General features: G+C 40.3%; 3 protein-coding genes across 9 annotated transcripts; 1 reads left to right on the forward strand and 2 right to left on the reverse strand.

Moving 5' to 3' along the window:
* Positions 1–1,405: 1,405 nt before the first annotated feature.
* On the reverse strand, positions 1,406–153,037 carry SH3PXD2B (SH3 and PX domains 2B). Of its 3 annotated transcripts, XM_070739407.1 has the most exons (14): positions 152,670–153,037; positions 111,191–111,271; positions 71,193–71,268; positions 56,171–56,247; positions 50,164–50,255; positions 33,694–33,719; positions 31,565–31,600; positions 18,861–18,995; positions 18,137–18,241; positions 13,687–13,801; positions 9,998–10,224; positions 8,334–8,383; positions 7,492–7,617; positions 1,406–5,701 (listed from the first exon to the last, which is right to left on the reverse strand). In XM_070739407.1, the coding sequence occupies exons 1-14, from the start codon at positions 152,739–152,741 to the stop codon at positions 4,169–4,171; spliced, it is 2,751 nt and encodes a 916-aa protein (XP_070595508.1). In that variant the 5' UTR covers positions 152,742–153,037; the 3' UTR covers positions 1,406–4,168. The 3 variants fall into 3 exon arrangements, with proteins under 3 accessions (XP_070595508.1, XP_070595510.1, XP_070595511.1); XM_070739409.1 differs by lacking the exon at positions 31,565–31,600; XM_070739410.1 differs by lacking the exons at positions 31,565–31,600; positions 33,694–33,719; positions 50,164–50,255; ... (2 more) ...; positions 111,191–111,271; positions 152,670–153,037 and adding an exon at positions 30,784–30,871.
* A 15,143-nt stretch (positions 153,038–168,180) lies between these two features.
* STK10 (serine/threonine kinase 10) lies at positions 168,181–257,928 on the reverse strand. The gene is made up of 19 exons (XM_070739411.1): positions 257,192–257,928; positions 222,756–222,920; positions 206,297–206,345; positions 200,901–201,050; positions 198,481–198,553; positions 196,843–197,037; positions 193,854–193,935; positions 191,213–191,347; positions 185,554–186,135; positions 184,096–184,226; positions 182,879–183,002; positions 180,466–180,645; positions 179,795–179,887; positions 179,439–179,568; positions 177,599–177,723; positions 176,413–176,601; positions 173,331–173,456; positions 171,320–171,433; positions 168,181–171,016 (listed from the first exon to the last, which is right to left on the reverse strand). The coding sequence occupies exons 1-19, from the start codon at positions 257,345–257,347 to the stop codon at positions 170,876–170,878; spliced, it is 2,940 nt and encodes a 979-aa protein (XP_070595512.1). The 5' UTR covers positions 257,348–257,928; the 3' UTR covers positions 168,181–170,875.
* On the forward strand, positions 257,701–276,018 carry EFCAB9 (EF-hand calcium binding domain 9). Of its 5 annotated transcripts, none has more exons than XM_070739412.1 (5): positions 258,132–258,222; positions 259,575–259,751; positions 268,549–268,697; positions 274,281–274,457; positions 275,658–276,018. In XM_070739412.1, the coding sequence occupies exons 2-5, from the start codon at positions 259,604–259,606 to the stop codon at positions 275,808–275,810; spliced, it is 627 nt and encodes a 208-aa protein (XP_070595513.1). In that variant the 5' UTR covers positions 258,132–258,222; positions 259,575–259,603; the 3' UTR covers positions 275,811–276,018. The 5 variants fall into 5 exon arrangements, with proteins under 5 accessions (XP_070595516.1, XP_070595517.1, XP_070595513.1 ...); XM_070739414.1 differs by lacking the exon at positions 258,132–258,222 and adding an exon at positions 258,318–258,350; XM_070739415.1 differs by lacking the exon at positions 259,575–259,751 and having other exon boundaries at positions 257,701–258,279.
* Positions 276,019–279,732: the final 3,714 nt, after the last annotated feature.

Here is a 279,732-nt window from a genome sequence, read left to right on the forward strand (position 1 = left end):
ACAACATTCAATCTATATTATTAATACAGACTTTTATAATGTAGTCCATCAAATTGTCCCACGTAGAAAGGCAGGAAAAGAAACAATGGAATTGCAATAAATAACTGGAGGTATCCATTGTGGTCCTTGTGGTTCACCTTCATGCTTGTGAACACTCTTGCTCAGAACTTTTTAGTGCAGTATTTCTCAAGCTCAGAAACTTATGTGCTTATGGAATTCTAGGAATTGAAGTCTACAGAGTTTAAAGTTGCTGAAGTTGACAAAGTGTCCTAGAGTTGAAAAAAGGTGTTTGGCAAGAGCCTGCACCCCAAACAACGAAGCCTAGTTCCTGCCGAATCTTTCAGTTTATTTTTTGCACATGCACCTTAAAGCCTCTTGTCGTTATGCTTTCTCAGAATTATCTTGTTCTTCTTTCTCATCTTTTCAAAATTTAGGAGCTTTCACTACAATTATCTGGTGAAATGAATGTTCCAGTGTTATTCAATTTCAGCATTATTAAGACTCCATTTTGTGTTGTGAGATTTATTTTGCCTACCCGTCCTTCCAGGGTCATAAACTGGAAATGGTTGCATGCTTTACAATAGACAGTTGTCTTTTCACTTGCAGCTCACTCTGTAGTGGTGATTTAAAAAAAAAAGAACAGATGCTTCATCTTTCTCCAAACCACCTACCGTATCTTCAAAATTGTTTGTCAGCTCTTCCTATTGAAAGTGTAACTAAATTCACTACCGCCTGTAGAAGCATTTGTAAATATATAAAACCTGTCTTTCTCATCTCATTTAATCTGAAGTGTTCACATTGTTCTTTTAGTTAACGCTCTTCTGTGTTAATTTTAAGAAGGGCCCAACTACAATTGTCTTGATGGAGGCTCGAATGTTGTGGCTTCTTCACAGCAGCCATTTCATACTGTCATTTGTTTTGAACAAACCACTTGCAGCATCACTTCATCCCTAAAAATATAATCTTAGACCCTCTAGAATCTCTGCAAATCATGTTCCTGACAAACAGCATGGCGACCCAATTATCGAATTACAGGTGAAACTCGAAAAATTAGAATATCGTGCAAAAGTTCATTTATTTCAGTAAGGCAACTTAAAAGGTGAAATATAATATAGGAGAAATACTCATTACATGCAAAGCAAGATTGTGCAAGCCGTGATTTGTCATAATTGTGATGATTATGGGGTACAACTCATGAAAAACCCCAATCCACCATCTCAGAAAATTAGAATATTACATGTGATCAATAAAAAAAGGATTGTACATAGAACAATATTGGACCTCTGAAAAGTATAAGCATGCAGTACTTGATTTGGGCCCTTTTGCAGCAATTTCTGCACATACATACACACACACACACAGACCAAGAAATAAACCAGGAAGAATAATAAAAAAAGGCATTGTATCAACTTCTGCTTGAAGCCAGTCAAGCCTATTCTTTATTTTTTATCTTTAAAAAAAACACGCACAAAACACAATAACCTAGCCTTTAATGCTGGAAGTATACATGAATTTTACATAGGCTATGTCTACCATTGTCAAAAATTCCGCCCCCATAAATCCCACCCAATTAACGTACAGATTGATACAGATTGATATATAACATTAAACATTAAGACAGACTTTTAAAGACATGGATGAGCCTAAGGCCATTGAAGAACATCCCAGTTAGAAGGCTTAGGAAACTGGAATACTAGAACATCCTTTTGTCCAACAGATATGTGGTCAGTGAACTTGGAAAGTAAACAGAGCAGGTTTCATGTTATGGCATCTGGTTATCCTTTTCAGAATGATATACCTTTTTGTATAAGGCAACAAAAGCATTGAGGCAAATATTAGCTCAACACGTCTCATATCCTAGCAAGTCAGGTCTTCATAATTGCTTCTATCCCATGTAATATAAAAAATGAGGCACAGATGTGTAATGTAATGGCTTCCTTTCAATCAGAGTGCTTTATTAATCCAGACCATCCTGATCCTTCAGTCTGTTTTCAGATTTTAAAAAATTTCAAGAAAGAAATATGGAAGCAACAAGAAACACTAGAAACGGTTTTTAGTCCTTTCTACTCAAGGAATGTCTTCGTTTTTAGGAATAGGGCAAAGGAAAAGCAATAGGATTAAGGATGGGTAAATAATACTGTACATGAAACATGTATTTTAATACCAATTATTTAATTGGTTCTGAAATGTTATGTCCCTAGACCACACATAATGAATAGTGCCAAGAAAGAAACTAAGGTATAGTTGGGTATTGAACAAAATTTGCAGAATAGCAAATGGTTCAACCACTGCTTAACAGTAGTAAGAGACAAATGGTAAAATTATAGCAAAGTCAATTATGACAAATAAAAAGTAAGATTTCTACTGTTATGTAGCACAATCTCTCTCAGAATGACTTCTCTTGATCTCATGTCTAATCAATTGACAGATGAATCATACTCCTATTATTATTACCCTGCGTGCCTAAGTAATACCGTAGTCAGACTTACCTGCCTCTGAGAAAAATTACAGCCACTTAAACTCCAAGAACTGATTTTTACCGGCAAATTTTAGAGTTGGATTTAAGCTGATTTAATTTCAGGAAATTAGTGAGATTCAGCTCAGGGAAGCTTACTAGGCAAATTCCTGTAACACAAATGCTGTATTACCTTTTAAAAACTAGTATTTTACTTCTTTCCTGTAAAACAGGATTCTTTCCAACACATTGTGCCCTCAAATCACACTAATTGAACATGTGAGAATTACTGGAAATGATGTTGTTAAAATCACCACATCATTAATTGTTTAAAAACTGTCAAGGCTATAAATGAGAAGCTATCACTTTTTGGCATGTTCTCATTTCACCTATCTCTACTTTCTTTTTTGAAAGAAAGAAGAAAGGCAAGCACATATTTATTTTAATCATGCGTGTCCATTTAATTATACAGAAATGAGTAGGAAAAAAGGTGGCCCCTGCATATTTTAGAAGAATGAGTTCCATACAGTTAATCTTCACATTTATGAATGTTCTGCCTATTGGCTGTAGCTCCAAAATTGAAATACATCTTACTAAATGGTTCTTGACTCTAATCAAGGTCTAGTGAATCTGTTACTAGTTGAACTAGGATTTAAACAGGCCTTTGCCTAAGGTAGTTCAAACAAATCACATAGCTCTTAAGAGTGTCCCGTTCTTTTAGCCTGGCTGCATGTTTCAAAAGACATTGGCAATTTAGTTTACATTCTAAAGAGACACAAAAGTAGGAAACGAAACTTTCTGAAAAATCTCTCACAGTAAAATATATGAGGAAGAAATAACAGGCTGAGGTAAATTCTTCGTAAATTTTCTTTAGTCCAACTTTAACGTTAAAGACTTTCTTAGAAAGGCTGAGTCTGAGCCTGGAGGGTTCCTGTTCTGTTAGCTTCTAGATTTAGAAAAGACATCCCAAAATCTAGAAGGGTCAGAAGACTTATTTGCAAATGTAGATAAAAGTTTGGTAGAGTAAGTCTCAAAGATGTAGCACCAACCATATGGACATGGATAACCTGTATGCCATGCCCTCGACATTTACTGAAATGAGATTTAAGATACTGAACAATCCAAGTGAAACAGAGATCTGCATTGCAGAGAATACAACGAACTTCATTAGCAAATCTTCAAACAAGGTGCTTACATTAAAACACTAGCTGTCATATAAAGGGGAGCTATGGCAGATGCATTGTTCATATCAGAGGAAAATACAGAGACAGAAGGCTAAAATAGTGAACAACAACAACTGGGATAGCTCTTTGCCCCTAAGTACCTATTATGGAATCGTATTACTTATATATTCGTCTTGCCATGAAGCTTCTTAGCCCCGATTATATTTATTGATGCTAAATGGCACAGGATGCTGAAAAAGAAAAATGGCTCTTCTTCTTGCTCTCCTTTTTTCTGTGAAAAGTGTTCATGAAATGAATTATTTACAGAAGGAAGACGAGCCTAGGTATACTACTACCTAATGGCATGTTTCCTCTTGCAATTCATTTTGGAGACATACCCAAATTGGAATGTTTGGTATCCCAGATACTTTGCTTTTTAGTTGTTTCTAATAGAGTTGGCCCTTATGAAGAACTATAAATAAGCTAATTAAATATTGCAGTACTAAAATGGGGTCTGTCGAGCTGCTGCAATGCAAAAGAAACAACAGGACTATGGCTTTTTTCGGAGATAATTGGAAGGAATCCAGCCTTCCCAACACGGCCCTGTTGTGAGGACCTTACAAAACCACCAGCCGCTGCTATTCCTCTCACGGACTTCAAAAACAGTCCCTTCTTTAAAACTGCCAGTTTCGTCATCTCCTTCAAAATCTGCCACAGCCACATACAGGGCTTCTTTGGAGACATCCAGGTTGGTAATTGGAGTGGATAATCTTTCCTTCTCCACAGGCTTGGGCAATGACTTTTGGCCTGAGCTGCTTTTTGTTTTGGTTTCCTCTTGGCCAGGACATGGAAGGAAGGCTTTGGCTTTTGGTGGAACCAATATTGGCCTACTAGACACTGGTGGGACAACAGGCACTTCCTTCTGTGGGGCTTTATGTTCTGCAGGGGGAGCAAATGAAACTGAGGGTGCTGGCCCACTTGATTTCTTAGGAGGTGGAGGCCTTCTGGGAGGTACTACCGGACGTTGAGGGGGTTCCCTAGCTACTGGAAAGCTGCCCTTGGGTTCATTTTCACCTGGCTTTGATGAACCCACAGGAACTTTGGGGAAAGGAGCTTCCTTAAAGATTTGGCTGTCAGGTCTAGAGGGAGGTCTAATCTCCATGTTGGGCCTTTCCTGAGATTTGACAAAAGATTCTACTGGAAGTCCACTGTTACTGAAGGCACTCTCATTAACCACGGGATCCTGCTCCGGCAGCTTCTCTTGAGCCTTTGCAGGCTTGAGTTTGCTCCTCAGGTTGCAGAGATCTAATTTGTTCTCTGGCTGAGGAGGATCTGTCCTAGGAGCAGGTGCCGGCTTCGGTTTGATCTGAGGTTTTGATTTCAGAAAAAGGTTTGGGGTAGCTGCTTCGGGCTTATCCTCTGGGGGCTCCATCTTTGGTTTCATTGGCTTGACTGTGGGCCGGAGGTTGGGCTTCTTTATTTCTTTTGGAGAAACCTTATGTCCACACTCAAGACCCATTTCGTTTTTCAACTGGAACAATTTGCCCTTCTCGGTTTTGAGCTCTGGCTTCTTGTTGTCCCTTGGAGGCACAATCTGCTTTGGCGGAACTGCAGGCAAAATCATGCCAGGAGGCTTTGGAGGAGGCCGCTGCTCCAACCGTTGCCTTTCCATCAATTCCTCTTCTGACTTGATTATGGATTCTTTCCTTGGAGGAAGACTGGGTTTCTCCTCCGTATCCCGATCACCTATTTCTTCATACCCAACGCATATAGAAGCATCACTGTTCTCTGGCAAAGCATCCTGGGACATCTCCTTCCCTTTCCATTTGATTCCATATTCAATACCATTAGGTGGCGCTTCGGGCAGGGGCCGAGATGGCCCAGCAGGGTCTCCATTATAGCTGTTCTCTGCTGTGCTGTCACCAAGGCGTAGCTGTGCCATCTCATTTGGTAAGGGTGCCAGGAAATTAGGCCTGCACGCATTGCTGGTTTTCTTGTATTTGTCAATAAAAGTAGCTGGTGCCCAGCCTTCCTTCTCCTCGATTTGAATATACCACCAACCACTTAGGTTCTTCTCAATTACCTGGAGAAGGAAATAAAGCCACCATTCTTTAGAACTTTAAAACAACTACATTACCTAAAATGTGTGAGATTACGTTTAGCATGAAGATTCTGACTGGTCTTTTTTTCACTCTCATATTTCACAGAACAGACAAGCAGCCATCTAGTTTTAATCCACAGATTCATCGCCGAAAAACTACTATCAAGATAGTTTACAGTGATGAGTCTGTGGGCTGAAAATGAATATAGAGTATGATCAAATCAGTCGATCCTAAAGGAAATTGACTGTTGTTTGAAAGGACAATCAAATACTTTGGCCATCAAACAAGAAGAGAAGACTCACTGGAAAAGACCCTGACGTTGGGACAGATTGCTGGCAAAAGGAGAAAGGGATGGCAGAGGCTGGGATGGTTACACGATGTCATTGAAGCAATGGGCAAGAGTTTGGATGGACTCCAGGAGTCTGTGGAGGACAGGGGGCCTGGCTTGCTATGGTCCATGCGGCTGCAATGAGTCTTAGCGAACTACAACCAAAAATTCATATCAACAACAGAGATTGTTTTCTATTTAATTGATTCTAACTCTTCGACACTGACCTAAGACAATAAAAGATTAGATTCTCAATTTGGTGCCATTTTGTTCTCTACAGCACAAATAATTATAAATAAATTAATAATAATAATAATAATAATAATAATAATAATATAATATTTAACAAAGATATGATTGTTAGCATTTGTCACCCAAAAGCATTACTAAGTAGCTGATAAAATTTGCATCATTTTTTTGTTCAGGTTTAATTTCTGCTTGATAGAATGATAGCCACTGAATCCATCTGATGGACAATGTAAGGCATGACCAAAGTTCTTATGATGCAATCCCAAGAGAGAATCAAAACTATCAGAATCAGATTATTTATGTTATTGATCATGAATGAGTGGTTTGATTACCTATCTAAGCATGGGCAGGGCATTCAAGCAAGTGATCCCAGATGACTTCTAATAAATGGTTCAAGAATTTCTGATATACTGTAACAAGAAAATTAATAGTCACTAGATGTCAGCATTGAGCCATCTATAAATGTGCATAGCCTTGATACCAGAGAATAGGAAATACATCTCTGAATTTTAAAACTAGGAATATATTGATTGTCCTATAATTTAGTAGTGCACAGATGGCAAATCAAGATAAGGCCTCCACTTCCTCAAGTTAAAAATATGCTTAATCGGAGCACAGAAAATTTGCCTTTCTTTGTAATGCATCGTTCAAAGGAGGATGACCTCCTTTCTTGTGTTTATGAAGTCACATAAGGGCACGGATCTAACTAGAATCTTAGTAGTACATTCTGTTGGATCAAACTTTTCTAGTTTGTTTTGTTCAAACATCTTCTATTCTGCTCAAATTTAAGTGGAGAGAAGCAGTGGAATATATTTCTGACTCAAGTAGTTGAGATGGGAACAGTTATAATGAAGGAAAAAAATCATTACAAAACTATGATTAAAACACAACACGTAGCTTATTAGAACTGGGTTAGCTGACAATGAGTCTGCGGAGAGGGGCGGCATAGAAATAAAATAAAATAAAATAAAATAGATAAAATACAATACAATAAATACAATACAATAAAATAAAATAAAATAAAATAAATAAAATAAAATAATAAAATAAAATAAATAAAATAAAAATAAAAAATAAAATAAAAAATAAAAAAATACTATACCATTGTAAAAGGTATAGAGAGCATGTTTTAAAGGGAGCTCTGTAGAAGAAGCCAAGGATTATGGAGAGGGGCCTGACAAGACTTTGTCTCACCTCTACTTTCAGTCCTGCCTGGAAGCTGATGCCATCCGGGATGATGGTCTGGAAATCAGCAATAGTGTAATACTCTTCTTCCACCTGTGGGGGCACTGGAGGCTTTGGTAGATTGACACACCGGGGCTATTACAAGAATATTAAAAATATGCATCAGTCATCTTCTATCCACAAAAAAGCAATTCTTTACACATTAGGCATTCCAGTCTCCATCTGCAGGATCTGCAGGCTCTCATAGCAAGCGAAAACCAGGAGATTGACAAACCCATAAAAACATTTTTCAGCAGAGTCTCTGCAAAACAAGAGATGAAACGTTCCTTCGGTCAATTCCAACTATAAAATCAAAGTTGTATGTTTATAGAAAATTGATAGTGCTTGGAAGCAAAGCTAAGTAGAAATAAAAGGGGGGGGGGTCTGGGGCTTTAAATAGTTAAAACCTGCATTAATTGTATATAACAAAGTTATTCAATGTTGGAAAAATCCCCATGTTATCAGTTTGATTACAGGTACAAATTCCAGAAACAGAGTTCTTGCTATGACAACTATCCAAGTCACATAAATAAAAATAATGATTGCATCCCACCCAATTAAATGCCTTGGGGACAAAGCTCATACTACATTGAACTTTATTTACTCTCCATATTTTTAAAGGGAAAAACAAGTTAGACATGCCAATTTCCTCTTTTAACTGACATACTATAAAACTGCTTTGGACATGGGGATTGATGCAGGCATAAAAGAGGCAGCAAGACTTGTATCTCTCTTTTATCTTCCCAATCTCTTTCATCCCATCTGATTAGTTGGTATCAGACTACTTGAATGCATCGGGAAGCAACACTTACTATTGTGAGATCTCGGCGAGGAGGGGGTCTTTGCCTCATCTTTGGTGACTCTGTCAAAACAAATATTTAAATGTGCTGCAAAGTTATCAGCATGGGTTTCAGAAAACATTCGTGAACCACACCCAAGCTACTTACAATCGCAACTGAGGTCAAAATTGCTGTGGTTAAGCAAGACATTTTACGACCTTCCTTGCCACAGTTGTTAAGTGAATCACTGCAGTTATTAAGTTAGTACGTCAGCTGTTAAGTGACTCTGGATATCTCATTGACTTTGCTAATCAGGAGGCCACAAAAAGTATCACATGAGCCCAGAACAGTGCACCTGTCATAAATGTGAATCGGTTGCTAAATGCCTGAATTTTGATCACATCCATGAGGATGTTTCAATAGTTGTTAAGAACGCCCTGCCTGCCAATCAAAAGCAAAACACAATACAGTGATCCCCCGCTCGTTGCGAGGGTTCCGTTCCAGGACCCCCCGCAACGAGCGGGTTTTCGCAAAGTAGCGCTGCGGAAGTAAACACACCATCTGCGCATGTGCAGATGGTGTTTTTACTTCCGCAGCGCTAGCGAGGAGCCGAAGATTGGGGGTGGCGCGGTTGTTTTAAAACATCGCCGCCGGCATGGGGGGCTTGCCAGCACCCCCCGGACCCCCAACCCGGGTTTGGGGGGCTGCTAGGAAGCCCCCCATGCCGGCGGCGACGTTTTAAAACAGCCGCGCCACCCCCAATCTTTGGCTCCTCGCTAGCGGGCAGGCAGGCGGCTTGCTCTCGCCGCTTTCCACCTGAGTCCTGAAGCGAATTCGCTTCAGGACTCAGGTGGAAAGCGGCGAGAATGAACGGCGTGGGCGGGCGAAGGGCGGGCGGCAGCGAGGAGTTTGCGTTGGCGGTGGGGAAACTCCTTGCTGATGCCCGCCACTCGCCCTCCCGCCAGCAAGAGGGGGAAGACCCAGGGAAGCCGCCCAGCAGCTGTTCTGCCGGGCGCCATCTACGCATGCGTGCCCATAGAAAAAAAGGGCATGCATGCGCAGATGGTGTTTTGACTTCCGGGTTCAAAAATCGCAAATTACCCTGTTCGCAATGGTCGGGGACGCAATAACCGGGGGATCACTGTACAGTGTTCCCTCGATTTTCGTGGGTTCGAACTTTGCGAATAGCCTATACCACATTTTTTCAAAAAATATTAATTAAAAAATACTTCACGTGTTTTTTTTCTATACCACGATTTTTCCCACCCGATGACATCATACGTCATCGCCAAACTAATAATTTTTGCAAATAAATAACGAAAAAAATAATTATTGTTAATAAATAATTATGTTTATAAATGTCAGGATCACTAAGTGTCTTATTCAATGGTGAGTACCAGTAAAAATGGTGAGTAAATGGTTGTTAAGGGAATGGGAAATGGTAATCTAGGGGTTTAAAGTGTTAAGGGAAGGCTTGTGATACTGTCCATAGCCAAAAATGGTGTATTTACTTCCGCATCTCTACTTCGCGGAAATTCGACGGTCTTGGAACGCATCCCCCGTGGAAATCGAGGGAACACTGTATTCGGTTCAAAGAAAAATGGATAACCCAAATTTAGAGCCGTGAAGATTTCTTGCTTTTTACCTGATTGACCAATTTACTTCAAAAAACACTTTCTTCATTGTTCCCAACTTACTTCGCTGAAGATCCACATTGGGCAATGGACGGCCATCATATCTTCCGTCTCTTTGATTACTCAGCCCATCCTTGTCTCGACCTGGGGAGTTCTGCTGTCGAGAAAGTCCATCCATATCCAATGCGTGGGAATGGGCTGAAGCTGCAGAGCCCAGTTTTGACGTAAGTAGGTCTCCGCTCCCTCTTTTCAGGTAAGATGCTGGAGCCCAGCCCTCCTGACCCTGATATCTAAAGAAATAGAAATAATCTGATCTCTTGTCTAATTAAATTAGCTTTATTGATTAGCCTATAGGCCAGTGATGGCGAACCTATGGCACGGGTGCCACAGGTGGCATGCGGACTCATATCTGCTGGCACGTGAGCTGTTGCCCTAGCAACGTGCATGTGTGTGCCGGCCAGGTGATTTTTGGCTTGTACAGAGACTCTAGAAGGGCGTTTTTGGCTTCCAGAGAACCTCCACAGGGATGGGGGAGGGCATTTTTACCCTCCCCTGGCTCCAGGGAAGATTTGGAACCTGAGGAGGGTGAAACACGAGCTACTGGGCCCACCAGAAGTTGGGAAACAGGCGGGGGAAACTGTTTTCACCCTCCCCAGGCCCTGAATTATAGGTGTGGGCATTCACACATGTGCGATAGAATGCACATACACTCGTTTGGCACCTGAGGGAAAAAGGTTCACCATTACTGCTATAGGCCATATCAAAGTTTAAGGTTCAAACATATATTACCAAAAAAAAAAATCCTATACAAACAATTTAAAATAAGAGTACAGTAAAATACAACAGTTATAGGATAAAATACAATAAATTAATACAAAATACATAAAATAGAATAAAATGACATAAAATTATATTTCTGTGTCATCCCTGTAATCTATCCCAATCAGGCCCACATGCCGATCTCAGTCGGACCATTTTAGTCAGAAATTGTGCTGTATTAAATGTTGTTTTCAAATTAGGCCACACATGAGGTATGTTGTTTTAATGTGAGCCTCCCACTGGGCCATACTTTTAATGTATGGATCAAGGTACTTATCTCTCGCCCCCTTATACAGACAGAAATGGAATAATATGAGTCAGGTCTTCTACCGCTTCAGCTTTGCAAATTCATGTACGTTCATTATATGGAATATAATGGAATCTCCCAAATCTAACCATCTTGTCTAATTGTTTTACTATAGTCAACAAATTTCCAACACAGTCTCATCCATAGTAATGCCCGATAGCAAAACCAGAGTTCCAAATTCAGTTTTAAGATGATGATCTGAATATTAAGCCCTACATGGCATTGGGCCAGAATACATCCGGAACCCCCTTCTACCGCACGAATCCCAGCGGCCGATAAGGTCCCACAGAGTTGGCCTTCTCTGGGTCCCGTCGACCAAACAATGTTGTTTGGCGGGCCCCAGGGAAAGAGCCTTCTCTGTGGCGGCCCCGGCCCTCAGGAATCAGCTCCCCTCAGAGATTAGAATGGCCCCCACCCTCCTTGTCTTTCGCAAACTTCTTAAGACCCACCTTTCTCGCCAGGCATGCGGGAGTTAAGTTATTCTTTCCCCCTAGGCCATTACAAGTTATGCATGGTATGTTTGTGTGTATGTTTGGTTTTTTATAATAAGGGTTTTTAGTTGTTTTATCAAATTGGATTGTTATATGTTGTTTTACCATTGTTGTTAGCCGCCCCGAGTCTGTGGAGAGGGGCGGCATACAAATCCAATCAATCAATCAATCAATCAATAAAAAACTTTTTAAAAATTATTATTTTGCTTGGAAATATCTGGCACATGCTTTCCCAAAATACTGGGTAATTTGAAAGTTCTTAAAAATAAGTAAACATTTCTATTTGTAAACCTACTTAATTTTTACCCACTGTTTTGCATAAAGGAGCCCAAGACTGTTGTGGAGACAAAAGCACAAAATAATTTGTAATGTGCAATGTTGGGATAATCTTCAGAAGTGAACAGATGAGCATAGCAAACTTTCCTAGAACTTGGGAATCTGTTCTCTTTTGCATTCCTTTGCAAGATGGTCCGACATCAAGCAGAGTCATTAATGTGATTAGAACAGGTATCATCATTCTGATTAATTGGTGCTAATTATTAACCATCACAAGGCTTTTGTAATAACAAGACTTAGGTGAAGATTCACCCAGTAACACATTCTGTAAGCCTATGTTGAAGATTTCCATCACAAATACTGATTGTTTTTTTTTTCTTTTTAGGGGGAGGATGTAATCAAATGTAATCACAAAATACAACCTTAACATGTGAGAGGAACTTTCCTGGTGATTATTCTTCTTATTTTTTTAAAAGCAAAATATAGTATTTTTGAGCTTAGAGGATATGGTTCTAAAATCTATGTTAAGCTGAGCAGGATATAGATTGTGTGCCTACTATTCTTCTTCTAAAATCAGAATTATTATTTATTTTTCCAAAGCAGAATGAATGTTACGAGTTCCTGTCTCTATACAAGGACTCCTCAACTTATAAACACAACTAAGCCCAAAATTTCTGTTGATAAGTGAAATATTTTAAAGTGAATTTTATCTCATTTTACAATTTTTCTTGCCACAGTTAAGTGAACCACTGCGGTTTTAAGTGAAATCTGGATTCCTGGTTGACTTTGCTTGTCAGAAGGTTGTAAAACTGCAATAATCTTAAATATGAATCAGTTGCCAAGCACCCAAAATTTGACCACATGATTGTGGGGATGTTGCAACAACTGTTATAAGTGTGAAAAAAGATCATGAGTCACTTTTTTCAGTGCTATTGTAACTTTGAACAGTCTTATTGTAAGTAGAAGACTACATGTACTAGAAAGTTTTTGTCAGCATATGGTACATAACCTACTTTGGGGTTGCCATATAGTAAACTAACAATGCTGGTCTATGAAAGTAAAGACTGTATCTTTAAGAACTTTGACTAGTTGGCCATCAGAGGGCGCCAGCACCATTCCCTGTGGGGGGAGTTACTTTGAGATATCTTTGCTTGTGAGTCGTATTATTCTTTGCTGTGCGTGGTTTGTAATCTATCATTAATATTGTATATTTGTAAATAATAATATTGTTAATACTGAGTCTTTAATTGGCTAGCCCACATTATCTACACCACTGCAACCACTCTGCTAATTGTATGTTGAAGGTTTCACACAGAGCTGCATCAAGACATACTAACAGTTGTTCTCCTATTCCAGTGATAGCAAACCTATGGCACGGTTGCCACAGGTGGCACACAGAGCCATATCTGCTGGCACACGAGCTGTTGCCCTAGCTCAGCTCCAATGTGCATGTGTGTGACAGCCAGCTGATTTTTGGCTCACACAGAAGCTCTGGAGGGCATCTTCAGCTTCTAGAGAGCCTCTGGCAGGATGGCAGAGGGCGTTTTTAGCCTCCAAGGAAGCCTTTGAGCCTGGGGAGGGCGAAACATGAGCCTAACAGGCCCACCATTTCCTGCCTCCAGAGGGCCTCTGGGATTGGAGAAACTGTTTTCACCCTCCCCAGCCATTGAATTATGGGTGTGGGCACTCAGGCATGTGCAATAGCACATGCACAAGCTCTTTCGGCGCTCGAGGGAAAAAAGGTTCATCATCACTGCCCTATCCCATCACTGAAGAAAATTGCAAAAACAATGGAATAACTTGTGATCCAATGTGTCTATTTCCCATTAATGCCTTTTGAATCATGACTGGAAATATACCTGATTTTCCACCATCCCTCCAGATTTTTCTGGATCACCTCCACCGCAGCTCCTTTGTCCAGGTTTATTTCATCTTGATCGCGAGCAGCATAAGGGTAGATCACCATATACACCTCTATTCGAAGAGAAATGTAGCAGTAAAAGAGAGGTGGGAGGGAAGGTAAATAATAATTGGGAAGACATCATTTTAAAAAACAGAACTAATCTAAAAATCCATACATTTTAGATAATTTAGCACAGAAAACTGGCCCTCACAATAGAGTGGAATCAACTGATTGTTGATATTCCACAATAGAGTTGAATATACTGACTATAGTTGATTCTGTCCTTTTGACAGAAAGGCTCACCAAGAGCTCAGCATCACCTTTGAAAGACAGATTTTCATAATTTATTGTAAAAGTCTAATGCAGCTCTACAATGCCTCTCAAAGAACCTCTATGTTCTTTTTTCTAAGTAAAGCAGGAACACAAAACTGGTTATTTACCAAACCTGGTAATCCAGAAAATAATGTGGTATGTTTTTGTTTAACAAATGACCAAACCAGTTCTACATGATCTGTTTTTTTGTTTAATTTATTCCAAGCGTTAGCTGCAAACTACTAGATGCTTCAATACAGATGTCATTTTAGCAATCTTGTTCAAACCCAATGACAGTTCATTCAAATGAACTATTCATGTGAACAATGGAATAAGAAACATGTCTCTTGTAGGCTGAAATACTATGCAGTTATGTCATCTGTTTCCCTAATGTATCATAGAAATAGATTTGTCATAGCTGCAGTAATTGCTGGGCCACTTAAGGTTGCTTTCTTGGGAAATTATTTCTTCTTCCAAAGAACTCACAATTAAACTTTTCAAATAATGCAAAAACTTCCTTTATCTCAATCAGCTATTAACGCCCAATTCTTAGGTTATTTTGTAGGAAGTGAACCTGAAATTGCATTTTATGCAAATACTAAGGATTGTTTTTTAGAGAATTTCAGACAAACCTCAGAGATTGTAAATCTCTAAAAGGGAAAATGAAGGATAACTCATGTCAGTGGAGAAGGTCAACTTGACCTTTAGAAAGTGGAGGAAAGATTATCCTATACTGAACACCTGTATTTAATAACCTTCCAAATGATGTCAGCTAACATTTCTAAAAGATCCTACTATCTGTGCTCAATGCTCCTCAACATCTCACATTGCTTTCCCTACATATGCTCAGTTCATCAACTGGAATATTTTCTACTTGTCCACTTAACAGATCAGAGTATTTTAGCATAGAACTTCAACTGCTGTTTTAGAGGTAAGCATTTTGGATTTGCAAGATTTACATGTCCAGCAGAAACAAATTGCTCCCACCCAGATGCTTTGGCTTCACTTCCTGTCCACCTCAGTTGGCTAACACCAACAGACTGTAAAAGAGGTGATTTAAAATGTCAGGATGGCATACAATTCCTTACTGTCTACCTCATCACAGGAAGACTATTTAGGAAGAAAATGAAAAAGATGTTGCCCTAATAGGCATATATTGTTCTGATTGGGATACAGTTCAGTCATTGCAATCTTTATAACCCTGCTCCTTTCTTTTCAATAAATCTTGATAAAGAAGATTTAAGAAATGTAATCATTTTTTTCATTTTTTTCTGGGCAGTGGCCAAAGTGTGTGATAGGTAACTACGGCAATTGTTTTAGTTGCAGGTTAAAAAGAATTTAGAAGCTCTTTGATAAAGTATTAGCAAAAATGATCATTTGAACACAAATAAATCTTACTGCAGTGACAATTATCTGATGCTTTGAAGTGCCCCACATATAGAACTACTGCCACATCCGTTAGTTCTATACTGATCTTTCCCCCTTTCTAATCTATTGTAAAATATGTCCAATGGACTGTGGGGGGAAAAAGCCAATTTAAGGTCAAAATAAATGTGCCTGAAAATGATGCTGATAATTTTTTAAGGCTGCAACAAGCATGTGAGAAAATGCCTTTTCCCACTGACCCTATTATGTCTGTTGCAGTCCCAGTAATTAAATGGCTGATGGAGTTGGAATTTAACATGGAAGAATATAAAAATGCATTTAACTTTGGTTAGGGTCAAATAAAATACAATTTATCCAAGAGTCATCATCAGTGTCATAATCAGTGTCATAGTCACAATCAGGGAGTCAAGTAGTTTCAAGGGAACAGGAAGGAAGACACGCATACTCAAGTGTAAGCAGATTTAACGGTTACAATAAGCAGAATGTTGAGAAAATCTACACCCTGGATATCAATAAGAAACAAATGGCATGCAACAATGGGCCACAGTGGACAGCACATGCAAACATAGAGAAAGGTAGTCCAAAGCACAGAAGAAAGCACAAAGAGATCGCCACAACATCCACCTTGACCCCATCCACTGGTGTACAAGTCCCCAAGAGTCCGACGGCGACCCACATGTCTGGGAAGAGACCAGTATCTCCATGACACTGAGATGAGCATGTTGGGGAAGCAGGAAAGGCACAAAACAGGATATAAGGAGGGGAAGGTTTACCTTTTTAAAAAGAAGATGTAATGCTATAATAAGGTTAACAGTGACATGATCTACATACCACACTAAGCAATGATTTACCTAATACATCTCAGTTAGATTGTTCAACACACAAGATGGTTTAGAGCAATGGTTATCAACCTGGGGGATGGGACCCCTTTGGGGGTGGAACGACTATTTCACAGGGGTCGCCTAAGACCATTGAAAAAGACAAATTTCCAAAGGTGTTAGGAACTAAAAGCTTCTATTCTGGCCCCCCTAGAACATATTTTTACAATCCAACCAATCAGGCGTTTACAGTGGGGGTGTCCATCTGACATTCCTGCAAATCATCTTAAAGCTCTGTTGGGAGAATTGGTGCTAGACATGGTTGGGGGGGGCACCACAACATGAGGAACTGTATTAAGGGGTCACAGCATTAGAAAGGTTGAGAACCACTGGTTAAAATATATACATACATCTTGTTTACTTCCAGGTATATGGCAGACATTTGAGCAATTCGATTTAAGAATGTACACTAAAATGTATCTTGAGGGGTTTTTTAAAATTAAAAATAATTAAAGTAAAACTTTAATTTTACTCACCCACAATGCAACTGACCTTGTAGTCAGCAAATCAAACTCCCACTATAATATCTAACATTTGCATTACTTCAATAAGTTCTATTATTAGGACTTTAGTCCCTTATTCCTTAACAGAATAAACTCCTGTTTTGTGCGGAATTTCCGCAACAAAAGATACCTTCCTCCATATCAGTGCGTTAAAAAAAGTTTGGTCACTCAATTCATAATTCATGTTCATGTGCATTCTTCATGAAAATATGGGTTACTTTAGAAATTGCCTTCAAAAGCATTTAAAGTTTGCTTTTCTATGCAAAGTGTCTATGGAGATTATCAGTCATCCAGTTCATGGTTGTCTCCAAGGTGCTTTTTTCAAGAGGCAGCTAAAAGACTTTCTAGTTTTTCTTTGAAGATGTTTCACTTCTCATCCACAAAGCTTCTTCAGTTCTGACTCAATGGGAGGAAGGGAAGAATTTATATTGAAGTGCAGACAGCGGATCATTTGCATTCTTTTTAGAGAGGCGTTGAGACCACTTGGAGGTTTTTCTGTGTTCTCAGAGTCACCTGAGTATAACTATTGCTCAGGTTCTGTGTCCTGGGATAAGCATAAACTGTTCATTTGGTTTTTTTTAATGATTTGTTTTTTGGAATTCATGTGAGCATTAATAGAGCTAGTCCTTGACTTACAACAGTTTGTTTAGTGACTTGTTCAAAGATACATCACTGAAAAAGCGATTTTGTGACCATTTTTCGCTTACAACCGTTACAGCAGTCCAAAGATCATGTGATCAACATCAGATGCTTGGCAACTGACTCACATTTATGATGGTTGCAGTATTCTAGGGTCATGTGATCACCTTTTGTGTCCTTCTGACAAAGCAGAGTCAATTGGGAAGCCGGATTTGCTTAACAACCAATTGTTAAATTGTTACTAATGTAACAAGTGCAGTGATACACTTAACAACTGTGGCAAGAAAGGTCGTAACATTGGGCAAAACCTACTTGACAAATGTCTCACTTAGTAACAGAAAATTTGGGCTCAATTGTGGTTGTAAGTCAAGATCTACCTGTATAGAGGCTGGGTTTTCTATGCCAAAGTCTGGCATGACTTTTGAAGTACTAGAGTGCGAAAGCTTATGACGAAAGAGCTCCTAAAAAACCAGCATTCTCTGTCAAAAGTATCAAACTAAATGATGTCAATCTTCATGAGAACTTGCTATGGGGGACTCCCTTGGAAGTACGCTCTTGGCACTTAAGTATTTAGTGTATTTCCTCTCTGAACATTGTCCTGAATATTTTATGTGGGCTCAAAGCCCACCAAAACGTATAGTATGAAACAATTTGGGGCTAATCTGAAAGTATCTTGATCTACTCCCACCTTCTTCAGTTTGCATTGAAAATTCATCCTGGGCACCATCCTGGACTTCTAGGCATGTTGCGGGAACCCATCCTTGTTCATCCAATGTACTTACAAACCACCAGCCTAAAACATAAAGAAAAGAAGAATTAAGTGGAGAGTCACAATGCATTCTAGAGAGGATTATGCAACACACACTATGATGGAATGCTCTATCCCAATCCTATACCAATCATAGATCACACCAGTCTGTGGTCTGAGTTCCAATTAAGAAAATGAAAGGCATGCTGAGGTCCCTGGGAATTAGGCAATCAATACTGTACTACCCTTCCGCATACGAATTTTCTCCTTGCAAACAAAATCCTGTTAATGTAGTGAAAATAAAGGTAGGCACTCAAAGATATGTTGACATGCTGGGTGCTTCATTACACTTTCCCCCACTTTTAATTGCTCTCTATTAGAACTATTGTTATGCACTTGTAGAAATAGAAACCTGGGTTTTAGATAGCGTGTCAATTTAGACAAGGGATTTGTGAAATGGAGCTAGGATAAAATCTTACTAAATTGCTTTCGAACATGAAATCTATTGCACACGTCATCCCTTTGCCTAAATCTAACCTCGTCTAACCTCATTAGAACACATTCAGGCAAAGTACTATATTAGGAAGTTATAAGAAACAAGAGATCCTTTCTTTACAAATTGTTTTTTCTGGACTCCTCTATATCCCAAATGAGTAACCCTTACCAGATTCATTCTTCTCAATTATGTCCACAACTTGGCCAGCACACAAACTAATTTCAGAGCTCTCTTGCTTCTGGTAATCAGCCACCACCACATATTGTTCCAGCACCATGGGATCAGCAGATGACAAATCTCCAGCTATATTTTAGGAAACAAGACAGAATACTTGGTCATTGATGTAATACAGTAATACCTCATCTTACGAACTTAATTGGTTCCAGGACGAGGTTCGTAAGGTGAAAAGTTCGTAAGATGAAACAATGTTTTCCATAGGAATCAATGGAAAAGCCAATAATGCGTGCAAGCCGATTAGGAAAATCCAAAACATTAAGGCTTTAAAAAAAAAAACTGCCGGCAGACGAAGCTGAGGCGAACAGAGTGGGGGGGGGAGGGAAACCCATGGAGATCCAGAGGGGAGAATTGGGCAGGAAAGAGTGCAGAAAAACGGAGGAAACCCATGGAGATCCAGAGGGGAGAATGGGGCAGGAAAGAGTGCAGAAAAACGGAGGAAACCCATGGAGATCCAGAGGGGAGAATGGGGCAGGAAAGAGTGGAGAAAAATGGAGGAAACCCATGGAGATCCAGAGGGGAGAATGGGGCAGGAAAGAGTGCAGAAAAACGGAGGAAACCCATGGAGATCCAGGGCGGAGAATGGGGCAGGAAAGAGTGCAGAAAAACGGAGGAAACCCATGGAGATCCAGAGGGGAGAATGGGGCAGGAAAGAGTGGAGAAAAACGGAGGAAACCCATGGAGATCCAGAGGGGAGAATGGGGCAGGAAAGAGTGCAGAAAAACGGAGGAAACCCATGGAGATCCAGAGGGGAGAATGGGGCAGGAAAGAGTGCAGAAAAACGGAGGAAACCCATGGAGATCCAGAGGGGAGAATGGGGCAGGAAAGAGTGGAGAAAAACGGAGGAAACCCATGGAGATCCAGAGGGGAGAATGGGGCAGGAAAGAGTACAGAAAAACGGAGGAAACCCATGGAGATCCAGAGGGGAGAATGGGGCAGGACAGGGTGGGAAAAAACTGGGAGGAACTCAAGTCTGGAGGTGGGGCATCCCAGCGGCCGGCGGCAGGTTCGTAAGGTGAAAAAAGTTCGTAAGAAGAGGCAAAAATATTCCGAACCCTGGGTTCGTATCTTGAAAAGTTCGTATGACGAGGGGTTCGTATCATGAGGTACCACTGTATATTGAAAAATTAGTATTGATTGTTTGATTGATTGATTGATTGATTGATTGATTGATTTGATTTGATTTGTATGCCACCCCTCTCCGTGGACTCGGAGTGGCTCACAACATATCAATAATAAAACAGTGTACAATAATACAACTGGATCCAATTAATATAAATAGTTAATTTAAAACATTATAAAAAAAGCTAAACATCAAAAGTCATTCATTCAAGTACAAACCATAAGCATACTAAACATTCAGTGGCTGGAGGCTGGGATCTAATGACCCCACATCTGGCAGCATAAATATGTTTTCAAATTCTTATGAAAGGCAAGGAGGGTTGGGGCAGTACAAATCTCCTGGGGGAGCTGATTCCAATGGGCCGGGCCCCCCCACAGAGAAGGCTCTTCCCCTGGGCCCCATCAAGCAACATTGTCTAGTTGACAGGACCTGGAGAAGGCCAACTCTATGGGACCTCACCAGAAACTGGGATTCGTGTGTGTGTGTGTGTGTGTGTGTGAAAACTTGTGTTCTCAGAATCCAGTATGGATTATATAAAGTAGATGAGACAAGACAACAATTTAAGACAACTTAATAATTATCGTTCAGTCTCCAACCTTCCCTTTATGAAGAAGGTTGTTGAAAAGGTGGTGGCACTCCAGCTCCAGCGGTCCTTGGAAGAAGTCGATTATCTAGGCCCTCAACAGTCAGGGTTCAGGCCCGGCTATAGATGGAAACTGCTTTGGTCGCACTGATTGATGATCTCTGGCGGACCGGGGACAGGGGCTTGTCCTCTGTCCTGGTGCTTCTTGACTTCTCAGCGGCTTTCGATAGCATCGACCATGGTATCCTTCTGTGCCAGCTGGAGGGGTTGGGAGTGGGAGGCACTGTTCTGCAGTGGTTCTCCTCCTACCTCTCTGGTCGGTCACAGTCGGTGTTAGTGGGGGGTCAGAGGTCGACCTCGAGGTCTCTCCCTTGTGGGGTACTTCAGGGGTCAGTCCTTTCCTCCTTGCTATTCATATCTACATGAAACCACTGGGCGAGATCATCCAAGGGCATGGGGTGAGGTATCATAAGTACGGTGATGATACCCAGTTGTACATCTCCATCCCATGTCCAGTCAGAGAAGCAGTGGAAGTGATGTGCCGGTGCCTGGAGACTGTTAGGGTCTGGATGGGTGTCAACAGGCTCAAACTCAACCCTGACAAGGCGGAGTGGCTGTGGGTTTTGCCTCCCAAGGACAATTCCATCTGTCCGTCCATTACCCGGGGGGGAACTATTGACTCCCTCAGAGAGGGTCTGCAACTTGGGCGTCCTCCTCATGCCCTCATTACCTTGAGGCTCGACTACTGTAATGCTATCTACATGGGGCTACTTTGAAAAGTGTTTGGAAACTCCAGAACGCGGCTGCAACAGCAATCATGGGCTTCCCTCGATCTGCCCATGTTACATCAATACTTCACAGCCTGCACCGGCTGCCAATCAGTTTCCAGTCACAATTCAAAGTGTTGGTTATGACCTATAAAGCCTTATATGGCATTGGACCAGAATACCTTCGAGACCACCTTCTGCTGCACGAATCCCAGCTACCGATTAGGTCCCACAGAGTTGGCCATCTCTGGGTTCCGTCGACAAAACAATGTCGCTTGGTGGGACCCAGGGGAAGAGCCTTTTCTGTGGCAGCCCTGGCCCTCTGGAATCAGCTTCCGGAGATTAGGACTGCCCCCACCCTCCTTGCCTTCCGCAAACTCCTGAAAGCCCACCTATGTCATGGGGAAATTAACTCTCCCGGCTGTCCCGCTTTATGTATGGTATGTTGAGTTGTGTGATTGTTTTTAATAAGGGTTTCTTAATGGGTTCTGGTTTTTAATATTGGATTTGTAGATTGTACTGTTTGTTAGAAGCCGCTTCTAGTCCTTGGAGAGAGGCGTCATACAAATCAAATCAAATCAAATCAAATCAATTAATTAATTAATTGAAATTCGTGAGTAAACCTTTCTAGCTTTCAGTTGCAGAATTAATTCCTGGGTTGGCCAGGATGGTGAAATGAACAAAAGCAATAGCATTAACTGGTGTGTGTGTGTGTGCGTGCATGTGTTCAGTTGGATTATAGTAGACATCTCTTTTGGTGGAAGTCACAAGATTGCTCAATGTTGCTTAACTTCAGTTATAATTACAATATGGAGAGAAGTTGTGTGCTAAAAGTTCCCCCCAGTCATTTCTGTCTCTAGGAACAGTACTCACCTCTGTTTCTAAGCCAAATATCCAGTACTGCCCGAAGACATTCTCTGTGGTCATGTGGCCAGCATGACTAAATGCTGAAGGCGCACGGAGTGCTGTGACCTTCCCAACAAAGTGGTCCCTATTTTCCGAGTTGCATTTTTATGTGCTTTCGAACTGCTAGATTGGCAGCAGCTGGGACAAGTAACAGGAACTTACCCCGTTACTCAGTGCTAGGGATTCGAACCACTGAGCTGCCAATCTTCTGATCAACAAGTTCAGCATCTTAGCCACTGAGCCACAGCGCCCCAAGGTTTGATGATACATACCACTTATTGTGGGTATTTAGTACAGCATACATCTTTTCCTCCCTGGCCTTGATGAATACACTCAAGTTTCAGTAATTTAATGGTTAGAAGTGTGTTCATCAGTCAGTACATTATTAATTAACTAAGACAATGAATAAAACCAGAATAAAAGCAAAAACTAGAGAACCAGATTGAGACATTAACTCTGACTCATATCATACTGTAAATGGATAAATAAGGAGGAAAAAAGGAAGATTATTATTTTTACTTAAAAGCAGAAATCAAAGCTCTGAAAACTTTCCATCGACTCAAAGGTTTGCTGAATTAGTTGGCATACAAATTAAGCCGGGAAGAAATCAATTAAAACTTCTAAAGTCATTAAGCGTATTAGCTAAAATGAAGAACTTATCAAAGTGAGTTTAAAAATAGAAGACTTTTCAATGTATGTAGTAACAGGATATTTCTAACGTACTTAAACTTATTTGGAGACCTCATTTTCAACAGAAAAATCTGTATTAATTGGAAGGGAGTGTAACTCTTGCCTCACATTGGTTTTGTGTATGCTAAATGCAACTATTTGATTTCATTTCCTGTGGTCACTCCATCTGGCCCAGCAACAGCAGCAGATCTGTACTTCCGGAGGATGTGGTTTAAAGCCACAACCACCACAACCCTTTAAAAAAATGAAGCTATTTTTTCCCAATTAAGCACATAGCTTAGAACTTAGAGTAACAGAGTTGGAAAAGATCTTGGAGGTCTTCTGGTCCATTCCAAACAAATATCTTCTTTAAAAACCTCCAGTGGTGGAGCACCCACAACTTCTGGAAGCAATACGTTCCACTGATTAAGTGTTCTCAGTCAGGAAATTTCTCTTTAATTCTAGATTTGATCTCTCTAATCTTCTATCTGTTACTTCTTACTCTGCCCTCAGAAGCTTTGGAGAGTAGGTTGATTCCCTCTTCTCTGTGATAGCCCCTGAAATATTGGAAGACCTCTGCCATGTCACTCTAATTCTTCTCTTTGTTAGACTAGACATACCTAACTAAAGAAAACTAAGAAAAGGTCTTCATTTACATACTAAATTATCCCTTAAATGCTATCTGTGGGGAGACCCACAGGATAATGTAAACATTAAAAAAATCCAGCATCTGGAAATTCAAAACCACTAAGGGGCAGCAGCTTTTCCTTTTTTCAACCTTAGATGAGAAAAGCGAGCTGAGCTACATCAGTAAGAGGATTTTATTTGTTTGTTTGTTTGTTTGTTTGTTTAATACACAATGAGGGTTTTAGTGGATATATATCTATATACGCATAGTAAAATACATGATGAAGGTTATAGAGGAGGTACTCATAGTAAAATATATCTAAAAAATAATAGAAAAGAAGGTATAGTAATAGAACATATCAATGAAAGAATAGAAGAAGAGATATAGGAATAGAAGAAAGGTATAGGAGATATAGGAGAGTAATAGGACAGGGGACGGAAGGCACTCTAGTGCACTTGTAGTCGCCCCTTACTGACCTCTTAGGAATCTGGATAGGTCAACCGTAGATAATTTAAGGGTAAAGTGTTGGGGGTTTGGGGATGACACTATGGAGTCCGGTAATGAGTTCCAACTTGGTTACTGAAGTCATATTTTTTACAGTCAAGTTTATTGTATCAAGGATATTGTACAAGTATTTTTCTTGTCAAATAGGGCCTTTCTGCTCAGTTTTTCTCCAGCAAGAAATTCATGTGAAATAAAGCAGAGACCTGTGTGAACGTGGATTCCTTGGCAGCCCAATCCTATGCACAAAGTTAAGTCCCATTTTCACCTAGATTTTATTCCCTGATGTGGGTATTATGTGTGACAATACGTCTGAAGGTAATGCTTGTCCTGACCACAAGGGCATACTCTGAATATTTGGTTTCTTTTAGAATTATATTTACTACCTATTTAATATTAAATATACCTGATTTTAGCAGTAAGTAGCCCTTGCTTTAAGGGGAAGGGAATGCCCTTTAATCAGAACATTCTTGAAGAATAGGTTTACTTATTTATTAAATTTATATGGTGCCTATCTCACTATGGCAGTGACTTTGGGTGGCTTGCAAAATGATAAAAGGTTTTTTTAAAAAGAAACTATGAAATGGTTAAAGTGAAAAGATTAAATGAGAAAACCCAAGAGAACCCATAAGGGTGAGGATTCTTCTCTCTACCCTATCTGCCAGCCCCGGCAGACATTGTCCCATGGGGGCCCAGTCCAGCCAGTAGATCCATATTATAAAACTCTTCTGGAAGGCCAGGAATGTGGAGACCGACCTCAACTCCAGTGGGAGAATGTTCCAAAGGGTGGAGACTACAGCAGAAGGCTCTTCTCCTAGAGCCTGCCAACTAAACGTCTTTGGCAGATGGGATCTGAAGCAAGCCTTTTCTGTTGAAGCAAGTGGGATGGGCCCACCCCAGTTTATTGGTTAGAAATAATTTCTATGTATGCCTCTTAAAATTTTGGCACTGTTTGCATATTCTGTTTGGTCACTCTGGTGACTACATCATCCGTGGCTCTTCTGTACCGATATAACATTGATGAACACAGGTTTTAACTTACATCGATAAAATCTGTGTGCAATTATGAAGGTGGAATACATTATTCCTGAGGTAACAGCTTGAGACTAAGGGGGAACTTCTGGGGTTAACTTCTTCCACTAAAGAAGTATGAATGCTGCTTCCTCAGCGAGAGCATCACCACATACGGTTTCTAGAGGATTATATTATACTGATACCCATGCATTGCTATGAAACTATGTGGGGCTTGATAAATTGACACAGCTTGAAAATTAATGAGTAGTTAAAAAAGTGACTATATTATTTCATTAGAGTAACTAGTAACGTAAGTTTCTGTTACAGATGAAGACATTATTATAAGTGTAAAAACAATGAAACAGATGGGTTTAAACCCTTTAATCCCAGCAGCAACCGTGGCTGCTTTGTCTATGTAGCCAGGCTAATAAATTGTATAGCTTAGACTTTCAATTTGTCCCTCAGATGAATTGCTCAAGACCACCTTGTAAACAACATTCCTGGTTTTGCTGTCTGGCTTGAGGATGACCAGGCTGTCTGGTGAACTGACTCTGGAGCACGCCACATAGCATTGGCCATGGGAGAAACAGGCAGCTTCCCTTGTGTTTTCCTAACCGCATCAGTAAATCTTTTCCTGCATTTTTTGCCTCTTTTCCCTTTAACTGGTGTTACAGTAGAAGGAACATATTTGTCTGAACTGAAAGTTAAGGGGTGTTTGGAAACTCAAACAGTATTTGCTGTGTGAGCAAGGAAGAGACAGGAAAGAGTGTGTGTGGCTTAGCTCAACTGTTCTGTAGTAAAGCTGCTTGCTGTTGTGAAAGCAAAACTGAAGCTCCTCTGCTTGTGTTTTGCATTTGGATCAGATTTCTTTTCAGGTGGGGAGGGGAAGTAGAACTCCTTAGCATCAGAGCTTGTTAATAATAATATAAGAAATACTCATGCTCTGAGGGTCATTTTCAAGTTTGTAGGCTTTGCGGTTCTGGAGATTTTATGAGTAATGTGTGTGTGGTTTTCACTTTTATCTATATGTACAGTATATATAGATAAATGAAATGAAGACATATAGGAATGAGCCATGGCTAAAGTGCAGTATTGTAGACTTCCATCTTTCCAAGGCCAGTAAAATGAGGACCCAGAGTGTTGGAGATAATGTGCAAAACAATGCTTCTACATGGTAAACTACCTAGAGAGTCATGTAAAGTGTTACGGAGCAATATATAAACTTAAAAGCTATTGCCATTGCTTTGCTATAGAAAATTATGTAAGTTTAAGGTCTTTGTAAATTTCAGTGTCCATGATTGTCAGGGTCAAAAAAATCTGATCTGAAATTACTATTCCAAGGAAAGAAACAGTGTTTGGCAAATAAGAAAAACGAATGAAGGCAACAAAAACAAGCCAGATTCTCCAACTGGTGCAATAAATTGGCTTTGAATCAAATATATAGCAAAGCACATCAGTGAAGAACATTGAAGCACTATGAACAACATTTATCAGAGACATCACAATGAAACTAGCAGCAAGAAAAGACAAGAATGCCCTAATTGTACAGTAAAGGAAGACTGGAGGCTGTTGGGGCCTGGATGGGTGTCAACAAACTCAAACTCAATCCAGACAAGACGGAGTGGCTGTGGGTCTTGCCTCCCAAGGACAATTCTATCTGTCCATCCATTACCCTGGGGGGGTCCGCAACTTGGGCGTCCTCCTCAATCCACAGCTCACATTAGAGAAACATCTTTCAGCTGTGGCGAGGGGGGCGTTTGCCCAGGTTCGCCTGGTGCGCCAGTTGCGGCCCTATTTGGACCGGGAGTCATTGCTCACAGTCACTCATGCCCTCATCACCTTGAGGCTCGACTACTGTAACGCTCTCTACATGGGGCTACCTTTGAAAAGTGTTCGGAAACTTCTGATCGTGCAGAATGCAGCTGCGAGAGCAATTATGGGCTTTTCTAAGTATGCCCATATTACTCCAACACTCCGCAGTCTGCATTGGTTGCCGATCAGTTTCCGGTCACAATTCAAAGTGTTGGTTATGACCTATAAAGCCCTTCATGGCACCGGACCAGAATATCTCCGGGACCGCCTTCTGCCGCACGAATCCCAGCGACCGGTTCGGTCCCACAGAGTGGGCCTTCTCCGGGTCCCGTCGACTAAACAATGTCGTCTGGCGGGACCCAGGGGAAGAGCCTTCTCTGTGGCGGCTCCGACCCTCTGGAACCAACTCCCCCCTGAGATTAGGATTGCCCCCACCCTCCTTGCCTTTCGCAAACTCCTTAAAACCCACCTCTGCCGTCAGGCATGGGGGAACTGAAACATCTCCCCCTTGCCCATGTTGTTTTGGTGTTAGATTGATTGTGTGCTTTTTTTAAAATATTCTGGTGTTGTTTTTTTATGAATTTTTTAGCTTAACATTGTAATTGGATTGGTGGGTATTGGATTTGTTATTATGTATTGTTTTTACAGTACTTTGTTGTGAGCCGCCCCGAGTTTGCGGAGAGGGGCGGCATATAAATCCAATAAATCTAATCTAAAATCTAATCTATCAATGTATTCTAGAATACAGCTTACCTGTATGGAACTCGCATTGCATATCAGACATAAAGACAATTGAGAGAATCCAGATATATACCTGACTTTGTGGTTTCTTCCCCAAGCTCCAAAATCTTTAACTTTAGATTGTCTACAGTTGATCTCTGCTTTTTTCTAAGAGGTTTGTAAGGGGCATGCATAAGCTCACCATAGTGCCCACTATCCCTGTCCTACTGTCCTATTTTCTTCCTTTATCACTACTTTCTACTTTTGTTATGCTTATACAAACTACAATCCTAAACTTGTTCGGCTAAACAAACAAACAAACTTATAGCTGCACCACTCTAACTTGAACGTGACTGCATGATCAGTCCTGGGAAGATCTATGGTTAAATACACCCTCCAGGGAACGGAGGGTAAATGAAGGTTTTTAAAATAAGAGATCATTTCCCTTATTGGTTTCTCAGTCTATTCTCAGGTGTATTCCAGATATAACTGGGAGTCCTATTGCTTGGAAATTGTTTAAGGCAGCTGGATATCACCAAGTCTACGGAGAGGGGCGGCATACAAATCAAATCAATCAATCAATCAATCAATCAATCAATCAAATAAATAAATAAATAAATAAATAAATAAATAATAAGTAAGTAAGTAAGTAAGTAAGTAAATAAATAAATAAATAAAAATATGAGATTCTACTATTATGGGTCTATGATATTCAAGGCGAGCAGGGCAGAGGCATAGCTGCTTCTAATTACAGTGTCCTGTCTCTGAAAGATAAATGGAGGGAACCGCCACAAATAGACAAGTCTAATATCCAGAACAATGATGACTGGAGGGTCCGTCTCCTGCCTGTTGCTAACTGCCCCTCTGGTTTGACCAATGAAGGGTTACCAAAATTTTTACTACCACACTCTGGGCGTGGCTTATGCAGGACGCCCTGCATTTTCTTTCAACATCTTTCAGTGCAAATTTGGTGCTCTGGGGTGGAGCTCCATTTTTGCTACCCCACTACGTTTCCCCCTTTCCGGGCAGTAGTCCACCCCTGAGTTTGACTAAAGAATGAGGTCAGCAGAAGGCAAACAACTGCAGGAAAGGAGAAGAAAGTCATTTTCCTGTCCCCAACTCCCTATATAATTACTCACAGTATCCTGGGGCTATTTGTAGCTTTAACATGCAGCTCTGGCACCTCCAAACTGCCTATTACAGTCATCATCACAACGCAGTAAACAGCAAGGAGCGGAAAAAGCTAGAGTTTATTTTCAGAGCTTTTTCTTCTTTCCAGGACAATCATTCCTAAGCGCTAAACAGTAAGTACATTTGCAGGAAAAAATTGCCATTTTCTGGGATAAGTGTTGAGATCCTTAAATTGGCTCCTCGGAAGCATCAAAGTGAGTCAGGATTGGCTACAGTGGTTACTAAATTAAATTATAAAGAACTATATGGAAAGCAGCATTATTCTATAAATATCTGGGTTAGATAAAAGCGATTTCCCCCAAAATGTGTGAAACTGAGCTCCAAAGCCCAAAACTAATGTAGAAGTATTAGTCATGACGAAGATATATAAATGTGACATTAAACCCTACCACAACCATTGGTTGCGAGAATGAAGGCTCAACATTGTATGACAAGTTAAAATAAAGAACAACATTAGAAAACCAATGTGACACAGTAATTGATAACTTATTTCAAGGAGTAATAAGTATACAGAAGAGAGAGTGCCATAGAAAAAGATCAACAACTAGTTTTCAATTTATATTCTTTAATTACATTATTATTACATGGTTTAATAACATGCACAAAATTAAATGATCTAATTTAGACAGTGCAATGGTTGAGATCTTTTCAGGCTTTTGAGTCAAACTGTGATTTCCCCAACACTGTCAAATAAAACATGTTTTGAAAACGAAATGAATGTTTAGGAAAACTGTGACTTGCTCCATAGAACCTTATGGAGGAATTCTCTTAATTATGCAGTTCACTGACTTCACTGCATTGAAGCATATTATTTAAAGAAATGGCCGTTCTTCTACATACCCAAACATTTGCCATCATTGTTTGGCATGGGTTTTGAACAACAGATCTGTAGAAAAATACATTCTTTTTATTTTATTTATTTTTATGTGTTAATAAAATTTATATGGCTGCCACTCATAGTGACTCTAGGTGGTTTACAGATGTAAATTTATATGTTTATATAGCAATAGCAATAGCATATACTGATTCATAGTGTTTTTACAGCCCCTCTAAGCACTTTACAGAATCAGCATATTGCTCCCAACAATCTGGGTCCTCATTTTACCCACCTCAGAAGAATGGAAGGCTGAGTCAACCTTGATTTGAACTGTGGTAAGATTTGAACTGCTGAACTACAACTAGCAGTTAGCTGAAGTAGCCTGTAGTGCTGCACTTTAACCATTGTGCCCCCCATCATTTATGAACATTATTGGGAAAAAGAACTGACACCATCATTAAGTGTTGGAGAAGACTTCAATGACACATTTCCAAAGGCAAAATTTTAAATGACCTATTTCTAGAAATAAGATTTTAAATACTTTTTAATTATTGATGGACAAAACTAAATAATTAGCCAAACGGAAACTGACAGATATAAAGCTCAGAAACTGAGACCTAAGATTCCTTTCAAAGACAACCATTTTTATACTATTTGGGAGTAATTTTTGATTCCACTAAAATACTTTGAAGAGGATTTTCACTTCATTAAGTTTTTAGTATTTGCAGCAGCTATATACCTAATTGGTTATAGCCTATTAGGCTATACATTTTTAACATGTGGTAATAATTGATTTAAATTAATTTTTGATGTCTCCTGAAAATAGATAACCCTTGTCCAATCTAATTTGCATTTCCAACTAACAAGTTAATAGAAATGCTTTAGTGAATATTGTAAATCTTGCTCTGAAGGAAGGTAAAATGCCTTCAAAGAACCAATTATTAAACAACTGATAAAAGAGCCTGGATTAAAAAAAACCTCTTCAAAAATGGGCCAAATATAATCCAGTTTGACCTATAGTTTAAAAATATCAAAATAATTCAAAGAATAAACTATAGTTTAAAATATTAAAATAATTCAGAGTGCTAATTTCTCATCTTCTGGAAATTCTGAAAGAATGTATTACCTTATCTTGCTCTACTTCAAATCAATTCACAAGTAGTTGACCAGTCAGCCCAGTGGCCAATCTTTCTTTAGGGATTATAAGAAGGAATGTGACTCTATTGGTTATTCTTGACTTCTCAATATCTTTGATGTCATTGACCAGCATAACCAGTGGCTCATAAGTGCTTGTGAGCCCAGCGAGACTTTGCTTCTGCACCTGTTTTTTTTTCTTGTTTAGAATTATCCAGGTTTAATACTGATGTTAATTTATTGTAAGCCATCAAGAGACCTCAAAAGACAATGACACATTTTAATAATAATAAAAATAGATTATGATTAATCAGAGATAGGCTTATTCAGGTTAAACACATGTAATTCAATCCTGTGATTAGGCATTAGACATTTTCATCACCCGTATGTATAAAAATGAATGCATAGAAAATAACTGTGGTGATTTATCCAAATCCAAATTAACCATACTACTTTTCACCAGATACTCCAAGTTGTTTTCATTCAACCCATTGGGAAATTTCTCCCCAGATTATCACCAGAATACTGAAACCGCCACCAGCAAAGCAGAAGAGTTGCTGTCCAGTTAGCCAAAAATCAAGCAGATGGGATTTTTTAAACTGTTGTATGGTGTGGGGTTTTTAAATATTATTTTTGGTCCCATGCTTAACCCAGAAGGAAGCAGTGGTCCTACAAAGCCATGACTGATCTGAATACCCAAGAAAAGCAGCAAGTGTTGCTCAGCAGTAAGGAATGAAAGTTAAGTCTCAAGTAGTATGTTTTACTGTTACTACCTCTCAGAGGAACAGAAGCCGTTTTCTGGATAAATCCTGATGAAAGAACAAAATTATGGAGAATGGCCATGAGGAAGGTGCAAGAATATAAATTCAGAGAAAGGAGGTTAATTGTTTGTCAATTTGGATTTTCAAGTTTACAGTGAACTGATTATCAGAGTTATGAATCCTTGTAAAGCTAAAACAAACACCGTTCATCTAGGAGCAAGAGATATGAACTTGGGGAAATCTTGCAGAAGAAATGAATAAAAAGATCTAGGGGATAAAGAGAAAAAATTATTTTAACTATTGGAGGTCCCTATAATGGATAGATAATTGATTCTATTTCTTCTCATATAATAATTTGGTGAATCAGATTTAGAAAATGTGAAAAGTGAAGTCCCTTCCATTCAAGTTGAATTCCTGCTTACTATGTGAACATATTCAGGGGGTTCTTATAGGAAGAGCAGATGGCCACTAGCTTTTTTTCAGATTTTTTTTTTTTTAATTTTCCAATCCAAACAAGAAGTCTGCAATGTTCTGGGGATTTTCTATCCACATACTTACAAATCCAACCCTGATTAATAGACCTGTGCAAGACTAAATATTCTCTTCCTCCTCTGAATTATGTTGAAGTGGCAGCTTTCTAGGACTTTAGGATGAGCTTTTTTAAATAAAAAAATCAGCCAAAGCCAAAAAAAAACCAATTGCCACCTACTGTTCAGGAAAGTGAAGACTGTACTAGCTGTGGGTGTTGGACTGATATTTCTTGGAGAGCCAAAGTGTGTATCTTTTCTTACTCCTGCCCCATGAAACAATTAAAATTGTAGCAAAAGATCTGTCCCTGACCTTGCTTGCAATGGATCTATCTAACATCTCCCTGTGTGAATGATATATTTAAATGGAGTATATTCAATGGGATAAATTCACTCAATTTAGGTAAATGGTATGTCTGCAATCTGTCTCAATTAACCTACTCTGCCTTCTTTCTGCTGGATTCACAACCTAGACAATATCATTTGTTGTGGAAAGAAAACCGGAAGGAAGATACAAGGCTAAGAGAATAATCACATGTGTATTTCATCCAATATCTGCTGAGCCACCAGGCATCACCAAGTTCCTAAAGATACAAGTTTGTGTGCTTGAAAAATGCAAGTGATTGGGGTTTTTTATTAGAAGAAAACCTCAGGGTGAACTTGTAGAGGGAATATTGCTGTAGATTGTATTTATCTGAAGCAATTAACCTAAGCAGAATAGCCCAGTGGGGAAAAGACCTTGATTTGTTTTTATCATGAAACCAAAGGAACAAAAGAAATGCAGAATTTAAACTTCTGCTAAACTACTATAACTAGTTTAAGCATGTTTTCTAGAACTACTTTTTAAAACTTATTTCCATGGTACCTACACTCTCTTCCCGCTGTTTACTTACCTCAGCGGTGATATCACAAAGAAAAACCCAGTACAATGTGATACAAGCAAAAGTGGATCCCCTCACACATATGGAATATATACTGCTCAATTGACCTTATGTGTGCCTCACCAAAACACAAAAAATGTCTGTCAGTTGGAACAGGCATGTCCTTTGCTATTGCCAGTAACTCTTAATATTTCCCTTGGTTAAGAGTCTTTGTTTGGTTAGGTATCATTGGATTATATGAATTCTGATTCAGAGACAAATTTTAGTTAAAAACATGCCAAGAAGATTCTATTCCCATCTTTAATACTGTGCTCTCTGCTATTTGGTAGGAGATAAAGTTGCAGCTTTTCTCTGAAGAACTTAAACTGCACTTGAAAATCTAGAACAAAAGCCAACAATCTCAAATAGACCATCACAGATATAAAAAAGGCAGATAAAAGATGAAACTTTCCTCCATCCCTATCCCTTGACACCTTTTATTTTGGACGTGTGCATTTCTGCCCCTGCCTTAGCTTTCAGGCTGGAAGTGGAACAAAATAGGGATAATAAAAAGGTAAAAGTTGATTCAAGCAATTTGGGAAGAATTCATTTAGAGACGGATCAAAAAGCATGTAGATCCGTCAAGCTCTGTAATGGCCCATAGATCTGGGAAAATTCAAATAATTTTGTAACAGATCAAAAGAGTTTGAAAAGAGATAAATATTAAGCAGAAAAGGACAAGTAGTGGCCTTACCAGATCTCTTCTTTCCAATTGGTTCACTGTGGAGAAAGAAAAATAAAAATCAGTAAGAAAATGAAATAGCTTTGTCAATCTGAATGAAAGTGGATTTATTCCAAGAGCCAGCAAATAACAAGTCAGACATACAATGTAATCCAGTCACTGGCTGCTTCAATTACAGTATACAGTTCTGCATGTTAGTTGCCAATAGGATGCTTAAAGGTTCTTCATTTTTCAAAGATATTCTTTTGATTTTCATCTTAAATATTCTGATACAAGAATGCACACAAATCCCTTTCCTTTTGCTGCTTCCTAAATACCTTCTTTTGCTTTTCTACAAAAATACAAACAAGAGGGAGAAAAAAAAATAAGGGATGTGTATTTTTTCTGGATCTGTAGTGTGATATAGGGAGAATACTTTCCTGGCAATGAGAGTTATATGAATTTTACAGAAATGGCTGATGTACTGTATGTGTTGACCACAGACCAAAAAGGATTGTGAACACAGCCCAGACGAAAAAAGGGAGCCACAAGTCAAAAGTTTATTGTCATATGGTTGTGGTAGCTTGGTAATTCCTCCCTTCCAGAAATATTTAGAACTTGGGAGTCTCAAAATTGACTTTCGGAAAATATTATCTAACAATTCATATTTTGGTTTGATGACAGAGATCATACTAATTTAAATAGTATCTATCCACTGTTTGTGAAAATCAACCTGGCAAAAAATGAATATGCTAGTCCAAATGAGCTTCACATATACACTCCTTCACTGCTTTCCAAGCCATTAGATACCATTTGGTTGGTGTTCTGAGTTCTACAACATTCTAATTGCAACATTTTGCATGCATTTGTCTCTGATTCACTTTATCTTCCAGACTACTTAATACTGTGACATAATTAACCCAGCTCCTTAGCAGACCAGCACTCAATAGACATACAGTAGTACCTCTACCTACAAACGCCTCTTCTTACAAACTTTTCTAGATAAGAACTGAGTGTTCAAGATTGTTTTGATTCTTCTCAAGAACCATTTTCCACTTACAAACCTGAACCTCTGAAACTGTAAACGGAAAAGGCAGGGAGAAGCCTCTGTGGGTCCTCTCTAGGAATCTCCTGGGAGGAAACAGGGCCAGAAAAGGTGGGGAGAAGCCTCCGTGGGTCCTCTCTAGGAATCTCCTGGGAGGAAACAGGGTTCCCACCCTCTCTGTGGTTTCCCCAGTCGCACACATTATTTGCTTTTACATTGATTCCTATGGGAAAAATTGCTTCTTCTTACAAACTTTTTTACGTAAGAACCTGGTCATGTGACAAATTAAGTTCATAAGTAGAGGCACCACTGTACATGCAAATAAACAAAGGAACTGAAGGCAGAATGTTTTTCTTTCCATTTCACATAAACCACACGCTTACTATTTCCATAAAAGATTCTCTAAGATTATATTGGTCCACCAGGATTAATACCTTAAACAATATTCATCTTCTGTTACAGTTGCCCAAATGGAATGTTATAGAGGGGATTATTTATAGCTGGACCAATAAAAGTGTGTCTAATCTAAGGCTTTGCTTTCTAACCTAAACATTAAGTTTTTCAAACAAATGTCCTAAAATAACATCCAGCTCTGCAGAATGCATTTCTTCCAATACTTTTCACATCGTATATTTTACTTTATAGCTGCTAGGAATGTTTTTTTTAAAATTATTATTACTCTGGGAACCGCTTCCTCCGGATGTTGAAAATGGATGCTGTATGCTGACTTTGCATAATTATATCTGCATACCTATGTTTCAAACTGCAGGAGATGAATCAGTCAGGATGTTAACAGCTGTCTGTCAACAAACAAGGCAACTAGGCTGTGTGGCCTGAGGACTGGAAAAACCCGATGCTTATATTGAATATAAAAAGACAAGCAAGAGAACTATGCAAATTACTGAGCCATTGCAATCATTTCTTACCCAAGCAAAGTTCTGCTTTATATCTTACAAAGAAGAGTACAGCCATTAGAGTACTGAGAAGTGTCAAATAATACAAGGGTTTCAGAAAAGGGTGTGGGGATCAAGCCAACGTAGGATGGATGATGGTGAGATTAATAATAATAATAATAATAATAATAATAATAATAATAATAATAATAATTTATTGGATTTGTATGCTGCCCATCTCCGCAGACTCAGGGCGGCTAACAACAACAATTAAGAGAATAAATATATTTATCTAATATTTACCTGTGCTTTATTGACTACTATGTGGCTTTTAATTAGAGTTTTCAGATTATTGGGGGGACGACACATGTTAGGGATGGTGGAGTTAGGAAGGAATGTGTTTTTCTGAGTGTAGCCAATTTGCTTTCAATAAAGTGCTTAATTTTATTGTGTTCTATGGTGGAAATACACAATTTGGCCATTGGACCTTAAAGACCACGTTTGCTTTTGTATTGGACCACATGCACCATCTGACAGAGTCTAGAGATGAGGAAACCACAATATACAAAACTAGTGAAAATGACATGGAAACACAACAAGCGGGAAAGCTCAAGGGTTTTATACTGTAAAAATTTTATTTTAAAAAAAATCCTAAACCCAGTTTTGTTTCATCCCAGGTTATCAATGGTCCAGATCCCAAATATAGAAACAAGGAGACTCAAAATATCAACAATATTTTTATTTCTTTGAGTCAGTTTTTGACTCTGGACAATAGCCTGGACATATCTCTGAAGGGTTTTCTTCGGCAAGGTTTTTGCAAGTAGTTTACCATTTCCTATTCACTAGGGCCGAGAAAGAAGGACTGACCCAAGATTCTCTAGTTGGCTTTGGTCTAAGGCAGAACCAGAACTCATGGTCTCCTCTATCTAGTCTTATGCTTTAACCATTACACCAAAAAGGTTCTCCAGGAGAGCAGGGGTCCTATATCTAGTCTTATGCTTTAACCACTACACCAAAAAGATTCTCCAGGAAAGCTGGGGCCCCCAACCCTTCCAGCTTTGGGGAGCATCAGCAGCGGGCAGTGGTAGCAGAGAGAGAGCATGGTTTTGTGTACACAACCTAATCCAGCATAAGCACAAATGGAGCTTTGGCCATTTGCCCACCCCTGTGTAGTCCAATTCCCAATGGGCTGCAAACCAGGAGCTTGGGACTCACGCATAAGAGCATTTGGTTTAATATATCTGCTGCCTTTTGACCTAGCTTATTAAATGTACTGAATGTAACAAGTCTTTCTTCACTATACTTAACCAGTGGGGCAAAGGGAGGCAGGTGTTTTGTTTATTTATTTTTGTTGCTCAGACTTTCAAGAAGTTATAAGGCAACAGATAAAACATTAGCAAACTTCACACAGCAGCTTCCTCTCTCCATCAGCAACTAAAGAAAGCCATGTGTTATACGAGCCCCCAAAGATAACGGAGAAAGGCTAAAATCAGAAGGAAACCCTCCCCCTTCCCGAAATGCACTACAGGGATTTTAAAGACCTGTCTCAAGATTGTTTTTGTGTCTGAAAGGAGATGTAGTATCCTAGTTCAGGCTTTCTTCTTTCTGGTTTTCATAAGAAAACAACAAAAAGTAGAAAGGTTTTGCCAAAATTGGGAAAACCTTGAAACAACACCAACACAGAGAATTTGGCCATAACAAAATGAAGCTCAGAACAAAAACAGTTGCTCTGTTGCTTCATTATTCTGGCCAAGCTTGGCTAGTGTAATAGGAAACTATCACACTCATATTGAAAATCCTGGTATCAACTCTGGGCTTCTAAGAACCACAGAATATTTAGAGGACATTTCTCAAGGGAAGAAAAGTGATTCGTGTTGCAAAGATGGGATCAGAATCAGTCCTGAACTTGGAACATGCAACCTACAAGTGTTACATCAGGCAAAGCTTCTGTTATTAAGCCACTTTGTTTTCTGATACAATCTTAAGAATCAGGGGGGGATAGATAGATAGATAGATTGATAGATAGTAGGTAGATATGATTAGATGGGTGGATAGTTATTTAGATGGATAGATAGAAATTAGTTAGGCAAAAATAGATAGGCATAGATACATAGACATACAGACAGACAGATGAGAGATAGAAAGATAGATTAGATAGAGAGATAGATAGATACTTTAAGATTAGATGGATAGAGATAAGCAGTTATAGTTAGATAAGCAAAAATAGATAGACAGAGATAGATAATACAGATGGATGGATGAAGATGGATGATGACACGGGGGGGATAGAAATAGATAATGAGAGATGGATAAATGGATGGATAGAGGCATAGAGTGATGGATGGATAGATGGAAGGTTAGAGGGAGACATGGATAGATGGAGAGAGATGGATCTGGGTACATGTAAAAGGGTGCAAATTATACATTATAACTACATGTTAACATCCCAGCATGAAAGGTAGCATACAAGTCCCAAAAGAAATACTATATCTGTATGACATAAATAAAACCAAATTTCCAATTTCAAAAAAAAAAAAAGAATCAGGGGGGGAAATGAAATGGAGGAGTAGAACAGAGAACTTGCTTTATTCTCTTGTTGAGAGTATTTCTTCTCTTCAACTTATCCTCATTAATAGGAAAAAAGAGTCTTCAAAATCTGTAGCCCTCATGTACTACTGAGTTAGATAGCCATAGATCTGAAGAATCTGGAAGTTTTCAGAAGACAACTACAGAAGCATGTTCCGCAGATTCAGGATATTGTTGGAGAAATGAGAAGGAGTAGGAGATCAGGACATTTCAGGTTTGTATTGTGAGCATATGACCTATCTCTACAGCCTGAAGAAAATTGTGCTTGCTCATTTCTTCTTGCACAACATTTTTATTGTACACAGAAAGGCCTAGAGAATAAAGTACTGACTCTCCAACCAATTGGTTTTCACAGCCAGACAATGACTGCTGAAAAAATTGGTAAGACCTCCTTGTGCATTTGAGCAAATCCCAAAGTCACAAGGTCTTCCTGGGCAGATTTCCCATTTATGGTCTTTTGCAAGAAATGAGGAGTACAAGAAGTACCAGAAGTCAAAAGAACAGGGCAATGAAAAGGAAGATAATGTGGATAGTTTATTTTATTCTTAATGGCAATAGCATTTAGACTTGTATGTCACTTCATAGTGCTTTCACAGCACTCTCTAAGCGGGTTTACAGAGTCAGCATTTTGCTCCCAACAATCTGGGTCCTCATTTTACTCACCTAGGAAGGATGAAGGCTGAGTTGAGCCGGTGGTGAGATTTGAACTGCTGAACTACAGCTAGCAGTTAGCTGAAATAGCCTGCAATGCTGCACTCTAACCACTGTGCCACCCCGGCTCATATAAGACAGTGATGGCAAACCTTTTTCTGGTTGCATGGCAAAGTGTGTGTGTGTGTGTGTGTGTGTGTGTGTCTGTGCGCCAGCAATATCACACATGCATAGCAGCACCCGCAATACAGTGTGCCCCCCACGCATGCATGCTTTCACACATATGTGCCACCCGCACATAGAAACATAGAAGATTGATGGCAGAAAAAGACCTCATGGTCCCTCTAGTCTGCCCTTATACTATTTCCTGTATTTCATCTTGTAGGATTGAATATACCAACCACGTCTGCCAGAGGTTTGTTCCAAGCATCTACTACTCTTTCAGTAAAATAATATTTTCTCATGTTGCTTCTGATCTTTCCTCCAACTAACTTTAGATTGTTTCCCCTTGTTCTTGTGTTCACTTTCCTATTGAAAACACTTCCCCCCTGAACCTTATTTAACTCTTTAACATATTTAAATGTTTCAACCATGTCCCCCATTTTCCTTCTGTCCTCCAGACTATACAGATTGAGTTCATTAAGTCTTTCCTGATAAATTTTATACTTAAGACCTTCCACCATTCTTGTAGCCCGTCTTTGGACCCGTTCAATTTTATCAATATCTTTTTGTAGGTGAGGTCTCCAGAACTGAACACAGTATTCCAAATGTGGTCTCACCAGCACTCTATACAGCGGGATCACAACCTCCCTCTTCCTGCTTGTTATACCTCTAGCTATGCAGCCAAGTATTCTACTTGCTTTCCCTACCGCCTGACTGCACTGTTCACCCATTTTGAGACTGTCAGAAATCACTACCCCTAAATCCTTCTCTTCTGAGGTTTTTGCTAGCACAGAACTGCCAATACAACATGTCCTCCTAGCCTGTTTTTCGGCCTGGAAAACCCCCGGCACCAAACTTTGCCAGGACAAACGGTCTGCCACCGCTGCTGCCTCTCACCCTGCTGTCACCCTCACATTCCCGGCAGCATCCAACATGGCCATTCCCCCCTCATCAAATGTTGGTGCCTTAGACTTCTTCTAAGGGAACATTCCTGGCCAGTGTGCCTCTTACCACTTGTTGCAGCTGCTGAGGAAGTGGCAGTGTGAGAGCTGCTGCTTCCAGGCATAAAGGGGTGGGGGCAGCAGGAACAGTAGGAACAGCAGGCTGGGGTTTCCCTTCCCTCTCCACCACAAGCCTTTTTCCTTTCCAGACCAGCTCTGAGCAAGCGGTGCACAAACTTCAGCAGTGCCACATGCACCACTTGCTTGGAGCTTGTCTGGAAAGGAAAAAAAAATGCAGTTGAATTAGGTGGGACTCACCTCACCCTGGTCCCTTTGAACCGGTCTACTTATTTGTCTGTCTGTCTGTCTGTCTGTCTGTCTGTCTGTCTGTCTGTCTGTCTGTCTGTCTGTCTGTCTGTCTAATCTAATCTAATCTAATCTAATCTATTTATTTATTTGATTTTTTAATGCTACTCTTCTCCTTAGACTCAGGGCGGCTGACAACATGTTAGCAATAGCACTTTTTAACAGAGCCAGCCTATTGCCCCCACAATCCAGGTCCTCATTTTACCCACCTCGGAAGGATGGAAGGCTGAGTCAACCTTGAGCCGATGGTGAGATTTGAACCGCTGAGCTGCAGATTTAGCATTCAGTTTTAGTGGCCTGCAGTACTGCACTCTACCCACTGTGCCACCTCAGCTCAGTACTGCACTCTACCCACTGCGCCACATAGCCTCCATGCTGAATTATGTGATCCGACATTGATCGTCCACCCAAAAGGAACTTGCCCTTCCTGCTCTTCCTAGTGCCTGCTTTCTGAAGGGAACGAGCTGGGAGTGTGAAAGATTCTTCCCCTCTACCTTGCATCCTGTTTATTACTGGCTCTTCACCCCCACCGCTCTGCACCCAGGTAGCGGCTGGTGGCTCTAAGTAGCAGCGTCTTGTTGGTCTTGGGGGAGATGCAAAGCGGGTAACAGCATGCTGGTAAAGGAGAAGCATTTTTTGCACCCCCAGTTCATTCATGCAAGAAACAGTGGCACTCAGAAGAGATCGGAGGGCGGGTGCCTTTTTTTAGTGGGCGAACACTGGGGTAGTTCAGCGGGAGTGACCTGGTTGGGATGAGTCCTGTCTAATTCTGCTGTGTTTTGTTTTTTTCCTTTCCAGACCAGCTCCCAGCAAGTGGTGCAGGCAGCAGCACTGAAATTTGCAACTGATTTCCATGGGGAAGTGCTCATACAGGTATCAGCTCACACTTTATAGCGTTTAAGAGCTTCCAAGCAGTGTATTTTAGTTGTGGGGATTTGCCTTGACATATGCATGGAATTTCATGGACGGTGGAAAGGATTCCCCCATTTGAAACTTTCCTGTACTTGCTCAGCACTTTTTCCCACTTTCTTTCCTGCAATTAAAAGTATATTTTTAAAAAATGGCACAGCACAGAATGCCTTCTGGTTAATAGAGCAGGACACGTTCCATTTGGAAGCACCCGCCAACTGCATCTCGCTGTTCACTGACATTTCAGAACAGTGTGTGATTGATACGGACGGAATTAAATCTGGCTTCTTTCCTCTGGGGATAATTTTAAAATTCTTTCCAACTAGGATCCATCAGACAAAATTGCTTGGTTTCACTTTGATTTGGATACAGGCTGGGCCTGTGGAAGTGATGAAGGCACATCTTGGCTTGGTTATCTAAAAGAAGTTTGAACTGCCCAATTCCGAAGTAGCATACAAGGTCCCTGTTGTTGTTGTTTTGCCCCCATGCTGCTCCTGGTTGGTTTCTTGGCCTCCCAAGAAAGTGCATGTGGTTGAGCCCAAGCAGTGATTAATGCCTCTTTGCAGATAATGGTGAAGAAGGTGATGATATATGCCCTTCTCAACAGGCTACCTTTTAGTCCAATATCTGATCTTGCCTTTTTAGGGAGGTAGAGAGAGTGGTAAGTGCCCAACTTGGATCCTTTATGAAATGGATTATTTAGACCCTTTTCAGAGTTCAAGCTGAGTTATAGCACTGAAATGCCATTGGTCACAGTTTATGAATAACTTCTGGAAGGCTTGATGAGCCCATATTGGCCATCTGGATTTCTTGGTGGCTTTTAATATCCCTTCTTTCTGGACCAACTCTGGCAGTTGGGAGTAAGAGAAAGTAGTTTACAGTGGTTCTCCTCCTTCCTTAAGTGGCCAGTTTCAGTTGATGTTGGCCCCCAGGCTCATCTTATGTTAGGTAAATATGTTAAAGGGTTAAATAAGGTTCAGGAGGGAAGTGTTTTTAATAGGAAAGTGAACACAAGAACAAGGGGACACAATCTGAAGTTAGTTGGGGGAAAGATCAAAAGCAACATGAGAAAATATTATTTTACTGAAAGAGTAGTAGATCCTTGGAACAAACTTCCAGCAGACGTGGTTGGTAAATCCACAGTAACTGAATTTAAATATGCCTGGGATAAACATATATCCATCCTAAGATAAAATACAGAAAAGAGTATAAGGGCAGACCATGAGGTCTCTTTCTGCCGTCAGTCTTCTATGTTTCTATGTTACTTCAATCTTCTTACCTCTATTTAATATCTAAATGAAACTACAGCATGGAATGTATATCATCAGTAGGCAGATGATACTCAGTTATATACCTATAGTCCACATCATTTAAGCCAGCCTGTGCACATTGTAAGGGCCTGAATGAGGAGGAACTGGCTGTGACTCAACCTTAGCAAAACAGAGGGCATTTCTGCTTCCCCCTCAAGAGTACATTGAGTCGTCACCTTTGACTCTTGATGGGGGTAGCACTTCCCCAGATAGTTGGTGACATAAGGGTACACTTTATCTTCAGTTCCTGTTTGACAACCAAGTTGCAGTCATGGCTAGAAGAGTCGTTGTATAAATTCATCTCATAAATTCATCAAATTTGCCCATTCCTAGACTCAGGAGCTTTGCTCACAGTCACTCATGTTTTAATTACTTCCTGACTAGACTCCTGCAATGTGCTCTACATGGAACTGCCTTGAAGACTTATTGGAAGTTACTACTTTAGAATGCAGTGGCTTCTATATTCTAGGTCTTTCACGTTTTGCCCAAGTTAGACAGCTGTTGCACAAGCTGCACTCTATCCAAGTACAATTCAAGTCTCTTTCCAGGTACAAGTCAAAGTGCTAGCTATCATCTTAAAAGCCTTGAATAATAGGTGGAGATGTTATTTGTAAGATGGCCCTGAGGGTATATGTTCATTATACCAGATCAGATAGCTTTAGGTCTCTTTCCTGAAATCCCATCATTTGCTGGGACCTTGGAGGCAAGTACTGAAAATGATTGATTCTTCAGCAATAAATAGGGAAGAAAGTCTTAGCATAATTTTTATGAGTTTAAACACTAAGGTTAACCTTCTGAACTCCAGTGCCGAATAGTTCTGATGTTGGGTAAATAAAATATAAACATTATGTTCCTCCCAGTCAGTAATCCTGCAGATCCGTAGATAAGGAGCTGCAATTTTTTCCCCTAAGGCATTTACTACCACAGTTCTGTTTCCCACTCAAACAGGATGAAGTTGCAGATTAAAAATCCCCATCTCCATCTTCCTCCCCCTTCTCTGCAGTACAAATCAAAGTGCACCCCATTTATAGCATTCCTTTTAAGAGGAATGGCTCTGCCCTTTCTAATGTTGCTAGGCATAGATTATTATGATAAATGGATGCCTGCAAGACACGTTCCTGGAATGAACAAGGAGTCAGCAAGGAAACTAATCTGTTCTGTCTGTTACTTCTTTCTGGTTGAGCAGAGCAGATTGTTTTAATCACCACTTAGCACTTGACCAATGAAAGCTCCAGGCTTTCAACTGAGGACTCTTAGTAGCTGAATGAATCCTTTGACTCAGCAACCTCTGTTTCTTAATAAGGAGAGGAAAAGCCTCTTTTAAACAAAGGAAAGAAAGACTGCAAAGAATTGTAAGGGCAGAAGGGACTATTAAATCCACCTCTTCTGCCCAGTGCAGGGATCCAAACTGAGGCATCCCCAAAATGTGTCTGTCTAACCTCTGGTTGAACTCAGCTATGAAGCGGAAGCTACCCTCTCTCGGGCCAATTGTTTCCACTATCCAGCTGCTTTGCTAAGACCCCCTTTCCAAGATTCATTTGGAATCTACTTTCCTGTAACTTAAATGCATTCTTCCAAGCTTGGTATTCTGGAATAAGATATACAGTGGTACCTCAAGATACGAACCCCTCGTCTTACGAACAACTCGTGATACGAACCCGGGGTTCAGAAAAATTTTGCCTCTTCTTACGAACTTTTTTCGAGTTACGAACCGGCGTTCGGAGACTGCTGGGAAGCCGCGCGGCTGTTTTAAAAGGTGACAGCCGGGCGGCGGGGCTTCCCAGAAGCCTCCTGAACGCCGGTTCGTAACTCGAACAAAGTTCGTAAGAAGAGGCAAAATTTTGCTGAACCCCGGGTTCTGTTCGGGAGGTTGCTGGGAAGCCCCCCAGGCCGGCTGCGACCTTTTAAAACACCCGCGCTGCTTCGCAGCTGTCTCCTGAAGCCGAACGCGGAAGTTCGGCTTTAGCGTTCGGCTTCAGGAGACAGCTGCGAAGCGGCGCGGGTGTTTTAAAAGGTCGCAGCCGGCCTGGGGGACTTGCCAGCACCCCCCGAACCCGGGTTCGGGGTTCGGGGGGTGCTGGCAAGCCCCCCAGGCCGGCTGCGACCTTTTAAAACACCCGCGCCGCTGCATTCGACTTCGGGAGACAGCTGCGAAGCGGCGCGGCTGTTTTAAAAGGTCGCAGCTGGCCTGGGGGGCTTGCCAGCACCCCACGAACCCCGAACCCGGGTTCGGGGGGGTGCTGGGAAGCCCCCCAGGCGGGCTGTCACCTTTTAAAACAGCCGCGCCGCTTCCCAGCAGTCGCCAAAAGCCGGTTTTTTGCGGGGGGTTTTTTGGTTGCACGGATTAATTGACTTTACATTGTTTCCTATGGGAAACAATGTTTCGTCTTACAAACCTTTCGTCTTACGAACCTCCTCCTTGCACCAATTAAGTTTGTATCATGAGGTATTACTGTATCAGGACTTTCTACAATGCCGTGATACTTTTATAAACACGTCTTACAGTTCTACTTCTTTCTAAAGAGTGGATGTTTGCATTGGTGCCTAGGAAGCTACAATGTACAGAAAGTCTTCAAATTATGGCAATTGGGATCAAGATGCAGTTAAAAAGCAATGGCCTCATCACTTAGTAAAGTAACAACAATCTTGGCACATCCGGTTGCATGGGTCATTAAATGAGAAGCCCCATTAAAAGTCCCAATTAAGAGTCCAGGTGTGCCACAAGGGGGGAGGAGGTTGGGAAGGGCCTCTACAGACCATTCATGAGCTTGCAGATGGCTTGGGAGGCTTCAATGCAGACGGTGCACAAGCACAGGAAGACCAAGGAGAGTGTGTCAAGGCTGAGAGAACTTACCAGAACAACTTGTGATTTTTCCTGAAGGTTTCCCCATTGACTTTGTTTGTGGGAAAGCTGGCAGGAAAAGTTGCAAATGGTGGTCACATGATGTTAAATGCGAGCTGGTTGCCAAGCACATGAATTGAAATCACATGACCTCCAGGATGCTACAGGAATTTTGAAGACTGGTAATAAGTACCACTTATTCACCACTGTCACAATTTTGAATGGTTGTTGAAGAAGTAGTTACTATGAAAGGACTACATGTAATTCTTTAAATGCCTCTTACATAAAAGTGTTAAATTAGAGCAGGGAAAGAAATCACATTGTAGCCAATCAAACCATCCTGGTCATTCAAGGAAGAAGCGGGAACACAGGAGAGAAAGTTTCCAATGGGACATCTTGATCAATTCAAGATGACAATTATGTATGGGAAGCTAATCACAAAAGAAACCATTACAAATACTTTAATATAATACAATATTTTGGTGTTGTGTTCCCATTTAAGGGTACTTCTGTAGCAATGCAATAGACTGGACATGACTATGTACTGTCAAGTTGTTATCAACTCTTACTGATCACACAGTCTATATATTGCCACTATAGTTGGGTCTATCTACCTAGCTGTTGATCATCATCTTTCCTTCTATCTTTCCCAGCATTAGAGCTTCTCATGAAAGCTACGTCTTTGCATAATGGATCTGAAGGAGTATAATTTGAGCCTGGTCATTTGTGTTTCAAGTGAAAAGTCCAGGTTGACTTGCTCAATGATCCATTTGTTTGTTTTCTTAGCTGTCCATGGTATTTCCAAGAGTCTTCTCAAACACCAGAGCTTAAAAGTATCAGTATTCTTCCTATCTTGCTTTCTCAATGTCCAGGTTTTACTTTTATAGAGAATCCCCAAGAATATCATGGCTTGCAGGGGTGGGTTCTAACTTAACTTGCTGCTGGTTCACTTTCTCCAGCGTATACTGAATGTGCCTTGTGGTGCATGCATATGATTTGGGCATGCACATGCACAATACTGAAAAAATCCCCCCAAAAATGTAAAAGCTGAAAACAAGATGGTGACACATGCGCAATGCTGGATACTCAGCTTCTGCATATGCTGAGAAGAAAAAATAATTTTTTAAAAAATATTTTTTTAAAAAAGATGGTGGTGCCCACCAACTGGTACCAACTGAACTTGTTCCGTACATCACCAGCTGGTTACTGCCGGTTTGGGTGAACTGGTCCGAACCAAGAAGAACCCATCTCTGATGGTTTGCAAGATTGTGATCTTTGTAGATATGGACACGATATCTGAATATATTTTCCATGGGCTTTATAGCTGCTTTACCAAGTGTTAGTCTATGACGTATTTCTTGATTATTTGTTCCTTTAGTGTTGATGGTTTACTTAAAAGGCAGAAAATATCTATTCAATTCTTCCATTGATAGTTCTCAGTCTGGTTCTATCTTATTTATATTTTACATAACCCTATTTTTTCAATGTGGCTCTTGACTTTTATTATTACAATCTGCAGACCCTTTATGTTTTTAGGTTTTCAGATTAGTGTCATCTACACAGTACATGTTATTGATCTCCCAGACCAACATTATATCACATAAAGTCCAAATGTCATTGGGGAACAGAGTAGAAGATTAATTCAGCTAAGACCAAAGATTCAGTCTACAAAAGTTGTGGATTCACAAATGGTAGAAATCAAAAAACGAAAGTCATAAATCAAGCACCATTACCTGTATAGGTAGATGCAGAAAATTTTACAATTTTATTAAAAATTGTGGCTCAGCTCAGTTCTATTGGGAGGGAAGAAGGGAAAACCCATTTAGGGTCCTCTCCTACAGCAACAAAACTGAATCTCGGAGAACATAAATCCCGAGCACCTATGAAACATTCTCTTTCTATTATTCTACTTCTCCTTTGATGGGGGAGAAAATCATGGTTCTATTCTAAAAGCAACCATATAAATGTCTCCATACTATTAAACATTCACATACTCAAGTCTAGTGTTTCTCTTTGTGTCTTCCAATGCATTAGCTGATAACTTGACCGAAGGAAAGAAAGCTAAAGGAAAAAAATCCAGTTGAGAAAAGAAAGCAGCATGGTTAATAAGTTCTGGGGTTTTGCACCAATTGAATCAAGTGGCTGAAGAGAAAAAAGTTGAAAAAGGATGAAGGAAGACATAAATATAAAGTTTTCAAAGACAAATGCAGAAAGAAAATCTATCCGATTGAAAAGAATTCTTTGTAAACGACATGGATGTGTGCTCAGATACAGAGAATAATAACTCTTCTAATCTAGCCAATAAAGTATTTCTCAACATCAATTTGCACAATATCTTTGCATAACTGTGCATTCCACACAGATGATGGCAAATGAGTTATATGTATGCTCAAAATAGTTAACAAAAGGACTTCCAGCCACAGGCAGCTGCTAGTCACAAGGCAAATGTTGCATCAGGCAAGGATAGGCAGAGAATGGATTGCAAATACCCTAGTTTTGCAAGAAAAACACACACACATATGTTTGCTGTTTGTCGATACAAGTTACTCAAGAAATTGACAACAAGAAAAGGCTTTTTGCTCTTGTTTTTTCTTGACATAAAACCATCATGTACAATTAGACATGGTAATATATTTTCCTACTGCTGAAGTTTATAAGTTTATAACTCACTGATATATGCACGTTTTCATTAATGGAAATAGTAAGCAATTCCAAGTTTTATTGCTATTGGAACAGAAGAAAGCACATTGAATGGCAGGTTTAAATGAGATGCTAAAGTGACAAAAAAGAATACCAGTAAGTGAGGAAACAAGTAATTGGCATTTTACTTCTAAGTGTGAGATAACTAAGACACAGGATACAAAAATTGGTGGGAGAAATAATGTATCCTTTCCTGTTGAGAAACAAGAAGAAATGTCTCTGGAGTAGTGATTTAGATCTTGTTAGCAGCAGTGGTATAAACTCACAAACATACTGTAGCACTGTTTTATTTAAAAAAATAACTTCATACTGTAATGCAGACTTAAAATATGCTCCCCAGCCACTCTACTGAATGAATTGTGACAGCTGTGAAATGACAGAGAACATACTACAAGGACAAGTCAACAGCTTCAAACACAAAATATTTGTAGCTCAGGGTTGAATTGTGAGGTTTTTGGTGCTCTCTGAGCTTGGTTGTTTTCTTGCAGAGTTTCATTATAAAGATAACATTATCAGTAGTTGGTAAGGAAACCTCTGCAACAAAACAACCTGAGAGAGCACCAAGAACTTCATAATCTTCCCTTTCCATTGTCTGCCAATCACACTCTATTCTTTTTCCATCAATTTTATTACAGTTGGAGAAAGGTCAGATTATCATCTATGAAGGTTATCTATTGAATTTGGTTGCCACGCAGTGTCTACGTGTTTTGAAAGATCAGATAAAATGTAAGAACTTGGGTCTTAAAACAATTCTAATTCCCCTCCTTACTCTTATCATTACAAGAATATGATTATCAGATCTACAGCTCTCCCATCCTTCCTGTGTTTGCCTTCAAAAGAAGATGGAATGTAGGTAATCATTCAGTGGTTCTACAATTCCAAGATTACTTCTCTCTCTGCCAGAAATAGCACTCTTTCTTCTAATACACCAGCCTGCATATTCTAAAACACACTTGCTATTTAATTCCCCAAAGAGCTAATCAAAGGTTTCAGTTAAAACTTAGCAAACTTTACTGCCATAGTAGTAAAACCTGGCTTATAAAGACATGAGACCAGACCTCAAAGCAATTAGATAGAAGCAGACAGCATGAACAGTCATCTTCTTAATATTTGGAACTCCACCATCCCTTCTAGAATCCCCTGAAGATATGTGAAATATTTCGCTACTTGTTGATATCATATACAAAAAGTTGTCACTCGCTGTTATCTTTAAGAAAGAAGATAGGTAACTAGAAGGGAAAGAAGATTCAGGCTACTACAAGATATGGGAGAATTTCTATAATTGGTTAAAAGAGAGAAAGGATAAAAGAAAAGAAATTATATAGAAAGACAGCCCAAGATATTAATATAGAAATTTAAAGAAGAGTATGCAAGTATGCAAATATGTGAGCAATAGGTGAACAAAAACAAGGTAAAAATTTATATCTGATCAAAATTCTGAATGAGATGGGGAGGTAAATATCACAAATGTATGTTTTATTTATGTTTTTTTGGTTTGTCTTTGTTTTGTATGTGTAAGTTTAAATTATTATTATTTTTTAAAGAAGAAAGGTAACATTTTGTATGCAATGAACTGATATCAGATATACTGTACAACTGTTTTGGTTTACAAAATAGGTTTCAGGTTTGTCTAGGCTAATTTATATTAAACTCTTGTACAATGGTATCTTGGTACTCATCGTTAATTAGTTCCAGGAGGTGTGATGAGTGCCAGAAATGATGAGTACCAAAACAAATTTTCCCCATGAGGAATAATGTAGTGAGTCACAATGCAGCCAACAGACTCAAGTATTAGCTTGTGTATAGAGTAACAAACAAAGAGTATACCAGGACAAAATTTTCATGTTAAAATGCACTGAGTACCAAATTTCATATTTGGTTGAATACTACTGTAATTATTTTTGTTTATAAAATGTTATTGGAAAATGTCTATTTTCTACATACAATGGATTGATCTGGCATTCATTTTTACATTTCATTTTTCACTGATGAAAATATCTGTGTATTGTTATTCCCTCTCTCAATTTACTCTTTATCTCTGTCATACAGACAGAGAGTCAGACACACATGAAACTGTAGCTTATTTACAGTAACTTACTCTTTAGGGGGATTTAGATCCTCTGGCCTTGTTTCAAAAAACTGAAGAACCTCATCACACTGAGAGATGTATGGTGGCAGTTGGATCAGAGCCTGAAAAACAAACATACCTGTGATTTATAAAAACATTGTATTTAATCAAAATAGTAGCACTTGGAAATACATCAAAGACTGACTGTCAGCTTTATTATACATGAATGGACATTTTAATGAAAAAAAGATAGCATGGATCCCATTTCCACTTCCTGGTAAAGGTTGAAGGTTTAGAGATAGCAAAACAACCCAAAAAACCCTTTCCAGGTTACTGACTGAATAGAATAAAGTCCAATATAGTGATGAGAACAATTGAAGAGAAAGCAAAAAAACCCCCAAACCTTAGGTATGCAGTGGAAACAATAATTTGAAAAAAAGGTGATTGAAAATAGTTAAAAGTTGAACTATAGGTTCAACTATGGGTTTTGATCCTCACACTTAGGCAACAATGCCATATATTTGGGTTCCTGGGCAAATTACTTATCTTCCAGTTTGCCCTGCCCATCTGTTAAGATTTAACTGAACTTTGTTATTCTATATTCTGCTCAGTGTTTGGGATCAGCCAATACCAACATGATAGTTAACCTGATTTTTATGTAAGTTTTCCCACCCAGTGGCCAAAAGCATTCCATAACATTCATTCTGAGAATTCCTAACTTTGTTCTATTAAAAGTTAGGATGCCTAACATTTTTATTCTATTTCTATTAAATCTCCTATTCCTATTTATACATGGGTTTGGGGGCTATGATACTACATTATTGGAAGAATTTATCATTTCTTTTTATGAAAATATTACAAGATAATTGTCGGGTCTGGAGACCATCTTGGGCAGTAGATCTTCAGGCCTCCCACATTTAGTGCTGTGGGAAACTGGGATGGCGGTGGGTGGAGGGATATAATCAAAATAATGTTCCTTTCTCCAAGAGTCAAGGTCATTCTGCCCTTCACCTGGAAGAGTGTGTCTGGGAGGCATCTCCAGTTGGGACGGTGCATTGATTGGACAATGTGATGGACATGTGAATGCTGGAGCAGGGGCTTGAACTTTCTTTTGAGTGTGAAAAACTGGAAGCTTTCAGATTTGGATTTTCCCAGATGTGCCAATATGGCATCTCTAATAAAATGGAGCTTTGAGAAAATTTAAGCCTCAGAGTTTTCTTTTCTTGGGAGTGTTATTTGGAACCCTGACAATTATCCTTGGAAACGATATCCCCGTTTTCCCCCCTTCTCAAGAAAGCAAAATAAGAGAAGTGATAGTTGCTTATACAGCTTGTCAAAAGGACGTGGTTAATCTTAAATCTTGCAGCATTCAGCAAGATGGGTAAATATTCACAACCACAGCAATTTCCATGTTTTGTTTTTTACTTATATGGAAAGATTTTCCTCATGAAAGAAAGCACTAAACCAAGGATACTACTACTGCTGAAGTTGTATTCATACTGGGAGAAACTGGAATTGCTTTACATACAGGTTTCATAGCATTTTTACAAACTACTCTCCTTAGTCACCAGATGTATACAGTATGTGCAATTAGTTGAAAGACAGTGCAGAGTTTATAAGACTCACCAGCTTTAAAAAAATACTTGAGTAGTCTATATAACAATTATTATTTGGTATATTTAATCTTAAGACCTTGGATTGTTGTTTAGAACCTGGTTCAATTAGCAAATATTTTTTAAAAATATTAAAATGCAATTTACTTGGGACCATGAAAGCAAATTATATACTAAACATACTACAAATATACTAAGGATGCAAAGGGTTTAAAAAAAAATGCCAGGATGAGTTCTTCCTCTGTTTTGTAAATTATACTACTGTTGATAAAAACTGAAAGTGATCTTTATTTTCTGCAGCCGTATCATATTGTCCACTATTTCTTTGAATTTGTTTTCAAAAACAGATCCAGGAAACTACAGAAACACACACAGGAAATTACAGACCAATCAGCCCTAACATCAATACCTAGGAAGATACTGGAAAGGACAATTAAAAAAACCAGAACTGTGAACAACTGTGGATGCGTAGAAGCAAAAAACCTCACTGAAACACGGGCACACCTGCGTCTCCATGTGTGATTTTGCTAACTGCACGGGTGCAGAAGCATAATTCCACTTGAACTCATGGTACCTCCAGAGCTGCGGGGGCGAACCCAATAGGCATTCCGGCTAGCAGCCCACCCCTGCCTCCAAGCTCTATTTTGATTGATTGATTGATTGATTGATTGATTGATTGATTGATTGAAAGTAATCCAAGTTACATATCTCCCATCTAATAGCTATGTTTTTTATTTTGCAAACCAAGAATTTTGCATTTGTCTTCATTAAATTTCATTTTTTTAAAAAGTTCAGGTCATTTGTCTAGCCCATCAAGATCCCAGAGGATTTCACAAACCCATTCAATTTTGTACCACCTGCAAAACTGTAAGCAATCCTTTCATGTTCTCATCCAGATCATTAATAAAAATGGTAAACAGCTGAAAACCTAGGACTGCACCTTGAGGAAATAGGTACCATTCTCCAACGTGTTAAGGAGCAAGTCAACTACGATTTTCAAGCCAGCAATATTCACTTGAAAGTTATCTCTATCCCTAGAGCATACAAAATCAGATTGTGAATTAACATCCCATTAGACATCACCCTTTATCAAGGCATTGCTAAAGTCAACATACATTAGGTGAATAGCATTAGCACAATCTATCAAAGGCACCCAATCAATACATGAGTAAGGTTAGTCTGGAAAGATTAGTTCTGATCACAGGTAAATACTGCTTTGTTTTGAAGAAACACTCTGATCTCTTTATGATCTGCTCTACAATCTTTCCAGGTATTGATGTCAGACTTGACAGATCTATACTTTGCTGAATCTCCCTTTGTTCTCTTTTTGAAAAAAGGAACATCTAACTTGCTTTCCTCCAATCATCTGACACTTCATCAGTACTCCAGAATTTTTCAAAGCTAAATGCATGGATATACCACCAGTTACTTTTTTCAGAATGCAAAGCTACAATTCATTTGATTCTACAGATTTATTTTTTTCTACCACGCTCAAGCTTTTCTCTTCATCCTATTGTTCATAATTTTATGGTAGAACAGTTTCAGAATTGTTTAGCTCTGTTTTTTTTATATATATATACAGATACTTTTCCATTATTTTTGAAGACATTTGAAATCGCCCTTTTAGTCTTAAGTATTTCACCTGACTCATCTGGATATTTCATTTTCCTGACTTTCACTCTACAGTTCTAGATTACTTTCCTGTAGTCTTCCTTCTTGATCCAGCCCTCTTTTTTCCTTTTCTAAATGTCTCCTTTTTGCTTTGCAAAGCCATTGTGGCTTCTTATGTTATCCTCCATTATTTTTCATTGTTGAAATTGTTTGCAATTGTGCATTTGTATCTCCTCGAGGTTCGACTACTGTAATGCTCTCTACATGGGGCTACCTTTGAAAAGTGTTCGGAAACTTCAGATCATGCAGAATGCAGCCCATGTCACACCAACACTCCGCAGTCTGCATTGGTTGCCGATCAATTTCCGGGCACAATTCAAAGTGTTGGTTATGACCTATAAAGCCCTTCATGGCATCGGACCAGAATACCTCCGGGACCGCCTTCTGCCGCACGAATCCCAGCGACCGGTTAGGTCCCACAGAGTTGGCCTTCTCCGGGTCCCGTCAACTAAACAATGTCGTTTGGCGGGACCCAGGAGAAGAGCCTTCTCTGTGGAGGTCCTGACCCTCTGGAACCAGCTCCCCCCGGAGATTAGAACTGCCCCCACCCTCCTTGCCTTTCGTAAAGTTCTTAAGACCCATCTCTGCCGTCAGGCGTGGGGGAACTGACACATCTCCCCCGGGCCTATACAGTTTATACATGGAATGTTTGTGCGTGTGTTTGCTTTTAATAATGGGTTTTTTAGTGTTTTTTAAATTATTAGGTTTGTTCTTACATTGCTCTTGTTATTGTTGTGAGCCGCCCCGAGTTTACGGAAACGGGCGGCATACAAATCTAATAAATAAATAAATAAATAAATAAATAAATAAACAAACAAACAAACAAACAAACAAACAAATAAATAAATAAATAAGCAAGCAAGCAAGCAAGCAAGCAAGCAAACAAACAAACAAACACAAACAAACAAATACCAACTATCTGTAGTTCCTTTTCTTACTGGGTTTTTTTTGGGGGGGGTAAGCATGCAAGAGATGTCCTGAAATAAGATGGGCAGCTATAAATTTTACAAATAAAGAAATAATCATTACCCTAACTACACTAAAATTTGCTCCTTTTTTGAAGTTTACAATACATGGCAACTACACTTGTTTTTCACCACTGGAAAACCTGAAGGGCCAAGTTAGGGACAAATCATTATGCAAAGAATCTATTAGGTCACTAAAAGTTGACACCAATGTGATGGCACATAAACTATCAGCCTTCCTTTCTTGCTTTGTTCCACTTTAGAATTTAGAATACAGTGAAAATTCCTCACTTGAAATGAGAACCAGATTTACCTTACCTTTTTAGATTGAGAAATACATACACGTATTCAGAATGTCAGGCAAATTATGCACCTTTAAATATCTACAATTTGTCTTCCTATGAAACAGAGATTATAATAAGCAAGGCAGACATTCATTCACACACATCCATGTGCATTCCAGAAAATAATTTTAGGGTAGACTTAATCAAAATTCCAAATGTGTCCATGAGCCAAATAGATTTGGGACCCCTGTAACTGAGCAGTAACTAGATTATAAAGGCTATTATTTGAAGGATATAATGTGAATTATTTTCAGCAGTGGGAAAATAGAGCAATCTAATGGAAGTAACTTCTCTCTAGATGAGAAGGAAAGTTGCTTTCATCTTTCATCTAAGTTCTAGCAAGGAATAAGTTTGATGATTAGTGATTGAGTAATAAATGAGGCAAATTAGAATTTTATTGGCTTGGCATTAATAGAATCATTATGTCATCTACTTTCTGACATGGTTCTAATGACAATGTATTCACCATAATTCAGCATTTAATAGTGAATTTAAAATACCAAATGAATCTAATGATAATATATTAATAATAAATCAGCATTTCCATTCTGCATTACAAATGCCCCCAGGATCTAATAAGAGAAAATACACAATTATTTAAAATTTACATAGACATTCTATAAAGCTATAATATTCCTGAAACTAAAAATATATTTCTTTGATTTACCTCTATACTAACTGAAATGGCCTGCAATTTTGATTATCTGGACAATTTGGAATTCTAGGATGGACACACACACGCATCCCCCCACCAACCTTTTCAACTGCCCATCTCCCTCATAAATAACCATAGTACAGTGGTACCTCTACTTACAAACTTAATTTGGTCCATGACCAGGTTCTTAAGTAGAAAAGTTTGTAAAAGGAGGAATTTTTCCCATAGGAATCAATGTAAAAGCAAATAATGTGTGCGATTGGGGAAACCACAGGGAGGATGGAGGCCCTGTTTCCTCCTAGGAGATTCCTAGGCCCCACAAAGGCTTCTCCCTGCCTTTTCTGCTTACAGTTTTGGAGGCTCAGATTTTCTACGGAGAGGGGCGGCATACAAATCTAATAAATAAACAAAGAAACAAAGAAACAAACAAATAAACAAACAAACAAATAAATAGGTTCTTCAGAAGAGGCAAAAAAATCTTGAACACCTGGTTCTTATCTAGAAAAGTTCGTAAGTAGAGACGTTTGTAGGTAGAGGTACCACTGTAGTTGGATTTTGGGGTTAAAATCCCTCATCCCTTCAATTCCAAATCTTTGTAAAGTAACCTTCTACTACTTGGTGGTACCTTCTGATCAGATGTACACAACAACTGAATGAACAACAGTGACATTCCAGGTCACATGAAAATGCATAAATATGAAGCAATAATGATGGTTGCAATTGTGCATAAAAAGGAACCTTATGTTGAAAGTGATACCTTGATCAAGCTAATAAAAAAATATCCATTACCTTACAATACTCATCAATGGGTATAAGACGTTTAATAGCAACATCGCGGATGTGGCTTCGGCGGAAGAGAATTTTGCCTGTGATAAATAACATAAAGAAAGAAGAAAGTTATTAGTTGTTTTATTAAAAACTCACTCTTCTACAAACTTTAAGGTGATAATAATTCCTAGTCAATGGTACATGAATACACTTTTTCAGAGCAATCATATAAACGGTCCTTTTCCAATCTTGAAACTCAAACACATTGGGAAGGCACCAGACTGGGAGAAGGCAGAAGAACATCCACATATAGATGTTCAAAGATAGAGTTGTTTTATTCATATCTATGATAACTGAAACTCATAGAAACTTAGACCTTCTGGGAAATGTAAGTGGATTTGGAGATGAACGTGGAATATTTTTTCTCCATTACAAGTTATTTCCAAAATAGCCCTCTGGGGAAACTATTAGACAGTTCTTTCCAAAATACACAATAGCAACAGGACACAGAGTACAGTATATTAATCTCTTACATGCATACCCCCAAAATAATATGGAACTAATCAGTGAAAAGCAAAATACTCTTTGTATCAACTTGTCAGTATAATGAAAGAGAAATCACAAATGGAACCATCATAAGTGCATTGCAGATATACACAGTTCTCTGAGAAAACCTTAGAGTCTTCTTATATCAGTTTCCTCCAACACAGTATATTGGACTTCCTAGCCAGTCATCTGTAATTCTAAGAAGTATAAGAGGCCAATGGAGCAGGAAAATATTATTTGAACCCAGCCAACAGATATTAATAGAATATAATTAGCAGACACGTATGCCCCATTCGGATACATAATTCATTTTTTATATTTACCACTACAAAGATTCCAGGAGTATACAATAAAAATATTCTTTCAAATGTCAATCTATAAAATAGCAGTGTTTCTTTATATATATATATAAACACATTAAACCACATTTAAAAGTAATTAAGTAAACAATCATTTGCAAATTATAGCAGCTTAATGGCCAATCTGAAAACAAATCTCTTTCTCACAATATTTCATGTTTCAAGGAGATTAATTGTTATTAAAATTGTTATTAAACTGTTAATATTGTTATTATTTTATTGGTAATGGCCCTGGGTTGGGCCGAGAGGCAAAAAAGGAGCTCTGATGTTCCTTCAATATACCAGGGTGATTCAACACAAATAACATGTAATCCTTCCCTGGTACAGAGCTGAAGGGATTGGATATTGTAGCCTAGAGGTTAATTTTCTGCCTTACAAGGCCAAGGTTGCAAGTTCAAGTTCCAGTGAGGGTATGGCTAGCTGATGAGGCCAAAATAAGGCCGAAATAGATCTATCCTAGTCTCCCTTAATTTTCAAATTCAGCAAAAACATGTGATACACACACAGACACACACACACACACACACACACACACACACACACACATATATATATAAAATATAAATATTAAATTATTATTAAAAAGCTAATAATATCTGTCCATCCATCCATCCATCCATCCATCCATCCATCCATCCATCCATCTATCTATGATTTAAAAACATCTACTCTCAGGCTGATAGTAAATATTTATTCAAACGAGATTACAGAGGGAAATGACATTCCCTGTTACGTTTTTAAGGACACAATTATACAAACTAAAATTTCATATTGTTCTTTCCAAAGCCAAAAAGAAAACTCCCATAAACTGACTGCAAAGCTGCAAAAAGCATGAAGTATTTTTATTTTAGATTACTTTAACTGTCATCTACTTCATTTATATTTGCAAAAAATTGGAAAACAGAAAACTGATTTCATTCATTTACTGAAATATTTGATGCTGCCAAATCATTTTACTGGCTAAGTCTATTAGGAGATGAAACTTTGAAATACAAAATAGTATCAAAAGGACCTATGCTTTGACAATTCAAAGGCATTGTTAAGTTTTCAAACAAAACAAAATATGCTATATAAAATAATTTGAAGAGCTGTTTAGAACAGCATATTTGAAAACAAAAGCTGACATTGTAACTTTTTAATTTGCTTTTTTTATTTGTTTATGCTTTCCCCTTTATGTGCACATCTAATTTATATGGTAGCTTTTCCCTACGCAGAATGCAAAACTTGATTTAACAGAGCAGTCTATTTTCAAAGACATGATCTAGGAAAAAACAGACACATTTTTGACATTTATCAATCCTTGCGGCATCCCCAATCTGCTTGTTGCTGTTGTTACTTTTTATTTTTATTTTGCTGTTCATGTGATATGTATGTCCATGTATGCACAATAAAACCAGCAAATAAAGCTTTATTTTTTTTAAAAAATTGATCATTATTAATTGCCATGGAAAGGAGGGATACCCTGCTTTATATAATTGGCCAGAATTGATTTCAAATTCTATAAAATCACCGTTACAGATTTAAATATTTCTTTGATAAATTGTTTAATAGCAAGTTAGTTTTCTAGTGAGTTGGTTTAGAACAATTTAGTTTATATTTAGAAGTCCAAAAGCATCTAGGTTGGCTTATCTGAGATTCACAGCCAGCAGAAGTAAATTAAAATTTACAACCCATTTCTTCTTATTGATGTACCCATAAACCATTCGGGCAATCAAAATAAATGGCCAGTTAATCTTGCTTGCCATTTGCACAAGCAATCAGAGTAATGCATGCTCATGTCTCCACTGCAATGAAGAACATTAGGACTATTTCTTCTAATCCACAGGTGCTGCTTTCCTTACAATTTACATTATTTTAAGGAAGCAGATAACATAAAAAGCTTACGGTCTTACAAAAAACAGAATACAGTTGTCATATTTTTAGCTGATCACAGACATGCTGGTGCCACTTTTCTTTACCAATTTATCTGATCCTCTGTCAAACAAAGTACCAAACATATCATTGCTGTGTTTCAAAAAAATATGTTCAATTATGGTGTTTCTAAGTTTACAAACACTTTTAATTTCCAATAAAATGTAAAAAGGCGGCAGCATTAATATCTGATACACCTCTCGACCAGATCATACATATATAAAGCAGGGTGAAATATTTCATACTTTTGACTTGATAAATGAAGATACAAGACAGAGTTGGTAGGAAGCCAAGAAGACACTCAACAATAGAAGATGTTTTCTTCTTTCTTGGGAAGAAGAACTCTGTCATTATCATAAATGTAGACCTGGTCTCTAAAAACCCACAAAATGCTTTTTAAGATATACAATGACAGCATATTTTACCCTTAGGGTTTAGCAAAGTTACTTTAAAAAAAATAGGGACATATAGCCAAGGTTATTTTCTTCTTATATGAACATGAACCAGTGATTTACTTTAATTATTTTATTATGCGTACTCGGAATAGCTTTCTGTATGCAGAAATGGTAAGAAGCTAATTTGAAAGAGATTAGAATCTTCCATCTCTTAGAATTCTGTATATACCCTAGCTTTAAAAAAAACCCTAATGAGTATCTACACAGCACCTTCTTACAGACACTCAAAGTGCAATGCTCAGATCAACATCTGGAGCAGACTTCTGCAACATGATGGGGCTATGATGACTTAATTGTTCAGGCTTGAGAGAAAGAAACCAGGGAAAGGAAGATTATATAACATTCTTCCATTCAATTATTTATATTTTGCCTTCTTTTACTTATTTTAAATAAGAAACTGCTTACAAAGCTACATTTTTCGACAACCTACTTCGAAACAGAAAAGAGATGGAGAGTGGAAGGTGGAAGGCTTTTAAAGACCCAGAAATAATGAAGTAGAGTAGGGTTTCCTGCCTAAGTAGGGAGTTGGACTAGAAGACCTCCAAGGTCCCTTCCAACACTGTTTTTTTGTTGTTGTTATTATTATTATTATTCCATTCCAATTACAAAATAAAAAAATAGGCAACCTTATGAAGCATTCTTCATAGGTACAATAACTTATAAATTGCAAGGCAGTCCCTCATGAATGCACAATGTCAAACTGATTATTTTGAAGAGGCCAAATTGGGTTGACTGAATCAGAGAATTGAATTAATACATTTTGCAGTAGACATTCTAGGCTGTAAGAATGTAAAATTGGAATAAAAAAAATTAACACTTGCTACCAACTCATTAACATTTCTACATTAAAGTAATTTCCAAGTAAATGGTGGTAAGCCATTGGTTATCTGAAATGGTTATATTTATATATACTTCAACAAACTTAATTATTTTATCTAGAGCAGGGCTGTCAAACTTCCAGCCCACAGGCCAGATGTGTCACACACTGGCCATGCCTACACCCAGTTTAGCAAAGTGGGAAAATATTCAGATATATCACGTGATGTTGCCCTGACATGAATTTGACACCTCTGATTTAGAGGAACTGCAGTAAGCTGAGATATGGTTCCATCACAGTTCCTGGACATACAAGTACGCACTAGACTCCATGGATTAAAAACATCACACAATCACTTAACAGGACCTATCTTAAACTGCAGTTTGAAAATACCTCATTAATTGTCTCAAGGAATACTTCTCCTCTCCAGTATTTCTCTCCTCTCCAGCTCAGAGGAGAGATCACCCAACTTTACTTTTTTTCCTGGTCTGATATAGAAGCTGTGTTTTCTACCTCCCCCCACTCTATTTTTCTTTTTAAAAAAAACATACAATAGGCAATTTACAGTAAAGCCTGACTGCATTGTATGATTTGTGAAGCTTTGACAAGAACGCCGACAGGGGATGGAATTTATCCATCTCCTGCTGGAATCCTGCCACCCCCATCCCTGGATTGCCAGTTTTCTTCTATGGTCATTTTGGTTTATGCTATTAGTCCGACATGACACCAAGAGAGGAGTAGCAGCACTAGGAACGCTGGAGAAAGGAGTAAACTGGGACAGCTAGACAGAGGCAATTTGCTTTATAGAGACTTGTCCATTTGCTAAAATAGCATGAAGATTGCAAGATGGAACAGCAGAACTCTAATACAGGGGTCTCCAACCTTGGCAACTTTAAAACTTGTGGACTTTAATTCCCAGAACTCCTCAGGAATTGAAGACCACAGGTCTTTCTAGGAATTGAAGACCACAGGTCTTAAAGTTGACAAGATTAGAGACCCCTACTCTAAAGTGTCCTGCCTAACAGGCAATGTACTTTTCCCCCACTGTCTGTGTTTGACAGATAATAAGATCCCTAAAGGAGATGAAAAGGTTTTGATAGATGGCTAAACCCATCCCTCTAGCCATCTCTTCGAACCTGCCATCCCCTCTTCCAGTCATAGATCTGTATCAGGAAGAACAATTATTAGATTATCATTAAGAAATGAGTTTTATTACAAATGGGGAGGTGTTATTTCTTTTTCTCTTGCATGGCTTTAAATAACTGATAAATGATGCTACTCATTTATGCGCTGTGGTAGCACAGGGGTTAAATGCAGTATTGCAGGTTAATTCTGTTGACTGCCAGGAGTTCAATCCTGACTGGCTCAAGGATGACTCAGCCTTCAATCCTTCCGAGGTTGGTAAAATGAGGACCCAGATTGTTGGGGACAGTAGGCTGGCTCTGTAAACTGCTTAGAAATGGCTGAAAAGCACTGTGAAGCATTATATACCAGTAAGTCTTAGTGCTATTGCTATTTTAGCACCCTAGAAGAATAAACATATTTAGGTTTCTGGGGAATGGCCATCTGACAAAGTTTAATCGCTTCACGGGTTCCAGATACCAGTCATGTGGTCACGTCAGCTGCTGGTTTGAATTATATTGTCTCCATAAATCCAGTTCCCTCTATGAAGCAATGAATTTCCAAAAAGGAATGGACATTTTACAACACACAGAACTATGTTTTCAATGATAAGTCCTTCCTCTTGCAATCTTTCAGCACTATGCAATATAGACAGTGATTCAGCAAGAAAAAGTCCATCTATCACATGGGTGTCAAACTCATGGCGTCACATTTCTGCCATATGATGACGTTTCATGAAAGATTTTTGGTTCTTGGACCTGGGATAGGCATGGCCCACATGTGACGCATCCGGCCTGGGGGCTGCCAATTTGACACCTCTGATCTATCATCTAGTGAAACGCTGGTCTTCATTAAAGCAGTAGCAATAGCCCTTACAGTATATATTGCTTCACAGGTTCCTCTAAGTGATTTACAGAGTCAGCATTCAGAGTAGCTATGGCATTATTTTGAATAGACGGTAAGGATAAAATAATAATGGGTAATCTTAGCATTGCTAGGAAAATGCTAAGATGTAAAAACAAGAAAATCAATAAAAATTATTGCAAAAAAAAGGAAATAAAATAAACAGCCAGTAAATAATAATAATAATAATAATAATAATAATAATAATAATAATAATTATTATTATTATTATTATTATTATTATTATTATTATTATTATTAACTGGCTTATGCCAAAGCTGCAACGACTCTGGCATAAGCCAGTGAAAGTGGTCCCAGTGGTACTTGGCATGTTCAGCGGACATTTGAAAACCATCGGAATTGACCAAATCTCCATCTGTCAATTGCAAAAGGCCGCTTTACTGGGATCGGCAAACATAATTCACCGCTACATTACCCAGTCCTAGGTGCTTAGGAAGCGCCCGACTGGTGATGAAATACGAAATCCAGCATAGTGATCTCGTTTGCTGTGTTGTATTCACATGATAACAATAACAATAATGATGATGATGATAATAATAATAATAATAATAATAATAATAATAAGTAACCTGCAGTCTATGGGTTACAGTGACTTGTCCAAGCAACCCAAAGTTCCCATGATCATAGAGATGAAATTTGTGACAATCTGCCACACAGCTTTTCTTGGGGGGGGGGTTTCACTCCTTTTCAAATAAAAGTTAATACATATTTTAAAACTACAGCCTTTAAACTCATCTACAAGTCTGGGGTCTGTTTATCTGAGTAATACCATTGTATCACTGATACAACCCTTGCTCTTTTGTGTGTGTGTATGTGTGCAGGGGTGACTTTGTTTCCCTTGCGTAGAGAATAAATGTTCCACCCCTTGCACAGAGAAGTCTCTCAGCTCATAAAGGGTTTTTATACCATTGTCTTATCCATCCCCCCCTTACTGCTTTGAAAGTAATTTGCTATTCATCACTTCTCAAATTTCACCTAGACACTCTTGGCTGTGATTCACTTTTAAACATATGGACACAATTCCTTTCCAGAAGGAACGGATGGTTGCCAGGAACTGGCAGATATGCCTGACGGCTAGAGTTTCAAACAATGCTCAACACATAAATGGTGGTGCTGCCTCCTGTTAACATCAAACTAAATATATAGACCAAGCTTTTTATTTACAATGGACAGAACACCAGACCAAAAAGCTGCCTAGGGAAACAGAGAATCTTCCATCTTTTTGTGGAAATTCAATTAGGGATTTACATTTTCTGGCCCCATCTGGTGTCAGGACATATAGTACTATCATATGATGCAGCCGTTTGACAGATCATACGACAAGGTAAATAAATCAAAGTGAAATTTGGAAAAACTGTAAAAGGCAAAAGTAAAAAATAAAAGACCCTTCTTTCAAATTAATACACCAAGCCTTCTGCAGTAAACAAGAGGCCAACTTACCAGCTTTTTTGATGGAGTTGGTTAGAACAAGAGAGAGAAATGGAAAAGGGCCATTGTGGCAGAAGACTCTACAATGCAGATTTGGTACAACATGAACCACAAAATGTTGCCTAAAGCTCCACAGAACTCAAGCAAAGTGAAGCGTTAATGAGTCTTAATATTTTTTTCTCATACAGATACTAGTAGTCCTCAACTTCTGACTATAACTGAACCAAAAAATTATGTTGTTAAGCGAGATGCTTGTTAAGAGAATTTTGTCCCATTTCTTGTCACAGTTGTTAAGTTAATTGCTGCAGTTGCAGCCTAAACAGGCTTCTTCATTGACTTTGCTCATCAGTTGTAAAAGGTAATCACATGACACACACACACACACACACCCTGGACACTGCAGTGGTCATAAATATGAACCAGTTGCCAAGCATTCACATGACCATGGGGGATGCTGCAATAGTCTTAAGTGTGAAAAATGGGCATAAGTAACTTTTATCAGTGCCATTGTAACTTTGGAAGATCGCTAAGCAAACTGTTGTAAATTGAGGACTACCATATTATGCACTTAGCTAAGCAGATTCCCCACTACTGACAGCCTATCATGTATAGATCTAATGCACCAGGCTATACACATTCCTTGTCCAATCACACTTGGCCAATAAAGAATCCTCTCCTCTCCTTCCTTCCCTTCTCCCCTCCCCTCCCTTCCCTTGCCTCCTCTCTCTTATGACTTAGTCTAAAGCATGATCAAATCAATACAAAAGCATGGTAGTTCTGGGCAACTATGAGGTTCAAACTATAAAATACAAGACTGCTATATTGTGAGGATAGAACTGGAGAAGGGAACACAATGGCTGGGGTGAGAGGAAAGTACAGCACATAATTAAATAATGGCATGGATAAACTCTATGACTGTAAGGACTTGTCAACCTGAGGTTTTATAAGAAAGGTCATAGGTTTGACTGAATTTATTAATGCATACTGTGTTAAATCATTTCTTCCCTCAAGTATTGTTTTAAAGAGGTTTAACGAAGATCACTGCAATTTTGCAGTTAAAAGTAAACATTTCAAATTTGGGCAAAGGTTTCTCTCCATGCAGCTCATCTTAGCCTTTTTAGGAAAATACTAGTGAGAACATGCTCTAGATTCAATGGACACAATATCTGGAATATTCAGCTCTGTATATAAAAGTTAAAGAAGCAATTTATGGAAAGAATGACTTTCAGTTTACATTAGAATTGTTTCCTAGAATTTTGAAAAACACCCCCAAAATATCTAGTGTAGGCCATTATCCCCCAATCTAAGTGTCTTTCAGATGTGCTGAACTTTGATCATTTTAATTCCTGTATGGCCGAAGTGCCAAATTAGGAATTCAAAACAGATGGTGGCATCTAGGATCAGAGAAACCTTAGATTATGGATCATCTAAGGCTCTAAAGTACATGGGAATCATGATGGATAGAAAAGCATCCCCACTTCATAGCTTTCATATATTTGCCCTCAAAATATTGTGTGCAATGAGGATAATTGGAGTTCCGAATTAGAGTGCTCATTCGTCATCTTCTTCCTCTATTAATTAAACCTTTAAACAAAAAGGCTGAGTAGGCATTGTTGCTAGTATTCTGTTACATTATATTCTAAGACCGTATTTTATATTTATTTATTTATGTATTTATTTATTTAATTTGACTTCTATGCCGCCCAATCCCGAAGGACTCAGAGTGGCTCACGTATGTATGTATGTATGTATGTATGTATGTATGTATGTATGTATGTATGTATTTTATTTATTCCATTTATATGCTGCCCATCTCACTTGAAGTGATTCTAGATTTACAATGATTTTAAAAAATTAAAAACATTAAAACGTTAAATTAGTTTAAAAACTATAAAGATGGGAAGGAAGGAAGCAAAATGCACACAAGGGGATGTGGGCTCTTACCTTAGTCCAGGGGTAGGCAAAGTTGCCTCTTCTGTGACATATGGACTCCAACTCCCAGAATTCCTGAGGTAGCATGATTGGCTGAGGAATTCTGGGAGTTGAAGTTCACAAGTCATAGAATAGCCAACTTTGCCTTCCCCCTGTCTTAGTCCACTGATGAGCTCCACAATAATGTACCCTCATTGGGGGCCCAGATCAGTTGGGCGAGCTGGGTCTTCTTCAGCTCTTTCGGAAGGCCAAAAGGGGCAGGTGCAGGTCACACCTCAAGAAGCATGATATTCTAAAGCGCAGGAGCCATGGCTCTTCTCCTAGATCCCACTAGCCAGAATTCTTTGAATAGTGCCACCAGATAACATACCATGGATGCAATTAGGGTTGAGAAACAATGGTGCTTTGCTACTCTTACTGCCATGAGGTATGCCTTAATAGCAGCTTTAAGTTATGACTTGACGGACTAGTCCTTGTTTTTCTCCAGAAGCTCTCTAGCCCTCTCTTAGCCCTTTTCAGAATCCACAGCTCCTCTGGAAACCATGGGGAGTATTGGGAGCAATGGGTCAACAGCAGGGGTGGGTTGCTCCCAGCTTGGCCCAGTTCTTAAAACCAGTAGCAATGGCGTGAGGCCCCGCCCACCCACCTGGGACAGTTCTGTACATACACAGAAGCTGCTGTGCAGAAGCATCACACTCATGAGCGATCCGGTCACAATGGGTTTTACAACTCACCACTAGTCAAGAAGAAGCCATAAAGGAATGATCCTTTCTGAAGTCTCAGTCGCCCTCTGGTTTCAGGACATTATAAAGCGGTCTAATATTTTTTTAAAAAGCAGTCTCTCCAGAAGACAGAGGCCCAATTCAACTGTTTAAATCTCAGTTTTATTATCTGAGGTATAGAATTATAGTCTTGAGTGTTATAACCTGTCTTAATGAAAATGCAATAAACTGTTACAGGTTATTGATGCTTAATATCTTCTCATTTATCACACATTATTATGGACTACCATCTTATTCAATTGAAATTAAATTAGTTACCCACTATGTGTTTGTGTGTGTGTGTGTGTGTGTGTGTGTGTTTTCTGTTGGAAAGCAAAAACATGTGATATATACTGTATATTAGAAATAGTTTTTTTGTAACCAAGGATCGGCAATCCAGTGATAGAGATATTTTTATTTATTTTTAAAAAACACTAAAGTTATGCATGATTTTCTTCCCTGTAGTTAATTTTGCAAGCTCAATTATCTTGTGTTTGTTTTGTACGTTTCCCACTTTCTATCCAGTTCCTTATATATTTTTTTCATGTTCAAACCATAATGTGAAGTAATCATAGCAAAACCGCTGCAGCCTACCCTTCAAAGCATAATCTTAAATAGTTATGGTATTAAAAGTACCTCCTTTTGATAAGAAAAGATACTCAAAGCTGCTGATTGACTCTTTTGTTTCCTATCAAAGGTTTCAAATATAAAAGTGTTAGAAGTTTGCAAAAAAGGGAAAAAAGAAAGAAAAGCTGGAGGCAGCTGGGTAGACAGGATAACTGGAAATATTTTTTTCAGACGTCAGGAACCACAATGTATAATATTACCCAAGGAGGACTTCCCAGAAAGCAGCATGTTTAAATTATAAAACAACAACCAAATCCCCACAGTATCCAAGGGTTGGTATGGGATTATTAAAACAGAAACTGCACAGAAGGGAAGAATATAAGAAGGGTGATAACTGGAAAAAGTTGGAATGCAAAGAAGCCTAGGCTTTCTGTTGTAAAACCAACACTTTATCTCTCCCAAAATACACATACACACACACACACACACACACACAAAGCATATTTTTGCTGTTAATGAAAAGGAAGGGAGACTAATATAGATCTATTCGGGCACACACACAAAAGCACATCTACTCACCCAAACACAAAAGTTATTCCTTCACATTTTATTTAGAAAGAATCTTAAGTGACAGCTGATACAGAAAAATTCTGGTTCCTGTCTCGAGGTTTGCAGCCATTTGGGGCTTGAAATAAAAGAACTTGTTCCAATGGATGAACAAAGGAGAAGACTGAAGGAACTGCAGAGCTACATCATTCTGCCCTTGCAAACGTGCCAAATACAGAATTTCTGATTATTTCCAACCATTTATAAATCTCAGCCTATAAAAGCTTCGCTTGGCCAAGAAAGATTTCTCAGAGGTACAAAACAGGTTTTAGCCAGAGAAGCTGGTAACATTTCTTCAAGTCTAACATTTAAAGCAGAGGAATTTGACAGGTTCTGGTTGAATGTCAGGCAAAGTTTCCTAAGAGTATATAAGCAAAAGTGTTTCTCAATCTTAGCAACTTTAAGAAGTGCGTACCTCAGCTCCCAGATAGCATGCTGTCTGGGGAATTCTGGGAATTGAAATCCATATATCTCAAAGTTGCTAAAGTGAAGAAACACTTATGGTATATAAGCAGTTTGATGGCTTCCTGAGGGATGAATTCAGACAATTGCAGATACCAGCTTTCAAGAATGATTCAAACTGGATTTTTAAACGAAGGAAGTGGCTGCCTATCCCACTGCTGGGATTTTATGGAGTCAGAGATTTGTATATTGTAAACTGAATTCCTCACGTTTGATTATTTTTATGGAATTCCCCAAATTCTGTTGAGAACTCACATTGGGAGAACATCACCTTCATCTCTGGTTTCTATTGTAAAATAATTCCATAAAAAGGAAAATTTCCAAGCTTCCCAAAAGGAAAAAAGGCACTAAAAGCAAACAAAGGGTATTGGTTTTCCTTGAGCTATCCAAAAATAGGTTGCAACGCTTCGGAAACAGAATACTGTATACTCAAACTGTAATTTCTATTTGTTCAAATTGGGGATGCTGGCAAGCTGTTATATCTCTCCTATTTCATTCTGCCGGCATGGAAAACCACACCACATGCTCTTTTTCTCTGCACTCCTGCCAGAGTGAATCTTGCTTTGCTGCTACCACAATCTAGGAAACAGCTGGAATCAGAATGCAACATCATGGTTATTACTAAATTGCAGTTCTGCCCATATCTGAGGAAGAGCATCATTGTATAATGGAATGTTTTAATGGGAATAATTACACAGCCAAAAGAAAAACACTATTCAACAGCATAAGTCTATTTGTAAATCTGCGATACTATACTGCAGCAATGGTGAGAGTTGATTTGAAATTTGGGGTGCTCAGTTGCCTAACAGAATCCAAATTTTAAAGCCACTCTTCCCAGCCTTGGTTCCTCCAAACATACAGCTTCCATCGATCAGAATCAAAAGAGTCAATAGTCCAGAACAAGTGCATTTGTAAAAGAGAATCATAGGATTAGAAGGTGACATATAGGTCATTGGGGTCTATCTCCCTGTTCAGTGCAGAAATCCAAATTAATCTACCCAAAGAGTTGTCTACAGCTGATTTGTAAATATGAGACAAGTCAATATTGGTTTCAAAGATACATTAGTCTTACTATTAGAAGGTTTAGCTAATGGTAAATCAATGGCTGCCATCTGTTATTTAAATCTATTATTCCATGATGTACATGGAATAAAAGAAAATATGTCTCCCATTTCTTCAACGTGATATTTCTTTGAAATATTTCGGAATACCCACAGTCTCACTCTCTTCTAAATGGTAAATATTCCCTTTTCCTTCAAGCCCTCTACCTAGGTTTTAGCTTCCAGAACCCAGATCATCCTCGTTGCCCTTCTTTGAACTTGCTTCAATTCCTCTGGAAAAAATCAAGCTATGTGGTTGCTAAGAGGCAAAAATGACTTGATGACTTATAATAAAATCAATCAATCTTCTTCCTCATCCCAGATGATTCTTGGCACTAGATCTACAGTTCCAGAATATTTGTGTATACTCTTTCCCCCCCAATCCTCTTTATATTTCCATGATTTGTGGGGGGTTTTCAGATATTCATCAAGTTTCTCCTATTACACACAATTTCTCCTATTACACTTATCTTTTTTCTTTTGTACTTTTAATACTACCATTTCAAAGAATTACCACATAATGTTGAGCTCTTCTTCCATTATCACGTCCAACTAGAAATCTGAAAAACTATACCGCATAGTCCCAAGATGGCCTTCTGAAGATTACACAATATAGAATCAAAAAGGCAACAAACAGAATGGAATAGGACAATTTGCTATAGCCAATTCGCTGCAGCCAACTCACCGCAAGACAATTTACCACGGCCAACTCACCATGTGACAATTTAATAATACAATTATTTAAAATAAATACAATTTTATTTTGATTTTTGTCATTCTGTCCTCCTTCTCACATTTCATTCTGTCCCACTTCTTGCATCCTTTCATTAATTGATTCTATTTCACAATTTATTTGATATTAGTGTAACTTATCCTGCAGTGAGTTATCCCTCAGCCAGTTGGCCATGATGAGTTGTCTGTAGTGAGTTGGACACAACAAGTTGGCTATAGAGAATGATCATAGACCCCCCCCCCCAAACAGAAACAGTTCATTACTGATGTGATCTGTTCTGAATATCCAGCTTCATAAGCATCTTAGGAGATGCATTTTGTTCTACCTGGAATTTCTAAAACATCTTTAAAGACAATGCATTTTAATACCAGAGTACATTAAATTAGATCTAACTGGAAGTGGCAATGCACAGATTATCCTGTTTGTTCTTATACAGGAAATGTATCAGAATATCCTGACCAAGTGTCTGATCTTTATCAAGCATATAGCCCCAAATAAAATCAGATCTCAAACAACCATCCGTAGTTGCTTAATCTTATCTAGATTTTTTTTCTGTTTTCTCTCATCCATTATAAAACCGTCTTTTCAGATAGGAAAAATAGATCTGTGTCTCATCCACATACCGATTTCACCCTAGGCCAAATATATGAGCATCTTCTAACTAAATTCTATGATACATTACCAGCATATATCATTTCCCAGGTTGTCCAATGTCATTTCTATCTGAAATTCAGGCCAGAACCATATTGAAACCAACATAAATAATTAGGATCAAACAAGACTGAAGCAGTGAAAAGCCCTAGAGCAGATCATAGCAACATAAAACCCATGTTATAAATAGCCAGTCTAATCTCCATTCAAATGTCCAAATGTGTTGCCATAAAACCCCGTCATTCTCTGAAGAAGAAGTCAAAGCTTGTAGTCAATATATCTAAAATAAGAAAATTGCTAACAGTGAGAACAATCATCCGGTGAAACAAATTGCTTTTGGAAGTTGTGGATGTCCCATCACTGGAGCCTTTTAAGGAGAGACTGGACAACCATTTGTCAGAAATAATATAGGTCTCCTGCATAAGCAGAGGGTTGGACTAAATGACCTCCAAGGTCCTTTCCAACTTTGTTACTACTACTGAATAGTGGAGCAATAAAGAGCTACATTAATCTATAATAGATTGATTGACAAAGAGAATAAGAGAGGATGGAAGAGGCACGGATTGATGGATATGTAAATAGATGATAGAACAGACAAACAGATAGACACAGATAGAAAGAATATATAAAATTATTTCATTTGAGAACTATACTGTTCCCCTTACAAACCTGGCAAAAATGGAATTATCCTTTGTTTAGGGTCCTTCTGTCCTCCTTCCATTGGAAATTTGTCCAACATTTGCATCTATTAAAAAAAAGTGTGCATGTGTGAGAGACACAGTTAACATAGCCATAGAATAATAAATGAATTTTTACATTAAAAAGAAATCAGTACTGCAGACAAATAGCCACCTGGCCTTTGGTAGAGTTTTTCAGAAACACAAACTCCGCCAGACAGACTTTCTAAGTGACTGATACTGCATCTGCTGTTTTTAATTTCTTGAAAGATTTCATGTTTAGAGTCCTTGTGGAAACAATGCCTCCTCATGCAGAAACAGGAAGGGCTCAATTTCTCTAAACCCTTAGGCAATCTTTCTGATTTCTATATTGTGCAAATCCATGCTTGCTGCACCTTGCAATGAGCAATCTTAATAAGAAAAGGGATTTGACTTTCCTCCTTTTCAATGTGAGCTGGAATTTGAAAGGAGTTATGGGAACGTTCAACAGTACGTGTGCAAATGGATGTCAAATTGTGTGTGTTCTTGATTCACCAGCACAGGCGGTTCATGAGACAAAAAGAGAAGAAACAAGGTAAAAAGTTCCACCATGACACTGTTCACAACAATCTTAATATACAAGTAGTCCTTGATTTATAACTGTTCATTTAGTTCCAACAGCACTGAAAAAAGTGACTCATGATCATTTTTTATAGTTGCAACTTTTGCAGCGTCTCCATGGTCATGTGGATCAAAAGTCAGATGCTTGGAAATAATATTTATGACAGTTGCTGTGTCCTGAGATGATGTGATTCCTTTTTGCAACCTTCTGGCAAGCAAAGTCAATCAGGAAACCAGATTCATTTAACAACTGGGTTACTAACTCAATGTCTGCAGTAATTCATTTAAAAACTGTGACAAGAAATGTCATAAAATGGGGAAAAGCTCACTTAATGTCTTAATTACCAACAGAATTTTTGGGCTTAACAATGACAACAAAAGAACTGGAAGGGACCTTCAAGGTCTTCTAGTCCAATCCCCTGCTTAATTATGGTCTTAAGTCGAGGACTACCTGCATTGAAATACAGTGGTACCTCGACATACGAGTTTAATTCGTTCCAGACCCGAGCTCGTAAGTCGATCAACTTGCATCTCGAACTAATGTCTTTAGACTTTGTTTTTTGCGCCAAGATAACCGGAAGCAAGGAGGTTCTTGTGCCATCTAGTGGAAGCTCGGCTCGTATCCCGAATTTGAGCTCGGGTGTCGAACAGAAATTTCGCTCGCGTCGCGGCTCGTAACTTGGAATACTTGCATGTGGAGCAGCTCGTATCTAGAGGTACTACTGTATCACATCTGAAAGTGGCTAAGGTTGAGAAACGTCTGACTAGAGTGCAGAGTTTGCATTTTTGTGCAAAATTGAGGCTGAGGAGTACCACATTGAGACCTATTCCTGTAAGACAGTAACAGGCTATGTAAGGTCTTGGTCAAGAGTTTTTTTTTCACCATGCTAATATTGTGAGCCACCCAGAATCATATATTTGAGATGGGCAGCTACATAAAGTGAAAAAAATAAATAAGTAAAAATATGGCTGTCTTTTAAAAATCTCACGCAAGCTTGTAAGTGTTAATTGAATATAGAGAGAAGTAGAGATTTTTGTCTGAATTCTGCTCAAGCTGGATGTGAGATGAAACCAAGCAGAGAGGTCAAAACAATCTGTGATCTATGAATGTGGGCCCTTCAGATGTTTTAAACTTTAACTTCAACTCCTCTAATTCTTGACCATTGGTCACCTTGCTGGAGGCCAGAACCCTTGAAAAGAGTTAGTTGCCTATCTTGCACTTCAGAATCAATGTCAGGACATACCAGATGGCCTAATTCAATAAAAAAGGCAGATTCCTGTGTTCAAACTCCCATCTACTGGACTCATGAGATTAATTGATTAACCTGTGGCAGATGAAAAATCCTTTGAAAAGACACAGCAGAGTATGCAAGAAAGCAAAACATGGCATTATCAAGATTCTAAGTTTTCACCTGTATTTTTTCCTCTCAAATCTAAATTGTTACAATTTCATCTACTGCAGATACTGTAAAAGGCAAGCTTTATATTAGAAGACTCACATTTTAAAGAATTCACAGTTTCAGCCAAACATAGTAGTAGCAAAACTTCCCAGGCCATCTTTATGAACAAGGCACAATATTATAGTGAGAAAATATATATAAACATCTTAGAAATTTATATATAGCAATAGGGTCTACATTCTAGACACAGAAATATGTCTTAAATGGCTGCCAATATATGTAAAATTAGAGCAGCCTAAGGCCATGTTATAAAAGTGATCGGGTCACTTTCCCAAATGCTTGTGGGAAACAATCAATTCTACAAGTATTTTTCTTGGAACGGTTAAATCCAGAGTGTTTAATCCAATGCCCCCAGAGGCTCCCTGTGACCATAACTGATGGTTCTTAAGTGCCTGCCTAACTGATTAAAGCAGGAATAAAAATGCACATAAACCTAGAAATAGGCAGGTCAACAGTTAAAATAAACAATAAATAAATAAATTCTTAAGACCCTAAGAAAACCAAAGCCTTATCAGAGATATGGTTTCACTGATATTGTGGCTCTCAAGCTCCTCAATCATGTTAAATGGCCATAAAGAGGCTGCCAACTGTTTTGATTCAAAATATAACTAAGTGAATGCCACAACCCAGAAATCACCAAAGCACTAACTTTCAAATTTATTTATTTATTGGATTTGTATGCTGCCCCTCTCCGTGGACTTGGGGTGACTCACAGCATATCAACAATATGCAAATAGTATACAAAAAACAATTGGATCCAATTAATTAAATAGTTAGTCTAACACATTATAAAAGTTAAATATCAAAACTCATTCACTCAAACACAAACCAAGCATACTAAGCATTCAGTGGCTAGAGGCTGAGATCTAATGACTCCAAGCCTGGCGGCATAAATAAGTTTTCAAGTTCTTATGAAAGGCAAGGAGGGTTGGGGCAGTACGAATTTCTGGGGGGAACTGATTCCAGAGGGCCGGGGCCCACACAGAGAAGGCTCTTCCCCTAGGTCCCACCAAGCAACATTGTCTAGTTTACGGGACCTGGAGAAGGCCGACTCTGTGGGACGTGATCGGACACTGTGATTCATGTGGCAGAAGGCAGTCCCGCAGATAATCTGCTCCAGTGCCATGTAGGTCTTTATAGGTCATAAACAACACTTTGAATTGTGTTCGGAAACCAATTGGCAACCAATGCAGTTCGCAGAGTGCTGGAGAGACATGGGCATACCTTGAAAGGCCCAAGACTGCTCGTGCGGCTGCATTTTGTACAATTTGTAGTTTCTGGACACTTTTCAGAGGTAGCCCCATTTAGAGAGCATTGCAGTAGTCGAACCTCGAGGTGATGAAGGCATGAGTGACTGAGTAGAGACTCCCTGTCCAAGTAGGGCCGCAACTGGTGCACCAGGCGAACCTGGGAAAACGCCCCCCTCGCCACAACCGAAAGATGATGGTCCAATGTCAGCTAGTCCAAATGCTAGTTTTAACACAAATAAAGAATGCATCAATTTCTATGACCTGAAGACAACTAGTGCCACTGCAAGTATTAATAATAATAATAATAATAATAATAATAATAATAATAATTTATTAGATTTGTATACCTTCGAGACCGCCTCCTGCCGCACGAATCCCAGCGACCGATTAGGTCCCACAGAGTGGGCCTTCTCTGGGTCCCATCAACTAAACAATGTCGGTTGGCGGGCCCCAGGGAAAGAGCCTTCTCTGTGGCGGCCCCAACTCTCTGGAACCAACTCCCCCCAGAGATTAGAACTGCCCCTACTCTCCCTGCCTTCCGTAAACTTCTTAAAACCCACCTTTGCCGTCAGGAATGGGGGAACTGAAACATCTCCCCCGGGCATGTACAATTTATGTATGGTATGTTTGTGTGTGTGCTTGTTAGTATATTGGGGTTCTTTTTAAACTTTTTAAATATTTAAATTTATTTGTATTTGTTACGATTTGTTATGCCTTGTTGTGAGTCGCCCCGAGTCCGCGGAGAGGGGCGGCATACAAATCTAAATAATAAATAATAAATAAATGCCGCCCCTCTCTGAAGACTCGGGGCGGCTTACAACGATAAAAACAATATTATAATAGCACAAATCTAATATTAAAAAATTAAAAACCCTATCATAATTAAAAACCAAACAGCACATACATACCAAACATAAATTATAATAAGCCTGGGGAAAAGATTTCTCAAATCTCCCATGCTTGGCGGTATAGGTGGGTCTTAAGTAGTTTACGGAAGACAAGGAGGGTGGGAGCAGTTCTAATCTCCGGAGGGAGTTGATTCCAGAAGGCCGGGGCGGTATGCTTAAAACTAACCAATATTGTCTTGTTGTTGTTGACAGGAATGCCACATGTCACATAAATACGGCTGAGGAAGCTAGTCTGCTCTTTTCTTATCTTATTAAAGCAAAACATTAGATTAACTTCAAATCTGATTGCAACATCAGGCATGGATGAACCTGTTTTTTTACTATTTTTCCTCCCCTCAATCTCCATCCCAAAGTAAAACTGCATCATATTAGGTGTGCTCAACAAAGGGCTGGATAGAACAGATGTAGGATTCATGTAAGACAAGTTTCTTCATACCATCCAGATATGCTTGACTGCAACTGTAATCATTAGCCATCTGGAAGACACAACTGTACTTTGAAGAAGGCTGAATAGGCATTTGGGAATGGCCTCCTTATTTTTGGAAGCACCTTGGAATATATGGTAACAAAATAAAAATAGAAATACTGTACACACACACAGTACTTCACCTAGGGATATGTGAGGCAATTTTGATATTTGATATTTCTTCGAAGGAAAATTTATCACCTAGATGAGCTTAACAATGCTAACAAACAATTTTCCCAGACAGTTTGCTCCCTCTGCTAATAGGAACTTTATCCTACACTCACACCTAACTACAGAATAGGTATTCTTCCTTCTGAAGAAATCATTAATAGAGAACAATTGGGTACCAAGAAGACAGAAAGATGTATTTTGATCATGAAAAGCTAAATTAGAACATTTCCCCCTTTCTTGACCACACAACTGTCAAAAATATAATTTATGAAGGTAATTAGGTTTGTAGGATACCGACATTGTTCCATGTCCTTGTAAAATTAATGGCTTATAACATCAATATTTTCATCTGCTAAAAACATTGCCAATTAAAATTTTACCAGGAGACTATTTTATGTTGAGGAGATCTGAACGCATTCAGACGCACACTTTCTGTCTGGGAAGGACACTAACATTTATAGTAGATACAGGAGTGGACAATCTGATGCCATACTAAACATGGGAGAAATGAATCTTTAGCAAGAGAGAGGGGGGGGGAGGGAGAGAGAGAGAGAGAGATTTACATGTCTGCTGAACTGAAGGACTTGGTTTCTCAGAAGAAGTAACTGAGCTGCAAATCCATTAAATTCATCATTATACAGTATCTAATGTCTGTTTTCCCCCCTTCTAGACAATTTCCCTACTCTCCCCAGGATGATTATGCTTCCTCCCAATTGTTTCTCTTGTAACCAAATACAGATAGCAACTATCTTCTATGGAAACCGAAGCCCCAGTGTCTATGTTAGGAGACACATCTGATAGCCTCGTGCATTGTTGCTGCAGCATAGAACATGCGGGATGAACGAATGATATTCACAATTAGCAGCACCTAAGAATATGAATGCATAGCACCCTATTTGGCATGGGTTAAATTAGGTGCTTTTCTTATGCACATTGTGCTGCTCTATTCTCCTCATTGCACTTGAAATCCAAACAATCCTTTGTGTCAATGAGGATCAATTCAACCACTTGATATCCCAAAGGTACAGAAGTTTTTTGTCATAAACATTTGCTGTAAATAAAATTTTAAAATAAAAGGACTGTTCTGTTTGGAATGGATTATCAGCTTTTTCCTTAGTCACTATGCTGCCCCACTCTCCCTACCCATGTATGGCAATCCCCCCCGCCCCAATAAGTCTCAGAAAGCACCCCTGTTGCACAGATCCGGATTCCAAGCTCAGTACAGCAAGAGTCACTAGGTAACTAACTCCAATGGACAAAGTCCAAGAAAGCAGTCTAGGAGTCAAACAAACCAGGAGACAAGACCAAAGCACAGAACTGGGCACATTGCTCCAGCAATACTCAAGTCCTCAGGGCAGGAATAAGTAGGCAGTGGTCATGAGAGGCAAGATTGTCTCCACATGAGTAATCTAGTTGGCCAGTATCCTGCCTGTCTCCTCTAGAATATCTTTAAATCAGGAGTAGGAGTGAACTCAACTCCTTCATTGCTAACAGGCTGCAGCTGCTCACTGTCCTAGAGCCTTCTGGCCAACTTGCTGCAGCTGTGGCTAACCTCCCCCAGACTCAGTCTGTCCTCCAATCAACCCCAGCTGAGGCTGTTCCACCACATTAGCATTCTCTGAACCCTGATCCTGACCAATACTCCGCTCCACACTTTCCTTTGCAGACTCAAACTCACTCTCCTCCTCTGAACTCACATCTGGAAAAGGGTCTTTAGGTGGATCCATGATACAACAGTCACAAGGCTATGTTTGTATCATTATATGGGGACCCTGCTGTCTTCTCCAGAGCTGCATAATACAACATGATTCCATATAATCATCCTAACCAACTTTTTTGCTTGTTCTCACATTCTTGAAACAATATGGTATCATAATTCTTGAACATGCAAATATGTTACAAGTTATGCTCTTAAACAACTTTACATCATCAAATCCAACCAACACTGTTATATAGCTATGTTATAACATAGAGACTATTATAGCACTGTAGCTATATAACAACGCAAGCTTGTTATATAGCTACACTGCGCTATAATAGTCTCTGTGTTATAATTTATAAAATTATTCTACAGTATTTGTAGGTCACTCACTTTCTAGAACATGGGCAGTTGTAAACAGTAAAAACTTAATCAAAACATCAGAGGTATAAAAAATAATAATAAATTAAATACTGTAGTATCATCATTTTTATTTATTGGTAGGAAAAGTTTTAGTTCTTTTTCCAGGATATTAACGTATGCTTTCTCTTTGATTATTGTTTGGTTTATTATCCACCTTTTGGTAACATTTATTTCAGAGTCTTTCCATTTTATGCTCAGAGGTTTGTGGTCTTCCCATGTATTGGGAAGGAATTCACATTCTATTGTTTGATTTATTAAATCCTGATTTGCCCACGCCTGCCTGCCTGCCTGCCTGCCTGCCTTGTTTGTTTGTTTGTTTGTTTATTTATTTATTTAGATTTGTATGCCGCCCCTCTCCGTAGACTCGGGGCAGCTAACAACAGTAATAAACAGCATGTAACAAATCTAATGTTTAAAATGATTTAGAAACCCTTATTAAAACCAAACATACACACAAACATACCATGCATAAATTGTATAGGTCTAGGGGGAAAAGGGTAGTTCAGTTCCCCCAGGCCTGACGACAGAGGTGGGTTTTAAGGAGCTTACGAAAGCAAGGAGGTTGGGGGCAATTCTGATCTCCAGGTGGAGCTGGTTCCAGAGGGTTGGGGCTGCCACAGAGAAGGCTTTTCCCCTGGGTCCCGCCAGACGACATTGCTTAGTTGACGGGACCCAAAGAAGACTGACTCTGTGGGACCTAACCGGTCACTGGGATTCGTGCGGCAGAAGGCGGACCCGGATGTATTCTGGTCCGATGCCATGAAGGGCTTTGTAGGTCAATCCTGGACCAGGATTGGTGTGGGTTTGAAAAAAAAGTGTAGTTAGAGTAAATAATTAATAAAAAATATTTTTAAAAAAATAATAATAAAACTTGTTTTAAATAAAATAATAATCCTCCTGAAATATAAAAATCCAATTGCTAGGGTCATAGGATTCAAGGAAAGGAGGTCTTTGTGTCCAGAACACAAATAAGGAGGGAGCCATTCTAATTTTGGGGGGGGATCCGAATTGCAACTTTCAACTAACAACAAACAACCAAACTACATCTACAGTATAAGCAGTTATACAATATACAAACATGATTATAAGGATCTTCAAACATCTCCCTCCAGCAATCAATCGATGGCAGGGATACCGGCATGTATACATATTTGAGCATGTAGAAAATGTCTGCGACAATCAAAATTGTTTCTAAGATTTATTTATTTTTTTAAAAAAAGGCTACAGTTGCAGCCTCCGTGACCTTAGCTTGTGTTTTTATGAAACTTAACTTACAAAACGTATCTTGCATTCTTAAAATAATCTTATAACAATTTTTATGAATTCCTCCGCAGCTACCACAGTTTTAGAAACTAAAAAAGTTTTCACGAACAAATGTAATAATGGAACCATACTACCACAGGAAAATTTCCTCTGCTATAACAATAAAAGAGACTGTTATTGCCACTTGCAAGCCTGCATGATCAGATTTAGGAAATAGCAGAATTTCAAGAAATAGTTTGTACAGTTATGGAATTCTATAAACTCTCCCCTTCAAAGAATACAAAGCAAGCCTGTAGCAAAGATCTAAAAATCAAAGTTCAGCTTCTTTTTTGCTTTTTTTCCAAAATAAATTGTTACCACCATTTCTAATGGGTAATTTTAATAAATCTCTATATACGCTCTACCACAAACATAGATTCAATTTGTACTGTACAGAGTGCTCTGTCTCTCAATAAAACTCACTTCTATATATGCTATCAAGGACTCATCTTTGACACCACATGATTCATAATTTATTCTATTCATTTGTAAGGGGCAATAGTTTTGACCCAAATGACAATCAGGAGAATAAAAACCTTTGAAATGTATATTAATGAAATATTACCTAGGACAGTGATGACGAACCTATGGCATGGGTGCCACAGGTGGCACGTGGAGCCATATCTGCTGGCATGCAAGCAATTGTTGTTGTTGTTATTATTATTATTATTATTATTATTATTATTATTATTATTAATTAGATTTCTATGCCACTCCTCTCCGAAGATTCGGAGCGGCTCACAATAATAAAGCACAGTACAAATCCAATTATTAAAAACAATTTAAAACCCTTAATATAAAAACAATCATAAATCCCATGCATAAAATGGAATGGCCCAGGGGAATCAATTTCCCCATGCCTGACAGCAGATGTGCCCTAGCTCAGCTCCAACGTGCATGTGTGTGCCAGCCAGCTGAATTTTGGCTCACACAGAGGCTCTGGGAGGGCATTTTTGGTTTCCAGAGAGCCTCCAGGGGGATGGGGGAGGGCATTTTTACCCTCCACCCAGCTCGAGGGAGCCTGGGAAGGGTGAAACACGAGCCTACTGCTTGGGAAACAGGCCGTTTCTGGCCTCCAGAGGGCCTCCGGGGGTGGAGGAAGCTGTTTCCGCCCTCCCCAGGTATTGAATTATGGGTGTGGGCACTCACACATGCACGATAGCGCTCATGCACGCTGTCTCAGCACCCAAGGAAAAAAAGATTCGCCATCACTGACCTAGGATATAAAGGAATGAACATGTGTAAAACGAGTCTTACAGAAATGGGCAAAGATAGGAACACTGACTAGTATCAAGAAAAGAAAAGTGGGATAAATGATATGTACTATGAAGAATATGAATTACTTCAGTACATGGCACGGAATTTATTTTATTTATCTATCTATCTATCTATCTATCTATCTATCTATCTATCTACCTACCTACCTACCTACCTACCTACCTACCTACCTATCTAACAAGTATAGTATTATAGTACATATTAACATAACATAACATAAGTAGAACGTAGTAATAGCTCGGAGACCACGTAGTTGTAAATTTTCTAGATTTAGTATTTGAACTCTGGAGGAGTAGGGTAATTTGTTACCTGAGGAGGAGTGAAGGACTCTTCTTGTGAAGTATTTATGGACTCCTTCGATTGTATTAATATCTGATGGGCAGTGTGGATTCCACATGACACATAACCTGGCAGAAAATTCTAGGTACATTGTTTGGCAAAAATACAATGCCTTCCTTTTGGACAGTAACATCAAAAGAATAAATAGCACTGATAATTGCCAACCACCAGTAGCAGATGTCACTAAAAAACAGAAAACTGCTTTGTGAACTCTCTGAATTACAAATATACATATCTGGAGTTAAAATAGACTCACAAGTGTTCCAAACACTATGTTATAAATAGTGTACATTTTAGCATGAACGAAGGATGGTGATATTCCAAGTCTGTCACTCCATCACTCCAAATGAATCTCAAATACATCCAACTTCTCAGCAGATGTCAACACCGGCCAACCATGTCTAGGTTTGGAGGACTGGACCTGGTTAGTATGTGAATAACAGTACCTCATGCAATAGCAAGGCTGGAAGTGAGGCTGGAAAATTGGGGGAAAATGTCCCAGAAAAGGGAGAAACTATTTCCATTAAGTTGTCCAAAAACCTACACACTTTTCCCCATGAAATCACCATGAGCCAGTCTTCTTGACTCAATGTCTATAAAATGGCAAACAAATAAACATAACCATAATTTCATGTCCAACCCTTCTAAAACAGTGTCAGGAATTCAGCAAAATTATACCAAGCAAGATTTGAACAAGGTAGTAATAAATACTAGAAAAATATTGTACTAGATACAGGGATATATATGAGATTTCTGTAGCTCACCTTTGGGAAGAGGTTTTTAAGTATTTCTAGAAGGCCTATCAGATTCTGCAACAGCTTGGTTCCCTATGCCATCTGTCTGGTAAACTTACAAGTTCCATTTCTCTTGCCGTGTACATGTATACATCTGAACTATACTCTGTTGTTTCTCTGTATCTTATAATATATGTGGGTATATGCATCTATATCTACATCTACATCTACATCTATATCGAGTCCATATCTCTTTCTCTCTGGTTGTTTTCTGTGTCACTTATTAGCAAAAATATGTAAATATATATATATATATATGACGGTCTTGGTATATTTGGGTTTCTTCCCGTGTAGGATTTTGAAATTTCTGGCGACGTTTTGACGAGGTCCCACTCATCATCTTCAGGCTGGTGTTTCTGTCCTTGTTCTAGGGTGTTCGCCCTAGAACAAGGACAGAAACACCAGCCTGAAGATGACGAATGGGACCTCGTCGAAACGTCGCCAGAAATTTCCAAATCCTACACGGGAAGAAACCCAAATATACCAAGACCGTCATACCAAAACAGAACACTACAGCAAAAGAATAATCATGGAAGCCATCGAGATAAAAAAACATCCCCAAAATATGAACAAGCGGGATGATACCTCCCGCTTACCAGACATCTGGAAACCAGCCCTCAAACGTATCCCAGCCATAGAAACCAGACTCAGAACACACATTGTAAAACAATCAAGTACCCTGCAAGCTCCAACTACTCAGGATATCATGCCTAATCTACAACCATTAACTAATCAGCATACCTTAGCTACATCAACGACCCCAGATGTTACCCCACTGACTCACCAGGAAGTTTCTACACAACAGGCAATTGCTGAGCCATCAGACCACACCCAGCCACCAGTATTTATAGAAGAAAGGCAGCTCAGGTCTCGCAGTGTTCGCCTTACAACAAGGACAGAAACACCAGGCTGAAGATGACGAGTGAGACCTCGTCGAAACGTCGCCAGAAATTTCCAAATCCTACATGGGAAGAAACCCGAATATACCAAGACCGTCATACCTGTACCCATGAAAATCTACGAAAACACACACACACACATACACACACATATATATATGTAGATTTTTCTGAGTTCAGGTTTTGCCCCGTGTAATATTTTGAATGTCTATGCGACGTTTCGGTAAAATCACATTCACCATCATCAGGCTGAAGTTTTAAGCTTCGTGCTGTTGTAAATATGTAAATATATTATATATATATATATATAATGGTTATGTAGTGTATATTGGCGGTGATGACACTTTGAGAGCTATATGCAATGAAATTTCATTTTAATATATTCTGATTGGTGTACACTCACAGTGATAATAAAGTTATTATTCTGTTTTGTTCCGTTGCATTCCATTCCATTCTATTCCATGATTATCAAATGGCAATTTTATATTATGGCCAATCTTTAAATACTGAAGAAACAATGGAATTAAATTTGGAAAATTTCTGTCTGGCACACAAAAATACATTTTACACTGTCTAATTCACTATTTATAATAAAATAATTATTGTCTGTCTGTCTATTTGTCTGTATCTCTCTCTCTCTCTCTCCATAGCTTTAATTCATTTTAAGTACTATTAACATCATATGCAGATTCATTAATCACTTGGTGAGATAAGAGAATATCTGAGTGTGCAGTTCTACATTGTTCAAAAAGAATAAAGACTCCCTTGAGTCAAGTTTGACTTCCGGTGATCTGCTGACACATTCATCCCTTTTCCATCACTGTTTCTTTCTAGGATGTTGCTTCAACCTCCCACTCAAACTCCTAGCCCTGGGGATATTGGTGGTCTCCCATCTAACTATTAAACATGCCCATGCTTTGCTTTTTTTCAAGTTAAGTTAGCTAGAGGCAGTAATATCTAACGAAGGAAATGCTGACTTGTATTAATAGAAGCATATAGAATAAACGACCATCCCAAAAATCACTGTATGGCACCTAACAAATAGAGGCTATAAAGGATAAGAGGACATAAATACAGAAAGGAATTTCCTGTGAAGTCACTGGAAACTCTCTATATACTGTAATTGTGCACTGTTCTAATTTAATCGTAAGAGAGAAAAATGTAAGAGACCTGCAGCTGGAAACAGTAGGGGGGGGGGGGACCAAACAATGTAAAAAAGGCTGCCACCAGGGGTGCAAAACATTAAAGCCACTACAATTGTCACCACTGCACTCGTTGCAACTCTTATTCTTGCCCAATTAAATTGAACAAAAGAGAAGTAAATCAGCTGGATGTTTGCAATCCTCAGCAGAGGTAAGGATCCAGCTTGGTTTTGAAGATCACATTTTTAAAGTGCTGAGCCCTGTGTGCTGTTCTTATTTAGTTTTTTGTTTTGTTTTTTACAATAAAATAATCAAATTGCAGGAGACGTCAAAAGTCTCTTACATTGCTACTAGCAAGAATAGAAAAAAAGAGAAGGGACGTTGGGACTTATCTGATATGCCCTTTCTCATAGGGTGGAGCTAGCCACTAAGAATGGTAAAGACACCACCTGTAGCTAATCAGGACTGAGTCTGAAAGAGTATAAATAGCACCTCCATGCCTCAGTTCCTCCTCTTTTGATGACAGGTGTAAGTCAGACTCTGTGTGCAATCTTCAAACAACTAAGTAATTTATTAACAAATAATACAGTGGCCAGACAGATTCAAAGAAAGGGAGGGACTTGAAGGCTAGCTTCACCCTACAAGAAAGGGTGTATCCGGTAAGTCCCAATGCCCCTTCATGATGACTCCAGGTGGTTTACAGAAATAAAACCCAAGAAAGCCCCCAATATGTTGATAATTAGTGATGGGTGAACCAAACCCGCACAATTCGGGTCCATACCAAATTTTGCAGTGTTCGGTATGCCAAACACGAACCTGAAATTTTTTCAAACTTCGGGCAAAGTTTGGGGTCGTGTTTGGCGTTCGGAGCTTTGACGTCACCGGCAGGTTGCTAAGGATGCCAAGGTGATCACTTCCTGGATTCCATGGAATCCAGGAAGTGATCATCTTGGCGTCCTTAGCAGCCTGCCGGTGACATCAAAGCTCCGCCACCGGAATCTCTTCGTGGGAGGGATTCCCCAGCTCCTTCAAAGGGAGGTCTTCACGTAAAAATAAACATTGTTATTTTTACAAAAAAGGATGCCGCAGCAGCGCTGCAAGCAAAGGGCGGTCTTTTCACGTAAAAATAAACGTTCGGGTTCGAGTTCGGGTTCGGTTCAGCCAAATTTTGCGTAAAGTTTGTCTGAACTTGCCGAACCCGAACATCGTTGGGTTTGCCCATCACTATTGATAATCACAATCAAACCAACTACTTGATGGATTCCATAATACCGTGGGGTCCCCAGGCCTGCTGCTAAAACCATGTATTTGAAAAAGAGTCACGGTATGGGACATTTCTATGGAAGCTCACATAGCAATAGCACTTATACTTACATACCACTTCATAGTGCTTTACAGCACTCTCTGGGCAGTTTACAGAGTCAGCATATTGCGTCCAACAATCTAGGAGTCCTCATTTTAACAACCTCAGAAGGTTGGAAGACTGAGTCAACCTGAAGCCCATTAGGATGGAACTCCAGGCTGTGGGCAGAGTTTGTCAGCAATACTGCATTCTAACTGCATTCCCTTAAGGGGGGCCTTTGCCTAGGTTCACCTGGTGCACCAGTTACAGCCTTATTTGGACAGGGAATCTTTGCTCATGGTCACTCATGCCCTTATCAACTCGAGGTTCAACTACTGCAATGCTCTCTACATGGGGCTACCTTTGAAGAGTGTTCAGAAACTTCAGATCGTCCAAAATACAGCCATGCGAGCGGTTATGGGCCTTTCAAGACATGCCCATATCTCACCATCACTCCGCGGACTGCATTGGCTGCTGATTGGTTTCCGGACACAATTCAAAGTGTTGGTTATGACCTATAAAGCCCTACATGGCATAGGACCAGATTACATCCAAGACCGCCTTCTGCCGCACGAATCCCAGTGTCCGATCAGGTCCCACAGAGTTGGTCTTCTCAGGGTCCCATCAGCCAGACAATGTCAGCTGGCGGAACCTGGGGGAAGAGCTTTCTCTGTGGGGGCCCTGGCCTTTTGGAATCAGCTCCCCCTGGAGATTCGCACTGCCCTCACCCTCCTTGCCTCCCAAAAAAGTTTAAAGACTCATCTTTGTCGCCAGGCCTGGGATCATTAGATCTTTCCCCCTGACCAACAAGTGTTTTTTAGTGTGTTTTATGTGAACAATAATTAATGTTTTAAATTATTTTAGGATTTTTAGGGTTTTTTAATTATATTAATTGGACTAGATGTACTACTATGTTTTTATATATGTTGTGAGCCGCCCCGAGTCCTTGGAGAGGGGCGCCATACAAATCCAATAAACAAATAAATAAATAAATAAACAAACAAACACTGGGCCACATGTTTTATAGACATTGTAAAGCCAAGATGCAGATATTCTGATTAACAAAGACAACAAAAGGATCAGTTAAGAAAGAGACTCCATCCAATGGATGCCAGCAAACTTTCTGAAAACTAACTTTAAAGTTCTAACTAGTTTTGGGGAGGTCATCCTTCTTAAAACTGAAGGTTGTAGGAAGTCATATGCACTTTGAACAGCTGAGATTTTGCAGTTTATTGCTGACTTTGCTCTTCTTTTTGCTTCTCTTCAACAGGCATGTATTTTCTCCACTGCTTTATTATTTCAAAAGAACATGTCACAGTAGGAACACCGTTCAAAGTAAACCCTGCCCTGTAAAAGTGTGGCACTGTAGCTCTTTCGTATTCCCTAGCCATCACAGTCTATGCATTCTGCTTTACCTACTGCACCAAGCTGAAAGTGACTAGCTAGGAAATCTCAATGATTGGGCAGGGAGCCTTGGTGATTAAAAGGAGTTTGAGAAAGATTTCCTTTCATCATTACAGAAATAGGAAAAAAACAATGTTAAGATAGGAGGACAGAAGTCCCATCACCAGCATCATTAAAAGAATTCATAACTAAATTGTAACCCTGCTATTTTGAATATTTCTGTAGGGGTTTTTTTGCAGCAAAAAATTAGTGAGAAGATGAAAGATCTTCATTTACAGAATATATGAATCAGAAAATAACCTTAAATCAGGCCTGTCAAACTGGGCTGGATGCGTCACGCACAGGTCATACCCACCCTGGCTCCACAAAAATGTTGTCATGTGACATGATTGAGTTTGAAACGCGCGCATTACATGCTATCCAGTCCAGCCCATTGCTCAGTGAGAGCAATTAATCAGGAAATTCCTTCTACTGCACACACTTTAGTGGAGCCTTGCTTGTTTCATTGATTATCCAGAATGTGGTTGTCTTTTATGAGCAATGGCTACCGTACCTATAATGATCATATTTTCTTGAAAAAAAGTACAGACAGACCTCAGAGAATGATGCCCTTATAAAGGTTTTAGTTTTAGCCAAGTATTTTTCCTCCTTTATAGAAAACCTTCCCTGCAGTGTTTGCAGAAAATGAACGTTGATGGACTTTCAGTAAATTCATGACATGCTTTGAAAGCCACTAGGGCTTCTGCATAAAAAAAACCACAGATTTAATACCTGACCTAAGAAAATGAGCCTTAGAGACAGTAGTTCTTTTTTTCAGTAAGTATTGATTTATGTTGCACTTAACCTCATTTAATTCATGCTGCATTATACATTCCAAATGCAATTAAGCATAGCATACAAGGCTACGGCAATAGGAACAAAAATCAGATGCAAAGCGGGCTTGTAACAGAGCATTAAAGATACTACATGTAGGATAAATAATCAATATACCATGAATAATGCATCCCACCATGGGGAAATTATTCATGAAAGAGACATTTAGCAACGTAACTGCAATGAAATACAGGCCAGAAAGAAAAGTTTCAGTCTCATCTACTTCCTTTCACAATCCTGCTCTAACCAATTGTTGAAAATTTGAATCAGTTTGCACTTCTTAGGTACTTTAGGTCCGTGATGGAGAACCTATGACACAAGTGCCAGAGGTGGCATGCAGAACCCTCTATGTGGGCATGTGTGCTGTCTCCAGCTGCTGTTCAGGTTTTCGGTGCATGCATCCAGCTGGTCTTTGCGCATGCCTGAGCCCCTGAAACCTGAAGACCAACTGGTCAGAGCGCATGCTCACACCGGCCACCTGGTCTTCGGTTTCCAGTGCTCTAGCGTGCACAAAGACAAGCTGGCTGGTGCACATGAGTGTGCCAGAAACAAAGCAACCAGGTGCTGGTGCTCTCATGCTCACCAGCCAGCTGGTCTCCAAGTATCTGGGGCTCTGGCGTGCACACACACGCATGTTACGGTGCAGACACTTGGTGCCGAAAAGGTTCACCATCACTTGTTTAGGTGGATCAAAATCCAAAGCATGAGTTTTCCAAAACAACTATGACTCAGAGTTTCAGAATTACCAAGTTAATTTCTTACTGTATTTTCAGATCACAGTTTGATAATATCCCTCTGGCTATTTAAATATTCAAATATAATAATATACCACATAAATATAGTAGCAAATTTTTAACAAACTTAACATTACAGTGGAGAACAAACAGCTCAAACATCATTGGCAGCTTTATTCAAAACAGTATGTTATTATAATTGAAAACATGGTAGACCAGCAGCTCAAATGACATTAAAAACCAGTTCCTAAAAAACTATGGACATATAAGGCCTTGATATGGGCCATAATGTAGGAGCAAGAAAGCAAATTCTATAACCAGGGCTGAAAACTCACTTTCCATCCAATGGTCTGCATATCTCTTAGTGCAGGGAATTCTTGGTTAGGGGCCTCTAATAAAGACCTTGGCATGTGAGTTAGGATTGAACTATGCTGGCATCCGGCGATAAAACACTGGTGAAATGTGTTCAAATCAAATGGTTTGGATCATTCCCACACTCCTGAAAGTGTCCAAGGCATCAACTTAGCATCATCAAGTTTAATCTTGATACCCTGCCAGTTGCTCAAGTAAGTTATATCCAGGAAGATCTAGGGGATGACTAAGGCCACACTTGGAATACTGCATCCAGTTTTGGTCACCATGATGTAAAAAAAGATGTTGAGACTCTAGAAAGAGTGCAGAGAAGAGCAAACAAGATGATTAGGGCAGAGGTCCCCAACCTTTTTTGCACCAGGGACCGGCTTTCAGCTAGACCAGTTTTCCATGGCCCGGTGGGGGGGGGGGGAGCTAGCTGTCAGCGGCGCCGTAAAAGGGGCGATCAAGAGAGGAATGGGTGAATGAATGGACCGAGGGTGGGAAGGAAGGAAGGAAAAAGGGAAGGTACAGGAACAGAAGAAGGGTGCAAAGAAGCAAAGAAAGGTGTGAAAGGGGAGAGTAAGAGAGGAAGGAGTGAAAGAAGGGAATGAGGGAGGAAAGAAGGGAGGAAGGAAAAGGAAAGCAAGAAATGGAGGGAGGAAAGGAAGGGAGGAAAGGAAGGAAGGAAGGAAGAAAGAAGGAAAGAGGGAAGGGACAGGAACAGAGGAAGGAAGCAAGGAAACTTATGAAAGGGGAGAGTAAGAGAGGAAGGACTGGAGGGAGGGAGGGAAGAAGGTAGGAAGGAGAAAGAAAAGAAATAGAGGAAGGAAAGGTAAAAGAGAGAAAGAAAAAGAGCAAGAAAGAAAGAAAGAGAAAGAAAGAAAGAAAGAAAGAAAGAAAGGCAACTTCAAAGAAAGGCTCACTGAGCATCTCTCACTCTCTCTCTTTCTATCCCTCTTTCTTTCTTTCTTTCTCTTCCTTTCTCTCTCTCCTCTTCCTTTATCTCCTCTTTCTCTCCCCCCTCTCTCCCCCTTTCCCTCTCTCTTTCTCTCTCCCTCTCTTGCTATCTCTCCCCCCTTTCCCTCTCTTTCTCCCTCTCTTTCTCTCTCTCCCCCCTCTCTCTTTCTCTCTCTCTCCTCCTCTTTCTCTCTCTTCTTCTCACTTTCTCTCTCCTGTTTTCTTTCTGTCTCTTTTGCTTTCTCTCTCTCTCACTCTTTCTCTCTTGTTTTGTTTCTCACGCTCTTTCTCTCTCTTGTTCTCTCTCTCTTGCTATCTCTTTCTCTCCCCCCTTTCTCTCACTCTCTCTTTCTCACTTTCTCTCTATCTTGCTGTCTGTTGCTTTCACTCACTCTCGTTCTCTCTCCGTTCTTCTCAGCGGTGACGCGCGCACGCCCTGCCCGCCTCACATTTGCCGAGAGGACTTTCGCCCCGGGCTCTCAGCAAGGGGGTTTGCATGAGAGGCGGGGCCGGCGGAAGGTGATATTCAATGTCGGGGCGCACGGGCGGTTTTGCGCGCGCTCCCTATCTCCCTGCTAGCCCACTCGGAATACGTATTCAAAATAAGAAAAGCCTTTGCCGGCGAAGGCTTTTCTTATTTTGAATACAGTATTCCGAGTGGGCTAGCAGGGAGATAGGGAGCGCGCGCAAAACCGCCCGTGCGCCCCCGACATTGAATATCACCTTCCGCCGGCCCCGCCTCTCATGCAGCCCCCTTGCTGAGAGCCCGGGGCGAAAGTCCTCTCGGCAAATGTGAGGCGGGCAGGGCGTGCGTTCCGGGTGCGGGAGGAGCTGCGGTGAAAGGCAGGAGGTGGCAGAGGAGCAGAGGGGGCAAATCGGGCGGGCGGTGGGCAGCGCGGAAAGGCCGAGGGGGCCCTGGTGCCGCGGACCGGCTGAAAACCCCCAACGGCCCGGTCCCAGTCCGCGGACCGGCGGTTGGAGACCCCTGGATTAGGGTACTGGTGGCTAAAACATATAAAGAACGGCTGCTAGAGCTGGGTATGTCTAGTTTAATGAAAAGAAGGACTAGGGGAGACATAATAGTAGTGTTCCAATATCTCAGGGGTTGCCACAAAGAAGAGAGACTCAAAATATTCTCCAAAGCATCTGAGGGAAGAACTAGAAGCAATGGATGGAAACTAATCAAGGAGAGAAGCAACTTAGAACTAAGTAAAATTTTCCTGACAGTGAGAACAATTAATCAGTGGAACAACTTTCCTCCAAAAGTTGTAAATGCCCCAACTTTGGAAGTTTTAAAGAAGAAATTGGATAACCATTTGTCTGAAATGGTATAGGATTTCCTGCCTAAGCCGGGGGTTGGACTAGAAGACCTCCAAGATCCCTTCCAACTCTGTTATTTTATTCTAAACACATCATCAGTCATGTGTTCCTACACAGCCACAAGAGATCTAAGTCCACCCCACCTTGAATACCTTTCTTAACTTCTGCTAATTTCCCTTGACCATTAGTAGTTCAGATTCTTGTAGAGAGCTTGCAATAGATCTTCATATTCACTGAAACTGTCTTAATCTTTTGATTTACCTGGCATTTGACAAACCAATGGCTCAGGAGATTCTCTTACGACATCTCACACATAAAGGAAAGATGAAGATCAGCTGCTTTAAGAAGCATGGGCCATCGTGAGAAACAGATGACATATTAACTTCAAGCTATATCATTGGATAGGGAAGAGTGAAGGAAAAGCTATCCCACCTTGAATGTGGAATTCCTTATTGAACATTACTTGTAGATTTTGATTATCTTTGGATCAACCTCAGGCTGGACTATAGTTGTGTACAAAATTAGATTACTGACATCTCACTAGTGCTTCCTATGACCTTTTCACCTCAAAGTATACTCCTACACACCATAATGATACCTTTTACTTCAGATTACAACTCTAGAGTATTTATTTTTCAGGTAAGTTTCTCCTGCCTATTTTCTCCACACATAAAATAAACTCTACCACTTGTGTGGTAAGCACAAGCAGATAATATGTAACAGGTGCAACAAGGTCTTTATTATAAAAAATAAAAACTCTTGCTTTGAAAGTAGACTTTGGTCAAAACTTGTGTTTTCTAGCTCAAAACTGATTTGAGCTTGCCAATAAAATCTCACCATCATAGAGAGAGAAGATGAAGAATATCATTATAGAATATAATTGCAACTGGCTATTCTCCCCACCAGTGTTCCCTCTAATTTTTTGGGGGGGGTGGGCGGAAAAGTATAGTGTCTGAGCAGCAGTCCCTTCGGGACTGGGCGGCACACTAATAATAAATAAATAAATACATAAATACATAAATACATAAATACATAAATACATAAATACATAAATACATAAATACATAAATACATAAATACATAAATACATAAATACATAAATACATAAATACATAAATACATAAATACATAAATAAATAAATAAATAAATAAATAAATAAATAAATAAAGACTTTCTACTAAATCTGCACTTCTATTCTACTAGTTTTTCTCACCATTCCTATCACCCATTTCCTCCCATGTTGACTGTATGACTGTAACTTGTTGCGTATATCCTAAGATTTTTATTAATATTGCTTCTTCATTGCTTATTTGACCCCTATGACAATCATTAAGTGTTGTACCACATGATTCTTGACAAATGTATATTTTATTTTATGTACGTTGAGAGCATATGCCTCAAGACAAATTCCTTGTGTGACCAATCACACTTGGCCAATAAAAATTCTATTCTATTCTATTCTATTCTATTCTATTCTAAATAAATAAATAAATAAATAAATAAATAAATAAATAAATAAATAAATAAATAAATAAATGCATGCATGCATGCATGCATGCATACATACATACACACACACACACACAAACAAACAAACAAACAAATAAAAAACCCACCCTGTTTTGCCTCAGAGAATTTCAAAATAAAATACTGTACTGTGTGTCTATAACAGTGAGCTCATAATAGGGCAACTCTATCAATATCAAAATGTCACTTAAATAGTTGAGCTAGTTTCAAACTAGATTTTGATTTTCTTTCTCTCTTCCTTACTCCCGTTCTTTTTCTTTCTCTTTTCCTTCCTCTCTTTTTTCTATCTGTTTCTCTCTCTTCCTCTCTTCCTCTCTCTCTCCTTCCCTCTCACTCTTTCCCTCTCGGCTTCTGGGCAGGTTTGGAAAACTCTGAGTTGATGATGATTTTGAAGTGAGCGATTGCTCACTGCTCAGCTTAGAGGGAACTATGCTCCCCACCCTTTTTTCTCATTAGCAACAAAGAGTTCTTTTTCAGAAGTATTACTTTTTTCATCTTTCTCCCGCACACCATGGTGGGTGGTCAGAACAGCCATAACCTAAACTTTGTTCAAGGTGGACTAAAAAAAAATGTCCTAGCTCAGCAAGCCAACTGTCCATCCCTGAAATATACGCCAACAATGAAAAATACAAAATTGAACTTCAAAACCTAAACACTGTCCTTTCAGTTTAAACCACAAAGCTGAACTGTTATTTTTGTATTTAAAGAAGTAAGCAGTAAGTAGCACTAATATGTACATGCGGCACATTTTTAAAAACTTTCTGGCTGTCAAAAATTTTCAACTATCATGGATGTATGAAACCAAGTCCTAGGAATAATCTTTCAAGTATGGTTTAACAACATTTTCTCCAATCTGGTTCCTTTGGTCTATTTTAAATGATATTTTAAACTCCCTTTACTCCAAATCAACATATAATCTAAAACATGAAGAAGCCGTTGGAATTAGATGACTCGACTTTGATTAACTTTGCATATTACACAAAATGAATGTACTCTAATTAGACTCAACTTTAATTAATGTTCATTGTGGCGGGTCTAAAAAGCGAAATTCAATAAAACAGGCCATTTCTTCCAGACTCTTCAAAACTGTATTAACTATTTGTATTCTAGTTTCTTAACCAAAAATATAATACAGATAGTTCTCGACTCTCAACCATGATTGGAATTGTAGTCATTGTGATCATAAGTCGAAACACCCACATGACTAGACCCATTTTTTGACTGTTTTTATGTAAAGTAAATCATGTGGTCATTAAATGAATCTGTTCTTCTCACTGGGAGAAACTGGCAGATCAGTTTGGTTTTTTATTATAATGGGTTTTAATTGTTTTTAGTATTGGATTATTGTTATACGCTGTTTTATTATTGCTGTTAGCCGCCCCAAGTCTCCGGAGAGGGGCAGCATACAAATCCAATAAATAAATAAAATAAAATAAATCATGGTCATAGGACTACTGGACACTGCAACTGGTCATAAATGTGAGCTGGTTGCCAATTGCCCAAAATGCAGTCATGTGACCAAGGGGAGCAGTGTGCAGAGTTTTATGATGCTTGGAAGTGCTCTACAGGCTAAAAAAGCCCCCACACCTTTCCAAGGCTGTCGGAACTTGAGGACTACCTGTAACAACTCTGGCTATACAGATTATTTGAGAATTATCCAGAGCAGATATTATTATTTTTAAAAGTGCAGAATATACCATACAGTTAGAAGTTTCCAAAATTTCACAATAATATGAAATGAGAAGTCTGTCTCTCTCTGCATCGCTTTCCCCTTTCTTTTCCCACTGCTGCGAAAAACCTCTCTGTCTGCCCTGACAAACTGCAACTTCAACCTAGTTTTCAACAGCAAAGACTCTCCTGGCTTTCTTTTTCTCTTCCGACCTTATCTCTTTATCTCTGTTTCATCTGCCAACCTCAGGGCTGTCAAACTTGATTTCATTGAAGGCTGCATCAAGGTTGTGTTTTATCTCAGGGGGCTGGGGTGGGAGTGGCCAGGGAAGGCATGGCCACCTTGACAACACTCATGTCGGGGGCACCTGAGGTAGCCCAAATGCTCTGCCAGCTAAAACAGGTTCCCAAGCTCGGTTTTCATCTGCGACAGCCTCCTGCAATCCTCTGCTGGTGAAAACAAAGCTCGGGAGGGCCACAAGAGGCACTGTGGGCCAGTCCTCCACTGTTTCCACAGTGTCCCATGGGCCAGATCTAAGCACCCCACCGCCAGATGTAGCCCTTGAGTTTGACACCCCTGGCCTACCTTCTTTAAAAAACATACTTTTGACACTGAGCAGGAGATGCAACTTGTGCTCAGGTATGCGATGACTCCTGTGCATACACTTTAGTGGAGCCTTGCTTGTTTCATTGATTATCCAGAATGTGGTTGTCTTTTATGAGCAATGGCTACTGTACCTATAATGATCATATTTTCTTGAAACAAAGTACAGATAGACCTCAACCTATGATGCAATGGAGCCTGCCCATTATGGTTTAAGTCAGGATTGTTAGTATTATGTACATAACTGTTTTTTTATTTTTTTTATTTTTTTTTATTTTTTATTTTTTATTTTTTATTTTTTATTTTTTATTTTTTATTTTTTATTTTTTATTTTTTATTTTTTATTTTTTATTTTTTATTTTTTATTTTTTATTTTTTATTTTTTATTTTTTATTTTTTATTTTTTATTTTTTATTTTTTATTTTTTATTTTTTATTTTTTATTTTTTATTTTTTTATTTTTTATTTTTTATTTTTTATTTTTTATTTTTTATTTTTTATTTTTTATTTTTTATTTTTTATTTTTTATTTTTTATTTTTTATTTTTTATTTTTTATTTTTTATTTTTTTTTATTTTTTATTTTTTATTTTTTATTTTTTATTTTTTATTTTTTATTTTTTATTTTTTATTTTTTATTTTTTATTTTTTATTTTTTATTTTTTATTTTTTATTTTTTATTTTTTATTTTTTATTTTTTATTTTTTATTTTTTATTTTTTATTTTTTATTTTTTATTTTTTATTTTTTATTTTTTATTTTTTATTTATTATTTATTATTTATTATTTATTATTTATTATTTATTTTATTTATTTATTTACTTATTTGTTTGTTTGTTTGTTTGTTTGTTTGTTTGTATGCCACCCCTCTTGGAAGACTCATTGGGTTTTGCAATATATAAACAAACTATCAATGTATGTTTAAATGAATTATAACACTACAGCTTTAAGAATTACTGTTGCAGTTAGCCATAAGAGGGAGCCAGAAACCACCAGCCCTCTCTCTCATTACTCCATGCTATTTCTGGTTTGTCTGTGTGACTGCTGTAGAACTGTGTGTTCAAATGATGGTTTAATACATTCCGTAAGGCTTATAGTATTATTTAATGTATTGAGAGAGGCTTATAATATTGTATATGTATTGTGAATATTGACTGATGTAATTGTGTATGACTAGGGTTGTTCTTGACTAAGCTATTTATAAATATAATATTTATACACTGAATGTATCTGGTTATCTGAATTACTACTTGTATCTCTGGGCTATCAGATGGATATCTGCCACTTCCATGTTTCCTCTCTGCATCCTTGGTAACTCAACGGCTACTCTGCACACTCCTTAACACTTAACAATGATGCTCACAAAGCAAGTAATCAAATGACCGGCTCCATTTTTTGACATCTAGCAATCAGTAAGCAAATGTGGTGATTGTACAGCGAATGCTACAATCAAGTGAAACCATTGTTTGCTCTGGGGTGATTTTGTCAAAAATCAGAAGTAAATACTAGTTTTTAGTAAAAATAATATAAATTGTAGTCATATGATCTTAGGGTGCTGCAAAGAGCCATAAATGCAGGCCACTTGCCAAGCACTCAAAATTCAGCTTGAACAATCACTGAATGGCTGGTCATAAATCAAGGACCAACGTTTACAGGGGCAAATGTGAAAGAGATTCATTAGGTTTAAAACAAAATATTTCAGTTCATAATTTTACATTACAATGGAAAACTCAAGAGCCCAATAACTAACTAAATCAAATAAACCTAAAGGACAGCTTTCTGAAATAAAGGGTAAGGGACAAATGGTTACTGTACAGATACCTCATAGTAAATATATAGGAAATATAACTAGTGTTACCCACAACTAGTCACAAAAAGGCTTCCCATAAACATTTACTTTAAAGGATTGAAATGAAGTTGCATGTCAACAATTCTTTGGTTTTAAGGCTAGTCATCGAGCTACAATTAACGTACAGACATTTAAGTGACCACTGTCCTTTCTCTAGCTTTGGCTTTCCAAATTCTGATGAGTTCAGCTCTTCAGTTGAAACAGCAGTGAATTCAGCAAAAGAGTTAATGTGATCCAAGAGATGGAAAAGACCGCTTGCTGGAACTAATCTGATGGAAAAATCATGATGTTTTCCTTAGTCTGAAATGTTTATTTAACTTTCCCTCGCTTGCCCCCAACTACCAGCTCAAAGAAACGCATGAATCAGGCTCAGCATGTATATTGGGTGTCCCTATATTTTTTACAGATCCTCAGTTAATCCAAGATTCTCCCTTGCCAAAGATCCCTTTTTTGCCAACAGGAAAACAAAACAACAAAACCAGGCTAGCCTTGATGTATACAGCTCTTTCAAGCAAAACAACATCCAAAGAATACAATAAACAATTATATTAGCTTAATTTTCCAAAACTGAGATCAATTATGAACCCTTAGAAAGCTACAAGAGGGAAGCCAATGTAAATATATTTAAGAGGCATCATCACTCCCATGTACTCAGACAAAACTAGAACTTAACCACACTATTTAAAAATGAACTGGCACCAGATATTAACACAATCTCTGATTATTCATTGCTTAGTGTTTGTTTCTTATGTTCCCTAGTAGATTTTGTATTATTATTGTGCATGAAGAAGCCTGTCTTGATTTCTCTAGGGTTTTTAAGCAATCCTATTATTCTGGCAATGTATCCATTAAGAAAAACATGTACTGTTTCCAGTTGTTCACCATGATCCATCACCTATAGTAGTTGGGTTTTGCCATGTGAATACAGAACATTTTTTTTTACTTCATACATTAAATTAACCACATGTTGATCACATATTTTAACTAATTAATCAAAAATAGAATTTCTCTGCCCAGTTCATCCTTATCATTAAAATTTTGATCCCCCCCCCAATCTCTAATAGTCTTAGGTATGAAGACAAAATACAGAAATTACAGTAATACAGAATAAAAATAGAGATATTTAAGCAAGAGTTTCTAAAATTAGTGTGGAACTCATGCCAAATGATGTTCTGAGAAGCACAGTGGCAAGGCAGGCTAGGTTTGAGAGAGTGATAAAATATGGGATCAATCTTCTATCCTAATGTCATCTTCCTCTTCTTTACTTCCTCTTTTACTGCTTTGAGGGTCAAAGAGATACAAAGTTCTGGTTCTTGCTCTTCTGGCAGTCTCAAGCATTATTAATTGATGTCATTGTCCCATGTCTTTGATATTCTCTCCATCTTCTGGGTCTGCCTCCTGTTCTTTTATCGTCTCTTTTTATTTATGCCTTGTATGGTATGGAATCCCAAGACATCCTCTCCAGGTGAACAAACCATTTTATTTGCTGTTTCTGTATATAGTTTAGGATTGGCTCTATGACAATTCTTTCTTTGGAAGTCTCATTTCTGATTTTATCTCTTTGGGTCATTCCAGCAGCTTTTCTCAAACATGAATCACTTTCACATGGTGATTAACTTTTATTTATGTTTCATAGTTAAGTGCCCGTGTTTGGCACTGGTAACATAGAATGGGGAAGGATATGCTTTGTAGGGGACGTTTCTTTGTGCTGATTGGTATTGCCTTATTTTGTTGGAGTAGAGCTAGCTGTCCCAATACCTGCTTTTCCTTACTGCGTTATTTTGTTAATTTTATGTCATCCATTTTACCCTCTTTGGGGAATGTTATTTCTAGAGATTTGAACTTGAATACAGTGATACCTCATGATACGAACTTAATTGGTGACGGGAGGAGGTTCGTAAGGTGAAAAGTTCGTAAGATGAAACAATGTTTCCCATAGGAATCAATGGGAAAGCGATTAATGCGTGCAAGCAGAAAACTCACCCCTTTTGCCTCATTGCTGCCGGCATTCAGATCGTTCGGGGGTGGGTAGAGGAGGGGGGAGACGGGGGGGGGGGAGAGACAGTGCAGACTGCCCAGAGGGAGCCTCATGGGTGGATTGGGTAGACAGTTACTGTCCGGATGCAATGACTCAAAGGGAAGGGAGGCGGAATACGGGAGGAGGAGGGAGGCAGCCTCCACGCTCCAGGAGCTAATTGGCCAAAGACGTTCCCAGCCCAGCGCTTTTACATTGATCCCTTTCTCCGCCTCCCTCCCAGCCTCCGGACCGCATTCGCCTTCCTCCCACCCGCAGCCGACTGACCGTGGGATCCTTCCCGAGCTCGGAGAGCTTCCTGGGAATGAAAGCTCGCGAATGCAACAAGGGCGAAAGCCAGTGCTGCGAAGACCAGGCGGCGCTCCAGAGCCTCTGCGGCATGTTAAAGACTGCCTCCTGCCTGCCCCTGCTCTTCTGCCAGAGCGGGGACAGGCAGGAGGAAGTTATGCCGGATACGGGCGATGGGTGGGACAGAGGGGTGGGGTTAAGCCTCCTTTGGCGGCTGGGGAGCTGCGTGGCTTTGCCTTTTGCTGGGAGGGCAAGTGAAGCGCCGGATCTCCTGCCTCCTGCCTCCCCCCCCACCCAAATGTCTCCGCTGTAGCAGCTGCTACAATAGACTTCCACGCCTTTCGTCCGTGCCTGGCGGGAGGTGAAGAGTGCTTTGCCCAGTGCAAAGTTGACAGCAAGCAGCTCCGCAGTCGCCAAAGGAGGCTTAACCCCACCCCTCTGTCCCACCCATCGCCCGTGGCCAGCAGAAGAGCGGGGATAGGCAGGAGGAGGTTATGCCGGCCACGGGCGATGGGTGGGACAGAGGGGTGTGGTTAAGCCTCCTTCGGCGACTGCGGAACTGCGCGGCTTTGCCTTTTGCTGGGAGGGCAAGTGAAGCGCCGGATCTCCTGCCTTTTGCCCAGCCAAACCCCCAAATGTCTCCGCTGTAGCAGCTGCTACAATAGACTTCCACGCCTTTCGTCCGTGCCTGGCGGGAGGTGAAGAGTGCTTTGCCCAGTGCAAAGTTGACAGCAAGCAGCTCCCCAGCCGCCAAAGGAGGCTTAACCCCACCCCTCTGTCCCACCCATCGCCCGTGGCCAGCAGAAGAGCGGGGATAGGCAGGAGGAGGTTATGCCGGCCACGGGCGATGGGTGGGACAGAGGGGTGTGGTTAAGCCTCCTTCGGCGACTGCGGAACTGCGCGGCTTTGCCTTTTGCTGGGAGGGCAAGTGAAGCGCCGGATCTCCTGCCTTTTGCCCAGCCAAACCCCCAAATGTCTCCGCTGTAGCAGCTGCTACAATAGACTTCCACGCCTTTCGTCCGTGCCTGGCGGGAGGTGAAGAGTGCTTTGCCCAGTGCAAAGTTGACAGCAAGCAGCTCCCCAGCCGCCAAAGGAGGCTTAACCCCACCCCTCTGTCCCACCCATCGCCCGTGGCCGGCATAACCTCCTCCTGCCTATCCCCGCTCTTCTGCTGGCCACGGGCGATGGGTGGGACAGTGGGGTGGGGTTAGGCCTCCTTCGGCGACTGCGGAGCTGCTTGCTGTCAACTTTGCACTGGGCAAAGCACTCTTCACCTCCCGCCAGGCACGGACGAAAGGCGTGGAAGTCTATTGTAGCAGCTGCTACAGCGGAGACATTTGGGTGGGGGGGGGGAGGCAGGAGGCAGGAGATCCGGCGCTTCACTTGCCCTCCCAGCAAAAGGCAAAGCCGCGCAGCTCCCCAGCCGCCAAAGGAGGCTTAACCCCACCCCTCTGTCCCACCCATCGCCCGTATCCGGCATAACTTCCTCCTGCCTGTCCCCGCTCTGGCAGAAGAGCGGGGATAGGCAGGAGGAGGTTATGCCGGCCACGGGCGATGGGTGGGACAGAGGGGTGGGGTTAAGCCCACTCCTTCGGCGACTGCGGAACTGCGCGGCTTTGCCTTTTGCTGGGAGGGCAAGTGAAGTGCCGGATCTCCTGCCTTTTGCCCAGCCAAACCCCCAAATGTCTCCGCTGTAGCAGCTGCTACAATAGACTTCCACGCCTTTCGTCCGTGCCTGGCGGGAGGTGAAGAGTGCTTTGCCCAGTGCAAAGTTGACAGCAAGCAGCTCCGCAGTCGCCGAAGGAGGCTTAACCCCACCCCTCTGTCCCACCCATTGCCCGTGGCCAGCAGAAGAGCGGGGATAGGCAGGAGGAGGTTATGCCGGCCACGGGCGATGGGTGGGACAGAGGGGTGGGGTTAAGCCTCCTTTGGCGACTGCGGAGCTGCTTGCTGTCAACTTTGCACTGGGCAAAGCACTCTTCACCTCCCGCCAGGCACGGACGAAAGGCGTGGAAGTCTATTGTAGCAGCTGCTACAGCGGAGACATTTGGGGGTTTGGCTGGGCAAAAGGCAGGAGATCCGGCGCTTCACTTGCCCTCCCAGCAAAAGGCAAAGCCGCGCAGCTCCCCAGCCGCCAAAGGAGGCTTAACCCCACCCCTCTGTCCCACCCATCGCCCGTATCCGGCATAACTTCCTCCTGCCTATCCCCGCTCTTCTGCTGGCCACGGGCGATGGGTGGGACAGAGGGGTGCGGTTAAGCCTCCTTCGGCGACTGCGGAGCTGCTTGCTGTCAACTTTGCACTGGGCAAAGCACTCTTCACCTCCCGCCAGGCACGGGCGAAGGACGTGGAAGCCTATTGTAGCTCGCCCATGGCCGGCAGAAGATCGCTCTTGCCCGGCTTCACACGAGGCATCAGGTCAGCATTCTGGGCGGGCGGGCGGCAGATGAGGAGGGGGAAAGCCTCCTGCAGCAGCTGCCACAGCCGCCGGCTTCCCCGCCGCCCACCCGCACAGAATGCTGACCTGATGCCTCACGGGGAAGCCAGGCAAGAGCGATCTTCTGCCGGCCATGGGTGAGCGGCGGGGAGTCGGGGCTGCTGGCAAGCGCCCCAGCCCGGCTGTGACCTTTTAAAACAGCCGGGCGGCTCCCCAGCAGCCTCCCGAAGCCAAACGCCAAACCCGAACTTCCGCGTTCGGCTTCGGGAGGCTGCTGGGAAGCCCCCCGGCTGTTTTTAAAGGTGACAGCCGGGCTGGGGGGCTTCCCAGCACCCCCCCAACCCCGAACCCGGAAGTTTGGCAAGAGTTCGGGGTCCGGGAGGTTGTTGGGAAGCCCCCCAGCCCGGCTGTCACCTTTTAAAACAGCCGGGCGGCTTCCTAGGAGCCTCCCAACGCCGAACCCGGAAGTTCGGGTTTGGCGTTCGTAACTCGAAAAAAGTTCGTAAGAAAAGGCAATTTTTTTCTGAACCCCGGGTTCGTATCACGAGTTGTTCGTAAGACGAGGGGTTCGTATCTTGAGGTACCACTGTACTTGTTTTATGTTTCTTGCCTCTATTATTCTGCTTAAGTTATGTTTTTCTTCTTCTGATTGCTATTAGTTCTTTGCTGATTCTCATATTATTTGTCTTGCATTCTTGGTTTATGGCTATAAGATGTTCTTGCAGTTTCATAGCTGTACTTGCTTTCAATGCCTTCAAAGAATAGTTGCTATATTTCCATTTTGGGTTTTGACTTCTTTGCTTATGCTGTAAATGTAAGTGATAAGCAACAGTGGTGACAGTACACATCCCTGTTTTACTCCAGACGCAGTAGTAAGTTTTAAAACCTGTTGCTACCAGTTCGCGCAACCTTCTGTGCATGCACAGAAGTATCCCAGGCAGGTGGGCGGAGCCTCCTGCCTACAGCACTACTGATTCATAGAAGCGGGCCAAACCTGGAGCAACTCACAATTGTCTGGATATTACTGTGAGAGATTCTGATGTTCCTTGGTTTGTCCTAACTCTCCTTCTGCAATTATTGTATAAGCTTTTGCATACTTGCATATGGATGTTCACTTGCTCCATATTGGATCAATGTTTGCCATAGCAATTTCCCATCAACTATATCAAATACTTTCTCTTGTCTACAAATGCAACAAGTGATTCTTATTGTGTCCATATTATTTTCTATTAGTTATTTAAATGCAAAAACTGCAACTGTGTAGTTCCAATCTCTTCTAAAACCCTTCTGCTTTTCTGCATAATATTATGTCCCTCTATTGCTAAAATTCTATTCTCCAATTTAATCCATTATTTAATCCACAGTGATATTGTAGCCTGATAATATAATTCTAAGTTTGGAAGACCAAATCCTCCTCTCAGTCTCGAATCCCCGTTTGAGAATTTTTTTTAATCCAATTAGATTGGTGCTGTTTGAAAGAGGTACAACCATCTCAGAAGTATATTAGATTTTATAGTGTTAATCCTTCCCATTAAAGATAGATTTAATTTGGACCATTTTTCTAAGTCTTCTTTGGTTCTATTTAAAAGTTTAATATAATTTAATTCTTTTAAAGACGAATGTCTAGATGAGAGCCAAAGTCCTAAGTACTTAATTTTTTTTTCTATTTGAAATCCAGTTTTCTCCATTAATGTCATGGTTTGGTCTTGGTTGCAATTTTTAGTTAGTATCTTGGTTTTATTCTTATTTATTTTAAGACCAGCTACCTTTTCATATGATTCCAATTCTTTTAATAAATGTATCATTGAATTAGTTGGCTCTTCTAAAAAAAGACTAAATCGTCTGTGAATGCCTGTATTTTATAAACTTGTTTTTTAACCTTGGTTTCTTGTATTTGAGGATTTATCCTAATTTGATTTAATAAAATTTCGATTGACATTATAAAAATTAAAGGGGAGAGTGGGCAACCCTGTCTCACTCCCTTCCTAATATCAAATGTATCTGTCAAATCTCCATTAACTAAGATCCTTGCCTTTTGTTTAGAGTATATTTTGTTTATCATATTTTCAAAATTGGATCCAAATTCCATACCTTTTATTAATTTTTTTAAAGAAGTCCCAATTTAAATTATCAAAGGCTTTTTCGGCATCTAAAAACAACATTGCTAATTCTTTATCGCTATGGCTTTCATAATACTCTAACATGTTCAAAGTTATTCTAGTATTGTACCTTATTTGTCTATCAGGCAGAAAGCCATTCTGTTCTGGATGGATTGTCTTATTTAGTATTTTTTTCAGTCTTTCTGCTGTAATTGACATGTACAGTTTGTAATCAGCATTTAGCAAAGATATTGGTCTATAGCTTTTAATCTGATCTGGATCTGCACCTTCTTTATGTATCAATGTTATATTGGCTTCTTGCCATAATAAGGGATATATGGCATTTTTTAACGTGTTATTGTAAATTCCTAATAATAAATCTCCTGTTATATGTAGCGTTGCTTTATAAAATTCAATTGGGAATCCATCTGGTCCAGGGGGTTTGTTATTATTCTGTCTCACGATTACTTGTTCTAACTCTTCCCTAGTTATTTCTTTGTTTAAAATTTCTTTATCTTCTTTACTTATTGGTTTAATATTTGAGTCTTCTAAATATTTTAATATATCTTCTTCTCTAATATTATCTTTATCAAGTTCTTTAGAACCATTAGTAAACTGCTGGTGATATCACATAGCCGGTTCGGTTGGTGCTGGTCCATGGTGCCGCCATCTTGGATTTTTTAAAAAAATATTTTCAGGGAAGGGATGCACACAAAATGTGCACTTCCATCGTGATGCAAACTGGTGGAGAAGGCAAGTAAAACCCACCCTTTTTTTCCCCCCTACTCAAAAATGAAACCCCCCAGTTACACTAGATAAACTCAGGGCACTCCTCAAAAATATTGTGATAGAAATAAAAGTCCCAATGACTCAAGTGAATCATTGAAAGATCACTAAAACAATTATTACCCAACTTGGAAATTTTATTTCATAACTGTTCTTTCCCATTACCCAAATACCTCCTCAAAAGGAACCATGTGCAATTTAGTTTGCTTACTCAATGTGACCATGACGTAATTTGCAATTCAGGAAATGAGTAAATTAAATAGTTTAACACCACTTACATTTATCATATTTGCAACTGCATGCTCATCTTGGATCTTTATCTGTACTAGCAGTTACCTAACAGTCACAAATGCATCAACTAGCATGTTTGCTACCAGTTCAAAACAATCCATATCTGACAACTGTAATTACAACTTGCAGCTTTTTGGAAGTGGTTTACCTTTGCCTCTTTCCTCGTAGGGCTGAGAGAAAGAGACTAGCCCAAGTAGTTAGTGCATGAGTGTGAAACTCAAGGCATCACATTGCCATCACGTGATGTTTTGTTATGCTTTTCCCATTCGCGGAGCTGGGGTGGGTGTGGCCTGCACATGAAACATCCGGCCCATGGGCCTCCAGTTTGACACCCCCAAGTTAGTGGCTTTGTGACTAAGACAGGACCAGGGGTGGGATGGGGGGAACACAGTAGGGTAGCAAAAATAGAGCTCCACCCCTGAGCACCCAATTTTTACTGAAAGATGTTGAAAGAAAATGCAGGGTGTTCTGCACAAGCTACGCCCACAGTGTGGTAGTAAAAAATTTGGTAGCCCTTCACTGGACAGGACTAGAGTTCCCTGTTTCTAGCTTCATGCTTTAACCACTATACCAGGTTATGTAAAACTAATCCAATGCAATGCAATGAAATTATACAAATTGAACAACTTTCACATTTTTTGCCATAATAGTGTTGCACTGACTGAAAAGCCTGTTAGAAATAGAGGCACTTCATACTATTTTGTTGTATTATATTTTTCTAAGCAATTAATAAAAAAAAATGTCACCGACCCTGCCTTATAACATATAGTCTGGGCATATGTAAGCTTGTTGCTACTATCAGTCATGTCTGGAATTGTATTCTGTATTCTGTTTAGCAAAAATGTTTCACTGCTGTGTTAAAGATTATAATCTGTAAGTGGTTAATGCGTTCTCCAAAAATGGTCCTGACTAACAAAAGACATATGCTCCTTTCTTTATTCTTCTAAGCTCTTGGGGTAGCAATATACCCAGAGCTTCTACTCTATCACCAAAATGATTTACTTAGATCAGCAAAAATGAATGGTGCTGAGCATATAAAGTCATTAATAAATTCTTTGAAAGCTTTGCGTTTTTCACTTTAAAGTCTTTTGACATCTCACAAGAGCCATGCAGAAATTTTTCTTCTTTTACATGAATCTGCTGATTTGGCATCTCCAATTTAATAGTTTTTCAATATGCATTTCTTCGAAACAATGAAAATTGTCGTCCTATGCTATTTATTCAAAATGGGTCAGATGTTGTGGCTGTGTGAAAGCTTTTACATATAAAGCAGCATACCAGACCACATAAATCAGCATTTTAGCATTCGGCAAAATCAAAACTGTTTGTATCTTGTCTTGACATGTCACTGGTATGCTCATGCATATACATCCCAAAAGACACACGTCTAAAATGTTTGTATAGATAGGATTCTTACAAATAGTTACTGATTATCTCTTCTGCTAATAAAGGAATATCAAAACCATCACTTCTTTTTGAATACCATTTCTGAAAGTTAACAAATCTCTGACTTACCACTTAGTAAACAAAAATTGGTGTAACGTAATAGCTTTCATAGTAAACTGCAGTGTTGATTGAAATCAGATAATAGAAAATAAGATATAGGCTTCTTGAAGATTAATAACATAATTTAAGCATTATTTCTAGTCAATGCATACCTATAATTATAGAGTAAATATTCAGTAAATAGGTTAATGGGGTGCTAACTTATTTTCTTTAAATCTGAGATATTAACAATAAGATCTTGCAACCTTAATGGGGTGCTAACTTGAAACCTTAATGAGGTGCTAACTTATTTTCTTCAAATCTGAGATATTAACAATAAGATCTTGCAACCTTTCTAAGCAATTAATAAAAAAAATGTCACCGACCCTGCCTTATAACATATAGTCTGGGCATATGTAAGCTTGTTGCTACTGTCACTCATGTCTGGAATTGTATTCTGTATTCTGTTTAGCAAAAATGTTTTACTGCTGTGTTAAAGATTATAATCTGTAAGTGGTTAATGCGTTCTCCAAAAATGGTCCTGACTAACAAAAGACATATGACAGACCTGATTCTGTCAAAAATGGCGAGGTTCAGCTTTTCTGACTGTTTTTTTTTTAATTAAGCGGTTGTATAGTGATTGGGACATTAGGTCCGATTTGAATTTTTCCCTTCAACTTGAAACCATAAGAATGGACAAGCATTGTTTGTTATATGTCTCTAATAATTCATCCTTTACTCTAAAAGTATATTTTATCACTTCTTGAGGGAATGAAGATAGACAGAAAATTAAATTGGGAATTCTGAAGGTATCCTGTCTTCCAATTTGCACGGCCTGTGTTTCAATATTGTATTCTTTCTAGTGTACACCCAGTTAGTGTTGAATTTTTATCACATGATCTACAGGATTAGGAAGCAAACCTCTTACTACAGATTTATTCTGCAAGGCTGAAAGAGATAAACTAGTTACAGCTGGAGAAAGCAACAGAGAGAAGCAATTGTTTACTTCCCAGTCTGTACTACAGTCCTGTGATTATCTGGTGGCCTTCCATCTATGCCAGAGGTCTTCAAACCTGGCAACTTTAAGACTTGTGGACTTCAACTCCCAGAATTCTCCAGCTAGAATTCTGGAAGTTGAAATCCACAAGTTGCTGAGCTTGAGGACCCCTGATCTATGCACTCTAACAAGCCCAACACAATTTTTTCCATGCTCGGCTATGATTGGCTGGCATCAAAATTACATCCCCTGCATTGACTCCCCTGCATTTGGGGACTATATTAATTGATAACAATTCCTTATTAAAAAGTTAAATATTGTAGATATCAATGGCAAATATACAGTGGTACCTCTACTTAAGAACGCCTCTACTTAAGAACTTTTCTAGATAAGAACCAGGTGTTCAAGATTTTTTTGTCTCTACTTAAGAACCATTTTCTACTTAAGAACCCGAGCCCGGAAAAATTTCCCAGGAAATTTGAGAGTGGCATGAAGGCCCCACCAGTTTTCTGCCATTCCCCCTTTAATCCCACCGATCTCGGGCTTTTCTGGGCTGCCAGAGGAGCCTTTCGTTGATGCTTAAAGAGGCTTTTGCAGCCCAGAGCAAACAGAGCATTTTCCTTTCTCTGGGTGTTTGGAGAGGGAATAAACCACTTCACTGTGGTGACTCCCTCATGCTGCCTCCCATATTACCCAGCACGAGGTTGCCTCCCGGAGCATCTGGGCGCGGAAAGGCAAAAGGGGGCAGTTCGCCCCGGCTGAATCAACTTGGCTTCAGCCAAACCGAGAAGTCACCACAGTGAAGGAAAGGCGCTGGCTACAAAGCGAGCTAGCGAGAGGAGAGCCTGTCAGCATGGGAAAGAAGAGGCAGCACGTAGCAGCAGCAGCAGCAGCCTTTCAGTCAAAGGAATGTGAGGTTCCCCCCTCTCACCCGCCTGGGTTTCTCTCTCTGGTGCAGTGCCTCTTTTTTTTAAGCCTTAAAGTTTTGGATTTTTTTTATTCCCCTCACCTCACCTTCTTCCTTCGGCAGTGACTGTCCTCCTCCTCTTCTTCCTCCTCCTCCTCCCACCCAAATTCCAAGTTTTTTATTTCTTTCCTAATGGGTCTGCACACATTATTTGCTTTTACATTGATTCCTATGGGAAAAATTACTTCTACTTAAGAACTTTTCTACTTAAGAACCTGGTCACGGAACGAATTAAGCTCTTAAGTAGAGGTACCATTGTATTCTTCTTGCTAACATGCTAATATTAAAACACAGGGAGTCAAGGCGTAGGGATATACAATTCCTATCTGAATTTGGAATGACTAATCTCTCTTCAAGTCTCTCAACATTGCTGTTGTGCCTAGGAGTGTGCCCACAATTGGGACTTTCTTTAAACCAAGTCAATGGCATTTTAGCCTTCCTCCGAGTGAATAGGAGCTCACTTTTTGAATAGTAAGAATTATATGTCATGGGGGGAAGGGAGCATCAGGATTTTAGAGATGCGTAGTGGGGCATAGCCAAAAAAGGGGTTGGGAGATTGATTTAAAGGCTACCATACTGATTTGCCTCTATAACAGCATTCCTTCTCCTATGGCTCTCTTTGTGTTTATGATCATTTCATATTCAAGTTCTTAAGGATTGGGAATCTGAGATTTCCTATGTCTAATGCTGTAAATATAAACTCATCTTTATTGCAGTCAATCACACTGCCAAGGAAAGGATAGCAGCGATAAACAGATTTTGATCTGATCATACGCATCAAACATATTCCACAAGCAAGAGAATTGATGCCCAGAAGGTGCTGAGAGCAGGCTTTTATTTTTCCTCTCCTCATAAGGTTCAGGCTTTTAAGTAGTGACATAACAAACCATTCATGATCTTGGATTTCAAACATTGCTCCAGAGTCATATATCTCTAATGGGTTTCCCTTATGTGCCACTTGCTCACTCTATTTTGGATACTGGCACAATAAGGGGGAATTTCTCAGATAATTCCAAAAAGTAAGACTCAACTGAGAAGTGCATAAAAAGCAGCAGAGATTTTATAGCAAGGCGACTTTCCAACCAGCTTGGCTTATTCTGGGGCCTGGTGGAATGAGTCTTCTGCTAGCTGCCAATGCAGGAAAGCCCTGCATGGACTGAGACCAAAAGCTAGTACTACTAGACTGCAGTACTTTAGAGAAAAGCACCACACTTCGTGAAAATTTGAAGGAATATTAGATATGTCTGCTGCCTTGAGTTCTTTATAAAAATAACAAAAGCAGGTAATAAATAAATAGTGCTTTTAAGTTTGAATTAAATAGCAAAACAGCATTCATCAGTGAGGCATAGCTTCTGCTAGATAAACTACAATCAATAGCTATTGTCCGGAGCAAATAACCAGGAACATTCATTTATTTAAAGTAAGAAGAGTTCATTATTGCTACCTATATGCAAGAAGACAGTAAACTATTGGTCAAAGCTAAAGTGGCCCTGGATAAAGGTCAATGGAATTCATGGGGACGGCTGGATTTGAATCTCTTGTGGCAAAACAATGACTCCAAAATAATGACATATTTAATTCCGCCTTCCAGCTCAGCCACACTTCTACAATTATAATTTGATGCTAAAAAAGTTTTGATTCCTTTAAAATGACTTCTGAAATAATAAAAATATTAATAGATGGCAATGCTTGAACTATATAATGTAAAATAATAAATATTTTTACAAGTGAGCAAGTGTGAGATTTCAGTGATTTTACTTTTTTTTTTACTTCTGTGCGTGTGCAGAAGCAAAGAAATCGGTGAAAATTGCCAAAATTTCACACGTGCAAACATCCTTGCATGAAATTTGGCTTCCTGCACATGTGCAGAAACTGAATCTTGTGCCAACATGCACATGCCTACCCGCTGCTCATGCGTGTGTACGCCCACGCCGGCCTCCATGAGCACACCGGGAGCACCGGCAACAGGCAGCCCTTCACAAGCCAAAACCATTTTCCTTTCAAAATAGTGGTAGTTTCTAAGCTTGGTTGTTTTTCCTTCAGACATTTCATTTCATTACCCATCAGGGTAACATCATCAGAAATGTCTGCAAAAAAACAACCTAGTGCAAAAAAGACAACCCTGAGCCTCAAATATACTCTTCTAATGATTTGTTGTTGTTAGTTGCAAAGTCATGTCCAACCCATCATAACCCCATGGACAACATTCCTCCAAGCCTTCCTGTCCTCTATCACCCCCGAGTCCATTTAAGTTCACACCGACTGCTTCAGTTATTCCATCTAGTCACCTGATTCTCTGCCATCTCCTTCTTCATTTGCGTCATATCTTTTTGCCTTTTGGTATTGCCCATGGGATTTTCATGGCAAAGGTACTGGAGTGGTTTGCTATTTCCTTCTCCAGTGGATCACGTTTTGTCAGAGCTCTGTGCTATGACCTGTCCATCTTGAGTGGCCCTGCACAGCATAGCTCATGGCTTCATTTAGCTACGCAAACCCTTTCAATACAACAAGGCAGTAATCCATGAAGGGGCTTCCATTGATAGTAGCATCTATAATCTCCTGCCTTGCACAAAACAATATTGAGCTCATAATCATTCCTTTGAAGTAACTGAAGAGAAAGTTATCATAACTTATTAATCCAATTTTCCTTTCTATACCAAGACAAAAGTACAATAGAAGAAAATGAAACACGTACCGATTGAAAGCCCAGTAGCAATCAACATGTAGTCAACAGGTTTAATAAAAACCACTAACATTAGTTTCAGTTGTAATTGATAAAGCACTTCCTATTTAGGTTACAAATATGAACATAGTTATGACCTAGTCTAGACCATTGAAAAACATGGGTCAATTGACCCAAGCAGAGTCTTTCTTATCTCTGCTCAGATGTAGATATGATTCTTTGGATTGCTCAGATATGCTTTGATTTTGATTAAAAGTTGGTATTTTAATATTGCTATAACCTACTTAATGCTTTTAGATATTTATAGAAAAGAAATCTCCTGCTAGCCATTACAAAGAAAAAGAAAACAGTAGAATAAAAGTCTGGAGACAAATAGCGTGAACTATTTTTGTTTCAAGTCTAAAATAGCACCCAAGGCAGTAATATTAGGCCTATGGCTGCATGCATGTAAGTATAAATGATGTTGCCTTAAAGATACAGTGTGAGCACAAAATCAAGTAAAATAATATTGCAGCTCCGTGAAATGAAAATTCCAGTCTCTGACAGCAATTTAGAAATCTTACCTGCAGGTCAAAGAACTTGCTGTAGCGTCGATAAATTGCCTCTGTTGAGCCATTGGACCAAGTGACCTTGATAATGTACACCTGCAGGAAAGAAGGCATATGGTTTAGAAATATCAGGTCCAATTGGACAAGTGGATAATTGCGCCATTAAGTGTTCAGTAAGAGGTATTCTAGAATAAATAACCTAGTCCACAGAAGATACCACAAACTGGGCAGCAATTTGCATGGGTTATTTGTACAAAAAGGCCATATGTAGAACCAACTCTGGTATTCACAGCGAAACTGAAAGACATCTGAGTTGAACACAGAGAGCATATAAAATTCAGAGCACATTCCTTGGTCAAATGAATTACTCTATTTTAGTACGTAGATACTTCTTTTTGAACAGATGGGTAGATGGCATCTTCCTTTTCAGACAGAAAATCCTTTTCAGAATGTCAGGATGCACCCAAAATGACTTTATGTCACTTCTAAGCATCTATCACCACAATTTCAGATTGAAGTTGGACTTCAGTAGCACATCTCACATTTGGGAAGATAAGGATTTGGGGGAAGAAGATCTGAAAGTTTGGATTTATTTGCTGCCTATTTGTTCTTGCCTTTTTGTCATTTATTTCTAGTATTAATAGTGGTCCCCCTCATAGCTTAATGGTCAGAACCAAAGATGATTTCTGAGACAGCATGTTTTACTTCTGGTTTCATGATAATGCAACAGATCTATAGAGAGCAGCACATTTTAATCACAATGTTTCTAGTGGGTACTAGGTACATAGTTTATCATTGTGATGGCAAGAGATAATTATTCTGTCACTAATCCAACCCTCCTTTTATTTGAAAACCATAAAGTTGGGGAGAATGTTAGCTGAAGTCTGACTTTTTCTTCCAGCTAAATAAAGCCCCTGCATCTAAAACACTCTTTGACAAAGAACTTTCAATGAAATTATTTAATATAACATAAAGCATGACTAGTGCTTTGTTATCCTTTGTGGTACTGCAGTATTTGTATTCTTGAGTCATATCCAATTCCTGAGGACAGACAATTAAACCTCACAACAGCAATTTTTGTCTTCACATAATCCTAAGAGTGTTAGTGCTATAGAGACTCTGAATGATTCAATTGTCTTTACAGCAGGGAAAAAGAACAGAAGCAATATCAGAGACATGTTTCCATAAGGAAAATTCCCTAAACTAGTTCCCACCCACTTACAGACTCTGCTATCTCGGGTAACTAGGGAGTATTTAGAGATCAAAGACTTTCAGGCTTGGCAATGTTGACCAACATTTGCCTGCTTTTGCTACCCTGTGATTCTGCTGGCTGCCAACAATGCAGCAGTTTGATTTTCATCAGCTCACATTTGCCCCAGCCTTCCATCCTTCTGAAGTCGATAAAATGAGGACCCAGATTATTGGGGGCAATATACTGACTATGTAAACCACTTAGAGGGGCTATAAAGCACTGTGAAGTGGTATATGTCTAAGTGCTATTGCTCTGTCTGTCTGTCTGTCTGTCTATCATCTATCTATCTATCTATCTATCTATCTATCTATCTATCTATCTATCTATCTATCTATCTCTATCTCTATCTCTATCTATCTATCTATCTATCTATCTATCTATCTATCTATCCATCTACCTACCTACCTACCTACCTACCTACCCGCCTACCTATCTCCCTCAAAGGACAGGCTGATTTCTAGCTCAATACTCTATTCATAACCCTCAATTCACATTATCACTTAGGAGAGATAAAAAATGACCAATACTATCAAGCGTCACACATTATAGAGGAAAGAACCTGAAGAGCACAAATAGAAATAGAAAGAGCACTTATACTTATTTACCATTTCAAATTGCTTTAGCGTCCTCTCTAAAGGCTTACGGAGCCAGCATATTTTCCCCAACAATCAGATGTTGCAGAATGCAACAGTGACAATTACTTCCTGTTATCTCTGATGGTGGATCTGATAGGGCACCGTTTATCTTCCCCTATAATACACTCAGCTGAAAGGGAGCCATTTCTGCAAGTACCGAATTTACATTCCAACATATATAGGTTCCTAATTACCAGGAAAACACAGTCTAAATTAGATATCCTCAACTGTGATTTAAAATCAAATGGAATTAAAATTCTAATGATCTCCAGCTAGTGTTTTGTGGCTCAGAATTTGTTGATGCTAGAGTCCCACTTGAGATAGATTGTATTGGATTTTAAAAAACAGTCCTAGTGGATAGCAACATTAAATTCACCCCAGTCACAGAATCTGAGTAGATGATTGAACTGGGGATTTATTCCGGAGGAGAAAGAGGCAGCTGAGCCCAGGTATCATGTGTGAGAGAAAGAGGGTGAAGACGACACCTCCCAAATAGCTTACATAAAATACTGTAGATCCAGACAGTCAAGTCCTCAGTCTGCAAGATTTCCTCTATAGGTGTGAAACAATAAAGAACTCAGCTTGTAAAAACTGCCACGTGTCACTCTTGATTTTGGGCCACATCCATTGTTTTGAATTAGTAACTTTAGAATGTAATGTTTGTCTTTCAGAGACACAAATAAACAATGGGGATTTTGCTACATATTTTTCACATTTAAAATCTGCCCTAAGGGAAAGGAAGGGAAGTTTCCACAAGGGTATATATATTTTCCAGTGCTCACTTTCCAGTAAATTCCTTGGTCTCAGAGGAGCTCCCTGCAACTTTAAGTGTCTGTCCCCCCCCCCCCCCAAAAAAAAACCCATAAGAAAACCAAAGAAAAATAGATTTTTCAAGGCTTTTTCCATGTTCAAGGAGTGGAAGATTCAAATCAGTGACATTTCCAAATTTTAATGGAAAAAGTTTTGTCTTGCCTTGCGAGCCAGGAGAGCCTAATCTTCCACTGATTATTATTCCTGTTGCTGTGTTCTTAAAGGTAGGAACAGAGCATCGCTGAAAATATTCAATGTGGACTGTATGTGTATTAAACCTTAGCCAACCAAGGAAATGTGATATGATCTTTATAAAGTGATCTTTTTCAACTCCACTCCTAACTAAGCCAGGGAAGTGTACAGAGCTTTCACTAAAAGAGTTTGCTGCCTCATTTTTGCCTTTGTTTACTTTTTGTACAAATGTAGCAAACATTTACAGAAGCACCAACATCTCTTTAAACCAGGGGTGGGGAACTAAGGCCTTTTTATGACTTGTGGATTTCAACTCTCCGAATTCTTCAGCCAGCCATGCTGACTCAGGAATTCTGGGAGTTGAAGTCCACAAGTCATAAAGGGGCCATAGTTTCCCACCTCTGCTTTAAACCCTAGACCACTTCTCCTGGCTTGGTCTACGCAGAATCATGTACAAAATGTTTCTGGATTCTAATTGCTTTGAATTTGATTTCCTCTCTCCTTCTTGTGCAAAACTGTTCCTTTAATCATTTCAGGAGACTCTTCAGCTCAGAATGCCCCCAAAGCAATTGGAACAGACAGTTTTGTCCTTGAAACAGCCATTTCACAAAGTGGGACGTTTGAATTCTGAAATGTTTTGCCCACAGCTGGAAAATGAGATGCTCAGGCTTGATTTTTCCAGTTGTATTGCGAAGACAGCACAATCCCTTCTGAATTTCCCATCCAGGAAATGCACTGTACATTTATGCTAGGATATGCAAACTTCACCTTCTGATGCCGTATCTTTGCATTGTTCTACTTTTTTACACCTCTGTTGTACTGCTGCTGTATATCCACCTTTGATCTTTAGGATGTTGTTGATTAAGTTTCTTCCTATAACTTATTCTTTGTTAATGTTTTAGCCCAGTGACGGCAAACCTTTTTTGGTTCACATGCCAAAAGAGCACGCATGCACGTGTCCACACCCATTCCCACTCCCTCACATATGCACACCTTCTGCACTGCCCCTCCACATGCGTACAATCCCCATCTCCGCACATGCGCACAGGCCTCACTGAAGCCTGGGATGGTGAAACCAGAAGTTCAGAAAAACGGACTTTTGATTTGCCCATTGTGTTGTTTTTCGCACTTCAGAACCCACAGGAAAGCTTCCTGAAGCCCCAGAATGCAAAAAAAACAGCACACTAGGCAAATCAGAAGTCCATTTTCCAAACTTCCAGTTTGCCCGTTTGGCGGTTTTTCACACTCCGGGATTTCAGGGAAGCTTCCCTGAAGCCTATGGAGGGCGAAATGGCCTTCCCCAAAGCCAAAAATCAGCTGGCTAACACACTCATGCCTCGTGTGCCCTCCAATATGGCTCTGTGTGCTACCTATGGCACACATGTCATAGGTTCGCCATCATGGTTTTAACCTTTCCACTCACCTAGTCCAAGAACCATTTTCATCCTTATGTATATATAGTGAAGAGCTACCCAAATTTTTACTACCACACTGTGGGTGTGGCTTATGCAGGATGCCCTGCATTTTCTTTCAACATCTTTCAGTGCAAAAGGGGTTCTCTGGGGTGGAGCTTCATTTTCACTACCCCACTGCATTCCACTCCGTCTGGGAAATAGCCCACCCCTGTGTATACAGTGATACCTCATCTTACGATCTTAATTGGTTCCAGGACAAGGTTTGAAAGGTGAAAAGTTTGTAAGACCAAACAATGTTTTCCATAGGAATCAATGGAAAAGCGATTCAAGCATGCAAGCCAAAAACTCACCGCTTTTGTCAGCCGAAGCACCCGTTTTTGAGCTGCTGGGATTCCCCTGAGGCTCCCCTCCATGGGAAACCCCACCTCCATACTTCCGGGTTTTTGCGATGCTGCAGGGGAATTCCAGCAGAGGAATCCCAGCAGCGCAAAAACAGGTGCTTCGCTGGCAACGGTAGTCCGGAGGTGGAGTTTCCAGCGAGGGGAGTCTCAGCAAAATTGCAGCATCGCAAAAACACGGAAGTCCTCAAAACCCCACCTCCGGATTTCCGTGTTTTTGTGATGTTGCGATTTTGCTGAGGCTCCCCTCACTGGGAAACCCCACCTCCGGACTTCTGTTGCCAGTGAAGCACCCGTTTTTGCGCTGCTGGGATTCCTCTGCAGCATTGCAAAAACATGGAAGTCCGGAGGTGGTGTTTCCCATGGAGGGGAGCCTCAGGGGAATCCCAGCAGCGCAAAAACGGGCGCATCACCGGCAACAGAAGTCTGGAGGCGGGGCATCCCAATGGCAGCGGCTTGGGTTTGTAAGGTGAAAATAGTTTGGAAGAAAAGGCAAAAAAATCTTAAACCCCAGGTTTGTATCTAGAAAAGTTTGTATGACGAGGGGTTTGTAAGACGAGGTATCACTGTATTTGAAAACAAAGTATCCATATGGATGTACATCAGGGGTGTCAAACTCAAGGGGTCATATCCTGCCCATGGGGTACTTAGATCTAGCCCACAGGGCCACCCTAGAAACAGCAAAGGCCATCCCACAGTGCCAATGCCAGTGAAAATGTAGCCCGAGAGGACCACATGAGCTCCCCCCAAGTTCCATTTTCACTGGCAGAGAGCTGCAGGATGCCATTGCAGCTAAAAACAGAGCTTAACAGCCCATTTTCACTGATAGAGCTCTTGGGCCACCACAAGCACCCCTGACACAAGTGATGTCGAGTTAATCATACCCACCCTGGCCACACATACCCTGGCTCCTCTATACAGCCCTGATGCGGCTCTCAATGAAATTGAGTTTGACATCCCTGCTGCATAGGCATCAGTTTTTATGTTTGCTTTTCTTTTCTGTTCAATACAATAATAAACCACGATTTGTTTAAAAAATGGTTTAGCAAATAAAACATATGAGCAGGTTTTATGCAACATCAGTCAAACCACATTAGGTTTAATATGGTGCATTGCAAATCCAGCTTTTGTTCCTTAAGGAAAGAAGACAGGAAACATTCTCAAATAAAACAGTTTCTCAATTTCAGGAGAAACAATTGAGCCTTGCTTCTAAAGCACTGCAAACCAAAAAAATAATAATAGAGGAAATACACTTAATTTTTTTTAAAAAAATCCCCATTCCCAAGGGTTCAATTCTTTCCTTTCCCATTTTTTTCTCTGGTGCATGTCTGTATATTGCGAGTGTTTATTTTCCCAGGTTCATTTTCACTGTTCTCAGCTTTAAATAAAACCTGCCCCTAAAAAACGGTTTCCATAAATCTGATTAAAGACTCATGAGAAAGGAAAGGCAGCAACTGATACAGGCTTTCCCAGACCAATGGAATATTCTCATTCCCTCCAGGGCAGTCTGCCAGAGACTATCCATTACTGAAATGCTATCGAATGCTTAGCAAGCCAACCTCCACGGGGGCCAAAGGCCTGCATGATGTCATTACATTGGCTGCTTTGTAACAGGCCTTTCTGTGAACCAAGTGCATCCTGGGATTCCTTTGGAGGGGGAGGGAACCCCCTTTTTCTTTTAGCTAGAGAGTGCCTCAGCACTCTCCAGCATGTTATTGTGAGTTCTTGGAAAGAAATGGCAGGGGAAAAAATGGGAGGGGAGGGCTTTTCTTGAAAGCTCTTCAATTACTGATTCAGTATATATTTCACGCTGGCTGAAATTGTAGGCTGATTCACACCATTGGCATTTTGAGAATTCCATTTGACAAAGGGGGTAGGGTGGGTTAGAAACTAATCACACAATGAGCATTTATTCAAGGATACCAACCACATGCCACATGCACTAGGATGCCTATATATCTCACAAGCTGACCTTCTGATATAGATGAGGACATTGCAATACAAAACACAATACTCATTACGTGCTGGATTACCAGTTTGGCCAATTGTGTGAGCTGGTATTAGGAAAGATCACTAGAATGGCAAAGGAATATGAGTAAATATACAATATTTAATATCTACATATTACCATATAATATGTACAGTATACATATTTACTGTAATAGAAATACAGTCAGATTATTTAAAAGAGGTAATAATTCTAAAGACACGCATTCCTTTCCAATGCACAAATAAACTTTGCACAAAATAATACTAAGCATCTTACATTAGGAGTCTACAACAAAAGATATTTCTTGGTGATAAAGGGTTAAGAAAAAATAGATACGAAAGTAAGACCTATATACAAAAACTGTTAATAACAATACGTTAAAAATAGCTGTGTAATAGGTTGTGAACACAATAAGATATGGAAAACAGATTTGTTACACAAATGTCCAATGTTTTTAAATGTCTTTGGTATACATGTGTATAAATAAAATTTTCTAATAAAATAAAAAAAAAGAGATGAGAAAATGCAGAAATACACTTTGCACAAAAAAATACGAAGCATCTTACACTAGGAGTCTACAATACCTGGTCCATGGACCGGCATTAGTCCGCAGCATGCCATAAACCATGCAGTAGAAATAAATGAAACCCCATCCATGGGATGCAGGCTACCTTTGAAAAGTGTTCGGAAACTTCAGATCGTGCAGAATGCAGCTGCGAGAGCTATCATGGGCTTTTCTAAATACGCCCATGTCACATCAACACTCCGCAGTCTGCATTGGTTGCCGATCAATTTCCGATCACAATTCAAAGTGTTGGTAATGACCTATAAAGCCCTTCATGGCACCGGACCAGAATATCTCCGGGACCGCCTTCTGCCACACGAATCCCAGCGACCAGTTAGGTCCCACAGAGTTGGCCTTCTCCGGGTCCCGTCGACTAAACAATGTCATTTGGCAGGACCCAGGGGAAGAGCCTTCTCTGTGGCGGCCCCGACCCTTTGGAACCAACTCCCCCCAGATATCAGAGTTGCCCCCATCCTCCTAGCCTTTCGTAAGCACCTTAAAACCCACCTCTGTCGTCAGACATGGGGGAATTGATACTTTCCCTCCCACTAGGCTTATAAAATTTATGCATGGTATGCTAGTATGTATGATTGGTTTCTAAATTGGGGTTTTAAATTAATTTAAATATTAGATTTGTTTACATTGTATTATTATTGCTGTGAGCCGCCCCGAGTCTGCGGAGAGGGGCGACATACAAATCTGATAAATAAATAAATAAATAAATAAATAAATAAATAAATGCAGCCAAACCACGCGCCCTTGGGTCTCTCCATGGAACTGTCTTAGCCAGTTCTCACAAGGTATTTTCCATCTGAATGAAATGAAATGAACTTCACAAGACCCTGGACAAGGAACTGGACAGACAAATCTGTATGTCTAAGATAGTTTTGAATTTCTATTTTGATCACAGCAATCCCTACAGCATAGCAAAGGCCATTAAAAAAGAGGAGGTGATTATTTATAAACAGTCTCACTGGGCCCATTTTAGCCTATGGGTATGCTTCAAGTAGGTATTTGGATGGCAGCCATGAGGGTCTTCTACAAATGGCTTAACTAGGTTTCTGACTGGTATAATAATAATTATTCATTTTATAAATTATTCCAGGAAACGGAGCGGGCTTTTAGCCTGCTATCCCCCAACATTTCACTATACGCCTAGCAAGCAGACAGACCAATAAAAAGTGATGAATTATACTGCCATGGTATCTTTACTAAAAGACTAAGGCCAACAGAAATAAATTACACCCTGACAAGGCGACCTCTTCCTTTAGCAACATTTGATCCAGATTTTAATCCTAGAGGAACAAAGTAATAGAATGATTTCAACAGTGGTTTAGGGTTTTTTTTTGCTGAAAATATGCTGATTAAAAATGTTTTATTAAGCACCGGAGTTTCTTGGATCAACTCCAGTACAGGAAAAACTCTTCAGCCCATGTCAGTTGTGGAAAGAAAAACAATGGACACCACCAAGGGGATTACTCTGCTCCAAGTTAGATCAGAGTGAACACACACCTTTGCAGTGGGAGAGAGACCCTGATATCGAGCGATGCAATCCTTAGACAGAAATAGCTGTTTTATAAAGGGCAACAGGTCACATTTCTAATTGCTTCCTTTGTGTAAAGACTGCAGAGTATCACACACGGTCTTGAAAGATTTTCTGGGAGAGGCAGTATTGCGATACATTTAATACCAATGGCGAACCTATAGCACATGCGCCTGAAGTGGCCCTCAGCATCCTCTCTGTGGGCACGTGAGCCATCGCCCCAGTGCATGTGCACCTCCCACCATCCAGGTGGTCTTCGGGTACCTGTTGCGCATGCGTGGGGTTAGGACACATGCGAAGGGGTTGCACAAGCATTGCATTTTGGGGATTTGGGCGTGCTTTGGGCACTCAGGCCCTAAAAGATTAGCCATCACTGGTACAGCTGAAAATCTCTAGAAACTAAGTTTTGATTGTTAGATTATTAAGTTTTTATTCTAACTTTATTATTCTTTATAAATAACTTAGTATAAATAACTTAGTCTTAGTATCCACTAAGACATGTCTGACCAATGAAGGGTTACCAAAATAAATAACTGCTCCGAGTCTTCGGAGAGGGGTGGCATACAACTCTAATAAATAATAATAATAATAATTATTATTATTATTATTATTTATTCTTCATATTATTATTATTATTATTATTCATATTATTCTTCATATTAACATTATTATTATTATTATTATTATTATTATTATTATTATTATTATACATCACACGGTCCTAGGTGCTTGGGAAGCGCCCGACTGGTGATGATGATGATTATTATTATTATTATGATTAATAATAATATTATTCATATTATTCATATTATTATTGTTATTAGTTACTGTTGTTGTTGTTGTTGTTGCTATTATTATTATTATTAGTAGTAGTAGTAGTATTAGTATTATTATTACTACTCAAGGTGGCAAAGATACCTAATACTCTACCTTACTCCTATTTTCCCCCAAAGCAACAATCTTTGGTGGGTTAAGCTGAGAGAGAATGATTGGCAGAGAGTAACATTGACAGTGGACCAGTCAGAGCTCAACAAAGACTTTTACTACTGTTCCAGGAAGAATTGTGAGCCGAGGAGAGATCTCAAATTGCACCCAGGATAGCATGATTCCATTAGGAGCAATAGATGGAAAATCTTTGGCACTAGTGCATTTCTTACCCTGTCTTGCTGGGATACAACTGCAGCCTTTATGGTCATCAAGCCCTAGATCAAAACTTCTATCACTTCTCCTCTCTTGCCTGGGGTCAAGTTGTCCACTGTCTGTTTCCAACCAGGAGTCGTTGAAGAGAGTAATTTGTGCTTTTGCCGCATTTTGGCTAAACTAATGTAATTCATGCTGCATGTGGTTGCCCTTGAAAGCAACTCAGAAGTTGAAGTAAAATATACCTGCTCCCCATTTAGTAAATTCCCATGTAATTATCCATTAAAAAAGTTAATTGTAACAACAAGTTACATTTATTTTGGGGCAACCGTATATATTTTCATCCTTCAAGAATCTTCATGTATGCAGAGGCATACATGAAGATTCTTTCATGTATGCCTCTGAAAAATTAAGAGTACGGATATGAGATTTTAAAAGATGCCTTCGCTATGTTAAACAGTCCCTTGTTTCAGTTTCTGTCTGTAACTGGGAAGAAAAAGAGCCTTTTAGATAAACAGCTGGCAAGCAGATTGTTCCATACAGAGATTTTCTTTGACATATTGAGGGAAATAAAACTAGGGGGGGAAAGCCGAAAGAAAAAAAACCTGTCCAAAATGACAAGTTGGACTGCTGGAGAAATGCAAATGGAATTTGTCCAACTGTAACAGAGCTGTCAAAGAGAAAGGGTTGTTCAACCAACTTGGTGCAAAGGAAAAAGAATAGACAAATAATATATCTCTTCTTTCTCCATTTTTGAAGTGGTGGGCTCATTCCAGTAACAATTCACTCTTCAAGAAGAGACATCTTCTCAAGGGAAATTAGGAAGCAGCATGAATTAATAGTATTGTTATCAAAATAGGAATTAGTTTGCCTAAATTTTTGGGAGATGAACTCAGGGACTTTAATCAAGTCAATATGTGCCATCAAGCTAGTGCTAACACTTAGTGACATATATACAGACAATCTCTAGGATGATCTGTCCTTAATTTGGCCCTGCTGATCTTCCAACATTGCTCTTGTAACTGAGTCCATCCATCTTGTTCTTGAAGATTCTCATCTTTTTTTTCCTTCTCTAATTTCCCACCACCATGAACTTCTCAAGAAAACTAGGTATTAGAATAATGTCCCAAAACATGATAATTTGAGCCAGATCATTTGGGCCTAGAGTTAAAACTCTGGATTGAGTTGTACTACGATCTGTTTCTTTTCCAATAGCAAAGTTCAAAAGCATCAATATTTCTTTTATTCTGCTTCTTGAAAGCCCAAACTCATACTGTTGCAGGGAAAGTATTCATTGCTTTCCCAACTCTAATCTTCGTAGGAATAAACACATCAACACCATCTGAAAATATTTTCCAATGTCTTTATTGCTGTGCTGTTCAATGTTAGCCTGCAAGCTATTTCTTGTCTCTCAGTTACTTTACTATCGATAGTTAATCCTAAAAGGGCAGCGCCGGACTTACCCGGCAGGCAGGCTTTGCTGGAGGGACCGGGAGACACGGTCCCTCATGGCGGCCGCCATTTTGGATCCCGGGCGAAGTCTCGCGATGCGAGACTTCGCTCGGGAGATCAGGGCCTGATTGGCCAGGCCCTGATTGGTCCGGGCGGGGCCTGCTTGCCCTATATAAGGGCGAGCAGGCCCGGGGCTCTCCCTTTTCGCCCGGACCGAGCTACTGAGCAGACGTTCGGTTCGTTCTGCTCCGGCGGCCATTTTGTTTGGCGACCTCGTGCGAGGCGCCATTTTAGTGGCCTGTGGTGTGGCGAAAAGCCTTTTGCAGCGTCAGCGGAGCCAGCATCGGCTGGGCTCCGCTCCGGTTTGGAGCCTCATTGTTGCCTTGTTGTGGGAGGGAGGTTCTGCCTTCTGGTGGCCTCGCGGGCCCGCGGGGGTCGCTGGGTGGATTGTAGGCCTGGGATAAAGGCCTGGTATTGGGCCTTGTCGCCCATTGGAAGGGGGGATTGGCTTCCTGGGTGGGTTTGCACTACTGAGGCCTGCTGTTAGGGCAGGCCTTGTTCAAGTGGTGCAGGGCCCATTGGGGGAGGGCTTGGTCCCGCCCTATTCCTTCTTGTGTAAAAAATAGATTTTAGTGGTATGGCCCCTAAAAAGCGGCCAGCTAAGGCCCTCCCGGCCCAACCTGTGGTGCGGCCTAGGAGGGCTGCCAGGCCGTCTGCCCGGGCTCGGGCGGCGGCAGAGGGGCCCCCGGGGGGGATCCCGGTGGGGGGGGGTGGTAGGGTTTATGCCCACAGTCCCTCAACCCGAGGTGTCCCCTTCTCTCTCCTGGGCCAGGGTCCTGGAGCGGCTCGACGAGTTGGAGAGGTGGCGGTCGGGGGCAGGCCCGGAGGGGCTTTCCTCGGCTGCCACCGCAGCATGGGGCGCAGACCCCGAAGTGGAGTCGGCCCCAGCAGGGCAAGTGGCCCACGACGTGCAGATGGCTGGCACCGGACAGACGGGCGCCACCGGGCAGACGGGCCACGCTGGGCAGATGGCCCCGCCGGGGCAGTGGTCCTCGTTCCAGGGCCCAACCAGGATGGGCCCACCGTGGATGGCTTCTACCCCTTACGGGGCAGGTGAGGTTGCACCACATGTAGGCACATCACCGCTCCTGCCCATCCAGGGTCCCGGGTTCATCCCACCAGCTTTGGGGGGTGGCAACAATTTCATGGGGTCTGCTGCAGGCACCTGTGGTCAGGTCTGGTCCCCGCCGGCTCCGCCAGTGGGGGCGCCGGGGGTACCTGTCCCACCTGGGGCGGGGGTGGGGGGTTGGATCCCTCCTCCATCGGCCATTATGCCTCCGGTCCCATTCATGTATCCACCGGGGCTTGGGGTGCTGGGCTCGGGGGCCACCACGGTGTGGGACCCGTTCGCCAGCATCAAGCCTGGGGCCATCCCTTGTGGGTTGCCCGCGACACCTTTAGGGTACCATCTGCACCCGTCAGTTAAGGAGGCAATCTGGCGGGGGGAGTACGTTGACCTTTTCTCCATTTTGAACAGGGAGGTCCCTAAACAGGACAAGGAGGTGGTCCCTGGGGAGAAGGTTAAAAAGACAAAGGTCACGAAATGCTTCAGCTCGTGGCTGTATGCCTTTCTGACCTTTGCGTCGGTGGTCATTCAGAGGCAGCCGGGTAGGGCCGCTGCCTTGCTGAAGTACATCGACCTTATAGCGAGGGCCCATTTTGAATATGGGGGCACCATATGGAGGCATTACGACAAGGGGTTCAGGATGCGTATTGCCCATGACCCCTACCTGCCTTGGGATATGGTGGTACCGGACCTGTGGTTCCAGGCCACTCATATGTCAGGGAAGGAGGGCTGTGATAGGACCGATAGCGGTCACTTTATGGAAGAGGAGCCGGCGACGCCCGCGCCGGCCAAGGCCGTGGCGGGTGCCGTTGGAAAAGGGGCCTCTTTAGTGTGTCACGAGTTCGCTGCAAAGGGGGCGTGTTTCCGCCCCATTTGCAGGTTTCGTCACGCCTGCGGAAGTTGTGGGGGAAACCATTCCGCAGCCGTGTGCCCCCGCCCCAAGAAGGGGATTGAAAAGAAAGGCTCGGGTCTCCCAAAGCCTCCCCCACCTGCTGGGGGAAAAGGGGCCCAGCCCAATTAATTTAGTGGTACTTGAGGGTTGGTTGGGCGACTACCACCCTCGCTCGAGAGCGGCCGCTCTCTTGCTAGGTTTTTCAGAGGGATTTAGGATCCCTTACCAGGGTGTTAGGAAGGCCTTCATGTCTGACAACCTTAGGTCGGTTGTTGGTCATGAAGACATTGTTAGGGAGAAGATTGGGAAGGAGGTTGCCGAAGGCAGGGTCCTTGGGCCCTTCTCGGAGCCGCCCTTCCCGAATCTTCGGGTGTCTCCCTTAGGTGTGGTCCCCAAAAAGGCGAGTGGTGAATTTAGGTTGATTCACCATTTGTCTTTTCCAAAAGGGGAGTCAGTGAATGATTTCATTCCTGACGAGTTGTGTTCAGTCCGGTATGCGTCCTTTGATGCAGCCGTGACTATGGTTAGGAAGTGTGGGGTAGGAGCCCTTATGGGTAAATGCGACATTAAGTCGGCATTCCGGCTCCTCCCCATACACCCAGACGACTTTGAGCTGTTGGGCTTCCATTTCGAGGGGGGTTATTACGTGGACAGAGCTTTGCCCATGGGGTGCTCTGTCTCGTGCTCGCTTTTCGAGAGTTTTAGCACCTTCTTGGAGTGGGCGCTCAGGAGGCAAAGTGGTCTGGGTACGGTCGTTCACTACCTTGATGATTTCCTGTTGGCGGGGCCTGCGCATTCGGAGCAATGTTTTGCTTTGATGCGGGACTTCGAAGCCCTTTGTGCTCATTTAGGGGTGCCTTTAGCCTCTGAGAAGACCGAAGGCCCCGCCACCAGGATTACCTTCCTGGGTATTGAATTGGACTCAGAGGAGCAATCTTCTAGATTGCCCCTAGAGAAGTTGGTAAAGATTAAGCGGAAGCTTGATGAGGTCCTGGGCTGCCGGAAGGTGACCCTACGGCAGCTTCAGGAATTGGCAGGCATTCTTAATTTTGCCTGTCGGGTAGTTGTTCCTGGAAGGGCTTTTTCCAGGAGGTTGTATGATGCGATGAAGGGGCTCCGTTTGCCCCATCATCGTACCCGCCTTTGCGCTGGGGTCAGGGCTGACCTCGGCGTGTGGCGGGATTTTTTGGATAGATTTAATGGGTTGTCTTTCTGGAGGCACGAGCTTCTGTTGGAAGCTGAGTTGCAGCTCTGCTCGGACGCCGCGGGGACTTGTGGTTTCGGGGTAGTGTTAGGTGACCAGTGGTGCTGGTCGGCATGGCCTCCGGAATGGAGTGCCTCTTCGTTGGTTAAGGACCTGACGTTCTTGGAGCTCTTCCCATTAATAGTGGCCTTAGAGCTTTGGGGGGAGCAGTTTAGGGACAAGACTGTGCACTTTTGGTGTGACAACCTAGCGGTTGTCCATGTGGTGAATGCCCTGTCCTCAAAGAGCGACAGGGTCATGCGGCTTGTCCGCCATTTTGTGCACAGGTCCTTGTCTCTAAACGCATTGTTTTTGGCTAAGCATGTCCCCGGGTTAGATAACGGGGTTGCTGATGCCTTGTCCCGTGGTCAGTTGTCCAGGTTTCGGACCCTGGCCCCGTGGGCCCGAGAACTGCCAGAAGCGTTCCCCAGCCACCTCTGGAGTCTGGGAGGGATCCAGAGTGGTGGAGAGGCGAGGCATCCCGGGCAATCTCCTTGTCTGTAGCGCCCGGCACCCTCAGGGCATACCAGCGTGCAGGTAAGGAGTTTGGGGAGTTTAGGCAGGGCAGGGGTTACCAGCTTAGTTGGCCTGTCCCTGTAGAGCATTTGGCCGAGTTTTGCGTCCAACTTAGGCAGCGTGGCCTGTCAGTTAGGACAATCCGGTCCCGGTTAGCCGGCCTCGCCTTTCTGTCCAAGGCGGGGGGGTTTGCAGATCTTTCGGGTGACTTTCGCATCCGGAAGATGCTGGAGGGCTGGCTTAGGGAGCAAGTGGGGGCCCCAGGTGACACTCGTCAGCCCCTGACGGTGGAGCAGCTGTCATCAATCAACGTGGTTTTTGGCAGTCTGTGTTCCTCATTGTACGAGGCCCGTCTTTTCAGGGCAGCGGCTTGTGTCATGTTCTTTGGGGCCCTTCGGGTCAGCGAGGCCATGGCTTCGTCTCAGGCTGACACTTCGCTCCGGGCCTTCCAGTTCGCTGATCTGGCCTTTAGACAAGGGGGGGTGTCCCTTGTAGTGAGAAGGTCTAAAACGGATCAGCTGTGCAGAGGGGTTACCTTACAACTTAGTGCGGCCACCGACCAGTCGGTGTGTCCGGTGGCCACCCTACGGCTTTATTGTGGTATGAGGGGGTCAGGTCAGGGGTACCTGTTTAGGCATTGTGACGGTACCCCTCTGACCCGTTTCCAATTCTGGGCTTTAGTATCTAGGGCGATGGCCCAGGTGGGCATGGATCCCGCCGGTTATGGAACGCATTCGTTCCGTATCGGCGCCGCCACTAGCGCGGCACTTTCTGGTTTCCCGGCCCATCGGATTCGGGAGATCGGCCGCTGGCGGTCAGCGGCATATTTGGGTTATGTTAGGCCCGCTGAGGATCCCAGGCAGGGCTTAGGCTAGGTAACCTCTCTGTGTCTGTGTCCTCTTGCAGGTCCCCAGGCTAACACGAAACCGACGGCGCTGCTGTGTGGCCACAGCATGATTTTCTGGGCCGGCCGCGCGGCAGCCAGGAGCGCCATCGGGACCCACCTGTCCCTGGGGCAGTGGGTCAACGTTACCTGGATGGGCCGGAGAGGTATGCGGTGGGAGGGTCTCCTACCGGCGTTGCTGGGCGGTCAGCATTCTGTGGCTGCGCCCGGCAATATGGGGGGCGGCTCCTGGAGTCGCGCCCAAAGGGGTCTGGGTGGGCAGCGTCCTGTGGCCGCACCCAGGTGGCTGGTATTGCACTTAGGTGGCAATGACCTGTGCATACTGGGAGGCCTGGCGCTGCTCATCCAGGCACGCGAAGACCTGCGAAGGCTTCGTGAGGTCTGGCCCACCACGCAAGTGGTGTGGTCAGAAATATTACCTAGGCTTGTGTGGAGGGATGCCTCTTCCCTTAGGGCCATTCACTGGGCTAGGCGGCGGGTGAATAGGGCTATGGGTAAAACGGTTAGAGAATTGGGTGGAGTGGTAATACCTCATCCCCTTATATCAATAGACCAGCCATGGCTCTACCGTGATGATGGCGTTCACCTGTCTGAGCAGGGGAACGCCATCTTTTTACAGGACCTGCAGCGGTCTCTGCGTGAGCTGGCGCAGTTAGAGGGGGGAGTCGGGGGGCCAAGATAGAGATCTGACCCCCGCTCCTGTGGCAGGTTAGGGGCGGAAAATTGGGTGGTTTAGCAACCGCGCGTTCTCCCTTGGGCATCTTTGGGGATGATTGACAGGTTCTCCGCAAGCTCATGGAGGGAGTTTCTGCCTGAGCAGCTGGGGGGAACCTGTCTTTGGGTCCTGCACCTTTAATTCCCCGATTCGGGTTAGCCGGTGGGACCCCCCTCATGCACAGCATGGCAGAAAAGGTCACAGGTGACGGCCTGGCCCTCACCTGGACCTTGCATCGAGATACGCCCATGAGTTGCCCAGGAATGTTTGCTGACATAACGTCATTTCCGCCCCGGAAGTATTTGTTTGACCCTGCAGGTCCATTTCCGGGTCATAGTTGTTTATGCTAATTTATGCAAAGTATTTGAATAAATTATGCAAATTTATGTTAATAAAAATGACCCAATTTAAATCCAGCTCTGGTGTCCGTGTCGTTACTCCGTCTCTCCAGCAAGGGCAGCGCCGGACTTACCCGGCAGGCAGGCTTTGCTGGAGGGACCGGGAGACACGGTCCCTCATGGCGGCCGCCATTTTGGATCCCGGGCGAAGTCTCGCGATGCGAGACTTCGCTCGGGAGATCAGGGCCTGATTGGCCAGGCCCTGATTGGTCCGGGCGGGGCCTGCTTGCCCTATATAAGGGCGAGCAGGCCCGGGGCTCTCCCTTTTCGCCCGGACCGAGCTACTGAGCAGACACCCGCCCGCCCTCCACTATTTTGCAGTGTGCTTCGGGGTCGCCCTTAGGGGGCCGAATGGGAATTTTTTGCAGTTCTGCCTCTTAGCTGAGCTGTTTTTTCGCCCATTCCACACTGGGGTGACGGATGTGCGGTTAGGGGGTGCTTGCATTAATTAGGTTAATTGGCTTACCTTTGGTCATTTGGGTAGGCAGGTTAGGGGCGGAAAATTGGGTGGTTTAGCAACCGCGCGTTCTCCCTTGGGCATCTTTGGGGATGATTGACAGGTTCTCCGCAAGCTCATGGAGGGAGTTTCTGCCTGAGCAGCTGGGGGGAACCTGTCTTTGGGTCCTGCACCTTTAATTCCCCGATTCGGGTTAGCCGGTGGGACCCCCCTCATGCACAGCATGGCAGAAAAGGTCACAGGTGACGGCCTGGCCCTCACCTGGACCTTGCATCGAGATACGCCCATGAGTTGCCCAGGAATGTTTGCTGACATAACGTCATTTCTGCCCCGGAAGTATTTGTTTGACCCTGCAGGTCCATTTCCGGGTCATAGTTGTTTATGCTAATTTATGCAAAGTATTTGAATAAATTATGCAAATTTATGTTAATAAAAATGACCCAATTTAAATCCAGCTCTGGTGTCCGTGTCGTTACTCCGTCTCTCCAGCAAGGCAGAAACTATTCATTACTACAAAATCATTACCAAAATCATTAATATATTAAACCACTGTCCACCATGTCTAACTGATACTATTTGCTGATTGAATACATTGTACTAGAGTACTGTTTTTACTATATCCTTTCTGATTATGACAATTTTTTTGTTTTTCATATTCTGGGCAGTAAATGGTAGGATCTTCTGATCAACAGTGACCAGTACCAGCCCATCTCAACTGATGGTTATCTTAAAAAAGCAATTTCAGTTTATTTGCGGTAGCTAACTTTGTATATGATTTATCTTTACAATCCTAAAAATTTCAATATACCGCTGTAGGATGTGCAACTGTTTGAATTCAATGATCAAACTGACTTCAACAAGCCATGTGGATTAGAAAACAGAGATCCTATGCTTTGTGTAGGAGATGATGTCTCAGTTTCCAACAATGCCAGATAAGAAATGTCCCAACTGTGCCATCAAATTTTTCATAAGAACAGCTCCATAGCACTTTTTCATTATCTGTTTACACATTTAAAAATGTATACAATGCCAGCAGAGTTACTGGTATTTCATTGGGTCGGTTCTTATATACTGCATCTGACTGGCCAATAGTGTTAACATTCTTGGCATGAGACATTTTTAAACTGTCTAAATCACCCTAAATTCACAACGACAAATTAGAGTTTTTGTACTAGATATACTCATTGAGACCCTGAAGCATCATCTCTACCTAATCTGGTTTTTTAAAAAGGGCCACAGGAGTAAAAAGCAATATTTTCTAATTAGCCCCTTTATGAAGAATTACCACCTTTTCCAGACTTTTCTTATAGAACGAAAATAAGAAAAAAAAATCTGACTCTGCTTCCATTGTCCATTCGCCGCTACCCATTCCTGAATCCCAGCGACCGGTTAGGTCCCACAGAGTTGGTCTTCTCCGGGTCCCGTCGACTAAACAATGTCGTCTGGCGGGACCCAGGGGAAGAGCCTTCTCTGTGGTGGCCCCGACCCTCTGGAATCAGCTCCCCCCGGAGATTAGGACTTCCCCCACCCTCCTTGCCTTTCATAAACTCCTCAAAACCAATCTCTGTCATCAAGCTTGGGGGAATTGAGACACTTTCCCCTTGCCCATGTAGTTTCTGTGCACAATATGACTGTATGTATGCTTTTATTTACTAGGGTTTCTCTTTTAGATTTTTTATATGCATAATTGCTATTTTAGATTCTAATTATTAGATTTGTCATTATGTATTGTTTTTATCACTGTTGTGAGCCGCCCCGAGTCTACGGAGAGGGGCAGAATACAAATCTAATTAATAATAATAATAATAATAATAATAATAATAATAATAATAATAATAATAATTCACCATTGCAGTGGCGCATATTCCTTCACCACCGCCTTTTTGTTGCTGCCCATTCGCCATGGCCCTTTCCCTGCCGCCACCGGCCGTTCGCTGTAACCCATTCCCCTCCACTACAATATTTGCTCTATAAGACACACAGACATTTCCACCCACTTTAGAGGGGGAACATGTCTTATAGTCTTAAAAATGCAGTACTTTGTAGAAGTGAAGGCATGTCAAGGATGCAATGAGCTATTCAATTGAAAATGTGCATTCCTGCAAGTATCACCCAGAACTGGCATCTCATAGACAGGGACTCAGACATTACAGAAAGAAGTGATTATCTGATACAATAAATTAACAAGGAAACCAAATGGGCAATCCCAACCTGGAGAATGTCAAGACAATACAGCGCTGGAGCATGATCCCCACATTCTTCAAGTCTAAAGGTATTCAATAAGGTACTAGGAAAAGAGCTGAGGGAAATGCGTAGCTTTGGTGCTTATGATATCATTGGATTAACCCAGTGATGGGCTACCAAAATTTTTACTACCACACTGTGGACGTGCCTTATGCATTTTGTTTCAACATCTTTCAGTGCAAATTGGGTGCTCTGGGGTGGAGCTCCAAATTTTGCTACCAGAACTGCGTTCCTTACCATTCCCGTAGGAGCCCATCACTGGATTAACCCTACAAGAACTTCAGCCACCAGAGCTCAGTGCTGCGAGCAAGGTTGTGTATCCAAGGGGCATGCATAAGTGCAGTAGGGTGCCTTCCGTCCCCTGTCCAATTATCTCTCCTATATCTCATATTTCTTTTCTTCCACTCATATATCTCTATATCTCCTCCTCTCTCCTCCATTGATGTATTGTACTTTATTCTTATATCTTCACTCCTATCCTTCCTTCCTTCATTTCTTTCTTTCCTTCTTTCTTTCCTTCCTTTCCATTCCATTCCCACATGGTTAATCTCTTTAACCGTCATTGTATTGGAATCAATCAATCAATCAATCCACTAAGACATGTCTGACCAGTGAAGGGCTACAAAAAATTTTATTACTACACTGTGGGTGTGGCTTGTGCAAGACGCACTGCATTTTCTTTCAACATCTTTCAGTGAAAAATGGGTGCTCTGGGGTGGAGCTCCGTTTTCACTGCCCCACTGCATCCCTCCCCATCCGGCCAGTAGCCCACCCCTGTGTCTGACCTATAAATCAACACAAATCTGCTGATGCCCAACCAATTTAACATGCTGGGAATCAGGAAATTAAAATGGTCTGGGATTGGTTATTTTACATTAGAGGAGCATCAGTTCTTCTATTGAGGACAAGGAATTTGCAGGAAATGGAGTAACTGTTATTAACAAAAGGAACTTAAATCAAGACTGAGATTATCTCAATTTGAGTCCAAAGTAAGCCAATCAATATCAAACTCAAACCACAGAAGTGAAAGCTGAACAAGTCTATAAACCATCTTTTCAGGATAGCACCAAAAAAGCCATGCTAATTATAGGATCTTGGAATGCTGAAATTAAGAGTAAAATAGTATCTGAAGGAATGAGAAAAGTTGTCACTGGTGTATAAAATAAAGCAAGACATAGACTAATAAACTTCTTCCCATTTTGTTATAGCAAATTCCTTCTTCCAACAACTTAAAGATTGATCTACATATGGCAATCAACTGATGGGGAACAACAAAATAAGATGGAGATGGAGAATTCCCTGTCAGCCAGCAAAAACAAGACTAATTGCAGCTCAGATCTTCTAAAATGTTATCCTCAACTTAGAAAAAACCCCAAACCTGAAAAAGATATGACCTTTTTCATTCCTTATCAGTTGATGCAAATACATAGAATAACTTTACAAAAAGCATGTAACATTGAAGATATGGCCAAAGTTTTGATCACTAGAGTCACACATCCAGGAACGTGAAGTTTACTGGGGTCTAGAAAATATTGCAAACAACAAAATTGCAGAATTGGATGAAATATCACCAGAACTATTTAAAACTATGCAAGCTGGAAACCACAAGTAGTGCTTTAACTGCACTCTGTTGCCAGAAAGCAAAATAATGGCTGTTTCTCCATCACTCCGCAGTCTGCATTGGCTGCCGATCAGTTTCCGGTCACAATTCAAAGTGTTGGTTATGACCTTTAAAGCCCTTCATGGCACTGGACCAGAATATCTCCGAGACCGCCTCCTGCCGCACGAATCCCAGCGACCAATTAGGTCCCACAGAGTGGGCCTTCTCCGGGTCCCGTCAACTAAGCAATGTCGGTTGGCGGGCCCCAGGGGAAGAGCCTTCTCTGTGGCGGCACCGGCCCTCTGGAACCAACTCCCCCCGGAGATTAGAACTGCCCCTACTCTTCCTGCCTTCCGTAAACTTCTTAAAACCCACCTTTGCCGTCAGGCATGGGGGAATTGAAACATCTCCCCCTGGGCACATTTAATTTATATATGGTATGCTTGTGTGTGTGTCTGTTAGTATATGGGGTTTTTTAAATCTTTAAAATTTTAAATTGTTTGATTACTTATGATTTGTTTCTACATGTTGTGAGCCGCCCCGAGTCTTCGGAGAGGGGCGGCATACAAATCCAAGTAATAAATAAATAAAATAAATAAATAAGTTACTGGAATACGTCAATTTAGAACCCACAACACAAAACCGTATTAAAAAAGGCTTATAGCACGGAACAATTGGACTTATCCCACGCACTACACAAGGCTGCTCAAACCTTTCCTATTCTGATTTAAATAATATATAGAAACTGAACTACCAGGTGTCCAATATAGTTTGAAAATAGGCAGGTTAATTATTACATTGTTAACATTAATTGAGAAAGAAATGGCAAAAGAGTTGCAAACACAATTACTACTTTTGTTTCATTAATATTTATTTATTTATTTATTTATTTATTTATTTATTTATTTATTTATTTATTGATTGATTGATTGATTGATTGATTGATTGATTGATTGATTGATTGGATTTGTATGCTGCCCCTCTCCAAGGACTCAGGCAGCTCACAAAATATCATAAACGTTTTATCATAACAGCTTGTGGATAATCTTTAAAAGCATACAAATATTGATCATCTTGCCTACTGAAAACTATGTATGACAGGAAGCAAAAATGGAAAATGGGACAACTAAATCAAAATGAAAGTAAATAGTGGAGTGAAGACTACATAATTTTAGGTATCATTTAAACAAGTTGGTAAAAGGTTACATCTGTGCAGGTTTGCTTATGCATAGAATTGAAAGTTACAATGGACCATTCCTCAAACCATTTTGTCTCATTGGCCGGCTCCTCTTTGTGTTTCCATTTCTTTTCTTTCGAAGTTGCTCTTCTTCTGCCTTTGTGCAACTTTTTTGTTCTTGGAGATCCTAATTGGTCTACTATCTTAATTGCTTTGGCTTCCTTTCCTTATATTTTCCCTTCCCAAGAGTTCCCAGTCAATCAAATTGCATTCAATACTTTCTCTACACTTGACAAAGTAATTCTCCCAATTATTTAAGAGACCAATGCCCCCTCAGCCTTTGTTTTATGAAATGTGTTCCCTGCTAGTGAAGGCTTTCTAGAAACTACAAAATACCTTACTTGTACTTTGTGTCATAGCATGTCTCTGCCTCTCCCAACCCAATCAAAATTAAGCTGCAGGACTATTTTTAAAAACAGTCTTCCCCACCCGACTCTTTCATATACCTTAGTCATCAGCTTCCCTTGGGCTACACTCTCTGAGTATTATGGGAATTCCATAATCAACACTAGTTAAGGAAATAGTGCCTCAAAGCCCAGACTTCTGTTTTACACCCAAGATATAAAAGAACACTTACAATATACTGTATAAAATATTAAATAGAAAAAGAACAAAATAAGGAACCACAATTATTAACATGTTAAAACTTACACGCTAACTGCTAGTGCCGGTGAAACCCCTAAATTATTTTCACATCCCTTTGCATTTAGCAAGACAATTTATATCAAAGTTTGAACAAGCTATATTCATTAAGGAGATCCCCAGATTAATCAGATCAGTAATTTTATCAGTAATTTTATTTTTTATTTTTTTTATTTACGCAAAACAAGGACATAACACAGCTTACAAACACAAATGTTAGGAAACTAGTTCCTATCATTGTTACAGATGGATCAAAATAAATAAATATATATTCTTATCTCTATCTGAAAATAAAATAAAAGTAAATAGATTATTAGTAAATTGAAAGTTTTTGCTCTTATCTAAAGGAAATGTGTATTCTACAATGCTGCTTTTATTTATTTATTTCCTTACAAAGCAAGCAAATTATGTACTTTGGAGTTTATGCGGATTTAAGTCAACATCAGGGTTCTGCAGAAACTCAACTTGTATATGAGTTGGAAGTTTGCTTTAGACAAGAGCACATTCATAACCACATGATCCTTCCAAGGGAATTTCTTTTAATAAGGTCATGCTGTCAGTATCTGCCTAGATGATTCAATCTAACAGGGTTAGCACGGGGCAAGTTTCTATGATAAAACGTCATTTACTGGGATCCAGGAAGTACACCTTCTCTGTAGCAGCCCTCCAGAACAAGGTTCCCCTCTGATCCAGATGGCCCTGACTTTGCTGTTGTTTAGAAGAATCATAAGCGCATAAGCACACCATTGTGCCTACCGTCCCTGTCCTATTGTCTTCTATTGCTACTTTTTATCATTATCTAATGTTTTATTTGTACAAATTACCACCCTATAATTGTTTGACAAAATAAAAAAATAAAATAAAATAAATAAAATAAATAAAATGAATAAAATGAATAAAATGAATAAAATGAATAAAATGAATAAAATGAATAAAATGAATAAAATGAATAAAATAAATAAAATAAATAAAATAAATAAAATAAATAAAATAAATAAAATAAATAAAATAAATAAAATAAAATAAATAAAATAAATAAAATGAATAAAATGAATAAAATGAATAAAATGAATAAAATGAATAAAATGAATAAAATGAATAAAATAAATAAAATAAATAAAATAAATAAAATAAATAAAATAAATAAAATAAATAAAATAAATAAAATAAATAAAATAAATAAAATAAATAAAATAAAATAAAATAAAATAAATCATGAAGATCTGCTTCTTCACCCAGGCTTTTGGTGAGGGAAAGTGAGACCTGTCCCCTCTTGCCATGTTTTATCTTTATCTTTTATATGTTATTGATTTCATTATAATTTTTTTGTGCAAACTGGCCAGTCATTGGGCTGCATGACATACTAGATAGATAGTGATGGAGAGCAAGCAGGAGAGGGAGGGGGAGGGAGGGGAGGGGGAGAGGGGGAGGAAGGAAGTGAAGAGAAGGGGGAAAGAGAGAGAGAGAGATAGGACTAAATATCTATGCATTTTAATCCCCCACAGACAGTAGATTACAAATTTGCCATTTTAGAACAATGAAAACGCATTTTAGAGTAGGAAATTCTGAATTCACATACATTGAAAGGTTTTAAGCTATCTCAGAAGGTCTTGGCAAACACAATAGTTTTTCTTTTTCACACATTATCATTTCTAACTGAGGAGGTATTTATAATCTCTCTCACACAACCCTCACCTACACAGGCACCACGCCTTCCTCTCCCTCTTGCCTTGTCCCCTTTTCAAATGCTGCATCAGATTAATCCCTATGCATCTGATGGAGTGAGTTATCAGAAACACTTCATCACATCTGTTGAACAGAAGAGGTGATACCAGGCTCCTTCTGTTTCATGGCTTCTACAATCCCTAACTATGGAAAAGACAACCGCTTATATTACTAAACTTCTGCCACCTTGCATAACAGACTTGGGATATCTTTTCTAGAATATGAGGAGTGACAACACCAGCTTTCTGTAGAATCATGACTGCTTTCCATGGTCAACAAACAATTCCTATGTCAATCAAATGGTGCTGCAAGGCCAGTTAGATTTCTTTTAAATTCCATTGACTTCAAAGAGTGCATCTATACAATTTTTATATAACTTATCTCTCTATATAAAAGCAAAAACCACTCACACCGTAATCAAACTTGAAATTTGGCACATATGTTCCTCTTGGCTTGTAGGTGCTCACTAGGAAAGAATTTTTCAAAATGACCATTAAGATAAAAAAATACCAGGCAGGCTAGGTCATCAACTAGTCTCAATATGATAAGATGTATACTTTATAAGACACAGTAATTCTCAATTCCTGTATTGGAATTCTTTTTTAAGTGGCAAGAAAGCAGTGTAGAGCTGTTACATGCAAACCATCCACTGCTTATTGAAATAAAAATATTAATTACTATAATAATTTTACTATAACAAGCTGATGGAGAGTGGCTGATTTACAACATATGCTTTTATCTTCAATTTGACCAGAAATCCTAAAACAATAGGAAATGAAATTTTGTCTGTAGCCCACCCTCACAGTTAATTTGTGTTGTTTCTCCTTCCTTGTAATCGTATTGAAATGGAACAACATTCTCAAACTGCTATGTCTCAATATTTGTGCACACTTCTTTCACATATATCATCACACTTATTTTCCTTTTGTTGGACTTACTCAACTACATGCTGGATACAGGTCTGAAAGGCAGCAACTCTTATGCCTCTAGTTCAAACGGTTTCCCCAACATACTGTAAGAAAGATTTACTAAACCAATACAAATGTCAACAAAGAAAGGAATGAATAAACATTCAAGGTTTAACTGGGAAAGCTATTAACAAGGGATACAGCAAGAGTATCAAACTTGCATTGTCATGGCATCATCATGTGATATATCGTGACTTTGTTCTCTTTCGCTAAACTGGAGGGATGTGGCCAGTGTGTGATGCATCCAGCCTGCAGATCGCGAGTTTGAGAGCCCTGATTCATAGCATTTGCATTAGGGCTATGCAAAGCATTCAAAAAATGCACTGAAAAACATGCTTGGCCAAGGGAGACATCCTCTTGTTAAAGCAATGGAAAGGCTACATCCTTTGACCAATCCAGATGATTGTTCTAAAAGCCATTCCCAGTTCTCTGTGAAGATCCATATAAGAGTTTTACAGAAACAACTAGTGACACAAAGTAGCTGTGAATAGGCATGCATCAACACATTCAATATCATGCTACCTACGGTATGTTTATTTTATGGCAGAACCAACAAGGAAACTAGGTAGACTAGTTTCCCCCAATATGATGTCTCCCTATCTGATGCTTTAATCCTTAAAAGGCACAAATTTGGTGAAACATTAGCTTACAATCCTGTGAATTTTCAAACAGACGACTGGCTACACCAACAAACATACTATGCAAGATAAAAAGTGTAGCTCACAAAAATTTGTGCCAACTAAATGTACTACTTAAGAAGAAGAAAAATCTACATTAATACAATTAATGTTAAATCAGAGATTGCTGCTAGATTAACATGCATGGCCTCTGTTTTCTATGAATAAAGCAACTTCAAGGTATAGTGGCCTAAGTGCAGAAAGTCTGGGGAAAATGCACAGAACATTGACGATTTTGAGAAATTTAACATGAGAATCTGAGCAAGCGGATAACTGGATTTAAAAGATCATTCCGAGACATACAGAAAAAAATTCAAACGTATTCCACCTGCTATAAATACAATTAATTCCAAATCAGGAGTCTTTAGATGTATTTCTTCTCAAATCAGAAAACAGAAACAAAATGAAAAGGCATAGATGCCTTAGATATCCTGGACTCTTCTGTTATAGCCAGGCTAGAGATAAAGAAAACCAGCATCATAACCTTAAAAGAAGATATTTTTATGCGCTTTAAAGATGCTATAAACAAGGCACTCATTGCCCTTTACTTGGCCAATTTTTCATTACCTTATAACTAAAATCCTGTGTTCTTTAGGATCAAACATCAAAATGCTGCACACAAGAAGCTTCTTATTAGTCAAGCTATTTTTAACTTTTAATGGTAACCTATCCAGGATAGAAAAATTTAGCTTCTCAGAGAGAGTGATGATTTCAGATAACCAAGCAAAGCGGAATTCAGCTAAAGTTACAAAGCTTCAGTTCCTCTCCCTCCTTAAGCTTCTGTCTTCAAAAATAAGAAGGTGAATTGTTTCATGGCCAAATTGATCTACATTCTTAGATTAAACATGTCTTCTGGCAATGAGGTCCCTTCAGTTAATTTAACAGGATGCCTATCCAAAATGATAAATTTCCCAGAGTTAATTAAGGGCTTTTGTTAAAACTGGCTGGCAACCTCTTGCAGTGAGCAACATTTTGAATTTCTTTTTGGTGTCTTCAGATTCTGTTCTCCCTCTACGCATTTATACCAAATAGAAGGATTCCATGCATTCCCTTCTTTTATTTCTCTGCCAACCCTTCTACAGCAATCTTGAATCATCCAAGAACCTCCAGCAATTTTATCCAAGATGATCATAGCTCATTATTGCTTCCTAATCATTTTCTTTTTCTTCCCTTTGACTCCAATTCCAACAATAATAATTTCCTACCAGCTCCTTAGCTAGTGTCTCTCCTACTGTAAATTATTACTTAATCTTAAACTCTTTCCCAGACTCAAGTTATAAATCTCAAATAGAACCAGTATAGGAAGACAATACAACAGGATGCTAGACTGTGTTTATCTTCTGCACCATAGTGCTCTCTGCATATATCATCTAGATCTGTGTCTTTCCAAAGATTATACCTATAAGATTTGAACAACCCAATAAGTAAAGTTATACAGTAATACCTCATGATATGAACTTAATTGGTGCAAGGAGGAGGTTCGTAAGACGAAAGGTTCGTAAGACGAAACATTGTTTCCCATAGGAAACAATGTAAAGTCAATTAATCCGTGCAACCAAAAAAACCCTGCAAAAAAACGGCTTTCGGCGACTGCTGGGAAGCCGCGCAGCTGTTTTAAAAGGTGACAGCCGGCCTGGGGGGCTTCCCAGCACCCCAGGCCAGCTGCGACCTTTTAAAACAGCCGCGCGGCTTCCCAGCTGTCTCCTGAAGCCGAACGCCAAAGCTGAACTTCCGCGTTCGGCTTCGGGAGACAGCTGGGAAGCCGCGCGGCTGTTTTAAAAGGTGACAGCTGGGCTGGGGGGCTTCCCAGCAACCTCCCGAACTGAACCTGGGGTTCAGAAAAATTTTGCCTCTTCTTACGAACTTTGTTCGAGTTACGAACTGGCGTTCGGGAGGCTTCTGGGAAGCCCCGCCGCCCGGCTGTCACCTTTTAAAACAGCCGCGCGGCTTCCCAGCAGTCTCCGAACGCCGGTTCGTAACTCGAAAAAAGTTCGTAAGAAGAGGCAAAATTTTTCTGAACCCCGGGTTCGTATCACGAGTTGTTCGTAAGACGAGGGGTTCATATCTTGAGGTACCACTGTATACACTTCTCAGGTATTCTACTCACAACCCATAATACTAAATGAGCAGGAAGTTTCTCAAGCTCATCGCATATACTAATAAAGGATAATATTTGTCCCTCAGGTCAAAAAGAAGGGTTCTTGGTGCTTCCTGAGCTTGGTTGTTTTCTTACACACTGGTGATGTTACCTAGTTTGGATAATGAAACATCTGCGAGAGAACAACCAAACTCAGAAAGCACCAACGATCCCTCATAGCATACTAAGCAGTCGATTTTAGGAAGAAAATTGAAGACAATTTTATGGTTAGAAAGGACAGAGTAGAATATTTATTATTGGTTCCAACACAGCATATAGTGCCCATTGGTTGCTATGGTAAGATGACTCACTCTCATTTTTCCTACTTATTGTGGAAAAAATGGTTTGGAGGTCCTATAATTAACTATCATTGCAGATCTGCCTTACTCATATGGAAATAGCATCTTGATTCACAGCAGCACTCATTCCATTCACAGGATTTCAGAAACAATATTATTTTTGAAAACCATGTTTCTCTTCTCTTTCAGGGAGCACATAACCCTTTCTCCTTTTCTTCCTATACTTTCAGAACAACCTTGTGAGACTATCCTATATCTACGGTGTTATGGAAGAATTCACCCATTACAATGTACCCTATAGAGCAAACTCAAAGGTGGTGAATACAAATCAACCCTATAGTTGATGGATGTCAATAATTTTAGGGAAAACTAATAAAAAAGATGACATTGAGGAATATAAACGAATGAGAAATGCAAAAGATCATTCATTGTCAGTCGCGCTATGTTTCATCCTTCAACTATGTTTCAGCTGTCATAAGTAACGGGGTGGGGGTGGGGGTAGAGGTTTTGGGATTTGGGAGGGGAAGCTTTCCAGAGGGGCCCTAGTAAGTTTCGTTTATTCTGGTGAAGGCCAGGGGAGTTTCGTTTCTGCTGAGAAGAGGAGGTCCATTAGTGGTGAGCATTCCAAAAGCATGACGCGACAGTAAAGATGTGTCCACCTGATGAAGGTGGACAATGGGGATTGGTTGTTTTCCAAAGGGGGCCACCTGGGATACTTTGATATGGGCAACTATCACACCTTTTTCCTCAGACTTTACTTTGCTTCTGATGCATTCACTTCTGATTTGGTAAAGTTTACTTTTGAAGTTCAAAATGGACTCTGAGTGTTACTTTTCTTAAATACTGAGTGGAGCCATCCTGATATTCATGTTGCAATGGAAAAGCATGGTAAACTTCAAACCTTTGAGCTGAGTTTTAAAAGTGTGCAGTTGCCTAATTCCTTTTCTACTGCCTCGACTAGGCTTCCATTCCTTATTTTCCTTCCCAGTTCAATTTTTATTATATTTTTATTTATTTATTTTATTTATTAGATTTGTATGCCGCCCCTCTCCGCAGACTCGGGGCGGCTCACAACACAATAAAAACAGTTCCTGACAAATCTAATAATTTACAATTTAAATTTAAAACAGTTAAAAAAACCCATTTTTAAACAGACATACCTACAAATATACCATACATAAATTGTATAGGCCCGGGGGAGATATCTCAGTTCCCCCATGCCTGACGACAAAGGTGGGTTTTAAGGAGTTTGCAAAAGGCAAGGAGGGTAGGGGCAGTTCTAATCTCTGGGGGGAGCTGGTTCCAGAGAGTCGGGGCTGCCACAGAGAAGGCTCTTCCCCTGGGGCCCGCCAACCGACATTGTTTAGTTGATGGGACCCGGAGAAGGCCCACTCTGTGAGACCTAATCGGTCGCTGGGATTCGTGTAGCAGAAGGCGGTCTCGGAGATATTCTGGTCCGATGCCATGAAGGGCTTTATAGGTCTTTTTCCATTTTCTATCTCCCTAATGCTACTGTCCTTCCTCTCCCTCCAGCTGGTTCTTTTTACTTCACATTATACCTGATAGAGGGGAGAAGAAAGTTTACACTTGCATGTAAATGGGAATGTCTCATTCTTCTGAAAACAGATTAGATCTCAACTGTGCAATTATGTTTATAAATGAGGTCCCTTATTTTACAGAGATACCTTTATTTTTAATTTATAGTGGTAGTGATGCATTCAACTCATTATTTTTTATCCTGGTCATGCAATTTTGGAAAAGTAGTTTGTGGCTTGTGCGCACATACAAATACATACAGATATATAGATGCATTTCCTATACACACTTTTAGCAGGAATTTTCTGGTTTCAAGCTGCAAATCTGAGATGATAAGGTGAGTAAACTAAGTCTTGGAGAGAATATTTTTTCCATCTACTTTTGATTTTGTGGGATGGTCCCTTGCATTTGGGGTCACTATGTACAGACATTCAACAATATTAAATGTAAACCAAACTACAATGGAACAGCAAGGCTAATTCCTAGTGCAACAAGTGAACCTTGCCATTGACTTGCCCCAGAGAACTTTGTGGTGGGGAAAAATAGATGTAACATAGAAAATGGAAGAGGCAAACTCTGCTTCCTTGTTTTTTATGACCGTGATCAAACCCAACTCCTTTCTTCACCTCATCCTATCAGGGGTCCTCCAATGACCCAACCAGAAATTTATTTCTGAACTTCCACGGACCATTGGGCTGTTTTCCACCCACCCACCCAGGCTTCAGGAAAGCCTCCTGAAGCCTGTTGGATCCATTTTTCACTATCTACATCCTCCAAAGGCTTCAGTGAGCCCTGAAATGGGGTGAGAGCATGGTGGGTTGTGCATGTATCCATGGGGGAAGGGCATGGTATTATGGGTGTGAGCACACACGCACATGCCCAGCCACATATATTGGACAAACTAATAGGAGAATAAACGCATGCATCGCAGAACACAAGAATGCAGTGAGAAAAGAAGAAAAAACTTCCTCCCTTTTCCAATACCTCCAAACAGGACATGAAATTGATTTTGAAAGAACTAAATTAATTTCCAAAACCGAACATCCAACAAAAGAATATTTATGGAAGCCATTGAAATAGAGAAACACCCCCACAACCAGTGTTCCCTCTAATTTTTTTGGGGGGTGGGCAGAAAAGTATAGTGTCTGAGCGGCAGTCCCTTCGGGACTGGGCGGCACAGAAATAAATAAATAAATAAATACTGTGTGCCTATAACAGTGAGCTCATAATAGGGCAACTCTATCAATATCAAAATGCCACTTAAATAGTTGAGCTAGTTTCAAACTAGATTTTGATTTTCTTTCTCTCTTCCTTACTCCCATTCTTTTTCTTTTTCTTTTCCTTCCTCTCTTTTTTCTATCTGTTTCTCCCTCTTCCTCTCTCTCTCCTTCCCTCTCACTCTTTCCCTCTCGGCTTCTGGGCAGGTTTGGAAAACTCTGAGTTGATGATGATTTTTAAGTGAGTGATTGCTCACTGCTCAGCTTAGAGGGAACTATGCCCACAACATGAATAAACGTGACAATACCTCCTGCCTACCAAATATCTGGAAACTAGCCCTAATCAACAAATTAATCCCAGCCACAAAAACTGACACCAGACCCAGAGCAACACAGGAAGCCACCATCAATCACTCTCACCAGACCAAAAACCATATCCACCCCACAGACAAAATACAACCACCACCAAGAAGCCAAATCACAGTGACATCTCCAACTGCTGCACCCCCATCCAACACACATACAAAGCAAATCGACACACACCATAAATACATAGCCAGACCACAAACTTGTAGCCAAACCAAAACCTGAGATGTTACACCACAGATATACATTATAAAACTCAGACCATGGTTTGCTTGCCTGAGCACAAAACCGAAAGCACCAGCCTGAAGAAGACGAGTGGGACCTAGTTGAAACATCGCCAGGATTCTATCAACCTTACATGGGAAAAGACCTGAATATGACAAGACACACACACACACACACACACACACACACAGACACACACACACTATAGTCAAAAATTCTATTCTTTTCTATGAAAGTTATTAAAAGCTAGTTTATAGCTTGTTATCCTTTTAAGGGTTAAAGAGTCATGTAGCTGATCCAAAAAAGCAAACTAATTTGTAGTGGTACTTTCCATTTCTGGAGGAGGACAAAGATTCTGAGTTGCCAACAGGAAATGTAATAATTGTGAGTCTTTAAGTTGAAGCATGAATTAAATTATGACATCACTATTTTCAGGTTATTCCAAGGGGTTAAGTCAATATGCTTCCACCATAAATAACATAAAGAATAAAGTAAGTAAATAATACCCTGTAGCAAACAATGAAGATTCATAAATCAATCTCTCTATCTCTCTCCTCCTCGCTTAACCCTCCTCTGGAATGTCCTTCAGGTCAGGCCATATAGTTGAAAGTAACTCTAAGGAATGTATTTTAAAAAGAAAAGAAAGTAACATTTGCAAGAAATAACCAGTACATACAAGAAGACATTAAATATTTATCCCTGTTTTCAAACAAATAATGATTTAGTAACAATGAGGGGTAACTTCCATCAATAGTTTACACTATTGACATGATGGTGAACCTATGGCACCCATGTCCCAGGTAGCACTTGGAGCCATATCTGAGAACACATGAGGCATTGCCCTATATCAGCTCCACCATGCTGGCTAGATGATTTTTGGACTTCCAAAGGGCAGGTAGAGGTCATTTTCATCTTCCCCAGGCTTCAGGAAAGCCTCCGGAGCCTGTGGATGGTAAAAAACAGACCCAATGGGCCTCCCGGAAGTTTGGAAACTAAAGCCTGGTTGAGGGTGAAAAATGTCAATTTTTCGCTATCCACAGCCTCCAGAGGCTTCAGTGAGCCCTGCATGCCTGTGAGGGAACAGTACCGGGGGTTGTGCGTGCATCCATGGGGGGAGGGCATGGCATTATGGGTGTGGGCACATGTGCACATGCCATCGTGCCCTTTTGACACCCAAGCAAAAAAAAAGTTCACCACCACTGCACTGTTGACTGAATCTACACCTAATTCTTTCTAACTGGATGGCAGCTGGTTAGAAGATTGATCTAATCATTAATTCACTGCAACTAATTATCCACAGTGGTTATAGCAGTAGGTTCCACATGTTGCTATGATGCTGCATGTTTACATCTTCCTGAATACTGGCCATGCAAGCTGGAGGGGATGGGAATCAAAAGCATAACACAAGTGGGAGAACACACCATATACAATATGAGCCATGGTGGCGCAATGCTTAGAGAGTGCAGTATTGTAGGCTATTTCTGCTGACTGCAATTTTGCAGTTCAAATCTCACTAGGCTCAAGGTTGACTCAGACTTCTATCATTCTGTGATGGGTAAAATGAGGACCCAAATTGTTGGGGGCAATATGCTGACTCTGTAAACCACTTAGAGAGAGCTTTAAAATACTGTAAAGCAGTATGTACAGTATAGTCTAAATACTATTGCTAACTCTTGTTCTTTCCTTTCAATACTACGAAAGTAAGCATACAGTGAGCAATAATATAGATAATTAAATATCAGGTTCATTCCCTAATATGCATAAAAATTTGAATAAGTAAATCACATTCTGTGTAAGAAATAGCCTAGAGGGGGAGGAGATCCCTTTCCTACTGTATATACTGTATACTTTTTCTTTTAAAAATAGTAATTTTATTAAAGGTTAGAATATACAACAATAAAAATTAATACATTTTTTAAAAAAAACCCTAAAAGAATAAAGTAGAAAATAAAAAAGAGAAAAAAGAACGAAGGAAAAACTAAAATACAGTAAAGAAAAAGAAGAAATATGTAAAGAAGTGACTTCCCCCTTCATCACAAGTATAAATAATTTTAGTATCTTATCGCTTTCTCTTAAAATACAACAAATTATGTCTTTTTCTTATATCCCATCTCTTATCTATAAATAAATCCATAAAAATTATAATTTACTTAAAAATGTCAGCAAAACTTCATTGTTATCAGAGATATCAACATATCTATTTTAACCTTGATCAAATAAAAGAATTTCATATTCCTTTTACTTCTAACAATATTAATTTTTAGTCTAAATAATGTCCTAGAACTTGATTTGTTTTCATTTTTTCTTTGTCCCTTTTCATAAAATACTTCAAACTTTAAGAAGATTCTTTTGTAAATCGAATGTAGCAAAATTATCCAGGTCACTCTCTTGGTTTTTATTTGAATATATCTTTTAATTATAATGGCGTTAGGCACATTTTTTTGTATGCCCAATGTAACATCTTTTTCTGTATAATTCTTGTAGCGAATCATTTTTAAATTCAATTTCAAATCTTGTCAGGTAATAGTTGCTCTCCTTATATAGCATCTTTGGCATACTTTCTACCTATAGAAACCAATACGTTAAACATTCATTTCTGGGTCCAATGTTCAAACATGTCCCATGTTAAAATATTTTGCTACATTCTGCATTAATAAATTGAGTTCAAGTTCTCTTCTCCTTTAATTGTAACTTTTAATTGTAATACAAACTTTTAACTTTAATTGTAGTTCCCTTTAGTCCATTTTTTAAAGTTTTATTTTATGTTTAGAATTCAAAGCAAACCAAAACCATTAGAATGATAAAGCAAATGATATTAGAATATCTTTATCATTAGAATACAAAGCAAAAGTATTCTTTATCAGGAAGGATTCTTTATCATTAATTCAGTTTTTAAGTTTTAATCACTCATTTGCCACTTACTCTAGGAAAAAACTTTAGTCCTTAAGCTTGTATACTATTTAAAACTCATTTCACTAAGGATTGAAAGAAACTCATCCAGTGCTATAAAACTTGATGATCCAAAGATTCCTAATAGCTGAAAAGCACTTAAAAAACGATTTTTGAAAATGGCTAGATGAGGAAACAAAACCAGTGTCCTTTGAAAGGTCTCAACTGTGGTTTGAACAAGATGATTATTCCTTCATTTCCCAGAACTCTAAAACTGCAGACTTGCCTTGTGGTCTGCTGTTTTGAAGTCTCCTCCTGAGGAGCAATTGTCTGAAATATTTATGGGTCAGGACATCTCCATGTCTAGAGAGCAATTATGAAGAGCTGGTCCACTCACTGGACTCTTCATTTCACTGCAATCATTGGTTCTGTTTACTCTATTCAGCCATTTCTTCCTTCAGATGTGACCATTCCTGCCATGTACCTGTTTTATAAAATACTAGACAAACAACTGGAGCACTGTCTGCCTACTTAACATTTGTGAATTCAAGACTATAGGTCAGTGATAGCGAACCTATGGCATGGGTGCCACAGGTGGCACGCGGAGCCGTATTTGCTGGCACGTGAGCTGTTGCCCTTGCTCAACTCCAATGTGCATGTGTGCCGGTCAGCAGACTTTTGGCTCACAAAGATGCTCTGGAAGGGTGTTTTTAGCTTCCAGAGAGCCTCTGGGGGGATGGGGGAGGGCATTTTTACCCTCCCCTGGCTCTAGGGAAGCCTTTGGAACCTGGGAAGGGAGAAACACAAGCCTACTGGGCTCACCAGAAGTTGGGAAACAGACCATTTCTGGCCTCCAGAGGGGTGTGGGAAGCTGTTTTCGCCCTCCCAAGGCACTGAATTATGGATGTGGGCACTCGCACATGCGTGATAGTGCACACCCATGCTTTTTCGGCACCCGAGGAAAAAAAGATTCGCCATCACTACTATAGGTAGTCCTTGGCTTATGACCACAATTGAGCCCAAAATTTCCATTGCTGAGTGAGATATTTGTTAAGTGAATTTTGCCACATTTTACAGCCTTTCTTGCCACAGTTGATAAGTTACTGCATTTGTTAAGTTAGCAACATGGTTGTTAAGTGAATCCTGCTTCCTCATTGATTTGCTTGTAAGAAGGTCAGAAAAGGTCATCACATGTCCCCGTGACATTATAAATGTCAAAAATATGAGTCAGTTGCCAAGTGTTTCAATTTTGATCACATGACTATGGAGATGACTCAATGGTCATAAGTGTGAAAAAGGGTTGTAAGTCACTTTCTTCAGCACCATTGTAATTTGAATGGACCCTATATGAACTGTTGTCAGTGGAGGATAGTAAGAAAATATCCATAATCTGAAGACAGATAGAAATCAACCTCAAGAAATGTTCCACGAAGGCAAGGAACTTAATGCTAAAAGTTGGTTCAAAACTGGTATTGAACCACAGCTGGTTGCTTCAAGAACACAATTAATCATGGTTAAATAAAGTAGACAATTACAGTAGCAAGAGTGTTTAGCAGTGATGGCAAATCTATAACTTGCGGAGCCATCTCGGTGGTCACATGAGGCATTGCCCTATGTCAGCTCTAGCATGCATGCACGTACTGGCCAGCTGATTTTCAGCCATGGGAGAAGGTCATTTCACCCTCTGGAGACTTCAGGGAAGCTTCAGGGAAGTGTGAAAAATGGCCCAGCAGGCAAACCGGAAGTTTGGAAAAGCAAGACTTCCTGTTTACCCATTGTGCTGTTTTTTGCGCTCCAGGGCTTCAGGAAGTTTCCCTGAAGCCTCCAGAGTGTGAAAACAGCACAACAGGCAAACCAGAAGTCTGTTTTGCTGAACTTCCGGTTTGCCCGTTAGGCTGTTTTTTCACTGTCTCAATGGCAGGCTGAAGCCATCATTTTGAGTTGAAGACTTTGGCCTGCCACAAGAAGAATAGTACTGTGGGAATTGGGGAGAGGTAGCTGCATGAGAAGGAAAAATACTAGCGACAACACAGCTGACACTCAGGGTTCAGTGAGACCTGTGTGCATGGGTGGGGGAAGGGGAGGTTATGCCCATGTGCACGGGGCAGCACAGGGAGTGTGTATGCATGGGGGGAGGAAATGAGTGTGGGTACGTGAACATTGCCCTGTGCATACCCCCTTTTGGCATGCAAATCAAAAAAGGTTCACCATCACTTGTGTATAGCAAGCCATATTGTATTTATATTTAATGAGTCCTCAGAGAGGGGCAGCATACAAATCTAATAAATTATTATTATTATTATTATTATTATTATTATTATTATTATTATTATTATTATTATTATTACACTCCAAGTGGCAAACCATGACTTTGCATGTACTATAAGCTTGTAAGGTATAGTTTACCCATTCGTATGTAACAGCAGAATATGATCCAAACAAACCAGAAACTAATTATAGTTATAGTTTATAGTTTATTAGATTTGTATTCCGCCCCTCTCCGAAGACTCGGGGCGGCTGACAACATAATAGTAATACAATACATTTCAAATCTAATAGTAAAAGTTAAATCAATTTAAAAACATTAATACATAATAAAATCCCTAACTATACAATCATACACATTCAACCTAATCCATCATACAGTGAGGCCGAAAACATAATAAAAAGGGGGAAAGGTGGTAATTATCCCCATGCTTGGTGACAAAGATGGGTCTTCAGCATTTTACGGAAGGCGAGGAGGGTGGGGACTGTTCGAATCTCTGGAGGGAGTTGATTCCAGAGGGCCGGGGCCGCCACAGAGAAGGCTTTTCCCCTGGGTCCCGCCAGCTGACATTGCTTGGTCGACGGGACCCGGAGATTAAATTAAATCTGTCCCCAAAAAAGAGTTCTTCCTACAAGGTCTGTGATTCCACAAAAGAGGTAGTACTGCTACAGAGCAACTCAGGTTTAGATAGAATTAGGATGTTCTCATTTAAGTCACACGTTATGCTAATGAAACCTTACCAATATTTGAAATGAAGAGTTATACTATTACAAGGATTACACTGCGAGCATCAGAAAACACAATTCCCTATCATTCCCCAAAGAATTCTTTAAAAAAAACCCACCACCCTCTTTTTCTGCGTTCTGCAGTAATATTAGCATGGAGCATCTTGGATCCTTTCCTTATACCACCTATTTTCTTGCACACTCCACAAAACTAGTGCATGTCTAATCAGCATTTCTCTCTATAGAATTTTCCAGAGAAGTTTCAGCTGAATTTTAAAGCAGAAGTGTATCTGTTATTATGTATAATAACAGGCAAGAATTAGACTTTCCATAACTCTCTCAGTTTAGCATGATAGCAGGCTGCCTACAGATGAAAAACAATTTTATCTGTATCCAAAGCTGCACTAGGTCATAGAACCATAGAAGATTGCTGGCAGAAAAAGACCTCATGGTCCATGTACTCTGCCCTTATACTATTTCCTGTATTTAATTTTAGGATGGATATATGTTTATCCCAGGCATATTTAAATTCATCTACTGTAGATTTACCAACCACTTCTGCTGGAAGTTTGTTCCAAGCATCTACTACTGCTACTGGTCCATCATTTTACACAAACTTAATTGGAAATAAAGTTCTGCTGAATGTAAGAAAGTTCTGCTTGGAAATAAACAAAAATGCACAAGATGTTAATCTCTCTCTCCCCCCCCCCCTTTCTTATCACTCTCACTCTTCCTCCCACTGGCTGTATTGTCTCAGACCAGTATTGGAAGACTGCCAGCTATGTTGTGGTATAGACCCATTATAATCTCAGATTAGGAAAGATACTTCCAGAATGGACTCTCCTCTCCATTGATCCACTCTGGGATCAATCACCAGTCTTTTGTGTGTGTGTGTTTGTGTGTGTGTGTGGCGGGGTTCTGATAACATGACCTAGAGATCAAGTACATATCATCTTGAGCTCCCCAGAGAATAAATTGAATTAGGATCCTTCTTTTTAAAAGTTCCATTCAAAGTTCCCTGAGAAGGGGTTCCCCCTCCCTCCTTTTATTTACATAATTCTGAATTCAAATATAGGCTTAAATATAGACAGAAAGAGGCTGGTTAGATCAGGACACTTTGCAAATAGATATTCCTAACTTCCTACTGTTTAGTAACAGTATCATCAACAACTTCTGCTTAACCATAGAAATATCATGAATTAGATTGTAAAAGCTAAGATAACTGGATTACGAACTGTGTGTGGGAACAGAAACACATTTCTGAATGGACTATATGCCCTGAGATATCCTTTCCTTATTCTTAATTCTTAATTCCAAGTAAGTAGGTAGGAGCTTCTATTTTCCCAATAGATAGATTCCAGATTCCCCCCCAAAAAACCCCCAAAGTAAATCTCATAAGCATAATGTCTGCCCACTGTTGATGAACAATCAGATCTATAAAAAGACAGAATAAACTGAACAGAATTGGATTCTCATTATCAATTTATCACCCAAAAAAAGCACTCTCGGGTCTAATAAAAGATTTATTTATTTATTGCCAAAAAGAAAATAAAGTTTGAATATAACCCTCCCCCCCCACATGCAAACACACTAGAGGTGTTTACATTGTGATCATTTGCTTTAAATTCAGAAATTACAGACTGCAACACATAAGAAAGCTGTATTCTTACAAAACTGTTCTACACCACCATTCACTCCTTGTTCTCCTCTGCATCCTAACCATCTCCTACTCAACTTCTTTCTACGGTATCATCAAGAGCCTTCAAACCTCCCACCACCACCGCTGCCACTCCTATGGCTTTCCACATTTTGCTATGAATTGATTAAACAATGTCTCGGATTCTTTAACAGTTCAGTTGCTAGCCAACTCTTTGGGGCTTCAACAATGCATTCCCACCCCAATCTGTAATGCAGGAGGAATGTTTATTGCACTAAACGAAGTGATGGCAGGGCTGGTTAACTGTGGGATTCATCAGGAAATAAACCAGATACTCAAAGAGGAGAGTAAACCCTGAAATGAGAGGTATTTGCTTATTCTGCAGATGCATTCTGCTTTTCTGGAGATGATATTGCATCCAACCAATTGCAGGCATCAGTCTCTCCCCCACACACACAAATTCACGTCCTCAGGAGAGGACCCAATACTATAGATCTATGCAGTAAAGTTTTCTTTGCTTGCCAAAAATCTGTTTAAACTGCTTTTCCTTTATTTGTATTTCATAGGTTGTCCAAATAGACATGTCCCACATCTTCAGCATCTTGCCTGAAGGAGACCTCTCTAACGTCCAGCCCAGCTGACACTATCTATCACAAGGCATACAGCTTTCTTTCTGAAAACCATAGCACAGAGTGAGAGGACAAATCTGCCAGAAAAAGCCACGGTTTTCTTTTCAAAAGGGAAGAGATCCCATGTAGCGGATTCTCTGCCAGGGGACCGCAGATCCTCTCCAGCAGTTTTAACATTTCAAGCACATTTTGAGACACAAAAATAAAGACATCAATCCTGCCAAGGGGAAGTGGTGACTCCCAACGGAGTCACTTACAGAAGGCTGGATGGCCAATAGAGCCCTGGCCTTTGTAAAAGCCAATATTGGAAAAAAAATAAACCGGGAGAAGGGGTTGGGGGGGGGAGAACACACACCAGGCAGCAGGGAGAACTTCCTGCTTGGCTCCTTTAGGAAGTTGAAGCACCAGGCGCAGGCGAAATGCTCCAATTACAACATATGCGGAGTAGAGAAATCTAGCCGAGGGACGGAAAGGACCACACAGAAGTTGCAACAAAAAAATGGGTTGGGAAGGGAGATCCTTGAACGGGCTATTTTTCCCCCCTTCCAGGCTGATGCCCTTCAGGCTGCAATTCCCTCGTCCTCAAGTCAGGAGAGCCATCCGGCAGGCTCTTGGGCCAGTCTAAACCTCCTTCCCACCCACCCCAACCCCAGCCTGCCCATTGCGCATAGGGAGAGAGGAATCCTTCTGTCTAAGAGCCCCGAGCCAGAACGGAGGGGGTCTTCTTTTTGCTTTCGAAAACCAGGAACGGGCCAGATTCTGGCCATTTCCACACACAAACAAACACACAACCAGGAGTTCTCCAGACTCACATAATGCTTGTTGGGGATTCGCCTCTTCTGCACGTCCAGCACCTTCACCTCCACGATACTCTTCCGGGGCATAGCGTTGGTCGTCTGCAACGCGAACCCCAGAAGCAAAGCAGCAAACGGAGCAAAGCAGGAGGAAATCGGGGTGGAGGGGGAAGTGTGTGTGTGTGTGTATGTGTGTGTGTGTGAGAGAGAGGCGGGCGAAAGAGCTCTCCTTGGTCGGGAGGGTGGTGGAATCACTGCTGCTACAGAAACGTCCACTACAAACTTTTACGCGCAGCTCAACGGGCAACTTGGATAGGCAGGAGTGAGCCACACCACCCTCGGCGTCTGCTTCCTCTTCTTCCTCCTCCTCTTCCCCCCTCCCGCTCTCAGCCTAACCTCCTCCAGTCAGCCTCTGGCCAGAGTTTGCAGATGCGGGAGGGGACTCCTCCCCGCCGCAGGGCCGCTCAGACAATGTGGTTATGCGCTCCAATCACAGCAGGGCTCTTAAAGGACACGAGCCTCCCGTAGGAGAAGGGAAGCCCGCAAGGCAGGCAAAAGCGAAGCGAAGCCAACAGAGAAGCCGCCGGGATTTCTCGCCCCATCTAATCTATCTGCGCGCCCCACCGGGGGAGGCGAGCGTTGAGAACGAAGAAGAAGAAAGGAGAGGGCTCGCGAAGTTGTAGGTCTCGGGCAGAGTGATCAATGGGGAGGGGGGTCTTTCTTTTCAGACCTTCTTCCGAGGTTTCGACCTCCGCTTGACCTCCTCCGCCTCCCCCCCCACACCTCTCCCCAAGTGAGCGAAGGAACCGAGATTGATTAGCAGCACTTTTGTCTCAAATCCCAATATCCCGCCTTACCTCCCACGGGGAAAAGCAGGCATGGAATCCGAAATCTCCCGAAACGACCGACCAACAAACTATAAACTCACGGATCTGTTGCAAATAATAATTTAAAAAGAGGCTGCGTGAGTGATTTTTGAACTGGGACACAGGCGACCTTCGGGCCATCAGCAAAATATCAATAGGGTCTCAGAGACTTGAGCGAGTGGCACAAACATTTTAATGGAATGGAGTAGAAATATAATAAATGGAATAGAATAGAAATCTAATAAATGGAATGGAATAGAAATCTAATAAATGGAATGGAATGGAATAGAAATCTAATAAATGGAATGGAATAGAATAGAATAGAATATTATTGGCCAAGTGTGATTGAACATACAAGGAATTTGTCTTTGGTGCATATGTTCTCAGTGTACATAAAAGAAAAAGATACATTTGTCAAGAATCATGAGGTACAACACCTAAAGGTTGTCAATGGTTACAAATAAACAACCAGGAAACAATATCAATATAAATGGTAAGGATACATGCAACAAAGTTACAGTCATACACTCAAAAGTGGGGGAAGATGGGTGATAGGAATGAGAAGACTAATAGTAATGCAGCCTTAGGGAATAGTTTGACAGTGGTGAGGGAATTACTTGTTTAGTAGAGTGATGGAATTCGCAAAAAAAAAGGTTCTTGTGCTTTAGTTGTTCTGGTGTGCAGTGCTCTATGGTGTCGTTTTGAAGGTAGGAGTTGAAACATTTTATGTCCAAGGTGCGAGGGGTCAGTAAATATTTTCAGCACCCTCTTTTTGATTCATGCAGTATTCAGGTCCTCAATGGAAGGCAGGTCGGCAATCATTGTTTTTTCTGGAGTTCTGATTATCCTCTGAAGTCTGTGTCAGTCTTTTTGGATTGCAGCACCAAACCATACAGTTACAGAGGTGCAGATGACAGAATCAATAATTCCTCTGTAGAACTGTATCAGCAGCTCCTTGGGCAGTTTCATGAGTTGGGACAGAAGAGATGTGGTCAAATGTAGAACCTTACTTTTATTTATAAATAAATAGAAGGGATAAATCTGAATGCCTAAAGATAAAGAAGTATTTGCTTACTTTATTGTTTAAATTAATTTATATGGCTGCTCTTCTTGCTAAATACAATAAACCAGACACAAATGACAACCAAAAACATAACATAGCTATAGGGAAACTATGCAGCTAACAAATATGGGTTCAATTCCATGAACGCAGAACAGAAGTGGGTTCCCCCTGGTTCAGACCAGTTCTATAGAACCGGTAGTAACTTGGTGGCCTGGGTCACTGGAACTGGTAGCAACCCAGGCCTGCCACGCCCCTGAGCCAGTTCTCTTTGGTGGAGCCATCTTGCTTTTTGTTTCTGCGCATGCACAGAAGCTTTGTTTTAGCACTGTGCGCGAAGCATGGGTGCACGTGTAGCATATACCTGAGCAAACCGGCAGTGAAGAAAACTGGAACCCCCCCTTCCCAGAGCCCAGGAAAGGAGTTGCTCTGTTAGACTGATAACTGCAGAAGAATGAGACTGATTGCAAATGCAGCATTTGCAATTGTTCTGATTTGTTCAATTTTAACAAATCCCACAACTTCTTAATATACACTGCTCAAAAAAAAAATTAAGGGAACACTCAAATAACACATCCTAGATCTGAATGAATGACATATTCTCATTGAATACTTTGTTCTGTATAAAGTTGAATGTGCTGACAACAAATTGATTGTCAATCAGTGTTGCTTTCTAAGTGGACAGTTTGATTTCACAGAAATTTGATGTACTTTGAGTTATATTCTGTTGTTTAAGTGTTCCCTTTATTTTTTTGAGTAGTATATTAGACTCCCTGAATTTTCCTTCCAAATGGATGGTTCCTTTCCTACATTTCAGCTTCCCTCCACTACAAAATGAGAGATTGAATACAGTAAGGATCTACATGGAGTTTCTTGCATCTGTTCTGTAGACTTGTTCTCCAGGTCAGCAAAAACTCTACTTTTGTTTTCAGCAGGACCAAATTGTCTTTTGGGACTTGATTACTTCAGTTACGTGGGAGAAGGCCTCTGTCTGCCAGGCCACAGAAGGAAAATAACCAGGAATGAAATTCAAAATTTTCTCCCATCCATTCTGTGGGCAGTGGCGGGGAAGGATACTCCATTCCCACCCCACTTGTATATTTCCCAAGAAGAATTTCAGCATATGAAAGCAGGAAAAATACTTCCTTTTTTCTTGTGACCTAAAAATAAGCTAATATTCTTGAGAATATATGCTTAAATCATATTAGAAGTGCACTCTTTGACCAGGGGAGTTATTTATTGTCACGTATCAGAGCAGTTCATGAGTCAGATCTCCCATTTTGTTTCATTTACTCTAAAACCATGGGCCTTTGCAAGAGACAACTAAGGAAGTTGCTATGCCAACGCAAATGAATAATAATAATTATTATTATTATTATTATTATTTATTAGATTTGTATGCCGCCCCTCTCCGAAGACTCGGGGCAGCTCACAACCATGATAAAAACAATATTATAGTGGCACAAACCTAATATTAAAAGAAATAACTAAAACCCTATCATATTAAAACCAGACAACACATACATACCAAACATAAATTATAAGGAGCCTGGGGAAAAGATGTCTTAAATCCCCCATGCCTAGGTGGGTCTTGAGTAGTTTACGGAAAACAAGGAAGGGTGGGAGCAGTTCTAATCTCCAGGGGGAGTTGATTCCAGAGGGCCGGGGCCGCCACAGAGAAGGCTCTTCCCCTGGGGCCCGCCAGACGACATTGTTTAGTTGACAGGATCCGGAGAAGGCCAACTCTGTGGGACCTTATCAGTCGCTGGGATTCGTGCGGTAGCAGGCAGTTCTGAGAAGAGCATTTTCTCCATATTGATGGTATATTAGGCTCCTGTAAGGATATTCTTAATCCATCTCAAGGAGTATGTCCAAGGCTTGACAAATGTACCACCTTACTTGAGTATTTCTTAGAGTCCTTACAGAAGAAGAAAAAGGAGAAAAAATGGCAGAGAATGTTGACACTGCCTAGATCAGCCATGCTTTGTCTCCCTGAAGGGGCTCTATCCATCACTTGAACAAGCCTACTTGCCTAGAGACATAAGAGGCAAGTGTTGTGGTCCGCTAGCAGCTCATGCAGCTGGTAACAGGTCCTGCCTGAAAAAGAGGCTGATGTGGTGAGGCGCCAGTGTCCTGTGAAGCTGGCACCCGAATCAGGCAGTAAAGAGGCTGGCGAGGACTCTGTGCGAGGCAGAGGTTCAGCCAGGGCCTTCAGAACCTCCAGCACCTCACATCAGTGATAAGGAAAAAGGGGAGGAGCTTCTTAATGCAAGGGCATGCAGAGCTGCCAAAAGGTAGGAATGATTCCTCAAGAGGAGGTCTCCTCAGGAGTAAGGCTTGGGTCTAATTGACCATTTCCATTTCCCTGCCCTACTTAAAGGATGACAAGGACAGAAAAACTCTGCAGGAAACAAGGTTTGCTCCTTCAGATGCCTCTGTAGTGTGAAAACGTCTGCTCAACTGATCTATTTTGGCTTTTCTAAGCAGTTCTAAATTTTCTAAGCCCAGGATTTCAAGTCTGGTTGCGTAAGTTATTCTGTTACAAGTAGAGGAGTGGAGGACTCTTCTAGTAAAGTATCTCTGGACACTTTCTAATGTGTTTATGTCTGATGTGTAGTGTGGGTTCTGGACAGATGAGGTGTATTCAAGGATTAGTCTGGTGAATGTTTTGTGTACTCTGGTTAGTAGTGTGATATTACCCAAGAAGAAGCTATGTAAGATTAGGTTAACAACTCTTGAAACCTTTTTGGCAATGTTGTTGCAGTGAATTCTGGCACTTAGGCCATTTGATTGAGTATTCAAAGATCTTTGACAGAGTGAGGGTCATCTGCAAGGTCTTGTTTATTCAGCTTGTATTCGGTGTTCCGATTCTTTTTGCCAATGTGCAGGACAGAACATTTGTTGGTGGAGATTTGGAGTTGCCAGATGTTTGACCATTTTGACACAGAGTCAAGGTCTTTTTGGAGGGTAGTAGTGTTGTTTAGACTTAATTTATGACTTTATGGACTTATGCTAGATGTTAGTTGGTTTTTCAAGAAAAAACTGCTTTAACTTGTGTTTGTGTGTGTCAACTACTAAGCAAGATTATCATTAGCCATTAATTGAGTAAACATTGGTTTGAACAAACTGCATGTGTGCTACATTCTTTCTGGTCTGTAGCTGGGGCAGAACAGCAAGATGGTATTGTGGCATCCCCTAAATATGGCAGAAAGGCCCAGGAAAAGGACATTAGGGGAGGCACCTTAAGGCAGGTGCAGGAAAATTATCCTGCAAGGCAATCTGGACCCCTAGTAATGTTGTGTCAATTAAATATTAGAGGTAGGAAAGAACTGCCATTATGGCAGTGGTTGGAACTGTGTAAATTACTGGATGCTTGCAAGCTATTTTCCTTTCATTTTGCTTGGTCCTTATAAAAATGCACAAGTTTGGTCCATAGCACAGACTAATGTGAGTATGGTTGCTTTCTATATTGGCTGTCAAGAGATAAAACCCATTCTTTCTTCTTCCACATTCAATAATAGATGGATTGATTTTTTTTTAAAAAAAATCATTATGCTGATTGAATAGCTTTTATTTATTTCTCAGAGGTGTTTTTAAAATTACTCTTAAGTTAAAAATTGCCATAATTTGTAAAATACAGTATATCCAATTCTATTTTTAAAGGATTAATTCTCTTCGATGGAATACATTTGCCTATTTTAGCAACGGGGAATAGGCACAGATAATCTGAATATCCCCACTGTCAATTTATACCGATAGGATTCTTTTTTCATGGTGTTTGCATTTCATCTTCAAACAATGCTTTCTTGGTTTTTGTTTTCCACTCAGTTCATAAAATATCCTCCAGCAGATTGCAAAACAGAAGCTCAAAATGAAAGCAAACTGCAGTTGAGACATCAAAGTCCAGCAATTCTTCTTTGTTTAGTTAGGCTACAGGGAATTCTTATCCCGCCACTGAACAGTTCTTATATGTTAAGCCTCACTTCTGACATATGTTGCATTGCAGGTAACTGCAACTGACAGTCTTATCTTCCCTAGCTAATAACAGAGCCTTCTCTAGGTCTCTGGACAGAGCGTTATGGACAACCTCATGTTTTTCTGAGGCAGCATGAATGTTATAGGTCTGATAAGTTTGGCAGAGCTCCTGATATGTAATTCACCTTCCACAGATTTCACATCACACCATAAAGAACTTTCATCTGTCATTTTGTGCTTTCTTCTCTTATCCTCTCAGATCTAGATAAGTGGGCTTGATTTACCGTTTTTGAGAAACTCAAAAGAGCAACAGGAATTATGGATAAACAAGGAAATTGGATCATAGGAAGTAGACTTCGTTTATGCAATTGCTGAGTTGCATTTTAAAATGAATTTAGATTTAGTGCTGGCATAGCACCGTCTTTCAAGTTGATTGGCTTTTCTCACAAGCCCCCTCATCTATGGAATCCATTTAATCATAACCTTCCTTATATTGAGCAGCAGAGGGGCCAGACAGAGGTAGGTTGCTAAGGTGGAATGGTGACATTTGCTCATCCCCATGGCTCTGAGTGCTAGCAGAATCCAGTGCAATTCTGCTACTGCACCTGGGCAGGTAGCGAAATCGCGCATGGACATGTAGGTGCAGCACAGGCTCACATCACCAGATACAAAATAACTTATGTTCTAATATATGGATGGTTTTTCCTTCGTTTTATAAAGCTGATCCTTGTCAGCATTTTATGATTCCACTTAAACTTTAGAAGGACAGTGTAGCTGTTGTTTATGTGGTCTCTTCTAAACATGATAATGTTCTTTGAAAATAACACAATCATATATAACAAGCATTTTTATGGAACTAGTCCTATGAGATAGGTCAAGCCCTGAAAACACTCCATATCATTTTTTTTCTTTTTAGATTTCACTGCCATCATTCTGTTTTCAGACACACGCAACCCAGTTGTGTAGACCAGTGTTTCCCAACCTTGGCAACCTGGCTGGGGAATTCTGGGAGTTGAAGTCCAAATATCTTCAAGTTGCCAAGGTTGGGTAACACTGGTGCAGACATTGTATGTTTAGGAAGGGAAAATCCCCCCCCCCCTTTCAGAGCATGAGTATCCAGCTTTGGACTGGAGCTTTGCTCAAGGTGGACTACCTTGAGCAAAGAGGAATTGTCTTGAGCCATATATAGTTAATATTATATAGTTAAATATCAATAAGGTTAAAGGATCACAATCTTGCTGGGCTGCATATCCAGGATTGCAGGTGGCCCATTGGTGACAGGTTTAGAGCCTTCTTTGATCCATCAGGATCTAACATGGAGCTCCAAACGATAGCATTGCAATGGAAGCTTTCCCTTTTGGCATATGTGTTGAGGTCACATATATGCATAAAGATGGAGTGTTTCAATTCCAACTGCAATTTTGCCTGTTTTTACCATAGCCCCCCCTCCTCAAGATTCTACTTTGATCTCATTAAAACCAAGCAAATATATTCGGGAAGTAACTTGGCGTGCAAAGTGGCCACACAAAAGCAAGCAAAGGACCAAATAAATTCCAGTTAATGATCAAGACACAAAAAAATTCACCAATAGCTACTTTCCTTGAAAATGATACAAATCACAATAAAATATTATCTAGCTGATTCTATCTGGAACTTACTTTAGGAAGAGCTCACCAGTGAAGGTTATTGGGAAGTTAGTATCTGACAAGTTCAGATTTTGAGATTTTGTCTGGTAGACGGAACCAAGAAAGATACCACCAAGTAGTTATCCTTAAGGGCTGGAAATGTCCAAGATGGATTGGCAATTGAAATTAACCAGTTTAACATTTTAATTATGCTTTGTATAGTGTGGAAACCAACTTTTAATAGTGTATTAATTTCTGCATAATCATTTCTGGAAATAATGTCAATAGGACTTATATTGAAACACTGCAGCATGTTCAGGTAACTTATTCTGTTTCATGGTGTTTTTAAACATTAAAAAAAATACTAATTAGAAAGTATCCTGTGTTTGTTTCTTTCTGTATACTTGAATACTGTGTTTCTGAACGTTAATATCACATGCACACAATTTTTGTGTCCTTTCAGTAACCGCTGTGCATTGAGCAGTTCTTCTGTTTATTCCGATAATTGAAATTAATCTCACTGAGACTCACAGTAGTTTGTTATTCCCCTGCACCCAATAATTGGCTCCATCATTAAGACACTCCAGTGTATCATTTATAAGAAAATTGTCAGGACAGGAGTCTAAGGGAAAGGCAACCACATCAAGAACTGTAAGAAAAAGACTGGTTAATGATTCTATTTGAATGAGTTGGGCTGTATCAGATGAACCCTTGTCTACAGCACTGCCAATGCACAATCTCCTAACTTGGTGTGAATCCTTGCTTGTGAAGGACTATAACACATGACATGGAGTGGATCACCAGAGTGGATCTCTGGAATGTGATAGGATAAAAAAAATTACATATCTCCATAAAGACCTTTTCTATTAGACACTACCCTTTTAAACAATAAGAGAAGTCATAATAGAAACTTCTGTTTAGTCAGATGCATAATCACATTTCTTAATCAGTCTCTTGGTTACACAGATACTTCATAGAAACATAGAAGATTGACAGCAGAGAAAGACTTCATGGTCCATCTAGTCTGCCATTAAACTATTGCCTGTATTTTATCTTAGGATGGATATATGTTTATCCCAGGCATGTTTAAATTCAGTTACTGTGGATTTACCAACCATGTCTGCTGGAAGTTTGTTCCAAGCATCTACTACTCTTTCAGCAAAATAATATTTTCTCATGTTACTTCTAATCTTTCCCCTAACTAACCTCAGATTGTGTCCCCTTGTTCTTGTGTTCACTTTCCTATTAAAAACACTTTCCCCTAACTAACCTCAGATTGTGTCCCCTTGTTCTTGTGTTCACTTTCCTATTAAAAACACTTCTCTCCTGAACCTTATTTAACCCTTTTAAATGTTTCGATCATGTCCCCCCTTTTCCTTCTGTCCTCCAGACTATACAGATTGTCTTTCCTGATAGGTTTTATGCTCATCACCTTCCACCATTTTTGTCGCCCATCTTTGGACCCATTCAATTTTATCATAAATAAGGAGCATAAGAACTTAAAACTTTCTTAGATTCACATGTGCTTCCCTGAAGTCTTATTTTTTCCTGAATCCTCTTGATTAATGTTTTTTTGTTTATTTATATTTTTATGCCACCCAACTCCCTAGGGAAGTGATGGCGAACCTTTTTTTCCTCGGGTGCTGAAAGAATGTGGATGCGCGCTATTGCACATGCGCGAGTGCCCACACCCATAATTTAATGCCTGAGGAAGGCAAAAACAACTTCACCTGCACCCCCAGAGGCTCTCTGGGGGCCAGAAATGGTCTATTGTCCAACTTCTGGTGGGCCCAGTAGGGTCATGTTTTGCCCTCCCTAGGCTCCAAAGGCTTCCCTGGACCGGAGGAGGGTAAAAACTCCCTCCCCTATTCCGCCGGAGGCTCTCTGGAAGCCAAAAATGCCCTCCTAGAGCCTCTGCAAGCCAAAATCAGCTGGCTGGCACATACATGCATGTTGGAGCTGAGCTAAGGCAATGGCTCATGTGCCAGTAGATATGGCTTTGTGTGCCACCTGTGCCATAGGTTTGCCATCACTGTCCTAGGGACTCAGGATGGCTCACAACAAAAATGAATATGAATCAGTATAAAAACATTTCAATTTAAAATAATTTCAGCCATCCATACATTCATGGGCTGACCTTGATAGGTCAATGGCCCCAGGCCTGTCGGAAAAGCCAGGATTTTACGGCTTTCCGGAAGGCCAATAAGGTGGGGGAAATGCAGATCTCAGAAGGTATTATTATTATTATTATTATTATTATTATTATTATTATTATTATTGTTGTTGTTATTGTTATTATTACTATTATTACCATTATTATTATTTATTAGATTTGTATGCCGCCCCTCTCCGTAGACTCGGGGTGGCTCACAACAGTGATAAAAACAATATATAATGACAAATCTAATAGTTAGAATCTAAAATAACAATAGTACATTTAAAAAAAAGTCTAAAAAGCAAGGAACCCCAATATATCAAAACATACATACAGTCATATCATGCACAAAACTACATAGGCAGGGGGAGATGTCTCAGTTCCCCCACGCTTGACGACAGAGATGGGTTTTAAGGAGTTTACGAAAGTCAAGGATAATAATAATAATAATAATAATAATAATAATAATAATAATAATAATTTATTAGATTTGTATGCCGCCCCTGTCTGGAGACTTGCAGTGGCTCACAACAATTACAATATAACAAATCCAATAATAAAAAGACATCTAAAAACCCTTCATTAAAACCATACAACACAATCACACCATACATAAAATATGTGGGCCCAGGGGTGTCTCAGTTACCCCATGCCTGGCAACAAAGGTGGGTCTTCAGTAACATACGATAGGCAAGGAGGGTGGGGGCGGTTCTAATCTCTGGGGGGAGCTGATTCCAGAGATTCGGGACAACCATAGAGAAGGCTCTCCCCATAGACCCACCATGTTGACTTCCAAACTATGTCCTTTCTCCCCCCCACACCTGTGTATCGGCGATTGTACATTTCAAGCTACATATCTATAACCATTTTAAGATTTATCTGCTGTAGAGAATTTTTCGTTTTTCTTAATTTTAATTTTTTACTTCTGTGTTGGTAAAATATAGATAACAGAAAGCAAACAAATGCAATAGAATTGGCAAAATGAAATATTTTATATGAATATATAGAACTTATTTTCTGTTAAGCTTTAGATTATTTTAATCTAAATTAATAGAAGTGATCATACCATTGATTCCAGATTTTGGGAATTCAGGTACAATATGGAGTTGCATTTAAAAACATATTTAAGGAAAATAAATTTAGTCTTAATACAATTTATCTGATGAATTTGTCATTTCAGATCATGCTACCTAATCAAATTCTTCAAAACATCATTCATTCTCTTAAGTTTATAACATTTTAATAAAAGAACACACATCCAAAACTCAATCATTATTTTAATATAGCACCACCTAGTGTACTTTCTGGGGACTGCATCACAATGGTCAGAAATTAAAAACTGTTCTATCTTATTTTAGAAATCAATTTTTTTTTATCTCACTTTACTGTTATCCTCAGAACAGGAGGGAATACAAATCCTCATTTGTATTATTTTTTCAAAGATAATTTAAAACATCTTTATAAAAAAATTAATCAGAGCAAACAGGAGCTGTACTTTAAACGCACAAAATGATCCAAGGTTTCTTTCAACTTTATTTTACCCTTACAATAGCTTGACACATTTCAGTGATGGTAGACCCCTGACTGAAAGACTGTGAATGATCTTGCTTCTTTTGTTATATTTTTAAAATGCATTTTAAAAAAAAATTGTAACAATATAAACACAATAGTAAAATATAGAATGACAAATGATGAGAAGGGAAATGTTGTATACTTTGAACATTTTCATTCTTCTGCTCAAGATATCAAAATTTCTTGCAAAAACTTCCAGGTGTTCAGATTGACAACTCTTATACAAAGTTGGTAGAAGAATCTAGGAGATTTATTGGAAAGCAATGTTGCTGTAAAATGCTAACAGTAACTTGACGCCCCTCACTCTGTCAAGGACCATGGAGTAATCATATCTAATGACCTGTGCCAGAGCCCATTGTAACAACATTGCCAAAAAGGCACTAATTTGTTAATCTAATCTTGCGTAGCTTCTTATCTGGCAATATTACACTAACCAGAGCATACAAAACATTTGCTAGACCAATTCTAGAATACAGCTCACCTGTCTGGAAACCGCACTGTATATCGGACATTAATACAATCAAGAGAGGCCAGAAATACTTCACAGGAAGAGTTCCCCACTCCTCTGCTAACAACAAAATACCTTATTCCACCAGACTTGAAATTTTGGGCTTATTTAGAGCTACGTCACCTTTGATCTGATCTAACTGTAGTTCATAAAACCATCTGCCACAATGTCCTACTGTCAATGAATATTTCAGCATCAACCACAATAATACATGGCACACAATAGATTCAAACTCAATGTAAGTTGAAACTCGACTGCAGAAAATTCAACTTCAGCAACAGAGTGATCAATGCCTGGAATGCACTACCTGACTGTGGTTTCTTCCACAAACCCCAAAAACTTTAACCTTAGACTGTCTACAGTCAACCCCACCCTATTCCTAAGAGGTTTGTAAGAGGTGTGAATAAGTGCAACATTGTGCCTACCGTCCCTGTCCTACACTCCTATTGTCCAAATTTACCTGTTCCTACTTCACTTTTATGTTTATATCAATACTTGCTATCATGTACATTATAGAATGCCAGCAATATTAGGGCTTTGTTCACAGATAAAGTTCCCTTCTTCCCTCTCTTTCGCAAAGCCATTGCTGCAGCCTAGAAGCAGAAAGTATCTTTAAGATTATCCATCTATAAAGGGAAGATTGATGGCTTGTGCAATGAACATTCACAGTCCAGGTACAGGTACAAGTAAAGGATCTGATCTTCACTGTGCTATCTGCTAAACTTTTGGCAGCTGGTTATACCCAAAATAAACCTTTGTATAAAGAAATGTTATATCTTGAGAAGAAGATATTACACAAAATTTAGCAAGTCAGTGTTTTCCTTTTAGTATCTATATTATCTTAAAGGTGGCTTAGGGTGGAACTGTCTTCACATCCTTTTTAATGGACAGGAAGGGAGGTAGCTAGCTGTGAGCTTCCTGGATAATGGAAGAATATAAGTGTTCCAGGCTTGTGGTGAGGTTTTTAAACTATCATCTTCTTTTCTAGACTCTTTAAAAAGCACATTCCCACTCAACCTGTGGAGTGTAATAGCATAATGAAAGAGCAGAAATGGCAGATTTTGTTCAAATTGCTTGTTCAAATTGCTAGATCACCTGAGAAATATCAGTAGTCAATTGACTAGTTTGTGAATCTATCTATTGATGATTATGTTAATTCATCGTGTTTGAAGAGGACCCTGACATCTAATAGGCTGCCAAGGTTTGTCCGCAGGTAGTTGGTAAGGCCATCAGGAAGAATGTCAAGCCTTTGACAGGTAAAGCAAATTTATCAGAAGTTTTTTCAACCAGATTTATTGGAAAGGAAAGGGGGTTACAGAAATCTCAGCAAAGAGTATACTTTCATCTTACGACCAAATTTATCTGTTTATTGGAGCAGAGATTTCTTCATACTCCTGTTAATACAGTAGAACCTTTTGATTACGTGCAGATGGTCTGAATTTGTAAATTCACAAATCATTGTGACAATTCACAGCACAGAGAATCACCAAATTAATGCCCTTGATAGAGATGGTGAAATAGTGACTCTGGAATCATACAATATGTGCCAGTCTGACTGGCATCACAGATAGCTGGAATAATAAGAATTAGTGATCTCTGAAGATTAAATGCCACAGAGAAAGAGGGGGGGGGGGGGTGGAGAGAGAATCAGCCATCACATTTTGAAAACTAGACATTAACTGATATTAACTGACCTACCCAGTAATATCTACAAGAATGTTAAAAGTTGATATAGAAACATGAAAGTAGTAAATGTCAGCCAGAGTTATATCTCATTAAGAGTTAAGATACAATGCTCAGGAGGAAAGCATGGTGAAGGTACTACCCTTGAACTGTTGTTGTTATTGTTGTTCATGTTCAACAAATTGCTGTGGAAGAATTCTGGTAAGGGTATATTACAAGGCATTAAAAGAAGCAACAAATGAGTTCCAGGAAGGAACTGGAACCTTGAAATGTATCAAATGAAAATAGAATTAAATGCAAATGCACAGGCTGAGTCCCACAAAATAAGGCTTGTTCATCATAGCATTGTGAACACTAAAGTAGATTGCTTGGAAAAGGATAGCTCATTTTCAAAAGTTACTTAGAGATTATGGATAACTCCTATCATCTTGATTATAAAAACAAACTGAACAGGAAAATTAGATCCGAATTATTATTTTAATTTGTGACTTGTTTACATATCAAACACAGAAGACAGGCATGCAAATATTAGGCATGGTGGAACATATATAGTAATTGGAACACTTTCACTTTTTTGTCCCCCCATTTATTAAGGAATCAGCTTTTCTGAACTGTTCAAGCTTGGGTGCTGATGATGGAGGTGGGGATAGAAAAGAGAAAACAAAATTATAAAAAGAGCAAAGAAAGGAAGGACCATAGACAACGCTGAAGATTGCTGGTAGTGGCAGTAAGGGCTAAGCACAGCTGCTGAACGGCACTGAAGACAATGGAATAGTCAGAATAGGCAGAGATGGAGAAGTGGCTGAAGTGAGCTTAAAGAGAAGCTGAATAAATCAAGTGTTACAGATCCAGTGTGGACTACCAAATTACAAGTGGACCAGGCATTTGTAAGTCAAAGGTAACCTCTTTTAAATAGGCTGAGGGACTAGCATTGTGACAGTGCAGATTCTAAAGATTCAGAAGAAAGTTAAAGCAAAACATTTAAAGGGTTCTACATTTAGGCAAGAAAACCAAAATGCACAGGTACAGTACTGTATATGTGGTACCTTGCTCAACAGTAGTAACTGTGAAAAGGATCTTGGAGTCCTTGTGGGCAATCATTTAAATATGAGCCAGCAGTGTGCAGCAGCTGCCCAAAAAAGCCAGCACAGTTCTAGGCTGCATAAATAGAGACATAGAATCAAGATCATGTGAAGTGTTAATACCACTATATAATGCCTTGGTAAGGCCATACTTGGAATATTGCATTCAGGTTTGGTCATCACGATGTAAAAATGATGTTGAGACTCTAGAAAGAGTGTAGAGAAGAGCAATAAAGACGATTAGTGGACTGGAGGCGATTAGTGGACTGGAGGCTAAAACATAGGAAGAACGGTTGCAGGAACTGGTTATATCTAGTTTAATGAAAAGAAGGACCAGGGGAGACATGATAGCAGTTGTCCAATATCTCAGGGGTTTCCACAAAGAAGAGGGAGTCAGGCTATTCTCCAAAGTACCTGAGGGTAGGACAAGAAGCAATGGGTAGAAACTAATCAAGGAGAGAAGCAACTTAGAACTAAGGAGAAAATTCTTGACAGAACAATTGATCAATGGAATGGCTTACCTCCAGAAGTTGTGAATGCTCCAACACTGGAAGTTTTTAAAAAGATGGATAATAATTTGTCTGAAGTAGTGTAGGGCCTCCTGATCAAGCAGGGGGTTGGACTAGAAGACTTCCAACTCTGTTGTTGTTGTTGTTGTTATTTACCACTCTCCTCAACAACCATCTAAATGGTCCAGGATGAATGCCCTCAACCTTACCCCCCAGTTGTTCTCAAGTGACTGTGAGGAAGGGTGAGGGTGTAAGCCAGAATCCAGGAAAGCTAAAACAAATATTATAGCAGTTTCATACTATCATCTATGGAACTCACAGTCTATTATTATTATTACCATGATTATTATTACAGTATAGTAGTTCATATCACAATAGAACTATTATAAAGTTACATTAAGAGTCTATGAAAGGTGCAGATCTTCCTTGCTATGAATGTTTTTTATTTTTAAAATAATCAGTGATGAAGACTTGTACATAGTTGAACTAGTCAGTTTGCTTCAAGAATTAATAGTTTAATATTAACACACTCCAATACAGTACATATATTTTCAAGTAAGACCATCTATATTAAAAAAAAACACTTTGTACAGGGCCAGCAAGCTGTGGACTTGGGATTTTTTTTTGGTTTTTTTTAATGCCAATCAACAGAATTCTGAAACACAATTCCACTGTAGCCAAGCCAAGAACATGTATAAATACAGCTCAGCATTGCTGACCTAAAGAGACAAATAGCAGGAATGCAATTCTGGATCGCTATGCAAAGGCTTAGTGGTTCATATTTTATTAGATTATTTACATCATCATTGTAACCCAAAAAGAGAAAATCCTTGAGATTCCCCCTCCCCCCCAAAAAACACTTTATCTGTATAAAAATACAAAATATTTTCTCTCTCCCCTGATGAAACCAAAATATTTTCCCCCTAGGTTGGCAAGCATTTAAAGAAGGGAAGGGATACTTTTTCTTTCAATAACTTTCCTGGAAAAACTGGAAAGTGTATATTGCACAGAGGGAAATTCCAGCCCCTTTGGGAACAGCCAGGATCAGTTTGGCAATTGTGAATGTATGCCATTGTTTGCCTTTTATTTAAGAGAGGAGAAAGAAGGAATTTAAGAGAGGAGAAAGAAGGAATGTGCATACAAATCAATGCACTCAAGACATAATGGTTATAAAGCATCCATTATTTTCAATATGAAGCTAACAATGTTCGTTTAAAGAAAATTTGCCTTTACTTTCAACATTCATGCGCAGGCTTTGTTAACTTTTCTCTCTCTCTCTTTCTCCTCACACATTATTTTAGCACACAGAGTTCTGAAACAGTTTGAAGAGGGTTTAAAGTGCTTTGTGAACACACACTTCCTAATAACCAGTATCCTTTCGGCCGACATTTCTTTCAGATTGTATTTTTCCCCTTGCCACCTTTAATATAATGCTTGACACATTGTGGCTGGCTCTGTCAGCAGTCACTAGTTTACTAAACATCAATTGACATTCCAACAAATTAGCTGTCAGCACAGAAATCAGGTCATTAGCAACAGTGCTTCGAAGAACAGTGCATAAGAAAACAGAACCATCGTTCCTACTGAGAGGGCAACAAGTTGTGCTTAGAATGTCACTATACTGGACACCAAAAGGAATACTGGACCATATTCTCTCCATAAATGCATATCGTTCTGAGATGGTGAGAATGAGTTGTATCAGCTTTCTGTTTGGACTTATAGCTAAACAAGTACCAAACAATGCATTTAGCACACATAGCTGGTTGCTGAAATTGAAGCAACCTGTGTGAATTATACTTCATCAATGAGAAAAAAAAAACAATTTAAATATATAACTCATAGGGAAATGCAAACTGGCAAAGAAGATTAAACCTTTGGAAATTTATATTAAATAAATCAAAACAGTGTGGGAGGGAAAGAAAAGAGATTTCTTTGGTCAAACCTAGCAATACTGAACTGCTTTAGCATTTCAAATATATAATAAAGGCTGTGGCTTTTCTTAGGTGGCCCTTCCCATTGATTCAGAAAAACTGCAAAGGCTGGAATTACTCATAGCCAGCATCCAGCACAGCTTTATTTCAAAACTGTGTCTTCAGTTCTGAGCACACCCAATCATTTAGCACGAGAAAATCTCTAAGCTAGCATTTCCTGCTCTATGAAAACTGGAAAATCATATACAATTTGATACAAAGCAAAGTGCCTTCAATCTTAATCCAGCTACAAATTTGTTGCCATAGACATCTGGGGCTGCTCTTCTTTAATTTACCTAAAGGGTAAACACTAGCTTTTTCCATAACTTCAACAGAGGCTTCATCCTTGACTGTAGAAAAAAATGGAACCACAGAATTCTGGTTCACTAGCACATAGGTAAACCAAAGGTGCAATGCTGCATCTGAAAAGAGAAGCTACTGATTGACAAAGCAGAGAAAGGTCATTCTTCCTTACTGTACATTTACAACGATTAAGCTTGGACAAATCTGTTTATGAGCCTGGTTGGAAGCATTTTCCACAGTTTCTACCCAACCTTCACCATGATAGAGATCCATTCCTTTGGCTACCCTGTTTGTTTTAAGACTGCTTTGCTTCTAAATTTCAGGCTATTCTATATCAAAGGCAAAATAAATGCAAATCATGTCTCAAGCTGTTTGGAAGATGCTGATCAATTCCAAAAGGGAAGCACAGAACAAAAAGCAGTCTCTTGCTTAATTTACAAGGGTAGAGACCATGTGATAGTTTACTGTCATCTTAAAGGCAGGTAACTATCATCTACTTTTGAGAGTCAAAGTTATACTGTTGAGTAAAACCACCTACTCATTTAGCTCAGTTACACAGGGAAGTTAACTTGGAAAATTAAACCAAAACTGTAATTAACCTCTTCCTGGATCTCTTCCACTGTTCCATTAAGAAATGATAAAACTGTCTGGAGAAGGATTCAGCAAGAAATGTAGATTCTGCAGTCGACCCCATCAGGTGGTCGCCTTTAAGCTTGTTATAGCTTGCTTCTAACCTATGTGTGAACCTGCCTCACTGCTAGTGGATCAGATTGCTAGCCACATTGACTATGTGGCACACACAGCTGAACAGCAAACCCTGATCAGAGTTGGCAAACAGAGGAAGGAACCCAGTCTATTGATTTCTTTTCAACAGGGGAATTACCCATTACCAAGCCTTGCCTTCTAAACCCAAGTATTATGAAGCCTCTACAGAGCTGAACGGGACAAATTTAGCAGGCTTGTTTGGTGTCATAGGAGACAGACCATCAGTTTCTTCACTGAGTTTGAAAAACATCTCTTGTTCTCGCTTTTTCTGATTCAGTTCATCTTCTAGTGCCTGAAACACAAAGACAAAAGAGGTGAAAAGGTGATGTTTTCGCTAATAATAACCTTGCCTTCTATTTGGATTTCTGCCAGCTTACATGCAGCTGCAGGTTGAAATGAATATGACATTACAATAAGAAGAACAAAACAATATACAATGCAAGCCTGCTCACAAACATTCAAAAGCCGCCTTAATTGTTTTCCTCTAAATATGGGTCTTGTGGAAATTAACAATTTTTTATCCTTAGTTTGACCAATGGATCTGAAATTAAAATGTTTACAATTTAATTCTGAAATGAGTGCAAATTTTTATCACCTTTTTTCTTGGCCTGAGTTTATCTCGCCAATCTTTGAGGGTCAGGTTATGGTTGTCATCCAGGGCTTTCAGTTTTTGGGTTTCATGTTCAACCAGAAGGTGGCACTTTTCATTCTACATAGCAAGAGAGAAAGAGAGAAATATCAGAAGATATTTTGCAAGGAAGAAATAGCACCAGGCCTACCATTTCTCTGACCTAATTTGAGATTGTATGACCAGCAGCAAATAACATGAAGTTATTGTTCTAATATGATAACAATATGAAGTTAATATACAATTATATAAGTTATTGTTGTAACACAACTCGACAAGGACAAAGCAATAGACGTAATTTACATAACCTTCTGTAAAGACTTTTATTCAGTGGCATATGACAAACTATTTATAAAACTAAAATCTTATGGCATTTCAGGACCCCTGCATAGTTGGATAGTTGTATTTCTGTCATATAAGCAACAAGTGGTCAAAACAGGGAGCGCCCTATCAAATCCTGCACCTGTTAATAGTGGTGTTCCCAAAGGCAATTTTAGGACCAACACTCTTTATACTTTACATAAATCACCTTTGCGATCGTATTACAAGCAACTGTGTTCTCTTCGCTGATGATGTAAAGCTATTCAACACCAACAACAATGCTGCTACCCTTCAAAAAGATCTAGACTGTGTCAGAATGGAGAAAAATTGGCAACTTCAAATGCTCTGTCTTATGCATTGGTAAAAAAACCCCAGAACACAAAATATAAGCTGGGCGGATATGACCTCGTAGAAAATCCTCACTCTGTGATGGACCTTGGAGTACTTATCTCTAATGCTCTAAGTGTCAGAGCCCACTGTAACAATATTGGCAAAAAGGCATTAAATGTTGTTAACCTGGTCTTTCGTAGCTTCTTCTCTAATAATATTGTACTACTAACAAGAGCATACAAAACATTTGCTAGACCAGTTCTTGAATTCAGCTCATCTGTCTGGAACTGCATGCCCGACATTAATACAATTGAGCATGTCCAGAGATATTTCATGATAAGAGTCCTCCACTCCTCTGCTCGCAACAGAATAACTTATGCCACCAGATTTGAAATTTTGGGTTAAGACAAGTTAGAACTACACCACCTTCGGTCTGACCTAAGCATAGTACATAAAATTATCCATTACAATGTCTTACCTGTCAGTGACTACTATAGCTTCAACCACAATACATGAGCACACAATAGATACAAACTTAAGGTAAACCGTTCCAAACTTGATTGCCAAAAATACAACTTCAGCAACAAAGTGATCAATGCCTGGAATCCACTACTAATACTATGTTTTTTCACAAATCCCCACAACTTTAACCTTAGACTGTCTACTGTTGACCTCACCCCATTCCTAAGAGGTCTGTAAGGGTCGTGCATAAGTGCACCAACATGCCTACCGTCCCTGTCCTGATATCCCCATTTATTTGTATCCATTTCATGTATTCATTAACATGTTTATACTTATATCTGTTATCTTATACATACTTGATAAATAAAATAAAAATAAAATAATAGCTTTCTGATATCAGGTAGAAACTAGTTTCATTCCACCAAAAATCATATATTTAATGTGCCTGCTTAACTTGGAGTTAACAAATATAGCATGGTTAGCATATTGTGCTCTAGTCATAAAGACTTGAGATCTATGGTAATCCATGGAGTTTAACTTGATGGCTTTAAGAAAAACCATTCTCTTTCAAAACTAGCATAATGCACCAGGGTTATGGTGGGATTTAAGTGAATTAAATGAACCCACATTTATTTATCTATATTTCACCCCTTGGGTAAAACTTCAGATATAAATGCAATTACATGCCCGCATTTAAAAAAAATCCCTGATACTATTTTTTACTTCTGTTTTAGGACCAACAGTGACCAGTATTAACAAAACTTTTCAGAACAGGATAACAGATAGCTCCAAGTTCTTATACGTGCTGTAATTCTGAAGATTAACAAAAGCATATATTAAACTGAACCATTGATAATCAAGTTACCTGTAACTGCTGGAGTTCATCCATGTTGCTCTCACACTGTGCCAGCATCTCCTTCATCTGTATTTCATGCTTTTGCTGCTGTTGCACTCGCTCAGCTTTTTGTCTCTTATCTTCCTGCTGTGCAAACTGTAATGGGGAGAGCACCAATAATCAGGCAAGGTTTGGATGACTTCCCACCACAGCTATACACCTTAACTTTGAAATGCTTCAGGTAAGTGAAGATTACAATTTTGATTTGTTGTCAGTGAAACTGTTTTAAATCAACTTCTCGGGCAGTTATAGGATTTCTGGATCTACTTGCTTGTATGCTGATGAGTGCTTTATAAATACAATTTGATTTCATTTTTTCCTTACTTAAGCTACACTAAAAATAAGAGGAACTGGTGATCATAGTTATGATCTGTCCACCCTTTCATAAAATCAGATTATGTGACAGAGTGGGCAATTAGAATTATCTCTATTTGGAAACTCATTTAACACTGAAGCCTAAATGTCAGTGATATGACACACAGTTAGACATATAATTCCCAGTAGGCTATGTCTACCAGATTTTTACAGTATAATTCATTGAGTTCATTTGCATGACAAATATAAGTCCAAAATACAGTTTAGCAATTAATTGGCAGTGTGCTGGTACATGTAACTAGACTAGACTTTCAATCCTGGGCTTAGAAAGCTTAGAACTAAGACGCCTTTCTAAGTATTGCCCAAAAGATCATATGCTGCAACGTCCTGCCTGTCAGCGACTACTTCAGCTTCAACCACAACAACACAAGAGCACACAACAGATTTAAACTCAACATTAACCGCTCCAAACTTGACTGTAAAAATTGCGACTTCAGTAACCAAGTTGTTGAAGCGTGGAACTCATTACCAGAATAGTGTCATTCCCAAACTCCCAACACTTTACCCTTAGATTATCTACAATTGTCCTATCCAGATTCCTAAGAGGTCAGTAAGGGGTGAGTACAAGTGCACTAGAGTGCCTTCCGTCCCCTGTCCTATTGCTCTCCTATATCTCCTATACCTTTCTTCTATTCCTATATCTCTTCTTCTATTCTTTCATTTATATGTTTTATTCCTATATCTTCTCTTCTATTCTTTCTATTTTACTATGATTATATCCTCTATAACTCTCATTATGTATTTTACTATGTGTATACCCACTAAAACCCTCATTGTGTATTGGACAAAATCAATCAATAAAATAAATAAAATAAAATACAGTATTGCTGTGGCAGTACCTATGGCTCCTCCTGTGAGCGAATTCATTAGAGAATTCATTATTCAAAGGAGAATCCCTGGTTTGTTCTTCTCAGTCTCAGAATCCTCCATAATTTGTTAGTTGGGCCCACTATGGATGTGGTAGTAGATACAATCAGGGAAAGTATACAATAGCATATTCATTTACCATTACTCATTTTTAAAATTTAAAATATGCCTATTCCGTATTCTCTTTGTTATCCTGTAACATGTCTAAACTGGTTACATGAAACGACTCATTGACAAAAGAATCCTCTGCATATTTTTCATCCATAGCCCCCCTCTCATCTTGGACAAATGGTTTTCCAAACTTGTCTTGAAAACCTCCAGCAATGAAACACCCATCACTCTGGGAGGCAAGCTGTTTTCACTGCTTGAAAATTGTCACTGTCAGGAAAGTCCTCCTTAGTTTCAGATTGGATCACTCTCTGACGAGCCTTTCACCCCTTGCTTCCGGTCCTACCCTCAGGTTCTAAGAGCAGTTAGGAGAGGAGATCAAGAGAGAACAAGGAATCGACTTGGGAAGCAAAGCACACGTGGATGCTTAATGGCCCCTCCCTGGCTGGGGAATAAATAGAAGGAAAGGAGAGTGGTTGTAGGAGACAACAGTTCATATTTCTGAAGATACAGTGGTACCTCGGTTCTCGAACTCCTTGGTTTTCGTACATTTCGGATACCGGACAAAATTTTCTGCAAAAATTTGCTTTGGTATCCGAACAAAAATTCGGATACTGAACAGAATTTTTTTTTTACTATCCGAAATGTGCGACCAGGGCAGCTTTGCAAAGCAGCTGCCACAAGATCTGAGGGGACGGGGTGAGACGGAATGGGAGTCGGGATCTGACACGCCTCTCCTGGCCGCCCTCTTAACAGCCTCCCAGTCTCTATGTCTAACTGCTCCAAGCTGCAGGAAGGGTAGGGCTGGTTGCAATACCGGCAGCTTCGGGGGGCTCCTTTCCTCAGCGGTTCAGTTTGTTACCTCCAGGCATCTGTACCAACTTTTTCTTTCCCGGCGGCGGTGGCTCCGGCGGCTTCCCTTCATCACGTGATGTTCCCGATGCTGCTGCTGCTCCTTGGAGCAGTTAGACAGTAGAGACTGGGAGGCTATTTAGAGGGCGGCTAGGAGGGGCGTGTCAGATCCCGACTCCCATTTCCTCTCACCCGTCCCCTCAGATCTTTATCCCATAGGAAATAGAGGAAATAGATTTAATTGGTTCCCAGCAAGTCAATGGGCTGAGAACCAATTAAATCCATTTCCATTATTTCCTATGGGATAAATTAATTCAGTTCTCAACCAAATCAGTTCTCGACCACACTTCCGGAACGAATTGTAGTCGAGAACCGAGGTACCACTGGATTGGCTCACTACCTTTCGTGCCACAAAGACTGCTTGCCCGAACTTAATTTGCAGCCTTTCAGCCAGGAGCTCACAAATATCACAAGGAACTGATAAGGTCTGTACTGCAGTTAACTCCTTGAAAGACTAATATCTGGACTTTTCAGTGGATGAATTCAATTAATTCACAAGAGGAAAATAAAGAGGGTTTTTTTGTGACAAGGAATCTGTTTCTTGTTTCTGCTAAAGCTGGGTCAGAACACCATGCAAGCACGTGAAGCTGCATTTGTGAAAGTGGTGCATGCACTCAAAACCATCCCTACTCCCCACTCCCCCATGCTACTGCTGCCTCTGGTGGTCCACCAATCTGGAATGTAAGTCATTTATGAAGAAGTTGAAGAGCACGGATCCCAAGACACCACTATATCTAATCAGGCAGGTCCTTCAGCAAGATGGCTGCCCAACTCTGACAGCCAACTTCACCTGTTTTATCTTCTCTCTCTGTTCTGAGGCACTTCCACTGGAGTTGATATGGAGACTCTTTTTATACATGGCCATGCGGGTTTTCCCTTCACTCCTCTGAATTTTGGGGAGACGGGCCCTCTCTTGCTGCTGCCGAACTTTCAGCTGTTCTATCATGCGCTGGTTATATCGTTGCATTTGCTCGCATTCCTGCAATATAAATCACCACAATGTCCCACATTACATTCAGAGACGTCAATGGCAAGGAGCCACAAATTATTGAACAAAAAACAAAAGGATTGTTGAGGGAAAGAGAGAGAAATAAGATCAATCTGTAAGACCTGAAGATGCAGAGGAGGCTAGAACAGTTTTTTTGTTCCCTGAAGGAAACAACATCAATGCCTCCAGTTCCTATGAATGCATCTCTAGAGTAAGCTATTGGGAACTATCACAGAGACAGTAATGCTAATTAAACCAGATGAAACATAAAAATTATCATAGAAAGCTGCCAAATTACAGATCTACCCAGTGGGATTTCTTAATGCAAATCATAATCAGTATGTTATTTATGTGCGGAAAGACTATTGTTCAATGCAATGTGCAAATTATATGTAATAAACTATATACATAATAAGCAATATATCAATATTAGTGATCATCCAGACCTACAGTAAAGCTGCCAACAAATCAGAGGTCCAATATATACTATTGTATTATTAGTACAATATTATTGTATATATTAGTATTCTCCACATAGAGAAAGAACATTAGAATCACCTCTAATAGAAATGAAAGCAGATTTGCTAGATTCAATGCAATTTCTATAACAGCAAAAGGCAGAAATAGAACATTTGGTCTAATGTTGTTTCTTTATCTGAAATCAGAGTTTAATCGGGTTTGAAGAAATTTTCATTAGCAAACTTGACTATAATCACAGTGGCTATTGGAACTACAACCCAACACATTGAGAGAATCCTAATTTAGGAGATTCTAACTCTAAGTGTGTATCCTCCCCCTAAATTACTATGGATGATTGTTTTACAATCAGAGTACTCCTTTCCAGGCGCTCTTAGCAGCCCACAGTTACTGTACAATTTTAAAACTTAAGCATTATGATGCTCCACCAAATGAGTTTTTCCATATCTCAATACTCCGATCCCTCTGCACGCTAGCTTTGTTTCTGTATATCTGAAACTTTATATCCCACCTTGTCATGTTTCCGGAGCAGCTCGTGTCTCTGGAGGAAATACTGATCTTTCAGCTGCTGTTTGAAAGTCTGGTGCTTCTCCTGCAGATGGTGCTCTTCAAGATCCCAAATAGTAGCTTCTCGGTCTACAGCATTAAAAAGACAACAACACCTAAATATATATATGATCGTTCAATACTTAAAAGAGAGAGCAAGAGCAACTGTTTCAATCTCAAGGTGTCTACCCTCATGCTCTGTTTCTGTCCCCTCAACTTTCTCTTTACATTAAGACATAACAGGCCTGAAATTAAAAAGTGAATGAATGTCAAGAGCAGCTGTTTTTCCTTGCACAGGGGTTCCGAAAGCAACACAAGAGAAATAATATGTGTCTGTGGGAGGGAATTGACTGCAAAATCTTTGCTACAAGTGGCACGCGGAGTCATATTGGAGGGCACAGGAGACTTTTCCATGTTTCAGCTCTAGCTTCCTTGAAGCCCCGGAGGCAAAAAAAAAACCCCAACTGGCAAACTGGAAGTTCAGAAAAACGCAATTCCGGTTTGCCATTGTGCTGTTTTTTGCACTACAGGGGGTTCAGGGAAGCTTCCTGAAGCCCCAGAGTGAAAAAAAATGGGCAAACTGTAAGTGTGTTTTTCTGAACTTCCAGTTTGCCCGTTGCACTGTCTTTTGCACTCTGGAGAGTTCAAGAACAGCTTAAATTAAGAAATACAAACAAACAAACAAAATAAATCCATAGATTGCTGTTTGGCACCATTTTTAAAAATAATTGTCAAAAATTGGTGATACCTTGGAGCATCTTCTAATGTATGAAACTTTTGCATGCAACTTTTAAAATTCACATTTCAAAGAAAAATGGTAATCTCCTCCCTAATCTATAATTTTGCATATGGATTCCTTTTTTAAATGTTTTTTGTCTGCTTTCTTTCTTAATTTTTTTGTAGATGATCAGGCTGAGAAGAAAGTCAAATGCATCATACGTGAGCCTCCCCCCCCCAAGTAACTTAGGTCCAGGCTCCCCGTGCAGGTTAGGAATAGGGTTAGGGTCCAGGTAAGGTTAGGAATAGGGTTAGGGTTAGTATATTGACTCTTTATCTGGCACCAATTTGCCTTGACTGTTAGTAGATCAGGTTGCAGAGAATAAACTCGCAGCACTTTTAAACTCTATATTGGCTCCCGGTTTCCTGAACTTGACATTTTTTCTCTTTTTTCTGCATATGTACATTTAAAGAAATGCAAACACTCTAATAGATGAGATCTCCTCCCATCATCTCTTTTATGAACAGTTCGTCAGAGGAGATCTTTTACTAAAGAAAGATGATCAATCATATACTACAATGTGGAAAGAATTCATATTATGGTGGCTTTTGCTTCCTTAGAAAACTCTAGTAAAGATTTATTTTTAGATTTCTATTTCTATTTTTTATTCCAACTCTCACCAGCACCAGCCAGGAAGCTTGTGGAATAACACAAGTTTTCCTTGTTATAGGTAAGCTCTATTTTTGATGTTTCATCGTTGGCTTTCAAGCTAGCACTGTGATGAAAAAGGGCTGGAAAACCTATAACTTCAGATTAATTGGCTACTTTTCCCAAAACAACTCTCTATCTTAAACTCATTATTTTAAAAGCTTAAAACATTACTCCAAAATATAAATACTGATGAGCACTCAAGACAATCCAAGGCATGCTTCTCATTACTGTAAAGGATTTGCATTCTTCCTGTTTACAGCTTTCTCAATGCTCTCCAATAGGTTGCACTGCCTTTAAACAAAAACATATTCTTCTTAGTCTGACTTTGTTACTCGTAAACCATTCTAACCGGTCCATTTAAAGGGGGGGGGATCACCTCTCATAAGTTGCTGCTTTTTATTGAGGCAGTCTCGTTCTTTGTCACAGATCTCTTTCCGATTCTGAGCTGTAATGTTTTTCATAGCCTGCTCCAGATCCTCAGATTGCTTGGCTATAAATTCTTGTTCCTGCAATGAGAGAGGAGATGTATGAATGCTCGTCTTGGCTGGCCAGGGCTTTCCTAAATCTGCCAACTTTTAGATATGTTGGGACAGTAATTCACAAACTAATTAGAAACTAGAATTCCAGACTCTCTGAAGGTCTTTGAGATAATCCACAATGTTTCTGGTTGGGCATCTACGTTGCTGTAAGAGTTTGTGCTACAATGTCAATTAAATCTCTCTTGTGCCTTACCATAACTTGCTTTTTTTGTACAAATTCATCCATCTTCACTTTCATGCTGCTCTTGCGTTGTTGCCTTGGGAGCTTTTCAATGTCATTCTTGAGCTTCATAAGAAGGAAAAAGACAAACAGTCAAACTTTTGAGATATTAAGAACCCCTGGGGTTAGCAGAAAACTGAAGAGTGCAGTCAGTTTTTTGCTTCTCTTCTGCCTCTCCTTCCTACTGTCTTGCTGTTGCTCATTCTTTTATTATTGGCCATTTTTAAATTGGCATTGTCCCCCAAATCCCTCCCTAAATACTTTTGTATTCAACAATTCCATCTAGGTCAATAGAATGTATTTCTAATATGTCTATAGAGAAATGTCTAAAGATGTTGAAAAAATTTGTGGAAGGAGTGAGATTCGAACCAGGAACTTTATAACTTACAGCTCAATCATTAAGCAACTTCATTAGCTCTTCAGGTCATCCTCCTTCCTATCTCACCCCAGTTATTCATTCTTCTTTCCCTTACTCCCCTCCCTGTATTCCTGTATAATTTTTCCCCTTAAACTACTTTCTTCATTGTCCTGGATTTTCACCTTCCAACCCCCTTGAACTGCTTTGTTCATGACAAACACTGTAGCTGAGAACTGGGGGCTGCCATCCTAAAATTATCCTAGCGCGTAAGAATTCAAAGCTTTACCTCTTTCTTTTTTTGTTTCTGCAGTTCTTGAAATTTAACCAGATCCCGTTCTTGCTCTATACGGATACGTTTAGCTTCATCTCGCCGGTGTAAGGCATGATCTTGCTCCATTTTTTCAATCTGCTGCTTCTGTTGCCGTTCTAGATTTTCTAGTTCCGTGTCATAAAACTTCTTCTTTGACTACACAAGAAATGTCAGACAGAATCTTAAATAAATTGATATTTTTCTTAATTCAGCAATAAAAGCAAAGTTTGGGGGGGGAAACAAATGTAGGTACCAAAGTTTGGTTTCATATAAAGGATCATTAGTTAATTTCATATTAAATCTAAAACATCCTTTCACTATATTTTTCTGTGAACATTAACAAGTATATTGCTCGAGCTACAACTGAGAAGTAACCCTTATTATTTCACTTTGGATTCACCAAGAGAAAGTAAGACCACTCACTTCATCATGCTTGCCCTCTTAATTTTTTTAATGTTTTAGTTTAATATAATTTCTTTGTTGTGAGTCACCCAAAGTTGTTGAGAGTCAGGCAGTATACATTTTTTAAATACAATAGTAGCTGTAATGTGAGACTTCTGAACTAGTGCAGGAAGGATGGACAATATTTTGGAACTAGTGGCTTCACTGATCTTAAAGCAACTCTTTTGGGGATGATAGGATTCATTTTGCTGATCATTGGTTCAGCAATGGCAGTCTGGACAATACCCATTAGGAACTGACTGTGGCATCCTTGTCTGTAATGCTGCATTACTATTACTATTAGTCTTCTCATCGTTCCTATCATCCATCTCCTCCCACTTATGACTGTATGACTATAACTTATTGCTTGTATCCTTACAATTTATATTAATATTGATTGTTTCCTGATCACTTATTTGTACCCTGTGACAATCATTAAGTGTTGTACCTCATGATTCTTGAGAAATGTATATTTTCTTTTATGGACACTGAGAGCATATGCACCAAAGACAAATTCCTTGTTTGTACAATCACACTTGGTCAGTAAAGAATTCTGTTCTGTTCTATTGGCTGTGGATTGCCTGTGTGTGTGTGTATGTGTTACAGTAGTTCAGGAAAACGCTGTTCAAAATTCCTTCTATATATAAGATTGGATGAGGCACATTAGCAACAGGAAAAAATAATGCATGAAATTACACAAATATAGGAATAATTTCAGAGAACATTATAAATGATCAAAGAATGAGAAATTCCTATTAAAACTGGAAATGTGTAGCCCTGAGAAAACTTATGGATGGCGACTGTTAATCGTTCAAATATAGTATTTGAAACATCATTGCCATTTTTTTGGGGTGGGTGGGAGAGATTTAACAATAGAGAAGCTGAGAAGGATTCAGCAATGCTGATACTGGCAGATGAAATGATTGCATCTGTTTACATTACTCTTCAACCTTGTATTCTCCAGATGTGTTGGAGTACAGCTCCAACAAACCCACATTACTATAGTCACGATGTCTGCATGCCCTTGGGTGTGGGATAATACTTGCAGAAGACCCTGAATTAGGGGTGACATACTATGAGACATAAGAAAAGTAACCAGAAGGAATTTCTTCTGCCAGAATGTTTAGCTAAATATGACTTTCCTGACATTCTGAACATGAAGGAGAATCTGGAACAGAAATGCATACAAAAATTTTACAATGGAAAAATGTATAACCAAAGAATAATTATGTTTGGATGGGAGACTCCTGCAGTTTTTTTAGTAGGGTGAGGAATTATTAGGGATAGAAGGAAGAATAGTCCTTGTTTTGCATGTGCTAAGCCAGGAATATGAATCTTTGTATGTTCCAAATCCCTGGTTCCCAATGTGGGGCCTACGCCCCATGGGGGGGGGTCAATTTGATTTTTTAATAGGGGCAATTGGAACTTTGTTTAAACCGAGGGAGGGGTGGATCAGGATTTTAGAGATGCTTAGGTGGGACATGGGCAAAAAAAGTTTGGGAACCACTGTCCCAGATGTTTTGAACTGCAACTTAAAAAATTAGCATGAGAAGTGTTTGAAGACACTAAAATATAAACACGGGAAAATTATTCTGAATAATAAAAGATTACAAGCCCCTCTGACACTTAAAATCCACAACAAACAATAAAAATGTTATGTTACCTTGGTTTTGTTGTGTTGCTATGTTGTTATATGTTATGCTATTATGTTATGTTAAATGTTAGGTTATGATATACAATATACATTAAAATATATGTACTAAAACTGATCCATTCGCACACAAGTAAGATTGCCATTCTCTCCATAATTCTTCAGATAATTGACACTATTTTTAATGCCAAGGTTTAAGTTTCTTCCTGGCCGAATTAATTCCACTTCTGGCTTGTTGGTTTTTCTTTTCTCCATCTCCAGCCAACTTCTGAGATAACAATACCTTTTCTCACTTACATTCATTTCTTGTTCAAAACGTTTTAACATTTGTTCCAGGAGCAGCTGATGTTTGTTTGACAATTGTGTCTGATGCCTATGTTCCTCTTTCTGAAGTAAGCGTAGCTCCCGCAGCTCCTGACGCCTGAAGAGTAGAACAGCAAAGCAGAACAGAAGTTTAGAAACAAAGGAGACGTTTTCCCTTTAAAATTAAAGCTACGCAGGAGTACCATTTAGGCTAAAATAATTATAATGAAGACTAGTCAAGATAGGTTGCCTGATGTCATCTGCATTCCAAGTATCACAGTGTTTCTCAACCTTGGCCGCTGGAAGATGTGTGGACTTCAACTCCCAGAATTCCCCAGCCAGCAGAGCATTCTGGGAGTTGCATTCTGGGAGTTGAAGTCCACACATCTTCCAGCGGCCAAGGTTGAGAAACACCGATCTAGAATCTCCTTGAGGGGAGAATTGACTCTTTCAATCACTGTCGTGAATACACACCACTTTTGGGCTGCAGCCAGAATATTTTGAAGAAGAGCTGGTTTTTCTCAGCTGTTTCTTGTTTATATTTGCACTTCTGGCCTTGAATTATTCAGATTACATCATGCAAACATTTTGAATAAATGCAGTTTAGTAAAATCCAACAACTGCGTGCAAAAATATATCTCTGTCTGAAACTTGACAACAGAATGAACAACTAAGGTAAGTTTGTAGTGTTGACCTCTGTTGAACTGAGTTTTAGAAAACTGTTGCCATTGGTCACTTTTGGGGGGTATAATTTAGATTTGTACATCTCAAGCTGCTGCCAGACATTTATTGACTCTTGTGCTAATAAAAAAGAACAGGCAAAAATATTAGCAATGGATTACTGAACTTTTTGTTTTCCCTTCCCCATTCTTGTTCTGTTGCATGGTTTAGTGCTTTCTATATATATTATTTTGCAACTCCCATAAATCCAAGCTATTGGCCAAGACGGATGGAATACTGGATGATAAGTCTTAAAATCTGGTTCCATAAGATCATTTATAATTTCCCATGAATAGAAACCTCGTGGATATGCTTCTATGTGCTATACTTGAACAAGCTCTAAAATGACCTGCTATTTTTGTAGATACTCTGGCCCAAGGCTGAATCTTATTACCATCAGAAAATTCTTCCTAATATTTAACTTTTTCGCTGATTACCTCAAGAGTCATGTCTGTATACATCCTTAGAAACAAAACACAATTTTAGCTTGCCTGAGGAATCTCATCTCTTCATCCTTCTTTTCATCTTCATTGATGATTTTTGAAGTGGTAACACTCACTTCCACGCCATCTACTACAAATCTTCTTGTTCGTTTCAGTGTCATGTTCTGCATTTTTGCATTCTACACACATAACAAAAGAAACAGTGTAGAAAGACGACAAGACATTCTGGATACGGAGTAGTTATTTATTGTAACTAAATGAACTATGTTTCCCAAAAGCTTGACAGGAATTATAATCACCATGGGGAGAAGAGGAATAACGGCTACTTTTCTAGCAAAGAAATTCAGATTCCAAGATGATATTAAGAAATTTAAACAATAGATTTCACACATATGCTTGATTTGTATTATTCATTTTGCTTTAAGTATTTGCATTTGAGGGAGTTTGGGGAAGGGAGGGCAATTAGAAGACTTTAACAAAGAGCAGGAGGAACTGACAGTTACTGAATGCCAATCGTTTTTCTGAAATTTTGAACTATGAATTTCTCTGAAATCACAAATATCCTCTTTTTCCACAAAAATAAATAAAAATAGAAATAGGACTCATCCTCCCTTTCCATGTTTTATTATTACACTATCCATCTCTAGGCAGGCAGCAATGCCGCTTGGCGGGACCCAGGGGAAGAGCCTTCTCTGTGGCGGCCCCGGCCCTCTGGAACCAACTCCCCCCAGACATTAGAATTGCCCCCACCCTCCTTGTCTTTTGTAAGCTACTTAAAACCCACCTCTGCGGCCAGGTATGGGAGAATTGAGATACTCTTTCCCCCTAGGCCTTTACAATTTTATGCATGGTATGTCTGTACGTATGTTTGGTTTTTATAATAATGGGTTTTTAATTGTTTTTAGCATTGGATTATTATTGTATGCTGTCTTGTTATTGCTGTTAGCTGCCCCGAGTCTCTGGAGAGGGGCGGCATACAAATCCAATTAATAATAATAATAATAATAATAATAATAATAATAATAATATTGTTTAGATTTTTGAATGACATCATTTGCAATGGTGCGTCATCAGTCATTAGTTGGTAATGCTAATGAGAATTAAAATCCAAAGCACTTGTGAAGCATTTGGTTGTTTCCTTCTGATTTCTGGACCTGAAAGTTTCTTACCTCCCTATCCACTGCAGCCCAAAACACAACCTGATTGTAGTAGAAGATGCTGCTGAATTTCCTAACCCTACAATCCAATGATGCATTGTTGCATCAGTAGATAAAGAGACATGGAGTTTCTAGCTCACCTTGGCAAGCAATTAAAAAAAAATTAGTGGGAGCAGGAGTGCTATTTCTATTACAGTGAAGGACAGCAGGAGTTGTTCTCTTTCAACCTAAGCAGTGCTTATCATCTCTGATGGCACAAAATAGAGGCAGCTACGGCTGCCCTTTTTGTTGATCATTCAATGGGGCGCCTACATAACTCTCTGCCCCACCCACGATCTTCAATTCTTACCTTTAGGCAGTGGGACCCGCTGCCTCTGTTCAGGGACAAATCAGTAGACAAAGAGATGTTGAGGTCCATACTCTCTGAAGCAGAGGTGCTTCCGGAATCAGAATCTCTCTTGAAGCTGTCATTCTCAAACTGAGGAGAGTTCACACTCCCATTGGGTAGCTTTTCTTCCCTCGGTGTTTCAAGTAGGCTGTTTACAGTATGACTTCCCCAATTTGAATCCTCACTGTTTGCTGTCTCAGTGCTTTCCTTCTGGTGGTTGACAGCCCCATCCTCTGCTGGTTTAATGTTTTCATTGGGCGGCAATGCCTGGGGGATGGTGGTTAACCTCTGTGTGGCACCAGGAAGGACTGAATAACTTTCTATTCCCAATAATTCTGAGTGCACAGCAGTTTTGGCCAGAGCTTCAGTTCTAGCTTCTTCCTCCAAAAGCCTGTTGTCCTGCCCATCTATAACTTCCTTAACGTGCTCCAAAGGCAACTTTGGTCCATTGGCCACAAGTGATAAGCGGTTTTCTTGAAGCTTTTCACCTTCCAAACCTAGCTGGCTTGTAAGAGAGGAATGTCTCTTCTGAACGTCATGAAGCTGAGTGAAAGAGGAGGGGAGACAAGAGGAAGATAATGAAAGTATCCTTTAATTTTTTTTTGCTTGAAGGAACAATTACGAACAGAACACTGAACACATTGAGATAAAACAGACTCATTCTAAGGAGAAACAGGATCACATTCACCTCCAGAAAAGAATTTTTGCAAACAAAACCATTGAAACTTGGGCTGAGGTAGGTCACTTGTTTCATCATTGAGTTATTAGGGTACTTTGAGTACCTAGAGAATATTCTCCCGCCCTGCCGGTTTATAGAATGGAGGTGGAGAGGAAGTGGGAGTTAGAAGTAAAAGGGACAGTTTAATTCTCTCCTAGTAATTTGGCACATGATGAGCAGGCTTTCTCCTCTTCTGCTTCATCAGTTCACAGAAGTCTCATTGCTAGTCTATAAAATGTTCTTGCTAAAGAACAGCTGACAACATCCTGCTAAAATCTTCCAGAAAGCTGTGTTTTGACTTTTCTTTTGACACTGATAGTGAACTGTTACTTGAAGTATGTTGCCCCAGTTCACTCTTTGCCAATCTTGCTTTCTTTGGCCTGCCTTCATACTTCTCAATTTCTGATGATCTTTCCTCCATAAACCTTCTGTCAAGGATACAGGATCTCCAATTTATAAAAGAAAAAAAATGCTATCACAAGAATAAGGGGGAACAGAATGGGATATTAGACATCTTTGATATTGAGCTGTAGCACTACTAAGGCAGAAGCAGAGATCACTCCCTCCTACCTCTACAGGGCAGTATCTCCTCCTCTTCATCCATACTGTCCAATCTTCAGAATTTCACTACTATGAATGTAGAAATCCAAAGAGTAGAAAAACTCTAGGATCTATGGTGAGGTATCTTGACAAGGAGATCTACCAGGAACTAGCAGTTATACTGAAGACTCTGGCTTGTGCAGTCACTGGCTACTGATGGCTATGTCTGAATGGAGATTGGGAACCTGGACAGAGTGTAATACTATAACAGCTTTTTCAGTATTTCAATGTTGTGTCCTCTGTGCCTTGTCTTTAAACCATACCAGCTTTTCTGGGAATGTTATTCTTTCATCTGCACTTGAAAAACATTTTTTTGCCTTTTCCTATGAACCTAGAATTTTAAGTCTCCTAGTCACTTGGTTAAGTTGGGTGGCCATACAAATAAATCTTAAAGATAAGCTATTGATAATAAAATTTTGCTTATCTTTATTTAGATTGGACTGGCACTTTTGTGTCTTGATTTCAATTCTGAATGCATATGTACTACAAATTAATGAACTCTGAACAATTTTGCTAAAGCTCTGCAGGAAGATTTGTCTAGCATTACCATTATATTCCTTCTTTTGTGTCCATTAGATTGGCTTTATAATGAAGGGACTACATTTTTTCCTGCCCTTTCTCCAGTGAATTTGGGATGATGTGAAATAGTAATTTCACTATCTTCCCGTTCATTCCCACAATATCTTTGTGAAGCACACTGGCTGAGAAACAGTGATTGGCCCAATCAATCTTCTACTGTGACATTCAAACAATCATTCACCCGGTAGCAAACTGTTAAAGTTCCTGATCACTAAAATTAGAATGAGCTAAATGGGGCTGGAAGGATGATGATTAGTAACAAAAACCTCAGAGTTCCTGTTGCCCCAACTAGAACTAAGCATGCTTTTTGGACTATGCAAGTTGTGGTTGTTCAAATATAAACTGAAGCTGCACTGAGGAAGGGCTCATTGTTGAAAAGCTCATCAGAGCCTATTAGAGAGAACTAAATTGGGACTGGATTCCCTCCCTTCCATCTGAGTAAGAAACAAAGGCAGAGCCATTATCTATCTCCTTTAAAAGTAATATGCAATTTGGCTTCAGGAAACCACTCCTCTTGCTTTGAGGATTTCACCAGATAATGACTATCAAGCATTTTCACATGCAAAGGAATAGGGAAATTAGTAATGAAAGTGCCAAAAAGTAGAACTGAAGTTTTCCTGGGAGCAGAAGGCTTCAGGCTGTCCTTCTACATAATATGTACTACTAATGACTGCCCCCCCCACATCCATTTCACTTTCTTTTCAAACTCTGTATTGCTCACCATTGTACTGGATAGAATCAGAGTTGCTTCAAATATTATTAATAAAGTCTTGGCAGCTAGTGACGGGAGTGCTGGGCCAAAATTGTGTACTGCATTTTTTACTTTTTTCTTTCAAAAGAGATGGGAGGAAAAAAATGCTTTTCATTGTTTTCACCAATGGAAAACAATATTTACTGAAATCCCAAGGAAAAAATGGAAGATTTTTGTAGCTCTTTTAATTAGGAGATGGCCAAGGAATGAAGGCAGATATTCTGTCTCCCATTGTGAACTGCTCTACAGCAATCTTTGTCTCTCTGGCTTTCCTGTGCTTCAGTTTAATTACAAGAGAGGCAACCACAACAGACGTTCTCACACAAAGCTTCTACTTATGAGCAGGGGTCTCCAAACTTGGCAACTTTTAAGACTTGTGGATTTCAACTCCCAGAATTCCTCAGCCAGGGAATTCTAGGAGTTGAAGTCCAGAAGTCTTAAAAGTTGCCAAGGTTGGAGATCCCTGTATTAGATAGCCAAAGAGGCTGCAGAGGTGAGGATTAAAATGAAAGACAAATCAGACAGAACAGCAGCATTTCTACCACATTATTGTATTAAAACACAAAACCACAACAAAAATACATTCAGAAGAAAACGTAAGAATGAAAAATAGAAACAGAAACTTTATTCTTGAGGGAAGGAAATCTCTAGAAATGGTGGTAGAGGCCTGACTATAGATTTTTTTTTAACAGATTTATAGGCTTTTGGTGTGGACCAGGAAAAAAATGAAATTATGATGTATGGTTTTGGTAACTGGGAAAAACAGATTATAGAAAAAACATAAATCATGTAATCCTAGACTATGAAGTTAATTTACATGCATATTTATACTGCTGTGAAAAAAATGGGAAACTACTACTTCACATTTTCTTTCTTTCTTTTTCTTTCCTTCATTTGTAGATTTTTCTTCTCTCTTTTTCTTCTTTTCCGCTCTTATTTTAAATAATTGTTATTGCAAGTATTTATCTTTCATTTTCAAAACTTCAATAAAGTTATATGAAAATAATTCTAAAAAGGAAGTAAAGTTATTCTTCACTGCAAGCAATCTCAATCTTAGCTATATTTTCTACAAACAGAAATCGTTGACTTCCTACTAGTATTAGAGACACACACCTGTTACAAATCCTTTATATTTGCCTTAATTTAAAAAGGGTTGTTACAATTCACATGCAATGAGGTGCACATCTGCCAGTGTATTTGATACAGGAGAAGAGCTGAGGCAACATGTGCAGCTGTCTCTGTCTGTGAGTGTATGTTCATACCTCAGAAGGAAGGAAGGGGAAGTAACCTCAGGTTAAACAATCTCTAGGGCAAAAAGAAGGTAGGGGGGTGGCCAATGTATTCTTAACTCTTAACTATACAGTGGTACCTCTACTTAAGAACTTAATTCGTTCTGTGACCAGGTGCTTAAATAGAAAAGTTTGTAAGTAGAAGCAATTTTTCCCATAGGAATCAATGTAAAAGCAAATAATGTGTGCAAACCCATTAGGAAAGAAATAAAAGCTCGGAATTGGGGGGGGAGGAGGAGGAGGAGGAGGAGGAAGAAGAGGAGGACAGTTGCTGCCCAGAGCAAAGAGATCATTTCTTTTCTCTGGGCGCTGGTGGAGGTTTATTCCCTCTCCAAGCGCCCAGAGAAAGGAAAATGCTTCATTCGCTCTGGACTGCCAAAGCCTCCTTAAGCGCCGCCGAAAGGCTCCTCTGGCAGCCCAGAAAAGCCTGAGATGGCTGGGATTAAAGGGGGAATGGCAGGAAACTGGCTGGGCCTTTGTGTCGCTCTCAAATTTCCTGGGAAATTTTTCCAGGCTCGGGTTTTTAAGTAGAAAATGGTTCTTAAGAAGAGGCAAAAAAAATCTTGAACACCCGGTTCTTACCTAGAAAAGTTCTTAAGTGGAGGCACCACTGTATTCTACGGTCTCCTTGTAACCAAAAAGTCATGAGAAGGTACAGAACCAGTATTTTTTATTTTATACCTCTAGCAATATGGAAAGCAAAGCTACCACGCTCCATTCTATCCTACCCCAAAATTACTACTGTGTCAGTACGATATATTCTTGGTTTTCTTGTGGTTATTTTTGTTGAAAAGTTGGTTTGTACAAACTTCCAAATACTGTACCTCTTTCAAATGCTGTGTTTATTTTATTCATGTCAGGGACAAAAAGCAGAAAGAGACGAAAGGTTGAGCTAGCTTACAAAGTAATACTGTACAGAAGATTTCATTCTTCTTATCCAGCGAAACCATTGATGGATGGGAATGTGCACAGTCTGCCCTACCTTACCCCACTTGGAAAATAAAAGGTTTTTTTTAGATAATATCCTTGTTGTTGGCTAGGGACTGTAGATCTCACCTTGCTTGATGATCCTGAATCATTCAATGGACTAAACAACTCTTCCCTGTTGGAATGTTTATCCTTCTATCTGTCCCAGCTAAGCCTGAAAGTAGCCAGCACAGTTCAGAGCTTGTAGTTTTAATCCTAAGCAGCTAAAGGCTACGTTCTTCATAGTTAAAGATGCCAACAACTTTTCCTAAGGGGCATGTTTGTCCACACAGCGAGTGCATTTACTGAGAAAGTCATCTTGCAAGCGGAAAGGAAAGGCTTGGCTCCCTGCCCAAACATTGTTTGAAGGATTCCTGGCTGCTGAATGAAGTGCAGCCTCTTCTCATCCAAGGAGCCCATTCTTCCTGCCCACCTGCACAAAGGCAACACAACTTCTCTCCTCTCCAAGTAGTTGCAGGGGTCAAAGGTGGCCAGCATTTTGCTTCCAAAAATACAGCTCATGTAATTTGTGGACTCCAAAGCATTTTTAATGTGAATGTATACATATGCCTCTGTCTACTAATGTGTATGTGTATAAGCACACAATCATATATGTATAGGGAGAAAAGTACTACAGTATTTCATTTTTTGTTTTGAAAAGTGATATGTTTCCTTAATACAAACATCATTTAATGCAACAAAAGAAATTCAACTTACAGAGGCAGATTCTGACGAGTCCTCTTCCTCACCTTCCTCTCTATTGTCTTCAATTTCCTCCATCACTTCAGCCTTTGCCTCTGCCACCAGCTCACGTAAGGCTTTATTACTGGTGACCTTGCTGACAAACGGATGCTAAAAATAATCAAGTTCATGATTACCAAACTAGTCTGATTCTCTTGCAAATTAAGAGCAAGACAAAGTGAATGTAGAGATCTTATCAGCTGCTTCCTCCCTTCCTTTGCTACTATACAGTACTATCATGTACTATACAGATAGTCCTCCAATGTATTGTTAAGATATTCATGAACTGGGAGAGCCATGTTAACAAGGCCAATGAGAGCCAAACACTTCTGAATCTGTGCAGAGAATCGAAACTGTAAAATTATGCTTAGGACTGGGCGTGGCTCACTCTCCACTACACTTACTTACTTACTTACTTACTTACTTACTTACTTACTTACTTATTTATTGGATTTGTATGCCGCCCCTCTCCGCAGACTCGGGGTGGCTAACAACAGCAGTAAAACAGTACAACAAAATACAATACTAAAAAACAGTTAAAAACCCATTATATATAAACCAATCATACATACAAACATACCATACATAAAATTGTAAAGGCCTAGGGGGAAAGTGTATCTTAGTTCCCCCATGCCTGGCGGCAGAGGTGGATTTTAAGCAACTTACGAAAGGCAAGGAGGGTGGGGGCAATTCTAATCTCTGGGGGGAGCTGGTTCCAGAGGGTTGGGGCTGCCACAGAGAAGGCTCTTCCTCTGGGTCCCGCCAAGCGACACTGTTTGGTTGACGGGACCCGGAGAAGACCCACCCTGTGAGACCTAACTGGTCGCTGGGATTCGTGCAGCAGAAGGCGGTCCCTGAGGTAATCTGGTCCGGTGCCATGAAGGGCTTTATAGGTCATAACCAACACTTTGAATTGTGACCGGAAACTGATCGGCAACCAATGCAGACTGCGGAGTGTTGGTGTAACATGGGCATATCCAATAAATAAATAAATAAATAAATATTTGGGAAAGCCCATGATTGCTCTCGCAGCTGCATTCTGCACGATCTGAAGTTTCCGAATACTTTTCAACGGTAGCCACATGTAGAGAGCGTTACAGTAGTCGAGCCTCGAGGTGATGAGGGCATGAGTGACTGTGAGTAGTGACTCCTTGTCCAAATAGGGTCGCAACTGGTGCACCAGGCGAACCTGGGCGAACGCCCCCCTCGCCACAGCTGAAAGGTGTTTCTCTAATGTGAGCTGTGGATCGAGGAGGACGCCCAAGTTGAGAACCCTCTCTGAGGGGGTCAATGATTCCCCCACCAGGGTGATGGACGGACAGATGGAATTGTCCTTGGGAGGCAGGACCCACAGCCACTCCGTCTTGTCTGCTTTGCTGAAATGAAACTAATTCTCCTGAGAAGGTTCAGAACCAGTATTTTTGAATCTATACCTCTAGCAATATGGAAAGCAAAGCTACCACGCTCCATTCTATCCTACCCCAAAACTACTGCTGAGTCAGTACAATATATTCTTGGTTTTCTTGTGGTTATTCTTGTTGAAAAGTTGGTTTGTATAGACTTCCAAATACCTCTTTCAAACGCAGTGTTTATTTTATTCACGTCAGGGACAAAAAGCAGAAAGAGACAAAAGGTTGAACTAGCTTACAAGGTAATACTGTACAGAAGATTTCATTCTTCTTATCCAGCAAAACCATTGATGGATGGGAATGTGCACAGTCTGCGCTACCTTACCCCACTTGGAAAATAAAAGGTTTTTTTAGATAATATCCTTGCTGTTGGCTAGGGACTGCAGATCTCATCTTGCTCTCACCAAGCAAACCCATGAAGCAGCCTTCAAAGTTGTATTAATTTATTATTCAATTTATATGACCACCCATGTTCACTTACATGTGATTCTGAGAGGCACACACAGTTAAAACACAATCATTAAAATCTAGTAAATGTACTAAAAACAATTAAAAGCTATGTTTAAAGATTAAAATTTAAAGACAATATTAAATTTTTCAAATTATTTTTTATTTTATTTATTTTTTTAAATCAGTTTTCCACAGTAGATACTTTCTTTTTGTTGAGTATGTTTGTTAATTTGTTAACTAGTAAAAACCAAGCTATGTTAACCAAACATTGTTTGGTTTTTACTAGTCTTCTGCCAATGATCAAATTAATAATAATCACCTTAAAATTCATCCCTCCAGCAAATAGGTAATTTTTTCCTTCAGATGTCAAAGTTAGCAGTAGGAAACAACAACTGCATTTCTGTTCAATGCTGGACCAAAATTTAAACTGTATAGAATAGCCTTTCAAAACCTGGGTGCCCTCTCTCCCCCCATGTGTGGAATAACTGTCATAATTCTGAACAGTGTATAAAGGTTTCAGGAATACAAGGGAAATTGCACTAGATGCCTCAGTAAGCAGAACTATTCAAATGGCAAGAGCTCTTTCTCCCATGAGGAACAAAATTCCTACATAATTAGAATCTAAATTCCAGCAACTATCCAAGCTTTTTCTATATCAATAACCAAGGGGGAAAGCTGTACTCCAACCAGGGAATGTGTGTGGATTTATGAGCCTTTCGCAGTGTCAACGTGTGACTCACTTGAGATGCTATACTTACTTCCAGTAATTGTGTGGCAGTTGGCCGGGTCTCAGGATTTTTGTCAAGTGCAGTCTTCAGAAAATCTCTGAATGCCCGAGACCTTTATGAAGAAACACATACAATTTTAAAAAGGTTGGGAGGAAGAAAACCAGAGCATACTATATTACAGATACACACTACATGGTTTGCAAATGGAAATCGGTGCTTTTCAATGAGAAGAGACACAAAGCAGCACAAATTTGTATATATTTAATACTCAATATTAGTAAAAAGAAAATGTGGTCTTAATTAATTGGAGATCTACCACTGTTTTGCAACTCACATAGCTGTTCAGAAGCAAGTTACATGCTGTCGTTCTGTTCCCAATTCATGCCAAAGACCAAATGTTAGCAAGCTCACGCAGGGACAAATGTCTGCCTTAAACTAATACAAAGCCTTCTGTCATACAACTGATTGTACCCTCCTCCTTTCCTGCACCCCTTTCTTCTGTGCCGACTGCCATGTAAGAGTAGATGAAAACACTTACTGCCAGTTTCCACATATAGCCACAGCAAATGTTTCACCTCTGCCCAGTGTTTTTCTAGCCAGAAAAATTATACTGTCCTGTTTCTATGCAAGAGATTCAGAGTCTTGCTGTTTTCTATTCCTCTTGCAATAGGAAGCCTAATTAGATATACTTTCTAATAAACATTTCATGTCCTGCGAGAGGTCAAAAGAAGCTTCAGAAAATAAAAATGTAAAATTGCACTAGTTGGATATTTGCTGGGGACTCTGCTGTGCATTAAAAATATCATCGTAAATCACATTTCAATTTTTCACAAAATCAGAGAAAGCCTCATTGCACCAGACAAGCTACAGGTAGCTCTCAGTTAAGAGCAGCAATCGGGACTGAATTTGCTATTGCTAAGAAATGTGGTCATAGAGTGCGATATCGCATGACTACGTTGTTTAGTGACAATTTCAGTTCTTCGCTTCATTAAGTGAGGGCATCACACAATTACCATTTGTGACTTTCTCTTGGTTTCCCCACTGACTTTCCTTGTGGGAATCCGCCAATAAAAGTTGTAAATGATAACCACATGGCTAGAAGATGCTGCTACCCATAACTGGGTAAGTTGCATCAAGTAGCCAGTTAGTAATCACGTGAATATAGGGATGCTGCAATGGCCAGAACTGTGAGGACCAGTCATAAATACTTCTTGCTAAGCACCATCACAGATTTGAACAGTTGCTAAACAAGTAGTTGTTAAGCAAAAACACCTGCATTTGTTTTAGAATGGAGGAAATGTTTCCTGTCCCTTATTATCATACCCATTTTAAATGAGGAAGCCAGAGAAAAAAACCTGTGATCTTCTTATTACAACGAATGTACTTAGATGCTAAGCTATTATCTTTCTTCATATCTCAGATGCTGCAGAAAGCTGTGGCATTATATAGTTCTAAGGAAGAAAAGACTGTGTTTGAAAAATTAAATATTTCGGAATACAGCACACTGCAATGCATGTAAATAAGAAATGGAAAATAGTGATTGATAAAATAAGGGCAATGATATTAGGAGTTGTAGTCCAAAACATCTAGAGAACATCAGGTTGGAAAAGGCTATTCTAAGGATTTCAAGGTATGCTTTTTGCATGGGTCAGCCCTTCAAGGTAGCCTAGAGTCAGGCACCAAAATCAAGAATACAAAAACTGCTTTTATTGTAGGGTTACCGAAGCTTGCAACTCTGAGCAAAGGAAGATTAAATCTGAGACAAATTTCTCAAATTCCATTCCTGCTTTGGGTGGGGATTTATCTGACTATTGTCTTGGCTGGAACTCTTCTTCCTTCAAGGTTATTCTTATAGCTCACTTTACCAAGTAACACACCTTTACATACACGTTTTAGGAAGGTATGCTAAGAAGACAAAGCTCTTTGACCAACATTACCTAATTTTGAGGGTTAAGTGGAGATTTCTGTATAAACAAATTAGAATTTAACACTAACAGTCATCAACATGAGTGATATCTCAATGTTATATTTGCTAGATATTGCTGGAATAATACTTTCCATCAGCTGCAAAATTCATGGTCAACAGAAGTTATAGCTAGCCTGGAGATCACCATGGGGAATCTTAATCAAGAATAAGGATAATCCTTTTGTTGGAAATATTTCAAGTGATGCCCCAAGGGCTGCACTTGACAAACTGGGAAGAACAAAATCTAATTAAAATTGCTTTAATTGACTTAATTAAATGCAGTTAAGGTGATTATTCAGCATGTTTTTAATTATTTCCCTTTTCTGTCAGATTAAATATTACAATTTAATGGCAAGTTATAGAGTAGTCCTGAGAGATGCATTTAAAGCATTACAGCCTTGAGTAAAGGCTTGGTGCCTTAGGCGTTGTGTTTCCTTTCCTCTGCTTATTCCTTCTTGAGAACTTTTTTAAAAAAATCATGGTTCCCAATTGGCAATGGGAATAATTCACAGCAGCTGGGAAACCCTAATAATAAGTCATGCTAGCAGAGGTTGATGGTGGGTGGAATTCTGCAACAGGTGGAAAGGTTCCGCTTTTCAATTTCAACTTCTCAGATCCTTTCTACCACGATTACATCATTTGCTACAGATTTATTTTGTATAGTGATTTATGTTGAAAAATATTTCCTATTAAAATATAATAGTATGTGAAAATGACCTTGAGGGAGAACAGAAGAGATTTTGCTTAGGAAATGATCAGAGAAGAAAAAGAAGGAATCTCCAGTGGCTTAATAGTTTAGAGGAAGAAATTTAGGAAGGACCTGTCCTAATTGATCAGGCACTTAAAAGTGGTGATAGGAGATTTATATCTATGCCCTTGCAAGATCCTATGAATGTAGCTTTACAATAATGTACAATTAGCTCATCTAGTCATATTTCCTGTTTTGTTTACCTGGGAATACTGACAATTATTGTTGATAAAGGTGAGAGGGAGAGAAGACCACGACACTTCTTGCAATTCCTGATAGTTAATGAACAAGAAAAAACTTCTCACCACTTTGATGGATAATTAAGAGTCGGAGGATCAGATTTGGCTATTTTCAATAAGACCCTCATTGGGTTCAGCTCATGATGAGGTGGCTCTATTTGTGCCATTTCTATGAGTGTTATGCCCAAGGACCAGATGTCAGCCTTGTAATCATAAGGGGTGTCTTTCATAGTCTCACACATCACTACTTCAGGAGCCATCCTAAAAAAAAAAGAATGAAGAATTAATTTCTACTACAAATTCATTTTCACTGAAAGTGGTTCTAAGAATCAGATCTTAGAATCTGTAATTAGATTGGTGGGCATTGGATTTGTTATTATGTACTGTTTTTTATTATTGTTGTGAGCCGCCCCGAGTTTGCGGAGAGGGGCGGCATATAAATCCAATAAATCTAATCTAATCTAATCTTGTTTTCAAGTTAAACTATATACACTGCTCAAAAAAATAAAGGGAACACTTAAATAACACAATATAACTCCAAATAAATCAAACCTTTGTGAAATCAAACTGTCCACTTAGGAAGGAAGCAACATTGATTGACAATCAATTTCACATGCTGTTGTGCACATTCAACTTTGTACAGAACAAAGTATTCAATGAGAATATTTCATTCATTCAGATCTAGGATGTGTTATTTGAGTGTCCCCCCCCCTTTTTTTTGAGCAGTATATATTCAACTGGTCTAGGCTTACAACTGGCCACAAGCCTTTAAAGTATAACTCTGCAACTAAACTATGAATGAAATATGAAAACTCATCCCTTCTGCACTCAGAATGATCCAGCCAGCATTACAAATTCCTGAATCCCATTGTCTTTGGTAATACCATTGAATATAATATAGAAATACTGTATATCCTCTACTGAAATTTATAGATAACAAAAATGGTTAAACTCTTTAGGACATATCCAGCCCACGTATACACTCCCGGTCATTCATCTCTTCATTCTCAATAGGCCACAGAAAGATAATGACATCTGGCCTAAATACCGGTTGAAATGGCAAATTAAATGCACACTGGCTGCAAACCATTAATGATGATGTAGCTGATTTAGCGATTAAATTCTTGGAATGAATAGTTGTTTTTATATCCTTGGAACTGCTTCAAAATGACATTCCACCAAATTTGGTGTGTGTGTGCATGTGTGTGTGTGAGAGAGAAAAGAAGACAGAACAGGCCAAATTCCATCAATATCTCATACCAGATACAAGGCTATAAGTTTTTTTTACTGCCCTAAGAGAGGCAGTGATTCAAATGACAGAATATTGTTGTATCTGACAGTTTTTATTCCTTCCATACCTTTCCCTCCACCACCAAGGATAAAATCCTTGAAACATGCAAACTCATTTAAAACAAAAAACTAAATATTAAATTCTGCAGTGCCTTCTAGGTTGATATACTCCTTTTATATTTTACATTCATTTAAAATACACACAAATGGGACATTGCACTAATTAAGATCAGGATATCAGTCACACAACACACAGACAAATATATTTGCACACACTGGGCATACTTTAAAATTCAACCTTATAATAAGTAACAGAACTGTATGTTGATTAGGACACAACATCTCCCCTTCCTTTCCCAATGAAATTTGGCAGCGACTTCTTTAAAGGTCATGCTACTTAAATAATCCTCTTACCAGTATGGTGTGCCAATGAAAGAATCCCTCTTCTGCACAGTCTTCATGTTTTTGGCTGACACTCCAAAATCGGCTGAAAAGAGTTGAAATCCCATTCAATCCTTTAATGAATGTTTTGGGTTGCAGTTAAAAGGGCAACCTTTAATTATATCACTCCTCAGTTTATTTCTCAAAGCAAGCATACAGAGGACCAATAGAAATTTTTAGCTGGATGGACATTAAGGATCTTATTGTACAACAATTCCCATTTTGGGGAATGGGCTCTACCAATGACTAGCCTATACTAATAATGCTTCTTCATTGCTTATTTGACCCCTATGACAATCATTAAGTGTTGTACCACATGATTCTTGACAAATGTATATTTTATTTTATGCACGTTGAGAGCATATGCACCAAGACAAATTCCTTGTGTGTCCAATCACACTTGGCCAATAAAAATTCTATTCTATTCTATTCTATTCTAATCTGAAACATGTTAAACATATAACAACGATACTGTCAAATGATGGAATGTATACCAACAAAACATATTATTGTTAAATATTTTTTCCTTAAGACAGACTATTTCAATGTGGGTGAGTATTTGAGAAGGATGTGAAAAGTAATTTAGTATTTTGATTAACATGCTTTTTCTTTTTAGATAATCATAATTATAGGGATTGTTAAAGAAAGTTAAGTTACAGCAGAAATTTGCTTTACTATAAGAGGGAAACAATTCACGTACAGCTGCAGTTATTAAAAACTTCTCCTATAAAGGAGAATCACTGAAATCAGTTCTAAACAAAAGCATCCAATCCTAAGGAACCATTTCTAGACAATTAAGAGTGGGACAGTGAGTTAGAATCCTAAGAGTCTAGCAAGAACATTAGAACAACAGCTATCCTTATGTGGCAGCATGGAAAAGGTTGGCCTTTTGGACAAAGAAATACTGTCTACGCCAGTAAGAGAAGAAAATTCTTTGGTGGTTGTGTCTTTCTCACTGTAGCCAATGTTACATTCCACAAAGTTCACAAAATGACAGAGTTGCTGAACTGAATACCCCCCTCCAGCACACACACACGCATGTGCACGCGCAAACACACACTACTCTTTTTAGAAGGGGATGGAAGGGAGAAATCAGTAGCAAGCATGGGGAATTTGTCGCCAGGCATGGGGAAACTGACATACCCCTAGCTATTATGGTTTATATGTGGTCTGTTAGGTTGTGTGATTGTTTTCTTTTTACAGTAAGGGTTTTAAATTGTTTTTAACATTAGATTTGTACATGATGTATTGTTGTTGTGAGCCGCTCCGAGTCCTCGGAGAGGGGCAGCATACAAATCTAATAAATTATTATTATTATAAGCACTAAAGTTCTGAAGATGAAGCTAAGAACATAGCAACTATGACTATGTCTCTTTCCCATATAAAACCTCAGTTAAAATGATCATTTTCTTTTTAAAAAAATTTACCTGAGACATCCTCAAATGTAGAAACTGATCTTAAAACTCTGTCTTTCTTCATTTCCTAAAAGGTTTGTAATTTCAACATGAGTTCCTTAAAAACAAAGTTCTATATGGATACCATCTAGTGCAGGGGTAGGGAACGTTGGCTCTTCTGTGACTTGTGGACTTCAACTCCCAGAATTCCTGAGCTAGCATGATTGGCTCAGGAATTCTGGGAGTTGAAGTCCACAAGTCATAGAAGAGCCAACGTTCCCTACCCCTGATCTAGTGCCATAGGACAGTTTTCATGTTCATTTTGATCAAGAAGTCTGAACTCACTAGTAAATTTCATTTACATTACCGGTGATGTATGGATTATAAAAAGCTGTAAATCCCCAAGAGGCAACTAATCTATACTCTTAAGCCTATAGTAGGAACAAGAATTTTATTTGCATTGTTTCTGACTCCATGAGGCCTCTCTCTGGCAACGTTTGGCCCCATGACCAAATATATTTAGTCTTCTTTGTTTGGAGAAATGCATTTCCAGTTAACATATTTTCACATTTTGTCATGGCTAATAACAAGACAAAAGCCCACCAAAGCTGCAATCCAATGCATGCTTTTTCAGGAGGGAGATCCAATAAATAGCGGGACTTCTTTCTAAATACAAGATTTTACATTAAGAACTTATTGAAAAGAAATTCACATATCTGGTCAATAATAAAAGCTGCTGGATTACATTCAGCAAATTCTTCTTTTCCAATCCAAAAAAAAATTGATTGGTGAAAAAGGCTGGAGGAAGACCAATCTAACAAAAGACTGTTATTTAACAGCTAAATGCGTCTAGTTGTTAGTTGTTTGCTATTTTCACAACAAAATAGGCCCAACCATTTTTTTAAAAACCCTTCCGTACTTTTCATACTTGCTGAATACAAGAACCAATCTTTTGACATAACAACTATTTCTCACTGAAGAGCTAAGTATATGTCTCACCAAGTTTAATATCTCCATCTAGGGTTAACAACACATTGCCTGCCTTCAAGTCTCGATGGATAATCTTCTTGCCATGCAGATAGTTCAGGGCCTCCAGCATCTGGCGACAAATCACCTGGATCTGGGATTCAGTCAGGCCTCGATCTAGCTCTATAAAACAGTTGGAAAGACTCATTTAGTTATTCTTTGTTCTGAAATTCAATTAGCAATAACATGCACACGACTTGAGAGTAACAATCAATTGAAGCTTAACTAGTTGAGTAATAAATTACAAATGATGAAGACCAAAATTTGCAATATGGGTTGAGTGCGAATGAATTGAGGCATTTGAACTTTGGTGCTGGAGAAGATTCATTCATTCATTCATTCATTCATTCATTCATTCATTTGTTCATTCGTTCGTTCGTTGTTAGAGTTGGAAGGGACCATGCGGGCCATCAAGTCCAACCCCCTGCCTAAGCAGGAACCCTATAGCATCCTAGCCAAATGGCAGTCCAATTTTCTCTTAAAAATATCCCTTAGAGTACAAGGCAATCAAACTGGTCAGGCCTAGAGGAGATCAACCCTGACTAGAAGGCCAGATCCTGAAGCTGAAACTCTAATCCTTTGGTCACCTGATGAGAAGGAAGGACTCACTGGAGAAGAGCCTAATGCTGGGAAAGACTGAGGGTCAAAGAACAAGGGGATGACAGAGAATGAGGTGGCTGGATGGAAGCATTAAAGCAGCCAGAGTGATCCTGAATTGACTCCGTGGGATGGTAAAGGATAGGAAGGCCTGAAAGGAACGTTGTCCATGGGGTCGTGACACAACTTCGTGACTAACAACAACATGATTTAGGACCAAAATTGAGCCCAAAATTTCTGCTGCTAGGTGAGAAATTCATTAAGCAATTTTTGCCCCATTTTGTGACCTTCCTTGCCACAGCTGTTTAGTGAATCCCTGCAGTTAATAAGTTGGTAACACGATTGTTAAGAGAAGATGGCTTCCGCCTTGACTTTGCTCATCAGAAGTTCAAAAAAGTTCACAAAAGACACTGTAACCATCATAAGTATGAATCAGAAGCAAAGTATCTGAATTTTGATCAGGGAAATGTTGCAACAGTCATAAGTATTAAAAATGGTCATAAGTCACTTTTTTCGGTGTTATAACTTCAAACTGTCACTAAACAAATTGTTGTAAGTTATTCATTCATTCATTCATTCATTCAATTTTTATGCTGCTCTTCTCCTTAGACTCAGGGCGGCTTTCAACATGTTAGTAATAGCACTTCTTAACAGAGCCAGCATATTACCCCCACAATCCAGGTCCTCATTTTACCCACCTCTGATGCATGGAAGGCTGAGTCAACCTTGAGCTGGTGATGAGATTTGAACCGCTGACCTACAGATCTACAGTTGGCTTCAATGGCCTGCAATACAGCACTCTACCTACTGCGCCACCCCGGCTCATTTTTTGGACTACCTATACATGTTTTAGGGACCATGGCCTGTTTCCTCTTAAATATAGCTAACTCATGTCAATATGTAACATCTATCACCCATACTAAATACAGCTTTAAAAAATTCAATTTCATTTTCAGAATCTGGAATTTACAGAGAAAAATCAGGTTTAAAGTGTAAAAATTCAAATGCCATTGTTACAGAAAAAAGTAAGATACTGTATGAAAGTGTGCACTGTCTCTTTCATTTGTCATACACATTAACAGCCTCCCTCATTTTCCTCACTGGAGGGATGCTGAATCCAGCCCAATGATTAAATCCTAGCTCAGGCTATCATGAGGCAATTCAAAAGTATATCTGACCCCATATAGCAAGAATAACAGGTAAAAACAAGAGATAAAAAACTCACACCTCGTCTTTTGTTTTTACTTCAAAGCAGAATGGTGATCTGAATATGGAAGGGAAAGTATAGATCTAAATGGTTTTCTGGTTGCTATAAGCGGAATTTCTCTTCACTTCTAGCAGTGGTGGGCTACGAGCTGGGACGCTAAATTGTGCTTGCTGCCACGGCTCGTAAGTTCTTGCGGGACCAGCGTGATTTTGCTGCTGCACCTGTGAAGGTAGCAAAATTGTGCCCATGTTTTGGTGAGGTTTTACCTGCGGCTCCGTGCGCAATTTTGCTACCTCCACAGGTGCAGAAGCAAAATTGCGCTGGTCCCGAAAGAACTTATGAGCCGTGACGGCGAGTGCAATTTAGTGTTCCGGCTCGTAGACCACCGCTGACTTCTAGCAAAATTTGATTAGGAACAGGGAAATCAGTTGGGAAACAGATGCAGTTTCCCTGATAGTCTGGCAAAAAAATAGGTTAAAGTTTTAGTGTCATGGAGGAATAGTTTGGAAAATCCATTGGAGGATTATTCTGTATTGGAGTATTTGTTTGCGTGTTGTCTGTTGTAATTTCTAGCTTGGAGATAGCCTGCAGGCTGCAGCCCATATTAAGGCCTATGGAATGACAAGGATAACAAACAAATAAGTGCTTAGCCGTTTATTAGCATCCAAAAAGAGTTAGGCTGTGCAGCTATTTCAAGCTGAAAGAAATCTATTCTGTCAAAGGCCTCCTAAAAGTGATTGTCTACTCTACTTAATCCCTTGGTCAAATTCATAACCATAAATCCTGCTGGCCTTTTAAACCACCACAGTAGGAATGGCTATAAGAAGTACTAAGCGTAAGTCAGTCTTCAGAAAGTCATTCTTTCTACAGGCAACATAAACTTTAGAAAATGCTGACTTGATATATTTTTTGTAATTGATTTTTAGAGCACTCCCCTTTTTTCAACCATTTGTACCTACTTTATTTCTTTAACAGATTCATATGGCTGCCCAACTTGCAAATACCAACTCTTTTCTTTCTTACATGGGTTAAAAACATAGAAACTAAGAATCACAAAACAGTCAACACACAAAGACCTACCACAATGCAGAACAATCAAGGCCAACCACATATATGCCAAATTCCAAAGGCTTTGTAGGACAAGCCCATCCAAAACTCTGGCCCACTGCCCAGGAAGGGGGGGGGGAAAGCCTTAGGACTAAAAGCCAGCAGGGCTGTTTAGCATACCAAGAGATGTATGTTCATTGGAGGAAGAGATAAGGATAGTTATATAAATAAATATGTAATCCTCCAAGGCACAATTATTACAGATGACTAATAATAAAATAAGGAAAGCCTTGACTCACATTATTGTAATAGAAATTAGTTTCCTTTCTTATTTTTGCTAAACCATAATAGATAAGACATTTAAGCGTATTCCCTATCTTTTGCATTAAGCAGCATATCCCCATATGAATGTCAAATCGGGCTAATCCAAGAGGGAGTTGTTAAGTAGGACAACCACTCTTTCAGCAGCAAAACATTTGAAACAAAGGGAAAAAAGCTCCCATTTCAGTGCTGGTTTCTTTTTACCCACTTCCAGTAGAGATGTTGGATTCATTTAAAGGGCAGACATGCTTGAAGGAATAGAGGGAATGTTCTCCTTGTCAGCATTATATTTTTTTCAAAACGTTTCCAGAGATAGCAACATATTGGGCTCTGAGAGAGTTTTTAAGATTTAAGATTTAATTGGATTTGTATGCCGCCCCTCTCTGAGGACTCGGGGCGGCTCACAGCATGCACAGAAAAACAAGAAACAGTAATAACAATCCAATTAATAATACGTTAAAAAACCATCTTTAAAATTCTAATTTAAAAGAAAAACTATCAATACCATTCATTCAACAATAAAACTAAAACATTCATTGATCAGGGGGGAAGATCTAAGGAACCCCAGGGCTGATGGCAAAGATGAGTTTTTCAACTCTTTCGGAAGGCGAGGAGGGTGGGGGCAGTACAAATCTCTGGGGGGAGCTGTTTCCAGAGGGCCAGGGCCCCCACAGAGAAGACTCTTCCCCTAGGTCCTGCCAGCTGACACTGCTTGGTCGACGGGATCCTAAGGAGACCAACTCTGTGGGACCTCACCGGTCACTGGGATTTGTGCGGCAGAAGGTGGATTTATAGGATTTCAAGTCCTCTCCAAGCCTAAGTTGTCTACAAGGTTTGCACTGACCATGAAATCTAAAGGACACAGTTAGAATTTATTGCCCGTGATCAGGATCACAATCATAGAAACATAGAAACATAGAAGTCTGACGGCAGAAAAAGACCTCATGGTTCATCTAGTCTGCCCTTATACTATTTTCTGTATTTTATCTTAGGATGGATATATGTTTATCCCAGGCATGTTTAAATTCAGTTACTGTGGATTTATCTACCACGTCTGCTGGAAGTTTGTTCCAAGGATCTACTACTCTTTCAGTAAAATAATATTTTCTCATGTTGCTTTTGATCTTTCCCCCAACTAACTTCAGATTGTGTCCCCTTGTTCTTGTGTTCACTTTCCTATTAAAAACACTTCCCTCCTGGACCTTATTTAACCCTTTAACATATTTAAATGTTTCGATCATGTCCCCCCTTTTCCTTCTGTCCTCCAGACTATACAGATTGAGTTCATTAAGTCTTTCCTGATACGTTTTATGCTTAAGACCTTCCACCATTCTTGTAGCCCGTCTTTGGACCCGTTCAATTTTGTCAATATCTTTTTGTAGGTGAGGTCTCCAGAACGGAACACAGTATTCCAAATGTGGTCTCACCAGCACCCTATATAGCGGGATCATAATCTCCCTCTTCCTGCTTGCTATACCTCTAGCTATGCAGCCAAGCATCCAACTTGCTTTCCCTACTGCATGACAATTAATTGTAGATTAAGGTTTCCCCTTCCTTAGATCTGCAGATTCTATGCCAAGTTACCACTGAGCAGGCAAAACTCCACTACCCCCTGCCTTAAGGGTGGCTGCTGAACTTTTAGTTTTAATTTGAAATATCACTTGTTTCTTTCACTTAGCTTTCCTCTAAAATTATCTTTTCAGTTCTGGAGGTGATTTGTGGTGGAAAATAAATAAACCTGTGCAATTAAAATTCAGAAGAACACAAAATGTTTTCTTTCCACTACAGTATTGCTACAGGTCACTTTGAAATATCAGCTGTAGCAAATTAAACCTCATCACTTTAAAAGAAAGGTTTGCTCTATCTTTTTTCACCATTGGCCAACTCTCATTCTGCTTGATGAAGCCATAACTCCCAGACTGATCTCAACAATAAAGCATAATATTAATAGGTTTGCCTGATTTGTTGTATTTTAAGAAAAGCTGTGAAAATAAGCTTTTTCTATAGTGGCATATATTTTTCTACTACTGAATTTCCTGTATACACAAATGATTATTGTCAGGCTGTTATGGGCATGTGTTATGCACAAGCTATAATAATCTACATATGATATGACCTACTGCGTAGGCAGAGATTACTACTACTTATTTACCAACATATTCCAAAGGTTGAAAATATGATACTTCATTGTACTTACCTAGCATAATAGCATCTACAGCTCCACCAGGACAAAACTCAATCATAATCTAAAGAAAAGAGAGAAAGAGAAAGAGAGAAATAATATAAATAGGTAGGCAGAAAGGATATTTATATAAGATACACATTTCGTAAAATATGCAAAATGAACAAATAAGTTACGTAAAACATACATATATTTTATATGTACAGTGATACCTCGTCTTACAAAAGCCTTGTCATACAAACTTTTCGAGATACAAACCCGGGGTTTAAGATTTTTTTGCCTCTTCTTACAAACCCCACATCCGGACTTCCGTGTTTTTGTGATGCTGCAGGGGAATCCCAGCAGCCCAAAAACGGGCGCCTAGCTGGCAACGGAAGTCCGGAGGTGGGGTGTCCCAGCGAGGGGAGCCTCAGTGAAATCGCAGCATCGCAAAAATACAGAGGTCCAGAGGTGGGGTTTCGAGGACTTCGGTGTTTTTGCGATGCTGTGATTTCACTGATGCTCCCTTCACTGGGAAACCCCACCTCCGGACTTCCGTTGCCAGCGAAGCGCTCGTTTTTGCGATGCTGGGAATCCCCTGCTGGGAATCCCCTGCTGGGATTCCCCTGCAGCATCGAAAAAACACAGAAGTCCAGAGGTGGGGTTTCCCATGGAGGGAGCCTCAGGAGAATCCCAGCAGAGCAAAACGGGCGCTTTGGCTGACAAAAGGGGTGAATTTTGGGCTTGCACGCATTAATCGTTTTTCCATTGATTCCTATGGGAAACATTGTTTCGTCTTACAAACTTTTCACCTTACAAACCTTGTCCCGGAACCAATTAAGTTTGTAAGACAAGGTATCGCTATATATGCTATATAACAACTGTATACAAAAAACCTGGAATCACCGAAAGAACAACCACAACAGAAACAAATCTCGCTCAGTTATTTCTTCTTAAAAATAAAGTTGCATTTCAGTAACATTTTTACAAATGAGCTGGATGCATTGCTGCTTCTGAAATATTGTAACAAGGTGTTAGGATGCTCATTCAAGTGCAAGAATAACTAAAGAGATTGTTTTTCCTGCTATGAACATAGGAAAAATACTGTGTTAGTCAAGGCAAACCATCTTACAGTCCTTGTACTTTTAAACACAAACAATAATTTGTTTCAAAACTATTAATGAATTCAAAGCACACTAGATTGCCTTTGAATTAGTTTGGGCTAGAGGTGCCCAACAGTTATTCCTTTTAGTTCAGAAGTCAAAACTTTCCAATCTCTATTTGTCTCAAAGTCTCTGCCCAAAATGGCAAAGGCTCACACATTGTCTGTTCATGTGTTGAGATTTTGAATGCTGCGTGTTCTATATATTTGCACTTGACAATAGAATGTAATAATACTGATAGCAGATGTGGCAACAGCTTAAAACCTAGACAATTAATCATATTATTTGGCTGCTTTCTTCTGCTTTAGCTTATTTCAATGATTATCAATTCTTAGTAGAGTTTTGCCTTCAAATTTTTTGGGGGAGGGGAGAACTGGAGGAGTTATCAGTTTTCAGGTTTTTCTGTTGTTCAGTTCCACCTTCCACTGTGTTAATAGGATACTTAGAATATTTTGTACCATATCTTTTGAAATATGTTTCTTGATGCTCTCCCTTTAGTCAAAATCCCTCCCTTCCATAAGGCAATGCCATTTAATGAGATATACCACTTGTGTCTTTTTGGGGCAATGTCCCTCCTTTGGCAATTTCCCCTCTGCAATGGATTTCACATGTTCCCAATGGTTTACAAACAGCATTAAATTCTTATTTCCCACCTCCCATATTTAAGGAAATTCCAGCTATGGAGTCTTCTTATGTTGCGGGCGTTTCTTGGAATCCTGAGACCAGTATTAGGCCAGACAGACAGATGAGGTGGAACATACTGGGCATGCCCACAAATTCAAATTCAAATGTAATTTGATGTATTAGATATCTGATATCAAAAAATTGGACGGAAACCCCATGCAACATAGAATACTTTAAATGACTATATATGACATTTTAGGTTCTATTTAATTAACTGTTCATTTTGCAACGAATTTGAACCAGCTAGGCCAATATCTGCAACTTGCTAGAGGACATACTTACCAAGGCAAGGCAGAAGAAGAGTGACACTCATAAAGTAATGCCAACCTTTTTTAAATTGGGCTGCATCTTTTGAATCATATTTTAAAGAGTAAAGAGGACGCTATAAGACTCTGCAGTTCTTTCAAGCATCCCTTTTACCACTTAACCATTCTTTAAACCCACAAACCAGGAAAAACGTTTGCTCATTCCTGTACCATCTCCAAGTCTCCAGCAAGGATGAGACTTAGCAACATTTTATATGTGTTGGGAATCCACAAAAATTCATTCCTTCGGCATACTGGGCATGCCCAGAAACTCCTTCCTTCCCTTGGTTGTCCATAATTCCCTACACTTTTTTGTACCAGGGACAATCCTACAAGATTTTCTCATTACTCTAGTTTAAGAGTTATCATCAACCACATTGGAAAGCAGATTCCAGAAAACCCCCCAATGTAGAAAGCATTTACTCTGTCAGTCTGGGAATACTGAATAATTGAACCACGCTTTAGTCTACTACATTTTTTAAAATAGAGATATTTGCAGAGCTGCTAACATGGCTCATTAAACCATTCCCTAGTTGTTCATATGAATTTTAAGTGAAGCTCCTCTTGGCAGACCAAAGTCCCCAAATAACCCTACTGTTTGCATCTGTAGCTGGAGAACTCATGCTTTGCTAACAGTAAATTAATTTGGGATTGCTCTTACATTAATGGCTGTTGCAATTGTTCCTATGTTATTTTAGTAGTTTATTGTCTTTTATTTTGATATGTTTGATGCATATGTGACCTGTAATGCACAATAAAGCAAGCTTCATTCACATTTTATTTCCCTCTCGTATAAGCTTGAAATGTAGTGAATTAAGAAAACCAATGACTGCAGAATCATTCCTCTCTGATATACTATGGAGACGCCATAATTGATAGATAACTGCTTAGCTGGATTACTAACCCATCCAACTATGGACCAACTGTTTGTCAATTTTTGGCTCAAGAGGAATAGAGGACCCTCAAATTACTAGGTTCTATCATATCTGAAGACCTAAAATGATCACCTAATATCAAAAACATCACCAAAAAAAGCACAACGGAGAATGTTCTTTCTGCGCCAACTCCGGAAGCTCAAACTGCCCAAGGAGCTGCTGATACAGTTCTACAGAGGAATCACTGAGTCTGTCATCTGCACCAGATTTTCCCCAAACACCATCACTCTGCTAAACAAATAATTCCCTCATCACTGTCAAACTATTCACTAAGGCTGCATTACTATTACTATTAGCCTTCTCATTGTTCCTATCATTTATGACTGTACAACTGTAAGTTGTTGCATATATCCTTATGATTTATATTAATATTATTTCCTGATTGTTTGTTTGACCCCTATAGCAATCAGTAAGTGTTGTACCTCATGATTCTTGACAAATGTATCTTTTCTTTTATGTACACTGAGACATAGTTCCCTCTAAGCTGAGCAGTGAGCAATCGCTCACTTAAAAATCATCATCAACTCAGAGTTTTCCAAACCTGCCCAGAAGCCGAGGGAAATTTTATTATTATTTCTGTGCCGCCCAGTCCCGAAGGGACTGCTGCTCAGACACTATACTTTTCCGCCCCCCCCCAAAAAAAAATTTAGAGAGAACACTGCACTGAGAGCATATGCACCAATGACAAATTCCTTGTTTATCCAATCACACTTGACCAGAAAGAATTCTATTCTATTCTATTCTATTCTACTCTACTCTATGCAATTTTTTCACTGCTGAAAAGAAATATGACTTTATCTTGGATACAATCTAATGCACATTTTTAAAAAGATGATGAACCCTAACTAAAATGGATCAATATTGTCTGACTTAAATTATTACATTGTCTTCCTTTACTGTACAAATAGAAGGTCTGGAAAGGATCGAGAAATAAATCTATTTAATATAATAAAGTTAGACCGAAAGTTTGAAAAGCTGGCATGAAGCATGGTGGGGAGGATGCAAGACTTTGTGAATTGAAGAAATTGAAAAATTATATATGTGCAGTTCATGTAATACTAAGGGTGAAAAATGAGTAATTTAAGCTGCTAAGATGTTCTTGAGGATCCAGAAATTCTATTTAGGTAGTAGTAGAAACTGTAATAGCTTTAGTTATATGAAATCCAATAAGAAGGCTTGCCTTCCAGTCCCAAACATAAACATTTAAGAGTGCTCCATTCTACAGAACAATATTAAACAGACATTTACTTCCCTTTTTATGCTCTTGGCTAGCTACAGTATACAAGTTGTGTGGTCAAATTCAACAGAAGAAAGAAACAAGATTTAGTTACTGTGGAACAAATAGAAAACAACACAATTCACTATTCAAATCAAGTAGCAATATTGATGTCCTTTCTTAAACGAAACACGTGGAAAGAAAATATCTAAAAGTTGTTCATGCTGGTTATTCCTGAGACTCATCTAAACTTTTCATGTACTTTAGCACATTAACTTCTTGCTAACTTCTTTTTTTCCTTAATTCAATGGCACTAGGCAGCTCTCATCTATGAACTAAAATTTGCCTTCCAATGTTTGATCACTGGTCTTAAAAAGGCAACATACCAGATGGTTTCTGTAAATCCTTAAAATGGTGAACAAATTTGGCATGGGTTCCTGAATCATCTCCAGCCCATCTGCTTCAGCATTCTTTTTTCCAGTTGTGAAAAAGCTACTGAACAACACACAATCTTAATTGCATAAACAATTTTTAATAAAAGTGATTTACAAAAGAAAAGGAAAACAAAGAAAGAATAAAAAGTCTTCTGTAACAATATTGGTTGGTCCCACAGCTGAGTTCAAGTCAGACTTGATATTCCAAACCTTACAAACATAAATTTCATATAGTAGAACTGCCCAGTGGTGACAAATGTCACATTTGTTATTTTTCTTTTTATTACTTGCCAATTCCTTTTACAATATTTCTTGAATTGTTTTCAAGGATAAGCATTTACCAGTAATCATAAACTAGAGTAGCCTGGTGAAGACAAATAACTTTTAAAACAAAGAAACAAGATGACTACGGGTAGCTGGAAGCTGCTTTGGAACTGGTTGAGTTATATGGGTGTTTGGGAACATGCTTAAAAAACTGGGAACAAGAGATTCTCCAGACTAATCACTCTTGGATAGTTACCACACAAATGAAAGTAAGTAGGATCACTGTAGCTCTGCAATGGAGATAATTCCCACTCCTGTAGAAAAATCAGTATCTATACCATTCATAAAGGATTTGCACCAGAATCTTGTAAATCAGCCTTGATTAATAGAGGAGTGTTACTGTTTCATTAGGTAAGAAGTCAGGTGCTCTCAGAAAGATTGTTAGGATTCAGTCACCAGTAAAAACTTCTTAAAAAGGATGCTCGCCATTGGAATTTTGGAGAGATTTGTGACTTCACTCCAAAGACATCAAATCCATATCCTTTCACATTTCTTAACCCACTGTTCACTCTTCTCGGCAAAAGAGGCTTAAAGTCTGTGGCATGGAAATTTAACTGCTGAGTAAGCAAAGATTAGAGCTGAAAACTTGGCACCACCCTTCCTATGTGAAGAATTCATGACCTTTGGTCACTTTTCCTACAAAGTGGCAATTCTCTCAATAATTAATCCTGCAGGGAAAGCATACTAAAAAGTAGGGTGTATGTGCCAAAGACAGAATAAGAGATAGTTGTGTATTACTGGGTGTGTTCTGTTAGCTTTACTGAAATTGTCCCTGAATTTAATTCTGATTACCAACTTTCCAAAAAATACTGCTCTGACACAAGAATCTTGCATTTGCATCTTTCTATCGCAAGACCCACTCTCTAGGTCAGTGATGTTGCCCTAGCTCAGCTCCAATGTGCATGTATGTGCCGGCCAGCTGATTTTTGGCTCCCACAGAGGCTTCTACTTCCAGAGAGCCTGGGGGGGAGGGATGGGGGATGGGAGAGGGTGTTTGTTTTTTTTACCTTTCCCTGGCTCCAGGGAAACCTTTGAAGTCTAGGCAGGGTGAAACATGAGCATCCTGGGTCTACCAGAAGTTAGGAAAAAGGCCGTTTCCGGCCTCCAGAGGCATTGAATTATGGGTGTGGGCACTGGCCCATGCACAATAGTATGCGCTCACGCTTTTTCCGAGGAAAAAAGGTTTGCCATCTAGAAGATCATGTCCAAAATATTGGGGTCACAATCATAGTTCCCTCTAAGCTGAGCAGTGAGCAATCGCTCACTTAAAAATAATCATCAACTCAGAGTTTTCCAAACCTGCCCAGAAGCCGAGAGGGAAAGAGTGAGAGGGAAGGAGAGAGAGAGGAAGAGAGGAAGAGAGAGAAACAGGTAGAAAAAAGAGAGGAAGGAAAAGAGAAAGAAAAAGAATGGGAGTAAGGAAGATAGAAAGAAAATCAAAATCTAGTTTGAAACTAGCTCAACTATTTAAGTGGCATTTTGATATTGATAGAGTTGCCCTATTATGAGCTCACTGTTATAGACACACAGTACAGTATTTTATTTTGAAATTCTCTGAGGCAAAACAGGGTGGGTTTTTTATTTGTTTGTTTGTTTGTTTGTTTATTCACTCACTCACTCACTCATTTATTTATTTATTTAATATTTCTGTGCCGCCCAGTCCCAAAGGGACTGCCGCTCAGACACTATACTTTTCCGCCCCCCCCCCCAAAAAAAAAAAAATTAGAGGGAACACTGGTCACAATTCACTTTTTGTATTCAAAACATTAAATGTTTCATACTTTCCGTCAGAAGTGAAAAGATCAAGTCACTACTATTCAGGTTTCTAATGGAGCACTTGAGACAGAAAGGCCTTCACAGAATAGGACCTGACTATCTGAGGGACCTTATGCCTCCTCTAGTTTCTGCTTGTCCAGTGAATGAGGTCAGAATTAGCATGTTTTGGAATCCATTGACTAAACTGGGTAATTTAATTGAGCCCAGGAATTGTGCACTCTCTGTTGCAACGTCTATCCTCTGGAACAGTAATCCCTTGGAGACGAGAGCCATATTACTAATAGATTGATATCTTCCTTTTATTTTTACAGGTTAAAACATTCTACATAATAGTCCCTCCCTCAGTTTTTCCCACAATAACAACACTGTGAAATGAATTGAGCTGGGAGAGTGTCACTAGTTCAAAATCATGCAGTTAGCTAAGGGAGGCTTAGAACTCAGAGTCTCCTGGTTTCTGGGCCAGCACCTTCACCAATGTATCTAACTGGTTTCTATAAGCTACAGGTGTAGCCTGTACCCTTATCTCATTTAGTAACCCTAAAAAAAAGTTCTCTCCTAGTTCTGGGACTAGGGGGAGTGGCATATAGGAAATTTGTGCACTCGTTATGTGGACTTTCTGGATGCTTATCACTCTTTCTTATCTGTTATACTGTCTCAAATTGTTGTTAATATGCTTCCCACAGTTAGTAGTTTCAGAAATGATATAAATAATAAAATGGACCTGCCAAGGTCCCTGACTCCCCCTGATTTTATGTTTTTGTGACTCCTTGAGTAATAATTGTTAAGGCTAGGGTGTTGTGCAACAAGTGCTTCTCTATTTGAATTCTAAAGTCCCAGAGCACTTTATCTTCTTTATTTTTGAAATGGGCCTAGTTCCAGCCTCTGGTGCCTGAGGAGGTTGAAAATGGCTCTCCACAGCCCGTTTTTGCTCCCAGGAGGCTGCAAGGAGGCCTACTAGGCCCAGAATGGGGTGCAGGGGGGCTTACATATCCTTTCCAGAATCTATATTGCAAAAAAAACTTCAATCAGTCGCACAGACAAAACAGAATCAAATGTGTTGATTCTAAAATAATAGAAAACCTGATACTGTATTTACAAAGGAGATTTTTTCTGAACTGATGAAAACAATCTCTATCACAGCTCAGAGATAGACCACAACACTGGAAAATACTGTTTTTTGTTTGAAACACAGTTGACCTTTCTGCTTTAGTTTGCCTTATTTTGAGTTTTACAGTAGCTTTCTACATTCTGGTCTGTTAGTCTAGATTTTATTAAATGGTCATTTAACATAATGTCTATTAATAAGAGGAAGTTATTTAACTGTATGACAATCCCAAGCAAAACAGCAAACCAAATTAAAGACACAAATGTTCAAAGTCAGGTATGCAATTATTTACCTGCTGATACCATTCCATCTCTCTTTAAACCAAGATATACATTTCCTGAATGGATTGCTCTGTGTAATCCTTTTAACTTCTACATGAAACTACTGAGTTTGATAATATAAGTATGCTGCAATATATCTTTCAACCCCAGCCAGCCAGCTGATGCTACCAAGGTTCTGTCAGAGGAAGAAAATAAAATAGTAATCTTCTCTAAAGGTAGCTATCACTCTTTCCTCTTTCCCTTTACTCATCCTCCCTCCAGCATTCAAACTGCTTTCTAAATCCTTTTTGGCAGGTCATATTTCCTTTCACCCTCTTCTCAAATGCTCCATCACAAAATAGGAAAAATTGAATACCTTTCACCTCTGTAACGAGAAAATCAGGTCTTTCCTATTTTTCTTATAGGATACATCATTGAGCACAGATAGGATTGCAGCGTGAATGTAGAACTATACTCTCTAAATGGAGGATGAGTCCATTTAAAGAATGTAGTTCTACATTCACTCTTTGAAATCAAAATCTTCCTGATCTTTTTTCTTGATCCTTCCCCTGATAATAAGTAGGGTATAAACATAAACAAAAGAAAGTAGGTATAGGTAAATTTGGACAATAGGGCAGTAGGACAGGGACGGTAGGCAAAATGGTATGCTTATGAATGCCCCTTAGAGACCACTTAGGAATGGAGTGAAATCGACTGTATACAGTTTAAGGTTAAAGTTTTTGGGCTTTGGGGAAGAAACCAGAGTCAGGTACTGCATTCCATGCGTTGATCACTCTGTTGCTGAAGTCATATTTTCTGCAGTCGAGTTTCGAGCGGTTTACATTGAGTTTGAATATATTTTGTGTGTTGTGGCGGTTGAAGCTGAAGTATTTGTTGACCTGTAGGACATTGTGGTAGATGATTTTATGAACTACATTTAGATCAGATTGAAGGAAACACAGCTATAGGTTTTTTAAGCCCAAAATTTAATAAGGAATTGGTACCAGTAAAGCAGATTATCCTTCTGTTGTACTGAAACCATTATTTTCCTCTTTTTTTGAGGGAAAAAAGAGGGGTTTTTTCCTCAAAAAAGATCACTTGCATAAGCTGTTCGAAAAAATCGCATATGGCAACAAACAATGAATGGGGTTACCTTAGTGTAAGCCACACAGTAGATTCTTGTCATTGTTATACTAATTCATCCTGTGGGTGACCCACTGTTTGAGGAATAGGATGTAAGGATAGTAGACACCAAAGCTACTACAGTCCCTTCACCTAACTCCAAGTCTTCCCCACAGATAATTTTTTTGTCTGTAGAAAGTGAGACCAAATTCTTCAAGTCATCCTCTCCTCCTCCATCAATTCTTCTTCAAATCTTGGAATCAAATTTGAAAGGTGAAATTCAGGACAGATCTCCCTCATATCCACTTCTCTGGTCTGTTCTCTGATGAACTAGGACAGTGATGGTGAACCGAGAGCCCAAACTGAAAGGTGTGTGCGCGCAAAGCTGTGCAGGCATGGACATGTGTGAATGTGCGCATGCACGGACATCCATGCATGCGCAGCAGAGACCCAAGGACCAGCTGCTGGCAGGAGGTGCGACATCCCAACACTGGCAGCGTGGCAATAGATAAGATCTTTTTCTCTCATGAGCTTCTGTTTTGTCATTTGCAGGGAAACAAGCTCATGAAAGAACACGATGGAGATCTGACCTGGGGCAATGGTGCGCGCATGCCAGCAGAGCAGGATCTCTGTGCCACCTGTGGCATGCATGCCACAAGTTCACCATCACAGAACTAGGATGATCCAAACTAAGGACTTTTCCTTTCACTGGTTTCAAGATCATTGTGACTGTTGCTGATCATTTCATCCATATTCTGTTTTCAGACAGCACTGTTCTCTAATCTTTAAGTGTTTCATGCTGTTCCATTCTTCTAGAATATATTATTGGCCTCCTTGGCATCAAAGCGTTTGCGGTCCTAATTAATGGGCCTGAATTCCCTGAACTAGTCTAAATGAAGTATACTAAGAATTCTAAGCATTTGCCTTCTATGCTGTATTTCTTTTGAAGTCTACTATATACAGTAATTGTCTTTGAACCAACCATAGGACAGGCAGCTTTGCTCGCAATGCCCTTTCATTCTTCATCCTTTCGTTTCCTGGCATGCAAAGCCTGTTGCTTGCCCAGAAATTGCAACCACTAGTTTGGTCAGCATCTGCTGAGACTGCTCAGTCTCAGATTTTTGTCTGCATCCATTGAGCCATGGAATTCACTCCATTCATCTCCTTATGCTGATCCTTTAGAACCTGATGGTTTTGCATCTGACGATTTCTCAGGCTATTGGATATCTTTCTTTGAGACCATCCCATAATGTTCAAGTTTGGAACCAAGCGGTCAGGTCTTTCTACCAAGAAGAGATTGATAATACATTTTTTAGCCTTTGGGGTTCAGTAGTCTTCTTAATTTAGTTATCAAGCCCCCTAGCTATAACTTGGTAAGACAGTAGGCTCCTTGCCTTGAACTCAGCAGAATTTAGTATGGTATGTCTGTATAAGAATGTTAAATTCTGTCTTAATATGGAGTTGCTTTAAATGATTGGTTGCCCTCTGTGAACCTGTAATGGAAGGTCTTCCACTATCTTAATTAGTGTATTTTCCCCACCTTTGTCATGATTCAGCCAGAATTTCAACTTTAAAACTACTAAAAGATACAACCAACTTTCTATCTTAAGAAAACTCTATAGTTGCCTATGTAACTATCATAGCATAGGACCAGAATCTAATATATTATTGTTTCACCATCCATCATTCCAGCTTCCAATCTTACCAAAGCCAATTTCTGTGCCGCTGACTCCCTGCTCCATCAATAATAACCTCATAGAGAAAGAGGATGGGAGGAAAGGCAAAAGTCAGCAATGGGAGGGAAATATAATTCTTGATTATGGCTTGGTTGTATAGAACAGAACAGTTCTCTCTTTTTTTTTCAATAGAATTGAATCTTTATTGGGCAATTCTTCTCAGTCATCCTGTTGTGGTTAGCTCTGCCCCAAGGACTGTGGATGTGGGGAAGACATCCACATGCTGCAGGCCTATTTTGCCCACCCCCCCGGTGGAATCTGCTGATGAAGGCTCCTCTGACCAAGAAGACATGAGTGACAGGGAGGAGGAGAGTGTGGCAGACAGCTCAGAAGAAGATCAATTATCTAGCTCCTCCTTGGATTCAGAACAAGAGTTAATGATACAGCCACGCATGCGGAGAGCGATGCATAGGCAACAACAACTGAGAGATTATTATCAAAGAAAATGAGGCCACCTGTGGTTGGGTGGGGCTGTGGTGATTAGTGAGGCTGCTATAAATAGCAGCCTGTGGGTTTGGCGCATTATCTGATCATTGTGTTTCGTGACTGCTTTACTGACTTTGACCTTTTGTGTGCTGATTTTCCCCCCACTTTGAAACTAAACCAGAGCAAAGTGTGTTTCACTTTGTGAAAGGAGAAGGATTGTGAATTGCCTCACAGCTGCAAGCTAAGTATCTCAGAACTGATAAAGGGACTTGTACAAATGTCCCCATCTCTGCATTTTTATATGAAATGCAATAGCTATTTGAGGACTGGGCATTTTTAAGTTTCCAAAACATAGAGACCTCTAGATATATTTGTAGGGAAAAGGTAGGAATTGCACACATTTTGTTATTCCCAGAATTCGCTGGTAGACTTCTGTCCTGCATGTTTCCAATGGCTAGCAATGCCTCACTATCTGGCTGTAAAAGTTCCCATGTCTAATGTGATTGATAGCATAAACAATGAGGAGGATCTATTTTCCACTGCTCTGGGTCACTAATCCCTGCCTTATTGTTATTGAACAGGAACTGAGTCTGGCAGAAATGTCAAATGTCTTCCCCCCACTTTCTAGGCATCTGTGTGATCTCATAAAACCATCACACTTTTGGGTAACTTCAGAGAATCTAACAACGTTCTAATTGGGGGGTGGGGGAAGTTAAATGTCAACAGCTTGTCTGGCATGCAAGTATTCAGTAGGTGGAATTTAAATAGCTAATTCCCTGGGAAAACAGATTGCTTCCATTTTGCCATCATTCTTCTGCAATACAAGAATGCCATTCACCAGCATGTTAATGCCTTATTTTTCCTGAACAAGCAAACACAATAACCAAGTAGGAAACACAACAAACTGGGAATGACACCTTTAAGCCCAAGTAGCAAGTTAAAAGAGGAAGAGAATGTGGAAACAGTCCCAGGTGGAGAGGGGAAAAATCAATCTAGCATTGCAGTCTAAATCTGAATAGATTATACACCTACAGTGATCCCTCGATTATCGCGAGGGTTACGTTCCAAGACCTCTCGCGATAGTCGATTTTCCGCGGTATAGTGGTGCGGAAGTAAAAACACCATCTGCGCATGCGCGCCCTTTTTTCAATGGCCGCACATGCGCAGATGGTGGAGCCGGTGGCTGGGGAGGTGGATTCGCCGCCCCCACCAGCCCGATCTCCCTCCGGTGGCTGGGGAGGTGGATTCGCCGCCCCCACCAGCCCTTCCTGCTCTGGGTCAGAGCCGCGGAAACCTTCGGCTCGCCGAGGCTGCGTCTGACCCCTTCGTTTGTATTGCAGCGAAGGAGGCGAAGCAAGGCTCCAAGCTCGCCTGCCGCCGCCGCCGCTACGCCTCGGCCGCCTCAGCCACCCTCTCTGCTCTGCAGGGACCTCGCATGCCACGATCTCCCTCTCTCGCCCTCCCCGCGCTTATCCTTGGCGGCGGCCAAGCGGCAGGCTTAATGGGAGACCAAAGGCGAAAAAAGAAAAGAAAAAAAAAATCCCCAAAAGAGGCAGGCACAAAGCGGGGGCACAAGGGGAGCTGCCCGGCAGAGGTTGCTTTTTTTCTTCTCGTGGGCAAGTGGAGGGGGGGGGGAAGAGAGAAGGAAAGAGAGAGAAGGAAAGAAAGAGATGAGAGAGGGAGAAAGAGAGTGTGAGAGAGGAAGAGAGAGAGAAATGATAGAAAAAAGGGGAGAAAAAAAGAGAAATGAGAAAATGATTGAAGCAGAGAATGACAGGAAAGAAAGAGAAAGAGACAGAGAAGTGACTCTTGGTGATGACGTATGACGTCATCGGGTGGGAAAAACCGTGGTATAGCAAAAAAACCGTGGAGTATTTTTTAATTAATATTTTCTGAAAAACCGTGGTGTAGCGTTTCGCGAAGATCGAGATCGCGAAAATCGAGGGATCACTGTATTAGGATTTCCAAATCACATAAACCATCTTCAATATTTAATGACACATACTTTGTTCTAAACCATGTTTACCACTGCAGTAGTTCCAACCTATAGTATGAAGGACCAACAGTTCATACTTGTAATTCTAGCCAACTCATTTGTCTTTGGGTGAGTTCAGTTAATAAAATTTATTTATTTATTTATTCAATTTTTATGCCGCCCTTCTCCTTAGACTCAGGGCGGCTTACAACATGTTAGCAATAGCACTTTTTAACAGATCTAGGCTTTTGCCCCCACAATCCGGGTCCTCATTTTACCCACCTCGGAAGGATGGAAGGCTGAGTCAACTTTGAGCCGGTGATGAGATTTGAACCGCTGACCTTCATATCTACAGTCAGCTTCAGTGGCCTGCAGTACAGCACTCTACCTGCTGCGTCACCTCAGCCTTGAGGACTATGGCAATTTAAACAACATTTTCCAAATGTCACTTTCTTCCTTTATTGCAATAAATAAATGCAGGAATACAGCATTGGTGGTTATAGTGTTGAAATTATTATTCATAATATTAATGTAGGGGATCGATATGACTGTTCACAGATATGACAGTGAGGAAAAAGTAACTGTGACCAATACAGGTCTATAAAGCAAAGCTGAAGTAAGATCATAAAGCCAGTCATGATTTCAACTTCAAAGCAGTTGCTTTACTTAATGACCACTTTGCTTGTCGCAATAATGGTTGCTAAATGAGGACTACCTGTATACCGTAGTATTCATATATGACATCACCTTTGGTGAGGTTGCTTTAACATTATAATTATTATTTGCATATAAATGGTGTTTCTTTGACCCTTCATTTGGCAATCGACATATTAATTGAGGAGTCATTATTTCATTATATTGCAAATATATTTCTAAATTGAGCAATGCCTCCTCAGAATGGATATCCACTTCAATCCAGAAAAAATATTTTAATCAACAAATTGAATGTTTTCATTTAATAATTCACTAATTTAATCAGCTTCCTTTAAAACAATTCGTGTTAATAAAACACTTCATAGAAGCTTGAAGCTTCATGTCCAAGAGACACATGGCAGAGCTTGTGTGTCAAGCCTAGTTGCCTTTTGAACTTTTCAAAAACTATTTAGAGACATCTGGAAAACTCCAAAGAACTGTAAAGTTCCTTCTTTCTTTGTGTATGCCTGCACTTTAGCCTGAAGTTCTACTTCTGTAAACTAAATCTGACACAGGAGAAATAGTTGCAGAAAATCCAACAGGGGATGTTGTCCATTTGTCTGTTATTGGGACTCCAACTAGTTTAGTATTTCTCAATCTCAGCAACTTTAAAATGGGTGGATTTCAACCCCTGGAATTCCCCAGTTGGTGCTTGTTGAAGTCCACCCATCTTAAAGATGCCAAAGTTGAGAAACTAAAAGCGATGATCACATATAAACATTCCACTGCCACTGAGGCATTTAATTCAATTTAAATTGTGTAAGTGATGGCAGCTGGAACTCATATTCATATAAAATACTAATCTTTTTAGAGGGAAAGCTGCAATAGAAACGTAACAGCTAGGATGTACATTGACTTTGAAAATCACTCTGTTAGGATTTCCATACTATGGTGAAATATTTATACCTGCAGAGAAAAAGCACAAGACAGGATTATACGTGAAATGATTTTAAGCAAGGCAGCTAAAATAACTGAAAAAGAAATAGAGCTCAAGAATTTCAATCACTGGATCGATTAGAAATATAATATAGCATTATAATAAAGAGTTTTCTGGACCAGGAAAGATATATTAATAAAATATAACAAAATAAAAGTACACCGGGAAAATCTTCAAAAATGAAAATCTGGTTCAAAACTGAGCAAAAGCAGCTCTCAAAGATAGCATATGACCCCAAATATGGAAACCATTGGACAAGGATATTCCCCTGTTAAAAGCAAGAAAAAACCACAACTAATGAAAAATTGACTGAACAAGAATTTGCCTGTTTCTGCTCCATTATGTTTTGAGTTGCTTTTAGACAACTCCCAACTGCTCAGAATGTCAGTCATTTTAGAGAAGGAGAAAACATGCTAATCTTTACCCCTTTAAAGGAATCCTGAACAACAGAGCATTTGTTTAAACATGTTGAAGTTCTTTCTATGAAAAGGTTTTCAGAATTGAAATGGAAGGTGGTCAGATGAGGATGGATGGTTTGTGAATCATCAGTCTTTCCAAAGAGCCCACTTCATTCCTGTTGTTAAATATCTTTCTCCCCAAAGCCCATTTGACTAACTCCCACCCCAAATCTCCAAACTGTATTTTCAATTATATTCATGTGAACTTGGGAGGTTCCTTTCCTCGACACATCTTGTAACTTTTCTCTACTTAAGAAGAGTGCAATTTAGTGGCTTTAAATAAATAACTGCCACAGAAGATTGATTTTGTTCTTATCCTAGTTGCCAAGGTTCCTGTTGCATACTAGAAATTTCACTGAACATTTTTCTGCAATAAAGTTCAAAAGAAGAACTTTTGAACTTTATTTCAATCATCCAGTTAGAAAGTCCCAACTACAACAATGATCCTTGTTTTTTAAGCTAAAGATCTTGAGAACCAGCTTATGGCTTGTTGAAACAAAACAGCATTTAGTTATAACTTACAATTTGGTTAACAATTCAAAATCTAAGCCCACCAGAATTTCATCAGTGTGAATAAAACAAAGTTCAATATCAAAAAAGAAGCATTTCTGGTTGTTCTGTAGAGATTCATTAAAATAGGCACAAAGAGACTCTGAAACACTAGTAACACAAAAGGAAGGTCAGCTTCAGTGCAAATTAAGATTAATAGTATGGAGTAGGACCATAAGCTAATATGAATTCCACATAACAACTGTTAGCTGTATTTATGGGGGGAAATGTCATAAGCAAAATATTATATGAAGGTATTCAATAAATAGCTTCAAGAAGACCAAGCTATTGGCATATACGTGCTTGTGCACAATCTTACACTCTCAAAATTTTAACATTCCTGAATAAATATAATGACCTAGAAAAAAAAGAGCACTGCATTATAGAGTCCTCTTACCCATAATTTGCTGTCATAATAAAAGGATCCTAGCAGTTTTACAATGTGTGGGTGATCACAAGTAGCAAGAATCTCTATTTCCACCATATAGTCTTCCAGCTCATCTTCACTTTTAGTCTCAATAACTTTGGCAGCAGCAAAGGCTCCGGTCTCTCTATTTATGGCCTGTAATATATAAGCAAAAGAAAGATTACTTCTTATGTGACAAATGGATGAGTGCTATTCTACACAACCGGAAAAGAACAATTTTAGGTTATGATTATTGTACCGAATAATAACCTTGGTGTAATTGGTACATGGAACATACTAAAAATGTCATGTAAAGTCAAAACATATATGCAATTATGGGAATTAATCAAATTAATTATATGATCTAGGCAGCAATCAAATATTATTTTATTAAATGTGAAGGCAGCTCCATTTGAAACCCATCACTGAGCAACTACCATGTTCAGAGATTACAGAGAAAAGCTAAATACATCTTTTTTTTGTCAAAGCCATTGGTATAACATTATAAATTACCATTTTGCCACTAAGACTCACCCAGTTTGTTTGTTTGTTTGTTTGTTTATTTATTTATTTGTTTGGATTTGTATGCCGCCCCTCTCCGAGGACTCGGGGCGGCTCACAGCATATACAGAAAAACAAGAATAATAGCAATCCAATTAATACATTAAAAACAGTCTTTAAAATTCTAATCAAAAAGAAAAAAACTTTAATATCATTCATTCAACAATCAAACTAAAACATTCATTGGTGAGGGGGGAAGATCTAAGGAACCCCAGCCTGGTGGCAAAGATGAGTTTTTAAACTCTTCCGGAAGGCGAGGAGGGTGGGGGCAGTGTGAATCTCTGGAGGGAGCTGATTCCAGAGGGCTGGGCCCCCCACAGAGAAGGCTCTTCCCCTAGGTCCTGCCAGCCGACATTGTTTGGTCAACGGGACCATAAGGAGACTAACTCTGTGGGACCTCACTGGCCACTGGGATTCGTGCGGCAGAAGGCGGTTTCTGAGATAATCTAGTTTATATGTATACTTCTGGTTTTTCTTACCTAGGTGTAGGACTTTACTTTTCTCTAAGTATGTATGTAAGAATGTTTGCAGCCTATTTACCAGTAAGCATTATATGTGAACGTATGTATCTACCTACTTATCTACCTACCTACCAACCTACCTATCTACTTACCTATTTATTTATTTATTTGGATTTGTATGCCGCCTCTCTCTGAGGGCTCGGTGTAGATCTCATTACTGACTTGAATATGGTCAATTAAGCCAGGCAAAGCCCAGCAATCTCTATAAAGTTTTAACATCAGTTCTGAAAGCTTTTTGGAAACAATCCTGAACAGCATTGGCCCTCCTGTACATCTTAGACAATGATAACTGGTTCTGCTTCCTTGGTTATCTGAACCCAGTTCCCAGGATTATCTCTCTTAATTTGGCCAAAATGTGCAAAAATGAGGAATGTACCAAGCTAGAGAAGGCAATGCATAAAATCCTGGTTGAGTTTCTCTAGACTGCCTCATTTCCCAGGTAATGAGTATCCATTAGTTAGTTAGTTAGTTAGTTAGTTAGTTAGTTAGTTAGTTAGTTAGTTAGTTAGTAAGTAAGTATCCACCTAATGAGGAGGAAGGACTCACTGGGGAAGTGCCTAATGCTGGGAAAGATTGAGGGCAAAAGAAGAATGTGACCACAGAGAACAAGGTTGCTGAATGGAGTCACTGAAGCAATAGGCATGAGCTTGAATGGACTCCAGAAGATGGTAGTGGGCAGGAAAGCCTGGAGAAATGTTGTTTATGGGGTTGCAATGTATCGGACATGACTTTGCAACAAACAACAATCATCCAGGTAATCTGCCAAGGCATAGGGACTCAGTGATTACACACATAATCCATAAATAGTTTTTCTCCAGTTGACAAAAAGGGATACTTAGGACAATCTTTTTGTGATAAACAGTAGTACACATATACAAACAGATAAATAGCTAAGAGAGTAACAACCTTACTGAATAAACTTAACCAATCTACTTAAGTTCAGCACAAGAACATAGGCTCCCCGTCTTTGCCTAATACTCTAAATGTAATACTGTATATATCTCTCTCTTTACTTGAAGAGATGTGGCGGTACTTTCCATCCTGAATCTTCTGCAAAGCCCACACCAGGCGATGAGTGTTGCGGGCTGAATGAAATGGAAAATTCTAAGGGCTTGTTGTCTACATGATTGCTTTCTCTTTTTAGATTTCTGTTTATATCTTCACAGACAGTTTATAATGGCATTTGTGCCCAATATAAACATTCCAGGTGCACTTGAGTGAGGACAACATGCAGGAATATGTTGGCTACTATGATTTTATAGTGCTGTTTAGTATTTTGAAGGATGAAGCTGAATTTGTACCCTTGCATCACCCCATCTCTCCCTAAATAGAGAGAGCAAGGTAGGAAGGGGGGGGGGTAAATAATGTTATTTTCTTTTTAACATGTTATTGTACTTCCATTTAGAGAAGTGTAGTTTGTGCTAACAAAACAAAAGATTAGAAAGCACCGGGAAATACTCAGGCTTACTGTGTGAAACTTAGTACAGAAAACAATGTGCACCAAATGATAGAAAGACCTGCTGTTTCTCACCACAGGTTGCAGGACTATTGATTTGGAGTAGCAGAACACTGTTTTACTCATCACAGAACTACCACGAAATGACAAGTGATATTAAGAAATACAAGAATTTCAAACTAGAGAAAACAAACTAAGACCTAGTGCAGTGATGGCAAACCTATGGCATGGGTGCCACAGGTGCCACACGGAGCCATATCTGCTGGCACACGAGCCGTTGCCCTAGCTTAGCTCCAATGTGCATATGTGTGCTGGCCAGCTGATTTTTGGCTTGCACAGAGGCTCTGGGAGGGTATTTTGGATGTTGGAGTGCGTTTTTTACCCTCCCTGGGCTCCAGGGAAGCTGATGGAGTCTGGGGAGGGTGAAACATGAGCCTACTAGGCCCAACAGAAGATGTGAAACATGCCATTTCTAGCTTCCAGAGGGCCTCTGGGATAGGAGGGAAGCTGTTTTTGCCCTCCACAGGAATTGAATTATGGGTGTGGGCACTCGTGCATACACAATACCGCACTCCCATGCTCTTTCGGCACCTGAAGGAAAAAAGGTTCACCAGCACTGCCCTAGTATATTGGGAGATGCTCAATCATCCAGGTCATGGTTGTCCCAAGGTGCTTTTTCAAAAGGCAACTAGGCTTTCTTTCTTTTAAAGATCCCAATGATACTGTCTAGGCACCATCTTTAAGAGATCCACTATAATAAGGACCTAACCTTATTGATAACCCTCCAAATACTGTACGACGTTTTTTTCTGGATTATGTGTTGGCATGACAGTAGGAACTGTGCTCAGATAGCATCTTCAATCAGTTTTTCAAAATCATATTTTGTTAAGCCAGGAAAAAAGCCCAGATTCATTCTTAACAAGAGAGTAAACAAATCTTGACTTTTAGTTGGTTTCTCTTTCCTCTTAGGCAAATCTTGCTAGCACCTTTATGAAGAGATTATACAAGCTGATAACAGGAGTATACAACCTGAAACTCCATTCCTCATGAGCCAGCAGTGAACTTTTTAGGGACTTTCCAAGTTGTTACCAAGTTATTATTTTAATGTGTCAAAAGGTAAATAAAATGAAAACAAAGGTACTTTTCAGCCTATCCAAACCCACTGTTTTTTGAAACATGACCTTGCATGTCACACAAAGATGAAGAATGGCATTTGGTATGAAAAGCTTTTGCAGAATCCAGTCCCAGTAAATGGATTGATACTCTGCAGGGGTAGAAAGCATCTGTTGAGTCAAGCAACAAAACTCATGAGAGAGAGAGGAAGATTTATGTTTTGTGTTCATCCTCAACTCTGCCTTCTGACACCCTACCCTCGTGATGGCGAACGAACCTATGGCATGCCTATACGCAGTCTCTGTGGGCATATGAGCTGTCACCCCAGTTCAGCTCCACCATAAACCTGTGTGCACATTCCACCAGCCAACTGGTCATCGGGTGTCTGCCACACATACGTGGCATGCAGGACGGGTCACGTGTGGGGGTAATGCATGCATGCATGAAGGGTGTGGGTGTGTGCATGTATGCATGGGGGTTTGGGCATGCGTGCATATTCACGTGCGTACGCACACACTTTGGGCACTCAGTCTGGAAAAAATTAGCCCCCATTACTCCATCACTTGTCTATTCATCCCATACATTTTACAGACTCATATTTGCAACAAATCTTATTTGCCAGATAACAGAAGCCAAGATCAAGTGTTTAGCTTGTTCTATATGCCTTTTAATCACTGTTAATTATTACATATTTCATTATTCTAATTTCCCAGTTATTTCTAAAGCGGTAAGTACAGAGCAAAGATCATTTACAGTCAGGGAATGAAAAGGGAGAAGAAACCGTATGAACATTTACAGTGACAGAGACCTTGCTGCCTGTTCATGAATTCAGTTATATATAATTCCATAATACTGTATTCTGATCATCTAGTAGAATATTTCTATCACAATTTATAAATTTGTGAAAGTGTGAAAAATAGAAACATAGTTCATTGAAGTTATATATTAAGTCAACAAATTTCTGTGACACAACTTGCCCTCAGGCCAAAGTACAATGCTCAAACATACTCAATGCTCAGTATGCTTTCCAAAGGATTTACAAACATATTACACGTCTTCATCTTCCATCTGTTCAGTGCAATATGAAAATGACTGTAATATTTGCAGTATGGGGGACAACAGCTTAGAGCAGAAATGGAAACTTGCGCCAGTCAGAGGGGGAAAAAAGGCAATATAATTTATTAATCAGATTTGTATGCCGCCCCTCTCCGCAGACTTCTGGAGTCCCAAAGATGGAAGATGCCATTTTGTTCCTTTTTCCTCCTTGCTGGTCTTTTGGCAAATCAAATCCTAAATTGAAATTAGAACCACCACCTGGGGGCCGAAGAACCCTGGAGCTACTTCGGCCACTGGGGTCCATCCCCGTGTAAGTGGTGGTGGTGGTCATGACAGGGAGGAACTTGGAGGAAACCGCCCGGGTGCAAGGCCAGCGGAAGATGATATTTCCGCCTTCAGCTCCTGCCGGCTACAACTGCAACTACAACTATAATGAAAGATGACAAAACTTATGTGGACTTTTTGCTGAAAGTAAAAAAGATTGAATTCATGATTTCAGAACTCAGGGATTAAAAAAAAGATGAATGAGACGGGGAGAAATTAAAGATAACAATTACTTGATAGAAAATGGAAGGCATAGTTGTATGTTTTCTTTTCTTTCTTATTTCCTTTTTCTATTTGACTTTCTATTTTTTATTTTTGTATAATTTTACTAAATTGAAAAATTCATATGGAGTATGTCTCTCTCTCTCTCTTTGTATATATAAAGAAATGAAAACTTTCACCTGATGAATTTACCTGTAGATAGACATAGCTTTTTCTGTGCTATAGGCATAATTTAAAAAACCCATTCCATGGAGCAAAACTCAACCATTGCAATGTTCTCATGCAGGTCTTTGCTTGTTCTGTGTTGGCCTCTATCAGGAAGCAAACTTCCTTTCATTTCAGATGGAAAGTGATTAAAATACCTACTGTTCCCAATTTTTTTTAGGAGAGTACATTTATTGTATTTGGTTTTTAAATCTGCATTTCTTGCTTAATGCAAATCTTTTTTTTAACTTTTTTTAAACTGTCATTTTTATATGTGTGGGCTTTATCTATTGTGTATTGTCCCAACTCTTATTTGGTAAAATGGGTTGCTATCCAAATTTGATTAGTAAGTATTGGGGGGGAAAAGTAGCAATGAACTATTCTGTTCAACTGAAAAGGGTCAAGAAACTCAAACAAGGGGCATCCATACCAGTGGCAGGCTGCACTTATCCAGAAACTGGTGCGCTGTGCACACATCACTTCATTCGGTCGGTCCCTCGCATGCACCCATGTGCAATTTTGCTTTTGTGCACATACAGGAAGCAAAACCACACCAAAATCTCACAAGGGGATGCATGCACAGAAGCAAAAAATTGCCAAAATCTCACACACGCGAGCATTCCTTCACAAGATTTTGATCCTGTGCATGCGCAGAAACCCCCAAAAACCAAGAAAAAAGATGGCACCATCCAACAGGCCAGCACTGGAGCAGTCGCCCGCAAATTGTGCAATCTGGCGGATGCTACCAGTGCAGAGTTGCCTACCGCACCACTACTGATCCATACATATGTAAAGATGTGACAACCGCAGGATAGAGTTACAACATAGTCATAGAGTACTCCACTTCAGAATTCTCTTTAGTCCTGCTACCTTTCAGAATACCCAAACTCATTCCCTTTCCTGCCCAGTTTTCAATCCTGGACACTCCCAAACACCAGGTATTAATTCTGTGTTTAGCGATCATGTTTCATCCTCACTGTTTGTTTTTCTGTTGGTACCGAATCTTGTATATAAAGACTTCATTCATATATTGTGGGATTTCTTGGTTTGTTGGTGGTACTGTGGTACTTTGGTACCTACAGTACATAAATACTCACAGTCAAAGTGTTGGTCATGTTGTTAACATACAGGTTAAATATAATTATTTTTGTATTTTAATTTCTTTGGAAACTTAATAAACTTTTGTAAGAAACAAAACTTAGCTATACATTTTTAGCAAATGTAAGAGAAAGGATGTCTATGAAAATTGAGCTGCAAATTGTTCAAGATTTGCCTGCCTCCCTAGTCCAACTTAGCAGAATGCTGTCCAATGAACTGAATAGTTTGGTGAGCTGTTATTAACAAACTTTAACTTGTGAGAAACTGTGAGCCTCTTGTAAAAGCTTGGATTCTTTCCTTTCTGTGGTTTACACATAGTTTGCTTTCAGAGAACTCTTAGAAAGAGCTTCTTTTGAGACTGAACATGCTGGAAATCATCCACAACATAAGAACATAAGGTAAGGGTGAGAGAGGAAGCCTTATACTGTGTATGGGGTGTAACCTGGCTCCTCCAAGTTAAATTTGAACTCAGAAAGTGATGAAAATGTTCAGCTTATTGAAATGATCTAATGAATTACCCACATGATTAGATTTGATAGTTGCTCTGGTCAGATATGACTGTTCTGTCCCAGCTATGGAGCACAAAGAACACAGCACACACAAAGGCTGTACAAACCCCTATTTTACTAATTAAATTAATTAACTAATTAAACTAATTAAATTAATTACACTGTTAGCCGCCCCGAGTCTACGGAGAGGGGCGGCATACAAATCTAATAAATAAATAAATAAAATTAAGGATTACTAATTAGCTTTCTTAGTAGTTGTCAAACACAAATTTATTTATTTATTTATTTATTTATTATTTAGATTTGTATGCCGCCCCTCTCCGCAGACTCGGGGCGGCTCACAACAAGATACAGCAAATCATGACAAATACAGTTTCAAGTAGTCTTTTCTGAACACCGGCTGATAATTCAATCTCATTAACATCCAGCATGCATCCACAAACTAATAATTCAATTTTGAATCAACAGTCTTGTAGATATCAGAAAGCTTATGGTGGTTGGCAAAATGCCCAGAAGCAATTTGCAGGAAAAATGCCAAGAGAGAGAACAAGAGCCGATCAGATGTTTCTGGAGCCAAGAGACCCAAGGAATATGGACAAATGTTGTTTCCTGCAAATTGCTACCTTCACCGTCATCCCTTAAATAGGCTAGAAAAGTAGCCAATGAGCCCCAAGCCTTACTCCCTGAGAAACCATTCCTGCCTTTTGGCAGCCCAGCAGGCCCATGCCTTGAGAATAGGCTCATCCTCTTGTCACTGATGGGAGCTTCCGGAGATTATGAAGGCCCTGCCTGAATCTCCACTTCTGGCACCGTGGCCTTTCCAGCCTCCTCACTGTCTGACTCATGTGCCAGCTGCACAAGTCACTGGCGCCTTACCACATCAGCTTCTGCTGGAATAAGCTACCAGGTGCACAGGTGAGCCACAGCAATAACTTTCCCTTCTGTGCCAAGTTAAAATGCATTATATTGATAACTTGTCTGCAAATTCAGTCATTTGCACTTAAAATAAGACACTGACATAATTGTATTTTCAAAACCTATTTATTCAAGATGCCACTTTTACAAAGAGGCTGTTCTGATTTTCTGTTTGTGAATTGTAAATTACTGAGGCATCAAGAGACAGAGAGAGAACAGAATAGAACAGAACAGAATTTTTATTGGCCAAGTGTGATTGGACACACAAGGAATTTGTCTTGGTGCATATGTTCTCAGCGAACATAAAATAAAATATACATTTGTCAAGAATCATGTGGGATAACAAACATGAGTCTTTAAGCAATTTCTTTCATCTCCAGATTCTGTTTAATGACATCCTACCCTCTTCAGTCAGTGTGGCAAATAGTTGCATATAACAGCAATTGATAACCAATCTGGTAAAGCACAGGACTAGCTGGGAAGTTTCAAAGTCAGGTTCATCCACAGAATACAGTGGGAAATTTTGAGTCAATCACTGTCAGCCCCACCAACGTCACAACATAACTAACTTGGGGAAAATGCAGAAGAGAATTCTGTTTGAATAACCTTGAGTTCAAGGAAGGAATCCAAGATATAAATCAAATAAAATAAGTTGGTTATCACTTGTGACTCAAAGTTAGGAATTATTGCCTTGAACTAAGCGGAGTTCAGGGCTACAGATGTGACATTTTCTTTTCTCATTTGTTTCCTGAAATACACTAAAAAGAATTGAAATAGTCATATTATTTTCATATTATTCTTTACTCATTTAAATTTGATGCACTAAGAACAACACATGCATTGTGAATATTCCTTATTCCTAATATTTACTCATAAAATTAGCAAATCTAGTACATTTATTAAATGTCAATATATGATTAGGTATATAAACTTACAACTTGAATTATAAACATACCCCCTCACACACACATATATGAAGCAATTAGTAACACACACAGAAGGCCCTCTAAGAAATACAGGATCTCTTAATTCTGTCAGTAAGGTAAGTCAGCAAAAATAAATTCAGAACTAAAAAAAATATCAATATGATAATAAAATGGAACTATGTTTTCTTGACTTAAGACTTTTCTACATGCTCACGTTTTTAGAAAAAGAGCTCAACAAAACAGGAAAAAAACAGGAAGAGTCATTGCATAAAAGGGTTTCCTTTAGAGCTATATCCACTTTTATTTTCTGACATAGCATAACTACCAATGGTTTCTGTTTCTTCAAAACTTATTGTTTTATCTACTAATAGACTCATAATTTTAAAAACTGAAGTTTGATCAAGCTAAGGCAAACTTCTATATTCCTTCACACATTTCAGATACAAGAATTATGTTGCTCATATATAATATATATAATATAATATATGCACTACCTGACTCTTTGGTTTCTTCCCCAACCCCCCAAAACTTTAACCTTAGATGGTCTACTGTCAACGCACTCCATAAGGTCTGTAAGGGGCGTGCATAAGCATACCATTATATACCTATCGTCCCTATCTTTCTGTCCTATTATCCTCATTTATCTGTACTTACTTTGCTTATCTTTATACCCATACTTCCTATCTTGTACATGTTTGACAAACAAATAAGGAAAAAATAACATAAAATATTGCATATTATTGAAGAACATTTGGGAGGAATAAAGAATAACAATATATTTACTTACTCCATGTCATTCTGATGACATCATTGAATTTTGACTATGTGCCATTGGTATTGACTTTTAGTAGCATCAGGTATGGATTTCTTCAGGAGAAATCCATTGATCACTCTATCACTGTTTATCATTACAAAAAAAGATGCTAAGGCTACAGAGAAGAGCAACAAATATGATTAGGGGGCTGGAGGCTAAAACATATGATGAACAGTTTGCAGGAACTGGATATGCTTCGTCTAACAAAGAGAAGGACTAGGGCTGACATGATAATATTTGAGGAGCTGTCATAGGGAAGAAGGGGTCAGCCCATTCTTCAAAACACTTGAAGGCAGGACAAGAAGTAACAGATGGACACTCATCAAAGAAAGATCCAACCAAGAACTAAGGGGAAATGTTCTGACAATGAGAACAATTAATCAGTGGAAATCCCAACTTGTTTTTTTGGTTGTTCAAGAGGGCACACTTTTTGCTTGGAGGCATTAAATGTTGTACCACAAGTGCACAAAATTTCTTTCATCAAGGCATTATGTCCAATAATTTAAATAACCTTAAATGGGGGATACAAAGGTACAGAGTTACCCCCCAAAAATCAGATATCAATAGTGTCACTGGAAGTGAATTCAGAGCAGGTGAGAAGTGAAGGTAAATTCAGAGCAGCCATGTAGAAGGTTCAGTTGCACCCTTGAGCATTGTGCAGATTGGCATGTGTACAATGCTGTGAAAACATTAAACAGTATGGCATACCCCATCTCAACAAATAAGTATAAATAGGAAGTTTGTATCCATTTCCTATCCAAACCAAGAAGACAAATTGTTCCTATGTTTCAAAGATATTATTGAAAGATAATTTAAACAGCTATTTACATTTTGCTAGAGAGAATTTCCCTCAGGATGGGCTCCAACAGGAGTCTGAAAGCTCAGAAGACTAAGCCTCTGGTCCCAGGGACCAACCCAGATTGGATCCTGCAATATTATCCTGATTTACGTATACAGTGATACCTCGTCTTACCAACTTGGTTCTGGGACGAGGTTTGTAAGGTGAAAAGTTTGTAAGATGAAACAATGTTTCCCATAGGAATCAATGGAAAAGCAATTAACGTGTGCAAGCCCAAAACTCACCCCTTTTGCCAGCCGAAGCGTCTGTCATACAAACTTTTTGAGATACAAACCTGGGGTTTAAGATTTTTTGCCTCTTCTTCCGAACTATTTTCACCTTACAAACCCAAGCCGCCGCCACTGGGATGCCCCGCCTCCGGACTCCTGTTGCAAGTGAGGCACCCGTTTTTGTGCTGCTGGGATTCCCCTGAGGCTCCCCTCCATGGGAAACCCCACCTCCGGACTTCCCTGTTTTTGTGATGCTGCAGGGGAATCCCAGCAGTGCAAAAACGGGTGCTTCGCTGGCAACGGAAGTCCGGAGGTGGGGTTTCCCACCGAAGGGAGCCTCAGTGAAATTGCTGAGGACTTCCGAGTTTTTGTGATGCTGCGATTTCGCTGAGGCTCCCCTCACTGGGAAACCCCACCTTTGGACTTCTGTTGCCAGCAAAGCACCTGTTTTTGCGCTGCTGGGATTCCCCTGCAGCATCACAAAAACATGGAAGTCTGGAGGTGGGGTTTCCCATGGAGGGGAGCCTCAGGGGAATCCCAGCAGCACAAAAACGGGTGCCTCACTTGCAACAGAAGTCCGGAGGCGGGCATCCCAGTGGCAGCGGCTTGGGTTTGTAAGGTGAAAATAGTTCGGAAGAAGAGGCAAAAAATCTTAAACCCCGGGTTTGTATCTTGAAAAGTTTGTATGATGAGGGGTTTGTAAGACGAGGTATCACTGTATTTGCCTTCATCTCTAGTTTCACATGAACCTGACTTTAGATATCAACCATGCCCTGTCTTTTGGCACACCAGCCTCTTAGAGGCCAACTAACTTTTTAAAAATCTAGGAAAATACTAGAACTGAAAACTGACTTTAGACAAATTTAGACACGATTCATTTTTGGCTGCTGCTCTTTTCTGTATTATAGTCAGAACTGCTGGTTCAGAAAGGACAATGGTCTGGATTCCACAGCACTAGGGGGTAGGTGGGTAGGAATTAGCTTTTCTCACTATTAAAAGGGGGGGAGCAATCCATATATCCTGCCAAAATCCTCTCAACATTCCCACCCCACCCTACCTCTCTCTTTTATAGATATTTATAAATGTATATATACAGAGTGAGAGAAAGAGAGAGAGAGAAGGGGGGAGAGAGGGAGAGGGAGATGTAGCAACAGAAACAATTATACATTGAACAATAGCAGCGGAAATTACAAAATCCCTTTTCAGCTTTACTCAGTAACTAGAGTGGCCCTGCTGTTCATCTTTCAGAGGATGTGAAACAATGATTCAGGAAAACAAACTTCTATTTAGAACACTAATAACTCTAGCAAGATGAGACCAAAGTCCTACATTCACAATCTCCCAGTATCTAACCAACATTCTATTTTTCTCAAGAATGTAGAGGAGGGGGAAAAAACTGGAATAGGAATTAGGAATTTTATATGAATAAGTAATTCTGATGTACTAAACATGCCACATAACTTTGGAGAATCGCTCATTGTTATAATATGCATATTATGAAGACAAAACATATTAGGTCAGCAGCAATCTCACATTCATTTACTTATTGGCAGTTCCTCCAATAATGTTTTTTATCTTGAACTAATCAGTGATGAGGGAATTCTTTGTTTAGCATAGTAATGCCATTCAGGAAAAAAATTGTTCTTGTGTCTAATTTTCTTGTTGTGCAGTGTTCTATAGCATCATTTTGACTGTAGGAGTTGAAACAATTTATGTCCAGGAAGTGAGAGGTTAATAGATATTTTCACAGACCTCTTTTTGACTTGTGCAGTATACAAGTCGTCAATTGAAGGCAGGATTGGTAGCAATTGTTTTTTCTGCAATTGATTATCCTCTGAAATGTGTGTCTATTTTGTTGGGTTGCAGAACCAAACCAGACAGTTCTGGAGGTGCAGATGACTGACTCAATAATTCCTCTGTAAAACTGTATCAGCAGCTTAGTTTCCTCTCTATCAAAGTCACACAATGTATTAATTTATTTATTTTATTATTTATTTATTAATCAGATTTGTATGCCGCCCCTCTCCGCAGACTCGGGGCGGCTAACAACAATAAAAAGACAATGTAAACAAATCTCATATTAAAAATAATCTAAAAAACCCCAATTTAAAGAACCAATCATACATACAAATACATTATTAAAGTGAAACATAGAGGTTCTCTGTACATTAACCACCCCACACCACCCCCAATTTTGAAATGTTGAGTTGCATTTTTGAAGGGAGAGACGCTTAAATAAAAACAAGGTATGAGTTTGCTTAGAGTTTTGGTATCAGCAGCAGACCAGGATATGAAACATTCTTACAGTTTTCAATGGTCCTGTTGTTGGTCATCTCACCCACTACTTGTGCAGTCAGCTGGCAACAAAGACATCAATTTCAACACTGTTTCAATTGTAGAAATATGTAGCAATATGGCAGGCTTTCCTGTTGAGGTCTTCAGTCAGATACTGTATATGTAATTTTCAAACATTCTGTTCACTACACAAAAACTTTCTAGACTTTTGTGGCAAAATGAAAACACCTGCCTGAAGATTGTGAGTGGATGAAGCAAACAGTAACCATTATGATTAAATAATTATCAATAGTACAGTATTGTGAACAACTTTAAATCCTACTTTTTTGTTTTTTTAAAAGTTGATTTTGTCTAACAAGTGCTTTAAAAGCCATTGATATCTCCCCATAGTTAAAAGGAATGCTTTATTCAAAAATCAATTCTTAGCCAGGTGCCTATTGTGAGCAGCCTGGAAAATTAAGCAACTTTTTTTTCTCTCCTCCTATCTGAAATCTGCAAAAGTATTGTAACAGTTCAGCATTATGGAGAGCATTTTTCCATTTAATTTTAAAAACTTATAGACGTATCGCAAATGCAGGAGGTGGTTGCCCAATTACCACAGGTATTGACTGCCTAATGCCAGAATGAATTGTAAAACCCAACTGTTCCATTTTAAGAAAAATCATTGGCAGAGCCAACTTACATATAAAGTGAATGTGAATGGCTCTTACATTCCTAGCCAGCATAGCTATTACCGTGGGAATTTATGAGTTCTGATCCTAACACATCTGGAGGACAAAGGTATGTTAGTTGTTTGTTTGTTTAACAAATTTTATAGCTGCCCATCTCACAAAGTCAATTTTTCTTGGCACACAACGGATAGGTTAGGGAATATTGCACTAAATAGTCAGCACTTATCTCCAGGAACTCATCATCCTTCAAAAGGCTACTGAGAAACTATTTTATTTATTTGTTTGTTTGTTTGTAAAACATGTATAGGATAGTAATAGTTTGTATAAACATAACAAAAGTAAAAAAAAGCAACAATAAAAGAAGACAATAGGACAGTAGGACAGTGACGGTAGGCACAGTGGTGTGCTTATGCACGCCCCTTACAGACTGCATAAAAACGGAGAGAGGTTCACTGTAGACAGTCAAAGGTTAAAGTTTTTGGGTTTGGGGAAGAAACCAGAGAGTCAGGTAGTGCATTCCAGGCATTGATCACTCTATCGTTGAAGTCATATTTTCTGCAGTCGAATTGGAGTGGTTTACATTTAGTTTGAATCTATTATGTGCTTGTGTATTGCTATGGTTAAAGGTGAAGTAGTCATTAACAGGAAGGACATTTAGATATATAATTTTATGAACTACATTTAGATCAGATCGGAGGCAACATAGTTGTAAATTGTCTAATCCCAGTATTTGAAGTCTGGTGAAATAAGGTATTTTTTTAAATTATTATTATTATTATTATTATTATTATTATTATTATTATTAATTAGATTTGTATGCTGCCCCTCTCTGGAGACTTTTGTTGCAAGCGGAGGAGTGAAGGACTCTTCTTGTAAAATATTTCTGGACTCTCTTGATTGTATTAATGTCTGATATGCAGTGTGGGTTCCAGACTGGTGAGCTGTATTCTAGAACTGGTCTAACAAATGTTTTGTAAACTCTGCTTCACAGTGTAATATTGCCAGAGAAGAAGCTATGTAAGATTAGATTAACAAGTTAGTGCCTTTTTGGCAATGTTTTACAGTGGGCTCTAGCACTTAGGACATTGGATATGAGTCCTCCAAGGTGAGTAGTTATCTACAGAGTGAGGGTTATCTACAAGTTCGTTTCCTTCAAGTTTGTATTTTGTATTCTGATTCTTTTTGCCAATGTGTAAGACAGAGCATTTGTTGGTTGAAATTTGAAGTTGCCAGTTGTTTGACCATTCTGCTACATGATCAAGGTCTTTTTGAAGGATAGCAACATTGTCCGTGGTATTAAATAGTTTAACCCTACCGACAATGCTGTAAAAGAATGATAGTAAAGAAAGAACTACAGTATATTAGTTCTTTCAAAAAAGAAATAGGATTGTAAGTATGATTCATTATTAGAAAGGAGTACCTGTAAGTTTTCAACAACTAAAGATAAACATGAAAATAATTCATTTTCAGACTAGCTAAGGCATTACTACCAAGGGATATGAGCAATATATATTAGTAGTTTATCACTAAGTATATTGATGGGCCTGCTCTGTTTGAATCAGGGAACAATGTTCATCTAACAAAACTTAAAATCATTAAATCAGTTGTCAAGATTTATGATCCTGAAGCTATGTCTTCATAGATTTCTTCCCAGTCTGGTCAGTAATAACTAGTTCTCAAAATTGTCAATCAAATTCTGATTCAAAATAATGCCAATGAGAAATATGCATATTATGAAAATAATTCTTAACTATGACAGACTTTGAAGAAATATGCATGGCTTTGCCAGTCATTAAAGAGCCCAGCTTTTTGAGGCTTCTGAACAAGCTGAAACCTTTAAATATTCCACTTGCTAAAGTTATAAATCATGCGGCTCTTAGAGAACCACCACCAAATTTTTCAGAATTGTGTAAAAGGATTGGCCTTTTCCGTAGATAACAGGGAGGTGATTTTTTCACACATTCATAAAGTCCAAAGTGTATTTTCAGAATAATTTCAAAAAGGGACATCTCTAAGAGACATGATTTTGAAGCAAAACTTATTTTGCATTTATGAGAACCATATTCACTGGGAGAAATATCTATGATGTATTTTTGAGGGTTGCTTAGTGATTCATAATTCCTTAACTTTGTCCTGGAGACCCATGTATATATCATCTTATTGCTTGGAAAATGTAGACCAGTGGTAGGGAATTTCCTTGGCCATGACTTGTTATTGCTCTTTATTTACAAGTATGACACTACAGTATAAACAATAGATATACATAAGACAGACTTAACTATTTCATAGTTTCCTGCTCAAGATTTTACAATTTATTACTTTGTCATTCATGAACTCACAATATGGGTTTAGTTGTGTTTGTATTACTCATTAAATTTATGACCTGCAATAAAACTACAATAATGCACTTCCTTGCTCCACATGTTTGTTATATATCTGATTTTTCAATTTTAAAATCTCAGTTACTTAGAGCAGATAATATTGTGTAGCAAAACAGATTATTCCCACTCCTCTCCATTTTTTAAAAGTGCCCCAACAGCTTTCATAATGTATAAGATCACAATTTAACTTAGATTAAAGGGTTAAAAGCTCCAACTTCCAACAGCAGTTGTCACGTTTCTTCATCCTTTTCCTTAATAAACACAGAATCTTCTCACCCAGAACTAGATCATAACTCTGAATGTTTACATGTACAGTTGAAGCAAGCAGAGGGATTCCAAACTTAAAGACTTTGTCAAGAATAATATGGACACTGTCACTAATAATTAAGAAAACCTGTGTTTTTGTCATATGATAAAAGCATATTGGAAGGTAAAATAATGGAAGGTAAAATAATAGAAGGTATTACAACTTAGTTTTTTGATAGTAAAGAAACATATTTCAATAGGTTTTGGCTTCTTGGTTGAATGGAGCAATTTGGTCACCCCTGCAATAACTGAAAATTTATTTATTTATTTATTTATTTATTTATTTATTTATTTAGTCATTCATTCATTCATTCATTCATTCATTCATTCATTGGATTTGTATGCCACCCCTCTCCGTAGTGTTACGTGTTAAGAACACAGAGGTGGTACATACATTGCCCAGGAAAAGAAGTTACTTATAGAAATTTCTTGGTAAATCCCAAAGATTATATCAGAATAGGAGCATTCAAAAGAAGACAGTCTTAATACGGAATGGCAGCCATATATTCTCTTGTTAATATGCCAATCAGAATGCGTTCTGATGAGGAACAGAAACTGTCCATTAGCGCAAAGAGAGAGAGAAAAAAAGGAAGAGTTGCAATTCAACTGAATTGCCTAAGGTGGAAGACTAGTGTAGATGCCAGTAAAAGAAGAAAGAGTAATGAAAAATGCAGAAGTACTAAAAAGCTGGATTGCACAAGAACCCAGGTGCAGGGTCAAAACACGTTCTCCCCCCTCCCCTCTACCCATCCCTTCCTTCTGAATTGTCACATGATTTATAGTCCATCTGTCAAGGAAGGAAGCTCTGCTTAAAAAGATTCTTCCTAAAATGCCAAAGGCAAGACTCCCATGTGGAGGTTAAAATATATAAACTTACAGACAGATCCTACTGCCACTGAGGCTTTGCATATGATTATTTGCAGTCGTATATCTAATGCAGCAAAATCTTTTTTTTTGTTTACGTATATTTGGAAGAATGGAAACAGCTTTCATTTTTGATATTTTTACTGCCACAATTTTTCCACATGTGCATGCATTTTGAAAAGACCATGGTTGGACTGCTACCGTGTTTCCCCGATAGTAAGACCCCCCCGATTGTAAGACATATGGGGGGTTTCAGGGGGGTCGGCTAATATAAGCCATACCCTGAAAGTAAGACATATGTCTTACTTTCGGGGAAACACGGTGGTATTCGGGGGGGGGGAGCCCGATGACCTGCCGAGCAGGTGGGAGAGCTCGGCGGCAAGGCACAAAGGATTTCCCTCGAGAGAGAGAGTGGGGGATAGTCGTCGTCGGAGCGCTAAAGACCAGGGCAGAGAAAGCGCGAGCTGCATGCGGGAGAAGCGGAGGAGGAATCAGGCAAGCCGAATGGGAGCCTGTTCTGTGTGAGTCCGGTCCGGGTTTTGCTTACAGCCCCGGGCATTAGCAATAGCAGCGGCGGCAGGAGAGGCAGCCCTTTGCAATGTGGTCCGCCTGTCTCGGCACTTGCAGAGCGAGGATGTAGAGGTGGGTTTGCGGAGGAGTTGCTGGCGAGGAATGGAACGAGGGAGGGCAGGGGAGGGATTCCCATTCGGCTTGCCTGATTCCTCCTCCGCTTCTCCTGCATGCAGCTCGCGCTTTCTCTGCCCTGGTCTTTAGCGCTACGACGACGACTATCCCCCACTCTCTCTCTCTCTCTCTCAAAGAAAAGCCTTAATTTCGTAGCCATCGGTTCATCGGCCTTCCGAGGCTGGAGTTCGTCCTTTTGGTGGATTACGATCGCTTAATCCAAACCACCGCCGCTATCCCCCCCACGCGATTCCTTGCACCTTCTTCCCAACGTTATATCTGCGGTTCAGCCTCCTTCCCCATCGAGAGAATTCCGATAGCAGTACTAAGTTCTTTCCCTTTAAACACAAGCATAAGCACGCAACCCAAAGTAGAGATGCAAAACTTTGATGCGCTAGTTGCGGGAGGTTAGAGTAGCTGGGCTGTTATTGCACCACATTCAGCGTTCGTCGGTCCAGTTAGGCAGGTGGGGCTGTCCAACTGCGCAGAGCGGCTCCTCCCCTCCAGACACACGCTTCCCCGACACGCGTCTGCGGCTCCACGCGTGCACCGAGGGAAATCCTTTGCCGCTAAAAGGACCCTTTCAATTTTTTTCCAATGTAAGACATACCCCGAAAGTAAGACATAGGGGGGCTTTTGGGGGTAAAAAGAAAGTAAGACACTGTCTTACTATCGGGGAAACACGGTAAGTATCTGAAACAAACTTGAAGAGAAAGGAAAGAATACTTCAATATATGCCATGTTGTGTATGTATTATATGCATGTCACTATACATAAACAAATTCACATTTTTATATACTTAACTGTTCTGAATTTGAACACCAGTAAACATACTTACAAATTACAATGGCTTAAAAACATGCTTGCAATGGCTCATACATTGCAATGGCTAAAAAAGGAATAAGAGACTGTTCTGTGCCACTTGCTTGCTTCTTCCATCTTTATTATAGTTATGTTGCAAAGATATTAGGATGATTAATTGTCTTCCATGTTTCTCACTGCATCCTGTTGGAATCACGGATGTTTTAAGATATTATTACTGATATTGTATAAAGGTTTTACTATTAGTTCCAAATCTGGTTCTCCTTATTATGTCAATGTGGATGTTATTTTTCTTATTCAATATTTAGGAGACAAACACACTGATCAATAATAATTTGGAAAGGGAACACATCAGTCCAATTAGAAGGAAAAACTCCAGTTTATATGTTACATATTACAGCACATGCAAATTGAGCCATGGTGGTGCAGTGGTTAGAATGCAGTATTGCAGGTTAACTCTGTCTACTGCCAAGAATTCGAACCTGAATGGCTCAAGGTTGTCTCAGTCTTTCATCCTTCCGAGGTGGGTAAAATGAGGATCCAGACTGTTGGGAGCAATATGCTGATTCTGTAAACTACTTAGAGAATGCTGTAAAACACGATGAAGCAGTATCTAAGTCTCTGGGCTTTTTTTTATTGCTACACTCTGATATATCTTAACCATGCCAGGGAACATTACCTACCACTTTTACCCCGGAATATAATAATAATGCCTTCATAGATAAACTCAAATATAAAGGCATTAATCTCTTATTATTATTATTTTATTTATTTATAGTACAAGATCAATATTAAAAAAATATAACAATACAATGGTAGATCAAACGCAAACCAACAATAAACTTGTGCAGGAAAGCCTGAAACAATAAGTAGTGTCAAAGAGGCACCACATGACTTATACAATCCATGGCTATTTTTAAAAATTTGGCAATCGTTTTGGAAATGGCTGAGATTTGGTCTCCTATCAGGAAAGCAATGACCTGCTCAGAGGAACAATTAAGATTTCTAACCATTGTCCTTTCCTCCAATTGGACTCTAAGAATAATCCAAGGAAGGATGATTAGAACTCTGGTTCTACCTGTCTGAAGATCTAAATCTCAAATCTTCCATTGGTAATTAGCTGTGGTTTTGTCAGGCCGAGGGGCAACTAATGCAACTAATGCAGGGAAAAAAGGTCAAAAATAGATCGAATCGAGGCTTAAACCAGAGTACATAACTTGTAAATGCCACTCCGTTTAAGTTGTAAATTTACATGTTTAGTTGTTAGAATTGTACTTTTCTTCCAGAAATAAATGAGAAAGTAACCAGAACATTGAGTCAAATTGTCTTTGTGTTCACTCAGCTCCCACCCACCCCCTACTTTTGCTGAATGTCTGTGAATTTTCAATCATGGGTAGCAATTTTAGGACAATGTCCATGTCCTCAAACTTCCAAATATGTCTATTGGTCCAGAAGATGAATGAATTAGTGCAGAGGCCGAGCAGACTAGGTATGATTCAATCACAGGCAACTTTCTTTTATGAACCAATTTGAGTCATAGAGATTGCATCCAATCTGCATTTTTGGGAGTCTTATGAAAGCTATTTGCCGTTGCCTTTTTCCAGGGCTGTTTTTGGCTCCCCCATCTAATATGAATGGTCAGTCATAAAGACAGCAATTTCATGCTTCCAGCAGCATACTTTGATGTTATAGTCCTGAGGAGAGTTCTAGTAGGACAGCTGCAACTTGCTTCATTATCTAGATCAAATTGCCAGCAAACTTCCCTCAATTGTATAATATCTACATTTCTGATATGTAAACATGTTGCCTTTCCTTTATTGTTCAGAGCCAGAAAATATCCAGGAGTATAATTAAAGAAAACATGGTTTAGCAAACTGTTTTCTTTCCCCAGCCCTGCAAAAACAAGATGCTAAGAATTAAACCCATGTTATGCTAAATAGAACACAGGATATATCTGGATGTTAGCAATCTTTTCCCCAGGAACTGCAAAGAAAATATGTGTGTATTTACATTTCTGAGGGGGGGGGGGTGAAGACTTAAAGGCATTCCTGCTCCCTCTGTTGACAACATAGTTAAAAAAAAGTGGGGAGGGATGAGTATAACAATTATTAACACTCCTAAGATCTAGTTAAAGTTTCTGGAATTTATACCTTCCTTGTTGCAATTACATTCAGTTCCATTAATGAAATATTGAAAGGCATAGTATGTTATGCTTCTGGTACTCCTGGCATTTCCAATAATATGCTTCTTAATCCATTCAAATAATCCAGCAAAAGGGAATGATTTTCTTCATTCTTTGATGAAGAATTCTGAATTATTACTGTTATATTTGGAAGTCACCAAATTCCGATTCTGTTAATTCCAGGAAATACGGCATGAATATACCATATTTTTCAGGCTATAAGGTGCAACAGTATGCAAGACACACCAAGATTTCAAAGAGGTAAGTAAGAAAAAAAAGCTTTTGTCCTCCCTGGCCCCCAGGAGCATTCTGCAAGCCTCTCAAACCTTCGGTACACCCAATTTCTTTTGCAAAAACGTACTTGTCCACCTGTCTGGGAAGAGTTTGATCTGGTGACACCTGATGAAGTGGACAAGGCCATTGGAGCTGTGAGTTCCGCCACCTGTTTACTGGATCCGTGTCCCTCCTGGTTGGTCTCCGCCAGCAGGGAGGTGACACGGAGCTGGGCCCAGGAGATTACCAACGCTTCCTTGGGGAGGGGAGTTTTTCCATCACTCTATAAAGAAGCGCTTGTGCGCCCCCTCCTCAAGAAGCCTTCCCTGGACCCAGCCATACTCAACAACTATCGTCCAGTCTCCAACCTTCCCTTCATGGGGAAGGTTGTCGAGAAGGTGGTGGCACTCCAGCTCCAGCGGTCCTTGGAAGAAGCCGATTATCTAGGTCCCCAGCAGTCGGGCTTCAGGCCCGGTTACAGCACGGAAACCGCTTTGGTCGCGTTGATGGATGATCTCTGGCGGGCCCGGGACAGGGGTTTATCCTCTGTCCTGGTGCTCCTCGATCTCTCAGCGGCTTTCGATACCATCGACCATGGTATCCTTCTGCACCGGTTGGAGGGGTTGGGGGTGGGAGGCACTGTGCTTCAGTGGTTCTCCTCCTACCTCTCTGGCCGGTCGCAGTCGGTGTTAGTGGGGGGTCAGAGGTCGACTCCGAGGTCTCTCCCTTGTGGAGTACCTCAGGGGTCGGTCCTCTCCCCCTTGCTATTTAACATCTACATGAAACCGCTGGGTGAGATCATCCAAGGACATGGGGTGAGGTATCATCAATATGCCGATGATACCCAGCTTTACATCTCCACCCCATGCCCAGTCAACGAAGCGGTGGAAGTGATGTGCCGGTGCCTGGAGGCTGTTGGGGCCTGGATGGGTGTCAACAGACTCAAGCTCAACCCGGATAAGACGGAGTGGCTGTGGGTTTTGCCTCCCAAGGACAATCCCATCTGTCCGTCCATTACCCTGGGGGGGGGATTACTGACCCCCTCAGAGAGGGTCCGCAACTTGGGCGTCCTCCTCGATCCACAGCTCACATTAGAGAACCATCTTTCAGCTGTGGCGAGGGGGGCGTTTGCCCAGGTCCGCCTGGTGCACCAGTTGCGGCCCTATCTGGACCGGGACTCATTGCTCACAGTCACTCATGCCCTCATCACCTCGAGGTTCGACTACTGTAATGCTCTCTACATGGGGCTACCTTTGAAAAGTGTTCGGAAACTTCAGATCGTGCAGAATGCAGCTGCGAGAGCAGTCATGGGCCTACCCAGGTATGCCCATGTTTCACCATCACTCCGCAGTCTGCATTGGCTGCCGATCAGTTTCCGGTCACAATTCAAAGTGTTGGTTATGACCTTTAAAGCCCTTCATGGCACTGGACCAGAATATCTCCGAGACCGCCTTCTGTCGCACGAATCCCAGCGACCGATTAGGTCCCACAGAGTGGGCCTCCTCCGGGTCCCGTCAACTAAACAATGTCGGTTGGCAGGCCCCAGGGGGAGAGCCTTCTCTGTGGCGGCACCGACTCTCTGGAACCAACTCCCCCCGGAGATCAGAACTGCCCCTACTCTTCCTGCCTTCCGTAAACTCCTCAAAACCCACCTTTGCCGTCAGGCATGGGGAAACTAAACATCTTCCCCTGGGCACGTTGAATTTATATATGGTATGCTTGTGTGTGTGTATGTTAGTATAGGGGGTTTTCTTAAATTTATAATATTTTAATTAAATTGGATTATGTATTGGATTGTCTTTTCACTTGTTGTGAGCCGCCCCGAGTTTTCGGAGAGGGGCGGCATACAAATCCAAATAATAAAAAATAATAAAAAATAATAATAAAATAATAAATAAAAATGGACCAATTGTTTTGCAAAAATGGAACCGTTTTTGCAAAATATTGAGCACACAGAGGGTTTGGGAAACCTGCTGGGGACTGGGGGAAGATAAAAATGCATCTTTTTTTGAGCACACAGAGGGTTTGGGAAGTGCTCTTGTGGGCTGGGGGAAGGTAAAAATGCACCTCTTTTTTTTGCAAAAAATGGGGCATGCAGAGGATTTGGAAAGCCTGAAGAGTTCCTTGGGGCTGGGGGCTGACAAAAATGCCCCCGTTTTTGCAAAAAGCAGCCCATTTTGGGGGGCATTTTTGCCTTCCCCCAGCAGCACTCTGCAGGCCTCCCAAACCCCTCTGTGCACCCCATTTTTTCAAAAAAACGGGCCCATTTTTTTCAGAAATGGGATGTGGGGACAGGGCTTTGGGTAGCCAAAAATGACTGTATTCGGTGTATAAGACACACCGACATTTCCACCCTTTTTTAAGGGGTGAAGGTGCGACTTATGCTCCCAAAAATATGGTACTTTGTTTTCTCAAGCCTAAAGTGACACCACAGCCAAGATGCTGATCTCAGAGAATGGGAAGTTCAAAGAAGAGAAAGGAAAAGCTGCAGGAAAAGCATCTGGAGCTTTTCAAAAAGTAGAATTATGAAATATTTGGGTTAGCGTCTCAACTGTTTGAAGGACAAGGATAACTCTGTGATCAGTGCCAGATGCAGATGGCAAATACAAATAAGCTTAAATTACAGCAAGATAACAGCCATCTGAAATTGGAAGTTGGGGGATGTCTAAAATTGAGTGAAATCTTAGCAGAACAGAATTTTAAAACGCCTCTCAACCACGTATATATGGGACAAAAAAAAGTGGAAAATAATCAGCAGGAAGTTACTTCAGTGCTTTGTTTGTTGGAGGAACTGAAAGTCACACAGATAACTGTGTCGAAAACACATCCTGTCCCCTATCCTGCCACAGTCAGATTATCAAGGGCGTTGGTGTCCTCCTCACTGATATCGCTCTCCCCCAGAGCTGAGCAATTCACCGGGAGACACACACAGATGGTGCATAATTACTCTCCCTCCGAGACAATTCTTTCATGGGACCCCTTCATGTTTAAAATGTTTTGAAATACTGTGGGAGCTTAACCTGGTTTAGAATCAAACTATGGTGACAATACAACCTAATTGTGTGGACTTTCTATCGGTTACTTGTTCTCAGCTTTGTTACAGTTTAAACAGGGGTCCCCAAACTTGGCAATTTTAAGGCTTGTGGACTTCAACTCCTAGAATTCTCCAGCCAGAAAAGCTGGCTGGAGAATTCTGGAAGTTCAAGTCCACAAGTCTTAAAGTTGCCAAATATGAAGACCTCTGGTTTAACAGATTGCCTGCAGTTTACATGAATAGTCAATTTTATTTGGAGATTTTAGTCCGAGCATCTGTTCCTTGCAAAAGGAGTTTTGAGAAATGTACAAGCTGCTCAAGCATTCTGAATGTTAAGTGGCCAAGAGTATTTTTTAAAAACATACTTTCATAATCCATCTTTCCCTTGTCTGTTCACATGGCTCCACAATCAGAAGACTAAAAGTTTTGCCCATCTTCTGTATGTTTCAGAACATTTATTTATTGCGGGTAGAAGGGGAAAAAAATGGCAGCTATTAATAGCACCTTTTTTTTTTGGCTGCAGCCTCTGCCAATTTAATATACAGTGATCCCCCGATCATTGCGAGGGTTCTGTTCCAGGACCCCCCGCAACGAGCGGGTTTTCGCGAAGTAGCGCTGCGGAAGTAAAAACACCATCTGCGCATGCGCAGATGGTGTTTTTACTCCCCAGCAGCGAGGAGCCGAAGATTGGGGTTTCCCCGCCGCCCATGCCCACGTTCGCCTTTGACTTCGGGACTCAGTTGGTAAACCGCGCGGCTGTTTTAAAACGTCGCCGCCGGCATGTCCCGAAGCCAAACGAACCCGGGTGGCCGGGCGAGCAGCGAGCGAACGGCGGGTGGCCGGGCAAAGGGCAGGCGAGCGGCGAACGGCGGGCGAGCCGGGCAAACGGCGGGTGGCCGGGCGAACGGCGGGCGAGCCGGGCGAACGGCGGGCGAACGGCGGGTGGCCGGGCGAAGGGCGGGCGAGCGGCGAACGGGGGAAGACCCAGGGAAGCCGCCCAGCAGCTGATCTGCCCGGCGCCATCTACGCATGCATGCCCATAGAAAAAAAGGGCGCGCATGCGCAGATGGTGGTTTTACTTCCGGGTTCAAAAATCGCCATATAGCCGTTTCGCAATCATCGGGAGCGCAATACCCGGGGGATCACTGTATCTGCATATACCAAGGAACTTTCAGTATGATTGCTATGAATGCTGGTGGCAATTTTTGACAATTGTAATCTAATATGTTCAATTTAAGTTGACCTTTGTTGGACATTTTCCCCTACCAATAGCAATCACTAATGCAGAATGGTTGACAGGAAAATGGAAAGAACAGTACGGTAAAAATATAGTTTTCTTTTCTTTTTTTCTTTGCTTAATGATAAAGAACCTGACTCCAAATTGATACTTTCAACAATCTGGGTGGGAGGGCGACACTCTTCCAAGTTATTTCAAACTACAAGCCAGTGCTTTAAAAACCAACATCAAAGCCAGCAAACCCAAGTAAATATCCCCAAAAGTGATTTAAACCATCTTCTAGAGTCATCCAACCATAAAAATATCAGTACAGTACTGTAATGAAGGCAGAATTTATATTGCCTTATTGTCTTTTTGCACCTTCAAGTTAGTTTTTCATTCCTGACAACCGCTTGGATATTTCCCTGCAGTTTTCCGGCCAAGATTTCAGAGGTGGTTTGCTATTACCTGCTTCTTAAGGCTTAAAACAGTGAGTGGCACAAGGTCACCCATCTGTTTTTTGCCGAAAGCAGAACAAGTACTCACAAGTCTCCTGGTTTCTAACTTGACATCTTAACTACTGCACCAAATTGGCTCTTGCAATAATAACTAGTGACACAAAAGGACAGTATAGTTCACTAGTGACAATCCTGTCTATGGGGAAAGTAATACAGCAATACAGTTTTGTGTATATGTTCAATAGAATGCCAGCCAATACATTGCAAAGGATGCAAAAAAAATATATCGGATACTTTATGTTTTAAATACTGTTTTATAATAACAAAGACTGATTAAAATGATGTTATAGGCGTCTGAGTATTGTGCAAGTCTTAGACACCCACATAATATGTCTCCCAATCCTGCCTACAGAAGTAAGATGAACATAACTATGAAATATTTATTCCTTGAAAGACTGTGCCCTCACAGAATTTTGAGCTGATTTTGGACTGAATTAACAAAAGTAAAGTGAAAAAAATTAACTGACTATATTTCAGGACATAATAATCATTTCTTTTATCCTTATGATAATTTCCCTCAAATGTATCTTTCTTGATATTTCCATTACAATGTGATTATTGCCTGCCCGCTAACTAAGTTCCAGTAAGCAGATCACTGCTCTAACCTCCTGGTGTCTTCTTCCTAGTCACTCTCTTCAAAATCAGTTGTTTCCCACTGATACTAGTATCAGGAATCAAATATTGGTAGGAAAACAAAGACATGTTTCCTGCTTATCAGATAGGTAGAAAGGAAATGGGAACAGGTCTCCCAGGGATTTTGGACAATACCAAGAATTGACCACTTCTGGTCAAGAAATAAAACTCCATTTGTTTAGAGAGGTTTTCGGTTTTTTGAAAAGGATTATATTAGTATGCATCTTGATAAGATCTAGTTCCTTGCAAAAAGAAACCTTCATTAAATGGCGTTCTACAATGAACATTCTTTACTATCAAATTCTGCTCACTTCCTATTTAATAATAAGCACTTATTGTGTACTTGTCTTGGCAGAATCAATTTGCGAAATAAGAGATGCGTTTCTTTGGATAAGTCTACTCTTAACAGCCAGATATGAGAACGAGAATGAAGCTGGAAACTCTCTTTGTAAGATAGTTGAGTTACAATTTCTAAGGGCCATTATATCATTCTTTATTTTTTAGAAAGGATAATATTGTGTTTAGAAAGTCAATGAACATATCCCAACTTCTTCATTTTAAATCTACTGCATTGAGGCCCTATCAACTAGGCCAGTATTTCTCACTGCCTCGCTCCCCGTCATGGAATTCTAGTCTCAGAATATCTAGGGCAGTGATGGTGAATCTATGACATGGGTGCCACAGGTGGTATGCGCAGCCATATCTGCTGGCACACAAGCCGTTGCCCTAGCTCAGTTCTAACATGCATGTGTGTGCCGGCCAGCTGATTTTTGGCTCACACAGAGGCTCTGGGAGGGCGTTTTTGGCTTCCAAAGAGCCTCTGGTGGGATGGGGAGGCATTTTATCCTTCCCCGGCTCCAGGGAAGTCTTTGGAACCTGGGGAGGGCAAAACATGAGCCTACTCTGTCCACCAGAAGTTGGGAAACAGGCTGTTTCTGGCCCCCAGAGGGCCCCTAGGGGGCAGAGGAAGCTGTTTTCACTCTTCCCATGCATTGAATTATGGGTGTGGGCACTCACTCATGCACAATAGCATGCACCCATGCTCTTTCGGCACCTGGGGAAAAAAAGGTTCGCCATCACTGATCTAGGGGGTAACAGGGTAATGAAGGCTGAACTAGATGGTAGTGGACCAACAACTATTTTCAATGCATGTTTGGCAAATACCTCCCCCTCCCGAGGAGTGACATTCAAATTTTCCCCCTACCAGTTCTGTGGGCGTGGCTTGGTGGGGGATGTCATGTGACTTATTGGGCATGGCCAACTTGATGTCACTCGTGACAAGGTGAGGTGGCACTACCCCACCAAGCCACTCCCACAGAACTAACAGAAAAGTTTGACCAAGTCTTCTAGCATTCAATCTGGCTACTTCTTGCTTCCTCCTCATGTTTGTCCTATGAGTATGAGCCCGAGAAGGAGGAGAGAAGGAGTGAGTGGGAGAGGAGAGGTAGGGCAGGCCCAGTTAGTGGTGTGGCTTGCTGGTTCTCTGAACTGTGCATAATCACCACCATCAGTTCTATACAGCCTGTCCGAACCTGGGAAATTTCACCCCTCCCGCCCCCACAAATGAGGGCAGGGTGATGATTGCCTAGCAGACAAGCAAATTTCCATTATTTCAGCCGCCAAGTTCTGAAGCCTCCCAGTGCAATGGAAAAGGCGGCATGATTTTTTTCCCTACGTGTTAACAGAATGATTTTCCCAGATAACAATTATTTAAAATTTATTATACCTACCCACTCTAGGCAGCTTACAAATACAAAAAAACAAAAACAAAAAAATTAAAAACATCACACCACACAGGCAGCCCGGACTAAATCAGTTCAATAACAAGCCAGTCCAAGTTCCACACAAATACATCAATCTCAGACTTGAAACCAAAGCCAGATCTTAAGAGCTTTTTTGGAACCCCAGGAGAGAGGACACTGTCTATCCCTGTGGTGGGATCTTGTGGATAGTGGTTGTGTGACAGAGAAGACTTGCTCCCTTGGTCCTGTAAGATGACAATATTTAATAGAAGGGACCTGGATCACACTCATTCTGCTGGAACATATTTCGCTGATAAAAAAAAGTTGGAGAAAAGCAGACTCTCAGATGGGCAGGCACTATACCATGACAGTAATGATGACAGCTTATACTGAACCAAACTGAGCATCAATGCACTTCGCATAGCAGCAATCACAGATACCAAGAAGCACTTGTTACTGCTTTTGCTGTTATAGCATCTTATATACTGGCTGTAGCTTTAGATTCTCTTTGAGCCTTGAGGCACCCTGCAAATGAATGGCTGTGGATATGACTTCTCTCCTCTCCCCTGTCAACTATTGATCAGACTTCTGCTTCAAAGCTCTTTTATCATCCAGCTCAATGGACAGATTCTGCAGGGGTCCAGAACCTATTGTATCCTTCCTAGAATAAATTAGGTTCTCCATGCTTCTCCTAATCTATCTTTCTATTCTATCACCAAAGACAAAGATGCCATTCATATCAGATAATGCAAGGAACAATGAAACCAGTTCTGACTAATAATATCATAAGGCACCCAATATAGCCTAGAACCCGTGCCATTCCATATACTTATCCTTGAACTATCCAAAAAGTGATCTTGACTGGACTTGAAAAAGCTGCAAATAACAACTCTCCAAATTTCAGTGTATTTCTATTGAAATATGTTACAGAAGGCCTCAAAAAATATTAAACTTCTTAGATTCATTTGTCTACTATTATGGAAGGGAAGGGAACTGAACAGAACAGAATAACAGAGTTGGAAGGAACTTTGGAGGCCTTCTAGTTCAACTGCCTGCTTGGGCAGGAAACCATGCACCACTTCAGACCAATAATTATCCATAAATTGTGATCTCTTTTATAGTTAGATGCTATAAAAGATATATACAATTTGTATAATAAAGCTACTTTCTCTGTTTTTCATAACCAGAGCAAGCAGCTTTATCACACAAATTGTTTATACAAATGAAGCTATCCTTTTCAACAAACCCATCTAGTGATAATTATGCCAGTTATGACTACTACAGTTTACAATACTTCCAAATAGCAGTACCATCATTTCAGGCATCGGAAGTCTTTCTTTTCTTTGCCTCCACTATTCAAACGAGTGTAATGCTTTTCTTTAGCAGCAGCTTATAATTGATCAAACTCCTGATCTGCATCCTTGATGGAGGATGGAAGCTAATGAACCTTCTCAACCCCTTCTTTTGCACTTCTAGTGGTCATGTGAATTCTTTTTTTTTTTTAATAATTTTTATTGGTTTTTCTTAAAATAAACAAACACACATACAAACATTAAACATAAAGTGGGGGTGCATTTCCCCCGCTTCTCTTGAAAGTATAAATTCAAATACAGAAAAAGAATACAGTGATCCCTCGATTAGCGCGGGGGTTACGTTCCAAGACCTCCCGCGCTAATCGATTTTCCGTGTTATAGTGGTGCAGAAGTAAAAACACCATCTGCGCATGCGCGTCCTTTTTTTTCCATGGCCGCACATGTGCAGATGGTTGAGTTTGCGTGTGGGCAGCGGGGAAGACCCAGGGAAGGTTCCTTTGGCCGCCCAACAGCTGATCTGCTCCGCAGCGCGGAAGCAGCGAGGAGCCGAAGATGGAGTTTCCCCATTGCCCAGGCAAAGGGGAAACCCCATCTTCGGCTCCTCGCTGCTGCCGCGCTGTGGAGCAGATCAGCTGTTGGGCGGCCAAAGGAACCTTCCCTGGGTCTTCCTGCTGCCCAGGCAAAGGGGAAACCCCAAGAGAGCCAAAAGAGCACCGGGCCGGTTGGTTCCCAACCAAAAGAGTTTACCCCGATTGTCCTCGGTGGGGGAAAACAGCGCGTCGCCAGGCTCCCCATCTTCAAGAGAGGCGCGACGGCTAGCCAGGATCCACGCAGGGGAGAAAAGGCGCGCGCTCCCAGCCGCTGCGCCCCACTTGGAGAGCAGCGGCGAGCAGAGCACAGAAGACGACGAGGCTTTCGAGGGCTCCAAGGCGGGCGGCGGCGCGTCCTTCGAGCACGCTGGCGGCGACCCCAAGCTGAAGGCGGCCACCACACACACACACGCTGCCGCCACCATCCACCCCGCCGGGTTCCCCGCTTGCTACCTCTTCGCCTTCTCCCGCCTCCGAGGCCGACCAGCCCAAGCCGCAACAGACACACACACACATACACGCATTCCCTCTCTCGCGCTCACACAGACGCACTCAGACAGAAAAGAAAAAAAAATCCCCAAAAGAGAGGGACAAGAGGCAGGCACAAAGCGGGGGCACAAGGGGAGCTGCCCGGCAGAGGTTGCTTTTTTTCTTCTCGTGGGCAAGTGGAGGGAGGGAGAGAGAAGGAAAGAGAGAGAAGGAAAGAAAGAGATGAGAGAGGGAGGAAGAGAGTGTGAGAGAGGAAGAAAGAGAGAGAGAAATGATAGAAAAAAGGGGAGAAAAAAAGAGAAATGAGAAGATGATTGAAGCAGAGAATGACAGGAAAGAAAGAGAAAGAGACAGAGAAGTGACTCTTGGTGATGACGTATGACGTTATCGGGTGGGAAAAACCGTGGTATAACAAAAAAACCGTGGAGTATTTTTTAATTAATATTTTTTGAAAAACCGTGTTGTAGCGTTTCGCACTAATCGAGACCGTGCTAATCGAGGGATCACTGTACATGATTGAATATATGTTAAATATTAAAAAGTCTAATAAATTTGGGTTAAAATTTTCAAAATCTTAAGTATTATGCATATATAAAGTAAGTTTCTTAATATATTGCTTATACGTAGACTGATATATCATAATCATCAAACAATACATTTAATCTAATTTTAACTACTATGGTCATGTGAATTCTTATAATGCAGCTAGAACATATATCAATCATGAAACCAGAAAGCATCCATCTCAAATATTCTGAGCAGATATATTGGAGAAGAATATTTAGCCCTGCAGGGATTATTGCATTCAGTTGTTTTCAAGTCTTTTCCTATGCCTACTGCTTAAGAATTTGATATAGTATTATTTATTTATTTGATTGATTTATATGCCATCCCTCCACGAGGAATCAGGGAGGCTTACAACATTTAAAAAACAACAAATGCAATAGATAAATCCAATTAAATTAAAAACTAAACAAACAAATCCAAAATCCCCAGCTGTGTTAAAAATCAATCACACCTATTCAAACAACAGCCATACAAACATTCGTCAGCCAGGGGGCTGAGATCTACTAGCCCCAAGCCTGGTGGCATAAGTGAGTCTTAAGACTCTTGTGAAAGGCAAGGAGGGTGGGCGCACTATGAATCTCTGAAGGGAGCTGATTCCAGAGGGCCGGGCCCCCCACAGTGAAGGCTCTTCCCCTAGGCCCCGCCAAGCGACATTGTCTAGTTGATGGGACCTGGAGAAGGCAGACTTTGTGTGGCTTAACCGGTCACTGGGACTCATGCGGCAGAAGGGGGTCCCACAAGTAATCTGGCCCGATGCCACGTAGGGCTTCATAGGTCAAATAATAAATGCAGCTATGCAGAAATCATGCCTGATTCTCAGTTATTGTTTTCTAAAAATATCTAGAAAAAACTGAGCATTTCTAAACCATATTAACCATTTCCACAGTGCAGTCACTTATTTTGTGTTAGGCACAATAAATTGAGAAATGCAACTACGGTACTTCTTTTCTTTACTAAACTGTTCAGGAGCCTTCTTGAGCCTAACTTTTATATTCCTTAGCTTGCTGCTCCAATTATCCCCCAGGCAGCATGACTAAACAGAGATTATATCCCAAGAGAAGTGATGCCTACTTGCATCTGTGCATTGATTCACCTGTTTATTAATTTATTAGAGCATTCCCTATCTTTAGGAATTTCCAGCAGTATGGCTAATTCTGATACAGTAGATGCATTCCCCAGACGATGATGAGAGGACCACTCAACATAGGAGCTGGTCTTGCAAGCATGTTCCCTTGGACAATGAGTCCTGCCATTTTTTTGGCAGTTTCTGCCAAAACATTTATATAACAACAAAAATGTAAGGTAATGTTAAATCCAACAAAAGAAGAAAAGAAGAAAAAAGAGAAGAAAAACATCTATTAATTTTTCCCTCTTCCACAGGCCATCTTTTAAAACAGAAGTTTCTATTTCATACTTTTGGGATGGGCCACGTGTGATTCTCCAAAGATTTGTTTAGGTGCGACATTGGCCAGTCCTCATAATTCATTTAAATGGCTAGAGTGATGTAATGAAAGGGAACAAACCTGGATGTCACTTGATTAGATATATGGGGCTCAAACTTATTTTGAGGCCTTTGTGACAAAAAGAATCAACCCATATTTTTCGGACTATAAGACACACCAGTGTGTAAGACGCACCAAGATTTCAAAGAGGTAAATAAGAAAAAAAGGGGGGGGTTGTCCTCCTCAGGAGTACAGTACTCTGCAAGCCTCCCAAACCTTCTGTGCACACCATTTTTGTGAAAAACGGGCCCATTTTTCACAAAAATGGGACGCAGGGGTGGGCTTGGCTGTATTCGGTGTATAAGATGCACAGACATTTCAACCGTCTTTGGGGTGGGGTGCGTCTTATACACTGAAAAGTACGGTAATAGAAAAGGGGAGAGAGTTAACTATGAATACCTGTACAGAGAACAAAACACTGAACTGAAAGGCTTTTTAAGGCCTCCTTAATTTAGATTACACCATGTCTTTATAATTTAGAACATGTTATTGAATCAACAAAGTACAGAGCCATCGAGAAAGAGAATGCAAAATATCCAATCTCATTTTCAGTTATTCTATCAAATCAATCTTACTACAAGTGTGAGAAAAGTGACAAATTTATACATTCTCCCACAGTTTAATATCAGCTCTACAAAGAATTTTTAAAAAATCATTTGTAGCTCTTCGATAAATTTATTTTAGAATTATAGATTTGGCTGGTATATGTGGCTTATTTCATTTACCCACGCTGCACTGTACTCAGCCATTGTAATTTATAGACCATGGTTTATTGGTCAATGGCTTATTATGGCTTGGGGCTACTTCTTCTGTCCTGATTATGTATGTATGTACATATGTAGGTACTTACTTGCTTACTTACTTACTTACTTATTAGATTTCTATGCCACCCTTCTCCTGAGGCTCAGGGCAGCTTACAATATACTAGAAATCTACATAAAGTAGCTTGACAAGTGGCAGTCCTAACTTTAATTTAATTTAATTCAATTTATTCGACTTCTATGCTGCTCAGTTTCAAAGGACTCAGGGCTGCTTACAACAATTCAAGCAATACAGTGATACAATAATAAAAAAGAAGTCAAATATTAATAATAATTACTTTTTTAAAAAAAAACTACAATTACAATATGATATGGAGTGGGGCATTTCCAAAACTATCATGGGAACCCCTACATTTAATTCATTTAAAACATTTCTACAGGTTTATATAAAATGTTACGGACTATTACACAAACAGATAACATTTATGTAGGTATGATAAAGGAAAGCTGTCCATCTCTAACACATCCAGTGAAAGGCAAGGCACACTCTCCATGATGGAACTGCTGAGACTGATCGGAAGTTCTGTTGATTTGGCATCTTAAACCCATCATACTTATCTTGCACTCCAGAAGAGAATCTTCTTTTATATTTGCTACAGTACCTTATCCGCATCTTCCAACTGAGCACACCCATCTCCCTCCCCTTCTTCCACTCCGGGTTTCTCGTCCCCTACCTTCGGATCCCCCGCTTGTCCGACACCCCCCCCATATCCCGTCCACCACTTTCCTGCGCTCACCTTGTACACCTTGCCGAAGGCGCCGTCGCCCAGCTCCCCGACGATCTCCCACACGTCGTTGGGATCCAAATCCCGGCGCACGTGCTCGTACTCTCTGGATCGCCGCTTCTCAAAGTTCGAGAGGCGCAAGATGCGCCGGAAATTAGCGAAGGCCATGGCAGAGCCCCGAGTCGAGCTTAGAGCGTCTCACCATCGACGTGCGTCAAAGAGAAACAAAACGTGGTGGCGAGAGAAACGACTCCGGAGAAGGCAAAATAATAATAATTAAAAAACAAAACAAAACCAACAACAACCCGGCCAGGCTGGAAGGGGGCTAATCTTTATCGAAGCCTCAACGGCAGAAGGAGAACCGCCGAGCCAATTCCGCCCGGTCTGTGCTTTTTCCACACGTGGGGGTTTTCGGCTGAAGAGAAAGCGCCGAGGATGCTTCTCCGTCGGTTCCTCCGCCAAACGTAGGACGTCCCCCCTCGCCCGGGCTCTGTCAGGGCAGAGGAAATGGCTCCAGCTGCAACCGGCGTGGCAGAGGGGCCAAAGGACCCAGCCGTCCAGACAGGCGAGCCCTTAAAAGACTTTGGGAAGCGACGCTTCACCTGCTAAGTCGGACGGGAGCCAACACCTCCGGCCTCTCCGGCCGGCCCCGCCTCTCTCCTCCGCCGGGACACCTTCCAGTGCCTGAGGCTCCGCCCCAGCACGCGTTCAGACGAGCTACTCCTGCTCTCTCTCTCTCTCTCCCCCCCCCCGCGGGTCGCGTCAGAGCGGGGTGAGCCCGCCCCGGGTCTTCCTGTGCGGCCCCGCCTTTCCGCGACCCCCCTTCCAATGCCGTGGCCCATTCCGTCTCCTCTTCTTCCACCTCCTCAGGAAATGCAGTGGTGGGGATTTGGGAGACTTTGCCATTTCTTCAGCCGCCGGCCTGGTTAAAGTTTGGCGGGACGACGCTGTAGTCAGAATGAAGGGGGACGGGCCCAATATACCCCGGGTAGCCTCTTCCGCCTCCTTCCCAACGCTGAGGAATCCGGGGGAAGGATTTGAAGGTCCTAATATTATTAAAGAGCCCGGTGCTTTTGCCCTTGGGAGCCTTCGAAGAAAGGGTGGGTGGGTGTTGGTGGAATTAACCATGGCCTTGAATGTGAGTTTCTGAAAATTGTCAGGCTGCGTTGGGGTGAGTAAGACGCCGTTTCCTGAATTGCTCCGAGAAAACAATGGTTGTCTAGGACAGCCAAAGTGCTTTAAATAACAGGTTGGAAATGCCTGTCAGTAAGAAAGACTATTTTGAAAAGAGGAGTAGGTGCTCTCCAGTGCCTTATAAACAGATGGTGATGTTGGTCCATCGTGTTCGAAGAGGACCTTGATACCTCATCACCTCGAGGTTTGACTATTGTAATGCTCTCTACATGGGGCTACCTTTGAAAAGTGTTCGGAAACTTCAGATCGTGCAGAATGCAGCTGCGAGAGCAATCATGGGCTTTCCTAAGTATGCTCATGTTACTCCAACACTCCGCAGTCTGCATTGGTTGCCGATCAGTTTCTGGTCACATTTCAAAGTGTTGGTTATGATCTATAAAGCCCTTCATGGCACCAGACCAGGATATCTGCAAGACCGCCTTCTGCCGCATCAATCCCAGCGGCCGGTTAGGTCCCACAGAGTTGGTCTTCTCCGGGTCCCGTTGACTAAACAATGTCGTCTGGCGGGACCCAGGGGAAGAGCCTTCTCTGTGGTGGCTCCAACCCTCTGGAACCAACTCCCCCCAGAGATTAGGACTACCCCCACCCTCCTTGCCTTTCGTAAACTCCTTAAAACCTACCTCTGCCATCAGGCTTGGGGGAACAGGCATCCCCCCCTTGCCTATGTAGTTTTGTGCATGATATGACTCTGTGTATGTATTTTATATATTGGGGTTTTTTCTTTTTAGACTTTTTAATGTTAAATTGTTATTTTAGATTTTAATTATTAGATTTGTTACCATGTATTGTTTTTATCACTGTTGTGAGCCGCTCCAAGTCTGCGGAGATGGGCGGCATACAAATCTAATAAATAATAATAATGATAATAATAATCTAATGGGTTGTGGGCTCTACGCGATGTGCCCTCAGGGGGCTGGTAAGGCCTATACAGGCACAAAATGTTCTACTACATGTTGGGCAGACATGTGTGGGCACCATTGTCACAACATTTGGCTTTGCGGAGTGCTCGCTTCTCATCTACTCTGAATGTTCTTCTGGCCTCAGATGTCTGGCAGCCTTGGTGGATCAGCATGGGCCATGTTGGTCGATCTCGTGCCAGGGTTTCCCAGGAGGTGGTGTCAATATCAAGAGACTTGAAGGAGACTTTCAACATTTCTTTATATCGCTTCCTTGGCCCCCCCATACAATCGCTTTCTTTCAGACAGCTCACCATAGAGGAGCTGTTTCGGGATGCGATCATCTGGCATCCTAGCAACATGGCCTGCCCAGCGTGTCTGGGCTTTCATCAGCAGGATTGGAATTGATGGCAGGCCTGGTGTGGAGAGGACCTCAGTGTCAGGCACCTTATCTGGCCACCGGATCCTCAGATTCTATGGAGGTAGGTCATGTGGAAGTGGTTCAATTGCCTAGCATCTCTCCTATATACAGTCCACGTCTAACTGGCATATAACAGGGTAGTTAGCACTACTGCTCAGTAGACTTTGAGCTTTGTAGCAAGGCTTATTCCATGACGGTTCCACACGTTGGTCATTAGTCTGCCAAATGCAGAGCTTGCCTTGGCGATTCTGCAGTTGACCTCAGTGTCAATTGTCACTGCACAAGAGAGGGTGCTGCCAATAAACTAGATTTAGCAAGTTATACAAACCTACCTTGTGGTCTAGTTTTGTGTGGCCAAGGCAGGAAATGGAATCAAGCAAAGCCAGAATAAACTTCAGCATGAGTAGTGCATGATATTGACAATGTAGCAGGTTACACAGAGCTAGTTCAGAATTGTTTAAGCAGACATGGTTCATCCATGAAGCTAAGTTATGATTTAGCTTGCTGCCTATTTGTATTAGGGCAATGTGTGACTACCGGTAGTCCTCGACTTACGGCCACAATTGAGCCCAAAATTCCTGTTCCTGAGTCATTCATTAAGCAAATTTTGTCCCACTTTACGACCTTCCTTGCCACAGTTGTTAAGTGAATCACTGCAGGTCTTAAGTTAATGGCATGGTTGTTAAGTGAATCTACCTTCCCCATTGGCTTTGCTTGTCAGAAGGTCACCAAAGGGGGTCACATGACCCCAGGACACGGCAGCCGTATGACTCAGTTGTCAAGCTTCTGAATTTTTATCACAAGACTGGGGATGTTGCAATGGTCGTAAGTATGAAAAATGGTCATAAATTACTTTGAATAGTCATTAAACTGTTGTAAGTTGAGGACTACCTGTACTTTATTGGAAGCATGCTGCACTTTAAGCTTTTCAATTTTGCAATAGAATTGTAACAAGAAGTGGGATAACTTCTGTTAATTGGCCATTGCTATGTTGACAAAACTGTAACAAGGCTGGATTTTATGTAGGTTGCTAACTATTAGCAATGCCCCATCTTCCCCCTCACTCACATAAGGGAGGCTAGCAGTAGATATAGTCTAAGGCAATGTTTCCCAACCTTGGCAACTTGAAGATATTTGGACTTCAACTCCCAGAATTCGAATTCTGGGAGTTGAAGTCCAAATATCTTCAAGTTGCCAAGATTGAGAAACACTGGTCTAAGAGAGTATATGATCTGAGAGGGTCCTGTATTTGGAGCAGACCGTGTCTTCAACATGTCATCAAAGTGCCAAAGCTCATAAGATCTTCATGTTCTTTCATGAATATTAACATCTTGTGAGTTTTGATCCTCTGGTTTTACTATATGAGATGCCTGTCTTGTTGAAAACTATCCCCCACTCCCTCCCAAAAAATTCTGTTTTGTCTTTCTGTCTGAATTTGGCAAAATCTTGGACAAGAAAAGTCAAATTTGGTTGTCTCACAAGATGTTTAAAGAATATTTTTAATTTCATTTTTAATCTTGCATCCAAGTTTAACCATTGAAATGTTTTAGTTATTTTTTTTAAAAAAAAATGTTGAAAAATATAATGTAGTGGAGACATCTAGAGGAACTATGTGGAACTTCAGAGCGTGCTTATGAAGCAAATATGGTAGATCAGTGGTTCCCAAACGTTTTCAGTCAATTGCCCCCTTGGTGCTACAAATTCACCCTTAGTATTCCTCACCCCCAAACCGTTCAGGTGGGCTCTTGACTTGGTGGGCAGGTGACCAGGTGGGCGTGGCCAACTTACTTGTAAAATGTGGTGAAACTCAGTTAACAAGACTCTTGCTTATCAACCAAAATGTTGAGCTCAATTGTGGTCCTAAGTCTAACTTTCTCTCTCTCTCTCTCTCTCTCACTCTTCCTCTTTCTTTCTCTCTTTCTCTTTCTTTCTTTCTCTCTCTCTCTCTCTCTTTATTTCTCTTTCTTCCTCCATTTTTTCTTTCTCTCTCTCTCTTTCTTTCTCTCTCTCTTTTTCTTTTTCTTTCTCTTTCTCTCTTTTTCTTTTTCTCTCTCTCTTTCTTTCTTTCTTTCTCTCTCATTCTTTCTTCCTCTTTCTTTCTTTCTCTTTCTCTTTCTTCCTCTCTGTTTCTTTCTTTCTCTCTCTCTTTCTTTATTTCACTTTCTTCCTTTCTTTCTCTCTTTCTTTCTCTCTCTCTCTTTCTCTTTCTTTCTCTTTCTCTCTTTTTCTTTCTCTCTCTCTCTTTCTTTCTTTCTCTTTCTTCCACTTTCTTTCTTTCTCTCTCTCTCTCTTTCTTTCTTTCTAAATGGAAGGTGGCCTTTTCTGCAGCAGCAGCAACATCCTTCTTTGGATTGCCCTGCAAAGGGAGCACTCTGCCTTTGCAGAAATGGGGCGGGCGCATGCCCATCAGCTCTTCTCAGCATCTGCATTTCCACTAAGCCTTGGTTGTCCACCCACTGGCCAGGCCAGGCTGGACACTGACCTCAGAAGGCAAGCAGACATGGGGGACTGCTGGGAAGGCCGCATGGAAGGGCCCCATGGTAGGGCAGGGAAGGGAGTAGGGAACGGAATAGGCTGCTAATCCCCTTCCCCACCATTCTGACGTGCTTTCCTGCCTTCCACATGGCCACGGGGACACCGGGAAGGTCCTGTGGAAGGCAGGAAACCATTTATTTATTTATTCATTCATTCATTCATTCATTCATTCATTCATTCATTCATTCATTCATTCATTTGTATGCCGCCCATCTCCGTAGACATGTGGGGACTGAAGGCCAGGGAGAGTAAGGAAGGCAGGCTGGGACAGTGGGGGAACTAGAGGCAGCCAGGTAGGTTGCAACTTCTCAGGCTTCGCAGATCAGGAGTGCAGCGCTTCAGGCAGGCAAGCTGCAGAGCAGAGAGTGGATGAGGCAGGGCGAGTGGGCAGTGATCGGGGGACCCGGGGGCACAAGACCCACAAACGATCCCCAGGGACTGTGTGAACTACGCAAGCCTGGGGATTGGGAGGGGGGCACCCACGCTAGGCCAAAACCGTTAATGCTTACCTTTTTGAGTGAGCAGCTGTCAGCAAAGTGAGGAGCTGGCTAGGTTAGATGTTGGTGAGGTGAAGCGTTGGCAAAGCGAGTGCACCTGTGGCAAAGGATGATCACAGTGAACTTATTTAGGCCGGGGGTGGGGTGGGCCAGAAGCACCGAGTGGTGGGAAAAGCATGGTGGGAAAAGTGGCGAGGGGGCGACTGGATGGACTTGGGCGGCGTGGGTGCGGGGACAGGACTGGTTTCATCGGTGTGGCCAGCCAGCTGTCACTATCAGTATGGCGAACCACCTGCCATCCCCTCTTGCTTCTTACTGCCTCCCTACGACATCCCACTGCCCCCCAAGGGGTGGTACCACTGCAGTAGATGAAAAACAGGAGAATACCGACAAAAATCTTGTAACATCCTAATTATCATTTTTATTGTACAATAGTATAATAGAAAAATAGCAAGACTTATGGTGGAATTTTAATTGTAAATGTACTTACCTTTCAGCAATAAAAGTTTGTAAACTGGACCGAATATACATATGAATGTTAGAAAAAGGTGGAGAATGGCATGTCTGGAATTCTTGCCAGTTGGGAAATACTGAGAATTGAAGTCCACACCTCTTAAAGTTGCCAAGTTTGAAATATATTGGTTTAGCAGAATGGAAATGCTAAGTCTCTCAAGGTCCTCAAGATATTCTCAGCTCCAAACTTACCTGCCTTTTTTTTTCTGGTCAAGAGACTGACTTCCAAACCCCATCCCATTTATCCTTAGAATGCCAATAGGGTCTACAGTGATCCCCCGGTTATTGCGTCCCCGACCATTGCGAATGGGCTACATCGCGATTTTTCAACCCGGAAGTAAAAACACCATCTGCGCATGTGCGCCCTTTTTTCCTATGGCCACACATGCGTAGATGGTGTTCCCCGCCGGGCAGATCAGCTGCTGGGCGGCTTCCCTGGGTCTTTCCCCTCTTGCTGGCGGGAGGGCGAGAAGCCCCCCCCAGCACCCGCTCGCCCTCCGTTCGCCCGCCCTTCGCCCGGCCACCCGCCATTTGCTCGCTGCTCGCCCGGCCACCCGGGTTCGTTTGGCTTCGGGACTCAGTTGGGAAGCGGCACGGGTGTTTTAAAAGGTCTCCGCCGGCATGGGGGGCTTCTTAGCACCCCCCCAAACCCGGGTCGGGGGTTCGGGGGGGTAGGAAGCCCCCCATGCCGGCGGAGACCTTTTAAAACACCCGTGCCGCTTCCCAGCTGAGTCCTCAAGCCAAGCGCAGAAGTTAGCCTTGAATCCCTTTGAATCCCGCCGCTTCTGCTGGATACGGGCGATGGGGGGGCGAGCTGCCACACCCCTGGCTTCCGCACCGCTCGTCCCACCCACCGCCCGTATCCAGCAGAAGCTGCTGGATTCAAAGTGCTGGGGTGGGGGGCTGTCGGGACTCCCCCCCCACCCCAGCACTTTGAATCCCGCCGCTTCTGTTGGATACGGGCGATGAGGGGGCGAGCTGCCACAGCCCCTGGCTTCCTCACCGCTCGTCCCACCCACCGCCCGTATCCAGCAGAAGCTGCTGGATTCAAAGTGATTCAGGGAACAGAATGGAGCCTTCCGCGGCGGGGCTGGTAGGAGGGGAGCCGAGGGGATAACCGAGCCCAGCCCCGTGGCATTCGCCTTCCTCCCGCCTGCAGCCGAGTGATCGTGGGCTCCTTCGCAACCTCAGAGAGCTTCCTGGTTTTCATGAGCTTTCATGCCCAGGAAGCTCTCCGAGGTTGCGAAGGAGCCCAGGATCACTCGGCTGCGGGTGGCAGGAAAGCGAATGTCACGGGGCTGGGCTCGGCTCCCCCCTTATCAGCCCCGCCACGGAACGCTCCATTCTGTTCCCTGCCGGCCCGATTGAGCGGCCGGCGGTCTCCATTCAGGGAACAGAATGGAGCCTTCCGCGGTGGGGCTGGTAGGAGGGGAGCCGAGGACGGAACCGAGCCCAGCCCCGTGGCATTCGCCTTCCTCCCGCCTGCAGCCGAGTGATCGTGGGCTCCTTCGCAACCTCAGAGAGCTTCCTGGTTTTCGTGAGCTTTCATGCCCAGGAAGCTCTCCGAGGTTGCGAAGGAGCCCAGGATCACTCGGCTGCGGGCGGCAGGAAAGCGAATGTCACGGGGCTGGGCGCTAGCTCTCGCCGCTTTCGAGCTGAGTCCTGAAGCGAATTCGCTTCAGGACTCATCTCGAAAGCCCGCTAGCGAGGAGCCGAAGATTGGGGGCGGCGCGGCTGTTTTAAAACGTCGCCGCCGGCATGGGGGGCTTGCCAGCACCCCCCGGACCCCCAACCCGGGTTTGTGGGGCTGCTAGGAAGCCCCCCATGCCGGCGGCGACATTTTAAAACAGCCGCGCCGCCCCCAATCTTCGGCTCCTCGCTAGCGCTGCGGAAGTTAAAAACACCATCTGCACATGCGCAGATGGTGTTTTTACTTCCGCAGCGCTACTTCGCGAAAACCCGCTCGTTGCGGGGGGTCCTGGAACGGAACCCTCGCAACGAGCGGGGGATCACTGTATATCATAATAATGAGACTTAGATGCCTTGTTTATATATAGTTGATGGTATTGACAATTTGTAGAGGGATGCCTTTGGTCTTTTTGAAGAATTGTTTAAATGTTACATGGAGAAGGGAGTGTAGTAGGCACCAATAAAGTGTCTTCAATACTAGTGCAATAGTGCCTACTGCTCTTATAGGGAAACTAAAAGAATTGGAATGATGTTTGATCTAGCAGATAATTTAAAATAGGTAATTAAGCACAAGACAGAAATGTTTCTTATCCATTCTATTCTCTGGATGCAAAACTTTTATAGAACAGCACAAAGAACAAATCGTGTTCTAATTCCAGGATGGAATTCTGGGATTGTAGTGTTGCCATCACCATAGTCAATTCCAGAATTCCAAAAACAAACACAATTCTTCTATGGCAAGATGAAGCTGAAGCCAAAAAGCTTCCTTCATTTTCTGTGCTTAGATAAAATATATTGCTTATTATCTGTCAGAAATGCCAGAGCTCTGGCAACTTACTTTAATCTACTTGATGTTCATAAGAAGAACACTTTGAATAGTAAGTAGGATATGGAAGCTGAAGAAAAGTCTATAAAAATGAAATATAGGATTATCATCACTGTATGTTGAAGATCTTTAGCTATTGGGGTTTTCTTTTCAACTTCATTGAAATGAGAAAACAAAATACACTTCATTGAATATCTTCAGACTTTGAAGTCAAATGATGCTGCTATGTTGAACAGTTCAACATACTTGTAGGTTAACTATCAAAGATGAGCCCAAGTAGATTGCATTACATGCTTTTCTTGTTAGTGTTTTCTACTAACTTTTTCTCATTTGTCCCAGTAGCTGTATTTCCTAGACACACTCGACTGTGGCTAAATCAGCCATGCTTTACGCATCTCAGGGATCACAGTGGATTACTGTTACATATTAAGGTGTAAACTAACTACACAAGCTAAATTTGCACAACTTACCAGGTTAAATATGGCTGGCTATGCCGAGGTTCATATATCATGCAAACATAGCTCCTATCTCAATTTAGCAGTTCAAAATTGATCTAATTTTGACAATTCTGTGGCAAAAATAAGGAGACTGATCAGGAATCGGGAGAGATTATGTTCTTAGCAGTCATCTGATTATTGAGGCCACTTGGGGGTTTATCTGTATCTTTAGGTTCACCCGAATTGGAGTGCAAATGGATATACATTGTTCCCTCGATTTCCGCGGGGGATGCATTCCAAGACCGTCCGCGAAAGTCGAATTTCCGCGAAGTAGAGATGCGGAAGTAAATACACCATTTTTGGCTATGGACAGTATCACAAGCCTTCCCTTAACACTTTAAACCCCTAAATTACCATTTCCCATTCCCTTAACAACCATTTACTCACCATTATTACTGGTACTTACCATTGAATAAGACACAGTGATCCTGATATTTATAAACATAATTATTTATTAACAATAATTATTTTTTTGTTATTTATTTGCAAAAATTATTAGTTTGGCGATGACATATGATGTCATTGGGTGGGAAAAACTGTGGTATAGGGAAAAAACCGTGAAAATTGAGGGAACACTGTAGAGCCTTTTTGGGACTGCTGAAAGGATTGTGTTGTAGACATGAGATAAGTGGTGTCCAGAATGTCCAGAATGTCAAACTTGCTGTCTTTAAGACTTGTGGACTTCAACTCCCAGAATTTCTCAGCCAGCTTTGCTCTCGGAGTTGAAGTCCACAAGTCTTAAAGTTGCCAAGGTTGGAGACTTCTCGATCTAGAACGTGCCAGATTAGGAGTGCTGCATTGGGCTATCTCAAGTAGAGCAAAGGACAGACTGTTTCCAAATTTAGGAAAACTGGTTTTCATACCTCTTTCCAGGAATATATGCCTCTTCATTTGATTTAAGGCAGCATAATTTTTTGATTCTGTGACACCAGCATGCAACTTATTTTAGGTTGCAGTTAGAGCTTGGAATGTACATATATTCAATTATATAATTTAAATAAACTTTTTCAGTAACACGTGGAAAATGTCTTTGATATATTGTTTTGAGATACTGACATCCACTCTTATTTGGTCTGCTGTTAATCAGTGGCTGGGTTCAAATATTTAACTAAGCCAAACTATATTGTTAGTTTTTCACTATTCTTGTGGGAAACATAATATCACTTATTTAATAGGGTCATTCTTTGTCAAGTGGACCAGGTGTCCCCACTCGATCACCTTCAATCTCAGTGAAACTTTGCACATATATTCCTTATGGTATAAAACTGAGGTGTGCAAAATTTAGGTCCATATCCTAAAATTTTGCACACCTCAGTTTTATACCATAAGGAATATATGTGCAAAGTTTCACTGAAATTAAAGGTGGTTGAGTGGGAACCCCTGGTCCACTTAACAAAGAATGACCCTTATGTATAAATCCAATCAATATTAACTGCTGTATTACAAGGTGGAATATATTAAAATTATCAGTTTTGGTAACAAAAATTAAGATGGCTACTATAAGATATAAACAATTTTTGTACCTTTTAGATTTATGCAGCCCACATTTGGATGTTTCAAAATGTACAATACAGTAATACCTCATGATACGAACTTAATTGGTGCAAGGAGGAGGTTCGTATGACGAAAGGTTCGTAAGATGAAACATTGTTTCCCATAGGAAACAATGTAAAGTCAATTAATCCATGCAACCAAAACCCCCCCGCAAAAAAACGGCTTTCGGCGACTGCTGGGAAGCCGCGCGGCTGTTTTAAAAGGTGACAGCCGGCCTGGGGGGCTTCCCAGCACCCCCCCGAACCCGGGTTTGGGGTTTGGGGGGGGGCTGGGAAGCCCCCCAGGCCGGCTGCGACCTTTTAAAACAGCCGCGCCGCTTCCCAGCTGTCTCCTGAAGCTGAACGCCAAAGCCGAACTTCCGCGTTCGGCTTCGGGAGACAGCTGGGAAGCGGCGCAGCTGTTTTAAAAGGTGACAGCCGGGCTGGGGGGCTTCCCAGCAACCTCCCGAACCGAACCCGGGGTTCAGAAAAATTTTGCCTCTTCTTACGAACTTTGTTCGAGTTACGAACCGGCTGTCACCTTTTAAAACAGCCGCGCGGCTTCCCAGCAGTCTCCGAACGCCGGTTCGTAACTCGAAAAAAGTTCGTAAGAAGAGGCAAAATTTTTCTGAACCCCGGGTTCGTATCACGAGTTGTTCGTAAGACGAGGGGTTCGTATCTTGAGGTACCACTGTATACTATTTCTAACAGTTATTGACTACAGTAGATCCTTTGCACACCCAATGCTTAAAACCACATTGTTTTTCAGATCTGCAGTTCTACTACTTCCTTCATCATGTAACTAATCTACGCAGATCTCAGATCATGCTGGTCTTTGATTTACTGGATTGGAATGGCAATGGGGAGATCGGCTTTGACGAATTCTACATGTTGGTGTGCATCATAATGGCACATGAAGTAAGTTAGTTAGATTGCTGAAGGTGACTGAAGAAACTTATAGATTTGCAGTGAATTCATCATGTAATCTATTTTTCACTTATATAGCAGAACTTCTAAAGACGTTTTGGAGTGCTAAATAAGTGAAGAAAAATCTGTTTTGCAAGCGTTTTCCATTCTGTAAATCAGTGTTTCCCAACCTTTTTTGAGCCGCGGCACATTATTCATATTTTCAAAATCCTGGGGAACACTGAACGGGGGGACGGGGGGTGCGCGGGGGGGCTAAATAAAAGTTTGGACAAAAAAAAAATCTCTTCCTCAATTTCACTCTATTTCTCCCTCCCTCTTTCTCTCTCTTCCTTCCTTCCCTTCTTTCTCTCTCCATCCCTCTTTCTTTCTTCCTCTTTTTTGCTCTCTTTCTCTCTCCCTCCTTCCTTCCCTCTATGTCTTTCTCTCCCCCTTGCTCTCTCTCTGCCTCTCTTGCTATCTCTCTTTCATTCTCTTTCTTTCGCTCTCTTTCTGTCTCTCTTGCTATGTCTCTTTCTCTCTCTCTCTTGCTATCTCTTTGTCTCTCTCTCTCTTGCTATCTCTTTCTTTCTTTTTTTCTCTCTTGCTATGTCTCTTTCTCCCTCTCTCTGTCTCCCTCCCTCTTTCCTTTCTATCTCTTTTCTTTCTATCTCTCCCTCCCTCTTTCCTTTCTATCTCTCCCTCCCTCTTTCCTTTCTATCTTTCTCTCCGTCCCTCAGCGGGGGCAAAGAAGAAGGAAGGCAGGCTGCAGAGGGCACCGAGGACAAGAGCGCTCGCTCGCTCCCTCGCCGTCTGACTTCCCTCCCTCGCTGCTGAAGGGACGAGCGCGGGCATGCTGCAAGAAGGTTTTTTTTGCTTTTTTTTTACTTCCCCAGCCTCACGGGAGAGAGTGAGAGAGAGAAAGAGCAGCGCCCTGTCGGTTCCGAGCGCAGCCAGGGAAAGCGGCCTCGAGCCGAGTGCGAACTGCGGGATGCGGCAAAGGACTCCTTGTCAAACAAAAAAGGGTGGGGGTGGCAAAGGCAAAGCCTGGGAGGCGGGGAAGGGAAGAGCGGGAGACCCCCAGACAGAACGGCTGAGGGGAAGGAAAGATGGAAGGAGGGAGGGATTGAGAAGCGAAGCCAGGGAGGGCTGAGAGAAAAGGGGAGCGGCGCGTGCGAGAGAGGGGCGGGGCGTGCATTCCCGAAATGGATGGAGAAAGCCCTCTCTCGCAGCAAAAGCGCTCCCAGCCAGGGGGCTGCGAGAGAGGGCTGGGAGCGCTTTCGTCCCGAGGAGCTGAATCTGCAGCCGCAGCCGCCGCGAGAAAAGTCGCGCCCCAAGGCAGGGGGCGGCGGCGGAGGAGAGGGGGCAGATCGGGCGGGGAGCTTGGCGGCACACCTGCGCAGCACACCAGTTGGGAAACGCTGCTGTAAATGGATGGACAAATCTGAGTCCAATTGTTCACACAAGCTGATTTCTCATTTCTGATTTTCCCAGTGAAAAGGCTTACATATCTTTACAGAGTGTTTACCTGTTCCTTCCTGGCTGCATCTTCTATGGGAATCAATTGATTAGAAGCAACATTTATTTATTTATTTTTATTTATTTATTCTTTTGTCCAATACACAATACATATGGAAGAGAATAGACATGAAATAATATATATACAGATAATATGTAAAATAGAACAGAAAATATATGAAAGGAAGAAAATATATATGATATATGAGATAAAGGAAAGACAATTGGACAGGGGACGAAAGGCACACTAGTGCACTTATGTACGCCCCTTACTGGCCTCTTAGGAACCTGGAGAGGTCAATCGTGGATAGACGGAGAAATTTTGGGGGTTAGGGGTTGACACTATTGAGTCCGGTAATGAGTTCCACGCTTCGACAACTCGATTGTTAAAGTCATATTTTTTACAATCAAGTTTGGAACGGTTAATATTAAGTTTGAATCTGTTGCGTGCTCTTGTGTTGTTGCGGTTGAAGCTGGAGTAGTCGTTGACCGGTAGGACATTGCAGCATATGATCTTGTGGGCAATACTTAAATCGTGTTTTAGGCGCCGTAGTTCTAAGCTTTCTAGACCCAGGATTGTTAGTCTATTTTCGTAGGGTATTCTGTTTCGAGTGGAGGAGTGAAGAGCTCTTCTGGTGAAATATCTTTGGATGTTTTCAAGAGTGTTGATGTCCGAGATGTGGTATGGTTTCCAGACAGATGAGCTGTATTCGAGAATGGGTCGGGCAAAAGTTTTGTAGGCTCTTGTGAGTAGTGTGAGATTGCCGGAGCAGAAGCTACGTAGGATCAGGTTAACAACTCTAGAAGCCTTTTTGGCGATATTGTTGCAGTGAGCTTTGGCACTTAGACATGTTTAGTCATATCATTTAGGTCAGAATCCTTGGCAGATTTCCCCCTGATAATCTAATGGATCAAAAAATAATAACCTGCATTTTCTTTTTTCTTTAATTTTTAAAAAATTTATTTACAAATATACAAAACATAAAAGTTGATCAAAACAGAAAACAATTAAGTCTTAGCATGGTATTACAATTGGTGAACATAGAAATTTATAGAGAAAAAAAAGAGGGGTGAGAAAGATGGGAATAGAAAAAAGAGGGGAAAGGGTGAAGAGAACAAAGGAAATAGAGAAAATAAAGAAAGTAAAAGGGTTGACGAATATCCAGGCAAGCTGTATTGAAAACGGGAACCAATTCCTAATTTATTAGCTCATTCCCTAGTATCAAGTTAGCCGTCTTGAGTATTTAAATGCTAGCGTTGAATTAATCTAAATATAGAGATTATAAGATTTAGTAGTGAATATTCTGTCAATATATATCTAAAGTCTCTTATCACTATAGCAAAAAAATATGAGAAAACTATATATCGGATTTGTATCTGGTCGAGTTTGTAACCCTCATTTCAATTATGTAACGTGGTGGTCTCTTTTTTTCTCTAACCAACTGTAGAAAGGATCCCAACAATTATTAAATGAGGACGTTGTTTCATTTCTAACTAGTATAGTTAATTTTGTCATCTCTGCACAGTATTTAATTTTTTTTATTATTGCGTCTTTCGGAGGTATATCCTCATTTTTCCACCACTGTACAAAGGTTAGTCTGGCTGCTGTAACTAAATGGACAATTACCGGTAGATGTACAGTGGTACCTCGAGATACGAGTTTAATTCGTTCCGGACCTGGGCTCTTAAGTCGAGCAGCTCTTATCTCGAACGACTTTTCCCCATAGGAATTAATGTAAATAATTTTAATTGGTTCCAGCCCTCAAAAAACTCACAAAGTTAGTCTAAATTATGCAGAAAGACATGTTTTTAATGAAGAAATGTACATGTACATATAAATGAATAATGAAGTTTCTTTCACTTAACTTGTAAACTTTCTTAAACTTTTAAATTTACATATGTTCAACTTCTCTGCCACCCAATCCTGTAGGACAGAGGTCCCCAACCCTTTTTGCACCAGGGACCGGCTTTAAGCGATCAAGAGAGGAATGGGTGAATGAATGGACGGAGGGTGGGAAGGAAGGAAGGAAAGAGGGAAGGGACAGGAACAGAGGAAGGAAGCAAGGAAACTTATGAAAGGGGAGAGTAAGAGAGGAATGAGTGAAGGGAGGGAGGGAAGAAGGTGGGAAGGAGAAAGAAAAGAAGAAATAGAGGAAGGGAAGGTAAAAGAGAGAAAGAAAAAGAGAAAGAAAGAAAGAAAGAAAGAAAGAAAGGGGGAAGGGACAGGAACAGAGGAAGGAAGCAAGGAAACTTATGAAAGGGGAGAGTAAGAGAGGAATGAGTGAAGGGAGGGAGGGAGGGAAGAAGGTGGGAAGGAGAAAGAAAAGAAGAAATAGAGGAAGGGAAGGTAAAAGAGAGAAAGAAAAAGAGCAAGAAAGAAAGCTGCAAGCACCCCCCCCGAGCCCCCCAGGCCGGCTGCAACCTTTTAAAACACGCGCGCCGCTTCGCAGCTGTCTCCTGAAGCCGAACGCGGAAGTTAGCGTTTGGCTTCAGGAGACAGCTCCTTGGCGCTTGTATCTCGAATTTGGGCTTGTAAGTAGAACAAAAATATCTCTCCCCTCCCAGCTCTTATCTCGAGTTGCTCTTAAGTAGAGCAGCTCTTATGTCGGGGTTCCACTGTATTTGGGTTTTAGGCAAATTTTGTCTAAGAATACCTAGAAGGAAACATTCAGGGTTTTTTTCAATTTTCAAATTTAATATTTCATCGATCCAGAGTCCAATTATATTCCAGTACTTCTGGGCTGTATTTTCTAATTCTGGCTTCTTATAATAGACTAGGTCAGGAACTGGTATAAATAAACCATGATAAGAGCTGCTACAATTTGTGTATCTGGCTCCTGCAGACAGAAAGAAAGAGCAACTGAGATTGATGAGTCAACATTGCATCTTTTCAAAGTCAGAATTACCCAAAATTGCAATTTATACAATGTGTGAACTATGCCTGAATTGTATTTAGCTGAACTAGTAGCAATTTTATTTTCAAATGCTAGAGTGGAATAAGGAAGATTTTTCTTCAGCTGAAGAGACCATCCGTGATCCCTTACCGCTAAAAAGCAAACCTCACATATTTGTGCAAGTCATGGTTTGTGGAGCTACAAATAAATTTCAGTCTTGCATTCTTCTCCTGTGACTAGTACCTATTCATACCCTAACTTTAAAAAGCATATATTATTCAGAAAACCAAACCTTTTGGGCACTAGGATTGGTTATTCTCCTCCTGGAAGAGGCAGAGAGGGAACAAAGAGGTGGGGATGGGAGTTAGGAGGAAAGCATGGCTCTTAGGACAGGTGAGTATTCAGAAACTAGGAGAAGGAAAAGGAAAAGATCAGGCTGGCCGTTCCCACCAGCTGGTTGCAAAAGCCCAGTGCCAGCCCCAACCTCTGGCTTCTGAAGAGCAGCCCAGTTCAGCCTGCCCTGCGGGTTTGCACTCCAAGTCATCTCTGCACTCCAAGTCATCTCTGGTTGCACCAGGAAAGACATCTGGTCCGGCATGAAAAGACAGTGGGGCAGCCCTGAGCACCCAACAGATCACGAAAGTGGCGGGGAAGGAGTGGCCGGGAGGGCATGTGAGCTGTGGCTGCTTGCTGGAGTTGGCATGCTGTTGCAGATGAAAGGCCTGCAGCACGGAGCAGCTCACCCTGCACAGTGTTGTCCAAGGGGAGCTGCCGAGATGCTGCGCTGCTCTCGAAATACCTTTGCCCACTCCCAGCCCTCACACCATGTCCTTGGATGATCTCACCCAATGGTTTCATGAAGATATTAAATAGCATGGGGGAGAAGACCGACCCGAGGCACCCCGCAAGGGAGAGACTTAGAGGTCGACCTCTGATCTGACTACGACCAACCGGAAAGGTAGGAGAACCACCATAAAACGGTGCCTCCCACTCCCAATCCCTTCAGCCGGCGCAGGATACCATGTAGATAACATTGCATGAGGTTTAATCTTGTTCACATGCAAATTTAGAAGCATTTCAAGTTGTTGTTTTTTCCAGATGCCTATCAGTAATGTTTAGCTTTAATGTTTGAAGAGACTATAACAATAGCTCTTACTGCTGTTCTTGCCTTTTTGTCTTTGACCAGAACCATCTTGAAAAACAGTTCATTTATCGTCATTCTCACGCCGTTTTTGAGTTGCTGGACATTGATGGGGGCCATACAGTTGCTCCAGCGGAGTTCCAGGCCACACGCTTCCTTTTCAATATTAGAAAGACTGAGCTGAGTCAGATATTCAAGGACTTTGACATCTCAGGGGATGAGGTAATCAAAAATAATGAACACAGGAGACATGTTCCTCCTTCCCAGCTGTGTCATCCCAGTATGTTTTGTTAGCCAGAAGCAAGCCCACCTAATGGTGTAACTGTGTTGCCCACCAAAAACGTATGTCCTCCTGGTATGCTAGTCCCTCTGCTACCTTTAAAGATCAGGATAAACCAGTGTGTGTTTTAACCAGGATGTTGGAAAAATAAGTTTATTTTGTAGCAAGCATGATTTATTTTGGGATAATTTTTGGCTTGTTATTTCATGTTCAAAATCTTGCTACTTTTGACTTGCATTTCTGTGAATAGTTCCACACTTTATTTATATACAAATACGAAATGTTCAAATTGGTGCAATGCAAGGACTCAGTCATTTTAAGAAGGCATTATGTCCTTTCTAATCTGTCATCCATGTGTAAAATGATTTAAGTTCATGTGAATATTATGCAGCATCTTGGTAACCGTGGTCTCTCTTCTTGCATCAACATGGCAGCATCCACTTTCTTATCCTCACATTTCAATGTACTTAATTTAGATCAGAAGCTCTGAATTGCTTCTTGTGTAAGAATTACTTACTTACTTGCAAATTCTGTAAATTCACGAGAAATTCTATTTGACTCTTTGTTAAGATTTTTGTAAGCACCAAATTTCCAAATTAGGTTCTGGTCATGACCAAATCGGGTTGCGACCAAAGTTATGAAACAAATTATGGTTGTGACCAGAGGTTCTACTGTACTTCTGAATATAGAATGGTGAAGAGAGACTATTCTCCTTTGTTAAAGGACTGTTCTATTCAGACTTCTGAGATTTAGTTTGAAGAGTACTAATAGACAAAGGAGGAAAAGTGAAGCAGGATGCTGTCTGAAGAATGACAAATACCTCCTGGGGATTACAGTGGTACCTTGGTATTCATCGTTACTTTGTTCCGGGAGACATGACGGGTATCAAAAACAGTACTAAACAATTTCCCCCCACAAGGAATAATGTAGTGAGTCATAAGTCAGCTGATACTGACAAGTTATAACTTGTGTGTTGAGCACCAAACAAACAATGAGTACCAGGACAAAATTTTCAGGTTAAAATGCATTCAGTACCAAATTCGATGAATTTCAAAGAAGTTGATTACCAGGGTGTCCCTGTAAATATCTGTCAATATTGTTGTCAATATTCCACTAAAATACTATTATGTTTCCTCCATTAGCAATTGAACTACAAGGAGTTTAGAATGTTTACGATCTTCTGCATTGATAGACAACAGAGAAAAGCAAAAGATAAACTGAAAAGAGAGATGGCCAAAGCTGCAGCTGAAGCAGAAGACGGTTATGGTGAATTTGTCAGATATAAACAAGATTAATCTAACAGCTCTCCAAGGTTCAGCTATTTAAACCAAAAGGACGGTAATAAGAAAACCCTGCAACGTGTTCAAAACAATGACAAGATACTAGTGAGCACCAAAAAGATGGTGTGCTGTGTTATGGAAACATTCAATATCTTTTAAAGAATAAACTTATTTAAAGTATAACCTATTTTTCAAAAAATAAAAAAGGCTGAGAATCAAGAAACCACTGATCACTTATTCGGACCAATTGGGTGCTTATTAGAAAAATGGAAGAATTGCAAGGATACATTTCAAAAGAGCAGGATAAGATTTGTTTGTTTGTTTGTTTATTTATTTAATTTGACTTCTATGTCGCCCAATCCCGAAGCACTCAGATGGGACCCCTTGATCTAGAATGGACAGGTGAGGTGACTAGGAAAGTCCAGAGCTCTAGGCTAGTTTGAGAAATCAAAAACACCCCCCTCCTGCCTCTCTTTTTCTTTACTTAACATGGCTGACCTGGGAGAGGAAGCCTCATCCCAACTAGCCTGCTACTTCAGGCTAGTTGCTTCAGGCCAAAACTAATACCTTTTAATGCCTTTCCCCCCAACTAATTCATTGCCTGATCTTCCACATCTACAAATATACATTTGCAAGCAGAGGTGGAATTCACTTACTTTCCCTACTGTTTCGCAAATATGAGCTCTTTCGCTCGCTTTGCTTACAGGCACTCCTTCCGCAGAAATGCTTTGATTGTGGGGATGGCTTGCACGTGGTTTCAAAACATGCCTAAATAGGACAGCATAGCGTTGGGACAAGAGGAACAGGCCCACCCGCAGGTCACCATTACTGGTTTGTCCGAGCTGGCTGAATACCACCTCTGTTTGCAGAACTTTGGCCGGGTTGGCAGTGGACTTGAATCTACCGTAGCTCGGCGGATCCTCTGGGTTAGCACAGGAGTTCATGGCCACCATGACAGCCATGGACCTGACCCAAGTAGTTCAGGGTCCGACTCACAAGGGGGGGCACACACCCGACATGATATCTTTCTCGGAGCAATTGAGTGATGGTCTGAGACTAAGGGGCTTACATATTCTGCCTTTGTCATGGTCAGAACAATATCTCCTGCGGCTTGAATTCAAGGCTTCAATCCTCCCCCGCAGGGAGGCGGAACCAAGTAGGTGGTTCCACCCCAGATGCCTAATGGACCCAGAGGGCGCTTGGGGTTTTACCAGATGCACTTATCCACAGTTCAGCAGAGTAGCTTGCTGTGGTCTGGAACAAGACTGCAGCGGGGGCTCTTGACCAGATTGCACCGTTGCGACCTCTCTGTGGCACTAGACCCTGGAGAGCTCCTTGGTTTACCAAGGAACTCCGGGTGTTGAAACACCAAAAGAGACATCTAGAGAAGCGGTGGAGGAAAAGTAAATCTGAGTCTGTTCGAACACTTGTAAGAGCTCATATTAAGACTTACAAAGTGGCGCTCAAGGCGGCAAGATGTGCGTATCATGCTGCCTTGACTGCATCAGTGGAATTAGAGAGCTTTATTTACCACCGACCTGGCATTGAGTAGCAGCAGCCTGAGCCCAGGGCCAGAATTACGCTCATCACCAGTGCCCAGGGTTGAGCTCGCGGAGCTGGAACAAGGGATCGTTATTAAGCAGCCTGTAACGGCTATGCTCACATCTCGTCAACACTCCGTGGCTTACATTGGTTGCCGATCAGTTTCTGGTCACAATTCAAAGTGTTGGCAATGACCTATAAAGCCCTACATGGCATTGGACCAGAATACCTATGGGACCGCCTTCTGCCGCACGAATCCCAGCGGCCAATTAGGTCCCACAGAGTTGGCCTTGTCCGGGTCCCGTCGACTAAAGAATGCCGTCTGGAGGGACCTGGGGGTAGCCTTTTCTGTGACGGCCCTGGCCCTCTGGAATCAACTTCCCCCGGAGATTCAAATTGCCCCCACCCTCATTTCCTTCTGCAAGATGTTAAAGACCCATCTATGCTGCCAGGCATGGAGGGGACTAACCCTCGCCCCCCCCCCCATCTTTCTGACTCTAGCATTTGATAATGGTGTGTTTGTGTAGAATTGAATGTCTTTTAGTAATTATGGGTTTTAAAATTAGTTTTAATATTGGATTTGTATCGTATTGTATTTTGTTGCTGTTGTGAGCCGCTCTGAGTCCTCAGAGAGGGGCGGCATACAAATCTTATAAATTATTATTATTAATAATACTTTTCTTTAACTTCATTTAGATCAGTGCTTGTCAAATAGTGGGGTTGGCCCACTTGGGGGGCACGGAGCAATACCAAGGGGGGGTTGCATGTGACCCCAGGGAATATGCGTGATCCTTCTCAATTGATTCCCCTAACCGAAAACAGGCTCCACTGAGTTCTGTGGAACTTACTCCCAGGTATGTGGGTAGTGCAGCCTTCCCCAGCCAATAGTTTGCTTGCAGCTTATAAGGAAAATAATAAATATTAACACTAAAATTCCATTGGGGCCCAGATTGGAGAGTTGGGGGGGGCACAACATTTTTACTTCTTCCTGGGGAGGGGAGCGTTACAGAAAATAATTGAGAAGCACTGATTTAGATTGACAGCATGTCTAAAAAGAGCAGATTGTGGCCTATTACAAATATCCAGGGTACATAAATAGATTCTGGGCACATCGCATAAGGAAAGTACTCCAATAGATATTCCTTTCCTTCTATAGCAATACCTTATATAGCAATAAACCAATATGTCCAAGAGTCATATGAAAACTATAAACTTTTCAAACATGAATAGTTTCAAAGGAAGTTTTTTTAATTGCAAAAGAACTTTCCCATTTCTTTAGAATAAAGTGTATTGAACAACACTGCTCCAAAAAATAAAGGGAGCATTTAAACACAACAATATAACTCCAAGTAAATCAAACTTCTGTGAAATCAAACTGTCCACTTAGGAAGCGACACTGATTGACAATCAATTCCACATACTGTTGTGCACATTCAACTTTGTACAGAACAAAGTATTCAATGAGAATATTTCATTTATTCAGATCTAGGATGTGTTATTTGAGTGTTTCTTTTATATTTTTGAGCAGTATATATTTCATTCAGGGGAAGAATGTCAGGGTCAGCCTGAATTTCTATCATAGTATAGAAGCTTCATCCTGAATGTTTGCATTGAGATATCTAACATATTTCTAAAACATTAGAAATTCACCTACATTTTGATTTGTATGCATGCTGGCAGCTGCTGTGGCTTCTTGGCACATTTTTATGTAAAGTAATACAGTTGAATTTTTTTTTTCTTCCAAAGATGGGGACATATCCAAGAAATGCCTGCTATCACTTTTTGAACTCTTATTACTTTTTCATATGTGTGAATTTTAAGAGGTATTTCACAAACACCATGAAAACAAAACGCAAAAAACATCAGAAATAGGTTTATGATCCATTAAAAAAAGGTAGATTTTGGAAGATGATAATTGAAAAGTGGAAGAAAGGAACAGTCAACAAGCAAAATAGAAATCTTAAGGTAGATGTAAATGTATTAGGCATTCATGGGCATAAGTCTATTCAAATTAGCAATGACTAAAAATGAACAATGGTTGTGGGACCTTTCTGACCAATATCTTCCCACTCATATACTTACTACTTTCGAGTAGAAGCTAAAAATGACATAAGGTAGTAATGATACTAGGTAACCAGTACTTTGAATGCTCTAAACAGAGTTAGAATTTTCAATTAGGCATAGCAGTGTATTGCTATAATAATATATACAAGGGCATTTGCTGACCTACTGATTCCTGGCAAGGCAGGAGAGAAACAACCGTTCAATAATTTAGCTCTAAGTTAAGAGAGAAAGAACACAATTTGTATTTTAAAACAAGACACATAATAAAGCTGTATTAGCTTTATTGCTTAGCCTTCCCCATAATAATTAAAAGGCGTTTTTCTTTTTAACA

The sequence above is a fragment of the Erythrolamprus reginae genome, chromosome 2, assembly GCF_031021105.1.
Source record: "Erythrolamprus reginae isolate rEryReg1 chromosome 2, rEryReg1.hap1, whole genome shotgun sequence".
NCBI lineage: Eukaryota > Metazoa > Chordata > Lepidosauria > Squamata > Dipsadidae > Erythrolamprus > Erythrolamprus reginae.

What these genes read in the sequence shown, in the direction of transcription:
- SH3PXD2B (XM_070739407.1), bottom strand. Translation starts at nt 152,741, where the DNA reads ATGCCCCGGAAGAGTATCGTGGAGGTGAAGGTGCTGGACGTGCAGAAG. An exon ending in AATTGAGAAGAATGAATCTG is followed by an intron (nt 18,242 to 18,860) that starts GTAAGGGTTACT and finishes TTTATGTTTTAG; the next exon opens with GCTGGTGGTTTGTAAGTACA. An exon ending in CTCGCCGAGATCTCACAATA is followed by an intron (nt 7,618 to 8,333) that starts GTAAGTGTTGCT and finishes TTCTTGTAATAG; the next exon opens with CCCCGGTGTGTCAATCTACC.
- STK10 (XM_070739411.1), bottom strand. Translation starts at nt 257,347, where the DNA reads ATGGCCTTCGCTAATTTCCGGCGCATCTTGCGCCTCTCGAACTTTGAG. An exon ending in CCTTCGGCAAGGTGTACAAG is followed by an intron (nt 222,921 to 257,191) that starts GTGAGCGCAGGA and finishes TATATATTACAG; the next exon opens with GCCATAAATAGAGAGACCGG. An exon ending in CTTAATTATCCATCAAAGTG is followed by an intron (nt 193,936 to 196,842) that starts GTGAGAAGTTTT and finishes TTCTTCATAAAG; the next exon opens with GTCTCGGGCATTCAGAGATT.
- EFCAB9 (XM_070739412.1), top strand. Translation starts at nt 259,604, where the DNA reads ATGCGATCATCTGGCATCCTAGCAACATGGCCTGCCCAGCGTGTCTGG. An exon ending in GATCCTCAGATTCTATGGAG is followed by an intron (nt 259,752 to 268,548) that starts GTAGGTCATGTG and finishes ATTGTTTTTCAG; the next exon opens with ATCTGCAGTTCTACTACTTC. An exon ending in GCATCATAATGGCACATGAA is followed by an intron (nt 268,698 to 274,280) that starts GTAAGTTAGTTA and finishes GTCTTTGACCAG; the next exon opens with AACCATCTTGAAAAACAGTT.